The following is a 288,358-nucleotide window of genomic DNA, read 5'->3' on the forward strand; positions in this document are numbered from 1 at the left end:
ATGCCTGTATTATAACAATGATTAAATTCTCTTTTTCATAATGACTCTATTTCACGATCTTACTATATAACTCAATCAATCCTCACACAGCATAATAATACTATCTATTATATGCCTGAAGAATCTGTATGAGGGGTCTCCTTTTCGCAGCTTGAGTTGATTTGGCAAATCTCCTCCTCCAATGATGTTGAGTTGAACTGGTGGGAAGAAAAATGAGAGGAAGAAAAATAGACATATTTATTGTTAAAAGAGAGAATAAATCTATCCCAGATAGAGATGCTATTAATATTCTGAACCACATGTTCAAACAAAGTTATGTTTCCTGTACAGGCTAAGAAGCTGTGGGGTAATAAACAAGACTTTCTGTGGCTTCATTTTTCCAGCTGTTAGTGGAGAGATCTGACATTTACCAACATGCACTCAGCTGTTTGAAAGAAAATGGAATTATCACATCTTTCCAGCAACTGTCCACCAGGCAGATCTCACTACTCACTACTGCCAGATGTCTTCTTGAGCCTAGAGTGGAATTTCCTGCAGAAGAAATTTCAAGTGCAGTGAAAATATAGGGTGGGGGACATTTAAAGCAAGGGCGAGAAGTAGCTCTTAAATACAACAATTTTCTAGGCTATGTCTTATTCTTTTGATGAGAAAGGGAAAAAAAAATCAATGTGTCTTCTGTCACCTCAGCCATCTCTCTTAGCCCTAGTCTCACAAAAGGCATCATCTTTAGCAAATAAAAGATGGTATTGTGTCACTATCGTCTTTGCCAAGCTTCTGCATTCTCTTCATTGGTAGACAGGTTAGAAATGTAACACTCTGTTGGAAGAAGCATGAAAATGAGATATGGAAGCTTATTTAGCAATCGACTGCTCCCTCCTTTTCTTTTCTTTTCTTTGCTGAAATCTGAAACTCTGGAACAATGCCATTGCTAAGCAACAGATCAGATATTTCTGTTCAAGATGCAGGTAAATAGGAAGGTATAATGTCTGCTCAATCAGAGCCCACAAGGATGCATCAGCTTTCTGTTCATCAGGGTCTTCAGTGTTCATCAGGGTCCTTGCACGCTGCACTGTTCATTGAGATATGTGCCAATCTGAATATGCTAAATCGCTTCAGTCGTGTCCGACTCTGTGCGACCCCATAGACGGAAGCCCCGTCCCTGGTTCCCCCGTCCCTGGGATTCTCCAGGCAAGAACACTGGAGTGGGTTGCCATTTCCTTCTCCAGTGCATGAAAGTGAAAAGTGAAAGGGAAGTCTCTCAGTCATGTCTGACTCTTTGCGACCCCATGGACTACAGCCTACCAGGCTCCTCCATCCATGGGATTTTCCAGGCAAGAGTACTGGAGTGGGGTGCCATTGAATTCTGAACCCAGAGGTGTCATTAAGAACGGGAATTTGCCAGGGCCACTTAGTGTCTCTAGACCTAGATTCTCAATGTGTCAGTTTAGTTCAGTTCAGTCGCTCTGTCAGGTCTGCCTCTTTGCGACCCCATGAACTGCAGCACGCAAGGCCTCTGTCCATCACCAACTCCCAGAGTCCACCCAAAATCATGTTCATTGAGTCGGTGATGCCATTCAACCATCTCATCCTCTGTTGTCACCCTCTCCTCCTGTCCTCAATCTTTCCCAGCATCAGGGTCTTTTCAAATGAGTCAGCTCTTCGTATCAGGTGGCTAAAGTATTGGAGTTTCAGCTTCAACATCAGTCCTTCCAATGAATACCCAGGACTGATCTGCTTTAGGATGGACTGGTTGGATCTCCTTGCAGTCCAAGGGACTCTCAAGAGTCTTCTCCAACACCACAGTTCAGAAGCATCAATTCTTCAGTGCCCAGCTTTCTTTATAGTCCAACACTCACATCCATACATGACCACTGGAAAAACCATAGCCTTGACTAGATGGACCTTTGTGGACAAAGTTGTGTCTGCTTTTTAATATGCTATCTAGGTTGGTTATAACTTTCCTTCCAAGGAGTAAGTGTCTTTTAATTTCATGGCTGCAATCACCATCTACTGTGATTTTGTAGCCCAAAAAAATAAAGTCAGCCATTGTTTCCATTGTTTCCCCATCTATCTGCCATGAAGTGATGGGACTGGATGCCATGATCTTAGTTCTGAATGTTGAGCTTTAAGCCAACTTTTTCACTCTCCTCTTTCACTTTCATCAAGAGGCTCTTTAGTTCTTATTCACTTTCTGCCATAAGGGTGGTATCATTTGCCTATCTGAGGTTACTGATATTTCTCCTGGCAATCTTGATTCCAGCTTGTGCTTCCTCCAGCCCAGCATTTCTCATGATGTACTCTGCATATAAGTTAAGTAAGCAGGGTGACAATATACAGCCTTGATGTCCTCCTTTTCCTATTTGGAACCAGTCTGTTGTTCCATGTCCAGTTCTAACTGTTGCTTCCTGACCTGCATATAGGTTTCTCAAGAGGCAGGTCAGGTGGTCTGGTATTCCCATCTCCTGAAGAATTTTCGACAGCTTCTTGTGATCCACACAGTCAAAGGCTTTGGCATAGTCAATAAAGCAGAAATAGATGTTTTTCTGGAACTCTCTTGCTTTTTCCATCATCCAGCGGATGTTGGCAATTTGATCTCTGGTTCCTCTGCCTTTTCTAAAACCAGCTTGAACATCTGGAATTTCACGGTTCATGTATTGCTGAAGCCTGGCTTGGAGAATTTTGAGCATTACTTTGGTAGCGTATGAGATGACTGCAATTGTGCGATAGTTTGAGCATTCTTTGGCATTGCCTTTCTTTGGGATTGGAATGAAAACTGAGCTTTTCTAGTCCTGTGGCCACTGCTGAGTTTTCCAAATTTGCTGGCATATTGAGTGCAGCACTTTCACAGCATCATCTTTCAGGATTTGAAATAGCTCAACTGGAATTCCATCACCTCCATTAGCTTTTTTCGTAGTGATGCTTCCTAAGGCCCACTTGACTTCACATTCCAATGTGAATCTCGTGTAAATCTCAATGTGCAAAAGGAGGTAATTGGACAATAGATTAGTATTTCCCATGTTTTAATTGCATCAGAATAATCTGAAGAAGATATTTCTGTGTAATCTCTGAGTCAGTTGATTTTGGAGATTAACCAGATGTCTGTATTATTAAGCAACCTACTAGTGATTTTGGGACAAACTCAAGAGTAGACCAACAGTTTCTAAGAATCCTTTCTCTCATGACTTTCTAAGTCTATAAATCTGGATTAAATGTGTTCAAAATTGTTCATCAGTTAAAAATCTAACAGACAATTTCTTAAGAACATCGTATTGTCACCAAACCAGGAAAGCTTTGTATATTTCATAAACTTTGTTTTATTTAACTTATGAACCACTAGAAGCAACAGTATTATCTGACCTTGAAGTTACTTTAACAAAAGTCTCCTATGTATACTCAATATAATAATGGTAGTTAAGCACAGCATGCATTTTGGGCTAGGAATTCTTTCAAGTTCTATTTGTCAACTAGATTAATCTTTACAACTCAGTAAAATTGGTGGAATTATTAACCCATTTTACAGATGAGGAAAATGAGACTCAGAGGGTTTAAATAATTTACTCAGGGTCCTGCTGCTAATACTAGACTAAGCTAGAATTTGAACCCAGGAAGTCTATCTCCAATATTCATACTCACTACTATGCTCTTCTGAACCTAGTTTATTGGTACAGTTTTGCTGTTTCCATACTTTATTGGGTTCTGTCTTGATTGATTCTTATCTTTTAATTCCTACTAGTAAATTCCTAATTAATGTTGATGCCAATTCACCTTAAATAACTTCAAGAATTTCCTGAACACCTTGAAATGTGGGTAGCATCATGTTACAACATGTAATAATAAGACCTCTGCTTTCCAGGAATTATGTAGCCTTTTTGAAAAAGCTCCAGGTTTTCTTATTTCTGGTCCATCTAAAACAATTTTCTATAAGTAGTTTTGACCATGGCTTTGTTTGCTTTAAAATTACAAGTTTGCTACCAGCATCTCGATGCTTCAGGTTACTGTGCACTTTGCGTCAATAATTAAAAATACTTTATCTTCTTCTTTCATGGTAGCTAAAGGTACTCATTCATTACTCAGTCTCTTTACTGAAGTTTCATACAAAGCAGTCAAAATATTACACAGAAATGCTACCCAAATATAAATGTTCTAAATCAAACTTTCCCATCTTTGAAATCCTATTTAGAATTCGTATTTGCTAGGAAATCCTAAATCAAATTAAGCAAAATTGATTTTCAAAGCATTTATAACTCCCCAAAGAATATTTTGCAAGTGTGATTGTAGAAGTGTTTGAATACATCTGTGGAACAGTTTCACACATAGATAATATTCAGAATTTATATAAGAAAGCTATATTTAATTCTGGTCTTAGCTAGCTGAATCTGATATCATAAAATCAATCATGTGTCAAAGCTTATTCTCAAAATATTAAAAACATAATTTTTATGTAAATAAACAGTGATCATTTGTCAACATTTTAATTTAATTCTTAAATGGGGAAACCAGTGATTTGAAAAAAAAAAAACTGATTCAAAAATACATAAAAGAAATGGGATTTTATATAGTCAGTGAAGTAAAGTAAAACACTGCCCTGAGATTTTTTACATTAGATTTAAAATAAACATTCACATCTTATATTTCATTAAAATCATGGATTTAATTTACCTTTCCTAGTTACAAAAAAATAAAATCACCTTGTCTTATCACAAGTTAACGTCTAGATTTATGGAGTTAAATTTGGGCCATGCTTGATAGTTAAACTTATGTTAAACATAAAATCCCCAAAAGAGTCAGTTGGCACTTAGGTAAAATGTTGGACAACCCATTCCAGAATGATATTAAACTTTTACATAGTCAATGTTTTGCTTTAGTCCCAAATTTTGGATCTTTAATTACATGTTTATTTCATAGAATCCATCATGCAGTCAGATATTTGGCTCATTTTGGTAGATAACAGTAATTTTTAGTGTTAAGGTTAGCAAGCATTGGATATCTCTTTCCCACAGGCAAAGTTATTGTAGATTAAGAGAGACTTTATCAGTACAGGCGAGTTGAAAGTCCATGGGACCATGAAGAAAGAAATTGTAATACGGCAGGTAAGTGGTGACAAAGGGTTCAACAAGGAAAGATAGTGACTGGTAACTTAGGAGTCATTACGTAAAAGTTAATGGGATCAGTATGTTTAAGTATAACTTTAAAGAAAACAACTGTCCCTTATAGGTACCCACTGGCAAAAATAAAAGGTAGATTAGCTAAGCAGTACTTTTAAAAGTATTGGGAGGTTTGAGAGTTTTTTTCTCATCTGTTTTATTGTCTGTTGTTGCATATGCACTACTTGGTTAATAGTCTCAAATAGAAATGCAGGACTATATTCTTTGCTATTTATCTTTTGTGATTGAACTTGCCTGCAACATTCTTCCCATGGCTCATTCAGTTCCTACAGGCATCTGAGCCTTTGGCCTCTCCTTTCAAATCCTTTCCCTGCTCACCTTCTCTGAAACAGCCTTCCCATTGGTACTTCTTATCTTGATTTGCCTCTCTTCATAGCTGGAGACACACTGCATCAACACTTATTTATTTTAAAAATAAATTTTATTTTTAGAGTATTTTAGGTCCACAGCAAAACTGACTAGAAAGTAGACAGGGTGCTCCTAAACCTGCCCCACGCACTATAGCCTTCCCCACCACCAACATCTCACACCACTACTAATAATAGTGCAATTATAAAAATCAGTGACTCTACACCAGGATGGGGTTAGTGGAAGGGTTAGAGTTAGGGTTAGGGTTAGAGTTAGGGTCATCATTACTTGAAGCCCATAGTTTACATCAGGGGCTCATTCTTGGCATTGTACATACTATGGGTTTTGACAAATGTGTATGATATATATATATATATATATATATATATATATATGATAAATATAGCATCATACAGAAGATTTCAGTGCCCTAAATATCTAACTGCATCCTGCCTGTTCATCTCTCCCCTTCTTCAAATTACTAATTACCATCAAGGGAGTAAAAAGTTCCAAAATCTTTGACTTTCTCAAAGAATGGTAAAAACTTTAGAGCATAGTAACTGTATTAAAAACAAGACTTTTAACCTCTAAGCACCTGATAAAAAATATGCCTGTCTGATGCTGGACTGGTGCTGATGCTGAAGATGAAGTTCCAACACATTTGCCTGTCATGGTAGAATTATAAGACTTGCCACTTGATCAATGCATTGACTTTGGGAAGTGAAAAAAAGACAAAAGAGGCTGGCACATGGAGGTCAGAAGCAGCATGGAGAAGAGCAGGTGATTTCTTAGCAGTAATCATTGTTTATTTTCTTATTTTAAAGGGTTTTGTTTTTTCACCCAACCCATTGTTGCTTTTGAATGGAATGAATATGATGACTGATAGGCTGTGTGTTCCAAAGATTCTTATCACGATTTGATCTAATGTCAGGAAATAACTTGGAAGCCAGACCTGAACACACCTGCAGAGTTAAACACGTCTGAGTTGCTTCTGCTAATGTTTCCAGGAGGCTAACTACCATGCCAGGTACGTGACTTGTTGCTTGGCAACCTCAGAACCCAAGCTTTAACTGCACTGGAGGTACTGTTCTGAGGAGGGTCCGTGGGTATTTTGGGGATTCATCTCAGAACACTGTGGCCTGATATCCATAGTCAAAGCAACTAGGAAGATAGGGACAATTTTCCAGAAAGTTGATAAAATATTCCTATGGCTCTAATTGATTTGATTGAACTAAATTGATGCTTTTGAGTTGTGCTGGGGAAGACTCTTGAGAATCCCTTGGACAACAAGGAGATCAAACCAGTCAATCCTAAAGGAAATCAACCCTGAATATTCATTGGAAGGACTGATGCTAGAGTTGAAGCTCCAATACTTTGGTCACCTGATGCAAAAAACCAATTCACTAGAAAACACCCTACTTGGGGGGCCCTAGAAATTTTGCATCAGTGTGAGAACTTCTTTGGTGTAATTGTTCTTCAGTTTCTGGGTCATCTGCCCAGCAGCTCTATGGTGGGGCTAATGGCGACCTCCTCCAAGAGGACTTACACCACACACCTCACCTCCCAGGTCTGCTGCAGCCAGATCCCCTGTCCCCACAGCAGGCCACTGCTGACCAGTGCCTCTGCAGGAGAAACTCAGACACTCAAAGGCAGAGCTGGCTCAGTCTCTTGTGGGGGCCACTGCTCCTTTCCCAGGTCCTGGTGTGCACAGAGTCTTGTTTTGCCCTCCGAGCATCTCTTGTGGATATGAGGTTTGATTCTAAACGCAACTGTCCCCCTCCAATCATCTGTTAGGGCTTCTCTTTTGCTGTTGGACGCAGGTTATCTTTTTTTCAGTGGAATCCTACATTCTCCTGTCGATGTTTGTTCAGCAACTAGTGGCAATTTTGGTGCTTTTCCAGAAGATGAGCACACATCCTTCTACTCCGCCACCTTTGCCAACATCCACTGGATCACAGAAAAAGCAAGAGAATTCCAGAAAAACATTTACTTTTGCTTCACTGACTATGCATAAGCCTTTGGCTCTGTGGATCAAACAAACTGGAAAATTCTTCAAGAGATGGAAATACCAGACCACCTTATCTGCCTCCTAAGAAATCTGTATGCAGGTCAAGAAGCAACACTTAGAACCAGACATGGAACAATCAACTGGTTACAAATTGAGAAAGGAGTACGTCAAGGCTGTATATTGTCACCCTGCTTATTTAACTTATACACAGAGTACATCATGTGAAATGCTGGGTTGGATGAAACACAAGGTGGAATCAAGATTGCTGGGAGAAATATCAATAACCTCAGATATGCAGATAACACCACCCTTATGGCAGAAAGTGAAGAAGAACTAAAGAACCTCTTGATGAAAGTGAAAGAGGAGAGTGAAAAACATTCAGAAAACTAAGATCATGGCATCTGGTCCCATCACTTCATGGCAAATAGATGGGGAAACAATGGAAACGGTGACAGACTTTCTTTTCTTGGGCTCCAAAATCACTGCAGATGGTGACTGCAGCCATGAAATTAAAAGATGATTGCTCCTTGGAAGGAAAGCTATAACAAACCTACACAGAATATTAAAAAGCAGAGACATTACTTTGCTCACAAATGTCCTTATAATCAAAGCCATGGTTTTTCCAGTAGTCGTGTATGGATGTGAGAGTTGGATCAAAAAGAAGGCTGAGCACTGAAGAATTGATGCTTTTGAGCTATGGTATTGAAAAGTACTCTTGAGAGTCCTTAGGACAGTGAGGAGATCCAACCAGTCCATCCTAAAGGAAGTCAGTCCTGAAAATTCATCAGAAGGACTGATGCTGATGCTGAAACTCCAGTACTTTGGCCACCTTATGTGAAGAACTGACTCATTGGAAAAAGACCCTGATGCTTGGAAAGACTGAGGGCGGGAGGAGAAGGGGACGACAGAGTATGAGATGGTTGGATGCCATCACCAGCTCGATGGACTTGAGTTTGAGTAGTCTCAGGGAGATGAAGGTGAAGGACAGGGAAGCTGGCATGCTGCAGTCCGTGGGATTGCAGTGTCAGACACTACTTTGTGACTGAACAATAGTCGATTTACAACATTGTGTTTGTTTCAGATGTACAGCCAAATGAAGCCCCCCACACACTCTTTTTCAGCTTCATTTCTCATATAGGCTATTACGGAGGACTGAGTAGAGCTCCCTGTACTGTACAGTACATCCCTATTAGTTATTTACTTTATATACTTGTTGCTGTTCAGTCATTCAGTCACGTCTGACTCTGTGACCCAATGGACTGCAGCCCACCAGGCTCCTCTGTCCATGGGATTTCTCAGGCAAGAATACTAGAGTGGGTCACCATTTTCTGCTCCAGGGGACCTTCCCAACCCAGGAATTGAACCTGTATCTCCTGCAAGTCTCCTGCATTGCAGGTGGATTTTTAACCCCAAGCCACCATTTTATATGCAGTAATATGTGTATTAACTATGTCGATCCCAATCTTCCAGTTTGTCCTTCCCCATTTACCAGCTGGTAACTTGTTGGGGGCCAGCGTGAGGCACTCCGCCCGTGGCAAAGGTCATGAGGAAGGAGGCTCGACATACGCAAAGGCGGGATCGAGCCTCAGGAGTCCCCCTGGAAATTCTCGAGCATCTACCCCCATAACCAGAGCCTGCCTACTTTACTACTTTGTGCTCTCACCTACACCTCTGACTTTACGGGGGGCTGTCCCCCACCACCTCTTTCAGAGAAGGAGTTAACTTAGAGCTCCAGTTAATAAAAACTCCTGGGCGTGACAAGAGTGTTTTAACCTACAAACTCCTCTGAAGGTTCTCTAGCCTGCCTGACAGGCTTGTCCAGCCACATGTGATTGCTCACAGCCCCCCAACTGTGAGAGGCACGAGATGCTTTAAACCTTCTAAAAACAGGTTCCTTAGAAAAGTTAGAAAACTATTAGTATAAGTATAATGGGCTGATTAGAAATTGTATTGGTGAAGGGTTTTTCATTTGTTGAGCCAATGTTTGTTGCTAAGTCTCCATATCCCCTGCCCTTACACACATTAATGAATATATAGAAGAAATAAGTATTAACCTTTGATATTAATCATGTTAGACCTTAGGCTAAGCAAATTCTTTCCTTAACTAAAACCCACTACACCCTCACCCTATAGGAATGTAACTTTATTTGGGTGGCGTCTGTTTTAAGAATAATCACCCCTGGAGAAATAAGTGTCCTGGTTGACTGACCACTGTCACAAGGAGAGGGTCATAAATTGTCAGCAGGGCCCCTGGCCAGAAGATGATGTAATACCCCTAAGACCTCTGTATACATTTGTATGAAGCACCTGACTTTAATAAAAGTCAGGACTGCTGACCCCACGTGACTTTTGCATAACATCTCAGTGTATAAAAGTAGACCATGGAAAAAAAAGAATGGGGATCAGTTTCTCGAAATACTGGTCTTCCCATGTTGCTCTCTCTCTCACTCGGGTTGAGTCTCCATCTGGAGCGCAGAACCCACCATGCTTACTAATTATGCCTGGGCTTCTAAGATCCGACCGGGGAGGCCTCAGTGTCTCCTCTCCTTCGGGAGAATGGAAGGATGCCTGCGGCCTACGTAAGTGGTGCAAGCTTCTTGTCTTGAAGTTTTATTGGTCTCCCGTGTAAACCAAGCTACTCAGCCTCTTATCTTCACTGAATTTTCCTACTGAGCTATCCTGATCCTATTACTCTTTATATCTTTGATAAAATATTTAAATAAATAGGTCGCCAACACCGTCCCCACTTCGAATACCCTGGATCAGCTGGGGCTGGACCCCGGCAGTAACTATAAATTTGTTGTCTACATCTGTAACCCTATTTCTGTTTTACAGATAAATTCATTTTAAATAGAAACCCTTAGATTATGATACAGTTTATCATCAGCAAAATCATGATTATTTAATAGGTATGAAGATCCTACTTCTTTTCCAGGCTGAACTAAAGTACTAATTTTTAGGTTCTGGTGCAGAGACAGTAGTGAATTGTAGGAATTAGATACTTGCCTCTTTCCATGGCTGAGGTCCCTTACCCCTCAACTCTGTGCTCACTATACTTGTAGCTAACAATTTTACAGCATTTTCATGAGCAGCGAGTATTAAAGCACTTCATGTAAAATGATTCATTTAATCATCACAAGGATCATAGAAGATAGGTGCTATTATTTCATTGCACAGGTTAGGAAACAAATACAGAGATTAAGTAACTCTAAGAAATGTCCCAAGGTCATTAAGCTAGAATTTGAGCATGTGTTCTTTGGCTCTAGAGTTTGTTTCCTTGAGGCTCAGGAGCCAATTCTGACCTCAACAGGGGTTTAAGAAATTCGAAACTAACACATCAGGGGCTTCAGTGAATTTATTTGTCGCTTGGTAAGCTCTAATCTCATAGCCTAACTCTGACAATTGGATTTCTGCATTATTCCCAAGGCCAAATGCATATCTCCTAGGAATATTCTATTTTCTAGACACTGGCTTTTCCCAATTGGAACAATAAACTTCTGCCCAGCAACTTCACAAGTGAGGAAAGAAATAGCATTTTTGACATTGGTATAACATTGTAAGTCAACTATACTTCAATAATAATCATAATAATAAAGAAACAGCATTTTGGGGTTTACTCCTATTTACATATTCATCAATTCATTATTTTTCAGCAATGCACTTTGTAAGCAGTTGGGGGCGCAATTCCAGGCATAGTGAACACTACAAGAAATAGAAGGGAGACACAGGGAGCTCAACCCAGTGCTCTGTGACAAATGAGAGGGGTGGGAAGGGGTGGGAATGTGAGGTTCAAGAGGGAGGGGGCATATGTATACTTATGGCTCATCCATGTTACTGTATGGCAGAAACCAACACAACATTATAAAGCAATTATCCTCCAATTAATTTTTTAAAAAGAAATACAAGGGAGATTAACAAATATTTTCTGGTGCTTTCTACACACTGGGCATTGTTCTTGGTGGTGAGATTATGATAGGGGCTGAAGCCAAGTTCTTATTCTAATGGAACTTGTACTCAGGAAGACAGGTACAGACAAATGTATGTCATAAAATGTAATGACACTCTGTGTTAAAGTTTGAAGAGTTACGGAGTAAAATAAGGAAGGTGACGATAAAAATAATAAAATAACGGGCAATTTTTTAAAATAGAAGATCAGGAAGGTCTACCTGAGGAGATGGCATCTGAGCCAAAACTAAAAGGAGATAAGAACAGGCCATGCATGTGGACAAAGAACCATCAAGAAGAATACTCACACACACCCTGTGGAAGAAACAGGCAACAAGGAAGGTAATGTGTTGGAAGAGGGTAGGTTAGTAGGAGATAGAAGATGAAGTTAGAAAGGTGCTAAGGGCCAGGATTGTGTGAAGTTGTAAGCCAGGGAAGAACCTGGGTGACTGTTGACTCATTGATGTTGTTTATTCAAGTCTATAAATTTGCTCATTTGCACCTTCTCAAAATCGTGTTCAGTCTTATAAGAATCATAGAATATTAAAGCTGGAAAGGATACTCACATGATTCATTGTGGTCATAAATATCATACCTGATTCTCAGAAAATGCCCACAGAAAGCAAAAACAGCAACAACAGTTAACAGCTTAAGTGCTTAGCGAGTGTTTATAAAGCAATCATTGGGCAAAAAACTATGTACATGGTTTTCAATTGTTTTCATTGGTCTTTTCAGTCTCAGAAAGAAATGGTAAAAACAAATCTCACAGAAGTTAATCAGCCTAACTGTCTGGGGACCATCCATCCAGAGCTCACCATGTCAGGACAGGGCGGAAATAAAAACGTGCTTTCTGGTACAGGTCAGAAAGCCTTCTCTTGTCTCTTTCCATTTCCCTTCTTTTCTTATTGGGTGAGTATTTTTTCTGTGTGTGTCTGTGAGTGTGTGGGTTTTCTTCCCTAACTAGATTGACTTGGCTGATAGGGTACTTTGAATAGAAAAGGCAAAGGGGTCACATGAAGTTAGGGAGATTGAAGATATCTTAGCATTATGGAGCCAGTTTAAAATTTTCCAGGATCAAGTGTAAATTGCTTAGTCTTTTGTGTTCAGATGCCTCAGAGCATGCATTGTCTAATTGGAGGCAAACTCACATTTAACCAAGGTTACAGATCCTCAGATCCAAAATCAGGAAATCCACCTATGAATGTGTATTAGAAATTGAGACTGCTAAGGGGATGGAAACTTTTCTTCTTCTAATGCATTGTTTCTGTGGACAGACAACATGAAAAGCCAGAGTATAATGAGAAGACTGCACAGAATCAGAACAAAAATAGTTAAATAATTTAATATTTACTGATATCCAGCTATGACTCTTACTATCAATAATACAGATTGATTGAGTCCTTAGACCTACCTGTCCACCAGCAAGGGCTCCAACAGGGGCTTCCCTGGTGGCTCAGGAGTAAAGAATATGCCTGTCAGTGCAGGAGATATGGGTTTGAAATCTGGTCTGGGAAGATCTCACATGCTGCAGAGCAACTAAATCCATGTGCCACAACTCTTGAGCTGGTGCCCTAGAGCCCAGGAACTGTGGCTACTGAGCCCACACACCACAAGTCTTGAAACCTGCCAGCCATAGAATCCTCGCTCCACAACAAAAGAAGCCATGGCAGTGCGAAGCCCGTGTACCGCAACTAGACAGTGGCCCCGCTCATCGCAACTGGAGTAAAGCTAGAGCAGCAGGGAAGACCCAGGATGGCCAGAATTAAAGAAACACATAAAAGAAAAACCGGCAACAAAACCTTAAAAAAAAATACGAAAAAGGAAGAAAGAAAGAAAGGGCTCCAATGAACACTGCCAGTATTTGCCCAAGTATTTCTCCATTTTCCCTGGTTTTAGGGTTGAAGTCATTTTTTTTCAGTGTAGCGCAACAGTAACCGGGGTCCCATATGGCCCGTTTCTTACATGGCAACACTTTAAAGACACCACAGTTTAGCAAGAGTAATTAAAAGACAATTCTAGCCTTTACTTGTAAGCTCTCAGTGAACATTAATGAGCATCCAATTCTTAACCCACAGCAGGAATCCACAAAAAGAATTCCCTTTCTTCTCCTTTTCAATTCTCTCACAGACTGCAGGTACCTTGAACTCCCATTGGCTCATTTCTTTCAACTCTCTCCAGGAACTACCCCAGGACATCCTGCCCATGTGGGATCTTTGCGTTCTGCTTTCCCTGGCATCCTGCAGCAACCCCCTCCTGAGAGGGGCCATTTACATTTATGGCTGTGCCCACCAGCTGTGCCAACTTGTTTCTAGAGGATTGGAGAAACCAGCAACTTTCCATGCCTCAGTCTCCCTCCATCTGCAATAAAGTTCACAGAGGACCTTGGGAATGGAATTTTTTTCTCATTTAGCCTGAATTTCTCAGGAGATATTCTAGTATAGAATTCTCAAGGACAAGCTCTGGTAAATAAAAATTCTCCATCTTGTTGTATCCATAGAAAGTAGCACATTCCAGGATGTAACTGAGTCAAGGTCACTTCAAGGTGACCATGTTTATCTCTGCTGTGACCCATTATCATTAGATAATATATCCAAATATATAAACAACAACAACAACATTATTTTCTCTATATTCACATTCTTGAGTGACATCCCACTGTAGCCTTTGGACTTTTGGGCTCTGTAATAATCTAAAAGATTATTTTCACAATGCTCATGTACTTATTATCATGTTGACTGCACTTCAGTTGTATATCCATTAAAGCAACACAGAGAATGGCTTTAATTCTCAACTGTCTAAAATCTGGAAAGTACTACAGCAGCCAATAAGTTGGCCTACAACCTTTCCCTTTAGTTAGCTGCCAGATCCAATCTAATCCAATACCAACATATTTTTGTTCAAAAGGGATGTCATACCAGAGAACTATAATGAAACTGGAGTTGAGAGGCAACACATAATCTTATAGGGAACAGTTTACTCATTGGAACTGTTTTCATGGGAAATACTTAATGCACAGAGATTTTTGAACAAATTAAGTCAAAGAGTGGCACTTCAGAGCAAAGAGTGGCACTGGAAAAATTAATGGTTTTTTGAACCCAGTGTTGTAGAATTCCATGTTTTTGAGCTCTCTGGTCATCCACTGTATATGACACATTTGATGTCATTATATGCTTCCAATATATTTTTATGATCCTAATGTTGAACCACTTTGACTCCTCTATCTTGTAACAAATTTTCTATTGTTTTTCTCTTCTTCATTATTTTTGACCTTGGATTCATCTTCTTTTAAATCTTTTAACCATCTATCATTGCTAAATGATATACATAATAATGAATCTATCATTGCTAAATAATATATATAATGCACTTTACATAATTCACTGTTTCTTCAGCTTTATGCTTTTATCTGTCAGTTCAACCATTCTTTGAATACTATCTCTATCTAGACCATCTTCCTCTAGACATCTTAGATATATGGATCTAACTCAGGCCCCATAAACCTTGAACACTTTCCAAGTCTCTATTACCGACTAAATCATCCCTAGTAATGTCAAATGTTATCTAGAAGAAATTTTAAACAATGGTACCTTTTGTTTACATAGATAAGAGCATGTTTACTGTAAAAATCAATTGCATAACTAAACATCCAGCTCATTCATAAGTAAGAAAAGGGATTACTATTTGAGGCCCATAGAATGAAATATTGGAGAAGGAAATGGCAACCCACTCCAGTGTTCTTGACTGGAGAATCCCATGGACAGAGAAGCCTGGTAGGCTGCAGTCCATGGGGTCGCACAGAGTCAGACACAACTGAAGCGACTTAGCAGCAGCAGCAGCAGAATGAAATAAAAATCATGTCTGTTACATTTAGCTCCCAAAGTTCTTTCACCCATACTCTTCAAACTAGTTGCAATTCCAGTAGCATCTCAAATTTTGTAGGGTCATCAGACATTATCTTGTCAGATTCTTTGCTTATGCATAAAGTTCCACTTCTAAAACCCCAACAAATCGATGTCTATTTTTTCCTAAGCACTTCTCATTTAGCTTCTATCTTTGAAGAGCCAATTTTGCACTCAGGAAAATTATAATCACATTAATAAAGATATTAATTTAAAATAAGAATGGCTTGGGAAGTGATGGAGTTGATCACACATAATTCACACTTAACTAACTAAGAAAATAACACATTATTTTCTTTGGACGATGAGGGCACCCTTGGGAGTAGAAAAAGATTTCAGAAGTCCTGACATGAAATAGGAAGTTTAACTTGGATCAGATAGCATTCATCTTTGAAAACCAATAGCCTTGGCAGGTAAACACACACACACAAACCAAATTCCCTTTTACTTGCATAGGTTAAAATACTCATAGTTTCCTATGAGTAATCAGTCCTTCAGCCATTAACCTCAATTGCTTTCTAAATTGGCCTATCATTTCCAAACCTTGCATTATTTATCCTCTGACTCTGAAATCACTCTTGGATTATTTGTCCTCTGATTCCTCCCTTATGGCAGAAAGTGAAGAAGAACTAAAGAGCCTCTTGATGAAAGTGAAAGAGGAGAGTGAAAAAGTTGGCTTAAAAATCAACATTCAGAAAACTAATATCATGAAATCCAGTCCCATCACTTCATGGAAAATAGATGGGGAAACAATGGAAACAGTGACAGACTTCATTATTTTGGGCTCCAAAATCACTGCAGATGGTGACTGCAGCCATGAAATTAAAAGACGCTTGCTCCTTGGGAGAAAAGCTATGACCAAACTAGACAGCATATTAAAAAGCAGAGACATTACTTTGCTCACAAAGGTCCATCTAGTCAAAGCTTTGACTAAATGGTTTTTCCAGTAGCCAGGTATGGATGTGAGAGTTGGACCATAAAGAAAGCTGAGCACTGAAGAATTGATGCTTTTGAACTGTGGTGTTGGAGAAGACTCTTGAGAATCCCTTGGACTGCAAGGAGATCCAACTGGTCAATGCTAAAGGAAATCAGTCCTGAATATTCATTGGAAGGACTGATGCTGAAGTTGAAACTCCAATACTTTGGCTACCTGATGCGAAGAACTGACTCATTGGAAAAGACCCTGATGCTGGGAAAGATTGAAGGCAGGAGGAGAAGGGGATGATAGAGGATGAGATGGTAGGATGGTACCACCAATTCGATGCACATGAGTTTGAGCATGCTCTGGGAGTTGGTAATGGACAGGGAAGCCTGGCATGCTGCACTCCATGGGGTTGCAAAGAGTCAGACATGACTGAGCTGGACTGAATTGAACTTAACTAACTCTGAAATGTTCTGGCAAACCGGAAGCTACCAGAGATGATTACAATTTTTCCCTAATAGAAGTGTGTCCAATCCTACAGTTCCCACCATTGGATAAGTTAAAACATCAGCAATGAATTCAAATTCAAAAGACAGAGTATGACTCTCAAAAGACTGTGAAAATTTCATGATAATTGAGATGGTCTTACACACACACACACACACACACAATCACCCATGCACACACATATAAGCTCTTTACAGTTAAAAAATGTATATTTAAGAGTGTTTGGGGGATTTCCCTGGTGGTCCAGTGGTTGAAACTTCACCTTCTAATGTAGGAGGTGTGGGTTCAATCCCTGTTCAGGGAACTAAGATCGCACATGCCTCCCAGCCAATTAACCAGAAAATAAACAACAGAAACAGTATTGCAACAAATTTAATAAAGACTTTAAAAATGGTCTGCATAAAAAAAAGAAAGCCAGCACTTTGGTATGATGGAAATTCAGTCTGAAGGGTTCATGGCAAGGGGGCTAGTTGCACTACCTGCTGCCTATGTTTTCTCGTTCCTCAGTGAAATGGGGTCATGGTTAAGTCCTTGACCTGTTCTTGGAAGGGTGTCGGTTCCCCAACTTCTCAATGGCTAGAGGAATCCTGAGGTACAGGTATTAATACAAAGGCAGGCCTATGTTCCAGCTGTTGTGTAGTCTCTGGGTTGTGTTGCAGAAAAATCATGACTCACATCAGAGAAAGGATTTGAGCCCAACTTAAGATTTGCATAAATTGAACACTCAGTTCAGTTCAGTTCAGTCACTCAGTCATGTCCAACTCTTTGCAAGCCCATGAATTGCAGCACGCCAGGCCTCCCTGTCCATCACCAACTCCTGGAGTTCACTCAAACTCATGTCCATCGAGTCGGTGATGCCATCCAGCCATCTCATCCTCCGTTGTCCCCTTCTCCTCCTGCCCCCAATTCCTCCCAGCATTAGAGTCTTTTCCAATGAGTCAACTCTTCGCATGAGGTGGACAAAGTATTGGAGTTTCAGCTTAAGCATCATTCCTTCCAAAGAACACCCAGGGCTGATCTCCTTCAGAATGGACTGGTTGGATCTCCTTGCAGTCCAAGGGACTCTCAAGAGTCTTCTCCAACACCACAGTTCAAAAGCATCAATTCTTCGGGGCTCAGCTTTCTTCACAGTCCAACTCTCACATCCTAATTGAACATTAGCAAGTCCTAATATTTAAAATGGGATAATGAAGTAAAAACTCTCTGCAAGCTGTTTGACAGCCTTATGAATATGCAGATAAGAAACCCCAAACTGGCTACCAGTGGTCCGCAGAAAATACATCTGCAGAAACGTGGAGCCAAACTAGAGGATTTAAGTCCGTACAGTGTTTTCCCCGAAGTACAACACTTAGAGGCAAGTTTTATTATAATGCACTGAATCTATTGAGCACTCAAATCAGCTGATAGCGTTTTTAAATCACAGTTATTTTGGCATTTCTTATTGAAAGCAATAGAAGAGCGACCAGAAGTAATAAATTTGTTTCTGAAAAGCAGCCTTGCTCATCATTGCTGTACATTGTTGTAACTAGGACAGAATTATGCAGTAAATTTACAGATGCATCGCCTTTATTGTCAGCAATGGCCAGCTTTTTTCCTGTTTATTTTAAGCATGTTTATCCATGGAATTGCTTACATTTTCATCATTACTGCATGGGCATATACTTTAACCAAACCATATCTACCACAGGACAAGGCTCAAGCTATTTAAGTGAATAATATGTCTTTGCAAACTCTAGATTATTTGCAGCAAGTAATACTTAGCTCAATGTTCTGACAAACAAATGTCAGGAAAGCACAAGTTTTAAATACATGGCTGTGTCTGAATAACTCACACAATTTCTCTCTACTCCAACAACTGAAGTGACTCGGTTCCTTCTGATATATTGCATGCACCCTGCGTACTCAGTCACTAAGTCGTGTCTGACTCTTTGCAACTCCATGGACTATAGCCCGCCAGGCTCCTCTGTCCATGGGATTCCCCAGGCAAGAATAAAGGATTGGGTTGCTATGCCCTCCTCCAGGGGATCTTCCTGACCCAGGGGTCGAGCTCACATCTCTTAAGTCTCCTGCCTTGGGAAGCAAGTTCTTTACCACTAGCACCGCTGGAAGCCCAACTGGGATTGAGTATTTACCCTCAAATAATGCAACATAAAGATGAATTGGAAAATAAATCACTGGAAGGGACTAAAAATCTTAGAGGGAACAAACACTCATCACAGACAGCTCTAATATGCTTTCCTATTATTTCTTCCAGCCACTCCATATTTTTTGCCCTAGAGAAGGGAAGGATGGGGAATAGACAACACTAAGGTGATGACAATTATTTTTAAAATTTAGAAACGTGTCATGTTTGTATATTGTTCTACTGAGGGTCATGATGAAAGTGAAAGAAGAGAGTGAAAAACCTAGCTTAAAACTCAACATTCAAAAAGTGAAGATCATGGCAAACAGTCCCATCACTTCATGGCAAAGAGATGAAGAAAAAGTGGAAACAGTGACAGATTTTGTTTTCTTGGGCTCCAAAATCACTGAGGATGGTGACTGCAATGACAAAATTAAAAAACAGTTGCTCCTTAGAAGAAAAGTTATGACAAACCTCGACAGTGTAGTAAAAACCAGAGACATCACTTTGCTGACACATGTCCGTATAGTCAAAGCTATGGTTTTTCCAGTAGTCATGTACAGATGTGAGAGTTGGACCATAAAGAAGACTGAGTGCCAAAGAATTGATGCTTTCAAACTGTGGTATTGGAGAAGACTCTTGAGAGTCCCTTAGACAGTAAGGATATCAAATCAGTCAATCCTAAAGGAAATCAACCCTGAATATCCATTGGAAGGACTGATGCTAAAGCTGAAGCTCCAATACTTTGGCCACCTGATGTGAAGAACTGACTCATTGGAAAAGACTCTGATGCTGGGAAAGATTGAAGGCAGGAGGAGAAGGGGATGACAGAGGATGAGATGGTTGGATGGCATCACCGACTCAATGGACATGACTTTGAGCAAGCTCTGAGAGATGGTGAAGGACAGGACAGCCTGGCGTGCTGCAGTCCATGGGGTCACAAAGAGTTGGACATGATTGAGTGACTAAACAACAGCTGCTGAGGGTATTCAATCCAATGTATGATAGAATTATATAAGGAAAGATATGGAAGATAATTTCCTTGTTCCCAATTAATCTAATGACTTCCTGCTGCCTTCTTACTTTTGAGTATAAATTAGATTTTTACAATACGTGGCATTGGGTCATTGTATGGGATAGGGTAGGAAGTCTTCTAATATTTTGATCAGAAGGTGACTGGCTTTTTTTTTTTTTTTTTTTTTGGCCCTTACCGCATGGCATGTGGGATATCGTTCCCTGACCAGGGATCAAAACTGTGCCCCTTGAATTGGAAGCATGGAGTCTTAACCTCTGGACCACCTGATTGGCTTGTCTGTGAGTCTTGAGACATTATTTAATCTCCACTTTCCTTCCCCTACAGAAATCAACAAACTGGCAATATATATTAGTAGCAATCCACTTTTATCCAAAGCGTTTGCACCTGAAGCACTTTCCTACTCATTGCTATATTTGATCCTCACAATTCTTCTTTATTTCTTTTTATTTTTCTCAATTTCATTATTTATATTAATTGGAGGATAATTACTTTACAAAAATGTGATGGCCTCTGCCATACGTCAACAACACCTCTTTAGGACTGTTAGGACTGTTTAGGACTCCACTTCCTTAAAAAAAAAAAACTGGGACTCATAGAGTTCTAGATGGAGCAGGAAATGGCAACCCACTCCAGTATTCTTTCTTGGGAACTCCCATGGAAAGAGGAGCCTGGCAGGCTACAGTGCGAGTGCGTGGGATCGCAGTCTGGACATAACTTAGTGAGGAAACAACAGCAACAGAGCTCTAGAACCTAAAGGTCTCCCAGCTAACCAGTGAAGCAGGAAAAGTAGAAGCCAAGTATCAGCCCACAAAGCTACGGCAGAATACCCATAGTGATGAAAAGTGAAATGTAATTGTGACAGAGACAATGTTCAAGAATGCTATGGGCATGCAGGAAGACAGGATTTCTACCACTTGCATCATTTGGAGCCAGGAACTAGTCAGTGCCAATGGAATGCTAAGAAAGGTTCGAATGCCCCTGGAGGGCCACAATCAATTTTACCCTTAAGATGCTCCCCTGTTCTTTGTCTATCAATCAATCAAATGCAGAGGATATGGAAGAGGTTCTCAAGGTTTTGAAGGGTTGGGATTGCGTGAGATGGAAGACAGCCTGGATTCTAGATCTCCCACATTTAGAATAGAAATTCCAAGGAGATTGCCTCAAACACAGGCATCTCCACTGTCCTTTTTGAGTGAGTAAATTTGTTTTTTTTTTAAACTGCTGAGATGTTAGGATTGTTTATTCTGAAGTTAGCAAACTCCTGGCTAATACAGATATTGAACCAGAAGTAATTATATCTATGAATTACTCTTACAGAAGAGAATTCTAGTTTTCTCCCTTACTCAAATTGTTACTTCTTGATTTATTGAAATGTCTTTCCTGTGGTAGACAATGAGTTAATGAACTCCAAATGATAATACATCAAGATCCAAATAGGGCTTATGGCTTGATTTTTTTTTTTTTATTCAAAAAATCCATTTGAGGAAAGGAGTAAAAGGAAAACACTTTTCGGGTTGCAGAGAAGTAGGTAATTTAGTTGTACTGAAATAGGAAGATAAACCGAGGGTTCTTTCAAAGCCTGATAGAATAGAAATTTAGCAGGAAACAATGGCACTGGTACAAGAGGTGTAAAAACCAAAGGCCGGGATTAATTATGTCTGAGAAATATTCCTGCTGCTGCTGCTGCTAAGTCACTTCAGTCGTGTCCGACTCTGTGCGACCCCAGAGACGGCAGCCCACCAGGCTCCCCAGTCCCTTGGATTCTCCAGGCAAGAACACTGGAGTGGGTTGCCATTTCCTTCCCCAATGCATGAAAGTGAAAAGTGAAAGTGAAGTCGCTCAGTCCTGTCTGACTCTTAGTGACCCTGTGGTCTGCAGCCTACCAGGCTCCTCCATCCATGGGATTTTCCAGGCAAGAGTACTGGAGTCGGGTGCCATCACCTTCTCTGGAGAAATATTCCTAGAAAGCCATTAATCCATTGTTTTTCATCCATTGTCAGAGTAACCACTAGAGATGAGTGACCTGCCAATAATAGTCAAAGGAGAACAAGTCAGGTCATGAACTCCTACAACTGACAAGTGTAAAACCTCCAAATGGAAAAAAAAAAGCCCTTTGAGGACAGCAAGGGGCTTAAGTGGGGACAGCAAATCTTGTTGACTGAGAACAGCTTGTAATGTATCATCAGATGCAGAGCTTTGTCACTTCTTTATTCTCAGAGGGTATGCTGAATGATGAGTGTGAATTTGATTGTCCCAGGAGTCATGGAAGTTGCTGTGTGGTGCTGTAATCATAAAAATGAGTATTTAACATCTTCTTTAAAAGTATGTATAATTGAATAATGAAGACTATGTATCTCTTTCTTTAATTAAAATAGAAAAATAAAGGATTTTACTAGACCCAAAGACAAGAAACAACAGCAGGAATAGAGGACAGATGGGAGATGGATGACAGGGAGGGAAGAAAAGCTCTTAGGAAATAATAAGAAATGTATAAGAAAGTACAAGAAATCCCTCACAAAAACACTACCGCTGTAGTTCAAGCAAAGTAATAAAGAGGCCAGTGTTACTAGAACAGATAGAGTGTTCCCTGATCAGTAGTGTCTGACTCTTTGTGACCCCATGAGCCATAGCCCGCCAGGTTGCTCTGTCCATGGGCTTCTTCAGGCAAGAATACTGGAATGGGTAGCCATTCCCTTCTCCAGGGGATCTTCCCAACAGGGATTGAACCTGGGTCTCCTGCATTGTAGGCAGATTCTTCACCATCTGGGCCACTGGGAAGCAGATGGAAACAGACTATCTGAATGGTCCGTCAGGGAGGAAAGTCAATTGAAATGTATCAACTGTAATATGAATTACTTCAGCTATACAAGTGAGAGGGCAAAGAGTTTTCTCACTGTAATTGTACAGAATGAATAAGATTCAAGCATCAGGACTGTCCAAAAAAAAAAAAAAATGATAATCAAATATGATGACAGCTGACAACTACATTCAAATAATCAGCTACATTCTTCTTAGAAAATATCACTAATTAACATAGGTTTGAAGAACATAGAAAGAAGGGTTTGACTATTATCACTTTAAATTTATATGAAAACTTATGCTTTAAAAGAACTTTCACAAGATCATCTAATGCAATCTAATGATTGCATTCATGACAAAGAAGATACATATGTATAATGTATCATATATTAAATAATACTTACATAATACTCATACACTGTATATATTATATAATATATAAAATATTTATAAGAAACCTATTATATACTTTATATATCTATATTATATAAGATATATAATACATACAATATATATCTATTATAATATACAGTGCACATATATAACATGTAGTTTTTTGTCATTATGTCCAACCTTTTGCTACCCCATGGATTGTAGACTGCCAGGCTCCTCTGTCCATGGGGTTTCCCAGGCCAGAATACTAGAGTGGGTTGCCATTTCCTTCTCCAAGGGGTCTTCCTGACCAGAAATCGAACCTGTGTCTCCTGCATTGGCAGGCAGATTCTTTACCACTGAGCTACCAGGGAAGCCACATTATAAATATTTTATATGTTGTAGAATGTCTAATGTATATATCATGTATATATATTATGTAAAACTTACTATAGGTATATATAACATACAGATATTCTATATATTGTGTTTGTGAAATTTATACAATGTTTATGGTAGGTAAATGTACATATATCCAAGTATATAACATGGACTTTAAAGCTTTGCCAAGTTTCAGTTCAGTCACTCAGTCATGTCCAACTCTTTGTGACCCCATGAACTGCAGCATGCCAGGCCTCCCTGTCCATCACCAACTCCCGGAGTTTATCCAAACTCATGTCCATTAAGTCAGTGACAGCAATTTATAGAATTTGGATTCAAATTTAGGTAGATACCTAGATACTCCATAGATTTGATACTCTTTCACCATGGCATTCTAAGAAGGGAATTATCAATGTTTTCTTTCAGCTATTCAGTTATTAAAACTAATTTGTCCATTAGCTGTTTGTTAGAAATGTTAGACTAGTAATACCTAATTTGAAGAATGTATGTTCCACTATCATAAAGACCTAGACATGTTCAACTTCAAAGGCAACCTGGGAACAGAGTAAGCCATCTTTGCTTCAGTCCTGTGTTTCTGAAGTTTGAACAGTCACTAGATCACCTGCAAAGTTGATTATAGATTTTCAGTCCCTGAACTACTAACCAGAACCCCATAAAAGGGACTTGGGAAACTGATTATTGAAGAAGCACTCCAGAGGACTTTTACGATCAAAGAAGTTTAAGAAATACTAATTTAAACCCTTGCCTTTCTGAGAGCATGTCTGAGCCAACAAGTGTTTAAGAACTATGCAAAATATAAAATTTTAACCATCTTAGTATTTCTATCTTGGAATGAGTAAATAGTAGAACATTTTTTACTTCAAGACAGGAACAAGAAATGAGGGTGCATTATAAAATTATAACATCCAGTAATGGTTCACAATTATCTTGAAAAATAGTGTTTTATGATGCTCACCTTCAAAGACTTCTTTTTCCTACTGGCATTTCTAACACCTTTACTATCACCTAAATCTCATTTTTCTCCTTGTGTTATCTTCAGTGGAAAGAAGCACCTTGAGGTCTTTGACTAAATTCACTTTGTATGAACAAATCTTCAACTGTCTTGACTGCTTACTTCATATAAGAGACAGTCTTTAAAAACATTAACATTTAATCTTTTTAAAAAAATGTACCAAAATAAATTTCTCCTTTGGCTCATAGTACGAATTGCATGGATTAGGAGTGGTGTATTTTTTTAAGTTTCATGATGCTATACTGTGTATGGCCCCTGAGCCAGGGCACCATAGTCATGAGGAATTTCTTCTTATGTTTCTGAATTATCAGATAATTTACATGACTGTCTCCAAAAAACTGGCATTCTCTTTGCCCAAAGAGTTTTGCTGTATCTCAACTATTCCTCTTCTTTGCTGTGGGGAGGATAAAATATATATATATATATATATATAGACTTGGATTTTTATTTTAACTGTTTATGGAGATCAACTGGATATATAATAAATTGCACGTATTTAATGCATAGAATTCCATAAAGCTTGAAATACATCTGTTTATAAAACCATCACCATAGTCAAGATAACTGGTGTGTCCACCAGCACTAAGAGTTTCTCATGCTCTTTGTAATCTCTCTCTCTCCCCATCTTCATTTTTAAGGAACCACTGTAGTTTACATTTTCTAAAATTAAGTCTACATTATGTTTTACTCTTTCTTTCTTTGTCTAGCTTCTATTTCTTAGCATAATGGTTTTGAAACATTCATATCAATAGCTTACTCTTTTATTTCTGAGTAGTATTCCACAGTATATAGTGTATACAAGATTGCGAAATAGAAGGACGTGTGCTCAACTTCCCTTGCGACAGCTCCAAAATTACAACTTACTGTCAAACAACCATTAACAGGAGAATGTTCAGTCAATTCAGTTGCTCAGTTGTGTCTGACTCTTTGTGACCCCATGAATCGCAGCACGCCAGGCCTTCCTGTCCATCACCAACTCCCGGAGTTTACCCAAACTCATGTGCATTGAGTCAGTGATGCCACCCAGCCATCTCATGCTCTGTCGTCCCCTTCTCCTCCTGCTCCCAATCCCCCCAGCATTAGGGTCTTTTCCAATGAGTCAACTCTTCGCATGAGGTGGCCAAAGTATTGGAGTTTCAGCCTCAGCATCAGTCCTTCCAATGAACACCCAGGACTGATCTCCTTTAGGATGGACTGGCTGGATCTCCTTGCAGTCCAAGGGACTCTCAAGAGTCTTCTCTAACACCACAGTTCAAAAGCATCAATTCCTCAATGTTCAGCTTTCTTCACAGGAGAATGTTGGATCCCACCAAAGAAAGATACCCTACATCCAAGGGCAAAGGAGAAGCCCCAGCAAGAGTGTAGGAGGGGCAAAATCATGTTTAGAATCAACCACTATACCTACTCCAATATTTTTGCCTGGAGAATCCCATGGACAGAGAAGCCTGATAGGCTACAGTCCATGGGGTTGCAGAGTCAAACATGACTGAACAACTTCACTTTCTTTTCACTTTCCATAACCACCAGAGATGCTTGGAGGGCTCAAACAAAACCTTGGGCAAACCAGGAGACCTCACAGAGACTGAACCAGACCTGCCTTTGAGTGTTTGAGTGTCTCCTGTGGAGATATGGGTCAACAGTGGCTCTGGGTGCCACAGACCTGGGTATGGCATAAGCCCTCTTGGAGGAGGTTGCCATTAACTCCACCATAGAGTCACCAGAACTGAAACAGGACTGGGGAAACAGACTGCTGGGGGGCACAAATAAAAGCTTGTGCACACCAGGACCCAGGACAAAGAAGCAGTGCTCCCACAAAAGACTGACCCAGATTTGCCCGTGAGTGTCCAGGAGTCTCCAATGGAGGCATGGGTCAGCAATGGCCTGGTTCAGGGTCACGGGAATTGAGAGCAGCAGTGCTTGCATAGGACCTTTTGAAGGAGGTCACCATTATCTTCATTACCTCCACCATAGTTTGGACACAGGTCAAAGAACAGGAGGGAACACAGCCCCAACCATCAACAGAAAATTGGATTAAAGATTTACTGAGCATGGCCTGTTAGAATAAGACCCAGTTTCCCCCTCAGTCAGTCTCTCCCTTCAGGAAGCTTCCGTAAGCCTCTTATCCTTATCCATCAGAGGACACACAAAATGAAAACCACAATCACAGAAAACTAATCAAATTGATCATATAGACCACAGCCTTGGCTAACTCAAAGAAACTATGAGCCATGCCATGTAAGGCCACCCAAAACAGATGGGTCATGGTGGAGAGTTCTGACAAAATGTGGTACACAGGAGAAGGGATGACAAACCACTTCAGCATTCTTGCCTTGAGAGCTCCATGAACAGTATGAAAAGGCAAAAAGATATGACACTGAAAGACGGACTCCCCAGGTCGGTAGGTGCCGCATATGCTACTGGAAAACAGTGGAGAAATAACTCCAGAGAGAATGAAGAGACGGAGCCAAAGCAAAAACAATACCCAGTTGTGGATATGACTGGTGATGGAAGGAAAGTCCAAAGTTGTAAAGAGCAATATTGCATAGGAACCTGGAATGTTAGGTCCATGAATCAAGGTAAATTGGAAATGGTCAAACAGGAGATGGCAAGACTGAACATAGACATTTTAGAAATCAGTGAACTAAAATGGATGGGAATGGATGAATTTAACTTGGTTGACCATTATATCTATTACTGTGGGCAAGAATCCCTTAAAAGAAATGAAGGAGCCCTCATAGTCAAAAAAAGAGTCCAGAATGCAGTTGTTGGATGCAATCTCAAAAGTGACAGAATGATCTCTGTTCATTTCCAAGGCAAACCATTCAATATCACAGAAATCCAAGTCTATGCCCCAACCAGTGATGCTGAAGAAGCTGAAGTTGAACATTTCGATGAAGATCTACAAGACCTTCTAGAACTAACACCCAAAGAAGATGTCTTTTTCTTCATAGGGGACTGGAATGCAAAAGTAGGAAGTCAAGAGATACCTGAAGTAACAGGCAAATTTTGCCTTGGAGTACAAAATGAAGCAGGGCAAAGGCTAACATAGTTTTGCCAAGACAATGCACTGGTTATGGCAAACATTCTCTTCCAACAACACAAGAGAAGAATCTACACATGGATATCACCAGATGGTCAATACTGAAATCAGACTGTTTATATTGTTTGCAGCCAGAGATGGAGAAGCTCTATTTGGTCAATAAAAATAAGACTCGGACCTGACTATGGCTCAGATCATGAACTCCTTATTGCCAAATCAGATTGAAATTGAAGAAAGTAGGGAAAACCACTAGGCCATTCAGGTATGACTAAATCAAATCCCTTATGATTATACAGTGGATGTGACAAATAGTTTCAAGGGATTAGATCTGATAGAGTGCTTGAAGAACTATGGATGGAGGTTTGTGACATTGTACAGGAGGCAGCAATCAAGACCATCCCCAAGAAGAAGAAATGCAAAAAAGCAAAATGGCAGTCTGAGGAGGACTTACAAATAGCTGAACAAAGAAGAGAAGCTTAAGGCAAAGGAGAAAAGGAAAGATACACCCATTTGAATGCAGAGTTTCAAAGAATAGCAAGGAGAGATAAGAAAAACTTCCTCAGTGATCAATGCAAAGAAATAGAGAGAAAAAATAGAATGGGAAAGACTAGAGATCTCTTCAAGAAAATTAGACATACCAAGGGAACATTTCATGCACAGATAGGCTCAATGAAGGACAGAAATGGTACGGACCTAACAAAAGCACAGAAGACTATGCAGAAGACTATAGAGAAGACTATACAAAAAAGATCTTCCTGACCCAGATAAACACGATGGTGTGATCATTCACCTAGATCCAGATATCCTAGCATGCGAAGTCAAGTGGGCCTAAGGAAGTATTACTACAAACAAAGCTAGTGGAGGTGATGGAATTCCAGTGGAGCTATTTCAAATCCTAAAAGATGATGCTGTGAAAGTGCTGCACTCAATATGGCAGCAAATTTGGAAAACTCAGCAGTGGCCACAAGACTGGAAAAGATCAGTTTTCATTCCAATCCCTAAGAAAGGCAAGGCCAAAGAATGTTCAAACAATACACAATTGCACTCATCCCACACGCTAGCAAAGTAATGCTCAAAATTCTCCAAGCCAGGCTTCAACAGTATATGAACCATGAACTTCCAGATGTTCAAGCTGGATTTAGAAAAGGCAGCAGAACCAAAGATCAGATTGCCAACATTCGTTGGATCTTTGAAAAAGCAAGAGAGTCCCAGAAAAACATCTACTTCTGCTTCATTGATATGCCAAAGCCTTTGACTGTGTGGATCACAAGAAACTGTGGAAAATTCTGAAATAGATGGGAATACCAGACCATCTGACCTGCCTCCTGAGAAATCTGTATGCAGGTCAAGAAGCTACAGTTAGAACTGGACATGGGACAAGGGACTGGTTCCAAATTGGAAAAGGAGTACATCAAGGCTGTATATTGTCACCCTGCTTATTCAACTTATATGCAGAGTACATCATGTGAAATGCTGGGCTGGACTAAGCACAAGCTGAAATCACAATTGGTAGGAGAAATATTAATAACCTCAGATGTGCAGATGATACCACCCTATGGCAGAAAGTGAAGAAGAACTAAAGAACCTCTTGATGCAAGTCAAAGAGGAGAGTGAAAAAGGTGGCTTAAAACTCAACATTCAGAAAACAAAGATCATGGCAACCGGTCCCATCACTTTCATGGCAAATAGATGGGGAAGCAATGGGAACAGTGACAGACTTTATTTTCTTGGGCTCCAAAATCACTGCAGATGGTGACTGCAGCCATGAAATTAAAAGATGCTTGCTCCTTGGAAGAAAAGCTATTACCAGCCTAGAGAGCGTATTACAAAGCAGAGATACTACTTGGCTAACAAAGGTCCATCTAGTCAAAACTATGATTTTTCCAGTGGTCTTGTTGGATGTGAGTTGGACTATAAAGAAAGCTGACCACTGAAGAATTGATGCTTTTGAATTGTGGTTTTGGAGACAATGCTTGAGAATCCCTTGGACTGCAAGGAGATCCAACCAGTCAATGCTGAAGGAAATCAGTCCTGAATATTCATTGGAAGGACTGATGCTGAAGCTGAAGCTCCAATACTTTGGCCACCTGATGTGAAGAACTGACTCACTGAAAAGAGCCTGATGCTGGGAAAGATTGAAGGCAGGAGGATAAGGGACTGATAAAGGACGAGATGGTTGGATGGCATTACTGACTTGATGGACACGAGTTTGAGCAAGCTCTGGGAGTTGATGATAGACAGGGAAGCTTGGTGTGCTGCAGACCATGGGGTTACAAAGAGTTGGAGAAGGAAATGGCCACCCACTCCAGTATTCTTGCCTGGAGAATCCCAGGGATGGCGGAGCCTGGTGGGCTGCTGTCTATGGGGTTGCACAGAGTCAGACACGACTGAAGCGACTTAGCATAGCATAGCATAGCATAGCAAGCAACTGAACTCAACTTAATTCTACTGTAAGAAAGTAACAGAATTTATCCATTCACCAGTGCATTATATTTGTACTATTTCCATTTGGGACAATGAGAAATTAAGCTATCAACATTTTCAGCAAATCAAAAGAATATATGGTAGTATCACTGTGATTTTGATTTGCATTTCCCCCACTGCTAATAATTTTCAACAATTTTTTTGTGCTATTTGTGACCCTTCCATCTTCTTGGTTCAGTCAGTTTAGTTGCTCAGTCATGTCCGACTCTTTGCAACCCCATGAATCGCAGCACACCAGGCCTCCCTGTTCATCCCCAACTCCCGGAGTTCACTCAGACTCATGTCCATCGAGTCAGTGATGCCATCCAGCCATCTCATCCTCTGTCATCCCCTTCTCCTCCTGCCCCCAATCCCTCCCAGCATCAGAGTCTTTTCCAATGAGTCAACTCTTTGCATGAGGTGGCCAAGGTACTGGAGTTTCAGCTTTAGCATCAGTCCTTCCAAAGAACACCCAGGGCTGATCTCCTTCAGAATGGACTGGTTGGATCTCCTTGCAGTCCAAGGGACTCTCAAGAGTCTTCTCCAACACCGTAGTTCAGAAGCATAAATTCTTCAGCGCTCAGCCTTCTTGGTTAAGTGTCGTTTAAAATCTACTGTTCATTTTTAAAATTGAATTGATAGAGTTTACATTCAAGACACAAGTCCAGCTTCCGCATTCTTACAAATATTTTCTCTTTGCTGAAATAATGTCTTCTTGGTATGCCTTTTCAGTTTCTTCACATAATTATTGGAACAGTGAGTTTTAAATTCTACTGAAGATCAGTTTATAAATTTTCCTTCTCTGTCCCCTGGTTCTTCTTCCCTATTTAAGAAATCTTTGCCTCATTCAAGATCATTATGATTAAGATTTTCTCTTTTTTTTTAACTTCTTGAGGTTCTTTTTTAATTCATGTACTGCATCTATGATCCATTTTTAATTACTTTTTATATGTAGTATGAGGTAAAAGTTAAAGTCTTTTTTAAAAATAGATATTGAAATAATCCTATTCTTATTTAAAAGATTACCATTCTTCCATTGAATCATCTTGACATTTTGTAACCATCATATATATGTATATATAAAGATATTTGACATATATATGTACATATATATGTCACATTTTATATTTCCCATCCGTTCAAAAAACATAATTTTATGATTTATCTTTGATGCATAAATTATTTCAAGATATGTTTATAATTCCAAAAATCTAAAGATTTTTCAAATATTTGCGTTCCTCTTTAGTTTAACTTTTTTGTACTCAGAAAATCTATTTTATATGACTTCAACTCTTTTAAATAAATAAGGACTTTTATATCTTCAAATACATGATCTATCTTGGTAAATGTTCTATGTATATTTGAAGAAAACATATATTCTGCTGTCTTGGGATGAAGAATCCTATAAATGTTGATTAACTCAAGTTGGTCAATAGTGTTCTATTCATTATTGACAAACGTACAGAATTTTCATGTATTTCTCCTTGATGTTCTATCAGATTCTATATTATATATACTGAAACGAAATTATTAGCTGCATAAATATTTGAGATCATTATGCTCTGTTTATGAATCAATTCCTTATTACTGTAAAATGCTTCTTTTTATTCCTTATAAAATTCTTTGTTCCAAAATCTACTTTTTCAAATATATAGCCACTCCAATATTCTTTGATAAATATAAGCATGGTATAGCTTTCCTTTTTATCTATACTTTTCCTTTAACTCTATCTGCAATTTATAATTAATTTGTTCTTGTTGACAGCATATAATTGGGACTTTTACTTCCAATATGATTATTTATGTCTTTTAATTGATAGACATATTCAATTTATTTTAAAATGTGTTTATTGGCACAGTTGGATTTAAACTTTTCACATTTTGCTTTCTATTAATCTCATATGCTATTTCATTTTCAATTTTATATCTTTTTTAGACCCAAATTTGATTTTTCCATTTTTTACCTCTGCCATAGGTTTATTAGCTCTATTATTTTTTCTTTTTTCAGTGTTTTCTCAAACAGTTTCAGTGTATAGCTTTAACTTATTGCAATCTACCTTCAATTTTTATACTATTACATCCATGGTATGAGGACTTTAAAATATTCTACTTTTGTTTCTCCCTTCCAGTCATTGTTCTGTGTTACTTGAGAAACCCTCAAATCCTTAAACAGTCACTGAAGATCTACTATCTCACGCTAAACTTCCCTGTGAATTTTATCTCCCACTCTGATGTTTGACATGGAGAAGGCAATGGCACCCCACTCCAGTACTGTTGCCTGGAAAAATCCCATGGACGGAGGAGCCTGGTGGGCTGCAGTCCATGGGGTCGCTAAGAGTCGGACACGACTGAGCGACTTCACTTTCACTTTTCACTTTCATGCATTGGAGAAAGAAATGGCAACCCACTCCAGTGTTCTTGCCTGGAGAATCCCAGGGACAGGGAGCCTGGTGGGCTGCTGTCTATGGAGTCATACAGAGTCAGACACGACTGAAGTGACTTAGCAGCAGCAGCATGATGTTTGACAAGGTCTCTGTTCCTACCAAATATTGATGCAATTATGTGAACCCTTCTGATATTCTCCCCAGTTCATGTTATTTTTCCCCATGCCTCAAAATGTCTATCAACCGTATTTTTAGTTTCCCTTATAAACATCTTTTAAGTTTCAGCTACTATCATTTAGCCTTATTAAAATTCTTCAGATATATTCTGATTTCCAAAGACATTAATGTCCTTCTCTGAGCTTTTCTAAAGCTCATTCTGTATAATACTCACGAAGTACTTAATGTATTATAATTATTACATACATATCCAGGTTCTATAATTTAAAAGTGCCTAAACACTTGCAGCTGAAGTCATAGCTAATGATTCTCTGAATTCTTTGCAGTGCCCAGCACAACACATGTATGTCTCCTCGGTGCCAAAGCAGTGTTTTGAAAAAAGTTAGTCTTAGATAACACTTTAATCATGAAATGAAAACATTTACTCCCATAAATATGGTAATTATTCTAAGTTTGGGGATCACGAAGCATGTTAGCTAGAGTGCAGTCATAAGAAAAAAATCACATCGGTTATTTTAACAGAGAATTTAAGATAAGCAATTATTGACCAATTATTGAAAACCTGAAAATTTGAAAGGCAACACTAAGGTGTTCTATGACAAACAGCTACAGGACACAGCCACAACCCTTAGTCGCTGGAGGAAAATGGAAAAGGTTGGAATTATTAAGATTAAGAAGCTTGGTGGAGAACTCCTGAGAGCTGAACTTACGTTAAGTAGTAGGTCTTATCGGTGGGCATTGTTGTCTATTAGTTCAAAGAGAGACCTTAGGGGCTAGGGGACAGACCTCTGTGAAGGACATCAGCTGGCAGGTGCTGAATTACTTGAAGGGTTGTGAGGCTGGTTCTATTAACAGAAGTATGGTTAAAAGCAGAAAACCCTTCAGACTGTAGTTAATTGCTGCTATAAACAAATTGTTCCTGTTGTAGTGAAGTATTGCTGGAATGACAGTGTTAAAACTGGGAGCAAAAAAAAACAAAAAACAAAACAGAAGAAAGTTGTGATTGGAAGAAGTATGTCCTCCCTCTTCCTGGTTTTGAGTCTCTTTCCAGGGCTCCAGATGATCAGGGGCTAAAAGAGAGAAGCTGGAGAAACTGAATGCAGATGGCGGAGTCCTAGCCCCAGCATTACAAAGAGTTAGTTTGAAACTGACAACTAATAGCTTAGTTACTGGCACAGTCTCACAACTCTCTGCGTCCAAATGCTGACTTCTCTCTTACAAACTACACTAAGTGAGGAATGTAAAATGAGCAAAAGAATATCACTTAAAATAAGTGGATGTCTTGGAACATTTAGTGATGTTCCAAAAACATCCCCGTTGTTTTGAAATACCAAGATGCATGTAGAAAGGACAGATAAAAAAAGTTACTGATTTTCTTAGAAAGCTCTTTGAAAGGGAAAACCAGCTTAATGAAAAAAAAATTTTTTTTAGATGCTTATTGAGTGATCTTTGGATTGCCAATGGGCCAATGAAGTGGATTTTGTAATACATTTCTGTTAACTTTTACATTTAAGCGAGTCTCATTTATTTGATAGCATTCTATCAAACTGAATTTTTTGCTACTAGAATATTCTCAAGTATGTCCCACAGATACCCTTTGGAATAGTTTCTTACACAACTGATCTACCCAAGAGGAACGAGTGTATTATGACAAATCCCTCTGAGACTTGCTCAGAAATCCTCTGAGCAAGGATTTGTCAAAAGAAAAATATATGCACTAGACTGTTGCTTCTCAGAACTGAATTCCTAAGACTTGTCTGTAAGGTCTGGGGAATTGTGAGAGGTACCATCACTAAGTCAGGAAGATTTGCAAACCAAGGAACACATGGTCCTATTATATAAAAATGCACCTTGAGGCTTTTATGTTCTCTGCCTCAGTTCAAGTTTATCAGGGAAATGCCATGTTGTGGCTGAATTAATACTATTCAAACTGAATTTTGCTTTCAAGAGGAGATGAGAAGCAGAGAATAACAAACATAAATACGATATTTTTCATTAAACCAGATATACTAGTTTCCTTTGGATTATTTCAAATAGGAAAACTTTATTAACAGAAATGTGCTTTGTCTTCTCCAATCTTTTGCAACCATGGTAGAGGATCCCAAGTGAAGGGTTTTGCACAATAACATGAGCCTATCATGATTGACACTAATGAAATTCTCAATGCTTAGTAAGAATATGCTTTATAGGAAATTATTCATTCATTCATCAAATATTAACTGAATGTCTACTATTCATGAATCACTGAATCAAGTAATTTAAGGCTTTTCTCTCTAATCTAAAAAGGCAACAATCTATTTATTTCTCATTACATTTGACCTTTCAACTTTAATCTATACTACAAATAGATCCTCCCCAAAACACTAAGAATTTCAACTGAAAGATCAGTCCTATTGAAGCAACTAATTCTATTTTTTCTTAAATCCATAAAGCTCACTTTTCTTTCTCTAGTTGTCAGCTACACATTTTGCTATTCCCTTGGAATAAAATATTACCTTTGCTTGCCTAATGCGCAAACATGGGTAACCATTTTTTTTTAAGTTCTGGACAATGAGATATAAGGAGAAAAGTTTTGTGAAGCTTGTGGTTAATCTTAAAGGAAGCTGGCTTGTCTGCAAGTCTTGTTCTGCCATTTTACCTTTTATTCTTCTTTTGGCCCCAGATGCAAAGCAGCCACCTTAGACTTTGACATGAGCTTAAAGAAACCCATAACGAGAAAAGTTAAATAGATGGGGATAAAATCACCGAGTAGTAATCCTGTACTGACCACACCATTAATTCTGTTCAGTATATTTTTCACCTCACATATTTTAGTTTTCACCTTTCAAGTTCAATTTTGGTCTTTCTAAAAGTATCAATATTGTCATGTTTCTACTTGATTTTTTGAATATGCAGGGTACAGTTATAATAATTGTCTGAATATGTCTTTCTGCTATTTCTAGGCTATGCATGAGTTCTGGGTGAGTTTTGATGATTGAGTTTCCTTTTTAATAATTTGCATATTCCTGTTTCTATACATATATCAATTTTTAATTGATGCCATATTTTATGAATTTTCTCTTGTTGAGAGCTGGATCTGTTTATATTCCTTAAAGGATCGTTGAGCTTCATTCCTAAATTACTGGGCAAAAAAATAATTATTCCTTTCCCATCCATCTTACTAGGCATTGTTGTTGCTCAGTTGCTAAGTCCTGTGACTCCATAGACTGTAGCCCATGAGGCTTCTCTGACCATGGGATTTTCCAGGCAAGAATACTGGAGTAGATTACCACTTCTACTCCAGGGGGTCTTCCCAACCCAGAGATCTAACTCAACTCCATTGGCAGATTCTTTACCACCGAGGTACCAGGGAAGCCATTACTAGGCATTTCCACATTCAAATTTTATCCCATTCAGTTCAGTTAGTCAGTTCAGTTCAGTTGCTAAGTCATGTCCAATTCTTTGTGACCCCATGAACTGCAGCACGCCAGGCCTCCCTATCCATCACCAACTTCTGGAGTTTACTCAAACTCATGTCTATTGAGTTGGTGATGCCATCCAACCATCTCATCCTCTGTCGTCCCCTTCTCCTCCTGCCTTCAATCTTTCCCAGCATCAGGGTCTTTTCAAATGAGTCAGCTCTTCACATCAGATGGCCAAAGTATTGGAATTTCAGCTTCATCATCAGTACTTTCAATCAACATTCAGGACTGATTTCATTTAGGATGGACTGGTTGGCTCTCCTTGCAGTCCACAGGACTCTCAAGAGTCTTCTCCAACACCACAGTTCAAAAGCATCAATTCTTTGGCGCTCAGCTTTCTTTATAGTCCAACTCTCACATCCATACACGACCACTGGAAAAACCATAGCCTTGACTAGATGGACCTTTCCTGGCAAAGTAATGTCTCTGCTTTTAATATGCTGTCTAGGTTGGTCATAACTTTCCTTCCAAGGAGTAAGCGTCTTTTTATTTCATTACTAAAGCAAAACACTTCTGAGTGTATTACCCAATGCCCCATAAACTATGATGTTTTCAGCCTGGTTGTGGAGCATTGTAGGCACCAAGTACCGCTCTCCTCTGAAACATTTCTGGCTCTTTCCCTGACTTTGAGTATTTTCCTCACACATATGACGTAGGTACATGAGGGGGCTGCCTAGTATTTGGCTGCATACGTGAGAGGGACCCTATTCGCTTTTTATCTGTGTAGCCTTCTCTTCTCTGGTACTTTGTCCTGTTACCTGTATTTTTGTCTCATTGGATTTTCAACTTTGCTTTGTCAATTTAAGGAATCCACCAGAGTCTAAGTTTCCTCTTCCCTGTGCTATAAGTCAGTAAGCTGGAACAATAACAGTGTTCACTTCAATTTTTTGTATTTTTAATTTTGTTTAACTTTTCAGTTTTGTTTTGGAGTATAGCTGATTGACAATGTTGTGATAGTTTCAAGTAGACAGCAAAGGGATTCATCCATAACACGTACGTTTATCCATTTCCCCCCAGACTCCCCTCCCATCCAGACAGCTTCATAATATTGAGAAAATTTCCCTGTGCTCTACGGTATGTCCTTGTTGGATGTCCATTTTACATATAGCAGTGTGTACATGTCTATCCCAACTTTTTTCCCCCATTTCTCTAGGATCAGTGTCTATCAGTGGTTCTCATAAAATCTGATAATTTAGGGGAAAAAAAACATATAGGTATATTCTGCTGTTATATGTAGGGAAGAACTGGGCTCAAAATACTTGATTTCTCTATTACTTACCAGTGTATTTAAAAAGTGTTTTTCACTATGTTACCTTGTCTTTTACAGAACATACACACTAGAATTGTTTCTATTCTGTCCTGCCTTCATGAACTATCTACTGGAAAATTTCCTCTTTGAGTTGGTAAGCTAGGAAGATTTCTTCTGGTTTTGTGTATGCAATGCTAATCAGTATGATGATATTGAACACTTACATGCAGGATTTTCAAACTTGTGCTCCATAGTGTTTTTATGTATTTTAAGTTATGTTTGCTGTAACAGTTGGAAAAATATATTGCATTCTCTAAAGCTTGATATAAAAATCTTAAAATATATGGTCCAAAAAACACCAAAGGAAAATAATGCTGAAATATGCCAAGTACTCCTCCAGATCCTTCAGTTCAATCCCTAAAACCTCTCTCAGGCAGATAGAGATAATCATTGGTCATTTTGGACCCATATTTCTATGCACCTTTCCAGCTGCTAGTAACTGATTTCAGATAACAACTCTAGAAAAAAAGGAGATTAAGAGCCAAGCTCAGCATTTTACTTGTTTTCATTTATTTTTAAAAAGTGTTTACAACCACCTGAAAATTGCAGAACCAAAAGAAGGGAAAGACATATTTGAAATATTCGACTTTAATAAATCTAAGTATACGGACAAATAGAACAGGAGCATAGCTCTGCTGCAATTCAAGAAAATTAAAATTGCCGTGCAGGATCTGAGACAATGTACAATTTCTGAAGGTCAGAGAGTACCTGGAATGTGTAAACAGAGAAGAGCAAACTTTAGCTTCATTAGTTCTTCATTGAGGATCTTTATTTCTGATCCCCAAAGAAAATGTACTTTTTAATAATTGTAATATTACTGACCTTTCCCAACAGCTTGTTGATTGATCATATAACCTTTCACTCTGCTGCAGCACTGTGTGTCTTTAGTTTGTGTCCTGGACACCAATTTAACTCCTCGGGAGGAAAGACAGAGGTTGAACTATTGAATAAGAATTGTAAACCATTTGGGCTATTGGGAATGCCCATTCTCCAAAAAATGATTTTTTTAAAGGAATTAACTACTGATTAAGAAAAAAAAATCAAGAATATAGAGGCAAGAGAATCCTACATGGAATCATAGTTACCTGGGTAACCATATCCTGATTTTGGTTTGTAGAGCTCCAGATCTGAATTTGGAAAGGAGAAAGATCTTTTGAAAACATCTATTTGTTTTGAACTGATAAGAAAATTATCACAGAGAATGTACCATTTGGAAGTCCAGACACAAATCAAGCACAAAACACAGATTAGCTGAACAGCAGAGCAAATGTTGTACTATTTAATTATTGCTTGAAGAAAGGAAGGATTGAAATAACTGAAAAAAGGTTAAATAATATCATAACAAGTTAGAAGAACTGTTTCAGTCAAGCATTTAGATTGTGGCATCCTCTAATAGAAAAGAAGAAACAAAATAAAAGATAAGGAGACACTAATAGATATTTTGAGTTTCCTAGGTGGTTCAGTGGTAAAGGACCAGCCTGCCAAGCAGGAAACACGGGTTCAACCCCTGGGCCAGGAAGATCTTCTGGAAAAGAAAATGGCAATACCCTTCAGTATTCTCGCCTGGGAAATCCACAGACAGAGAAGCCTGGCAAGCTCCTGTCCATGGGGTCACAAAGAGTCGGACATGACTTAGCGACTAAATAAAAACAACACAACAACAACAGTAGATATTTTATTACTTTTAAAATTTTATACTTGCTTTTAGACCTATTTTTCTTGTATTTTCATATCTTACAGAAGTCAATGATCAAATGTGTGCTGTTTTATCAAAAGCAGTTTTAAATATACAATATAAAATAGACATAATTTTATCTCTAGGATGAAGAGATCCATGCATTGAATAAAATTTCCTTTTGAGCTTAAGTTGCCCTAAGGAGCAGCTCTTCCCCTCAGTGATAGCAATTGGGATTGAAGGGACAGGTTGTTAGTGGAAGAGAAAGGATGAACAACCAGCTATGAGCTTGTTTTGTGAACACAGTCTCCCTTGGTAACATCAAAAGTCATCGCATCTTTCAGAATCAAATAATTTTTTTTTTTTTTGAGATGAGGTATTTAAGGGATTCAGAAAAATGTAGTGTATTCACCTGGGGATCCCTTAGCAACACCTCTTAGAAAATTTATGTTCTTCCTAATCCTGAGTTCTGAGAATAAATGAATTGAGAAATAAGGAAATAAGAAATTATAATTCTCCTGAGAGAATTAAAGCTGAACTATCAACACATAAATGTTCATGCTTTGAAAGAATCCACAGAGGTCAAGTTGAAGCAGAGTTAAAAAAAAAAGAAAGAAAAGAAAAAAGAGGCTGCAGGAGAAGTAGGGGTTTATGACCAAGATTTCTGGAAACCAGGATAAGAACTGCTTAGGAAAGGAATGTGTTCATGATGTAATCAGTCCCTCTCGGTCCCTCTCACTTGTAGCCACTGATATGTTATTCAAGTGTACTGAGACCCTGTCTGCTGCTAAGAGCAATGCATTATTTCTTGCAAATAAAATACATATTAGCAAGTTCATACTCAAAGGATACATCATACTAATCCAGGAAATAGGATTCCAAGAAATAATAAGTTTGGATGCAAAAGAAACCTTGACACATGACCACGTGTAGAGATGTTATCTTTGCCGAAATATATTAATGCTGCTGTGTTTGCATAGCATGTAAAAATGACCACTGGCATTCTCCAGTTTTGCATGTTGGCTATATTTGATTCTTCTTTATAACCCATTAGCAGAAGAAATGCGAAGAAAAGATGTGCACATAAGATGAAAATTTGATCTAAAATATGAATTAGCAAAAAACAATATCAATATCAAAATCAGGGCAAGCACACAAAATACTTACCTTAATCATTAAACAAACAAACAAACAAACCAAAAAAGAGCTTATGTAAAACAATTTGTATTCAAATGCCCAGAATAAATGTGTTTCAGACACTTGATATTTCAACCAATTTTACTGCAAACTGGAAGGCATTTTTCTACATCTAGAATTTTTGTCAAGATCAAAACTAAAGGATATGGCAATCAATGTTTTAGATGTTTTAAAACTTCATTTGGAGTGTGATAAATTTTTGTGATATTATTTTTCAATTTGTAAAATGACTCCTAGTAGGCATTTTATAATCATCTTCCCATCTATCATGAAATATACTATTTAGATACTGATTATGTGTACAAGATATTGAAATTTATAATCTAAACAAAATGTTTGTTGATAACAAAACATGCATCTGTTAATACTGTATATTTTAATAGAAAAACTCCAAAACTTTCTATCACAGATTTCTATCACAGAAAAATGATTAATTTTTTAGTATTATAATCATTTATCATTATTAAAGATATATGTTATCAGAATTATAACATATATCTTTAATTATAATATGATTTGGAGACTTCTCAAGAAATCCCTGGAACTTTAGTTTAAAATCCCCCAAATTAATATTTGTTAAGTATTTGCAAACACTAGGAAATCATAATTTCCTTTTTTTAAACTCCTGACCAACTTTTATTTCTACCTTCTGGTTATATTGTCCTAATCTTCATCTGAAGACTTGCTTTCACTCCTCACTCATTCCATTTCGTTCTAACATGCCTCAAGCCCCACTCACTCTGTGGCTACAAAGCTGAGATTCTGATCACTCAGAGCTCTTCTCTGGAATCGCCCGAACTTGAGACAGAGCTGCAGCTCTCTCTTTCAACTTTTATGCTGTGCTATTGTACAGTTAAAAGTTCAGAGTGCTGGCCAAGAAAAACTGGAGAGAGGGTCAACACAATGACAGAAGCTGTGACAAGACAATGAAAAGGGAGAGAACAGGAGGCCAGACACTAAATTCCCGATACTGCTTGAGACTATAGATTCAGTTCAGCAACGAGAATAACTGCACCTCTTAATTTGTAAGGAATGAAGCAAATGTCTATTCTAGTACCATCCTGAGAAGCCCCACCCTTGTGATCTCACCTAAATCTAATCACCTCCCAAGGGCCCCACCTCCTAATACCATCACACTGGGAGTTAGGGCTTCAAGTACTGTTCCCTCAAATATTCAGCATTTCTCTTTCACAGAGATAGCATTTTACTGACTCAAGACCTCCGGGATTAATACTTAATAAACAATACTTTTCTAAATTAAACACAGGGGATCCCGACCCAGGGATTAAACCCATGTCTTTTGTGTCTCTTGCATTGGCAGGTGGATTCTTTACCACTGAGCCACCTGGGAAGCTCCACATTTGGCAAGGCATTAGCAAATAATTTCTCTCCATTTGGATTTATGGATACACACAAATCATGCTTGGCCCTTCTCAGTACTCTTGATAATATTTGTAATATGGGAAATGTTACTTTTATCCCACTTTTATTCACAGCTTTAATTAAACAAAATCAATATTGATTTAGTTTTCTCCATTAAAAAGAGGGGAAAATGGCTTATCTTCAACCACAATACCCAATCTTGTGCTTGTCCAATAATTGAACAGGTAAAGAGATTTAGGATCTCATGCCCCACTTATTTGGGCTTCCCAGGTGGCTCAATGGTAAAAAAAAAAAAAAAAAAAAAAATCCACCTGCCAATGCAGGAAACGCAGGTTCCATCCATGGGTCAAGAAGATCCTCTGGAGGAGGAAATACCTACCCACTCCAGTATTCTTGCCTGGAGAATCCCATGGACAGAGGAGACTGGCGGACTACAGTCTGTGGGGTGGCAGAGTTGGACATGACTGAACATGCATGCACGCCCCACTTATTTGCTGATATTATGATAAAGTCTACTGAACTTTCTCCATCACCTTTTCTTTTTGAATTTAGGTAAAGAAGTGAAGTTGATTAAACTCTGATTCATGACTGATTATCATCCTTACACCCAGCAAGTACTCTCTTGTTTTATGTATCCCCTTTATCCACATTTCTCTTTTCTGTTCTCCCCGCAGAGACGAACATTTTAACATGTTCCATGTGCACCTTTTTTACTACATGTGTGTCATATATGACACATGTCTCTTCATAATCAGTTTTCTTGAATCTTGCCTACTTGTTCTACCTCGGCCATGGCCGAAGCCAGGAACCCATGAGTGCCCGTACGCATCCTTCATCTGAAGCTTGGGATTTTTAAATTCTCCCACCGCTCCACAACATGCCACCCAGGAGGCATGGGGTCTGACTTCCCAAAGAGCCAACTACCATTCTCAACCTTGAATTGAAGTGGAATGATTTCCCTGTGAAGGATTTTGACCAACGGAGACAGGAGACGAGATCAACAAATTCCCTCTTTATTCCAACCTTCTGTTGACTTTTCTAAAGCATTATTCCATAGAGTCTGTCCAGAAATATCTCACATGGCCAAGCACGTGCACAGGACACAGGAGAGACAAGCTGTATCTTTTTGTAGCTCTCCATAAAGCAGTGGCCACAGCAGTAACCATCACTCTGCTTTAGCATCTTATCCTTCGCTACCTCGCTTCTGTTTTCCCTGGACTTGTGCCTTCCAATAAATAATTAGGACTGACAACTTGCTTCTGCCTCTGCTTTGCTAGATTCTCAAACCAAGATAGTATGAATTATGCATTCTTGCAAACTAAGAATTGTTATTTTGTGCGTATGAAATTTTTATTTACCTAATGGTATTCTGTTTCTTATTTTTTCTTACCCAGCACTTGATTTTTAAGATCTGTCACGCTGCTATCTCTACTCTATTTCTTCTAACAGGAGCTTAGTACTCTTGTTTGCATTCACTGCACTTTATACGGACACTTTTCCTGTGCTGGATGGCCAAGTCTCCTTTTCTAAATGCGTGGCCCTCTGAATAACACTGTGAGGAACATCCTCACATGTGTCTCTTCATGTATCTATGAGAAATCTCCATAAGGCTCATACAGGAGTGGAACACAGTACTGGATGGCCAGCACTGTGTATGTTTACTTCAGTAAAAACTACTAGCCTGCTCTCCCACATTGTTTGACGGGGGTAACAGCCTACATTCTCACTGGCAGTATAGAAGAGTTCCAGCAGCCATTCATCACTGCCTGCTCCGCTGCTGCTGCTGCTGCTAAGTTGTTTCAGTCGTGTCCAACTCTACGACCCCACAGATGGCAGCCCACCAGGCTCCCCTGTCCCTGGGATCCTCCAGGCAAGAACATTGGAGTGGGTTGCCATTTCCTTCTCCAATGCATGAAAGTGAAAAGTCAAAGTGAAGTCGCTCAGTCGTGTCCAACTCTTAGCGACCCCATGGACTGCAGCCTCCCAGGCTGCTCCATCCATGGGATTTTCCAGGCAAGAGTACTGGAGTGGGGTGCCATTGCCTTCTGCAGCCTGCCTGCTCTAGAGAGCATCAAACTTTTCAGCATAAAGTGATTTTTCATAGTTGGTTTCACTTACATTTTTCTTATTGTTAATGAAATTGGATATTTGTAAACATGGCGGCCTTTTGGGTTTACTCTTATATGAATTGCCTCATCATATATTTTCATATTTTGACCAGTTATTCTATTGAGGTGCCTTTCTTCATGTTGATTTGTAGAACATTATATTATGTACAACATACACTGTCATCTGTCCATTAACTGTATTCAAGGCTTCATTTTTTAAACAGATACAATATATATTTAATATTCTTTAATGGCTATTGATGGTGGGATACCTAACTTCTTTTCATTCCTGCATACTGTGGTATGGACGACCCAACGTTTGTTTATTAATTCCATCTATTGGAGCACATCCTGGTTGTGTCCAGATTTTTTTCAACTATGAATAAAGTTGCCATGGAGTTCCCTGGTGGTCCAGTGGCTAAGAATCTGTGCTTCCACTGCAGGGGGCTTGGGTTCAGTCCCAGATTGGGGAACTAAGATCCTACATGCCACACAGTGCAGACAAAAAAATACAAAATACAGTTGCTATAAATGTACAGAGCTTCATGTGAACATACATTTGCAAGTCAATTATGTAAATATCGAGATGAGTGGTTACTGACTCATAAGGAAAAGCTATGTTTATCTCTGTAAGCAGTAGCCAAATGGGCTTCCCTGGTGGCTCAGTGGTTAAGAACCCACCTAGCAGTAGAGGATCTCTGGTGTGGAAAGATCCCACATGCTGCTGTGCAACTCAGCCTGTGTGCCACAGCTACTGAGTTTGTGCTCTAGAGCCCAGGAACTGCAAGTATTGAGCCCACATGCCTCAAGCACTGAAGCCTGTGCACCCTACAGCCCGAGCTCCCAAACAGGAGCCGCCACTGCAGTGAGAAGCTCGCACACCACACTATGGAGTAGCCCCAGCTCACCACAACGAGATAAGAGCCCGCGCAGCAATGAAAACCCAGCACAGCCAAGAATAAATAAACACTTAAAAAATAAAGTAGACAAATAGAAATAGTCAAACTATCTTTCAAAGTAGCTGTACCATTTTTCACTCTCATCAGCAATGAACAGAGTTCCTACTGATCTACACGCACGTCAGCAATTTATATTGGCAGGGTTTCTTTTTTGTACCAATGTAATAGTTTTTAGTTATATTTCACTGTTGCTTTAATTTGCAAAACCCTAAGGACTCAAGGCTGCTTTTCTGGTGGCTCAGTGGTAAAGAATCCACCTACCAATGCACGAGACACAGGTTCAAGCCCTGGGTCAGGAAGATCCCCTGGAGTAGGAGATGGCACACTCCAGTATTCTTACCTAGGAAATCCCACAGACAGAGGAGCCCGGCGGGCTACAGTGCATGGGGCCACAAAAGAATCAGACACAACTTACTGACTAAACAGCAACAGTGATACAAGACGCTGAACACTTTTCATGTGCTTGTTTATAGTTTGTTTATCTTCTTGGGTGAACAATCTGTTACACCCATTTTTAACCTGGATTGTTTATTTTCTTATTGTTGAATTCTAAAAGTTCTTTGCATATTTTGGATACAAGTCCTTTATAAGATATGAGGACTTTGCAATTATTTTCACCTTTTCCTTGCCTTTTCATTCACTTAACCTTGTCTTTTACAAGGCAAAATTTTTTTTTTAACTTTTAGTAAGTCCATCTTATCAACTTTTGTTTCATGGCTCATACTTCTGATGTTATATCTAAAAATGTATAACCAGACCTACATTTTCTCCTGTTTTTTCTAAAAAGGTTTTAGTTTTGCACTTTATTCATTTATTCATTCATTGTCTCTTATTATATTTTTGGTTCTTAATTTTGAGAGATGTAACATTTATAGCATATTCTCCTCCACCATATTGGCTTTATACATTCTTTTGAGTTAGTCTTCAACCTTTATTTGTGTATTTTTAAGTATAATTTTATAGAGAACATACTATCACATTTTTAAATTTAATCTGAGAAATATTGCTTTTAAGTGTTTCCACTTATACAATATTAAAATTTATTTCTGCCATCATTTTTTCATGTTTTCTATACAATATTTTTCTTTATTTCCATTGTCAAATTGAGTTTCGTTGTCCTGGTTAAAAAGTTAGGCATTTTATTTTGAAAAGCTTTATTGAGATGTAATTCACACACCATATAACTCATCCATTTAAAGACATTCTCTTTTTATCTATAGCATGGTGGCCCTTGACCAAGGGCCCATTAACTAAGTAATTAATTTTTAAAGTTACGTAAAGTTGCTTTGAGCTTGAACAGTTCTGAATTCTTATTTATAAATAGCATCCAATATCTGTGTTTACCTAGTGTAAAAGAACTGATCAGTTTCTTCATTAATAAGGCAAGAACTTATTTAAAAAAAAAAAACAACTTTCCTCCTGCTTGAATGACCAATATTTAGAAAGACTCTATTTTTCAGAAGAAATTCTTCCCCTAACTCTTAGGAGCAGTGATTTAATCTATAACCAAAAACAGACAAACATATCAGAATAATGATGTCAATTACCACATAAGACATACAAAAGATCAATTTCTTATTCAACCAACACACAGATGAGTGTAGGAGAGGGAAAAGAACATGAAATTTGACCTGGGAATTCTAGGTGCAGTTACATCCAATATATACTGAATTACTAAACTCAGAAACTAACAATAGTTGCATCAATCTACTCTAGTTATTTCAAAATGACATTAACACAAGTAAATATCATCAAAAAGCAAACACATATTCAAGCAGTTATTCTTTACTTTTGGAAATTAAAACCCACTCCAGTATTCCCTTGCTTGGAGAATTTTATGAACACAGGAGTCAGGCAGGCTACAATCCATGGGATCCCAAACAGTCAAACACAATTATGCAACTAACTTTTAACTTGGATTTTCATAAAATCAATAAATGTTCATTATGAAAAAACAGAATATTTACAAGTTTATACAACAGAACATTCCATTTCTAGCTCTAATGATACTGTAGGATCTTTATTTTCAGTAATGTTAAATAATCTGCAAATAAAATCAAAATAATATACAGGACTTTACCTTATTTACATGCTTATAATTTTATAATAAGCATCTTTTAATGTCATTAAAAACAGTAACCTATCGCTATGGATCATACCACATCCAATTCTACTGTTGGATACAAATGATTTCCTTACCACTAAGTTAATACTGACATTTTTGTTTATAATTATTCAAGATGTTATATAATTCTTCAATTTCTGTATTCATGCTGCTGCTGCTGCTAAGTCGCTCAGTCGTGTCCGACTCTGTGCGACCCCATAGACGGCAGCCCACCAGGCTCCCCCGTCCCTGGGATTCTCCAGGCAAGAACACTGGAGTGGGTTGCCATTTCCTTCTCCATTCTGTATTCATACTTTTCTTTAAATTTTCTTAAGAGTTTTCTAAACTTAGAATCTTTTAATCACTGAATATTAATATTTTATATTACTTAAAATGGATTGTCAAATGTTTTTCCAAAAATATCTACTAATTTACACTTTCATCAGCAGAATAATGTAGTGTTTTTCATGCTGTGCTCTCACCAATATAGTTTTTAAACTTTGCTAATTAGAAAGGTGACGAGTAAAAACTTTGCAGCTATAATATTTATTATTCTGATTTATAGTAAATTTGAATATTTATGTAGATATTTCTTCTTTTCTGAAAATTCAGAAATCTCATAATGACTAATCTATTTCTTGGCTTCTCTATTTCTCATTGTTTTTCATGTTCAGTTTGACTCCTTAAATATTAAGGATTTTAAAATTTTCTTATTTGAAGTAAATATTTCTTTGTATTTTCTTGGTGGCTTTTTGGCATTTTGTGCCAGCAATTTAAACATTTTTATGTAATCAAATTAATTCTTTTTTTTGAGGTTTTCTTCCCCCCTCATTTTCATTGTAATATGTGCATAATGTAGGAATGGGAAGAAGCTTTTCTCAACCCCTTAGGGTCTTTGGCTGCATCTGAAAGTACAGGGACAAAGACGGACTAAGAGGAAAGCACACAGATTGTGTTAACTTTCACACGCACACGGGGCCTTCACACGAGAACGAAAAGGTCTCCAGAATGCGAAACTTTTACAGCATTTAGATGAAGAAACAATACATTTGTGAAGAATTAACAAGACAAAAGAGTTTGGGAGGGGGTAGTAAATGGTGAAGGAATAAGTTAGGAAGATAAGGGTTAGTATAACGAGGTTTATTTGTACCACTTTCTCAGCCCTCAATTTCCAGTTTCTGGTAATAATAATGACTTCTTTCCTTCTAGTACTGGAAGGGTAAATTCTACACGAAAGATAGATGACCATTTCAGGGAAGAAGGTTGAGAAAGGTGGGGAGGTCAGCGTGACCTTTCTGCTTCTGCTGTTTCTCAGACTCCTTCAACTTAAAGATATTCGATTTGCCAAGGAAAAACATTTTGCAGTAGTATGTTCTGAACCCCATCATATAACAAACAATGCAAAATGTATGAAGACAAAACAAATTATTTACTACTATTTACCCACTCCCCTAACAGCCTCTTTTTCTTTCCATGAATTTCTTTTTACTGATACAAATACATACACACCTATACACACATCTGAGAGCATTAGGGTTTTACTTATGGAATTTAAACACATTGAATATACTATCCACATAACTACATTGTTCCCTGGTGGCTCATACGGTAAAGAATCTGCCTGCAAAGCAGAAGACATGGTTCGATCTCTGGGTCAGGAAGATCCCTTGGAGAGGAGAAGGGCTACCCACTCCAGTATTCTTAACTGAAGAATTCCAAGGACACAGGAGCCTGGCACGCTACAGTCCATGGGGTCACAAAGAGTCAGAACATGACTGAGTGACTAACACTTTCACTTCACATAATTACTAAATAAAAGAAATCCATGTTTCTTCTTAATGTAGTTCTTATTTCTCCATTTTCATGTTTGCTTCTCTTATTTCTAATCTCTTTCCGTTCTTTTCCAGCATCACCTATAACCCTATGTCAAATGACTTCTTCTAAAAAGACACATCTTCCATGTTTATCTTCTCACTCATAAACATGTGTCATTGTGGTTTTAAAAAGCATGCTGAAAAAACAAAAAAAAGGATGCTGATCTTATATAATGGCAAGTCATTCAAGTCCAGTCATATTTTTTCTATATTCTTTAAAAATTATGGCATACTATTATATAATTAAAAAAATCATGATTTATTAAGCTACTTCGCTCATAATGATAATATGCATTCACTTTTCCCCAGTGTTTGGTCACTGTCAAAGTGTTGAAACAAAGACCTCCTTCAGAGACAGGAGGTTTTACATATATGTGAGATAATTTAAAGGTGATATGTCTGAGTCAAATGATAATTTACTTTTGTTTTTATTTTTTAACTTCTTTGGCTGTGCCAGGTCTTAGTCATAGCATGTGGAATTTGTAGCTGTGGTATGTGGGATCCAGTTCCCTGACCAGGGATCGAACCTGGGCCCCCTGCACTCGGAGTACAGAGTCTTAACCCCATAGACAACCAGAGAAGGCCCTAATTTTTTGTTCATAAACAGATATCTCTTGGTAAGTCTCCAGTTAGCCTTTAAAATTTCTGTTCATTGATGTCAGCAATAGTTCTCCCCCTTTCTTAACCAGTTTAATGGTTACACACTAGCATCTTCATATGACTTGTTCTTGCATTTTTCAATCTGAGAATATGAAAAACTTTAATAAATCTGTCAGCTTTTAAAATATCCTTTTCTTGAATTACCCATTTTTCTATTAGATCATTTTGTCCCTTATTAAAATGAAAAGCATTAATTATATATATCATTTTGTATTAGATTACATATATTAACATTTTATGAACACTGAGCTTTACAAATATAATTTCCCTAAATATTTATTTGGTGACTTTGTTTCAAGTGTCTGCTTCTGTATAAAAACATGTGTTTGTTTTTAATTTTTATATGATCAAGTGTGTCAATATTTTTTAATAGCTGCTGGAATTCTTGTCTTGTTTCTCCCAAGGTTAAATGTAGTGTCAGAGTTCTTTATTTCAAGAATTTTTAAAACATTTCAATCTTTACTATGTCTGGATTTAATTTCTGGAGTAGGTTTGATAATAGTCCAGCTATCTTTCTCTTGATGAAAATCTGCTGTGCCAGTATTCAGTTCAGTTCAGTTCAGTCACTCAGTTGTGTCCGACTCTTTGCAACCCCATGAACCGCACACTCCAGGCCTCCCTGTCCATCACCAACTCCCCGAGTTTGCTCAGATTCATGTCCACTGAGTCAGTGATGCCCTCCAACCATCTCATCCTCTGTCGTCCCCTTCTCCTCTGCCTTCAGTCTTTCCCAGCATCACTCATTTCAAATGAGCCAGTTCTTTGCATCAGGTGCCCAAAGTATTGGAGCTTCAGCTTCAGCATCAGTCCTTCCAATGAATATTCAGGACTGATTTCCTTTAGGATGGGCTGGTTTGATCTCCTTACAGTCCAAGGGACGCTCAAGAGTCTTCTCCAACACCACAGTTCAAAAGCATCAATTCTTTGGCAGTCAGCTTTCTTTATGGTCCAACTCTCACATCCATACATGACTAATGGAAAAACCATAGCCTCGACTAGACGGACCTTTGTTGGCGAAGTAATGTCTCTGCTTTTTAATTTTCTGTCTAGGTTGGTCATAACTTTCCTTCCAAGGAGTAAGCGTCTTTTACTTTCATGGCTGCAATCACCATCTACAGTGATTTTGGAGCCCAAAAAAATAAAGTCTGACACTGTTTCCAGTGTTTCCCCATCTATTTGCCATGAAGTGATGGGACCGGATGCCATGATCTTCATTTTCTGAATGTTGAGCTTTAAGCCAACTTTTTCACTCTCCTGTTTCACTTTCAACAAGAGGCTCTTTAGTTCTTCACTTTTTGCCATAAGGGTGGTGTCATCTGCATATCTGAGGTTATTGATATTTCTCCTGGCAATCTTAATTCCAGCGTGTGCTTCTTCCAGCCCAGCACTTCTCATTATGTACTCTGCATATAAGTTAAATAAGCAGGGTGACAATATACAGCCTTGACGTACTCCTTTTCCTATTTGGAACCAGTCTGTTGTTCTATGTCCAGTTCTAACTGTTGCTTCCTGACCTGCATACAGGTTTCTCAAGAGGCAGGTCAGGTAGTCTGGTATTCCCATCTCTTTCAGAATTTTCCACAGTTTATTGTGATCCACACAATCAAAGGCTTTGGCATAGTCAATAAAGCAGAAATAGATGTTTTTTCTGGAACTCTCTTGCTTTTTTGATGATCTGGCGGACTTTGGCAATTTGATCTCCAGTTCCTCTGCCTTTTCTAAAACCATTTTGAACATCAGGAAGTTCACAGTTCACGTATTCCTGAAGCCTGGCTTGGAGAATTTTGAGCATTACTTTACTAGCGTGTGAGATGAGTACACCAGTACTATTTGTGAATTAATTTGCCTTTTGTCTCTGAATCCAATTAGGATTTATATATTAATTTTTCATATATTTTGGGTCTATTTCAAATTCATGTACTTTGAAAAATACCTGAGTCATAGTCATAATTGTTTTGTAATTATTTAATGGCAAGTACTTTATAATACTGTCTATCATCTGATAAGCCTGTGGTGCTTTATTATACTACTTTTTCATAATATCATTTGTTGTTCTTGGTAATTTATTCTTACATAAGATTTAATATCATCTTATCTAATTCACCCAATTCAGTGTATATTCTAATTACTATATTAGTTTCCTAGGACTGCCATAGTAAATTATACACTTGGTGGCTAAAAGCAACAGGAATTTATTATCTCACACCTCTGTAGTCCAGACATCCTAAATCAAGTTGTCAGCAAGGCTGCTCCCTTTTGGAAACTCTGAGGAAGAATCCATTTGGTGCTTCCATCCTAAGTCCTGTTGCCTGATAAGGGTAGTAGTGTAATAAAACTCAAAGAATAAAACGTTGTTATTTAGTTGCTAAGTTGTCTCCCATTCTTTTGCAATCCCATGGACTATAGCCTGCCAGGCTCTTCTGTCCATGCAATTTCCCAGGCAAGAATACTGGAGTGGGTTGCCATTTCCTTCTCCAGGGGATCTTCCCAACCCAGGGATCAAAGCCTTGTCTCTTGTATTGCAAGTGGACTCTTTACAACTGAGCCACTGGGGAAGTTCAAAGAATAAAATGTGTCAACAAGTATATTACTGATATAAATAAGTAATTATGCAAGTAAATAGAGGAGAAGGAACAAATCTTCCTTACATATTATTTCCCAATAATAAATACAAAAACAATGAGAGAAACAGAAGATCACAATTAGAACACTGGTTAAAAGGACTTCAGGCAATACCCACGAATGAATGCTAAAATCACTGGGTAAAAGTAACAAAGTAACAATATTTGCCCAGTCCCAGACTAACTGCCCCAAATTGCTTATTAATTACTGTGGCAATTTTACCAGACAGCTGCAAGGTCATTGCTACTCTTTCTTCCTGAAAGGGGAGCTTAATTGCTCTCCCTTTGAATGTATACTGTGTTTAATTATACATTTTTAATAAACAGAATATGGAATGGGGGATAAAGGTAACTTTACAGTACAGAAACCAGGCAGACACTCTTAACAAACATAAACATTTTCAATGATAAGTGATGTGTCTATCATGAACTTCCTGATACATGATGTGAGGAGAATGGCATTTCATCTCTGTGGTATTCTTCCTAAAAGCCATTATGTCCACTCTAATCATGAAAGAATATCAAACAAATCCAAATTGAGGGACATTCTACAAAATTATTGACAAGTACTTCTTGAGGGCATTGTATCATAGATAACCAGGAAAGACTGAGAAAATGGTGTCAGATTGGAGGAAACAAGAGATACATGAAACATAACAGCTAAATGCAACGCGGTGCCTACGTTGGGTCCTGGAACAGGAATAGGGCAAAGGATGGGAAAATGCTAAAATCTGAATAAAGACTCTAGTTAAGCGTATTGCGGTAATGTTAATCACCTCCTTTACAGAGCCTATTTCCAAAAAGTCAGAAGGGAAGTTAGGTTTTCAACATACAAATTTTGGGGCACACAATTTCATCTACCACATAAGCATTTACTTTCCGAAAGCCTGAATCATAAATCATCAAATGTAAGAAACAGAATTCTGCATCAGTTGTTCCAGACTCAGCTATGGATAAGAACTTGGCAGAATCTTTAAAAAAAAAAAAAATAAACTGTTGATCTCACTCTTGGAGGCAATGAATCAAAATCTTCAATGACTTCAGAGGATATCAAATTCAATTTTCATGTTGTCCAGATAAGAAATCTAAGGTTCGAGTTTTTGAAGTGACTGTACTGAAGGCTGCTGATGCCACAGTAAGCAGGAGAACTCACATTTCCCAACACTTAGCCCAAGGAGGGTTCATTTCCTGCACATTGTCATTCTTAGTCCAACTCATGAGGTGGAATGAGAGTTGAGATGATATGTAAAGTAAGCAATTAGAAGCAAAAAACTAATTTCCCAAAATTGTCTAGAAATCTAATTCTAACTTGCTAATGTTATAACACCTCCACCTTCACCAATTTTTGTAAAGATAAATGTCTACAATAAACCAATTTCATGTCATGGAAAGGAATGTGTGGAATATTAGCCATCTCAACTGTAAGAAGTTTGATTCGTAAGAGTCCCAGTTTAAACTCATGGCACTCTGTAAATAATTGTTTTGTTCAGGCAGTCTTCACACTATCTGACTTTATTTAAATTCTGCTTATTCACAGGAATTTTATCAAATATTTGAAAAGCAGTGATTGGAAAGAAACACTTTTATTTTAGAAAAGACTTTTGAATTAATTGGAAACCACAAAATGGGCAACTGTTGTAGGCTTGCTGTCAAGTGAGAAGACTATGTTGATGGTACCCGAGCAATGTACCAGCATAAGGATCAGAGTTAATCCACCTGTTCCCACCAGAAATGTTTTAAATCATTTTTTTCAAATTATGTTTGATTCATGACAGTGATCCGTAGTAAAATATAGTTTGGTTCCAATAACTGAAGTTGCTTATGGAAAAGAATTTTCACCTCTTAGCAATCACATGCTACTCATTTCTTTGAAATAAACTGGCACTATTGAAAGTAACTCAACTTTATAAAAGGATACATAACAGACACTTACAAATCCACACACACACACACAAGCACACAGCAGTAGATTTAACCTTGATGACAGTATTCCCCTCCTACTCCCTGCTGATAGGTAGGAAAGGTACTAATCTTACTAGCCAAATTAAAATTTTATTTTCCCCCTTTTCCTGTGTTGATCAAATTAGGTGGATGGGTGGAGTTGAAGTAATTGCTTTTTGCCCAAAAGGGGGGAAAAAAAGAAAATGAGAAGGGGATGTGGGGTGGGGCTGGAGAGAGCAAGAAAGGATTATATAAAATTATAGTACTTCTGTGTTTCTGACTGATGATCAGAGTCAGAATTTGTCTAGAGAGGTATCACTCGTGAAACTAGCCAACTGGAAAATAACTAGTTTCATTTAAAAAAGCAGTAATGAAAGAGCCCTACCTACCATCACGTATATTTGTATACAGCTATAAACTGTGACCGTGACTCTGGGGCTAGAGCCATCCAAAGAGTAGGAATTATGCCACGTTTTGTTCAAATGCTTTTGAGTGTAATCAAAGCAAACACTAAATATGTATAAAACATAGCACTAAACATATATATTAAAAAAAAGTTTTCTATCTCTTATCTCTCCAAACCATGTTTTTATTTCATCATGTGAAGATTATAAGAGGGAATTAAAGAGGTCCCATGAAGAAGGCTCCTACCAGATGGAACCATTGTTTCTGGGAGACTGCTCTCTGCATATCCCAGGAAATGTTCTGTAGCCCCAGCTGTGCCACCAATCTGTGGGTCCCAGCAAATATCCAAGAGCTCCTGGACGTTAGAGAATGACGTTACTGGTATGGCAAGTCAGAATAGTCCCTAAAACTCTAGGGCCTTTGGATTTCACAAAGAGAGAAATATAGGGAAAGAACAGGGAAAGATGGGGGTGCAAGGTATTGAGAGATGGAATTGACATATACCCTATTTATACTAAGTATAACATAGATAGGGCTTCCCAGGTGGCTCAGTGGTAGAAAATCTGCCTGCCAATGCAGTAAATGTAGGTTCAATCCCGGGGTAGAGAAGATCCCCTGAAAAAGAAAATGGCAACCCACTCCAGTATTCTTGCCTGGAGAATCCCATGGACAGAGGAGCCTGGCAGGCTACAGTCCTTGGAGTGGGAAAGAGTCAGATGCAACTTAGCAACTAAACAACAACAACATAAAATAGACAATTAAGGGGAACATACTGTAGAGCACAGGGAACTCTACTTAATGCACTGTGGTGACCTGAATGGGAAGGAAATCCAGAAGGGAGGGGATATATGCATACATATAGCTGATTCAATTTATTGTACAGTAGAAACACAACATTGTAAACCAACTATACTGCAATAAAAATTAATATAAAGAAAAAAACTTGCTTTTAAAAGAAAAATAACTCTGGCATCTTTAAAGTTTTCTATATTGATGGCTTCTGTCTAAACATAAAGATTAAGAGCCAATGCTCATATCATCTCAGGTCTTGGCTCCAGGATTTCAGTTTTATTATTTCTAATTTGGTCTTTGCTCACATCATGCCAAGTCCTAGCTGCTCCTGAGCCAAGGAAGTACCATTTTTGAGGCTCATTCTTCACAATGATTCTACTGTGAACTTCCTGATTCTATTTCTGATGGTTTAGCCTCAACTTTGTTAGCGATCTAGGTCAAAGTTGATCTTTGTCTATAAAACTATAATTTTCAGTTCATCCTTAATTTTGTTTTTTTTAGCAAAAGCAAGAGGTTTATGTCAACTAGTAATTTCAGTTAATTGAATTTGTCTCCTGGGAACACTATAATAAGAAGGCTTTTGAAGGTTCAATGTTGGAGAGTGCTTTGATGAACAAAAAAATATCTTCCATTAAGCATGGCAAGTAGTGTGACATGCATTTACTGTCCCTGTCTTGTCCTTTCTTTTGAATCTCTACCAAGATAATGTGTTGCTGCTGCTGCTGCTGCTGCTAAGTCGCTTCAGTCATGTCCGACTCTGTGCGACCCCATAGATGGCAGCCCACCAGGCTCCCCAATCCCTGGGATTCTCCAGCCAAGAACACTGGAGTGGGTTGCCATTTCCTTCTCCAATGCATGAAAGGGAAAAGTCAAAGTGAAGTCACTCAGTCGTGTCCGACCCTCAGCAACCCCATGGACTGCAGCCTACCAGGTTCCTCCATCCATGGGATTTTCCAGGCAAGAGTACTGGAGTGGGGTGCCATTGCCTTCTCCGAGATAATGTGTTACTGTTTAGCAAATCAAGCTGTATCTACACCTGGTTGGCCATTTTTAAGCCACTGCTACATTGAAAGAAATATAATTAAAGAAATGCTAGCAAGTACAGAATTGGAGCAATGTAAACTGTTAAAAGTTTCTCCCCAAGACAATTCTTTTCCAAGACAATCTTAAATATATTTACTCTATTCCCACCATTACTAGCTCCTAGCTTCCTTTCTATTTTACCAAATCCTGCTACTAACTGAACTAACTAGTGGTCTGTGCCTAATAACTAGTCTTTAGGTCTAACTGATTTCTCTATAAATTAGGCAATTAAACAAGGATTACAATGTCAAAGTTTTAATGTAACATCAGTTTCCATATCTCTGTGGAGTTAACACAATTGAACATCACTATAAAGATACATAGTGATTAAGTGGTAAAAATAAACAAATATAGTATAGCTATTTCATGCCAATAGAAATATTCTCAGAATCTGTCAATTAGCAGAGATTTTATGACACAAATAAAAAGAAATGTTAATACATTACATATCCTCTCTGCTCTTCAGCTTTGGTTGATATTTATTCTTGAATGTACATGGTTAGTATTGCTTACATGGTCAAATTGTTTATTTTAAAACATTTATCTAACAAGAGTCAACTGCAGTAAAGTGGCATATGGAAAGACCTTCCCATCAAGAAAACATGAACAGTGCAAAAGGTCGATGTATCAAAAATTTGACTAACCGACAGATACACAAAACGAAAAGAAACTCTGAGTAGAACTCTTCATAATGCTCTCCCATAACTTTGACTTTTATAATGCAAATTTATCAATAAAAATTTAAGGTTTTATAATCTATATGAATAGACAATTGATTCATTTACTAAAGCTCAATAGCTTCTTTATGCTTTTAGATTAAGAAAGAAACACATACAGAATTTAGCTATTTTTGTCTGCTTTCTTCTAAGATACACTACACCATAGAGACTTCTACCTTAGGTAAAATGATTAATTATCCAATATGCTTGTTTTCAGAAAGTAGCATAGGACACAAAGAAGAACAAAATTCATAAAAGAAAAAAAAAAGTAAATTGGACTTGATCATCATTTAAACTGTTTATTCTGTGAAAGATTCTGATCAGAGTATGACAAGACTAGCTAGAGACAGGAGAAGGTATTTGCAAACCACCTATCTGACAAAGCACGAGTAGCTAGAACATATTTCATATATTTCCCCCAAAACTCAACAGCAAAAGAAAAAAAAATGAATAAAACAAAATGTCTAACTAGAAAAGAGCAAAGTAAATTTATCTCCCAAGAGAATTCAGATCTGACATAAGCACATAGGACAATTTTCAACATCATTAGGTATTAGGCAAAAGCTAGTTAAAAGTATAAAAAGGTATCCTTACAAATCAGAATGACTAAAACTAAAAACAGTGACAACTCTAAATGCTAGTAAAATGTGAAGACACCAGGTCATGCCTATATTGCTGATAGGGATGTAAAATGACACTGCTGCTGCTGCTGCTAAGTCGCTTCAGTCGTGTCCGACTCTGTGCGACCCCATAGATGGCAGCCCACCAGGCTCCCCCGTCCCTGGGATTCTTCAGGCAAGAACACTGGAGTGGGTTGCCATTTCCTTCTCCAATGCATGAAAGCGAAAAGTGAAAGTGAAGTTGCTCAGTCGTGTCCGACTCTCAGTGATCCCATGGACTGCAGCCTACCAGGCTGCTCCGTCCATGGAATTTTCCAGGCAAGAGTACTGGAGTGGGGTGCCATTAGTGAAGACATAAAATCGTACAGCCCCTTTGGAAAACAGTTGGTTGTTTCTTTAAAAAAAAAAATAAATAAATGACATACAACTACTATATGATTTAACAATTGCACTTCTGGGCTTTGTACCAGAGAAAAAAAGACATGTTTGTAATAGAGAAGAACAAACCTGACTCCATATTGGATCTTTCCCTTCAGTTCTAACCCTTGTGCTCTGCTGTCTGTGCTGAGTCATGCTGACTCTGCACCTTTTGTAAAAGAAAGTTACCTAAACCCTGAAAAAAAACATGGTTCTTAAGGCTCTGCCTCCCAGGCTTGACCTTTAAAATATAACACTTTTCAGTCATACAGATATAAAAAGTTGCAGAACTGAGAATAAGGTTTGTTTTGTTGGAGGCTTCTTGGAACATTGTGATTATATGTGGACAGCTGCAAGAACAAAGGATTATCACATCCCCTCTGGGGTCTGAAAGGTATCAAGAAGTTTGCAGCAACCAGTTTTACCTCCTCCCCTTTCAGTATAAAAGAAGCCTGAATTCTAACTCTGGTAAGACGATTCTTTCCGACACTAGCCTGTCATCTTCTCCACCTTCTGGCTTTTTGAATAAAGTTGCTATTGTTTGCCCCAAGACCTCATTTCTCAATGTATTGGCTGGTTGTAATAAAACAGTATATGCTTGCACTCAGTAACATGTTTACAAGAAATCCTATCCAAAGATGTATATAGCATTTTTATTCATAATAGCCAAAAAAATCAAAACAACCCAGATGTCCTTCAGTGACGGGTAAATGTTAAATTGTGGCACATTCATGCTATGGAATAAGAACAAGAAAAACAAATAAGCTATTGATACACTTGAAAACCTGTATGAATCTCCAGAGAATTAGGGTGAATGAGAGAAAGCCAATTCCAAATGCTTGCAGAGTATATGATTCCATGTATATACTAGTCTTGAAATGACAGATCTGTAGAAATTAAGAATAGATGAGCTGGTTTCAGGGGTTAAGGAAGGAGTGGAGGAGGGAGGACAGTGAGTGTGCTTATAGAAAATAACACAAGCTAGTCTTTTGGCGGTGACTGATGTGTAAATACTTTTATTATATCAATGTCAATACTGTGCTTATGATATGGTACTATAGTTTTGCAAGTTGTTATCACGGAAGGACCAGGGCAAAAGATACAAGGGACCTCTCTCTATTTTTCCTTACAAATTCATGAGAACTTACTATGATCTCAAAATACAAATTTCAATTAAAATAAAGAAGATTCCAAGAGTTAGGGAGGAGGGAGGAAAAAACAGAGAGAGCGCAGAGGAAATTTAGGGCAGTGAAGCTACTCTACGATACTATAATGATGAGTTCGTGTCATTATACATTTGTCCAAAACCACAGAATGTGCAACACCAAGACTTTGATGCCAATTATAGATTTTTGGTGATGGTGATGTATAAATGTATGTTTATCAGTTATAACAAATATACTACTCTGGTGGAGGATTTGATAATGGGGGAGGCTAGACAGCATATTAAAAAGCAGAGACATTACTTTGTCAACAAAGGTCCATCTAGTCAAGGCTATGGTTTTTCCAGTAGTCATGTGTGGATGTGAGAGTTGGACTATAAAGAAAGCTGAGCGCTGAAGAATTGATGCTTTTGAACTGTGGTGTTGGAGAAGACTCCTGAGAGTCCCTTGGACTGCAAGAAGATCCATCTAGTCCATCCTAAAGGAAATCAGTCCTGGGTGTTCATTGGAAGGACTGATGCTGAAGCTGAAACTCCAGTACTTTGGCCACCTGATGGGAAGAACTGACTCATTGGAAAAGACCCTGATGCTGGGAAAGATTGAAGGCGGAAGGAGAAGGGGACAAAAGAGGATGAGATGGTTGGATGGCATCCCTAACGCAATGGGCATCCCTAACTCAAAGTTTGAGTAGGCTCCAGGAGTTGATGATGGACAGGGAGGCCTGATGTGCTGCAGTCCATGGGGTCGCAAAGAGTCAGACACGACTGAGTGACTGAACTGAACTGAGGCATGTATGAGGTAAGGTCTATAAGGAAAATCTCTGTATCAATTTTAAAAAAGGAAAAAAGATTTTGAATAAAATGGAGATTTGCTTTGTTTTTTGTTATAAAGGCACACTAAAAATACTATATCACTCAAACAAACAAAAAAACAATCTGATGATTAGAGTAAATGGAATAGTTTGCTCAGTTTTCTTTTTCTTCTTTTTGGTGGATTGTTGGTACTCAAAGTGATATTTCTTTGGCCCATCATCATGGATGCAAAGCTATCCCTAACTGATATTTAAGCAAATAATGCAACATATGAATAGAATTCCTAAAATGTCCAGGTCTAAAACAAATACTTTGATCACTTAACTAGTACGATTTTAAATTCATTCACCAATTTCAGTATAGTCAATGAGTGTTTTCAAGTATTTTAAAACACTAAGTATATAATGTTGTTTCTATTAGGTAATTTAACCTTTCTATTAGAAGTCCTGTTTATGTAACTCATTTCCTTAGGAGGGAGACATATTTATCCATAAAAAAGAAAAAGGAAACTTTAAACAAAGTAGTTCATATTGTCATATATTTTTACTTACTCATATATGGAATTGTCACAGAATCTTATAGATATTAGACATTAAACGTCCAAATCATGTGTGAGAGGGGCTTCTAATGTCTTTATTTGGGGGGGAAAAAAAGATAAAAATATTATAGTTACAATTGACTTCCAGAGTTGCCAAAAGCATCGTATGAAATCATGCAATTTAAGAAGCTTCATAACCATAAAACTTTGCATATATAGTATCTTTTACTATCAATAATAATTATTAGTATTTACAATTATGGTTTGTTTTCTGAACATCAGTCTCCCTGAAATTCACTATATACCATTCTAAATTTATTGCAACTCCTCCGTAGCCTCAAGTTGCCTTTCATAATTCATGAAAAAAGTCTGTTTCCTCACTCTTTGTTTTACTTGATGGTATAAAAAAACTATGGTTTTAAACCAGCCTTTAAAAAAGTGGTTATAATATTTCTGTAAATTCTTAGCTCATTTCTGAGCCAGTGCTTAAGCAAAATATGATGATAGTTTTTTTTTTCCAAATTGTTTACCATGATTTGAGTCATCATATTTTGCTTAAGCACTGGCTCAATGCACTTTAAAGGCTGTCATTTCTCTACCTTGATTTGACACCTTCAATTTAATTTCTTAAGTGTTAGAGAACAAAGCATAATTTAAAAAGGGGTAGAAAGGGTTCCTCTAGAAGACTGTTTCTTGCATACAGATGAGTAATTAGAGTGACCTCAATATGGTGGCTTCCCTTCGTTGCTGAGAGGCAAATAGTTTTGTGTGGCATATAAACAAGCTTCCCTCTACAAACCCTTAATGTGAACTAACCCCCTGGATGTGAGAGAGACTTTGGTGTCTTTGCCGATAGATGAAAGGCAGCAGAACCTGCAGTGAAACAAGAGTAGGGAAGTTTAAAGTTTGACTTTGTTGTTATCTGGCCGTGCAAAGTTAACTCATTAGAAGTTTGCCCCTGCCAGAAATCCAGTCAAGATTCCACCATATTTCCTTTAAACATACACAGAGGGGGAGAGAGAGAGAAAAACCAAAATAATTCTTTGAAAGTTCAGGAGAAAACAAGGTATGGTTTGTTTGGGTTTAGAATGTGTCATCTTAAAAACAAACTTTTCTAATGGTGAGAGTTATGAGCAATTAGAATTTGGTTTTCTGTAATGTGAGCAGTGGATTTTTGTTTGCTTTGTCTCTTGTTTGTTTGTTGCCTTTTATAATGGTAGACTGTGTATAACACAGAACCGAAGATGTGATTATTAAAATAATATGATTATTTCAGAAATAGTGGCAACCTACTAAAAAATAAATAGATTGAGTGGAAGTTACAGATATATCTGAGGAAGAATATTAATCTTCATTCTGTGTCTTTAAACAGATGTAGAACAGTCTTCAGTCTGGAATTGAGCATGGCAGGACCCCATAGGCAGCAGTAGAGCCTTCTAATGACTTAGCAACTGGGAGTGGTATAGGGTGGGTGTTGGAATTAAGCAGTTGAGTCTCAAATCTTGGCTCTACCACTTAATTACATAGTGACTTTAAATGGGACAGCTGACCTTGGGCTCTCAGGTCTTTCTTGAATAATAAAATTTATGAAAGCCCTACTCTAATTATTCTGAGATTTATGCATCTGTATCTAGCCAGAGTGTAGTTCAGGTTTAATACTCAAAAGCTCTTATTTTTCCTCTTCTGTGATCACTCCCTTTTATCTCTAATCCCAGGCCAGGAACACAGCCCAACTAAAGATTGGAATGTAACTGAGTAAAAACTAGCATTAACTATGGTATTGATGAATAGTCAAAATATTAGCAAAAAGAGTTTGATTAGTCAGTCTACGCCAAGCAGAGAGAATAATGAAATTATATTCTCTTGGCGATACACACCAGTTTGTCTTTAAAATCAGAATGCTATATCCCCAAGGAATTCACATGACGGTTTAATCTGATCAATGCCTTTCATGAATGAGAGAATTAAGGCCAAAAAGATGAACTGTACTGTTTTCAGCAAATAAGTTAATGGAAAATCTGCTATTTAAGCCAACAAAATGGTTTCATGAATGGCAGTTGGATGTTCAATCTAGCACATTAAGAATACACTTTCTATGTGGTACAATGAGAACCATTTGCTGCTGCGTCACTTCAGTCATGTCCGACTCTGTGCGACCCCACAGACGGCAGCCCACCAGGCTCCCCCGTCCCTGGGATTCTCCAGGCAAGAACACTGGAGTGGGTTGCCATTTCCTTCTCTAATGCATGAAAGTGAAAAAGTGAAAGTGAAGTCGTTCAGTTGTGTCCGACTGTTCGCGACCCCATGGACTGCAGCCTACGAGGCCGCTCCGTCCATGGGATTTTCCAGGCAAGAGTACTGGAGTAGGGTGCCATTGCCTTCTCCGATATGAGAACCGTTAGAAAAAATGAAATAAGACCACTTGCAGCAACATGGATGGATCTGGAGATTACCATACTAAGGGAAGTCTGAAAAAAACAAATACCATATGAGATCGCTTATATGCAGAATCTTAAAAAAATGATACTAATGAACTTATTTACAAAACAGAAACAGACTCACAGACTTGGAGAACAAACTTCTGGTTGCCAAGGTGTAAAGGTGGTGGGGAGGGACAGATTGGCAGATTGGGATGGACATATACACACTGTTATATTTAAAATAGACAAGCAACAAGAACCTACTGTACAGCACAGGGAATTCTGCTCAATATTCTGTAATAACCTAAATGGGAAAAGAATCTGAATATGTACAACTGATTCACCTTGCTGTACACCTGAAACTAACACAACATTGTTAATCAATTATACTTTAGTATCAAATAAAAATTTTAAAAAATTTCCTGCCTGGAGTAGAAGATGGCTACCCACTCCAGTATCCTTGCCTGGAAAATTCTATGGGCAAAGGAGCCTGTCTGGTGGGCTACAGTCCTTGAGGTCCCAAAGAGTTGGATACGACTAAGCACATATACATACATATGCATTTCCTGACTAATATTCTGTTCCCAGGGTAGTGGGATGTCTATGACCCAAAGAATCAGAGAATATGTTCTCTTGTTTGTTTTTTTTTTTTTCACAGAATAGGCCACAAATATCTGTTTCATGAGGAACATTTGAAACTTAAGAATGGAATACGTTGTTCAGTATGGAAGCATACACGATGTACTGTTTGCATGTGAAATCTACCTTCACTCTCACCTGAGAGGCTGAATCCAACATCAGAGAATTGCTGGAAACCACTGTAATTTTTACATGCTGTCATCTATGCACCCATTGTTTAGTTTTTCTGTTTAAAGTGACAGTTCCGCAACTTTAACACAGCAACCAATTCATTCAACTAGTTTCCAAAACCATAAGCTTTTAGAAACAAGTCTAAACAGAGAGTTTTCAAATACTAAGGCAAGAGCAGCAATTCACAAATTCGTTTCTTTTTTTGAAAATTTTGTTTCTGGCTGTGTGATTTTCAGTGACCCAAAAGCTCTTTGTACCACCTGCATTCTTTGTCACTATCAAAAGAAAAACATATGAGTAAGATTTTAATGGAAAATGATTTGTAGTAAGATTTTCATGAGCTGGATAAAAAGGACAAATAAAAAGGGAACTAAACCAAGTATAAGACAAACAAGAAAAGGAATAAATGCAAGGATAGAAAAGCCCACAGAAAAGTGGATAAGAGAATCAAGATAGAAGATTGTGTCTCCTTAATCTTTTGATGGTTTCATGACCCATACATGCCGGCCATTGACTCACACTTGGAATTATTCTCAGTGTTGGTCCGTCTAAGCCTCAAGACATCTCCGTACCCCAAACTCTGCTTAATGGATTCCCAAGAGGCAATTCTTTGGCAACTTACTGCTGAGGCTGTTAGCACCATGAAGGGTTTATAATGAGGACTTTCTTGTGTGATCATTTATCCATTACATGTAGACCTGTCTATAAGAAGAAGTAGACAAGGAAGTGTTTCCAACAAGAGGGGCAACCTCCATCTTCTCCCTCTATCCTCCTCTGAAATAGCATCCATCAAGGAGAAGGTCTAGAAATCGAGGATCTGAGTCCATCCCTCTTGTTCTGAGGGTGTGGTGCTAGAAAAGGAAACACCGCCATCTTTTTGCTATCACTTTTTTTAAAAGTATCAAAAGTGATACTTTTGCTATCACTCCTTAAGCCTAGAACCATACAAGGAAAACCCCTTGGAGTGTTAAATCAGATATTGCTCCTCTTGAGACTGGGTAAGGTTGTACGCCAGACTGCGTTTAACTAATAGGGTATTTTCTTTCTTTTTCTTCTACTTCAGAGAGAACAATACGATGGATTCATGGATAACTCTCACGCTTGCTGTCATGCAGCCATGAAGGAAGAGGGTAATATTGGAACTGTACTAAAGCGTACTGGATTTGACTGAATGGCTGGTAGGCAGTAATTCTTCCCAGCCCCGTGAATCCCAGCAATCCATCATGGAGCATTACTGGTGAAAATGACAGAAAAATGTCATAAACCTTCCTTTCATTTGATTCCTGTTGATGTGAGGACTTCTGCAGTTTAAGCAGATTATGCTCCTGAACTGGAGCTTGGTTGAATGATTAAAAGATAAAACACTTCCATTTAAATCTTTACCTAAATTTATCAGCCTGGATTTTCTGAATTGTACTGTGAAGTTTTGTCATAAAATGGAAATGTTTGATTCAAAGGTAATAAAAGCTATTGATCTACAGTGGAGCAATATTAATATTAACATACAGCTTTTATAATTAATTTGGTGCCAGATAAAAGAAAAAAATCAAGATCTTTTAGCTTTGATGATTAAAGGGGGACCAGACCTTTGAAAATATATTTGTATGTATAGCAAGATGAATTTGTTTTAGAGGAGGTATAGAAAGGATTAGCTATTTGAATTGCATCCTAGATATCCAATTAGCAGTGAGTTAGCTAAATGAGAAAGCAAAACATGTACATACTTTTGGTAAATTCCCATTTAAACATGTTAACACAGAAATATACTTTTTTGTGTTAAAGCCAAAGCAGCTTTCACTTGACCTAGAAAATCTAAAAATGGCTTGCCATCATGACACCATGAAAGTCCACCAAAGGCTACTACTGTTTGTCTTAAAAGAGAACACGTCCCAAGGCAAAGATAGATACAGTGGAGAAGAGAAAGGTTTATTCATTTATTTATCTTTTGCTTTACAGTAGGTCCTTGTTGGTTATCCATTTTAAATATAGCAGTGTGTACATGTCCATCCCGAACTCCCTAACTATCCCACCCCTCCGACGCCATCCTCCCCACAGCAATAAGTTCATTCAAGACAGAGGTTTATTCTGACCCCAAGATCCTTATCAGTAATCTTACATAGTGGACACTGAACAATGTGAAACGGCATCGTCAGCCTGGGCTTCCAAACAAATGCTAGCTGAAAAAAAAAAAAAAATATATATATATATATATGCACACACATATGCCCAGGAACTTTCCTGAGAAAAATTTCCCTCTCTCCAGAGGTCAGCTGCCTAGATTGTGAGAACAAATGGTGCCCTCTTTGTGATAGAAGGGGTCAGTTGAAGCACCCTGTCATCAAGGACGTGACCGCTCCTAGAAGTTAGGGTACCACATGCAGGCTCCAGGTTGGTTACTGCTGGTGGCACATCAGGAACTCAGCCATACCAAGAGCTAAGCCTGAACGGACAAGAGAACATGAATGTATGGCCTCTGCTTTCACCATGAGTCTTGCTCGCAGTGAACACTTCTTGGCGACCACAAAAGTAACCATGCCAACTAATTTACTATACCATGCCATATGCTTCAAGGGACTCTTTGGGAACTATAATAAGGTTCTGAGTGCCCTCAGCTCCAAAGAGAAAACAAAGGCGTGTCTATGACAAAAGGCAAGCAAGTCTGAGGGGTGAGTCTTCTTTAAATATTTAAATCATTTAAAGCTGGATGAGAGAACGAAACAAGAGTTATTAAAGGACAAAGGAAGGAAGTGATTGCTGATGAATAATGAACAGGAAACAGGGAACAAAGACAGAAAGAAGACAGAGAGCTTAAGAGGGATGCTCTAGGCTGGAACTCGCCTTTAATTTAGAAGGTGACATCCGGTAAATCACGTCAGGACTCTGCCTGCCTAATTGCAGAATGATACCACTGGACTGAATTTTATTTTCAAGGTAGCATCCTATTCGCTTTCATTTCACATCTGCACAGAAGTCCTTTTCTAGACCTAACCTATGTGCTCGAACTTTCAGAGCTGTGATTAGTGTTTGAAAGCATTAGTAAAGGCAAGATGTTCCTTTTAAAAAGTGAAATGATAATGGAAAAGCAGACATAGAGAATACACTTATGGACACAGGGAGAGGGGAGGAGAGCGTGAGATGTATGGAAAGAGTAACATGGAAAGTAACATGGAAAGAGTAACATTATCATATGTAAAATAGATAGCCAACAGGAATTTGCTGTATGGCTCAGGAAATTTTAAAAAAAAAGTGAAATGGTAGATTAGTATAAAATCATATTTTTATCTGTCAGTGGGATTCTCTTGGATGAAAGAAACTTGCAGGAAGCCACAGAAACTCTCATTTTCCTAAATATGGGGAAGGGGCACATAATAGGATTCATGAATTTGGATGATGGCTTTCCAGTGACTCTAGGGAAATTCATCCAGTATTGAAAGATTCAATTTATTAAAAAAAAAAGAATTAAATGCAATGATTCCTGCTACTGCATTAATTCAAGATAATTGGATACTTAATTGAGACTTTTTTAAGCCTTTCACAATATAAAACAGAAAATGATACAGAACAGTTAAGGTATTTGGAGTCACATTAACTGTGGTTAAAGTTATGTTAATGATCTCAGCTGAAAGGTTTATGTCTCTAAATTATTTCTCTTAAGTTCTTTTAGGCAATATTATCTGTAGAAAAATTAAAGAAAATTACTCCACTTTGTAAAAGAAAGCAATCATAGCATAAATAACAAAGTTATTTCCCCCATGCAAATGTGAACCCCTCTGAGAGTTTTGTAAGTTTTTTCTTACACTTAATCTTCAGTGTTATTTGGTAATTACACTGCAAAGTTGTCTATCCTTACTCTCCAAACCCTATTAAATAGTTAATAAAATATTTAAACAATGATATCAAATTGTTGTTTATTTCAGTAACATTCTCTCTAATCTTGACCTATGGGTAATTAAACATCCCATTTCAAAAGTGGTGCATGGCACACACTCCTGCCCTTCCATTGTTAATTGTGTACATACACAGACCCATTAATGTGATCTGTATCCTTATTTACATACATTATTGTAATAATATTCTGAGTTGAGAGCTTCTTGGAAATTCTCAGTAAAATAGGTCAGACATTACCATCTGTTATTCTCATGGTGGAATCACCCAATCTGAATGAGAGTTTAAATCTTGGCAATGATGAGATTATTAGTGCCATATGAAGAAGGAAGGAAGGACTGGGAAGGGAGGGGAAGAAAGGAGAAAAAGACTTGCTCACTGTAATAGGTGCTCTTATTTATATAGAGTGGAAATTTCTACCTTCTTACTCTACACTTAAAGATAATGGATCACTATTTCATTATATCATCACCACTGGAAAAAAAAAAAACAAACGAGTAAAATAGTCATTGATTAATAAAATAAACAAAATAAAACAATAGACAATGATTTACCTTTAATTTAGTTCTTTATTATTTTAAAGAATCTTAAATCATAGAAAATAAGATGAGAAACAATAATAAACGCTGTAATTTCATGTCCAGGTGACCTAACTTCAAATCCTCCACTTAATGATTATACAGTCCTCCACTTAATGATTATACAATCCTCCACTTAATTATATAATTATACAACCCTTCACTTAATGATTAGGTGAATTTGGAGGGGATCATATATTTTCTCACCTTTCATTTTCTCATCTTTACAATGTAAATAACATACTTATGTCTCAAAATTGCCTACAAAGGTTAAATGAGATAATAAACCTCACTTAGTGCATAAATCTTTGTGACCCCATGGACTGTATCCCGCCAGGCTCCTCTGTCCATGGAACTCTCCAGGCAAGAATACTAGAATGGGTAGCCATTCCCTTTTCCAGGGAATCTTCCGGATCCAGGGATTGAACCAGGTCTCCAGCACTGCAGGTGTATTCTTTACTGTCTGAGTCACAGGGAAGCTCTAGATACATAGTAAGAGCTATAAATGTTTGTTTACATTTAAAGTAGTGGATCACCAAGGCAGGATCCCCTCAATGAATGGCTCCAAAATTGGCAACTGCATTGTCACTAGGAAATATTCTCAAATGATTTAAAAGTACTCTTAAACAGCTTTTACTGCTTCAAGAAAAACATAAGGTGAAGCACAGTTGAAATAAGAGGTTGGGGGGAAAACCTTGCAGGTTTCAGTGAAACAGACACTAAGAATGAATATGAGAGGCATGGGCTTTCTATGTGACCATCCTCATCTGTTTAATATTTTGAACTGTCAAGGTGACACTGAGTTGCTGAATAGATATTGCCTTGCTGCTGCTGCTGCTAAGTCGCTTCAGTCATGGGGACCCATAATTTATGGAAAGTCAACAACACTTACCGATGGGAAACTTAAGGTATCGTTATGGTACATAGTTTTTTCCAATCCCTTAGTCCCAGATACAGTCTTGGTACTTAAGGTATTACAAATAGTGAATATATTTTTCACAAGGCAAAAAGGAAAAGAGATAAACAGCTCTTATAAATAACCCTGCTGTTAGCCCAACCTGTGATTTCTAGATCTGGTTCATCTATTTATCCACTCAGTGGGTGGGATTTTATGATAAGATAGGGATGGAAATGATATTCTGCCTTTCTATTTTCAGATGCTTCACATTGATACCAATCTCAGAAACACAGAAATCAATTGCAATGGAGACTGAGATCACATTAAGTAAAGATTTGTCCCTCAGGGAAAGTAACCCCATTGGTTTCAGAGGTTAAGTACCTTTCAGGACTTGGACAAATTGTAACTAATTTTTATTAATTTAAATAAAGGCTATATTTGATTTTGCACCTGATTCCGAAGAATCACACCCAGTTTACATTTGTCTCCATTATGGTGTCCTTGAAACTTAGCTGTGGAAACCAAAAAAATGGAAAGAATAAAGCAATTTGATTTCCTATTTGGAGTCTACTTTTTTTTAAAGTCATAGCATCTTTTTTCCTAAATTGAAGTAATTCAGATTTTATAAGAAAGGAGGAGGAATGGGTATCACCATATTCACTATATAGCTGTGGGCATTTTGTTTCTTTTAAAAACGCAATCAGATAGAGTATCATATGTATAGTCCTTGAATCTAAGAAAATGTAAAAAATAAAAGAAAAACAAATAAAAAGAGAAGGTAAAAGTTGATACCACTTACATAGATATCTCCAGGATATAATTATATCAGAGTTACAATAATTCTAGAGGGGTAGAAGTTTTGTGAGCATAAAAGGGCTCAAAGAAAAACCATAAGGAAATCACTTTACTTAATTACATTTTAAAAGAATAATCATGGTCAGTGTATCTGTCTACAGACAAGAGAAAGCAGTTAGTCCCCTCATTTTAATAGACCTATTCTTCCCTGCACACTCTCCAACACTCATTCTGTCTTTTCTTACCCCACAAATGCTGCCTTCTCTTCTCTGCTATAATCTGCATGAAACTGACCCTGGTGACCAAGTCATGTAAACTGAGAATGCAAGTCAGCGAGGCTCTGTCGTTGCTCATCAATATGACTGCTTCAGGGACCTCCCTGGTGGTCTAGTGACTAAGAATTCAGGCTCCCAGAGCAGGGAACTAGATCCCTGGTCAGGGAACTAGACGCCATGTGCCACAACTAAGAACGGCACAGCCAAATAAATAAAATATGACTTGCCATTGGAATCCCTCTCTAGCAAGGCAGCAGAAAGGAACTGGGAACAGAGACTGGATTGAGAGACGAGGGCTGTTTGGGATCCTCTCCACTATTTTCATGTATCACACCAACAACTACAGTTCGAAGTCCCAACTAAACCTCTCAAATTTGTGATGGCTCTTTACCTAGCCATTGTATGCATTTTGTAAGAAAAAGAGTTCTGAACCCTTAGGACGAATATATTGAGCGATTTTAATCCAAACTTGAGCCAGCTGTGGGATGAGTATTTTGTTTGGATTGGTTTGCTGGAGATGTAGAGCTTAGTATTGAATAGTTCAGTTGCAGCAAAGGCTGCCTAGACTCTCACACACAAAAATTTACCTGTGCTAATGTTTCCTACTCTATGGCTGTCACAGCCAGTCAAAATACTTCCAAGACTGAGCAGGGGGCAAGATTCTTAGCCTTCTCTTTCCAGCTTATGAGTAAGGGCAACATGTAGATCATAACCTCCACCTGTAGCTGAGGACTGGCTTGTACTACAGAGCAAAATGCACACAGTCCTAACTGATGGTTCTGGCAATTGAGGTCCTCAGTTTCTAAGCAACAGGGACCTCAGACCAACAATACATGGGTCTTTATAGCTTATAGTTTTGGGTACACTGCCAATAAAAAAAGAAAACTAGCAATTATGGATTAAAAATAAGGCAGAGATGTGCCTTCAAACATTTCAGTGATGAAATACCAAAGTGTAGATTGGTTATGCATGGTGAAAGGGTAAAGTTCAAAGGTTAGAACAGAGGCCATTTGTCAAATATCAACAAAGCATATTCAATTATTCTGTGGGAAATGAGCTGAATTTCCAGAATAAGAGAGAGAAAACAGTCCATTAAGTTTTTAATACCAGTCTTTAAATGGCTGTAATTGAATTCGCATTGACTCATAAGTATGATATTTCTATCAGCTTGTGCAATAAGAGGAGTGAACAGGAAACTAAGGATGATTTCCATTGGTATAAATAATAATAGATGACAGGAGAAATTATAAGCTGATCCTAATCAGCTGAATGAACCTTCTTTATGGTCAAATATGGCTGTACAAATACAATACTGGGCTTGGAGTAGGAAAATTACTGTTTCAATTCAATTGAAAATGGGAAAAGCTATTAGTCTGAAACATCATCCCACAAGATTTCTTTGCTTACCTTATTGGATTTTTGCAGTGGAAATCACAGTGGTTGAAAGACAGTGACAGTTTGTGGAAAAGCTAGAGATTGGAAGGAAAAATAAAAAGAAGCAAAAAAAAAAATCAATGAATTATAGTTACCTAAATACTTAAATTGGAGAAGGAAATGGCAACCCACTCCAGTATTCTTGCCTGGAAAATCCCATGGATGGAGGAGCCTGGTGGGCTATAGTCCTTGGGATCGAAAAGAGTTGGACACAACTGAGCGACTTCACTTTCACTTTTCACTTTCAAGGGGACTTTGGAGAAACACTGGACAATGAATTTATAACCTCCAAGATTCTGTCCCTCCATCACTTTTATCTCTCACTAGATTTCCACATTTAACTATGATGCCATATCGCTGAAGGAGAAATGACACGAGCTTAGAACTATGTTGAATTGCTTCCCAACATACTAAAGTGACATCTCTGTCAGTTTTGTGTTACTTTCGGGGCTCAGAATGGGAATGATAAAGAGGCAAAGATCAAAGTCAGGTGGAAAAGGGTGGAATTACATCAGCTAGAGGACGTTTGATTCTGTGGATGAGATGGAAAGCTCTATGATGTTTCTTTTCTAACCTTGGGAAGGCATCAGTTCAGTTCAGTTCAGTTCAGTCACTCAGGTGCGTCCAACTCTGCAACCCCATTAATTGCAGCACGCCAGGCCTCCCTGTCCATCACCAACTCCCGGAGTTCACTCAAACTCACGTCCATCGAATCCATGATGCCATCCAGCCATCTCATCCTCTGTCGTCCCCTTCTCCTGGTATCCACTGAAGTCCTGGAAAATGCTCTCCGTTCTTCAGGCAGTGGCAGAGAGAATTCAGTTCACTATTTGAATTTTTATTTATTTGGCTGTGCTGGGTCTTCGTTACAGCACACAGCATCTTTAGTTGCAGTATGAGAACTCTTCATTGCAACATGTAGGATCTAGTCCACAAAGAGTTGGACATGACTGAGCGACTAACAACAACAATAAAATACTTAAATACTAGCCCAGAAGTCAAGACACCTATATTTACTCTAGATTTTGCTTTTTCTGGCTGTGTGAACTGGGCCAGGTCTCCTGCTCCAAACTTTAGTTTCCTCTTATTTAAAAATAGAATATTGTATACACGATCTCTAATTGTCTCCCAGCTCTAAAATACTTCTGTATTATAAATTATTCTGAAACAGCTTTCACTTTAGCACCAACATCTTGAGTTCCATTTGGAAAACCTCCACTGTATTTGGTGCGTTTGTCTATCATTTTAAATGTGTGTTGTTTATTTTTTGAGGGGGAAAAGGCATGCATTTCTAATGGTAAATTCAAAAAACAAGTTTGAAAACAAAATTCAAATTGTGGATGGAACAAGGAGAATCAGAGTATTACAAGACACTGAATAAACATTTATGCCAAAGGACTCCACCTTTATCTCATAATCGTTAATGGCCATATTGCATTCAGAGCATTAGTTAAATACCATGTGTGCTGTCTCTGGTGGTATAGTTAGAATGGACTCAAACTCTAAAAGGAAGTAGTTCCCAATGTTGGAAGAAACAAGAAGAAGAAAGAGGAGGGGGAAGAGGGAGGGAGGGGAGAGAAGAAAGACGATGGGAGAGGAGGAGAGGAGGGAGAAGAAGGAGACAAAAAATGAGACGAAGAAGCAGGAGGAGAAGGGGCGGGGTGAGAGGACAAGGGGGAGGAGGAGGAGGAGGTAGGGAAGAAGGGGGAAAAGGAGTGTGGCATCTTTTGGCAAAAGTCCAGTGGGCACCATTTCTACAGAGAAGGGGATTGTCTCTTCCACCCTGCAATAAAGAGGCTCTTCTTTGCCAGAGCCACCATTATCCACGGACAAAACTTGGACAAAAGCTTTCTAACGTTTCTCCTTACAATTCCACACAACTCTTTCACTCTCCCGCTCATGCTTCATGAAGAAATTAGCAATTTTTCTGAAAAGAAAGACTGATCTCATTGTTTTCCTGCTTACAAACCTCAGTAGACTTTCCATTGAACTTGGAATAAAATCTCAAAAGCTTCACTACGTTGACCAAGGTCCTGGACAATCCAAGTCCTGACAAGTTCATTAACATCTTATGCCCGGTTCCAGCCACATTGGCCTTAAAGGTCTTCAAATACCAATCAGATTATGCCTTGGACAGAGTCTTCACACACAACATTCCTTTGGCCTGGAATGTTCCTGCTTGTCTTCCCATCACCTGGACCACTCCTTTGGTTTCTGCTTGAATATTGCTTTCTCACAAACCTTTATCTTGACCTTCCCTCTTTGTCCTACAAGCCACATGGCAAACAAATTATCCTCCTATACATGTTGATTATATTCCATAATACTTTTCTCAAACTGGAATTACATATTTGTGTCATTGTTTGATTTTTATCTCTTCCACTAGCAAATAAACATCATACCTATTTTGTTCAGCTGTATATGTATATCCTGTGGATGTAGAACAATGCTCAACGTATAGCTGACGCTCAAATTACTGGCTGAATGAATGAATGAAACCTAGTTTCATGTTATAGAGAAAGTGAAATATCAAATTGCCTGGGTTGTTTTACTGGGACCAAAACTTCCAATTATGAGAAATCTGCAGAAAAGGACAACAGGGAATGGCAGGTGTGACATAAAACCTTTGGGTAATAACAGGGCTGGAGAAAGATGGCTCCATAAGGGAATGACTGGTTAACTTAGCAGAATATTGAAGGGTTTTCTCTGATCCTGTGTTTGTAAAGTAATAAACACTATATAATAAAACTGCTTCTGTTGCTAGAGAAGAAAGCAGATCCTCTGAACACAAAATATCAAACGAAATAGAAAAACTAAAGATGAGGGAGGAAAAAGCCAAGGAAAAACAACAATGCTACCCTAAGGGAGCATAAATAAATTAAGGACAGAATTTGCAGGACACAGTCTGAGATGAAGGATGAGGACATGAGCAGTGGAATTAGCATTAAAATAGGAACTAAATCATTGAGCAGTAGAGACATAAGAGCTAGAGTCTGGAGGAATTCCTTGAAAAGAGCAGGGATCAATGGAAAAATACTGAATTCAGGACATTGATCCTAGATCAGCTCCAGATCCTGCATGTGGCTGGAGTAGATGGTGGCATCTCATATTCACAGGGGCTTCCCCAGTGGCTGAGCGGTAAAGAATCCACTTGCAATGCAGGAGACACAGGAGACGCCAGTTTGATCCCTGGGTGGGGAAGATCCCCTGGAGGAGGGCTTGGCAACCCACTCCAGTATTCTTGCTGGGAAAATCCCATGGACAGAGGATCCTGGAGCACTATAGTCCATGGGGCTGCAAAGAGTTGGACATAACTGAAGCGACTGAGCATGCCTGCATGTTTACAGATATAATGAGGGCTTGGAAGTAAGGCTAGAATTTAGACAGAATTTCTGGGCTTTCCAGCTCCAACAGTCTAAAGAAAATCAAGTACATCAAATTCCTATTTCAAGACAAAAGCCAGGGGGTTTCGGATGAACATGAAGAGAGCCCCCTGACCAGTAAACCCCAGGGCTTGGTCCTTACTGCTTAGTCGCTCGGTTGTGTCTGACTCTTTGCGACCCCATGGACTGCAGTCGGCCAGGCTCCTCTTTCCATGTGGATTTGCAGGCAAGAATATTGGAATGGGTTGCCATGCTCTCCTCCAGGGGATCTTCCCAACCCAGGGGTTGAACCCAGGTCTCCCGCATTGCAGGCAGATTCTTTACCAACTAAGACACCACAAAAGCCCATAAACCTCAGGGTGAAACACAAAACCCCAGACCCGTTCCTCACCTTGATGACACTAGGTTTACTCACATGTCCCATCACTGCTCAGATACTCACATGTGGGAGCCTGTTGGAAAGTTTGTAGGACTGATAAAAATCTGTGTGTTCAAATACATTTCTAGCTTTCTAGAGGGCTGCATTATTTTTATTACTGCTGTTAAGAATTTCTATGGAGTTCGACTTAGCGCCTGGCTATGGATGGCTTTTACTGCCCATCATGGTGATTCCAGGATGCAGCCTGAGGTGGTTACCATATTTTTCTTTTTACTAGGGTGCTTTGCTTTACCAAAATTAATACCGCTATTTTCAAGCAAATGGCAGTTGTGTCAAAAGGGCAGGATGATGGGACCCTTACGGCAACTCTCTGCAGGTCAGACCACCAGACGTCTTGAATCTTTATCTTCCTCTGTATCCACACTGCCTACTTCAGAAGCCTCCCATCTCTCTTTTTTTAAACTTTTTAATTTGTATTGGAGTATAGCCGATTAACAATGTTGTGATAGATTCGGGTGGACAGGAAAGCGACCGCCATACATCTACATGTATCCATTCTCCCCCAAATTGCCCTCCCCTCCAGGCTGCCACATGACATTAAGCAGAGTTCCCTGAATTATACAGTAGGTCCTTGTTGGTAACCCATTTTAAATACAGCAGTGTGTGTATGCTGATCCCCAACTCCCTAACTATCCCTTCCCCTCAAGCTTCCCAGAACCCTCCCATCTCTTGATCAGATTATCTTAGCAGCACGCTAGCTGTTCTTCTGTGTCCCCTCAAATCCAGCATCCCTTTTGCCACTAGAGTGAATTTTCTAAAGTAATCAGGTTGTATCACTCTCCTGCTTAACAATTCTGAAGGATGAGGCTCAAATTCTTTGCATGAAGGGACATACGTTCACAGAGACCAAGTCTCCTTTCCAGCCACTTCATGACAAGCCAGATGATTCTTTTCTCCCACATGTGTCATTTCAAGTCTCTTCATCTTGCTGTTGCTGTTTTAGTTGCTAAGTCATGTGCAACTCTTTGCAACCCCCTGGACTAGCCCACCAGGCTCTTCTATCCATGGGATTTCCAGGCAAGAATACTGGAGTAGGTTGCCATTTCCTTCTCCAGGGGATTTTCCCGACCCAGGAATTGAACCCGTATCTCCTGTGTCTCCTGCATTGGTAGGCAGATTCTTTACCACGGATCCCCCTTTGCTCATGCTTTTCCTTTGTGCTGACAGGTGTTTCTACCTAATAATCACTGACTTACCTTTCAAACCCTAACTCAGAAATACCTTCCCCTCTGCAATCTTCTCTGATATTATGTTTCTCATAGCCTCACACCAACATTAGCTGTTTTCTGTCTATGCTCCTAAAACACTTCATTCATACTTTTCTGAGCTCTTTTAGCACCTTGCCAGATTTACTGTAATGGAAGCTATTTCTAGAAGGCATCTATGTTTGAACCTCTGATGTTTTGTATAGTGTCTGACATCTAACCGGCGTGCAACAAACGGTGATTGAATTCTTCAGAACCCAAATAAATTAAATTGAACTAAACAATAACAGATAGTCATGCTATTGAGTATAAGAGATTGGGAGACCTTTTAACGTCAGGAGAATGATGGTCATGTGCCCTTTTGAGTTTACAGAGGAATGGAGCATCACTCGTTCTCTTCTTAAAACAAACATTCTGTCTTCTGCAGCCAGCTTGGTTGTCAAGAGAGGCACAGCTGTTTCCTCTTCAGAGATAAAATGATTTGGATCTACCAAAAGAAGGTGAGTGGGTAAGATAAATAGGAAAGCATTCACGAGTATATCAAGACATTTTCTATCAATCTTACTTTTTTCACATGCCCTTTGGTAGAACACAATAGCTTAGAAAACCCTGCAGGTAAAGTTATTTTGTGCTGAAATTTTTATGACACTGCATAAATCAGGAAATTAAGAAAAACAAGGGGCATACAAATACACAAGTATAGATGTGTATGTAAGAGCTCCAATGTCAAGTTGCCAACTGTCCTTTCTTAAGAAGCACTATCCTTCATTCCAAGATTAAATCCTTTCCAGTTTCTGCCTGTCAGTATTTGCTGGCTTATGAGAAATGATGGTGATAGTGTTACATTTGTTCTTTGGTTTCTATTTTGTTTTTGTTAGCTTTTTTATTTTTTCTTTTAAAAGACTTCTACTGGGACAAATTAGAATGTAGTAATACTTTAAATGAACTTATTTACAAAACAGAAGTAGAATCATGGATGTAGAAAACAAATTTATGGTTACCAGGGGATAATGTGGGGGAGGGATTAAATTTGGAGATTGGGACTGACATATACACACTGCTATATATAAAATATATAACTTATAAGAACCTGATATTTAGCCCAGAAAACTATACTTGATTCTCTGTAATGGCATATATGAGAAACAAATCTTTTTAAAATAGAGTGGATATATGAGGGAAAAAAGAAGATAGCAAAACTTTTGTGGAAATTTTAAGGATTTTTGAAATCTAACTGATCCAGAAAAGCCCATGTCTTAGGAATAAGAGAGTTTTCAAGAACCCAAAGTGTCATTGTTGATACCTGGAAAAACAGTGAACTGGGGGTCAAAGGGCCAGGGTTTAAGCCCAGATTCTGTTACTATCTGAATATGAAATCATCTACTAGTTGCTTCTATGTAAATACAGGGAACCCATGTTTCTCCTTGGACAGTGAGGAGCTCAAACCAGTCAATCCTAAAGGAAATCAACCTTGAATACTCATTGGAAGGACTGAAGCTGAAGCTCTAATACTTTGGCCACCTGATACGAAGAGCCAACTCATTGGAAAAGACTCTGATGCTGGGGAAGATTGAGGGTAGGAGAAGAAGGGGGTGACAGAGGATGAGCTGGTTGGATAGCCTCACCGATTCAATGGACATGAGTTTGAGCAAACGCAGGGAGATAGACAGTGAAGGACAGGGAAGCCTGGTGTGCTGCAGTCCACAGGGACACAAAGAGTCAGACATGACTTAGGGACTGAACAACATGTTTCTACATTTATAAATGAGGATGGTGAAGTAGGTTAATTTTTTCAAGATTTGTTACAAAGGCTGCTGAGATGGTACAGAGTTACATCTAAAGCTGCAGAACCGGAAAGGTGAGTAAGCATGGAGACAGTATTTATCCACTGTTTCTCCACTCATCCTCTCATTTTAACCCTACTAGTTTCTCTTTTGTATTTAAAACAAACCCCTGTGTATTGGCATCCCTACAGAGATGTCTAACAGAAGTCAAGTCCAAACTCAAACTCCAGTCTTCACCTTTATCTGCTCCATCCATGGCCTCTGCACCAGCTGATGGCACTCCCCAAGTCTGGAGGCTCAGCCAGGAAAACTGAGAAGTCATCCTGATCCCTCTCTTTTTCTCATAATCTACAATAGGTTTTCTGCATAGCTTGTCTATGTCTTCAAAATACATCCAGAATCATACCACTTTACATTAGCTCTTTGGAGGCTGCTACCATCGTCTCTCACCTGGACCCACAGAAATGGCATCTTTCTCTGCCTTGACCTTTGTGCTCAAACAGCCCATTCTTCCCACAGCAGCCAGATGAATATAAGTACAATGTTAGTCGAATTACACCATTCCTTTGTTCAAACTCTCCACCTTCCTTATTTTACTCACCTGGAGGGGTTAGGAATAGAAGTTTTTCAACAATCTTAAGGGGATTCTTATGGACTTCCCTGGTGGCTCAGATGGTAAACGTCTGCCTACAGTAAGGGAGCCCCAGGTTCAATCCCTGGGTCGGGAAGATCTCCTGGAGAAGGAAATGGCAACCCACTCCAGTATTCTTGCCTGGAAAATCCCATGGATGGAGGAGCCTGGGAGGCTACAGTCCATGGGTTCGAAAAGAGTTGGACACAACTGAGTGACTTCACTTTCACTTTTCACTTTCAAGGGGACTTTGGAGAAACACTGGACAATGAATTTATAACCTCCAAGATTCTGTTCCTCCATCACTTTTATCTCTCACTAGATTTCCACATTTAACTATGATGCCATATCGCTAAAGGAGAAATGACACGAGCTTAGAACTATGTTGAATTGCTTCCCAACATACTAAAGTGACATCTCTGTCAGTTTTGTGTTACTTTCGGGGCTCAGAATGGGAATGATAAAGAGGCAAAGATCAAAGTCAGGTGGAAAAGGGTGGAATTACATCAGCTAGAGGACGTTTGATTCTGTGGATGAGATGGAAAGCTCTATGATGTTTCTTTTCTAACCTTGGGAAGGCATCAGTTCAGTTCAGTTCAGTTGCTCAGTCGTGTCTGACTCTTTGCGACCCAATGAATGGCAGCACGCCAGGCTTCCCTGTCCATCACCAACTCCCAGAGTTCATTCAAACTCATGTCCATCAAGTCAGTGATGCCATCCAGCCATCTCATCCTCTGTCGTCCCCTTCTCCTGGTATCCACTGAAGCCCTGGAAAATGCTCTCTGTTCTTCAGGCAGTGGCAGAGAGAATTCAGTTCACTATTTTAATTTTTTATTTATTTGGCTGTGCTGGGTCTTAGTTGCAGCACACAGCATCTTTAGCTGCAGTATGCGAACTCTTAGTTGCAACATGTATGATCTAGTTCCTTGACCAGGGATGGAACCCAGGGTCCCTGCATTGGGAGCAATGGATCACCAGGGAAGTCCCTCAGTTGACTTTTTGAAAAAAGTAGTGAAGGGAAGAATATTTGAGATGAATTTCTCATTTAAAATCTCAAAAATCTCACAATTTTAAAAAATCATTAAAATCTCATTAAAAATCTCAAAATTCATCATAGGGTGAGCACATGATACAAAAGCATACAACCTTAAGATGATTGTACAAACTGATTTTTGAAATCAGTGAAATTCCACCACTCTGAAAGGCATTTGGAGAGTATGTTGGAGATTTTTACTTATTTGAATTCAACTGAGGAGAAAAGGAAAAGTTTTCAAATGGTGTGTCAGGTTGGCATTTCTGGCACATTTTGCCTTATTATCAGCTCTGAGTAGGCGGGATGTGTGGAAGCAGAAAAGTCAGTTTGCACCCTGAGGTCTTACTGATTTTACCCTCCTAACACTCTCTTTTCGTGACCCTTTGTCTCTGTCTGGAAATGAAAATGGCACATCGAGCTCTACAGAATTACTGGTCACAAATTGGATGATGCAGTCGGCAGACGTCTAAGGTGACCCCTGGTGATCTCAGCTTCCTGGTAGTGAGTGTGGGCGGGACCACGTAACTTCCTTCTAACAAATACGGTACGACAAAAGTGGCAAAATGACTTCCTGAGATTAGGTTATGAAACACGGTTACTTCCATTTGCTTACAATCTCTCTGGCTCTTCTCTTTCTCGGATGAAGAAAGCCGTGTTGTTGTGAGCGCCCCTACAGAGAGGTCCCCGTGGGAGGGGCCTCAGAGTGGGCTCCAGGCAACAGCCAATGAAAACAGAGGCTGCAGTCTGGTTGCAACACCCGGGTGAATTAGCGTGGAAGAGGACTTTCCCCAGTGGATCTTTGCAATGACCGCTGAACCAGATGTCATCTTTTTTTTCTTTTCTTAATGTTTTTTATTGTAGTAAAAGTCACATAATATAAAACATACTATTTTAACCATATTTAACTGTGCAGCTCAGCGGCATTAAATGCATTCACAGTGCTGTGCAACTCTCACCATTAGCCATTTCCCAAATTTTTCACTTTCCTGAACTGAAACTCTGATCCCTTTAAACATGAATTCCACCTCGCCCCGTGCCCAGGCATCTACCAATGCACTTTCTGATTCTATGAATTTGACTATTCCAGATACCTCGAACAAGTGGAGACTGTCATACAGAGTGAAGTAAGTCAGAAAGAGAAAAACAAACATTGTATAATAACACATATATGTAGAATCTAGAAAAACAACACAGATTAACCTATTTGCAAAGCAGAAATACAGACAAAGATGAAGAAAACAAATACATGAACCGACTTCATCCTGATCACAGCCTGTAAAGTCCCTGAACACAGGACCCATCTAAGCCATGTGGGAGTCCTGACCCATAGAAACTATAAGAAAATAAATGTTGTTTTAAGCCACTGAGTTTTGCTGCTTGTATGGACCTTGCCTGACGTGATTAATAAGCTTCTTCCAATTAGTTTGTAAATCTCATTTTTTGTAATTGAAGTAGGCACAGCACCGCACTTAGGTGTGAAAAAGAGTGTGGAAGACGCATTCCTTTTTTTTTCCCCACCTCCACCACAGGGCATGGTAGGGGATATAGATACGGTTTTTATTTCAGGTTACTGGCAAAAATCCCCTAATCCTAAAACCTCTGGTATCTCCTGAGTCATTAGAGGGATAGAAGCATCTTTTGTTATTCATAAGCAGCACCTTTCAAAGATACCAGGGTTTATGCTAATGAGACTGACTCTTCCCAGGGGGCCCCAAGACAGTTTCAGGATGGAGCTGGTTACCAGTGAAAACAAACCTTGTTTAGAAAAACTTTCTGCCCCACCTCCTAATTTCTGAGAAGGAAAGAGGAGCTGAAGACTGAGTTCAATCACCAATGGCCAATAATCTAATCAATCACACCTACATAATGCTGTTGTTCAATTGCTAAGTCAGTCTGACTTTCTGCAACCCCATGGAACTACAGCACACCAGGCTCCTCTGTCCTCCAATATCTCCTGGCGTTTGCTCAAATTTGTGTTCATTGAGTTGGTGATGCTAACCAGCCGTCTCTTCCTCTGCATGAGACATCTCCATAAAAAGCCCTTAAGTGACCAAGTTCAGAAAGCCTTCAGGCTGGTGAGCACACTGAGGTTCAGGGAGGATGGCTCATCCATCAAGGACAGGGCAGCCCTCCTCCACCCCCATTGCCCCATCTTGGCCTATGCATTTCTTTCGTGTGACTACATTTGAGTTGTATTACATCCTTCATAATAAACATGTAATAATAATTAAAGTTCTTTCCTGAGTTCTATGACTCCTTCTAGCAAAGTCTTGAGCCTGAGGGGTAGTCATGGGGAGCCCCACATTGCAGTCAGTGGAGCAGAGATATGCAGTTCAGTTCAGTTCAGTCCCTCAGTCATGTCCAACTCTTTGCGACCCCATGAACCACAGCACGCCAGGGCTCCCTGTCCATCACCAACTCCCGGAGTCCACCAAAATGTTCATTGGGTCGGTGATGGCATCCAACCATCTCATCCTCTGCCGTCCCCTTCTTCTCCTGCCCTCAATCTTTCCCAGCATCAGGATCTTTTCAAATGAGTCAGCTCTTCACATCAGGTGGCCAAAGTATTGGAGTTTTACCTTCAACAACAGTCCTTCCAATGAACACCCAGGACTGATCTCCTTTAGGATGGACTGGTTGGATCTCCTTGCAGTCCAAGGGACTCTCAAGAGTCTTCTCCAATACCACAGTTCAAAAGCATCAATTCTTTGGCACTCAGCTTTCTTTATGGTCCAACTCTCACATCCATACATAACTACTGGAAAAACCATAGTCTTGACTAGACGGACCTTTGTTGACAAAGTAATGTCTCTGCTTTTTAATATGCTGTTTAGGTTGGTCATAACTTTCCTTCTAAGGAATAAGCATCTTCTAATTTCATGGCTGCAATCACCATCTGCAGTGATTTTGGAGCCCCCCAAAATAAAGTCTGACACTGTTTCCAGTGTTTCCCCATCTATTTGCCATGAAGTGGTGGGACCGGATGCCATGATCTTCGTTTTCTGAATGTTGAGCTTTAAGCCAACTTTTTCACTCTCCTCTTTCACATTTATCAAGAGGCTCTTTAGTTCTTCTTCACTTTCTGCCATAAGGGTGGTGTCATCTGTATATCTGAGGTTATTGGTATTTCTCCCAGCAATCTTGATTCCAGCTTGTGTTTCCTCCAGCCCAGTGTTTCTCATGATGTACTCTGCATATAAGTTAAATAAGCAGGGTGACAATATACAGCCTTGACATACTCCTTTTCCTATTTGGAACCAGTCTGTTGTTCCATGTCCAGTTCTAACTGTTGCTTCCTGACCTGCATATAGGTTTCTCAAGAGGCAGGTCAGGTGGTTTGGTATTCCCATCTCTTTCAGAAGCAGAAGATATTAACAAGAGGTGGAAGAATACACAGAACTATACAAAAAAGATCTTCATGACCAAGATAATCACGATGGTGTGATCACTCACCTAGAGCCAGACATCCTGGGATATGAAGTCAAGTGGGCCTTAGAAAGCATCACTACGAACAAAGCTAGTGGAGGGGATGGTATTCCAGTTGAGCTATTTCAAATCCTAAAAGATGATGCTGTGAAAGTGCTGCACTCAATATGTCAGCAAATCTGGAAAACTCAGCAGTGGCCATAGGACTGGAAAAGGTCAGTTTTCATTCCAATCCCTAAGCAAGGCATGCCAAAGAATGCTTCGTAGCCTGTGCTAAGTCACTTCAGTCATGTTCAACTCTTTGCGAACCCACGGACTGTAGCCAACAAGGATCCTCTGTTATGGGGTTCTCCAGGTAAGAATACTGGAGTGGGTTGCCATTTCCTTCTCCAGCGGATCTTCCCCACCCAGGGATCGAACTCACATCTCAGACATCTCCTGCATTGACAGGTGGGTTCTTTACCACTAGCGCCACTTGGGGTAGCCTGGGCAACCCATTTGTGGTGGGTGTGTCTGAAACAGGGCTGTCTGGTGCAATGGAGGGTCTGATCTAACCCTGAAAGTATCAGAATTGAACTGAACTGCTAGACACCCAGAGGATGCCAGAGAACTGGAGAATCAGTAGTTGATGTGGGAAATAAACAGCATGTATGTGTTATCCAGGAGGACACCAACCTCAAAACTGCCCACTGTGTGGAACTGGGCTAACCACAAAACTGTCTTAATCTGTTTCCTCATTTAGGCACAGTGCTTCCTTTGGAAGGCTATTGAACATCTCAGAACAAATATACAGCATCCTCAAATAAACCTTGACTTTAATAGGTGATCAATAAACTGTAGCTGTAATTATTTTTGTTTTTATCCTTTTCCCTATTCTCATTTTCAAGTGTGTTTTCTGGTTTCTTTTATTTACTGAGGGATTCTGTGCTATTACCAAGAAGCTAAGTAAATCATGAGGAAATATTTCTAAAATCCCTTTACACGATTTTTCTTTATTTGGGTGAATGATTTAGTGAACAATAATTAAATGTCAGGAATGAGTCATAGATGAGCTACCAGTGTTTGGTAGTATTTTGTAAATAAGGGAAATGAGTCCAGGGAGAGGTAGAAACTATTGATGTTTCCATAAAATGTCCATAGGGTCTCTGGAAGGTAACTACATCATTCGCTAAAAATTCATGAGCATAAACAGTGACTGCAGAAGACTTTTCCAAATATTTAGTATACAGAGGAATAGCAACATCTGCTTCATTTTCTATCCTAATTCTTAGGTTTATTTTCTGATAATTAGCATTGTTTAATATTATTTTGCTTATCTTTTTATTTCTTTGTTTGATGTCTATTTCCTAACTATCAGCATGTCGGTTTTACAAGAGCTGCTTAGATGCTCATTCATGTCTGACTCTTTGCGGCCCCATGGACTGTAACTTGCCAGACTCCTCTGTCCATGGAATTCTCCAGGCAAGAATACTGGAGTGGACTTCCATTTCCTCCTCCAGGGGATCTTCCTGACCCAGGGGTCAAACCTGCATCTCTTCTGTCTCCTGCATTGGCAGGTGGATTCTTTATCACTAGTGCCACCTGGAAAGCCCTTTTACAAGAGTAGGAATGTCATTTTTTTATGTCCATCACCCTCTGATTAGCATCCAGCACAATGTCCAGTTGACATTTCTAAATTCAGTGGTCTAGAGTAGAGTGAGACTGAGAAATATAGCTGGCCTGGTCACTCTAAATCCAAAGCTCATGCTTTGCTCACTGCTCCAAGGCCACTGAGTGACAGCTTATCAGAAAGAGAACCAGAAACAACTCTGCTACCCAAACCCAAGACAACCCAAGACATCCCAAGAGTTCCGTCTGCAGCAACTTCCACATCTGCCACCAGATAATTCCTAAAATGTCCCATTACTATCCATGGAAAGTGGGCACTACATATTTTCTATTTTTTAAAAAATGAGTATTGGTGTTATTTCACATTTACACCTTCCTTGCCAACTATTGGGGCTTCCCTGATGGCTCAGATGGTAAAGAATCTCCCTGCAATGTGGGAGATGCAGGTTTGATCCCTGGGTCAGGAAGATCTCCCGGAGGAGGGCATAGTAACCCACTCCAGTATTCTTGCCTGGAGAATTCCATGGACAGTAGAGCCTGAGCAACGAAACACTTTTGCCAACTATATTAAATTTAACACAATTATAGTACATTTTTACTCCTTCTCTAGATCTGGTTGAGACAGAAGGGTTTTCTCTAATTAGCGTATATATTAGAGTTTATGTTTCTTTCTGGAACTGTCTGGAGACTCATTGGTGCTTGTAGGTACAATATGTTAGTTGTTATCATGATAAAACCTCAATAAACACTGACTCAATGTAACATTATAATTTGGGGGAGTTAATGCAGGAATCTGAAATAATTCAGATCATGAAAGATCCCATTATTAGAGGCTGCTGGGCCGGTTTCAGTAATGCATAGGGCTTCGTTCAGTTTTACCCCAGCTGTCCTCCCACACTATTTTACAGGCAAAAGCAATTAAAGTCACTGTTTTGGAACTTAGTTCATCTTCTTCGCCATTCCTCCTTCCAATCTTCTCTCTCATCCAATCTGTCATCGGCACACTCAGTGTTCTCTGGCCTTGAGCTGGCCTCAGCAGAGCTGTAGAAAAAGAAAAGTAATTTCTAGGAAAAAGGAAGCCCCATCACGAAGTGTGAAGGACTTTGCATGAGGACTCAAGGGCCTAGAGGCCGCCTGTGCTTGCTGGGGCTTGAAGGTGTGTGTAGCACCAACTTAATCGGAAGCACAAGTGTGCACACTCTCCTGAGGGCCAAGATCAGAGAGACAAAGAAAGAGAAACGTGGCCGGCGTTAAAGGAGGGAGCCTGATGAGACGTTGAAAGTTTGGGATGGACATGTACACGCTGCTATATTTAAAATGGATAACCAACAAGGACCTACTGTAAAGCACAAGGAACTCTGCCCAAGGTTAGGCGGCAGTCTGGATGGGAGAGGAATGTAGGGGAGAATGGATACATGTATATGTATGGCTGAGTCCCTTCGCTTTTCACCTGAAACGATCACAACTTTGTTAATCAGCTATACAATACAAAATAAAATACAAATAAAAGCCTTTTTAAAATAAAATCCCAATGCAAAATAAAAGCCTTTTTGAAACACGACTACTTCCAGCTCTCAATAAATGCTGACAGCCTGGGCAAAGGCAAATGTAAAGGAGAGACTTGTGAGGCTGTACCATGGCTTTTTCTCATGTGTATGCGGTAGTCCGTTGCACACACAGAGAGAAATAGGCTTCTACAGCAAGAACCTCCTAATGCTGGAGTGATTATTAGAGGGGAGACCTTTGTCTAGTTCATTTGAGCCCCAGAATATTAACTCTAATAGGTAAGTTCTAACAAACCATGCTAACTAGCTATACATTTAATATCTAGAGGGAATAAACTTGTTTAAAATGTATTCTCAAACTATATTAAACATAGAAATCCTAAATGTGCAGTGATTAATTCACATATGTACTGCTGCTGCTGCTGCTGCTAAGTCACTTCAGTCGTGTCCGACTCTGTGCGACCCCATAGACGGCAGCCCACCAGGCTCCCCCGTCCCTGGGATTCTCCAGGCAAGAACACTGGAGTGGGTTGCCATTTCCTTCTCCAATGCATGAAAGTGAAAAGTGAAAGTGAAGTCGCTCAGTCGTGTCCAACTCTTAGCGACCCCATGGACTGCAGCCTCCGAGGCTCCTCCATCCATGGGATTTTTCCAGGCAAGAGTACTGGAGTGGGGTGCCATTGCCTTCTCCGCACATATGCACACACCTATGTAACCACCACCCTCATAAAAATATGCATTTTCATCATGCCCAATATTCCTCTAGGTCCTCCTCCAGGAGGGGCTCTACACTATATGATTTTATGAAGTTGAGAAATTGTTTCAAGAAACGAATAATCCCACATTCTGCAATGTGATATAGAAAGAAACAATATAAAGTGAGAGTAACCCTGTATTTCTGGTCAATTTCCAGATGCTTTTTTTTTAACCAGGAAACTAATAACTGTTCAATCGGGGTTCCTACAGGAACAGCTCTGACAGTTTGAATCTCTACCGGGAGCTCTGTCTTTTTGCCTCTCTTCTTAGGGCCTTGCACCAGGGAGTCGATTTCTTACATCAAGGCCTCTGCCAATGAGACTTATGCATTTGGTCGAGATCAATTTCTTAAGATGCAACTGTTTTTTAACTTGATTTGCACGGAAAGAGTTACTCTCTTCTAACATAACCACCAAAGTACTGGGAGCCGCCATGGGGTGTTGTAACTGTCTAATCCATAAACAGAACACTCAGTTCTCTGTGTTCCCTATGGCCGTCACATTTTTTTTGTAGGGTCTACACTCTCAGTGCTTCTAATATGATGAGTGGCACTTGATCATTTTGTTTTTATAGGAGTACAGTAGCTTTACGATGTTGTGTTAGTTTCTGCTGTACAGCAAAGCAAATCAGCCACACACATACATGTATCCCCTCTTCCTTGACCTTCCCGTTTAGGTCACCACAGAGCACTGAGCAGAGTTCCCGGTGCAGTACAGTTGGTTCTCATTAGTGATGAGAGGCACTTCAATGTCTTTTTACAGACAGCACCACTTTCTGCTTGCATTCTCCATTTTCATAGTGCTGAAAGCCCTGCTGGGTGCACCCTCCCCACAGCAGCAGCTTCCACTGTGACTGTGACCAGGAGGTTATTGGATGGTATTACCTTGTGCACTCAAGGGGAGAAGGAAGGACGGAAAGAAGAAATAGAGAAAAAGTAACAGAAATGATCAGGGAAGACAGACTGGCCATGGCCATAAGCAAGAGGGAGGAGTCAGAAATGACCCCAAAGTTTCTGATGGGGAGACTGGGAAGAAAATGCTTATTTCCTAAGAGTGGAAATACACAGGTGTACAGAGAGGGCCAGACTTAGGGAAAACAATCATTTCAAATTTGTCTTATCAAACCTGAGTTTCCAGATGGAGATGTCAAATATCCAGAGTCCAGGATAGCAGGTTAAAGGTAAAAGTTGGTGTTTGTCTCTTACAGTATTTACATTGTAGATAGAAAGATGTAGGAGTCAGTGATATAGCCAAGGAAGATAATATGGAATAAGAAAAAAATGGACACAGAGTACCAACTGTAGAAAAAATGACATTTGAGAGGTGAAAAAAAGATGCCCATTCACCTCAGAGTATTTGATGGGAAGGTGTTTGGGGTGTGTGTGTAATGACAGCATTGTTAGTCATTACATGATGATATGATAGACCTTATATCCACTTAATGCTGCGTCAAAAATCTGTCATCTCAGTTACACTTGGGCTGCACGCTGTCTGCTCTCCCACCGGGGGACTGGCGCACGTTGTATCCAAAAGCAGAGCTGGAGACTTCCCAAGCATCCAGTGGTTAAGCCTCTGCCTTCCAAAGGCAGCGTACCTGAACCTGTTCATTGTCTGCTCCACAGTACTTGTCTCTAGTCTTTGAGAGGTGATATTTCTCCTAAGTGTGGCGGCAGTAGATTCTGATTCCAGGAGTTCTCTTTCACCCACCTTTCACTCATATTTTTCATCTTCCATTAGAAAAAAAAAATCCTGCCTCCAGTTTAGCTATGTTAAACTCTGGGCAGATTTTTAGTAGATAACAGAGAATTCTTCTATCGGATTCTATTTTTCTAAGAGTCAGAATCTCTTAATTGCCATGTGAAGATTAATACGACAGTCACCTTTGTCTATAGGTTACCTGTTAATGACAATATCAAAACTGAAACTAAAAACAGATGCTCTTAATCATCATTTCAGCCCTCCTAATTATCCCAGATATAAACTAGGTAACTGAACGGAGTGTCTTTGAGATTCTCAACTGGTGACCTTATCCTGAGGATAAAACCCCCGGAGGACTGCAGCCACATTGATCTCTCTGCGGTTTGACTCACTTTGTATTTATTGGCCGCACTGCACATCTGCTAGGTATTATATGTTGTTCTCTGCTTTAATTGTTCTGTAAAGCTATTGTTTGTCATTGTCCTCTGTAATAACTCATTAATTGTTCTCTGTGTGTGTGTACCTTCTTTCACAACAGTTAGCTTAAATTCTTCTTTGGAGGGGAGGAAACATGTTTTATACTTCTCTTGAATTCCATAGTTTGAGGCACAATGCTGATAAAGGAAAGTACTCAGTAAAGCATTTTGATATATCAATTAATGCTTCAATTCTTTACTACCCGTATTAAATGAGCATGGGAAGTCAAACTGAAATACCGACGATGCCTTTGCCTGCCTCATATGGTATCCTGAGGATCAGGTATTAGAAGGAAAATTACTCCAATGATACACTACTACTACGGACATGCATTCGATTATTACAGCAAATTCCGTTGAAATTGTTCTTTATTTTATAGGCTATACTTTCTTGCCTCCTTCTTTGAAATATCATCAAAGCAAAGAAAACAAATTCCGAATATGCACTGAATGGTTTGCATCTAAGTGGATGACTTTGGAGGTTTTTTTTTTTCCAGATCTGAGCTAAATCCAGTCGTGAAGACAAACCTGCAGGCTCGTTAGGAAATTGTTATGCAACTTAAAAGACAGAAAGAAGAAAGAGCTTTTTTGCATAAAATATTCTACTGTAGCAGGGAACTAGTTTTGATTTTATTTTGAAGGTTTAAACTCTTTCCCTTGATGACCATGAATAAAGATAGTCCTCTAAGGTCAAAACAAAAATTTTGATCTGTGGATCCCAATCCCTGTGCCAAGGTGCCCCACAGACACTCCAGTGGGATATTTAAATTTTTCAAGGTAAACATGATAATAGTTGACTTTTATTGGATCCTGTGTTAACTACTAGTTCAGAGCTTCAACCCTAAATCATGCTGTCCTCCTTTCAATGGTGTGTATCATATATCTTTTGTCTTGGTGGTTGTGATAAAAAAGCAAACACGGTGTGAAAATTGACACGGAACAGGAAATGATAATTGCAATGTACAATCTGATTCCAAAGTTTGGGAAGTCATGCAGTGCCCAAGAGGTACACACATCCTGTTCTTCAGTACCGGAGTTAAGAATTAAATAAACATATATCTTATCATTTATGTGTGTTTTTTTTCCTTCGGACAACTAATAAGTTGTTAAGACATAAATACTTACTAAGTTTTTTGGACCTATCTTCTTAATGAACAACTTGTGAGGTGTTTCTTTGTATCTGAGAGTGCTGTGAAAAAATTACTGAGCCATCAAGGACACTGAAAACCAAGAAAAATTGGGAGTCTCTTGCCTAATGCAATAAAATGTTTGATTTTCCTATGTAGCTAAGTACTCCACAGTTGATTCATTTCTGTGTTAAAATTCCCTTCTTCTTTTATGGGGGTTTCAAGAAATTATTTTTTACCCAATCTAAACATAATAAAATATTTTACATGTGCTCCTCCTGGACAACTTGCAGAGCCATCAGTGTTCTGATGTATTAGTGTCACCATGGGATTAAGATAGTCACATCACCACTGTTGATCTTGACCTTCTCACCTGTGAAATAAGCATGTATTCTATACCCTCAAATCCTTTCTAGTATTATACGGTGCTATAAACTTGAAAAATTCTTGAAATCTCATGATAGAGTCATCCAGGGGGTAGGATGAGGAGAACCCCACCCCACTGCAATCCCACCACAGTTTAGGTGGAAGAGAATACATCTTCTGTCTAAAAGCAATGACCCAATAAGGGAGTATCCCCCCAGCCTATCGCTTGGCAACCACAACTCATTTTCTACATCTGTGATTCTATTTGTTTTATAAATAAGTTCATTTGCACCATTGTTTTAGATTCTACATATAAAAGACATCATGTGATATATATCTTTCTCTGACTTCTCTCAGTATGAAAATCTATGTGGTCCATGTTGCTGCAAATGGCATTGTGTGCTTAATTGCTCAGTTGTGTCTGACTCTTTGTGACCCCATGGACTGTAGCCTGCCATGCTCCTCTGTCCATGGGGATTCTCCAGGCAAGAATACTTCTCCAGGAGATTTTTCTGACCCAGGGATCAAACCTGGACCTCCTGCATTATAGGCGGATTCTTTATCATCTGAGCCACCAGGGAAGCCTGCAAATAGCATTAGGCTGTTCTTTTGTATGGCTGAGTAATACTCCATTGTGTGTGTGTGTATACATATCCATATGCATGTGTGTGTGTGTGTGTGTGTGTGTGTGTGTATATACACACACATATACACTGCATGCCAGGCTTCCCTGTCCTTCACCAACTCCCAGAGTTTACTCAAACTCATGTCCATGGAGTTGGTGATGCCATCTAACCATCTCATCCTCTGCCGTACCCTTCTCCTCCTGCCTTCAACCCTTCCCAGCATTAGGGTTTTTCCAGTGAGTCAGTTCTTCAAATTGGGTGGCCAGAGTATTGGAGTTTCAACTTTAGCATCAGTCCTTCCAATGAATATTCAGGGTTGACTTCCTTTAGGATTGACTGGTTTGACTTCCTTGTTGTCCAAGGGATTCTCAGGAGTCTTCTCCAACACCTCAGCTCAAAAACATCAATTCTTTGGGGCTCAGCTTTCTTTATCATCCAACTCTTGCCTTCATATATGACTACTGGAAAAACCATAGCTTTGACTATAAGGACCTTTGTCAGCAAAGTAATGTCTCTGCTTTTCAATATGCTGTCTAGGTTGGTCATAGCTTTTTTTCCAAGGACACACACAGTACATCTTCTTTATCCATTCATCCACCAGTGGACACTTAGGTTGTTTCCAAGTTCTGCTACTATAAATAGTGCTACAGTGAACACTGGGGTACATCTATTGTTTTGAATTATGGTTTGAAAAAATATTTTAAAAATCATAATATATTTGACATATTAATGACAAAAACATTAATTTCTCCCATTGTCTGGCTAAAGAGTGACATTTCACTTTAATTATTATTTTGAAGGTAATAATTTTTTCTAGATATTTTAGAAATAAATAAAACTGCGTTTTAACAGTTTCATTCTGAGCACATGGGTTTGATTTCCTGCTTCCATTTTGTTTAAGGATTGTAAGGAACCTCAAATCTGTTGAATCTGTGGTTTACTGTCTATTTTCCCCTCTGGATATCTATCAGTCACTATTGAAGACCAAATTTGTGATATGTGTATGAAGGTTGCACTTATTCAGGTATGTACAAAATAAAGCACACCAGGGGGAGACCCTGGGCACCTGGGTATTGACACCTAGGTACCTACGGTTACCCAGATGCTAGGAAGTAAGTGATTCTTCTTCTATTTTCAACTGGGTCTTCAAGTTGGAGGAAGGGTACAGAGGAAGAAAATCCCCACATTGTTGAGAGCCCTACACTTAGAACTTAGTCTTGTTTTTCCAAATGTCCTGAAATTCATGTCATATCTATGAAGAAAAAGTTCAACACCATTTTCCTTTGATACTGAAATGCAAACTTCCAAGATACTTGCTTCAGGCGATAGAAATCTGTTAAATTTCTTGTGCAGTCAGTTGGCTCTCTAGATGTTTACGAAGATATAAGGGTCTGTGACTTTTCTAATATTGCAGTTGCTGCCTTTATGCATGAATAAACTCTTAATTACAGTTTTGAAAATACTTTTTATCATGTCAATGCTATGTAAAGCAGGGAATGCTTTCTCAGTAGATTTATTTTTTTTAAAAAAGCTCCGCCTATGTGCTGCATGCATTTCTTTTCACGCCTGTGTCTGTCACCTACCTCCCCTCTTTTATGCTTTGAATAGATCTCTTGTGCCTTCTGTGTATTGTAATAATATCTGTCACTTACTCGCGTCTTTTATCCTTTTTATCTCCATCTTCTCGGTTCCTCTGTGGGCTGAACTTTAAATTATTTTTCCTCTTTTTATTTTCCTCGCTCTGCTGTGTCTCTCTGATGTGTTCCTCTCGCACTGCTGTAATGTATTTATTGTTCCTTGCAAACGCTTCTTGTTGCTGTGTTCATTCATTTTCCAGTAATCTTTATTAGATCTTTCACTTTGTAATTTTTTCACTTCTTTTTAATCCCTTTTTATGCAAATTCTTTTTTTATTTAATGCCCTTTGTTTGCCTGTCTCTGATCATCCTTGGACAATTTTATTACAGTTTGCTCTCGATGTCTTTACTTTTTTTCCTTGATGTCTCTGAAACAGGATCTGCCCCCCCAACTTTCTTTTTAATGTTTCTATCCCATCTGTCCCATCCCCTACTCAACCTTACAGTTTTAAATTCTTTATTCTCTTAGTTAATTTCTGTCTTCTACTTTTCTGGGTTTTTTGTTATCATTATTGCTGTTTATCTGTTTGTTTAGAATCCATCCCTCCAATGGGTCCCCAGGATTTCTTAGTTATTGAAAGGGGGATCAAACTGATATTGTCCACTACAAACTGGCACTTGCCATCTACCTCCTCAAGGATTAAATCAGGTGCTGCTACAGCTGCTGACCTTCAACACCCTCTGAAAGGAGTTCAAGGTGGAGATCAGGAATGAGACACTGTGCTCTGGGCAAAACTAGCAGAACAGGTCTTCAGATAGAAATTTTCAGGAGCTGATTTTATGAGGTCAATTCTTTTATCTCCTCATATCTAGAGAAGCACTAAAATCGTTCATAGTAACTTCTGCTCCTTGTGACTAGCAGAACCTTCTGCAAAAAAAAAAAAAAAAACAAACAAACAAACCATGTGCTTGATTGCATGCACTTCCCCTTCACAAAATCACATACATACTGACCTTCCCTGCCCCCCACCCCCACCTCTTTGGAGCAGTCTCTCAGAGCTATCTGAGATGCTGTCTCCTGAGTTATAGTTCTCACTTGCCCCAAATAACACTTAACTCGCAACTCTGACATTGTGCATTTTTTTTTTTAGCTGGCAATATCCCTCAGCACCTAAAGCAATGAGCAAGACCTGAGAGATGACAACTTGAGAGACAGAGCTAGATATCAGCTATGACTTCAAAGTTCAAGTTAGGTTAAGGTGTAGGATTTTATAGGTCTTTTGCACCATATACACTCAGTGGTTTTCGATATCAGCCCAAGAAAACACAGCTGCCTGGTGGGCTTCTGGTGTCTTTTACTTTCTCTCTCTCTATTGGAAACTAAAATCCAAGTTTCTGACTCAGACATAAGGCTTGCACTTAAAGTGAAGACAGTCCTCTCTTCGACCTCTGTATGAGCTAACTTGGGATGGGGGAAAAAAAAAGATACAGGAATAAACAAGTTGTTACATTCTGGTTTTCTCATCTATGCTTTTAAGGCTTAGCTGCTGCTTCTGTGTGATGTGAAATAAATATAAAGATAATTTATGCTCTCTTGTAACAGAATGCTCTGTGAATAACAGCATAATTGTTCAACAGTACTTGACTCATTTGTATCCTCCAAGTAAGGTATTCACCATTTTCCTCACCACTTCTAGATGCAAAGTATTAATGTACTTTAGGATGAAATGCCTGGAAGAGAATACCAGCTCTGGGTCCTGGAAGCCAGGAAGCTGATTCAGCTGCTGTTGCATATGAGTGTTGGGTAGAAAGAACAGGAAATCTTTATTGCTGGTGGTAAGGAAGCTCCTAAGGGTTCCTACAGGGCAGTTGCGACTTCAAGCAGACTAGCCTGTTATGAGTCTGAAAAGCAGGGTCTACTGGGTGTGACCTGTCATTCTCTCTCCTAAGTTTTCTCATCCATAAGATGAATTGGTTGCACTCATTGAAATCTAAAATCCCTTTTAGCTCTTCTCCCCTGTCATAATGTTTCAGATTCCACCATTAAACATTGATTTCTTTTGGTTTTTAAGGCTTTTAGGTTTTTAAGGATTGCCGTTAAAACATGTACCTTAGGGGAGGAATAACGTGTTAGAGTGTTTCTAGTCCATATACTTGAAGTGGTTTGAATGATATCCTAAGAGGAAGGTCATTGGGGAATAAGTCACACATTCATCCACCAGAAAGAAGCAGGGCTACCAGGATCAGGCAGAGGCACAAATAGGGTTCCAGGATGCCAATGACACACACAAAGAATAACCAAATACTATTTTCTTTTATATGTATTTCTCAATTCTTACAGAGAATTTGAGAAGTAATCATTACCAAACCCATTTATCTTACAAAAAAACAAAAAAACACCTAAAACTGAAGTTCAAAGATATGAAATGATTTATCTACAGTCACCTGTGGAAGAAGAAAAGCAAAGGACCCAAGGCTGTTGGTCACCAGAGTTTGTGCACACATTTCCTCCAGAAAAGTATGTTGCTTTTTGCCTTGCTACTCATTATTCACATCGTTATCTAAAGTGAGCTCTAAAAAAATAGAAGAATTTCACATGGATTATCACATTAGCCCTAGTTAGGAGCTATCTTTCGGAGAAGGCAATGGCACCCCACTCCAGTACTTTTGCCTGGAAAATCCCATGGACAGAGGAGCCTGGTAGGCTGCAGTCCATGGGGTCGCTAGAGTTGGACACGACTGAGCGACTTCACTTTCACTTTTCACTTTCATGCATTGGAGAAGGAAATGACAACCCACTCCAGTGTTCTTGCCTGGAGAATCCCAGGGACGGGGAAGCCTGGTGGGCTGCCGTCTATGGGGTTGCACAGAGTTGGACACGACTGAAGCGACTTAGCAGCAGCAGCAGCAGCAGCAGCAGCAGGAGCTGTCTTTATTTCCCCTAGTTTTCAGATAAAGATCCTGAAGTTTAAATATTTAGTTGTCTGACTAACAACTCATAGCTGGTATATGTCAGGGAGAGATAAAACGGGTACACACACGGAAAGTATGTTTTGGAACTTACAACAAAGACCCTAGCTGGTATCATACTGAGTTACAACTGCCCAAAACTCTTTCTTTCCACCGCTACAGATTTTCTATAACATTGGTAATTTTTTTAATGTTTTTTAATTATGGTAAGAGTCACACACATAAAACATACTATTTTAACCATATTTAACTATACAGTTCCCTAAGTACATTCACATTGTTGTACAACTCTCACCATCATCCATCTCCCAAATTTTTCACCTTCCTAAATTGAAACTCTGTCCCTATGACCCCTCTCTACCCTTCAGCCCCTGGCATCTGCCAATATACTTTCTGACTCTATGAATTCGACTATTCTAGATATCTCATATAACTGGTATAAAATGGTATTTGTCCATATTTAATGTTCTAACATTTAATAAACTAACTGTGTTAATTGCTCTTCTTGTGCAGAATGGTACAAATAACTTATCTCTTTCCCTATCCTTATTTTTTATTAGCAAACTTATTCCTTGCAAGCCTCTTTTAATTCAAACTGTTCTAGTCTTTCATCTGAAAGACAGGTTTCACATCCTGATTTGTTCGAGTTGTATCAATTCAAAATTTAAGGAGACTCTTTTTCAAGCATCACATATTAAATTTAAATTCTTCTAATACTTGTTGATGAACAGCTGCTCCATCTCTGGAGCCAAAGATTTTATAAAGTTTGTTTGCTTTTAACATCACCAGAAATAGATTTAAGTACATCTAAATTTGATGCTTACCCCTTGGAAGGAAAGTTATGACCAACCTAAACAGCATATTAAAAAGCAAAGACATTACTTTGCCAACAAAGGTTCACCTAGTCAAGGCTATGGTTTTTCCAGTAGTCATGTGTGGATGTGAGTGTTGGACTATAAAGAAAGCTGAGCGCTAAAGAATTGATGCTTTTGAACTGTGGTGTTGGAGAAGACTCCTGAGAGTCCCTTGGACTGCAAGAAGATCCATCTAGTCCATCCTAAAGGAAATCAGTCCTGGGTGTTCATCGGAAGGACTGATGTTGAAGCTGAAACTCCAATACTCTGACCACCTGATGCGAAGAGCTGACTCATTTGAAAAGACCCTGATGCTGGGAAAGATTGAAGGCGAGAGGAGAAGGGGACGACAGAGGATGAGATGGTCGGATGGCATCACCAACTCAATGGACATGAGTTTGAGTAAACGCTGGGAGTTGGTGATGGACAGGGAGGCCTGGCGTGCCGTAGTCTGTCTCAAAGAGTTGGACACGACTGAGTGACTGAACTGAGCTGAAATTTAACATAACATTATAGGATGTCAACTGTATTTTGATTAAAAAAAAATCTGTAACTAGATATTACTAGTATTGGAAAAATTACATCATCTTTCTGAAACCAATTTTCTGAGTATAAAATAAGGAGTTGTGCTAGACAGACTTTAAGATGCCTTCCAGCTCCAAAATGGCTTGCTTCTTATCAAGCCAAAGCCACCATTACTTCATTCATTTCAAAGATATTCATCGAGAGCCCGGGGCATCCCTGGCAGCTCAGATGGTAAAGAATCTGCAATGCAGGAGACCCAGGTTCAACCCCTGGGTAAGGAAGATCCCCAGGAGAAGGGAATGGGTGTCCACTCCAGTGTTCTTGCCTGGAGAATTCCATGGAGAGAGAACCCTGAAAGGCAACAGCCCCTGGGATCGCATAAAGGTCACTCGTTTGAAAGACATTCATTGAGAGCCTATGATATGCCAAATACTGTACAAAGCATTATAAACACAGTTATTACCTCTTGTATTTAGGGACTGAGAATCTGCTGGAGAGCTCATTGCAATAGAAGAACATTTATGTTTGTATGTTTCTTTCCACGTTTTTCATGTACCTTTTCTATGTCCCTTCTCTTATCCCTCACACTATTCATTCCATAGCAGAAGACATCCTTGCTATTCTTTCATTTCATGATCAATCAATTTTAAATCTGCCCAATTTTCAGAGTTTTTCGCTCCACCCCCCTCATTCCACACATGAAACCAGAGTAGGAGGTAGGCTTAACTACAAACGGGTAGTATTTAACATCCTAATATGATTTGAGGGCTTTCTCCTTGAATTTTATTTTGTATCAGTTTTAAAGTATTTAAAGATATATAGAGACAACAGAGGTTTCAGTTAGAGATATGATAAGCTAGGCAAAAAGTGATAGACAAAAGATGTAGTGACGAAGGGGTGTTCTGGTATGATGGTTATGTCCATTCAAGGTCTTTGGTTTACCGCAATTATTTCTGACTCCACTGTAGTTTAAGCTTAATAGCCATAAATTGGGATGTAGTTGTCAGTTAGGTTAGAACTCTATTACTGCCTTGGACAAGAAAAGGGAGAGTTCTATTTCACCATGATCATTATGTTCACTGTGGGGTACCAGCTTTTTAAAGTGATGATACAGAGGTCATTTAAAATAGAAGATCCATATAGTGGATAGGTTCAAAGCAATACATATAACATGAAATAGTTGGAATAAATTATAGTTGTTGTGTCATTTTTAAGGATTTTTACTTTTTAAAATACATTTTTATAAAGTCTTAAATATTAGAACTAAATTTTCATGGAGATCAGCATTAACTCTTTTTACCATTTTAAAATATATTTTTTCTTTTTTTTAAAGTTTTATTCATATATAATCCATATGCCACAAAAGTCACGAGTATAAAAAGTGGGAGAAAATGTTTGCAAAACATATTTCAAATAAGGGGGTTAATATCTAAATATATAAAGAACTCACATAAATCAATAGAAAAAAATTGCTAGAGGATCTGAAGAAACATTTTTCCAAAGACAAATAACCAATAGATAGATACATGAGAAAAGCCTCAACATAAATCATGAGGGCAGTGCAAATCATAACCATAATGAGGTATCTCCTTACACCTATTAGGATTGTATACTGTCATCTTTTTTTTTTTTTTTCCTGCTGTAATGCACAGCATGTGGAATCTTAGTTCCCTGATCAGGGATCAAACCTGAACCCCCTGCTTTGGGAGCACAGAGTCTTAACTACTGGACCACCAGGGAAGTCCCTTTCCCTTCATTTCTGTGAGACTTCTGCTTCATGTATTTTTTTTAAAATTTTATTTTATTTTTAAACTTTACTTAATTGTATTAGTTTTGCCAAATACCAAAATGAATCCGCCACAGGTATACATGTGTTCCTGCTTTGTTATTTGGTGCCAACATGTTTATAACTCTTCTAGCTTTCTGGGTTGATCCTTTCATCATTACAAACATCCCTATTTATCTCTTGCTACAGTTCTTAGTTTAAAGTCTATTTTGTTTCATATTAGTATAGCCACTTCTTTCTGTGATTACTGACTGCATGATATAATTTTTCTGCCTTTTTACATTCATCTATCCTTACCTTTTAATCTGAAGTGTGATAGCATATAGTTGTGTTTTTTTAGTTCAGTCTGACAAACTCTGACTTTTGAATGAATTTTGTTTAATTCATGTTATTTTTGATGTATACTTGACCCTTGAACAACACAGTGGTTAAGGGTGCCAAACTTTCAATGGTTGAAAATTTACGAATATCTTTTGACTCCCTCAAAACTTAACTACTAATATACTACTGTTCATTGGAAGCCTTATCAATACAATAAATTGTTGGTTAATACCATGTTTTGCATGCTACATGCATTATATGCAGTATTCTTACAATAAAAACTAAAAATTAAAAAAAGCGTTGCTAAGAAAATCCTAAGAGAAAATACATTTACCAGCTGAGCCACAAGGAAAGCCCCACATTTACAGTACTGTACTATATTTATCAATAATCATAAGTTTCATATTCTGTTTGTAGGATGGTCTGTTAGTACATACATCAATATTGTCTTTTTTTAAAATGAAGTATAATTGATTTACAATGCTGTGCCAATCTCTACTGTACAACAAACTGACCCAGTTTTACACATATATACATTCTTTTTTTGATATTCTTTTCCATTATGATTTATCCCAGGCAATATTGTCTCACATAGAACACTGTGGAGTATGTTATATGTACTACTTACATTACACATTAAAAATGAAAACAATTTTCTGGAAGAGTTTGAGTAGGATAGGTGTTAGCTCTTCTCTAAATTTTTGGTAGAATTCAGCTGTGAAGCCGTCTGGACCTGGGCTTTTGTTTGCTGGAAGATTTCTGATTACAGTTTCAATTTCTGTGCTTGTGATGGGTCTGTTAAGATTTTCTATTTCTTCCTGGTCGAGTTTTGGAAAGTTGTACTTTTCTAAGAATTTGTCCATTTCTTCCACGTTGTCCATTTTATTGGCATATAATTGCTGATAGTCTCTTATGATCCTTTGTATTTCTGTGTTGTCTGTTGTGATCTCTCCATTTTCATTTCTAATTTTATCGATTTTATTTTTCTCCCTTTGTTTCTTGATGAGTCTGGCTAATGGTTTGTCAATTTTATTTATCCTTTCAAAGAACCAGCTTTTGGCTTTGTTGATTTTTGCTATGGTCTCTTGTTTCTTTTGCATTTATTTCTGCCCTAATTTTTAAGATTTCTTTCCTTCTACTAACCCTGGAGTTCTTCATTTCATCCTTTTCTAGTTGCTTTAGGTGTAGAGTTAGGTTATTTATTTGACTTTTTACTTGTTTCTTGAGGTATCCCTGTATTGCTATGAACTTTCCCCTTAGGACTGATTTTACAGTGTCCCACAGGTTTTGGGTTGTTGTGTTTTCATTTTCATTCGTTTCTATGCATTGATTTCTTTTTTGATTTCTTCTGTGATTTGTTGGTTATTCAGCAGCGTGTTGTTCAGCCTCCATATGTTGAAATTTTTAATAGTTTTTCTCCTGTATTGAGATCTAATCTTACTGCATTGTGGTCAGAAAAGATGCTTGGAATGATTTCAATTTTTTTGAATTTACCAAGGCTAGATTTATGGCTCAGGATGTGATCTATCCTGGAGAAGGTTCCGTGTGCGCTTGAGAAAAAGGTGAAATTCATTGTTTGGGGATGAAATGTTCTATAGATACCAATTAGATCTAACTGGTCTATTGTATTGTTTAAAGTTTGTGTTTAAAGAGACACTGATGTATAGAACAGTCTTTTGGACTCTGTGGGAGAGGGAGAGGGTGGGATAACTTGGGAGAATGGCACTGAAACATGTATAATATCATATATGAAATGAGTCACCTCATTTCATATATTGTGCATATATGAAATGCACTATACTGGATGCTTGGGGCTGGTGCACTGGGATGACTCAGAGGGATGGTATGGCGAGGGAGGAGGGAGGAGGGTTCAGGATGGGGAACACATGTATACCTGTGGTGGATTCATGTTGATATATGGCAAAACCAATACAATATTGTAAAGTTAAAAAATAAAATTAAATTAAATAAAAAAATAAAAATAAAAATGAAAACAACAATATGAAAAAGAAATTCACATATATTTATAGTTGTAATTATTCATGCATTGATAATAAAGAAGCAGCAATATGACTGCTCCAGGGTAACCTAGTATTATCAATACAATTGATACAATTATTTCATGGCAACCTACTACAAACAGTAATGAAAGAATCATACAACTTTTATGACATACAATATTATAATCATATTAATAATACACCTTTAGAAACATTGTTATATTGTTTCTAGAAAGCACTTCAGATCAGATCAGATCAGTCGCTCAGTCGTGTCCGACTCTTTGTGACCCCATGAATCGCAGCATGCCAGGCCTCCCTGTTCATCACCAACACCCGGAGTTCACTCAGACTCACGTCCATTGAGTCAGTGATGCCATCCAGCCATCTCATCCTCTGTCGTCCCCTTCTCCTCCTGCCCCCAATCCCTCCCAGCATCAGAGTCTTTTCCAATGAGTCAACTCTTTGCATGAGGTGGCCAAAGTACTGGAGTTTCAGCTTTAGCATCATTCCTTCCAAAGAAATCCCAGGGCCGCTCTCCTTCAGAATGGACTGGTTGGATCTCCTTGCAGTCCAAGGGACTCTCAAGAGTCTTCTCCAACACCACAGTTCAAAAGCATCAATTCTTTGGCGCTCAGCCTTCTTCACAGTCCAACTCTCACATCCATACCTACCTATGCAGGTACAATTTCTCCAATTACATGAAAGACATACTATACAGTAATGTAATTCTTTGAAAGCCAAATTATAAAGCTTAAGAAAATTTACAAATTATTGATTTTAAATAACCCTTTTATAGTGCTATTTATTTAATGCAGCATATACAATATTAGTTCCCTGACCAGGGACTGAACCTGAGCCCCCTGCATTGGAAGCATGGAGTCTTAACCACTGGACTGCCGGGGAAGTCCTCAAATTATTAATTTCATGTGAAGTATGACTCATTTCTATTTAGGAACAGAATATTCACTTCAGTACAGTTCTTCCACATGAGGTTCTACACTATGGATACTTGGGTGATGATGATGCAAGACCCAAAGGTCTCATTACAGTGCTTGCCATACAGTCATCAGGTTTTCATAGGAAGATACACAAACACACACACACACACACAACAGATGAGTTTCTTGGCTGCATGGCATGATGATGATTTACTCTTTATTAAGTGGAAGTGAGCACCTCAAAGTCTTCATCCTCATCACCTTCACATTGCATAGGCCAAAGGAGGAGGAGGAGGAGGAGGAGGAGGAACTGGTCTTGCTGTCTCAGAGGAGACAGAGGCAGAAGGGGTGGACGAGGTGGCTGGAGAGGCAGGCAGACTCAGCGTAACTTCACAGAAACACACTGTGCTTTCTGTCATATGTTTGTGTTATGGTTCTATACAGTACCAATCCTTCTTCTATCATTTGCTTTAATTTCAGTGCCCATATCACAGAAGGGTCCATGTTGGAAAAGAAGTCAAAAGCAGTCTTGAATAAGCGGAACCCTTTTGCTTGATTTCCTAAAGTCAGTTTCTTTGCTGGCATTGCTTCTTCTATATCTTCTTCCTCACTATCTGGCACTACTTTGGAAGCATTCATTTACATCATCTTCTGTTAATTCCTCAAGTGTGGCATCTATTAGTTCCTGAATTTCTCTAAAATCCCTATCTTGAAACCCCTCACTCTCCATCTTTTTTGCCATATCCACAATCTCTTTCACTATTTCCTTGACTATCATAAAGCCTGTGAAGGCACACACAACATCTGGACACAGTTTCCTGCAGCAGGACTTTATTGTTCCTGGCTTGATGGCTTTCACCGCTTTTTCTATGGCAATGGCATCTTCCATGGTATAATACTTTTAGACTTTCATGATGTTCTGTCCATCATCAATGATCCTTTCTGTATTCTGTATAAAGAGTCTTAAAAGTCTTCATAATGCCCTGATCTAGCTGCTGCTGCTGCTAAGTAGCTTCAGTCGGGTCCGACTCTGTGTGACCCCATAGACGACAGCCTACCAAGCTCCTCTGACCCTGGGATTCTCCAGGCAAGAATACTAGAGTGGGTTGCCATTTCCTTCTCCAATGCATGCATGCATGCTAAGTCACTTTAGTCATGTCCGACTCTGTGTGACCCTATGGACAGCAGCCCACCAGGCTCCTCCATCCACAGGATTCTCTAGGCAAGAATACTGGAGTGGGCTGCCATTTCCTTCTCTGCCCTGATCTAGAGACTAACTTAAAAACTTTCTTTTGGGTAAGAAAACCATTTTGACTCCTTTGGTGTTGAACTCCTGGGGTTCTGAGTAGCCAGGGGCATTGTTAAACATCAAAAGAACTTTAAAAGGAAGTCCCTTACTGGTGAGGTACTTCTAACTTCAGAGACAAAGCATCAAGGTGGAAACAATCCACCTTGTACAAACAAAAGACTGGCAGTTGCTGTTATACTTTTCACTTCAAATCTCAAGGGTTAGCAGCTTTATAGATAAGGGCAGTCTTGGTCATACACCAACTGAATTTACACAAAACAGTAAGTTAATCTGTTTCAGCCTTAAACCCTGGTGCTTGCTTCTCTCCCTTTTAACGAATGTCCTTTGTGGCATTTTTTTTTTCCAGAATAGGGAAATTTCATTTGCATTAAAAACATGTTTAGGGCAGATATCCTTTCTTTTCAAAGATTTTCTTAACAGCCATCTGTGAACTCCTCTGCTGTCTCTTGGCTGGCAGATGTTTCTTCTTCTGTTATCTTGACATTTTTTAAAGCCAAACCTCTGTCTAAAATGATCAAACCATCCTTTGCTGGCACTAAATTCTCTAGCTTCACACCCTTCACCTTCCTTTTGCTATAAGTTGTCATACAGTGACTTCACTTTTTCTTGAATAATGTTAGAGTCTATAGGGATGCCTTTCTTATAGCAACCCTACACCCACATAAAAGCTGCATTTTCAATATGAGATTAAAAAAGTCACCCACAAAAAGAGCAAGGTTTTTATGCCTGCTGGCATGGCTGCAGGGACAGCCTCACAAATTTCCTTTTATAATGATGCTGGATTTCTCTTGAAATTGTGGGCAACAACAACCACAGACCTGAATCTTTGGTGCCTATCAACCATTCTACTTTTCTTGTAATGCCATCACTTTTCTGTTTCCTGGGAGCACTTGCAACATTACTAGTGGCACTCTGTATGGGTTCAGTGGATTTATGCAAGGTTTGCCATATTGCACTCAACACAATGAAAACTACAGGAGAACCACGAGAGGTCAGTTTTTGCTGTGATGCTCAAGTTACTGGAAAGATGAACTGCTCACATGGACAGACGCTTAGTGTCACATGGCACTTTAAGTGAACATTCAGAGCACTTGCAGTCACCCAACAGCAACAGACGGCTGTGAAACTATTTCAGTAGTACAAGGCGTACTAGAGTCAGCCTTATGCAGTTACAATATAATACACATCTTCACATTTGTATACATTTCTCTGGACTGTGAATAGCTATACACATATGATCCATGTTTGTGCACATAAGTTTTGATACATTTTAACTTTTTATGATGGATTTGTGCAGATTTTATGTAAGCAAATGATAAAATAGATGGGTATCTACTATATCTACATACATGTATTCAGATCACACCTTTTTCTTAATTTTTAAATTTTTTTATACTCCTAGGCTATGTGGTTTGTCAGTGAGATTTTTCAAATTTCACAAACCTTCAAATGTTTTGTTCCAATGTATTTATTGAAAACAAATTTATGTATATGTGGACCTTGCTATTTCAGGATAAACTAGTTAGATTTTTATCTACCACATCATTTTTACCATCTACATGTCTCATGTCTATTTTGTTCCCCTCTTTCATTTTCTGACTTTCTTTGACATTAAGCAAATATTTTCTAGTGAAGTATTAAATACTAAAATTTTTGGCACTTTTTAAATTTAGTTTTTTAGTGGTTACTATACTGCTTATAATATATATCATAACTAATCAGAAACATAATTGGAAACATAACTAATAAGAACACAACTAATCAAAATGTAACTAATCAGAACATAACTAATGTTCAAGCTGGATTTAGAAAAGGCAGAGGAACCAGAGATCAAACAGCCAACATCCATTAGATCATAGAAAAAGCAAAAGAGTTTCAGAAAAACATCTACTTCTGCTTTATAGACAATGCTGAAGCCTTTGACTGTGTGGATCACAACAAACTGTGGAAAATTCTTCGAGAGATGGGAATACCAGACCACCTTACCTGCCTCCTGAGAAATCTGTATGCAGGTCAAGAAGCAACAGTTAGAACCAGACATGGAACAACAGACTGGTTCCAAATAGGGAAAGGAGTACATCAAGGAGTACGTCACCCTGTTTTATTTAATGCCTATGCAGAGTACATCATGTGAATCAAGACTGGAATCATCATGGAATCAAGATTGCTGGGAGAAATATCAGTAACTTCAGATATGTGGATGACACCACCCTTATGGCAGAAAGCAAAGAGAAGCTGAAGAGCCTCTTGATGAAAGTGAAAGAGGAGAGTGAAAAAGTTGGCATGCTGCGATTCATCGCAAGGTCGGACACGACTGAGCGACTGAACTCAAACTCACGTCCATTGAGTCAGTGATGCCATCCAGCCATCTCATCCTCTGTTGTCCCCTTCTCCTCCTGCCCCCAATCCCTCCCAGCATCAGAGTTTTTCCAATGAGTCAACTCTTCTCATGAGGTGGCCAAAGTACTGGACTTTCAGCCTTAGTATCATTCCTTCCAAAGAACACCCAGGGCTGATCTCCTTTAGAATGGACTGGTTGGATCTCCTTGCAGTCCAAGGGACTCTCAAGAGTCGTCTCCAACACCACAGTTCAAAAGCATCAATTCTTTGGCGCTCAGCTTTCTTCACAGTAACTTTCACATCCATACATGACCACAGGAAAAACAATAGCCTTGACTAGATGGATCTTAGTTGGCAAATGTCTCTGCTCTTCAATGTGCTATCTAGTTTGGTCATAACTTTCCTTCCAAGGAGTATCTATTTCCCATGAAGTGATGGGACCAGATGCCAGGATTTTCATGGAAACAGATGTGGGAACAATGGAAATAGTGACAGAATTTATTTTTTTGGGTTCCAAAATCACTGCAGATGGTGACTGCAGCCATGAAATTAAAAGACACTTGCTCCTTGGAAGAAAAGCTATGACCAACCTAGACAGCATTATTAAAAAGCAGAGACATTACTTTGCCAACTAAGGTCCATCTAGTCAAAGCTATGGTTTTTCCAGTAGTCATGTATGGATGTGACAGTTGGACTATAAAGAAAGCTGAGAGCTGAAGACTTGATGCTTTTGAACTGTGGTGTTGGAGAAGACTCTTGAGAGTCCCTTGGACTGTAAGGACATCAAACCAGTCCATCCTAAAAGAAATTAGTCCTGAATATTCATTGGAAGGACTGATGCTGAAGCTGAAGCTCCAATACTTTGGGTACCTGATGCGAAGAACTGACTCATTTGAAAAGACCCTGATGCTGAGAAAGACTGAAGGCAGAGGATAAGGGGATGACAGAGGATGAGATGGTTGGATGGCATCACTGACTCAGTGGACATGAATCTGAGCAAACTTGGGGAGTTGGTTATGGACAGGGAGGACTGGTGTGCTGCAGTCCATGGGGTCACAGACAGTTGGACATGACTGAGTGACTGAACTGAACAGAACTAATCAGAACAACTTCAAGTTTATACTATTTTAACTCCCTGATAGCTCAGTTGATGGAGAAGGCAATGGCACCCCACTCCAGCACTCTTGCCTGGAAAATCCCATGGACAGAGGAGCCTGATGGGCCGCAGTCCATGGGGTTGCTAAGAGTTGGACACGACTGAGCAAGTTCACTTTCACTTTTCACTTTCATGCATTGGAGAAGGAAATGGCAACCCACTCCAGTGTTCTTGCCTGGATAATCCCAGGGATGGGGGAGCCTCGTGGACTGCCGTCTATGGGGTCACACAGAGTCGGACATGACTGAAGCAACTTAGCAGCAGCAGCTCAGTTGATAAAGAATCCACCTGCAATGCAGGAGACGTGGGTTTGATCCCTGGGTTGAGAAGGTCCCCAGGAGAAGGGAAAGGCTACCCACTCCAGTATTCTGGCCTGGAGATCCATGGACTGTATAGTCCATGCAGTCACAAAGAGTTGGACATGATTGAGCCACTTTCACTTTCAAGATACATAAACACTACTCCTGTATAGCTCTATTAATGCTCCCTCTCTTTATGGTATAATTATATATATCTATATATATATCTGTATCTATCTCCCATCTACTAATGTTACAAATCCAACAATTCACTTTTATAATTATTACTTTATATAGTTTTCTTTTAAAGCAGCCGAGAGAAGAAAAGCGATCAAGTACATGTTTATAGGTTTTGACATATTAACCTTTTTTTAAACATTTCTGATGGATTCAAGTCACTATTTGGAGTCACTTTCTTACCCTTGCACAACTTTGTTCTTACCCACATCTTTCCTTCATTAACTGCAACTTTCTTTAGTTCTTTAAACTTATTTCTCTTTTTCCCCATAAGTTCCAGTTGCCATTCTGTCTCCTTCTATTTTTTAATGTATTTTTAATTGGAGGATAATTGCTTTACAATGTGTTGGTTTCTGCTGTACACCATGAATCAGCCGTAAGTATACATATGTTTTCTCCCTCTTGAACCTCCCTCACACTCCCTCCCTATCTCACTCCTTTAGGTCATCCCAGAGCACCTGAACTGAACTCCCTGTGTTATACAGCCGCTTCCCATTAGTGATCTATTTTACCTATGGTAATGTATATGTTTCCATGCTACTTTAAACATACTTATAACAGATTATTTTGAAGTCTTTTTCTCCTAAATCCAACATCTAGTCACTTTCATAGTCAGTTTCTGTTGCATACTTGTTTCTTTCATTCCTTGCAAATAGATCATACTTTGTTTCTTGGTATGTTTCATTATTTTGTTGTTGGAAATTGGATTTTTAGAGAAGAGATTGTAGCAATTTGGGGTACTGTTTCTTGTCCAGGGCTGTTACTGTTACTAGCTTGTTTATTTCTTTAGTTACTAGTTATATTATTTTCAGTTCAGTTCAGTTCAGTCGCTCAGTCCTGTCCGACTCTTTGCGACCCCATGAATCGCAGCACGCCAGGCCTCCTTGTCCACCACCAACTCCCAGAGTTCACCCAGACTTACGTCCATCGGGTTAGTGATGCCATCCAGCCATCTCATCCTCTGTCATGCCCTTCTCCTCCTGCCCCCAATCCCTCCCAGCATCAGAATTTTTCCAATGAGTCAACTCTTCGCATGAGGTGGCCAAAGTACTGGCATTTCAGCTTCAGCATCATTCCTTCCAAAGAAATCCCAGGCTGATCTCCTTCAGAATGGACTGGTTGGATCTCCTTGCAGTCCAAGGGACTCTCAAGAGTATTCTCCAACACCACAGTTCAAAAGCATCAATTCTTTGGTGCTCAGCCTTCTTCACAGTCCAACTCTCACATCCATACATGACCACAGGAAAAACCATAGCCTTGACTAGACGGACCTTTGTTGGCAAAGTAATGTCTCTGCTTTTGAATATGCTATCTAGGTTGGTCATAACTTTCCTTCCAAGGAGTAAGCGTCTTTTAATTTCATGGCTGCAATCTATTCTACTGACATGTATTTCTCTCTTTCAATATTTAGCTTCTGATATAGCCCCAAAGGCAATGGCACCCCACTCCAGTACTCTTGCCTGGAAAATCCCATGGAAGGAGGAGCCTGGTGGGCTGCAGTCCATGGGGTTGCTAAGAGTCGGACATGACTGAGCGACTTCACTTTTCACTTTAATGCATTGGAGAAGGTAATGGCAACCCACTCCAGTGTTCTTGCCTGGAGAATCCCAGGGACAGGGGAGCCTGGTGGGCCGCTGTCTATGGGGTCCCACAGAGTCAGACACGACTCAAGGTACTTAGCAGCAGCATGGTCCCCAGGGAGACTCAGCTTTGAATATGCACCAGAAGAGCCTCCAGAAGAGGCCAACACCTGAAGAAGAGCCTCCAGAAGAAGCCAACACCTGAAGAAGAGACTCCAGAAGAGGCCAACACCTGAAGAGCCAACACTTGCTTTCAGACTGGTGAGACCCTAAGCTACAAATTCAGCCAAGCTCGCTCAGATTTCTTTATCTACAGAACTGTGAGCCGGTAAATGAGTTTTGTTTAAGCCACTACATCTGTGGTAATCTGTTCTGCATTAATAGAAAACTAATACAATAGTTAACCAGTGTCCAGTGTTATTCAACTCTAATCTATTCCCCCAGAGAATCTTGTCTAAAAGGGAAATTAGATTGTCATTCATCTTTGCTTCCCAGTAACTTCAGAAGAAAATTTAAACTTAGCATCGTGTCCAAAGCTTTACCTAAATATATCACCTGTGCCGATCAAAAGGTGAATTTGTACCCTTGTAATATGCTGGGTTTCTCATTCACCTGTGAAATTCAGGTGATTTCACAAAGCATCTTGGTAACTTCATGGGCCATTTAAAATGAAATCTGAACTCTTTACTCTTGTCATTTTTTACCTACACAATCTGTCCCTCCTCTCGTTAGGTCACTGGGTTTATCTAGTCTCGCTGTCTTAATGCTCACTACACTCCAGGCACACGTGTTCTCATCATTCAGCCTTTGAACTTCCTCTTCTCTCTGCCTTAAACGTTCTTTTCCAGATCACTGCTTGGCTGGAGAATTCTTACCATTCAGAGCTTAGCTTAAATGTTGTCTCTTCAGAAACGCCCTTCCTGACCACTTATGCTAAAAGGGCCCACAAGTCACTTTCACAGTATCCCCACTTTATTTTAATCGCACATACACCTATATCAATTCAGCAGAAAGATAAAACAATTATAAACATGTAGTCACCTAATATTTGTTATTGTGTGCATCAAAATGGATGAAGTAAAAGTCTGAGAAAAACTAAGGGAAGAAATTGACCATCCACCATTCTAACAGGAGTAAGGTAGTATCTCGTTGTGATATATTTTCTTGGTTATTTATTTTTACCCCTCCCCACATACACTAAAATACCAGTTCTATAAAACAGATAATTAGATCTTGTTAAACTACATCTTCATTCTTTTAGGAAGAGACACACAATTAGCCCTCAATGTTTGAATGAAATAATAACTGTCCTCAGTGTGCGTGCAAGGTCATTAAGTACGATTGCACAGTGCACAACCTGCCCAACCACCCATGGGAGGCAGCCACTGAAGGATAAAGCACAAAAAACCCTTTATGCTATAATTTAATCTTCATAAAAGAGTTATAGAGTTATAAGGGGTAACTGAGACATTTTTATTTAAACCAGTTTCCCCCCAGTACTCAAGATAACATGATTTATTACCTTGACAAAAGTCTTGATCACTCTAATATCAGAACTGTGGCCGTGTATTACATCCACAGAAAGGCAGGTCAGGGGATAGTGGTTGATTTATTCAGCAGGAGAATAAAATTATACTAATTATTATTTTATAATAAATTAGCAGTGATAAAATTCTATAATGGAGCTGTTCAGCACTTTTGGCCTGGAAACCAGCAGGCTTAAATTCATTGGGCAATTTATAAAATAGACCTATTAAGGAGTATACTTTTCTAAAAGCTCAGAGGCTAATATTGGCATAGTAGTCTTTATTAAAACCAGTATGGATCACTCAAATCATACAACATGAACTCTAAATCAAATGAAATTCAATAGTCATAGGGTACCACTTGCCAAGAAAACCCTATTAAAAACGGGAAGATATTTAGTGAATCAGAAGTTTGAGACTCATTGGCATAAGCGTGCAAGATTTTTCTGTGAGAAATATTTTGGAGATCTATGTCAACAAAAATGTAACTAACCTTCATCACCATTGACTAACTAGCATTTTCCAGAGGAAGGCATCTCTGGGTCTAGTATTCAACAATCATTGCTGCCTGCATAGTTTTGTATAAATTAAGTTCCACAAGTCTTCCATTTTTTACTACCAGAGACAAAATACACATAACAACAGCAATGTGCCTTTCCATCACATATGCCAGTTAGAGGCTCAAATGCAAAAACTATGATATCATTTCATAAACTACAAGGCAATAATAAAAACAAGCTATGCATTTTAGGAATAATGACACTAGATTTGCTAGGCATTGAATCCTCCAACACATAGCAACATGCCAACTCACTTATATTTTGTTTTCACAGCACCAGTTGCTATCACCATTGAATGAAAACTTAATAGAGTAAGAGATACAGCAACAACATACTGAACCCGCTGTCTCCTTTTACACCCCAGGGATACCCAAGCCCTAGGATCAAAGGCCAGGGTGAATTTCTGTGGCTAGGTTAACACATCAGAGGTCAGGGTTGTAAACTTCTTGCCCCCGTGTTCAAATCTCAAGAGTCTGTGTGACTTTAAGACTTCCTCCCTGTCCCTGAAAGGGTCTCTGGTCATAAGGTTATATGTGTCCTGTGGCCTCGTGCTTTTTTTTCTCTCCATTCCCTTCACGTGGCATTTCTGTCACTGCATCTAAGTCCCTTGAGGCCTCAGCGTCAGCAGTCACAGCTGGCAGGAGTGACGTCTGGAAAGCCTTTTGGGGTGAAAGGTGCTCTATCCCCCTACAATGCTATCATTATCAGTCATCTCAGCAAAATCAGAGCTGAGCTTCCTTCCAGTGTGACAGCAGCTGCAAGCTGCTGATATCCTCTTGATATGGATTCCTTGATTGTTAACCCAGAATAAAATGTATATTGCTTTGATAAAAAATGCATGCAGAAAAGCTTCTTATTGAAGGATTAAAAGTAAAATCGGTTTTTGTTCTAATTTCCTTCTGTTCTCTTTGGACAGCGGGAGTACAGACTTATTTTTTTTTACTATCCTTCTGCTCAAGGCGATGGTATTTTTATATTAAACAAAGGAAGGGATTTACTGCAAATATCCAGGCTGAGGCGAAGGAACCAGGGCTACCAGTCAGCGACATGAAAACTGGACTTTGTTACATGAGATGCAATGCTAGATATCTTCTTCCTTAATTGACTCAGTGACTGTACAAAAGTTCATTTACTGCAATCAATATTCCTTTACATTGTGCCTCAATCAAAAACTACTTTCTGTGGTCAATAGCAATTAGACAGATGTTAAGAAATGGCAATGTGAATGGTGATGAAACTCAAGATTTATACCTGCCATTCTTCTCAAAAAAAAAAAAAAAAAGCCAGGGAAACAGCTAATGGCATTATATTGAATTTGCCACCTTGCAGGGAAGACCTATAACAGGCTTTGGGAAAAAAGTCAGAAAGATCACAGGCCAGGAAAGTGAGATGAAAAATCTTGCTAAAGCTTTATTTCTGATGTCTTTCTAAGTTAACCAAGATCTAATAAACAACAGGAAAAAATATCAAAGCAGAAAAAACACAAAGGACACAAGAGGGATACAAAGTGTTACATTATAGGAATTTTCAAAGAAGTAGAATAATTTCACAGGAGAAGAGCTTTACAGACAGTTGTCTCTGGTGTTAGCAGTAAAGAGTGATGGTTGGTGAACACTGGAAAGATAATAAAGATGAAAGGAAATCAGAGCAGGAGGCATATTAAACAGAAATGATGAGACATGAGTGAGCACCTGTAAAGAATTGAATGGTTTCCCTGAATCAACTCACTTTTCCCTAACAGAGCTTTTTTTTTTTTTTTTAGATAGAAGTGGACAGCTGGGAACAGAAAGCAAACCCACATAGGACTGGAATCCACAATAAGCAGTGAAAACCCCACCTGACCTTGGACTCTAACCAAGGACCCTGAGATTAAGGGTCTCATGTTCTACCAACTGAGCTAGCCAGACAGCCATTACCTAAAAGAACACAGCAAGGTATTTGCCTCCTGCCAGAATGTCGGGCTTCCCTGGTGGATCAGCGGTAAAGAATCTGCCTGCCATGCAGGAGATACAGGAGATGCATGTTCAGCCCCTGGGTTGGGTAGATCCCCTGGAAGAGGGTATGGCAAGCTACAGAGAAGCCTCGTGGCTACAGTCCATGGAGTTGCAAAGAGTCAAACATGACTTTGCGATTAAACAGTGACAGCGACAGCATGGTATATATGAATGCTGTTAAAACAGTGGATGGGATCACTGACTCAATGGACATGAGTTTGAGTGAGCTCTGGGAGTTGGTGATGGACAGGGAAGCCTGGCATGCTGCAGTCCATGGGGTCGCAAAGAGTCAGACACAACTGAGCAACTGAACTGAAAACAGTAAATCCTAACAGTTCTCATCACACTGTATCTATAAGAGATGATGGATTGTTCACTAAACTTATTGTGATAATTGCTTCATGATGTATGTAAATTAAGCCATTATGCTGTACACCTTAAACTTATACAGTACTGTATATCAATAATATCTCAATAAAACTAGAAGAAAAAAATAAGCAGCTATATTTGATCAAAGCAAAGTTAAAAATGAAATGATGTGATCAACTCTAAGATACTGAAGGGGAGCAGAAAAGGCCACCCCAAAATGTGCCACTTTGTCATATGAATTATTTTGAGCTGAAGGCAATCAAGACCCAGCAGATTCAGGAGGAACTTTTACCTTTTCCTAACTCCCTAAAATAATTCCGATAGGGAACCTGGCTCAGAAAGACAGCTGTTACCAGAGATGTGGGTGTGTGCTCGGATGTTCAGTCATGTCTAACTCTGTGCGGCCCCATGGACTGTAGCCTGCCAGGCTCCTCTGTCCATGGGATTTCCCTGGCAAGAATACTGGAGTGGGTTGTCATTTCCTCCTCCAGGGGATCTTCCCAGCCCAGGGTTGGAACCCACGTCTCTTATGTCTCCTGCATATGGTCAGAGATAACATTCTCATTTGAAAGACTTACCTGTGTGGTGGGGCAAACATCTAATTACCAAACATTTGCCCATCTTATCAACGTGAATTATCTTCCTCCCCTTTGAAGCCCCATCCCGCATCCCATTCCTTAGCTCAGGATGATAGCATATAAACACTAATTGCCTGACTTGCCCTTGAGTCTCAAGAGTTTTATGAGTGTCTCAAACACAAGAAATTAAGCCACTTTTCTCCTATTAATCTGTCTATGTAAACTTAATTATTAAATGACCTAAAGAATCTAGGAGGGTAGAAGGAAATTTTTCTTCCCCTATAAATAAAAAGACACAGCAGTTCACAAAGTAGCAAGATACTGGAACTGGACATCTAGATGACGTCTGTTAGGTAGACTGCTTATAACCCAAGTTACAGTGGGACGCCAAGCCTTGGGCAATACAAGAAGAGACATACTTGGATTCTCTTGGTGGTCCAGTGGTTAAGAGTCTATCTGCCAATGCAGAGGACAAGGGTTTTATCCCTGGTCCGGGAAGATCTCATATGTTGCAGAGCAACTACACCTGCAAGCTGGAACTATTGAGCCCATGTGCCTAGAGCCTGTCTCCGCAACAAGAGAAGCCACCTCAGTGAGAAGCTCCAACACCACAGTGAAGAGTGGCCCCCACTCACCGCAACTAGAGAAAGTACACGCAGCACCAAAGACCCAGCATAGCCAAAAATAAGCAAATAATTTTTTTTGAAGAGAGATATACTTGCACCACAATCATTCTAACTTTCTGAATTTTCTGGAGACTTTGCCATCTGCTAATAGAAATTCCTTTGGGGTAGCAGGGAGAAAGAAAATCTAGAAATAGAAACCTCACTTTTGTGTCCTGGTTTGAAGATGCTATTTAACTGTTTGAGAGATGTCCACAAATACTTATGAGCAGAATCTTTCACCCTGCGCTTAACTTTCTTTGAGCATCTTGTCTTTTAGCTTTTATCCTTGTCATCCTCTTCATTCATTTTTCTTGACACACTCAGAAGAATCTTTTGAAAACAGAGTTAATTGGTAATACCATTCTTCTATCTAAACTCTTTCAATAACTTCCTGTTAGGTTTTGAATACATTCAAAACTTCTAATGGCCTGGAAGAACCTGCAGGATACACCTCACTCAACTGAATGGCTGCACCCCATGCTGTTCTCCCCAGGCTGAGATTCTCGGTACCCCAAATACCTCTTCACTTGAACAACCTAAGATCTCGTTCTCCCTTCCTTTCCCTTTTGTTAAGAACTCTCCCTAGTGCCTGAAGTTACCAGATGATGTATGGATGTTTGTCCTAGAGAGAGAGAGAATTAGCCAGAAGTCTTGATGATCTCCCATTGTATTTCTTTTATTCTATTCAAATCAGCATTGGCATTGATGGGCATTCCATCTTAATTCTTAGTGGTACAGACTCAGCAATCAGCATCAAAGGGGATTATAGGAAGACCTAAGGGATAGGAAAAAAGGGAGGCAGATGGAAAACCAATTATTAGAGGTATAGCTGTAAGTATGGAAAATTATGCAGGATTCAGGATGAGTAAAGAGGCTGTTGTCTACAGGAGAAACGTCAGCAAGGAATGAATATGAAATTAACAAAAGTAAAGTATCAATGGACCCAAAAAGTCAAATGGAATTACTGAATGATACAGTCAGGGAAAGTCTGTCAATGTAAATAGCAGAGTGAGAATGAATATTGAGAAATATCGTTTATATTTTGAATTGATTTGCATAACAGGAGAATGAGTAAAAAAATAAGTTTAAATCTTCTAAAAATTATGATTCTTAAAACGCTAACCTGATATAAATTGAGCCTAGAGGCCAAGATGTCATTGCTCCCAAACTAAGCTGTATTAACATTCTTACTGTATCCCAAAGGGGCTAAATAGATATTAGTGTTTTAGATAGATTTGTTTTCCTTCAGTTGCGCTATTTACTTTCTGCAGTGCAGTGCCTTTTATGAATGATCTTCTGTCAAAAAATATGCTCCAGGTACACTGCACACACATCCTGTTGAAAACAGGACAGGGCTTTTATTGTTCTAGCTTCATTCAGGCATCTAGCACAAGTCTGCTGTTATCTTAAACTGTATTGTGCCCCTACCTTCTCACTTAACAATGACACAAAGATCCAATTTATAACCAGCAGAGAGGAGGGGGTGTTTATCTCGTGTGAGGCTACACACAAGTGCAGGAGGCACAAATGGGTTGGCGGCACTTGTCACAGTCCACTGGAAGCTGAAGATGAATCAACAACAAAGAGGACATTTTAAAGTATCATTTTGATTTCAATTTGCTGCTACACCCACAAGTAAAAAAGCAAATAAATAATCATTCTATAACAGGAAAAACCATCCATCCTTTACACCAACCAAAAGGGCTGTAATCATTACAGGAGACTTAAGTGGGATGATATTGTGAATTAAAAGCCAGAAAAAGCAACATTAATACTTTGAATACAAACCTGAGCTCAGAAGATATTTTATTTTACTTTATTTTGAGTTTACTCTGCTACTGAACCATGAACCAAACAAAAGTTTTGGGGGTTTGCTTCTTTGTTCTTAATGTCTTAGAGAAACAAGATAAACAAAATATACATATGCATATATACACACACAATATAGTTTCTATATACAACATATAGTCACATATTCTTGTTTAGTTGCTAAGTCATGTTAGACTCTTCATGACCCATGGACTGTAGCCCGCCAGGCTCCTCTGTCCATGGGATTTCCCAGGCAAGAATACTGGAGTGGGTTGCCATTTCCTTCTCCAGGGGATCTTCCCAATCCAGGGATCGAACCCTCCTCTCCTGCACTGCAGGCAGATTCTTAACTGCGGAGCCACAAGGGAAACCATATATATATAGTTTCTAAAATGATTCACTTAGAACTAAACAAGAATATAAAAACAGTCTCTAAACTAGAAGAACATTTTCTTTCAGTACTTCCAATTATATATTATATAATCAGAGACACAACCCTAATCATATGCAGAATGTTGGGTGTGTGTCAGTGTGTATACATACTACATGAGTATCAGCTATTTGAAGATTAACTTGGGGGGAGTATAAACTGGTATCCATATTTTTCTGTCTTACAACATAAAAACAAACAGCATGACATGGAAATGTTTTTTCTTTTAAATTAATGTATTTTTTTAAATTGAAGGATAATTGCTTTACAGAACCTTGCTGTTTTCTGTCAAAGCTCAACATGAGTCAGCCATAGGTATACATATATCCTTTCCCTTTTGAACCTCCCTACCATCTTCCTCCCCATCCCACCCCTCTAGGTTGATACAGAGCCCCTGTTTGAGTTTCCTGAGCCATACAGCAAATTCCCGTTGGCTATCTATTTTACATATGGTAATATAAGTTTCCATGTTACTCTTTCCATACATCTCACCTTCTCCTCCCCTCCCACCATGTCCATAAGTTTATTCTCTATGTCTGTTTCTCCATTGCTGCCCTGTAAATAAATTCTTCAGTACCATCTTTCTATATGCATTAAGATACAATATTTATCTTTCTCTTTCTGACTTACTTCAGTCTGTATAATAGGTTCTAGGTTCATCCACCTCATTAGAACTGACTCAAGTGGGTTCTTTTTTATGGCTGAGTTATATTCCATTATGTATATGTACCACAACTTCTTTATCCATTCATCTGTTGATGGACATCTAGGTTGTTTCCATGTTCTAGCTATTGTAAATAGTGCTGCAATGAACAATGGGATACATGTGTCTTTTCCATTTTGGTTTTCTCAAGTTATATGCCTTGGAGTGGGATTGTTGGGTCATATGGTGGTTTTATTCCTAGTTTTTAAAGGAATCTCCATACTATCTTCCATAGTGGCTGTATCAACTTATATTCCCATCAACAGTGCAAGAGACACCCTTTTCTCCACACCCTTTCCAGCATTAATTGTTTGTAGACTTTTTGATGATGGTCATTCTGACTTGTGTGAGGTGATATCTCATTGTAGTTTTGATTTGCATTTCTCTAATAATGAGCGATGTTGAGCATGTTTTCAAGTGTTTTTTAGCCATCTGCATGTCTTCTTTGGAGAAATGTCTGTTTAGGTCTTTTTCCCATTTTTTGATTGGGTTTTTTTTCTGGTATTGAGTTGTATGAGCTGCTTGTATATTTTGGAAATTAATCCTTTGTCAGTTGTTTCACTTGTGGCCCAAGATGTGTCTATCTCAGAGAATGTTCCATGTGCACTTGAGAAGAAGGTGCATTCATCTGCATTTGGAATGTCCTCAGGATATCAATGAGATTCATCTCATCTAATGTTAAGAATTGTGTTTCCTTATTAATTTTCTGTTTTGATGATCTGTCCATTGGTGTGAGTAGGGTGTTAAAGTCTCCTACTATTGTGTTACTGTCAATTTCTCCTTTTATGTCTGTTCGTGTATGTCTTATGTATTGAGGTGCTCCTATGTTGGGTGAATAGATATTTACAACTGTTATGTCTTCCTCTTGGATTGATTCCTTGATTATTAGGTAGTGTTCTTCCTTATCTCTTGCAATCTTCTTTATTTTAAGGTCTGTTTTGTCTGACATGAAGATTGCTACTCCAGCTTTCTTTGTTTCCCAATTGCATGGAATATATTTTTCCATTCTCTCACATTTAGTCTATATGTGTCTCTAGGTCTGCAGTGGGTTTCTTGTAGACAGCATATATATGGGTCTTATTTTTGTATCCATTCAGCCAGTCTGTGTCTTCTGGTTGAAGCATTTAATCCATTTACACTTAATTATTGATATATAAGTTTCTATTGCAATTTTCTTAATTGGGGTTGATTTTGTAGATCTTTTTTCTTCTCTTGTATTTCTTGACTACATAAGTTCCTTTAACATTTGTTGTAAAGCTGATTTGGTGGTACTGAATTCTCTTAACTTCTGCTTGTCTGAAAAGCTTTTTATTTCTCCATCAATTTTGAATGAGATCCTTGCTGGGTAAAGTAATCTTTGTTGTAGATTTTCCCCTTTCAGTACTTTAAATATATCTTGCCATTCCTGTCTGGCCTGCAGAGTTTCTGCAGAAAGATCAACTGTTAAACATATGGGGTTTCCCTTGTATGTTACTTGCTGCTTTTAATATTCTTTCTTTGTGTTTAGTCTTTGTTAGTTTGATTAGTATGTGTCTTGGCATTTTTCTCCTTGGGTTTATCCTGTATGGGACTCTTTGCACCTCTTGGATTTGACTATTTCCTTGTTCATGTTGGAGGAATTTTCAACTATAATCTCTTCAAAAATTTTCTCATACCCTTTCTTTTTCTCTTCTTATTCTGGGACCCCATATAAGTCAAATGTTGGTGTGTTTGATATTGTCCCAGAGGTCTCTGAGACTGTCCTCAGTTCTTTTCATTCTTTTTACTTTATTCTGCTCTTCAGAAGTTATTTGCACCACTTTATCTTCCAGCTCACTGATTCGTTCTTCTGCTTCAGATATTCTGCTACTGATTTCTTCCAGAGTATTTTTAATTTCAGTAAGTGTGTTGTTCGTCTCTATATGTTTATTCTTTAAATTTTCTAGGTTTTTGTTAATTGATTCTTGGTATTTTCTCCATTTTGTTTTCAAGGTTTTTGATCATCTTTACTATCATCATTCTGAGTTCTTTCTCAGGTAGCTTGCTTATTTCATCTTCATTTATTTGGACTTCTGTGTTTCTAGTTTGTTCCTTAATTTGTGTAGTATTTCTCTGCCTTTTCATTATTTTTTTAAACTTATTGTGTTTAAGGTCTCCTTTTCCCTGGCTTTAAGGTTGATTTCTTTCTTCCTTTTGGTTTCTGCCCTCGTAAGGTATGCTTACTCCTTGGAAGGAAAGTTATGACCAACTTAGATAGCATATTCAAAAGCAGAGATATTACTTTGCCAACAAAGGTTTGTCTAGTCAAGGCTATGGTTTTTCCTGTGGTCATGTATGGATGTGAGAGTTGGACTGTGAAGAAGGCTGAGCGCTGAAGAATTGATGCCTTTGAACTATGGTGTTGAAGAAGACTCTTGAGAGTCCCTTGGACTGCAAGGAGATCCAACCAGTCCATTCTGAAGGAGATCAGCCCTGGGATTTCTTTGGAAGGAATGATGCTGAGGCTGAAACTCTAGTACTTAGGCCACCTCATGTGAAGAGTTGACTCATTGTAAAAGACTCTGATGCTGGGAGGGATTGGGGGCAGGAGGAAAAGGGGACGACAGAGGATGAGATGGCTGGATGGCATCACTGACTCGATGGATGTGAGTCTGGGTGAACTCCGGGAGTTGGTGATGGACAGGGAGGCCTGGCGTGCTGCGATTCATGGGGTTGCAAAGAGTTGGACACGACTGAACGACTGAACTGAACTGAACTGAAGGTTGGTCTGGTGGTTTGTTTAAGTTTCCTATAGAGTGAGATTTGTGCTGAGTTTTTGTTTGTTTGTTCTCTGATGGGCAAGGTTGAGTGAGGTCATACTCCTGTCTGTTGATGACTGGGTTTGTATTTTTGTTTTGTTTGTTGTTTAGATGAGGCATACTGCACAGGATGCTGCTCATGGTTGGGTGAAGCTGGCTCTTGTATTCAAGTGGTGTCCTTTGTGTTAGTTCTCACTATTTGATACTACCTATGGTTCGTTCTCTCATAGTCTAGGGTCTTGGAGTCAGTGCTCCCACTCCAAAGGCTCGGGGCTTGATCTCTGGTCAGGAACAAAGATTTCACAAGTGGTTTGTTATGGCATTAAGTGAGATTAAAGCAAATACCCAAAAAAGAGAAACCAAAGATGAATCCCAGACAAATGGCAGTTACAAAATCAGGCAAATAATAGTTAAAATAATGGAATACATACATATACACCCATAAGCAAAGTCAAAACAGTCCAACAAAAATAAAGGATAGTCGATTTACCTGGTGAACAAAGTAAATCAAAAATTATACTTCCCAGTTGAGAACAAAACTAACTAAAACACAAACTAGGAAACAAAACTAAAGCAAGGTGTCAAGTGTGGAATAAAGTAGGTTTCAGTTTTTTAAACCAGCTTGTTTTTATTTGCCTTTCACTTGTAGCATCTCATCTCCATATTTGGCACATGAAAGAGACATCAATAGCTCAAAAGAGGCAGATTTTTCTGATTTCCATTTAAAGAGCTGAGAGAACCCTCACGCAAGGCCAAGTCGGCCTTAATCAAGTTTTAAGAGTTAAAAAAATATTCCATCCATCCCAGAACAAGTAGGTTAATTTCACAAGGGAAAATTTTTTCAGTAATCCTTCGTGTCGGTCGGTTTGTGCTGCATGAGTCAAGAAAACTCTTAAATGGAAGAAAAAATAAGATTAAAAAAAAGAATCGGCGAGTAGAACTTTCTGTTTTCAATTGCTACCTCTGAATTGAAAAGCACAGCCTCTGTGAGGTGGCAAAGCGGCAAACACCTTAGTAAATGAAAAAGCCTAGTCCAGCTCGCCACACTTGGCCTTGAACGCCAGGCCTCTGAACACAGCATCTCAAAAAATGAAAGAGAAAAGGTCATTGGAGATTCTTCCCCTCTCTTCCCATGTTTCTTTTTAAATTATTTAACTTAATCTAACCAAGTTAAGTTGATCCAGGAAGAGCTTCATTCGCCATCTCACCGGCATCCTTACCTTCAGCTTGATCCCGTTCCTGCAGTTGACTGCTCCTCGTCCGCGAAGCAGCTGATCAGAACGGCTGGGTTTGGCTACGCGAAAGCCTCCCGGCTTCCGTCACCGCAGAGTGTGGCCCCTCCAGCGCCCCGTAGAGATCCACGAGTTTCTGGAACTGGGGCCCAGTTCAACAGAAGTGGAGGCTCAGCTCGAGTCTGGGGTGGAGGGCTTCAGGGAGCGCAGGAATCGGCAGACAGAGCCGTCACTTTAAAACGGGTAAGTCCGTCAAAAGTGCACTTTGGTTAAGTTAGTGAAAGTGCAGGGCCTGTGGCTCCAGTTTGGCCTCTTAGAACTTGGTCTGCATGTAGCCGTGGAAGGTGCTGTGGATCGACCTTTGAGGTACGTACAGGGAGACGCTAATGGTCTCAAAACAGATTCTGTCGCATTCTGGGGGGAACTCCCACCCATGCCTCCTGAATAGTTTCTTAGTTTCTTAAAGAGCTTGATACGTTATAGGCCCTGAATTCATGCTAGCTTTTTTCCTGTTTTTCCTTTTGATTTTTAATTATTTATTTTTACAGGAGGTCCTTGTTGATTATATTTTAAATATAGCTGTGTGTAATTGTCAATACTGACCTCCCAATCTATCCCTCCCCCTTCCCCCACCCTTCGGCCTGATAACTATAAATTTTGTTCTTTTGTGTGTGAGTCTGTTTCTCTTTTCTAAATAAATTCATTTGTATCGTTTTTTTTTTTTTAGATTCCACATATAAATGATAGTGTATGATATTTGTCTGTCTCTGTTTAATTTAAGTCCGTAGTATGATAGTCTCCAGGTTCCTTCATTGACAGGTGAATGGATAAAGATGTGGTACATACATACAATGGAATATTACCCATTTAAAAGAATGAGATAATGCCATTTGCAGCAACGTGGATGGGCCTGAGGATTATTTTCCCCTTTGGATACTGGTTAAGATAGGGATTTTTAAATATTACTTCTCTGTGGACTAATAGTGTTGAATACCTGCCTTGTAAGAGGAACTTGTTAGTAAAGTATTTCATTGGTTGTTTACAACAAACCAGTTATTTGGGCACTGTAAGTGACCAACCTAGATAGGATATTCAAAAGCAGAGGCAGTACTTTGTCAACAAAGGTCCGCTTAGTCAAGGCTATGGTTTTTCCAGTAGTCATGTATGAATGTGAGAGTTGGACTGTGAAGAAAGCTGAGCGCCAAAGAATTGATGCTTTTGAACTGTGGTGATGGAGAAGACTCTCGAGAGTCCCTTGGACTGCAAGGAGATCCAACCAGTCCATTCTGAAGGAGATCAGCCCTGGGTGTTCTTTGGAAGGAATGATGCTAAAGCTGAAACTCCAGTACTTTGGCCACCTCATGCGAAGAGTTGACTCATTGGAAAAGACTCTGACGCTGGGAGGGATTGAGGGCGGGAGGAGAAGGGGACGACAGAGGATGAGATGGCTGGATGGCATCACTGACTCGATGGACGTGAGTTTGAGTGAACTCCTGGAGTTGGTGATGAACAGGGAGGCCTGGCGTGCTGGGATTCATGGGGTCGCAAAGAGTCAGACACGACTGAGCAACTAAACTGCACTGAACTGAACTCCTAGTTTGGAAAAGAAAAAGAGGACCTAGAAAAAATAACTTGTCTAAATGCACACAGTTGGTTAGCGGTAAAGGTGGTAGGGATCACAATTTTTGACTCCTGTTATGGGTTGAATGGAGAAGCTCTATACAGTCAGCAAAAACAAGACCAGGAGCTGACTGTGGCTCAGACCATGGACTCCTTATTGTGAAATTCAGACTTAAATTGAAAAAAGTAGGGAAAACCACTAGACCATTCAGGTATGACCTAAATCAAATCCTTTATATTTATACAGTGGAAGTAGGAAATAGATTTAAGGGCCTAGATCTGATAGATAGAGTGCCTGATGAACTGTAGACTGAGGTTTGTGACATTGTACAGGAGACAGGGATCAAGACCATTCCCATAGAAAAGAAATGCAAAAAATCAAAATGGCTGTCTGGGGAGGCCTTACAAATAGCTGTGAAAAGAAGAGAAGAGAAAAGCAAAGGAGAAAAGGAAAGATATAAACATCTGAATTCAGAGTTCCAAAGAATAGCAAGAAGAGATAAGAAAGCCTTCTTCTGCGATCAATGCAAAGAAATAGAGGAAAACAACAGAATGGGAAAGACTAGGGATCTCTTCAAGAAAATCAGAGATACCAAAGGAACATTTCATGCAAAGATGAGCTCGATAAAGGACAGAAATGGTATGGACCTAACAGAAGCAGAAGATATTAAGAAGAGATGGCAAGAATACACAGAAGAACTGTACAAAAAAGATCTTCATGACCCAGATAATCACGATGGTGTGATCACTGACCTAGAGCCAGACATCCTGGAATATGAAGTCAAGTGGGCCTTAGAAAGCATCACTATGAACAAAGCTAGTGGAGGTGATGGAATTCCAGTTGAGCTATTCCAAATCCTGAAAGATGATGCTGTGAAAGTGCTGCACTCAATATGCCAGCAAATTTGGAAAACTCAGCAGTGGCCACAGGCCTGGAAAAGGTCAGTTTTCATTCCAATCCCAAAGAAAGGCAATGCCAAAGAATGCTCAAACTACCGCACAATTGCACTGATCTTGGCAACCCACTCCAGTACTCTTGCCTGGAAAATCCCATGGATGGAGGAGCCTGGTAGGCTGTAGTCCATGGGGTCACGAAGAGTCGGACACTTACTGATCGACTTCACTTTCACTTTCATGTATTGGAGAAGGAAATGGCAACCCACTCCAGTGTTCTTGCCTGAAGAATCCCAGGGATGGCGGAGCCTGGTGGTCTGCCATCTGTGGGGTCACACAGAGTTGGACATAACTGAAGCAAGTTAACAGCAGCAGCAGCACACGCTAGTAAAGTAATGCTCAAAATTCTCCAAGCCAGGCTTCAGCAATATGTGAACCATGAACTTCCTGATGTTCAAGCTGGTTTTAGAAAAGGCAGAGGAACCAGAGATCAAATTGCCAACATCTGCTGGATCATGGAAAAAGCAAGAGAGTTCCAGAAAAACATCTATTTCTGCTTTATTGACTATGCCAAAGACTTCGACTGTGTGGATCACAATAAACTGTGGAAAATTCTGAAAGAGATGGGAATACCAGAACACCTGATTTACCTCTTGAGAAATTTGTATGCAGGTCAGGAAGCAACAGTTAGAACTGGACATGTAACAACAGACTGGTTCCAAATGGGAAAAGGAGTTCGTCAAGGCTGTATATTGTCACCCTGTTTATTTAACTTATATGCAGAGTACATCATGAGAAACGCTGGACTGGAAGAAACACAAGCTGGAATCAAGATTGCCGGGAGAAATATCAATAACCTCAGATATGCAGATGACACCACCCTTATGGCAGAAAGTGAAGAGGAACTCAAAAGCCTTTTGATGAAAGTGAAAGTGGAGAGTGAAAAAGTTGGCTTAAAGCTCAGCATTCAGAAAACGAAGATCATGGCATCCGGTCCCACCACTTCATGGGAAATAGATGGGGAACAGTGGAAACAGTGTCAGACTTTATTTTGGGGGGCTCCAAAATCACTGCAGATGTTGACTGCAGCCATGAAATTAAAAGACACTTATTCCTTGGAAGGAAAGTTATGACCAACCTAGATAGCATATTCAAAAGCAGAGACATTACTTTGCCAACAAATGTTCGTCTAGTCAAGGCTATGGTTTTTCCAGTGGTCATGTATGGATGTGAGAGTTGGACTGTGAAGAAGGCTGGGAGCCGAAGAATTGATGCTTTTGAACTGTGGTGTTGGAGAAGACTCTTGAGGGTCCCTTGGACTGCAAGGAGATCCAACCAGTCCATTCTCAAGATCAGCCCTGGGATTTCTTTGGAAGGAATGATGCTAAAGCTGAAACTCCAGTACTTTGGCCACCTGATGTGAAGAGTTGACTCATTTGAAAAGACTCTGATGCTGGGAGGGATTGGGGGCAGGAGGAGAAGGGGACGACAGAGGATGAGATGGCTGGATGGCATCACTGACTCGATGGACGTGAGTCTGGGTGAACTCTGGGAGTTGGTGATGGACAGGGAGGCCTGGCGTGCTGTGATTCATGGGGTTGCAAAGAGTCAGACACGACTGAGCGACTGATCTGATCTGATCTGATGGGTTGAATTGCATCTTGCTCAAAAGTTATATTGAAGTCTTACCCCCTGGGACTTCAGACTGTGACCCTATTAAGAAATAGGGTGCTTACGGATATAATTGGTTAAGACAAGGTCATATTATAGTAGGATAATATGTTAACCATAAACCACATGACTGGTGCCCTCCTAAAACAAGGGTAGAGACCCACAAGGACAAAGTTCCTATGTGACAAGGAGCAGCTATTGTATCTCCTATGTGACAAGGAGCAGTGATGTATCTCCAAGCAAGGAACTTCAAGGATGGCCACCAAAATGCCAGAAAGCAGAAGCCCCTAAGACAGAGTCACCATCTAAGATTTCAGAGGGAGCAGGGCGCTGTCACCATCTCAGTTTCAAAGTCTGGCCTCCAGAGCCATGTGGTTTTCTAGACAACATGATATTTAATCCAGAATCTTAATAAAGAATAAGTATGTTTCAAGTGAAGTAAGTTTAAAGTCATATTTCTGTTTTATTTCTGTTGTTGCAGATGAAGTTGGTAGTGAAGGTGGTATTTGAACAGCAATACACTCAATATGGTTATCTTAAATTATGGTGAGTGTATTCTAAGGATACACATGAGAGTAAGTAAGCAAGGATCTTAGCCATATGCCCGAAGCTGGAGAGAAGCTAGGCAAAGCCAAACACCTGGGCAGGGGAGAGCAGGAACCAAGCAAAACTAAGGGCCCTGAGCTTGAACTAGGGAGATCATTTGAAATCCAAAGCAGGTCTAGGAATCTTGGAAGCAAAACTTATGAGGTTTCACTCTGGTTATCTACCATTAATTCATATCCTTTCTGTTTGTCCACGTTTCTGTTAATTTGCTAATTTCTCCCCTTGTTTTCTAGCACAGATTCCAAGAAGTGAATCAGATTGGCTCATTTAATAATCATCATTTATATTCAGGCAGTATTTTCCCCACCAGGTTGTGTCATAAGCTACTGGTCATCCCATTCCATTTTTCCAGGTCATCCCCCTGAAAAAGATAACAGGTGGGACAATCCTAGAAGAGGCTGTACAGCAATAGACTTTCTGAAGGACACTTCTGATATGGTTATGAGGGGCCTTATATGTCTGTCTAAAGAATTCTAATTTTATTTGATTGCAATTAAAAGATGTTTTTACACAGGGAAGTGTCATGATTAATGTTGCTCTTTGGGAAGGCCTGGGAGGAGAAAAGACAAATTCACTGAGCACAGTGGGTAAGATATTAGTGAGAGGCTTTGCAAGCATCCAAGCTGGTTAAGGGCAGAAGTCTGACTAGAACACAGGGCTTTTCTGCCTTCTGCTCCTTGGTGGTGTCACACAGAAAGCTGATCAAATATCTCAGACGTGGATCACTTGAGATGGTCTGCCTTGTGGTGGTGGTTTAGTTGCTAAGTCATGTCTGACTGTTTTGCCACCTCATGGACTGTAGTCCCCCAGGCTCCTCTGTCCATGGGATTTCCTAGGCAAGAATACTGGAGTGGGTAGCCATTGCCTTCTCCAGGGGATCTTCCTGAAACAGGGATCGAACCCACATCTCTTGCTTGGCAGGAGAATTCTTTATCAATTGAATGACCTGAGAAGCCCAGTCTGTCTTGACCTTTGCTTTTCATCCAGCTTTATTTAGCAATAATTTGTCAGTACAAGGGGTGTGTGGACTTAGGGCGCTGGACACTGATATACCATGCCTCTACACAGGGGGAGAAAACACACACAAAAAACAAAAACCTGTGCTGTTCCTCCCCATGATTTTAACAGCTGAGTTATATAAATGCTTTTTGGTTCAGAAAAGTAAAGCATCAACCAGAAACCTTCCACAAAATGGCACTGTAATAAAGATTAAGTGCGGAGAGACCCATTTTGCTTTAGGTAAAAGACACTCTGCATACTTACCATCCTCCTCTGACTTTCTTATTTTTTTAATATTTATTTTATTTTAAGTTGATTGACGATTGCTGTACAATATTGGTTTGATTTCTGTCATACATCAAACAACTTTGCTTGAGTTCTAAGGATTCTAATCACATTGCTGTGAAGCCACTTCAGAGAGGGAGGAAGGTTTGACAGGAGTTGGGTGTGTCTGAATCCCCATGTATTCAATACAATGGACACAGAACAGAAAACATTGACTCATGTCACCCAGGGATTTTCTGTCTTACATTTCAAACAGTTGTTCTAGATGGAAAAATACAGATATTTCTGAGCAACAGGAAAAGGCAAGCAGGCTGTTGTGGTTGTGGTAGTGGTTTGTTTCCACTTTGCGTCTTAGTGAGTTTCCTAATAGTGCCTTTGACAAGTAACATGGTTTTCCACTTGTGATCAAAATTGTTACAGAATAGGTACCTCTCCTCTTGGTATCAGCTTTCTCTGTTGCCCCAGGAGATTTTTTGTTTTTATTCATAAATTAAATCATCTAAAGCCACGACTAAAAAGGAAGATGTTTTATAGTGAATAATTACACCAAGATCATTTCATTAACCCTTCATTGCCCTCAAATCTGATTTAAAACTTTCCCCCAAAAGAACATTATTGGAAATATAGGAAATCTATCACAGTAAATGACAGAGCTGGAAGAGTCATGCTCGCATGGCATGTGATGGAAAAAATGCACCTTGAGGGGCACTGCCTGACCTTTTCAAGAAATCAGCAGTTGTAATTATGCACTAGAAACACACTGAGTTTCCAAAGAGACCAACAGAGGAAGGCATGAGGACAGCATATTAGATCCAATGCACGTCTCTTCCTTTTACACCAAGTGTGTTGTGTAGTTTATAAGAGCAAGTCAGATGGAAAGCCTGGATTTAGATTTTGCACGTTGTCTACCACCTTCCAAGTTTTCCTGTGATAATGGAGGTTATGCTAGTTTCTAATCCGTAAAGGACTCTGATAAAGCTGTGCAGTCGTGTACATAAATTTATAAGCAGAGAGGTTGGCACATGGAAAACCCTTAAGAAACGTTAGCTATTTAAGGTAAAATAAGCTCCTTGCCTTGCACTAAAGGAATTTATCATCTAATGGAAAGCATAAAGATCTGGAAGAAGTTACTGTTTTTGATTAATTTGGTTAATTGATGTTGATTCTAGGTATATTTGGAACCACTTATTTCCTCAATCACTGTCCGTTTGGTTGTGATATTGCAGAACTATTCCTGGCCTCTGTTGTCCTCTGAAGTAGGAATATGTTATTGTTAGTGTCTGTTGCATTAGGTGATGGGAATAAAAGAGATGATACTTATCTCATTCAGTTTTAGAGCTCATTAACCAGGGAAAGATTTAGCGGTTTAGCATGTTGGGAAAACCTGTTCATAGTAGTCAGCTCAATTTGGGTCTAACATCTTATTTGTTTAGTAATATTAATGTTTATAATTTCTATCTGTTCTTACTCTCTTTATCCTTGCCTACAACAGTTATTAATATGCTGAGTATGGTAATTTCTTTTTCATTCCATTATTCTTGCTTTTTAGTTGGAATTTTACTCTAAGGAAGAGCTGTTCTTTGTTTATTTACTTACCTCAGTACAGACTTGTGCATCATTAGTTTATTCTGTGGATTATAATCCATTACTACTGTTACACATTTTGTTGCTCACGTGTCCAAGACTTGGCCTTTGGGAGTACATCTTGGCCCCTGTACTATTTGGACATGCCCCTATCTTCTTTTGAACATTTATCTACTTTCAGGCACCACAAAGAATTATCCCAAGCTCTGTTTTTATTTTTTTCTACACCAGCCTTGGAATCAGCTATTTTTCCAGGGAGCTCTGGTTCCTTTTATTGAAGAATGGAATTTAGAAATTAAAATCTGGATACAAGGTGTGCTACTTTCTATCAAGATAGCATTTCTTCTAGGTCCTCTCATCAGACAGGGCTAGGAAATTCTTATCTATATATTCCTACATTCACACATCTACATTTTTGTATTTATCTGTCCTTATATATATAGGAACACACAGATTCATTCTGATTCCTATTGTCCTCTAAGTTACTGCTACTGCTTCTGCTGCTAAGTCGCTTCAGTTGTGTCTGACTCTGTGCGACCCCATAGATGGCAGCCCACCAGGCTCCCCTGTCCCTGGGATTCTCGAGGCAAGAACACTGGAGTGGGTTGCCATTTCCTTCTCCAATGCGTGAAAGTGAAAAGTGAAAGTGAAGTCACTCAGTTGTATCCGACTCTTAGGGACTCCATGGACTGCAGCCTCCCAGGCTCCTCCATCCATGGGATTTTCCAGGCAAGAGTACTGAAATGGGTTGCCATTGCCTTCTCCACCTCTAAGTTAGGAATTCAATTAAGTACTACAGAGTTCAGTTTAACATTCCTTCTTTCCTTGTCCAGAATTCCTTTTTCCAGCATTGAGGAATGTGACTCTCGTTACTTGCAGTCTGTTTACTTATTTGTTCAGTCTCTGTATGTGCACAAAGTTGTTTCAGAATTGCTAAACTATACTCCTATGAAAACTGAACTTAGAAAATAGAGGACACTATCTGTGGATGGATTCTTTGGTCTTTTTAAATTACAAAATACATAGTCAAAACGTTATATTCCAGTTATTTAAATTATTTATTTTCTTCCTTCATGTATTTCAATGTACTTATTTACTTTTACTACAGTTGGATTCATTTGTTTGTATTCCCTTTTGCATTCCCCCAGCAATTCAGTGGGTTTCATTGATTTATGATTCATTCATTCTTTCATTTTAGGATATTCTAAAGGTCAGGAGGTAACAAAAGCTGTCCTCAGAGCTGTGCTCTCCTCCCTCATCGTATTAGCTCATTGCCATTCTCACAGTCTTTTCATCCCAATCCCACCTTCCCCCTTTAAGTAATCAGTCTCATAAGTTTCTAGTGTAGTCTTCCTGTATTTATTTTTGCACATATAATCAGAGACATATATAGCTTCTTATATCCCTTTTTTTCCCCTTCCTCAAAAGTAGCACACTGTAGATACTTGTATGTGCTTTTTGTTTTCACTTTCACTTAATAGTATATGCAGAAAATTTCCCCATATCACTTTTTAGGGATCTTTCACATTCTTTGGTAGTTGCATGGTTTCTGTGCTGTTAGGATATATCATAGTTTATTCAGTCCTTCTTCTATGCATGGACGTTGGGGATATTTCCAGTATTTTGCTTTTAATAAAGAATGCTGAAATTAATAAACTTGTATAGATATATTTTTGTATTGTTGAAGGTATTATAATACTTTTATAGTTTCTGGTATATAATAAATGTTAGTTACCAATCCTTCCAAGCATGAGAGGGCCTGAGCTACATTCTGCTGCTGCTGCTGCTAAGTCCTTTCAGTCATGTTCGACTCTGTGCGACCCCATAGACGGCAGCCTACCAGGCTTCTCCATCCATGGGATTCTCCAGGCAAGAACACCGGAGTGGGTTGCCATTTCCTTCTCCAATGCATGAAAGTGGAAAGTGAAAGTGAAGTTGCTCAGTCGTGTCTGACTCTTAGCGACCCCATGGACTGCAGCCTCCTAGGCTCCTCCATCCATGGGATTTTCCAGGCAACATACTGGAGTGGGGTGCCATTGCCTTCTCCAGAAGTGCATTCTAGGAGGTTATTATTGACTACTCATGTCCAGTGTATAAAGAGGAAAAAAAATGTCCTAGGTGGGAAATCAAGAGACAGTCTAAAGGACAAAGTCTACCAAGAGGAAAGAGGAGGATTAAACTCGACATGACATAAAAGAATCTGCAAATCCAGTTGAACCAACGTGTTTGGGGAGAAGAAAATCAAAGTCAGAAGAAAAAGTCCAAGGCCACAGTGAATGGAGTCCTTTGCCGGGAATGGATAGCAAACTATTGTTAAAGCCACAAAGGAAGTAAATGACTCATTGCAGAAGGGCTGGCAAGTGCGCTTTTTTTGAGAAAAAAAATTCTCGACTATTATTGATGGAAATGTAATGGATTTAGGCTATGGGAAGTAAAAATGATGACTTCTTCTCTTTCTGACATTTTTTTGGTGAATGCATCTAGGGCTTCCTGACCCACATCCCTCCATTCAAGAATTCTCCCCTAAGACAGTTCTCCAGTTTTTATAACTTCAAGTTGATGCATATTAAAAAATTATTTCTGGCTTTGTGACTGTTCCTTTTATCTTTATCCTGGTTTGCCTTAAGTCAAAAAGATATTACGAGTCCATTAATGTAACAAAGGATAACAGAAAATTGTTAAAAGTTCTCATTATGGTATCCAGGCATTTCTCCCACTAGGTGAAAGAGGTGTTTGAGGCACCAATAAATACATTCATCCTCTGTGTCTAAATTCTAAAATAATTGAAAGACAGGCACAGACATCAGAAGGCAGAAAACAAAACAGCATCTGTAATACAAACAAAACAAAAAATGAAGTAAACAACAACAACAAAAAAATCCGAGAATGTGGTTTAATCTCTGTGATAACAGTGATCTTGTTAACACCACATCTCTATTAAAATTTCTGTGATACAGCGATCTTGTTAATGCCACGTCTCTAGCACAGGAGCAACAGGAGAATCAAAGGCTTCCTTCATGGGGATCTGTCTAGCAGAAAATAGAAGCTTCCTGCCAACAGATTGAGTGTAAAAGGGGTGGAACTGAGCACACTCAGGTATACTTTCCAAATTCATCAATCAAGTAACTTAATTTCTGTTTCCATGTGCACACTGATTAAAGATGGGGGAAGAGGCGAGCGTCTCTCTCTGTGCATAAATTAGTAGTGAGGAAAGTTGGTTCTTCTCTAATACTGCACACCCATCCACACCACTGGGAAAATAACTCCCAGTACACACACTTCCAAACGTGAGAGAGTAGAGCTTTTATACTCCAAGTGCATTTTTCAAAGACACACGTTTTGCCTTCTGAGGTGGCCATATGTTCAGACTCTGGGTTTTATTGTATATATTTTGGTGCATCAGGGCCCAGCTGGCTCCTGATCTCAGAAGAATGCTTGGTGGCAAAGCACTTAGCAAGGGTCCTGGGCTCCTAATCCATGATAATTAAACACTCTGGACTCCCACTGCTTCTGTCTCTCGTTTTGAAGGGTTTTTACTTATTTTTAATTCTTTTAAAAGTCAGATGCTGCTTTTACATCTTGAACTAATTATTCTTCCAGAGCTCCTTGATTTGTTTGTCTCATGCAGGGAGAGACAGGTACGAGAGTTAATTAAATATCCTCTTGTCAGACAGCTGATGAAATCTTCAGTGCCACTGGTTTCTGGAGTGTGTACGTGGCTGTGTGTGTTGATGTTGGTAACTTATTCTTCTGTGAGGAGACTGAACGGCCATATTGGCCTCCTTATCTATTTTAACAGCTGGGTGGACTTTGCTTTGAAAAAGATCAAACCACCACAGCACAGAAGCAAGGTGGCGGCAGGGCTCTAACTGGGTGATTGCGCTGACAGCGCTCATAAGTAATCAGGGCCATGTCATTGCCAAAACCTCTTTTCTTGGCTCCTCACTAGACAGTGTGTCTCCAGATCTATATTACTGTGTCCTTTGTGCTGATGGGGATGGACACAGCCCATTGCCTACAAGGATATAGGAGGCTGCTGGAGAGAATTCTGTTGCTACAAGAGGAACAAGATTATTACAAGAACAAATATCTGGGTGAGGGACAGGGAGTGAGTGATTGGGATACTGGCAGGGCTTAAATGTCATCTGGGAGGGGAGGGCACTTTGTTTTCAACTTTACGTACAACAAAGAATTATTCCCAGGCTTTTTATATTTATGGTCACAGATATTGTTTATTTTAGTTTCTTTTTAAAGAAGTCCGTGTGTTGTCTTTGGGGAGAGGATAAGTGAGAGGAAGAAACAGCAGATATAAGTCTTTGAAATTTATCTCTAATTCTAGTTTATTTAAGAGACAAACTCTTATTTATTGAACATTAAATCAATTTATCACAACTAGCCAGATATATTAGGCTAGGTGCACTTATTTATTTATTTTTTTTACTAGAAGGGTATAATTTAGGAAAATAAGTTTATTTTCTGTTTAATTTATTTTTGGCTTTGAAATTCCCTGGCTCACCTGGTAAAGAATCTGCCTGCAATGTGGGAAATCTGGGTTCGATTCCTGGGTTGGGAAGATCCCCTGGAGAAGGGATAGGCTACCCACTCCAGTATTCTGGTGTGGAGAATTCCATGGACTGGATAGTCCATAGGGTCACAAAGAGTTGGAGACAACTGAATGACTTTCACTTTCATTTTGAAATCGCAAAGAAAAAGTGCCACACATTTCTTCATTTTAGTAACAAGGAAGTTCCCCCCCTCCCCCACCCCACATCATAAAAAAACCAATAATGAACTCCTTGGAAGGGCCATGGCTGCCTTGTCTGGCATCCCTTCCCTTATTCATGCAACAAGATTTGGGGTTCATCATCCACACGTCTTGAAGAATATCTAGCTATACTTTTTCTCTGGGATCATATTTATCTAAAACCAACTGCAGGTCTCAGACCCTTGACCAATTAAGTAAAAGATCTCCTGCATCATGAAGTTTTCCCTATTCATTCCAGGTACAAGCCATCTTGCCTTGAACACCTATACTCTGTGGCCTGACCTCATCTATAATACTTTTCACATGTTATATTTAATAGCTGTTTTGTTCTACTTTCTACAGGAAGGGACTATGTCTTAAATGGGCTGATGTATAAACTCAACATTCATTCAACAAGGTCTTGATCGCATGCAGCTTATCTCTAGTTGGAGATGGGGGGTGGGGAAGATAGAAAAATAAGCAAGTAAATAAACATATGAACAGATAGTAATAATTTCTGAAAAAAATAATGAGATGGCAGAGAGTGAGCTGAGGAGGGGGAATTGTCTGCAAGCAGAAGTAGGCTGTAGGTAAGTTGAATAGTCAGGGAAGACCACTCTGTTGTGCAAAATGAAGCCTGAATGAAATGACAGGAAGAAAATGCCAATATCTGGGATCAGGTGATTTTAGGGAAAATAAATAGAATGAGAAAGTCCCTTAGATAATCATGAGCTTACTATTATGTGTGGAAGGAGAATGGAAAATGGAAGAAGTTGAAGGTGAAGTTGGAAGAGCCATCAGGTAGCAAATAACATAGGAACTTGTTGGCTGTGAAAAGGAAGATCTTAGGTCCAGGGGTTACACAGACTGATTCTCATTAGTAGAGATCATTCTGGATGCTGTGTAGGTTAGGATTGTGAGGGAACCACCATAGAGGAGGAGGACCAGTTATGAGGATGAAGCATTAGTACAGGTGAGAATGCATGGGGCTTGGACTAGGGTGGATTGTAGCATATAACGCTGAGCTTTGTTGAACAGTAACAAATTTACAGGAGGTTAAATAAATGAAGAGGATGCTTTTCCTGGGATAAGAATATCTCCATTTTGGAAATTTCCTTTCATAAATTGAAAATCTGAGGCAGTCCTAACCCAAACCCCAATTCACTCTCTTAGTGAAGTGAGTGAAGTCGCTCAGTCGTGTCCAACTCTTTGCGATCCTGTGGACTGTAGCCCACCAGGCTCCTCTGTCCATGGGATTATCCAGGCAAGAATACTAGAGTGGGTTGCCACTTCCTTCTCCAGGGGATCTTCCCAACCCAGGGATCGAACCCAGGTCTCCCACATTGCAGGCAGACGCTTTAACCTCTGAGCCACCAGGGAAGCCCAATTCACACTCTTACCCTAACCCAAATCCTAACCCTACTCAAACTAAAAGGATTATACTGGGAAAAGCCTTATTCTTCTTTGGACATTTTGATACAAGTTTGGGGGGGGGGGGGGGAAGTGCAATTTTAAAGATGGACCGAAGACTCTGAAATTTATTGGAGCAGAAAAAACAGACTCTATGTCTTAATTAATATTCCCCAAGTAAGGGGCTCTCCTCTGTCTTTTTGTCTGAACAGAGCTGAATCAACTACTGAGAATCTAGGCAGATGCAGTATTAAATTAATTAGTCCAGAAATTACAGGAATCAAGAGAACCTATGTTTCATTATCCTATAATGCCCCTGATTACATCAGTTACAGATCCTTGAAATACCCACCTCAGTACTCCAGTAGGATTCTATTTACCTGGTTTCCTTGGGCTTTTTTGTCCCCTTGAGAAATCACTTCTCTGTTTATCTATGAATTTTGCCTCCAAAAATTCAAATGAAATATTTGGAAAAGCATAGTTGGAGTCTTAACATTGTACTCTCAACACCTGTGAAGTCATGCATACAGCAGTGTTCAATAAATGTTTTAGGGTGCTTCTAATGAGAAAATCACCACCTCTAAAATGACCTTTGTACTTTGACATGAGGGAAGGGCCTTTACCTGATGAAGGAATTCTTACTAGGTCATCTCAAATCACACGCAGGTGGATAGTTCTCTCTAAAGGATTATGACCCATGACCTCCTGCTTGGAAATCTTGACCCTGGTCCACTGATCTTATTTACATAGCATTTTTGACAATCTCTTCTCTGTCCAAGGGCAGTGACAGGCTGATATGCTAAAAGCTAATAGTTCTTTCTTGTGCCTTCACTATTCAATCCTAAGAAGAAAGATGCCATGTCAATAAAATACGTTTTTATTCCTTTTGCATTATCCAGCGAGAATAAGATGAGCCAAGCCACTTAACTGCCTTGAAGCTGTGGCATTCGGCAACCCTGACCGCTCTCTTAGCCTGAGCTAAATGTGCAGTGACCTCAAGGTGAAGATTTTCATTGACCCTTCCTAAATGCCTAACCCTCCATTCCTCCAGCATCTTAAATGTTTTCTTTGCAAATAGAAATGTCAAAAGGTTTATTTATGAATTTATATCACTAGCGTGACCCAGCAGAAAAATTTGGCCCAAGAATTAATTTATTGGGGGAATGGTTCATAAGCTCAGAGTTAGCTGGAGGGGTGTGGATAAAAGTAAAAGATGGCCATGGTTTCCTAAAAGGCAGTGCCCTCCACCCTCTGTGTCACCTTGTCAGAGGCGCTGGCCTTTGCTTTGAGCTGGAGGATGAGCTGCCCATTTACTCTGCTTTGGGGAAGCGTGATGAGAATCAGCACAGTGATGGAGATTTTTAAAGATGTTTTATTAATGTGTCCCTTGACTGTTCATTTGCAAAGGGTTTACAAATGCTTTATCAATTATTAATGGTCTTGATACCTAGCTTTAAAAAAAAAAAATCCTTAAAGTTGGGAAGGATATGGGCATTGAATAATTCACACCCAGTGCCACTTCTACTAAACTAATGCCTTTTAACAGGTAAGGCCAGAGTAATCTGGATTAAATTTGTTTATATCTGGGTTTGTCTCCTTTCCCTTCCTTTAAGCATAGGGACTATACCTTCCAGAACAAGGCATGCCATCTTGCTGTTAAAATTGGAACCTGGGAGCCAGGACTTTCGTGGTTTCAAGCTCATGTTTCCCCTGACCTTGGGTAACAGTTGGAAAGTCATTTAATAGGTCTCTCTTCTTGACGTTTTCAGATTTCTCTGGCTTTTTTTCTGCTACTCATTTCTAGATGAATTATTGAAGATGAATTTAACCAGCCACCCGTTAGTTTGCAGTTTTCTCACTCTTCATATGTCACTTTTGGCCTGTTTTGATTTTTTTTTTTTTTTTTGCTTGCAAAGATTGAAATCATGACTAGTCTGCATTCTGACTCTCAGTAGATGTTTTTTCTGCTTTCTCACTTCCTCACACTTCCATTTTGTTGCTTTTAACCAAATGCGGTTAGATATCAAAGGGCATTTTACATTCCGTGCGTGTGTGTGTGTCTAAATGTATGGATTTTTCAAGGTCAAGAAGCATAGTGCATTTTCAGATAGATCAAGATAGTAGGAGTTTAGAATGGGAAAAACTTAAGATGAACGTCATGCAGTGACTCAAGATGAAGCCTCTTGGTCGGAGTCCCTTGTCTGAGTTGTGAATACAGGCCTGGGGCAGCTAACTTGACTATAGAAATTGGTCTTGGCAAGCACATCCAGGAAACTATGCTTATTTTTTTTTAAGTTTTATTGATACACATTCAAGCCTATTTGTTTACTTATTGCTTTGGGCTGCTTTCACATATCTCCAGATGGGTAGTTATAACATCTGGAGGGGTCATGTAGCACATTATGTGACCAACAGAACTGTGCATGTGTGTGTGTGTGTATGCTTGATCACTCAGTTATGTCCAACTCTTTGTGACCCCATGAACAGTAGCCCATCAGGCTCCTCTGTCCATGGGATTCTCCAGGCAAAAATACTGGAGTGGGTTGCCATTTCCTTCTCCATATATATATATATATATTTTTTTTTTTTCTCTTGATTTTTATGGAAAACGTTTGCTGGCATTTAATCTGCAGAAACAGAACATGTAAAGTGCCCTGTATTGTGTGTAGGGGTAGTGGTGCTAAAACAGGGTTGCCGGGTGGTTTTCTCCCCCTAAACCCCCGTATGCCTTTCTAATAAGTGCTTCTGTACCCCATAAACAGTGTTTACTTTGTAGTCAAAGACATCACAATGGTTCAACCATTGATTCCACTGTAGTAGAATCTACTTTCTTCATCTGGACATCTTTTTTTAATTAGTGAGTAGGTTGAAAAATTATAATAGTAAGACAGTATGGGATCTTTCAGAAGTCTATAAAAATCGCAATGGAAATAATAAGAGCAGTAATAAATTCCTACAAAGTTCCCTATCCTCTGGGCTCTATTCTAAATGTAAAATAAGTTGTTCAAAATTTAAAATAACGTTAGTAAGTGGTTACTTTTATTATGATCACCACCATTTTATAGATAAGGAAATAAAAGTACACAGAGGTTAAGTCATGAGTCCAAGCTCAAGAAGCTGGTATGTGACAAAGTTGGGATTTAAATCCAGGTAGCCTGCCTCCAACAGTCCTGTTTATATTCCCTATAAAATGTACTTCAGCTTTTGCAGTTGATAATATCCCAAAGTGTCATGATGTCCAATAGTATGCTCTGATGATGGACATGTTTCAGCTAATGCAAAGTAGAAGATACCAAATGAGAGTTACCACGCTAAACAATTTTTATAGTAGATTTAACCCCCACAGTCTATCAGCTATCTAAATTAATAATTTAAAAAGTATGTCCAGAGTTCACGGCCCTGAATTATAATAAACTGCTTACTTGGCAATGAATGAAGCCTTGGCTAATAAAGGTTTCTAAGAAGAAAAAGCCTTAAAATAGGAAACATGCTGAAGTTTTTTTTAAATCAAATTCCCATAATACAGTTGGGGAGAGAGGAATATATATGGACATGACTGAACAGCTGATTAGTTATATGACATAAGATGGAGAAGTCCATCCTGGAAATTTACAAGCCTATCCCAAAGTCAAGACATTGGGCTAGTTCATGACTTGATTCATGCAGTATTCTCGTGTCAAGTCTCTTTTTTTCTAGTCTTAGGTTGAAACAAATGATGTATGTGCATCATTTTCCCTGAAGCTCTCTCAAAAATGTCTTATCACAAAGCAGTTGCCAAACTCTTCTTTCCAGTCTCTGATTTTAATTGGTTCACCTCTTGTCATTGAGAAATCACTTGTTTGGAATTTTCAAGATACCTTTTATTCAGCTCACACAAATACATTAATGTGTTCTGTGCTGTGGCGGCAACATAAAATAAAACTTTTTTCTTCCTGCTCTGAAATTACTGTCTTAGTACTGAGAATAATGATGTGCCTTTAAAATGTCAGCAATTGAAAAAGGAAATGCTTTCTGGATGAATTGAATTCTTACTTGTTTTTACTCCTGTGATCTTTAACATCCCCCACTCCTATGTCATCACTGAATCATAAAAGCATTAGAAATGATTCCCTAAGTACTCTTCCAGGCCCTATTCCTATGTTCAGAAAGCACTTCCTGTAGACCATCTTGGAGAGATCCATTCATTCTTGCATTCAATAGTTATTGAATGCTTACCATGCGCCCAAAACCCCCACCTAGCCCACGTGACACAAAAGATGAAAAGACAGTGCCTCTTCTTTTGATGAGCTCACTCTCTGGAGAAGACAGATACCAAGGATAAAAAGAAAAGTGGACGTTATGATAAATACTTGCGTAGATCCTAGCTGGGGAAAATCCCAGAGGACAGAATAGTTTATTGTGCCTCAGGGAAGGAGAAGAAACAGCTTCACCAGGAAGTTCATACTTAAAGATGCACAAGTAAGGCCATTAACAACCCTTTTTTAATTTAAAATGATAGATTTAAAATCAAATGAGGACATAGTTACAGTTATTTTTAAATTTTAAAAATTAAAAGTATGTATTCAAGAAATGGTTGGCTAAGTGAATGACAATCCTTGGCATTCACTGGGGAGTGGGCCCCGTAATGAAGCAGATTCATTTTTGCTAGCCAAGGACTTAAACTTTTTTTTTTTTTTAAGTTACTTTGAAATCAGGGTTTTCTTCTAAATGAACTTTATATTCTCTTTCATCCATGGACCCTGAAAGATGTGGATTGGATCGAAGCTTTCCTGTCTGTTCCTCTGTGATAATGGTTTACCTCTGGATTCACAACATTTCTTTGTCACTGGAGCTTTAGAAAAAGTCCTGATCTGGGAAGGCAAGAACGTCCCCCACTGCTCCAGAAGTTCCTGTCTATTCTTGGCTCCTTGTTCTTCCAAGTAAATGTTATGATGATACTATGTTGTCCATATCAAGTTCATGAAAGACTTAGGAATTATTACCTATGGATTGAAGGTTTAGGTAAACTTAGTTAGAATTTATATTATCACAATATTCTTCTCCATGAAATAATATATATTTTCATTTACTTAGATCTTTTAAAATGTCTCTTCCTACAGTTTTATACTTCTTTCTCTTCCCTTTCCTTCTCCTCTCTGTAGAATTCTGAAAGTAACCTCGAGACACCTGCTCTCCCAGGGCCCAGCTTTCTCAGTTCAGTTCAGTTGCTCAGTCCTGTCTGACTCTTTGCCCAGGGACTGCATCATGCCAGACTTCCCTGTCCATTACCAACTCCAAGAGTTTATGCAAACTCATGTCCGTTAAGTCAGTGATGCCATCCAATGATCTCATCCTCTGTCATCCCCTTCTCCTCCTGCCTTCAATCTTTCCCAGCATCAGGCTCTTTTCCAGTGAGTCAGTTCTTCACATCAGGTGGCCAAAGTCTTGGGAGTTTCGATTTCAGCATCAGTTCTTCTAATGCATATTCAGGACTGATTTCCTTTAGGATGGACAGGTTGGATCTCCTTGCAGTCCAAAGAACTCTCAAGAGTCTTTTCCAACACCACAGTTCAAAAGCATCAAGTCAGCTCTCAGCTTTCTTCATAGTCCAATTCTCACATCCATACATGACCACTGGAAACACCATAGCTTTGACTAGATGGACCTTAGTCGGCAAAGTAATGTCTCTGCTTTTTAATAATGCTGTCTAGGTTGGTCATAGCTTTTCTTCCAAGGAGCAAGCATCTTTTAATTTCATGGCTGCAGTCACCATCTGCAACGATTTTGGAGCCCAAGAAAGTAAAATCTGTCACTGTTTCCATTGTTTCCCCATCTGTTTACCATGAAGTAATGGTGCCAGATGCCATGATCTTAGTTTTTTGAATGTTGAGTTTTAAGCCAACTTTTTCACTCTCCTCTTTCACTTTCATTAAGAGTCTCTTTAGTTCTTCACTTTCTACCATGAGGGTGGTATCATCTGCATATCTGAGGTTATTGTATTTCTCCTGGAAATCTTGATTCCAGCTTGTGCTTCTTCCAGCCCAGTGTTTCTCATGATGTACTCTGCATATAAGTTAAATAAGCAGGGTGACAATATACAGCCTTGACGCACTCCTTTTCCTATTTGGAACCAGTCTGTTGTTCCATGTCCAGTTCTAACTGTTACTTCCTGACTTTCATACAGATTTCTCAAGAGGCAAGTCAGGTCATCTGCTATTCCCATCTCTTTAAGAATTTTGCACAGTTTGTTATCCACACAGTCAAAGGCTTTGGCATAGTTAGTAAAACAGAAGTAGATGTTTTTCTGGAGGTCTTGCCTTTTCCAGGGTATGTTGGCAATTTGATCTCTGGTTTCTTTGTCTTTTCTAAATCCAGCCTGAACATCTGGAAGTTCATGGTTCATGTATTGCTGAAGCCTGGCTTGGCGAATTTTGAGCGTTACTTTGCTAGCGTATGAGATGAGTGCAATTGTGTGGTGGTTTAAGCATTCTTTGGCTTTGCCTTTCTTTGGGATTGGAATGAAAACTGACCTTTGCCAGTCCTGTGGCCACTGCTGAGTTTTCCATATTTGCTGGCGTATTGAGTGCAGCACTTTCACAGCATCATCTTTTAGGATTTGGAATAGCTCAACTGCAATTCCATCACCTCCACTAGCTTTGTTCGTAGTGATGCTTCCTAAGGCCCACTTGACTTCACATTCCAGAATGTCTGGCTCTAGGTGAGTGATCACACCATCGTGGTTATCTAGGTCGTGAAGATCTTTTGTGTATTCTTGCCACCTCTTCTTAATATCTTCTCCTTCTGTTAGATTCATTCCATTTCTGACCTTTATTAAGCCCATCTTTGCATGAAATGTTCTCTTGGTATCTCTAATTTTCTTAAAGGGATCTCTAGTCTTTCCTATTCTATTGTTTTCCTCTTTTTCTTTGCATTGATCACTGAGCAAGGCTCTCTTATTTCTCCTTGCTATTCTTTGGAACTCTGCATTCAAATGGGTATATCTTTCCTTTTTTCCTTTGTCTTTCACTTCTCTTCTTTTCACAGCTATTTGTAAGGCCTCCTCAGACAACCATTTTGCCTTATTGCATTTCTTTTTCTTGGAAATGGTCTTGATCCCTTTCTCCTGTCTAATGTCATGAACCTCCATTCATAATTCTTCGGGCACTCTGTTAGAGCTAATCCCTTGAATCTATTTCTCACTTCTGCTGCATAATCATAAGGGATTTGATTTAGGTTATACCTGAATGGTCTAGTGGTTTTCCTTACTTTCTTCAATATAAGTCTGAATCTGGCAATAAGGAGTTCATGATCTGAGCCGCAGTCAGATCCCAGTCTCATTTTTACTGAATGTATAGAGCTTCTCCATCTTTGGCTGCAAAGAATATAATCAATCTGATTTTGGTATTGACCATCTGGTGATGTCCATGTGTAACGTCTTCTCTTGTGTTGTTGAAAGAGGGTGTTTACTATGACCAGTGTGTTCTCTTAGCAAAACTCTATTAGCCTTTGCTCTGCTTCATTCTGTACTCCAAGGCCAAATTTGCATGTTACTCCAGGTATCTCTTGACTTCCTACTTTTGCTTTCCAGTCCCCTATAATGAAAAGGACATCTTTTGGGGGTGTTAATTCTAGGAGGTCTTGTAGGTCTTCCTAGAATCATGTAACTTCAGCTTCTTCAGCATTGCTGGTCATGGCATAGACTTGGATTCCTGTGATAGTAAATGGTTTGCCTTGGAAACAAACAGAGATCATTCTGTCATTTTTGAGATTGCATCCAAGTACTGCATTTCAGACTCTTTGGTTGACTATCATGGCTACTCCATTTCTTCTAAGGGATTCTTGCCCACAGTAGTAGATATAATGGTCATCTGAGTTAAAGTTGCCCATTCCAGTCAATTTTAGTTCACTCATTTCTAAAATGTTGGCATTTACTCTTGCCATCTCCTATTTGACCACTTCCAGTTTGCCTTGATTTGTGGACCTAACATTCCAGGTTCCTATGCAATGTTGCTGACTTTACTTCCATCACTACTCATATCCACAGCTGGGTGTTGTTTTTGCTTTGACTCTGTCTCTTCATTCTTTCTGGAGTTACTTCTCCACTGATCTCCAGTAGCATATTGGGCACCTAACAACCCCAGGGAGTTCATCTTTCATTGTCCTTTCTCTTTGCCTTTTTGTACTGTTCATGGAGTTCTCAAGGCAAGAATGCTGAAGTTTGCCATTCCCTTCTCCAGTGGACCACATTTTTTCAGAACTCTCCACCATGACCCATTCATCTTGGGTGGCCCTACAAGCATGGCTCATAGTTTCACTGAGTTAGACAAGGCTGTGGTTCATGTGATCAGATTGGTTAGTTTTCTGTGATTGTGGTTTCAGTCTGTCTGCCCTCTGATGAGGAAGGATAAGAGGCTTATGGAAGCTACCTGATGGGAGAGACTGACTGAGGGGAAAACTGGGTCTTGTTCTGATGGATGGGGCCATGTTCAGTAAATCTTTAATCCAATTTTCTGTTGATGGGTGGGGCTGTGTTCCCTCCCTGTTATTTACCTGGGGCCAAATTATGGTGGAGGTGATGAAGACAATGGTGACCTCTTTCAAAAGGTCCCATGCATGCACTGCTGCACTCAGTGCCCCTGACCCTGCAGCAGGCCACCGCTGACCCATGCCTCTGCCAGAGACTCCTAGACACTCACGGACAAGTCTGCATCAGTCTCTTGTGGGGACCCTTTCTCCTGGGGTCTGGTGCACACAAGCTTCTGTTGAGCCCTCCAAGAGTCTATTTCCCCAGTCCTGTGTAACTTCAGGCAGCTCTATGGTGGGGTTAATGGTGACCTCCTCCAAGAGGGCTTATGCCGTACCCAGGCCTTCTGCACCCAGAGGCCCTACCCCTGCGGCAGGCCACTGCTGACCCATATCTCCGCAGGAGACACTCAGATACAGTGCTGTCTCAGTCTCTGTGGGGTTTTTGGGTCCTGGTGTGCACAAAGTATGTTTGAGCCCTCTGAGCATCTCTGGCAGGTATGGGTTTTGATTCTAAGTGTGATTTCACCCCTCCTACCCTCTTCTAGGGCTTCTTCTTTGCCCTTGGACATGGGTATCTCTGCGCAGCTGCTGTTCCAGCTCCAGATTTCTAAAAATGCCTAAATCCAATAGAAGTTCAAGACCCTATTTTTTTTCCTCTGAAGTCTTCCCTGGTAAATTTTATCCCATCATGATCCCTTTCTTACTCTTTTTCCACTTCCACATATATTTTTGCTGGACTTCAGTGTGCAGTTGTAATAAGGCCTTTTCAGTGGTCTTTGGTTCTCTGTTCTTTTTTTTGTTGCTTGTCATGTCTTTTCTCTTGTAGAGCCTATGACTGCTCTGCTTTGTCATTCCTCCAATGGACTTAGTAAAGAGCTTGACATTAGTTAGGCTGGCATTCAAAATTGTTTATTAAAGGAACAAAAGACTTCCACAAGTGGTTCTTTTATCCAGAGAGTCTCTTATTTTTAGAGTCAACCCCACTTGGTGATGGATCATGAGGAAAGAAAGCGTTCCCCTGTCTCTGTTACTTCTTTCAGAATTGTCAACATGGCTTTCTTCACACTGAAGATAAATAATCTATCATTTAGCATCAAACTATTTGCTTTTCAAATTGAATATCTCAGAATAATAAATCATAAGAGAAAGGCCATGAATCAAAAATGCCACCTGAACACATCCTGTTTTTTTTTTTTTTTCCCTTCAGCACAGCCCAAAGTGACTGCTACATTGGAATGAATCATCAGATAATCAACACAAAAGGCCTCATTTAAGTTCATTATTCACTGCAAAAGACTGGCTTTGAGTCCTGATACACTTCAGAACTTTGGTTTACAGAGATAATAAAAACATTGAAAGATATGTCAGACTAACCTGAGCGTTCCCATCTCTGTATACATGGTGTGATCCTCAGGGGGCCTCAGTCTCTCGGGACAGCCTCCTCCTCAGCTCACATCCTCTAAACAACCTCTTTCCCTGGCAGTGCCTCTGGACAGTGGGCACTCTGTGCCTTGGTTAAGCAGCAACACTCCTCACTCTTTCTTTCTTCATCCCTCTGTCAAGTCAAATAATACACTGTCACTCTGAAAAAAGGGAGCAGATTTCTTTTGTCATATATTCAGCAAACATTGGACTTCCAATGTGGAAGTCCACCCTGCCTGGGAGAGAGTGCTTGTTGTGGAGGAAAGATGGATGGATCAGACCTGATCCACCCACAACTTACACTGACAATGAAAAGTAAGTGGACACACAACTTTACATACAAAGCTGGTCAAATGGAGACATGAGAGAGATGTCCCAGAGCAGCACAGAGGGCTGCTGCCTGAACAGACCCTCAGAGCAGGACACACTCAGAGGGTAACAAAAAGTGCTGTGGAAGTGAGGGGTTGGGAAGAGGGCACTGGTTCTGTAAGAGACCTCTATTCTGTTGTTTTAATACCTGCCTATGTAGCAGTGTTCTTCAAGGCTTTGAGGTCGAGATTGCCATCATTCCACCAGAGTAAGAAGTCTGCTGTCCTTTAAATACAGTGCCCATTCCCTTCAGGATGACACCGAAATAGCACATACCTTCTTTTCCGCCCTGTTTTTTAAAGATATTCCTATTAGCCTTCTTGAAAGTGGTCGTCTCTGTATTTCTCTGAAGCATTCCCACATCCTGTCCTCTATGCGCCCACTGCCCCCAACCTCTCCCTCCATGAAATTGCAGCTCTGACCAACAACAACAAAAAACACTTATCAATTACTAGACTTCTTTTCTCATTACTTTAACTGACATTTGCCAATCTTTTGAGGGTCCTACCTCCTTTAAGACCCTCTGAGGTGGTGGCTGTTTATTTTCTCAAACATCCTATCCTCAAACTAGAGATGGATCTATAGTCATACTTGCTACCCACTGCTGCCTTCAGATCATTATCCTACCAATATAATTTTAACATCCTATCCCTTTGAGGCCCATGACATTCTGTTATATCATCCTTTCTGCTCTTCACTGTTATCATTTATCATGCCTCTGATAACTCCTTTTCATTCATCAAAAACGTTGGTACCTGGGACAAGCTTCTTCCCTGCTCCAAGGGGTGCTCTCAGTTGGAACAACATTAACATCCATTTCCCTGACTCATCCAAACATGCCTCTCAGTTCCTCACCTCATTTCCAAGGACATTCTCCCCCCTGCCTTGGCTGTTTCATTATTTATAACTGCTCCACCTCCCAAACTTCAGTTAAACATCTCATGTCAACCACAGCCTTTTTCTTTATCCAAGTTGTTTCTTGTGTAACTACCACTACTACTCACTTTGAAAAATTATCTTTCTGGTTTAGTCTCAGAAAAATCTCTAGTTTCCTTCTACTGCCTAGGCTTCCCCTCTTCCTCAGCAACAGAAAACTTGTATATTGTCTTGGTACATGAACATCTGGAGTAAATACCAAATTTAATCTTGTTCTCTTAACCAACCAGCAGTTGCAGGAGCAGGTGGGATGAATTTCTTTACCTTGAAATAGAGAATGCAAGGAGTGTCCGGGCTGGGAAATCTTAGGATTTGAATTAAGCTGATGCAGCGTGACCGGCAAATGCCCAATGTTTCTCCAGCACAATCTCAGTCGGTCTAATAGCAGGAGACAGCAGAGTCCCTGCAGATGTCCCAGGAGTTCCAGACAGACATAGGATCCAGAGTCATCCCTGTCTGTATCTGACCAGGAGCAGACAGCTACTGTGTGGTGGAAAGGTGCAGCCAGGACTTGGACAAATGTGGATCACGTAGCCGGACCCTTCTAACTACCAGCATGATAGTTACACAGGTCATTTCATTAACCTTGAAATAACGGAACTTCACATCTTACATGGTTGAAATTTTTGGACTCTGTGCATTGGATTACAGTACAGTCTTCTGAAATCCTGCTCTGCTTCCACTACTCTGTGACCCTGTGTAATCGGGTTTTAGTCTCCCACACTTGACTGAAGCTGTTTTTGTCAAGGTCGCTGGTGATAACCATAGTGCTAAATTGACTATACAAATTATTTGTCTTTATTTTACTTGACCTGCATTCAATACACTTGACCACATCCGCTTTTTTTTTTTCTAAAACACTTCTAACTTGGATTCCATGACAACATCCTCTTATTTATTTTTTCCCCCTTACCTCTAGGGCTATTCTTACTTAAATTTCTTTGATGTCTGACTTTTTCCATCTGACCTCTAAGTACTGCAGCTCCTCAGGGCTCTGTCCTAAATCCTTCTGTCTAGATGATCTCATTCACTTCTGTGGACTTAAGTAGCATATTGATGTTGATTATTCTCAAATTTGTATTTCTACTATATAATTCTCTTTTGCATTTTATGATTGCATATCCAATTGTCATCTGGGCTTGATTTTCTTAAATTTTATTAGGACAAGATTTTATTATAAAAATCTTTCCCCCTCTTCGCATGTGCCCTAGAAATAACCTCTTTCTTTCTGAATTCTCCATCTAAGTAATTCTCAAGGGTAGAAACTAAGGGGTCATCCTTGATTCTTTTCTTATTTCCTGTTAATTATATAAGTTATATTTCTGAGTCATCCACTTCGTCTCTTTCCAAAATCATGCCCTTAGTCAGACAACCACCGTCTCCTGTCTGAACTACTGTGGTTGATTACTGCTGACTGATCTCTCAGTGACTTCCTTTCCCTCCATCTCTTCTCTACATCTTAGGAAAAGGGGTCCTCTTCGGGGTAAATTAAATAATATTTTCCTGTACAAAATCCCTTAGTGGCTTCCCTATCAGCTCAGAAGAAACCCTGACTTTTTAATCCATCCCTGCATGAAATGGTCTCAGAAATAAATCACTATCCCCATTTCTCACTGAAAAGTGGCCCCACCAAAGCTTCCTTTAACATGCAAGGTCTTTGTCATCTCAGAACTTTTGTATTTTCTCCCTCTATGAGATGATTTCCCTCTGTCCTCCTTTCTGTGAGTCTCAGCATAAATGCAACCTCCTCAAGGAAGACTTCCTTGATCATCCCAATTAAAATTGGTCTCTCCAGGGGCTTTTTTATTTCAGCCTTTTTAAACACTTAGTTTCATGTGGAAGTGAAACAAAGTGCTAAGATTTCTTCCTCATCGGTATTCTTAACATTATCACAGGGCCCGGTACCTAGTGGACAATCACTGTGAGTGCTAGACCGTTTCTATACAGGAATTATCAGAAGGAGTTATCACAGAGGAAAAACATTTATAATTTTACTTGGCAGTTTCTGGCATATTTTATGAACTCAATAAATGCTAACTGTTAGTCCCTGTTACTCTATCTGTGATTTAAGTCTCAGTTCCCTGATAGCTCAGTTGGTAAAGAATCCACCTGCAATGCCGGAGACCCTGTTTCGATTCTTGGGTCAAGAAGATCCCCTGGAGAAGGCAAAGGCTACCCACTCCAGTATTCTTGGGCTTCCCTTGTGGCTCAACTGGTAAAGAATACACCTGCAGTGGGGGAGACCTGGGTTCTATCCCTGGGTTGGGAAGATCCCCTGGAGAAGGGAAAGGCTACCCACTCCAGTCTTCTCACCTGGAGAATTCCAGGGAGCCACAAAGAGTCATCAAACATGACTGAGCAACCTTTACTTTCATTTTGCCAATAATAGATTTCTTTCCCAGGTGACAAATCCAGCCTTGGCTAAGGTTCATACCTATCTCAACTCTCACATTGTCAAACCATGACATGTTTAAGGTATAGTTTGCATCTGAATCATGTGGGAAGACTGTTCTACATGCACATTCCTAGGACATGTCCCCAGAGATTCTTTCATTATAAATCTCTGGAAAGATTCAGAAATATGTGCTTATAATAAACAAACCAGGCCTTCATTTATGAAGATGGGGTTTCTAGGACATCACTTGGGGATAAGTTGACATGGGATCAACCTATTTCCTCCTCATTGTGTTCAGTCACTAAATCTTCTCCAACTCTCGATCCCATGGACACTGCAGCACACCAGTCTTCCCTGTGCTTCACTGTCTCCCAGAGTTTGCTCAAACACATGTTATTGAGTCAGTGATGCCATCCAACCATCTCATGCTCTCTTGCCCCCTTCTCCTCTTGCCCTCAGTCTTTCCCATCACCATGATCTTTTCCAGTGAGTTAGCTCTTCGCTTCAGGGAGCCAAAGTAGAAACTTCAGCTTTAGCATCTGTCCTTCTAATGAATATTCAGGACTGATTTCCTTTAGGATTGACTGGTTTGATCTCCTTGCAGTTCAAGGGACTCTCAAGAGTCTTCTCCAACACCACAGTTCAAAAGTATCAGTTCTTTGCTGCTCAGCTTTCTTTATGATCCAACTCTCACTTCCATACATGACTACTGGAAAAACCATAGCTTTGACTATACAGACCTTTGTTGACAAACCAATGTCTCTGCTTTTTAAGACTGTCTAGGTTTCCAATATTTTTAGCTTATCTTATAGGGTTGAGAAAAAATGTTTTTTGCTGAACAGGAAGGAGGTTTGTTAAAGAGAAACTTTATAAGGAAATGTATGAAAAGAGGGCTTGTTCTAGAAGACCATGAGATAGGGAAACCTATTGGAGAAAGTCAGTAAGCATCAGAGCCTTAGACCTTTGTTAAAACAGACTTTCCTCTCTCATCTCTGTCTCTCTCCTTTCCTCCTTTCCTCTTTCTTTCTCTCTCTCTCTACATCTGCCTCCCAGTTCTTAGTCATTCATTGATCTTTCTACTCATATTTGTGTGGGTACAAAATATCTATATCAGTAACATCATCACTATATACAAAAATCTATAAAGCTTTGAAAGATAGCTAAAGGGAGCCTTAGTTCTTTTGTTGAGGCTGGGCTTAATCACTCAGTCATGTCCAACTCGTTGCGACCCCATAGACTGTAGTCAGCCAGGCACCTCTGTCCATGGGGATTCTCCAGGCAAAAATACTAGAGTGGGTTGCCATGCCCTCCTCCAGGGGATCTTCCCAACCCCTTTGTGAGGCTAAATCTGCTATATAGGGTTCTTAGTCTTAAAGGGAGTAGCTGTTATGCAAGTCATGAATATGCTACATGGCACATTGATCTTGATAACATCCAACATGTCTATTTAATTTTTCTATCAATGCAATCTATGTTTTGCCAGTTCCTTCTCTGCACCATTGGTAACTAGACCCAAGTCACAATGGAGAAAAAAAATCCCATATACCAAAAAACTTTCTAATATGTAACACATTTCTCAGAAAAAACTGTTTAAATCTGAGTTTCATTATGTGAATCAGTGAATTTTATCCTCAAAATCATTTTCTTCTATTTATCCACAGACAAATTTAATTGAATCATTGGGGTTGAATGTCATGCTTCTGAATTGACTTTATTAAAAACCAAAAGATCAGATTTTTTTTGAACATTTCTCCATGAGGTTGAGTGTCAAAATGCTAAACCTTTAATTTGAAACCAGAATAAAACAAGAAATTCTTTGTTCTCCAGCTCTTTCTTAAGAAAGGAGATGTACATGTTGATCCACCTTCTGTAATCAGATTGTCTGTCATCACAAAGGTGTTGTTGGTAACAGAAGTGGCCCATCAAATTCTAACCTTGCACTTTCAATATGAATTCTGCCATCTCCTTTGAGGGTTATAGTAATGAATGCTTTCATTTTAAGTGCAATAGAATAAGCATCCTCAGGAAAGATCAGAATTTCTTTGTTGTATTTACATCAGATCTTCCCTCAATTGTCGCCATTTAGCTGCCAGTGTAATTGTAGATGATACCCTGTGTCTGGATGCCACAGAATCAAAAATGATTGAGCAGAAGCAATTGCTAGCTCTCCTTACTTACCTTACTAGAAAGTTGACAATAAATTGAGAAGAGGGCACTCAGGTGAAGTACTTCAGAGAAGGTGTGCGCTGAGGGGTATTGCCTTTATTGCCTGCAGGAAGTCCTGGAGGACTCAAATCCCTCAATCATTTATCCTCAAATTATCTTCCTAACTTCCACACTCCTGACAGTTCCCATAGATCTTTAACTCAAAACACAACCTAACCTGTCCCTGATCATACTGAGCCACTGGGTCTGTTGCAGTGCAGCTAACCAACATTCTAATAGTGTAATTGTTTAGTTGATGAATATTTATGGGTTCCATCATGTTCCATGTATTATGCTAAGCACCAGAGATACAGGAATGAATAAGACATTTGTGATCACTAATGCATGAACTTTCAGTCTAGTAGAAAAAAATGAGACACAGTTAAACAAGGAATTATCATAAATTCTGAAAATAATATATAGTGAGCATATTAGGAAGTATTAGCAAATGAAAAGGAGGATTGATCTCCTGTACCTACTACAGTGGTATAGGCATCCTAAGGGCAGAGATGGAAAGGCTGAACCTGGATTGAGGAATTGGGAAAACAAAGAAGTATGAGAACTTCAGGAAGAAAAAACCACATATTCAGATGACCTTTGATAGTATATTTGAATATCTAAAAGAAGTGTAATATAGGTAGAGCCTAGAAGGTAAGAGTGTATGAAGCTTAATGAGAGACCCTAGAAATAGCTAGGAGTTACATTATGGAAGAATGACTCAAGAAGTTTGGGTTTCCTACTGATACCAATGGAAAGCCATAGAAGGATTTTAAGCAGGAAAGTGAAATCATTATATCCTTGCTATTGAAAAGTTCACTCTGAAAAGAACCTAGGGGATGACTAGGTAGAGAAAAAGACTCAAGAGGAAAGAGGAAATGAATGCTTGAAATGTGAAGCTTAGCAGTTTAGAGCATGTTAGACATTTAATTTCCCAGGATAATGACAGGACTTGGCATGGAGAAAGAGACAATGAACAAGAAACTAAATTCTTAATGAGTGAGAGAGCAGACGGTAACAGTGAGGAGTAGCAAGATTCAGTTTATGTATTTCAACCCTTTGCTTGTATTACATCTTACAACATCTTTTACCCAAATCAAAGATATGGCAAAGCTCACAATCAATGATGTAGGAAACTGTTCTTTACCCAGAGGGTGAGGTAAAACTATTTGCTGAACCCAGACCCCAGTACGGATTATTCCTTAAATTAAAAGTCATGGTAACAAATGGGGCTCTGAAATTGCTTTGTGAGAACTGAGAAGGAAACTGCCTGGCATATATTGGCATCCAGTAAATATTTGTTGAGTTACTGGATTTTTTTTTCCTAGTCGCTCATCCAACTGAGTGTCATTCGTTGTATATTCTGTGCCAAGGAAAATACTAGTGAAGACTAATATTGTACGTAGTGTGTATCAGTTCAGTTGCTCAGTTGTGTCCAACTTTTTGCGACCCCATGAATCACAGCATGCCAGGCCTCCCTGTCCATCACCAACTCCCGGAGTTCACCCAAACTCATGTGCACCGAGTCAGTGATGCCATCCAGCCATCTCATCCTCTGTCGTCCCCTTCTCCTCCTGCCCCCAATCCCTCCCAGCATCAGAGTCTTTTCCAATGTGTCAACTCTTTGCATGAGGTGGCCAAAGTACTGGAGTTTCAGCTTTAGCATCATTCCTTCCAAAGAACACCCAGGACTGATCTTTAGGATGGACTGGTTGGATCTCCTTGCAGTCCAAGGGACTCTCAAGAGTCTTCTCCGACACCACAGTTCAAAAGCATCAATTGTTCGGTGCTCAGCCTTCTTCACAGTCCAACTCTCACATCCATACATGACCACAGGAAAAACCATAGCCTTGACTAGACGGACCTTTGTTGGCAAAGTAATGTCTCTGCTTTTGAATATGCTATCTAGGTTGGTCATAACTTTCCTTCCAAGGAGTCAGCGTCTTTTAATTTCATGGCTGCAATCACCATCTGCAGTGATTTTGGAGCCCCCCAAAATAAAGTATAACACTGTTTCCACTGTTTCCCCATCTATTTCCCATGAAGTGATGGGACCAGATGCCATGATCTTCGTTTTCTGAATGTTGAGCTTTAAGCCAACTTTTTCACTCTCCACTTTCACTTTCATCAAGAGGCTTTTGAGTTCCTCTTCACTTTCTGACATAAGGGTGGTGTTATCTGCATATCTGAGGTTATTGATATTTCTTCCGGCAATCTTGATTCCAGCTTGTGCTTCTTCTAGCCCAGCGTTTCTCATGATGTACTCTGCATAGAAGTTAAATAAGCAGGGTGACAATATACAGCCTTGATGTACTCCTTTTCCTATTTGGAACCAGTGTGTTGTTCCATGTCCAGTTCTAACTGTTGCTTCCTGACCTGCATGTAGGTTTCTCAAGAGGCAGGTCAGATGGTCTGGTATTCCCATCTCTTTCAGAATTTTCCACAGTTTATTGTGATCCACACAGTCAAAGACATTGGCATAGTCAATAAAACAGAAATAGATCCTTTTCTGGACTCTCTTGCTTTTTCGATGATCCAGTGGATGTTGGCAATTTGATCTCTGGATCCTCTGCCTTTTCTAAAACCAGCCTGAACATCTGGAAGTTCATGGTTCATGTATTGCTGAAGCCTGGCTTGGCGAATTTTGAGCATTACTTTACTAGCATGTGAGATGAGTGCAATTGTGCAGTAGTTTGAACATTCTTTGGCATTGCCTTTCTTTAGGATTGGAATGAAAACTGACCTTTTCCAGTCCTGTGGCCACTGCTGAGTTTTTGAAATTTGCTGGCATATTGAGTGCAGCACTTGTACAGCATCATCTTTTAGGATTTGAAATAGCTTGACTGGAATTCCATCACCTCCACTAGCTTTGTTCATAGTGATGCTTTCTAAGGCCCACTTGACTTCACATTCCAGGATATCTGGCTCTAGGTAAGTGATCACACCATCGTGATTATCTTGGTCATGAAAATCTTTTTTGTACAGTTCTTCTGTGTATTCTTGCCACCTCTTCTTAATATCTTCTGCTTCTATTAGGTCCATACCATTTCTGTCCTTTATTGAGTCCATCTTTACATGGAATGTTCCCTTGATATCTCTAATTTTCTTGAAGAGATCTCTAGTCTTTCCCATTCTGTTGTTTTCCTCTATTTCTTTGCATTGATCGCTGAGGAAGGCTTTCTTATCTCTTCTTGCTATTCTTTGGAACTCTGCATTCAGATGGTTATACCTTTCATTTTCTCCTTTGCATTTCACTTCTCTTCTTTTCACAGCTATTTGTAAGGCCTCCTCAGAAAACCATTTTGCTTTTTTGCATTTCTTTTCCATGGAGTTGGTCTTGATCCCTGTCTCCTGTACAATGTCATGAATCTCCGTCCATAGTTCATCAGGCACTCTATCTATCAGATCTAGTCCCTTAAATCTATTTCTCACTGCCACTGTATAATTATAAGGGATTTGATTTAGGTCATACCTGAATGGTCTAGTGGTTCTCCCTACTTTCTTCAATTTAAGTCTGAATTTGGCAACAAGGGGTTCACGATCTGAGCCACAGTCAGCTCCTGTTCTTGCTTTTGCTGACTGTGTATAGCTTCTCCATCTTTGGCTGCAAAGAATATAATCAATCTGATTTTGGTGTTGACCATCTGGTGATGTCCATGTGTAGAGTCTTCTCTTGTGTTGTTGGAAGAGGGTGTTTGCTATGACCAATGCGTTCTCTTGGCAAAACTCTTATTAGCCTTTGCCCTGCTTCATTCCGTATTCCAAGGCCAAATTTGCCTTGTGTTTCTTGACTTCCTACTTTTGCATTCCAGTCCCCTATAATGAAAAGGACATCTTTTGGGGGTGTTAGTTCTAAAAGGTCTTGTAGGTCTTCATAGAACTGTTCAACTTCAGCTTCTTCAGTGTTACTGGTTGGGGCATAGGCTTGGATTACTGTGATATTGAATGGTTTGCCTTGGAAACGAACAGAGACCATCCTGTCATTTTTGAGATTGCATCCAAGTACTGCATTTTGGATTCTTTTGTTGACCATGATGGCTACTCCATTTCTTCTAAGGGATTCCTGCCCACAGTAGTAGATATAATGGTCATCTGAGTTAAATTCACCCATTCCAGTCCATTTTAGTTTGCTGATTCCTAGAATGTTGATGTTCACTCTTGCCATCTCCTGTTTGACCACTTCCAATTTGCCTTGATTCATGGACCTAACATTCCAGGATCGTATGCAATATTGCTCTTTACAGCATCAGACCTTGCTTCTATCACGAGTCACATCCACAACTGGGTATTGTTTTTGCTTCGGCTCCATCCCTTCATTCTTTCTGGAATTATTTCTCCACTGATCTCCAGTAGCATATTGGTCACCTATGGACCTGGGGAGTTCCTCTTTCAGTATCCTATCATTTTGCCATTTCATACTTTTCAAGAGCCTCTTTATAAAAGTAAAAGAGAGTGAAAAAGTTGGCTTAAAACTCAACATTCAGAAAATGAAAATCATGGCATCTGGTCCCATAACTTCATGGCAAATAGATGGCATAACAATGGAAACAGTGGCTGACTTTAGTTTTTGGGCTCCAAAATCACTGCAGGTGGTGACTGCAGCCATGAAGTTAAAAGCTGCTCCTTGGAAGAAAAGCTACGACTAACTTAGACAGCATATTAAAAAACAGAGACATTACTTTGCCATCAAAGGTCTGGCTAGTCCAAGCTATGGTTTTTCCAGTAGTCATGCATGTATGGATGTGAGAGTTGGACTAAAAAGGAAGCTGAGGGTTGAATAATTGATGCTTTTGAACTGTGGTGTTGGAGAAGACTCTTGAGAGTCCCTTGGACCACAAGGAGATCCACCCAGTCCTTCCTAAAGGAAATCAGTCCTGAGTATTCATTGGAAGGACTGATGCTGAAGCTGAAACTCCAGTACTTTGGCCACCTGATGCAAAGAACTGACTCATTGGAAAAGACCCTGATGCTGGGAAAGATTCAAGGCAGGAGGAGAAGGGGATGACAGAGAATGAGATGATTGGATGGCGTCACTGACTTGATGGACATGAGTTTGAGTAAGGTCCAGGAGTTGGTGATGGACAGGGAAGCCTGGCGTGCTACAGTCCATGGGGTCATAAAAAGTCAGACACAACTGAGTGATTGAACTGAACTGGTTTTAAGTAAAATCCACTTTACACTTCAGGGAATATCATGAACTTTCCAGCCTTTCAGACATCAATTGTTACAATACATAAGTCCCAAATTCAAAATCTTTGACTTTGAAGCTTCATTTTTTGAAACTTTATTACTATAAATAAGTTCTCATGAAGTATTAACGTATCCTCTCCAGGCCACAAGGAAAAAAAAGCCATAATGAATAAATGAATGAAGAGACTCCAAGTATCTTTAGAATCATAATGAAAGAGCATGTTTATAAAGCAATAATCTAAAAATCAAGTTACTAGTAATAAGTCATTTAATATTTTCCTCCCAAATAGGAAAAAAATGCTACCATACTACACACAATAAAAGACACAGGAGTGTGTAATGTGATAGTGATCAGGATCTCAGAGCAAAGAACACGGTGCAGGAGACGTTATTTTCTCCCGTGGAGTTTGAATTCCTTACGACCATTAATACTTTAAAGGGAAGTTCCAGGAAAGTAGAGATCTCCCTATGTAGAATGGTTACGGTTTAGAACGGGGACTGTGTAAATCTTTTTTTAATGTTGTGTTTCCTTGAACACATCACACAGGTTATTTTATATATAATATGAATACTTATATTGTTATATTAATAAAATATATTAAGATACTGATAAATATTTGTTCACTGATTCACTCACATTTTTCACATTGCAGGGGGGCAGGGTTTATGTCTATAAATTCTGTGCCAAGAAAAATACTAGTGAAGACTAGTATTGTACTTAGTGTGTATAGTCATTCTTCTAAGTGTGTTATTGTAAATGTATTTTAACAACATAACAATCCTATTATCGTCCCCAATTTACAGATGTAAACGTTGAGACCCTCTGAGGATAAGTCGCATACTGAAAGCCACAAAGTTAGAGTGTCAGCGAGTGGGATTTGAACTCGGACTTTCTAAGTCCCTTAATCTGTGCTGTTAACCATTTAGTGACCACATCAACTTGGAAGACGCACACTTCTTTAGGAAGGCATCATAGCATAGTAATGACGGACATTGGTTTTAGAACAAAGAGGTTTCAATTAAAATCCCATTTCTAGTCTTTATTAGCTCTGTACCTTGGGCAGTTTTCTTACATCTGTAAACCTCAGTTTTTTCTCTGTGTCAATGAAGAGTGTATTTACTTAGAAAAGGGTTATTAATGAGATAAGAAAGTATACTTAGCAGAGTATTGGCATTTAATAAACTAGAATTATTAATACTATTTCATCTCAGTACCCAGGGAAATTAAATGTCTTGCCCAAGGTCACATATCTAGTTATGGAAAAGAAAAGTTTAAATTATGGATTTCTTGGTTCAGATAATACCCAATACCAAACACTCTGGCAATGGCCGGTGTCTAGGGTCTCTTACATTACTTGATCAGGTGAGATGACCCAGAAAAGAAACATATCCCCTCACAATGTGCTTACAAACCACACAGGGTGGCCAGGCTTTACCAATGTGTTATGTCACTTCCATCAGCCTGCATGCTACTGCCATCCCGTTTTCTCCAACAAATCAGAAACAATAACAGGCTATTCACAACAGAGTCAGTCTTCTTCATGAGATTTTTCCAGTTAAAATTTGAAGGTGCAGTTAAATTTATATCATTAACATCCCCATCCCCATATTAAGTGTTGCTGTGTTTTTTCTACACCCTAACATTTATCATCATTCACTTAAAAATTTCACACATTTATAGATTTCCATATCAGCATTCATCTGCTAGTTTCCTGCTTAATATAAGGTTATATGAAGAATGTTTAAAAATCTACTTGTTTCCAAATCACTGAATTATCTTTTTACCCTCCCATGTTTGATAGGAGGAGATGTACATGTAAGGGATGTTTACTATTTGCCTGATATTTTTGATGTTTTAAACCTATTCATAGACATTGCAATACCTAAGCCTTCTTGTGCCCTTCTTATATATTACGTTAGTAAAATTGTTCCAGTTGCATTTAGTTTCTGGGAGTTCAGTTAATGCAGGCATACTCAAAAGTGGTTTTAAACATCTGGCACAGCATTCTTACAGGGAGGCCCTAAACCTTGTTCTTTCAAGTCATAGTTTTGATGACCCACGTGCACTTGCTGCTAATATTTTCTTTAGATTCTCCAAATCTGATTTGATTTAGCCCCATAGCTTTATAAATGTCCCTGAAACACATGGGGTAGAACTATAATCGATGACTCAGCACATTTCCATCACATAAAAATCTAATTTTCAGTGGCACCACTTACTCTTTCATGCTGAGATCAATAGCTGGAGGGACCCTTAACCCAGCCATGTCCCCGTCTACCCAACATGTATTCGTAATACCAGTCTATAAATTCAATAGAGATACTAGGTCACAGGGACATTCATGCTCAGAATAGCAAAATTTCCTCTTTTTTGAGTGTGGCTTCAGACAAACCACTCTTCTGACTAACCATGGTCTTCCTGAGTGAAAGGGAGCCACAGAGCAGAACTCTGGTGCTTACTGTTGTGTGTGCTGAGTAGACAGACAGAGTGAGTGCTTGGATGTTTTGAAGACTGGTAAAAAGTCAGTCTTTCCATCTACTTAGTTGGTTTTAAGAACTGATTCTTGGATAAATACATATTTTTCAGTTGCTGGACTTTTTCAAATAGCTTGTTGAGATCCTTCTTTTTCTGAGTCAGAAAGGGAGCTCTCGGCATCATACCATGGAGGGTTGAATGAATATGTACTCAGAGCTATTTATTCACCTGGTCATGCTTTTCTTCTTATTCATGCTTTTCTTGTATATTTATAGGACATACAACTGTGCGTCTTCTCAATGCCACACCTAAACTCTAATGAAATATTTAACTGGAAAAGAGGCATTTGACACAAGCTATCAAAACCCACAAAGTTCAGAAGCACCTTTGAAATGCTTCTTAAACCAAGGGTGAAGCACTTTTAATAGGTTTCTCTGGTACATTTGAATGCTTTCTAGTTTACATTGTTTTAAAAAGCATGAAACAAAACAGACACTGCTTTCTTATACTTATCCTCAAGCTAGCTCATTGGTATATGTGTGTGCTAAATCACTTTAGTTGTGTCTTGACTCTTTGCGACCTCTTATACTATAGCCAGCCAGGCTCCTCTGTCGATGTGATTTTCCAGGGAAGAATCCTGGAGTGGATTGCATTTCCTTCTCTAGGGGATCTTCCCGACCCAGAGATGGAACCTGCAGTTCTTTACCATTAGCAGCACCTGGGAAGCTCACTGGTAACTGACCTAAGTCTAAGCTCCCTCCCCCATCAAAAGTTTACTTTGAATGGTCTTTTACTGAATTGCACCCGAACTGAGATTCCACCGTAAGACTTTGCTCTTTCAAGGCAGGAAAATTAGATTGGGAAATGAGCTGTCTTTTGTTTACCAAAAAGACTTGATTAATTATTTTGATGTTAGATTTCAGAGAAGAAGAGATGAGAGGAGTAAGACTAAGAGAAAGCTGTGTTGCTATGCATGATAAAATAAGGAAAACAATGGAGTTTCTAGGTGTGGCCTGGAAAGACAGGATGGGAGGGCCCAGGGATGGAGAGAAGAAAAGACAGACATGAAAACAGGAACAAGAGGCAGAGGTGGTCCTATAGCAGGAGACCTGGTATCTGAAGGAAAAAGCAATCGAGACATGATGGTGAGCATGCCTGAACATTTTAGGAGAAGAGACATGTTAGTGTTCAAGTGTTGACTCTCCCATGACTCTGTGTAATCTCATTTATTCTCTTGATCTTCCTCAAAAAGTCTGCTACACATTGGTTTATATGAATTGCATTTTTTTTAAAGCTGAGAAAACAGAATTTGTACCAAAGTGGTAGGCTACAGTCCATGGGGTCACAGAGAGTTGGATACGACTCAGTGACTAGGCACACATGCATGCGGGTTACAGAAGAGCTCAGGGATGTGGAAGTGTATTTACACTCCAGTGTTTATATGTGTGTGTGTATATATATATATATTTATTAGTTCAGTTCATTTGCTCAGTCATGTCTGACTCTTTGCAACCCCATGGACTGCAACATGCCAGGCTTCCCTGTCCATCACCAACTCCCAGAGCTTGCTCAAACTCATGTCCATCAAATTGGTAATGCCATTCAATCATCTGATTTTCTGTCATCCCCTTCTCCTCCTGCCTTCGATCTTTCCCAGCATCAGGAGCTTTTCCAATGAGTCAGTTCTTTGCATCAGATGGCCAAAGTATTGGAGTTTCAGCTTCAACATCAGTCCTTTCAATGCATATTCAGGACTGGTTTCCTTTAGGATAGACTGGATGGATCTCCTTGCAGTCCAAGGGACTCTCAAGAGTCTTCTCCAATACCACAGTCCAAAAGCATCAATTCTTCAGCTCTCAGCCTTCTTTATAGTTCAACTCTCACATCCATACATGACTACTGGAAAAACCATAGCTTTAACTAGATGGACGTTTGTTGGCAAAGTAACGTTTCTATTTCTTAGTATGCTGTCTAGGTTGGTCATACCTTTTCTTCCAAGGAGCAAGCGTCTTTTAATTTCATGGCTGCAGTCACCATCTGCAGTCCTGTGGCCCCTGCTGTTTTCCAAATTTACTGGCATATTGAGCACAGTACTTTCACAGCATCATCTTTTAGGATTTGAAATAGCTCATCTGGAGCTTTGTTCATAGTGATGTACCTAAGGCCCACTTGACTTCTAATTCCAGGATGTCTGGGTCTAGGTGAGTGATCACACCATCGTGGTTATCTGGATCATGAAGATCTTTTTTGTATAGTTCTCCTTTGTATTCTTGCCGCCTCTTCTTAATATCTTCTGTTTCTGTTAGGTCCATACCGTTTCTGTCTTTTATCGTGCCTGTCTTTCATGAAATGTTCCCTCAGTATCTCTAATTTTCTTGAAGAGATCTCTAGTCTTTCCCATTCTATTGTTTTCCTCTATTTATTTGCATTGATCACTAAGGAAGGCTTTCTTATCTCTCCTTGTTGTTCTTTGGAACTTTGCATTCAAATGGATATATCTTTCCTTTTCTCCACTGCTTTTCTTTTCTTTTCTTAGCTATTTGTAAGGCCTCCTAAGACAAGCATTTTGCGTTTTTACATTTCTTTTTCTTGGGATAGTCTTGATCACCACCTCCTGTCCAGTGTCATTAACCTCCATCCCTAGTTCTTCAGGTACTCTTTGTCTATCAGATCTAATCCCTTGAATATATCTGTCACTTCCACTATAATCATCATGGATTCAATTTAGGTCATACCTAAATGGTCTAATGGTTTTCTGTAGTTTCATCAATTTAAGTCTGAATTTGGCAATAAAGAGTTCAGCATCTAAGCCACCCACAGTCAGCCCCTGGTGTTGTTTTTGCTGACTGTATAGAGTTTCTCCATCTTTGGCTGCAAAGAATATAATCAATCTGATTTTGGTGTTGACCATCTGGTGATGTCCACGTGTAAAGTTATCTCTTGTGTTGTTGGAAAACGGTGTTTGCTATGACCAGTGTATTCTCTTGGAAAAACTGTTAACCTTTGCCCTGCTTCATTTTGTTCTCCAAGGCCAAACGTGCCTGTTACTCCAGGTATCTCTTGACTTCCTACTTTTGCATTCCAATCCCCTATGATGAAAAGGACATCTTTTTTTTTGGTGTTAGCTCTTGAAGGTCTTGTAGGTCTTCATAGAACCCTTCAACTTCAGCTTCTTCAGCATTAGTGGTTGGGGCATAGATTTGGATTACTGTGATACTGAATCGTTTGCCTTGGAAACAAACAGAGATAATTCTCTCATTTTTGAGATTGCACCCAAGTACTGTATTTCAGACTCTGTTGTTGACTATGAGGGCTACTCCATTTCTTCTAAGGGATTCTTGCCCACAGTAGTAGATATAATGGTCATCTCAATTAAATTTGCCGATTCCCATCCATTTTAGTTCACTGATTCCTAAAATGCCGATGTTCACTCTTGCCAGCTCCTATTTGATCACTACCAATTTACCTACCTGACATTCACCGACCTAACATTGCAGATTCCTATGCAGTGTTGTTCTTTCAGCATCGGACTCTACTTCCATCACCAGTCATATCCACAACTGGATGTTGTTTTCACTTTGGCTCTGTTTCTTCTTTCTTTCTGGAGTCATTTCTCTTCTCTTATCCAGTAGCATGTGGGTACCTTCCAACCTGGAGAGTTCATCTTTCAGTGTCATATCTTTTTCCCTTTTTCATACTGTTCATGGGGTTCCCAAGCAAGAATACTGAAGTGGTTTGCCATTCCCTTCTCCAGTGGACCACGTTTTGTGACAACTCTCCACCATGTCCCATCCGTCTTATTGTTTATATTTATATACAAATTCCAGATTTGAAGATTTTTATGTACCAAGCATTGAAATGAATCTTTTCAATAGGATTGAAAAAAATTAAGCAAATGTAAATCACTGCCTTGAGACAGAACAGAAACAGTTCAAGAATGGTGTGGCATGATACTACTAAGTGTCTGAGAACATAAATGCAATTCTTACTCCTCCACAGATGCTGCGTGATTATGAGATGAAAGAATGTGATAAGGTTCATTTGATTTATATGAGCCCATGGCTTGTCTTTGTTTCTTTTTGAGAAGTGATTAATATCTTATTGAATTTTTCGCAACAAATGTACACATCAACTGAATGATACTTCTATCAGGATATCCCTAATGCTGAATTGGAGATGACCACTTACACAAGCATTGTGACCAGGAAGGCAGAATGATACATTTTAGTTTCTTTAATGTCTCTTTGGAAAACCTACTGTTGAATCTCATGATCAGCTAGACCTTTGCCCCCAACCTCCAATGGCATAAAACCTCAGACACACACTTTACATGCAGTAAGATATTTTAGAACATATACAAGAAAACACAGATACCAAAACACAGATACATTCTGCCGTTTCTTTATTATGAAGTTTGGGGCAAATCAGTTCACACATCTGAAATCTCCATTTCTCATCTGGAAAACGGAATAATCATAACCAGGAATGCTTTGTGAGAGTTAAAACATAACATTTTAAAACTGCTTTTTAACAAACAGGTAAATGCTTAAGGATGCCTGTTAGTTTCAGTCTGTAGAGCCTTCTGGGCTCTCTCTCCCAGACTGTTGTCTCTCCTCCCCCATCACACCATGGCTTCTGCCATTTGTAATCACCAGCAAAGCCAAACTACCGCATAGGGTAAACACATTTTCATTGCTCAGAGGCAGGAGTCTTGCTAGTCACTGCATTGAGAGAGATTTTTGGCCCTGCTTGATTGTAGCAATTACATTCAGACGAATGGAAGGGCTAAAAGCCAGTATATCAGCCAAGCAAATGCTACAAATGCCTGATCTTTTAAAACAGTTAAAAGCTATGTTTTGAAAGGAAATACACACACACACACACATAAACCATACTGCAGTACCATCTCCACCACCACTGCCAAGCCATTAGCCATTTGCTTTCCAAAGTCAAAATAAACTATTTGCATTTTACTTTCACTTTTGCTTTCTTGAAATATTTTTCTATAGTAGGTAAGTGTATCTAATTTCCTACCTAACCCATATAAATTCATGAATCTCACCTCTTCTTTAATGACTCTAAAAGAACAGGTAATTTTGATAAGAGTTTTGCATCTTGGCTGTGACACCTCACACTTAATTGTCCTTAATTTACACCTACAGAGAAGTAACTCCCTCAGTGTTCTATGAGTGTTGAGTGCAAAATGCTAACTCTCGAGTCCAGGCTATTACATGTCATTTCACATTGCCTCCCAAGTTCTTCATTATTAACATTACACATATTATTAATGTATTATTTATGCATATTAACAGTTATGTTAACACATTATTTATACATGTTATTAACCTTATTTAGTATACTTATATTTGACAGGCACTGTTCTTAGTTCTTTAGGTAAAAATTTCATTTGATCTTTTAAATCATACCATGAAGTTGGAATTGCTTTATTATTCCTGACTTCCAGAAGAGAAAACTGAAGCTTGCAAAGGGGTAACTTGCTAAAATCACTCTGTTACTAAATTGGAGGACAGGATACAGATTCAAAACCTCTAACTCTGCACCACACATCCCTCTTCTTCCAGGGCCCACATTCAGGATTGATAACCACTGAAACTTGGTCACAGGCTACATTTTCTACTTTTTTTTAATTGAAGTATAGTTAATCTAAGTTCAGTTCAGTTCAGTAACTCAGTTATGTCCGACTCTTTGTGACCCCATGGACTGTAGCACACCAGGCTTCCCTGTCCATCACCAACTCCCAGAACTTACTCAAACTCATGTCCATGGAGTTGGTGATGCCATCCAAGCATCTCATCCTCCGTTGTCCCCTTCTCCTCCCACCTTCAATCTTTCCCAGCATCAGAGTCTTTTCCAATGAGTCAGTTCTTCACATCAGGTGGCCAAAGTATTAGAGTTTCAGCTTCAACATCAGTCCTTCCCATGAACACTCAGGATTGATCTCCTTTAGGATGGACTGGTTGGATCTCCTTGCAGTCCAAGGGACTCTCAAGAGTCTTCTCCAACACCACAGTTCAAAAGAATCAGTTCTTTGGTGCTCAGCCTTCTTTATGGTCCAACTCTCACATCCATACATGACTACTGGAAAAACCATGGCTTTGACTAGATGGCCCTTTGTTGGCAAAGTAATGTCTCAGCTTTTTAATATGCTGTCTAGGTTGGTCATAGCTTTTCTTCCATGGAGCAAGCGTCTTTTAATATCATGGCTGCAGCCACCATCTGCAGTGATTTTGGATCTAAGTTACAGGTGTAATATAGTAATTCACAATATTTAAAGATCATGCTCCATTTGTAGTTATTATGAAATATTGACTATATTGCTTGTATTGTACAGTATATCCTTATAGCTTATTTATACCTAATAGTTTGTACTTCTTAATTCCCTACACCTATATTTCCCCTCCCTGCTTCCCTCTCCCCACTGATAGCCACTAGTTTAATTTCCATATCTGTGAATCCGCTTCTTTTTTGTTATATCCGCTAATTCACTGCATTTCTTAGATTTCACATTTAACTGACATCATACAATATTTGTTTTTCTCTGTCTGATTTACTTCACTTAGTGTAATGCCCTCTCACCCCCATGTGTGCTGTGTTGTCGCCCCACTAGACTGCCTACTGTTTGCGATGTGCCCACGCTTGCCTGGGATTTTCCTCCCCTTCCCTCTTCCCTGTGCTCACCTGGAGAAACTCCATCTTCCAAGGCCACCAATGTCACTGTCCCCTGTGAATTTCTCTGCCCACCTCCTGTCCCTAGACGCCTTTTGATTACTCCATGGCACTGTGATCCATCTTCCATCATGCCGGAATGTATCTTATGTCATTGGTGACTGTTTACTGCTCTAGGTCTTTAAAGCATGGATGGTGTTGCAGGAGGTCATGGACGGTCATTGATAGTATGTGACTATAGATTGACCCTTGAGCTGGACCTAGGCAATTAAGTCTCCTTACAGATCTTCTGTTCTTGAAATATGCATTCCACCCATTGTTCCCACACATTGAGACCATTTGGACAGTATATGTGACTTAACCCCCTTAAGGCTTCTACATAAACTCTGAAGATTCTGGAGTTCAGTGCAGAGATTACTCATTTTGTGGTGTCCAACACAAGTCTGTATGAAGATTCCCTTGCTTATTAAATCTGCCACCCACCAATCTGAGTGGACTGCCTCTTTTTTTTTTGGTCTCTCCATGGTTTCTAAGTCTGAGGACCAGTTTTCACTCAGGGAAGCTCCCAGGTTTCACACCAATAGATGTCATTTTATTCAGAGTGACTGGCCTACACCAGATATGAGTGCTCTTCATTACATTTTGAACTGATTTGGTACAACTGCTTTAGCTGTCCTTTTGATTCTGCCCCCAGTTAGAATTAGAACCAAAGAAATCAGAGATCCTTTCACCTAGTTTTGCTCTCCCTGGACCTTTTTTAGTTAATAAATCACAGGTTTGAGTCCTTTTTCAGAATGTCTCGATCTGCTTTTTGTTTCTGTGAGGTAATTTTAGTCCAGTAAGAATAGCTGTTAGATGTGTCAGATCATCAGTGTGAGTGTGCTAGCTTGAGTTTTCACTTTTCTTTGTTTCAACCCAATGACATTTCTCTCTCTCATTTCCTTTCCATTAATGGTTGGTTTTCAGGCCTTTCATAAATTACTTTTGGCTATTAGTGAAATTGCCAAACAATTTAAATTCTTCTTTAAAGTGCCATGTGTTCAGATACAGGCAGCCATTTTAAGACCATCTTGAATAAAACCTTATTTTATGCTTTTTTTGTATAATGCTAGTATTAGTTTATTCATGCGTTCTAAAATTTCTCTCTTCATATTGTTTCATTATAAGAAATCAAGAACGATCAAATATGATGTTTGATGTGTGAAAAATTTAACTTAATCTACCAGTCCTGCAATAGTCTTTCAAGTTGGCGTCAGAAGCTCGCCCAGTGCCCTTGAAGAATAGAGAGGGGATGTGGGAAATGGGAGTCCTGCCCTGCTGACAAGCACCTTCCAAGGCCAAGTGGAGCAGTCGTGTCCATCCCATGGAATTGTGCCATAAGACCATTGCTTGCAGATCTTGGTTTTCTTCCCTTTGATGCTCCCCACAGCATCTTGTGTCTCTCGGTTGGCTTGGCTTCCACCTCTGTGTCTGCTTTCCTTGGATGATTACCGTCTGATTATTGTTCTCAGTAGGCTGTGATTACGTCTGATGCTTCAGCTTTCTTCCAAGGTCTTCCCCTGTTTCTGTTACTCTGAATGTTGCCACCCCTACTATTCCACCTCTAGTCTCATTCTTTCCCAGACTCACACAGTTTACCAGTGACTGTGGATTGGACCCTTTAGATCCTTTTACTCCCAAAGCTGCCCCCGTCTAGATTGTCTCACCTGGTGTGCAGGGCTTTATCTTTGACTTAAGTTTCTCATCCTCAGAATATGGCAATACAAGAGAAATGACTGTATTTGTATTTTTTTCCTTAGATGTCATAATAGAAATATTACTAAAATATATTACAACTTGTTTCTGGTCCAGATTCTGTTCTTGGTGAACTCTGTAACCTAAGGCCAACAGTCAGTGATGAGTCTGCATCAGAATAACCTGTACAGCCTTTTCAGTACTCAAATTCTTGTGCTCAGTCATGGACCTATTGAATTGGAATCTCAGGAATATGTACTTTTCAGATGTAGGTGATGCTCTTGTTTTTGTTATCTCAAATTTCCCCCCCAGGAATAAATTTTTTCCCTATCAAAAGTGTTTAAGAATCCAGGAGAATTAGAAATAGTAAAGGTTTGACTTCATATTTATCATGTTGTGTTGTTTAACCACTATATGGTGTCTGACTCTTTTGTGACCCATGGGATTTCCCAGGCAAGAATACTGGAGTGGGGTGCTATTTCCTTCTCCAAGGGATCTTCCCACCCCAGGGACTGAACTCGCATCTCCTGCATTTGCAGGCAAGTTCTTTACTACTAAGCTACCTGAGAAGTCTTATATCTGTCTAAACAGCGATAACTTTTTCTTTAATGTTTATGCTGCTTATCCCTGTTTTAGCATATTGTTTCAGGAGGTTATCATGACCCAGGCTGCATTCTTATTTTTAAAATAAAATACACAGAACTTGAGTCATGGAAGAGTAACTATAAATACTACTTTTAAAGTTCTGAGTAGTTGTGGCACAGATTTCTCAGAATCTCTAGGACTCGTTGTTAATTGTCATTCTTGATAATGTCATATGACTTCTGAGTAACTGATTGTCCCCTAAAAAACCAGTGGGATTTCACCGGACATCATGCCTCATACACGCAGTAACTATTGTCCCATGACAGTACAGTCTGTACTCTGGAGCTTGAAAATTTGAAATAGGAAAAAAAAAAAAAATCCATCAGTGCCAACAGAGCTGCTTGCTGGAGGTGAAGAGATAGCATTAAAGGGGGAAGAGAAGAGTCAACTTATAACATAGGAAGAGAAATTTATCCAATCATTGGCTTCTGCTTAACAGGGTAGGTTTTTTCACTTAATGCCCAAATTGAAAATCTTTTCTTCATACCCCAAAACAGGGCAATTTACACACTCTCTTCAACCACCACATCCAAAGGCAGAGCAAATAAAGTTGTCATTTGAGGGTAACTGGTACCAGTCGTCTTGTAGGGAAGACTGACAGAAATGGAGCTTTTAACATAAAATAGGAAATCAGAAGAGAGATAAATAGGGCTATGGATTTACAGCTGATAAAGAATATGTGTCTTGAAATCTTGATATTTTTGCAGTTGAGCTAAAAGACTGAGAATTCTCTGCATTTATTGTAAAAGCCACAATCATGAAAAAAGTTCACGATTAAGAACAGTACAGGCAATGAACAAAAGGCATGAAATCAGAATAAGATCTGGAAGGTACTAAAGCTGAGAGAATTCATTACAGATGCCCCCAGCTGTAGATCTGCCATGTCCTTAGTAGGCAGGAGTTGGCCCTGCACACGGTATGTATAGCGGGCTTTCACTTTGTCTCTCTGCATAGTTAGTAATAGTTTGGTAAACTCATTCATTTCAGGATTTTTTTCCCATCATTTTTCTAAGCAGTTTTGTTGTTTTTCTATATACAATTAGAAACCTTTAAAAGATAGTTATACTCAGGTGGGTGGACCTATTTAGCAATGAGGCAGAACATAGACCAAAGTTCTAACATTCACAGAACGGTGAGTGAGCATTGTCAAGCACTGTTTTGCTTTCTGTTGGGGAGGTAAATTCCCCAAGAAGGTGAAGCCTTAAATGAGAAATAAAGTCAAATGTCTTCCTATCAATCTGCTCCATCTTCTCTCCTTCCCTGTTTGTCTTTCCCACCCTCATCCCCTCACTTTCTTTTCTCCTCTCTTCCTTAATTCTTTCCTTCTCTTCCTCCCCTTATCACACCTGCATCCTTCCATTCCTCTCATAAATGTATATTGGGTAGCAAACACAGTGCGTGTTTTACTTTTCTTCATTTTCCACTGCGCCTAATGAAAAATGCGCCCGAAGGAGCATGCTCACAGGGCTCCTGCTATGGAGTCCAGTCTCACAGCCCTGAAACGATGCTCTCTGGTGCATAGCTTTGCTGAGCTGGACACACACGGCAGCACTAAAATAACAGGATACTCAGACGATGCTGTCGGGTGAGCTGAAGTGCGGCAGCTGCAAGTAAGAAGGGTGAAAAAACACTTTAAAGGTGTACCGAAGCATAGAGATGAGCAATCTGCCATAGCAGGAGCTCCTAGGTAACGGGGAAGCAGACAGGATGACCCTGTATGTAGAAATTGAAAACTACATTTTAGCTGACTCTGAGGCCATAATAATTGATACTGAAACTTCCTAGGTTGATGTTTTTCTGTTTTTCTTAAGGTGGGAAGCTTTCCTAATTGTCAGTCTCTTTGGTCATACCAGGATCACCACAAATGGTGTCAATTTTGAAAAAAAGTTGGACAATTTGGAAGATAGCTCAGAATATTACCCACGTGACTTAATAGAAAGTATGAGGTACAATGCTTTGGAAACATGGAGAAATAGCTGGCTAATCCTATGAAGAGTTATTTCATTGTTTTTTTTTTTTTTTTTCTTTTTGTCACATAGGATACACCAGACTGTACCTGATGGTTAAATTATTGATAGATGGATGACTGATCAATAGATCAAAAGATAGGTATAGGAGGAACACATATAGAAGATTGTGGATTATGGCCAATTAGTCTGAAAATTCAGCCAGAGTGATGGGCTCTCCATTGCAATGCACTTGAAGGAAAGCTCTGTAGCAGATAAGAACATATCGATACATGGAACTCAGGGACAGCCAGTGAACTTGTGCCATGTCTAAGGGCAGCCAGCTTGGAGCATCACAGTATGAAGTGTATGTTGACTTGCTTTATAAAGCAAATTCAGAAGAGTATGAACAACTTTATTACAGTTTCTTTACCTTCAAAGAGGTGTGAAGTATTACAGCTTCCACATGACAGTTCCATAGAGACAGTATTCTCTCTCTTATATGTTTGAGTAGGAGACAGCTAACCCAGAATCCTGTTTTTGTTTAACTTTAGTGTAGAGTTTTACAGAACAAGAACATTTCCCATCTCACCTCAATAACTGGTCACAGTGGATATAGTTAGCAATCCCTTAATGCTGTCTCTATTCTGCCCATATTCAAATTCCTTTAATTGTTCACAAAATGCCTTTGCAGTCAGGTGTCCAAACCAGAATTGATCCAGGACCAAGCATCACGTATCATTATACACCCAATAATTCTCTCTTGCTTTAGGAGAGAAGTTTTGTTTGTTTCTTTGTTTCCTTCTTCAACAGCAGAGCCCTATTTAAAAAACAAAACCTAACAGACAAACAAAACTCTACTCCGTTATCCTGCAGAAAACTTTCTTTCTCTCTGGATTTGGCTCTTTATTTTCTCCTAGTGTCATTTTTTTTTTTCACTTCTGTGTTCTGTATTTCTGATACTTTGGAAGTTAGCTCTAAACCTTGACTTAAACTTAAGCATTAATAGAATGTCCAGAATATTAAATAAATCATGTTCTGTATCATAACAACACTGTGAGAAGAACCATTTTTGCCTCTGTTTTTAGCTGAGAGAGTTACAGTTCAGATAAGGTAATTTGCATGATCTCCCACAATTAATAATAGGAATGCCCCTGGTTTATGTCTTCCAATGTGTACCTACTCATTACTGTGATATTTTGAATGACATTTTCCAGGGCAGTGTGCCCAAGTTCTAGTCTTTCTGTCTCCTGCTTCCTTTTTTCTTCTTTTTCTTCTCCTCCTTCTTTCTCTCCTGTTTTCTTCTTCCTCTTCCTCCTCCTCTTTTGCACTTTTATTGAGGTACAATGGAAACATAATAAAACGTGTGTAATAAAATGTGTGTATTAAAAGTGTCGGAGAAGGCAATGGCACCCCACTCCAGTACTCTTGCCTGGAAAATCCATGGACAGAGTAGCCTGGTAGGCTGCAGTCCACGGGGTCGCTAAGAGTTGGACGTGACTGAGCGACTTCATTTTCACTTTTCTCTTTCATGCATTGGAAAAGGAAATGGCAACCCACTCCAGTATTCTTGCCTGGAGAATCCCAGGGACGGTGGAGCCTGGTGGGCTGCCGTCTATGGGGTCGCACAGAGTCGGACACGACTGAAGTAACTTAGCATTAAAAATGTACAATATGATACATAGTAGTTTGAGTATATTTTTGGACTGTATTGTTCAGTGGATATACATGTCTGTCTGTTCTCCAAAACCAAACTGTTCTTGATTATTTGCTGTAGCTTTTTGGTATAAGTGTTGAATTAGGTACAATAGGAATTCCAATTTTGTTATTTTATCAAAAAATTATTTGGCCATTCTAGGTCTTTTGCATTTTTTTTTAAATTTTATTTTATTTTTAAACTTTACAATATTGTATTAGTCTTGCCAAATATCGAAATGAATCCGCCACAGGTATACATGTGTTCCCCATCCTGAACCCTCCTCCCTCCTCCCTCCCCATACCGTCCCTCTGGGCCGTCCCAGTGCACCAGCCCCAAGCATCCAGTATCGTGCATCGAACCTGGACTGGCAATTCGTTTCATACATGATATTATACATGTTTCAATGCCATTCTCCCAAATCTTCCCACCCTCTCCCTCTCCAATAGAGTCCATAAGACTGTTCTATACATCAGTGTCTCTTAAGCTTGTCAGTTTCTACAGAAGTATCCCCTAGGATTTATTTGGGATTTGCATTGAAAAGTCCTTCCTTTTTTAAGCAGCCCTATCAGTCCTCGGCAGGTAAACAAGTTTCTTACTACTCAAGTTTTGTATGAACTCCAACTTACACATGGTTTTGAAAGCCTCTGGCAAATGCTGGCCCTCACCAGTACAGAAGTAAGTTTTAGCTGGCAGTGTTTAGCTGCAAACTCATTAAGATACATTTTCAACTACTTTGAAACCCTGGCAGTTGAAGTAACGTCTTTAAAAGGAGGGAGTGATACATTGGAAGTTAAGATCATTATCACTGTCCATTAATTTTTTTTTGGTATAAATCCACTTCTTCTAGACTTTAAGAACTCAGTTTTCATAATTATTCAATAAATATAAACTGAAAGAAAAAATTCCACCAGAATCCCAGAAGTGGAAATAACATTACAATGCTAATACAGTCAGTAGGAGGCCGCAGTAGTCCAGATTATCATACATAACTGTCTCATGGAAACTAATTTGACTTTTATTGTGCTGCTAAATGAAATTATTACATGATCTATAGATTATTGAGCCCTGTGGCAACGCTGGAAAATGAGGCACTGTGCTGCATCTTTTACTTTGATGGTTGCAAGGTTTTTAAAACATTTTACATATTAAAAGTGAGTAAAGAACAGTATAATGCTCAGAAACAACATAGTGACTACATAAATTACTTGCCAGAAACCATAAGTATGGCAGAAATAATGCAGCAAAGCATTTTCTCATTAACCATGTACATCCAGAGAAGTCAAGGCTTTGAAGAAAACTTGGATGCGAGAGCTAAACAACTATGAGGACAAAGTTATTCCTCTGACAGGCATGCCCACGACAGCACCCCAAGCTGATTCCTTAGCAGTCTGCAATGGATTTTGAATATTCTAGGGAATTCCTCATCTTGGTTGGTGATGTTGGAAACAATGTGCCAACCATGGAAATTCTCAGGCTTTGAAACCATTGGAAATGGTTCAGTCTGATTAAGGGCTTTATTTATTTTTTTAAAGCACAGTTTTGGGCAAAGGGAAGAAGTGTTTGGAGGTAAAGTCGTCTTTTTGTTACAGAACTTAATTTGAACATTACAAGGGACATATTTCTTGTTACAAGAATTGACCTCTGAGTTATAATTAGTATGTTAACAGCAATGGCTCAAATGAGTGCTAGTAGCTAAATTTTCATATCATTTGGGAGTCTTCTTTGGACCCGTCTCCCAAATAGAGCCAGTACCCTCTGTTCTTCATGGCAAATAGATGGGGAAACAGTGGAAGCAGTGGCAGACTTTATTTTGGGGGGCTCCAAAATCACTGCAGATGGTGATTGCAGCCATGAAATTAAAAAACACTTACTCCTTGGAAGAGTTATGACCAACCTAGACAGCATATTAAAAAGCAGAGACATTGCTTTGCCAACAAAGGTCCATCTCATCAAAGCTATGGTTTTTCCAGTGGTCATGTATGGATGTGAGAGTTGGACTATAAAGAAAGCTGAGCATCAAAGAATTGATGCTTTTGAACTGTGGTGTTGGAGAAGACTCTTGAGAGACCCTTGGACTGCAAGGAGATCCAACCAGTCCATCCTAAAGGAGATCAGTCCTGGGTATTCATTGGAAGGACTGATGTTGAGGCTGAAGCTCCAATACTTTAGCCACTTGATGCAAAGAGCTGACTCATTGGAAAAGACCCTGATGCTGAGAAAGATTAAAGGTGGGAGAAGGGGACGACAGAGGATAAGATAGTTGGATGGCTTCACTGACTCAATGGACATAAGCTTGGGTAAATTCTGGGAGTTGGTGATGGACAGGGAGGCCTGGCGTGCTGCAGTCCATGGGGTCACAAAGAGTTGGACACGACTGAGAGACTAAACTGAACTGAACTGAACCCTTTGTGCTATTGTGAGAACAACTGTGCTTTAGATCATCACAGAAGCACTTGTCACATTTACTGCAGGTAAGTTCTTCATGTGTGTGTCTATCCTACCACCTCGAAAGCTCTGGTCATTCAGTCTGTGCTATCAGATTATGCTACCCCATTGTCCACTAGGTACACCCACCTACCAGCAACCCAGGCCCATTTATTGAATATTTTATGACTTGACCACAATCCTCCACACTACCTGGATACATCAAACATACTCTACGTATTGCATAGTCAAAAGTGATTGTATAATTTGCTGTTGTAAACAGGAGAACATGCTATTGGTTCTTGTGTGCTGCCATTAATCTCAGTGGAATAGCATAATCATTTACCCAGTTAAATAAACCAGACTCCTCAGGGAAAACCTGACTCTCCCTGTCCACCAACCTGCATTTCCATTTACTGCTCTGGTCCCTTCATAGCCTTTGTACTGCGAATATCTTTTAAATTCCATGCCTTCTTTCCATCTTCATGGTTGCTAACACAGCCCAAGCTGCCATCTTCTCTCACCTAGAGTCGTATAATAGCCTATTACTAGGTCCTCCAAATCTATAATTTAGTTTCCAAAATGAAGCTAAATTGATTGTCTCAAAATACAAATATGGCTGTGCTCGCTCAATCTCATTCCTGTCAAAAATGTTTAGTGTGTCCCATTCCTCTAAGGATAAGGAGAACAGAAAGTCTTTATGGGACTGTGGCCCAGCTCCTGACCATCCCTGACGACTATTCCTCCGTATTCTTGGCCCCACGGTCTGGAATCTTGCCACACCGGCCCTCTCTCCTGAAATCCCTCCAGTGTGCCACTTTCCCTCTCTAACGGGGACTTAACCCAGTCAGCTCGCGGTGTCTGCATACCCGTCCTTTCTTTGTCATAGCGTAAATTCATAATCAGCCCTGACCTCAGCTCAAGCCGGTGCTTCCTGAGACAGGCTTGCCTGACCCACAAGCTAAACTAGATTCCTTTTCTTTGAAGCACCCGCCTCCTTTTCACATGTCCACTTCGCTTTTTTCACATGTTCCTTTATTCTGTGCCTGTCCCATCTTGACTGCCTCACAAAGTCAGATTCTCCATGAAACTGGGACAGAGTCTGTTGGAAACTTGCTCATTATAAGAACTCAGTATGTATTTTTGTTGTTATTCAACAGATAAATGGATAAGAGTATGAATAGATACGTGTATAGGGAACCTTAGAGCATAACATCACGTTCAAAATAAGAACAATAAACTAGAACACAGTGTTTTTTATATTTCTTTATTTTTCATGTTTCTTATATCTCAGTCAAGCAACATCTGTTAGTGAAATTTTAGTTTCTTAGTTTTTTTCTAGTAAAGGAAAAAGTGAATTCTTTGATTTTTTTTTTCTTTTACCTTAGTTATTGGGCTTTTTATATAAATTCAGTATTCTGGAATAACTTTTCATCTCCAAACCACCCACTTTTCAATTCAAAATTCACAATACTCCACAGCAGGAAAGAAACCTTATTACTTAGTCTAATGAGAATAGGTTTCTTTTACTCCAATCTTTGATGTTCCATAATGGCCATGCTCTTAAAAGGGGAATTGTGATCTTTTATTTTCATTCATTTTAATAAATATCAACTGCCTACCAGGTGTCACAGGGCTTGATTGTGAGAATATGGAAATGAACAGGACCACATACTTGTTCTTCTGGTATGAAGTTCACAGACAAGTTAGTGATCCAGAGATAACAGTTATGTTTAGAGCCATGATAATCATTTGTTGTAACATTTAATTACATTGTTGCTTGAGTATCCTAGGCCTTTCAAACACTTAATAAATAATATTGACCAAGAGTGGCCCCTTGATAGGACCATTCAGACTCATAATAACAATTTTAATAAACTTGGGAGTCCTCAGAATCAAATAGGCAAATGGTTATACATGCCTGGAGGAAAGAAACATTATTTTATTGTGAACATTTCTAATAATCACTTTTTATGATCGATCTTTAGCCTAGAGACTGTATCCCCAGCCACAAAATAAAAAACAATAATAATAATTTATTATAATTTTAAAGAACCCTGGGAGGAATAGAAAATATAAATAATATCTGTAATACCCTAAGCATGAAACTCAGTGTCTGTTTGTTCAAGCAAATTAAATTTTGACAAGGTAAGAAATTAAAGAAAAAATAGTTTTAAAATATCAATATTAGAAAACTTAAACACATTGCCTAATTGAACATCTTTCTCCTAACATTTGCTTCTTGAACACCAAATTCCTTAAAGCAATGATTCCCATTTCTCCAGTTTCTACTCATTGTTATTTTAATATTGATTGAAACCTTGGTATATGCTGGAGAGACAGTAGGCCAATAACTTTCTATAAATCATCTCATTTAACTCTGCAGAAAACTAATGATCCAGGAACAGTTATTATCCCATTTCATTAATGACTAGAATTGAGGTGAAGATAAATTTAAAAACTTAATTCAAGATCATACAGCCAGTAATCAATAGAGTCAGGATTTAAAACCATGGCATCCAACCCCAGTGTCCTTAGTCATTTTGGTATGCTCTCCTTTAATAAAATATTCTCTAAACTGAACTAAAATTCAAAGAAATGAATAAGGCACAGATTTTAGGAGGGCAGCTTGTGGCTTAGAAATCAAATAATGGATTTCAAATTCTAAAATGTTGGAGGACACTGCCTTTCTCCTTCCCCATGGCAGGTAAAAAAAAATAGCCATCTTGGTAAGAACAAAATGGATGGACTCTATTTTGAATGGCTCAGTGGGTCAGAAGCTTCCAGCTGGATTTTAGCAATTTTTCTTTTTCTTACAGTTTTCTCTCTCAAAGATCTTAGCTGAATTTGTGGGGAGACTAAAACTTTCTGGGCCTTCCCAATTTCTTGGGAGTTTTGTTGGTTGGTGTTTTTGTTTGCTTTATAAAAATGATTGTTAGTTTTAGCTACAAGTCTAAAATTAAAATCTTGCAGTGAAGTCAGAGGAAAGCACATTAAGTGGGTGGAGTTACAAAGGGCTGGGAACTGTAAAATGGCATAACTCACAGTCCAAAGATTTGAACTTGAGCCACTTGGCTGGACTGGTATTAAAGCACAGACTGACACGCCACACAGAGTGCCTTCCTCACGCAGAGGGGCAGTTCTGAAAAGGACAGTTTGCTGGGGATGAGGAGGGGGAGGTGAGGCCAAGTCATCTGCCACAGTCAACTTGTTGCTCCTTGTAGCTACCTCAGGGGTATGTGCTGAGGTTTTTCAGGTGAACCAATTTTGTCTTTCTATTTTTAATTATTTGTGGTCAATGATGAACTTTGGTGCTCATTTGTGGCATGGCAGAACATGCTAATTGAAGATTAATCTACCTAACCTATCCAGGTATCTGCATGAGCAGTTTTAACTACTTGCTCATTTTTGACAATATGATACAGGCACACACACAGGTGTACTTTTTGCTAGAGTCTTCTGGACATGGTAGTTGGGGACGGCAGCTTGAGAGGGAAGGGAGAGAGTGACAAATGGTATTTACAATGTATAGCTTAACAGAATATTTGGCTCCCTCCTCTTAAACATGTCCTTTATTGACCTCTCTGTGGAGACACTTTGATAACACCTTAGGTCCCAGACACCCTATCCAATCATTGTTCTCTTTCTGTTTCTTCTCTGCCCATTCTTCTTTCTCCTTTCCCCCTTCCTCTCAGAAGCAAGGATAAACAAACAAAAAAACTAGGAAGGAAAGAGGGAAGGGAGGGAAATCAGTGGAAGGAGAGGGAGGAAAGATAAATATACAAATGGACAATGGCCAGCCCTTATATAAAAATAGAATTTGAATCTGCCCAGAAACCAAACTCCTTATCTACAAGAACCAGCCCAGGAAGCTAGCCTGCTGCAAATGAGATTTCCGAGAAGTCAGGGAATTAATTCCCTGGTGGGGCCAGTAGTTGACTCCTTGCTTCCAGGGCAGGGGGCATGGGAACATATAGGAAGTCAGATGGCCATCTCTAATAACAATCCAGAAAGCTAAGCAATAATCTCTCTAAACAATCCACCCCCAATGACCAGGGTTTGGTTAATAATTGACAGGTTCTCTAATTTTTGTCCTCACTTTCACCTTAGCACCAACCAGGGAAAGTCAGATCTGTACCCTCCCAATGGCAAAGGATGCCCTACTTCTAGGAGAAGGCAATGGCAACCCACTCCAGTACTCTTGCCTGGAAAATTCGATGGACAGAGGAGGCTGGTAGGCTGCAGTCCATGGGGTCACGAAGAGTTGGACACGACTGAGCGACTTCCCTTTCATTTTTCACTTTCATGCATTGGAGAAGGCAGTAGCAACCCACTCCAGTGTTCTTGCCTGGAGAATCCCAGGGACGGGGGAGCCTGGTGGGCTGCCGTCTATGGGGTCGCACAGAGTCGGACACGACTGAAGCGACTTAGCAGTAGCAGCAGCAGCCCTACTTCTAGTTGGCCCACCTACAGCTTCCTTAGGCCCACAGCCTCCAGTTACAACATAGCCGAGGCCTTCCACTATAAAACTTTTGAGTCTTTGCCAGAATGCAAATAACAGTGTCTGACTCTCTTGCGGTAGTAGCTCTGAATAAATAGCCTTTGCTTTTCTCATTTGGTTAGTCTTTGTTTATTTCCACAGAAAAAAGAAAAAAAAAATGGAGAAAGGAAAACAAAGAAAATTTTAAAATCCCATTACTAATTGTTACTTTTAATTTTTGTTTATACTTTCTATATATCAAAAGAATCATAAATTTATTGTGAGTGAGAAATGTATGTTTTATGCATTTTAGGTGGAATCTCAACATTCCCAGCTAAAAATTTTTAATGTAGTAGATTTCTTTTTAATGTATTACTGAATGAAATGAAGCAACATAGCAATATGCAGACCCAAAAGAACCTTGTAAGAACTTTGATGTGACTTCCATTTCAAGTGGGAGAGCTCAATCACAAAAATGTAAAACATATAGCTAAAAAGTAACTTTTTGAAACTCCTGAATTTTGCTTCTTTCCTACTACTTCATGCTTTTTCTCACATTTAATCTCTGAGCATACATATATAAATTATATTAAAGGATGCATATATTTATCTCTCTCTCATATACATCAGTTAATTCTTTCATAAAAGGAATGATTCTCTTAAAAATCACACCGCATTTTATATATTGGATATAAAAAAGTAATATTTTCAGTGCTATGAATTTTGGTTTTAAATAGGTAGCTTTTTTGACTATGTGATTAAACTCCTGTTTCACTCCAAATTCTACTGAAATAACAGTAATAATGATGATAGGAATAATAATAACACTATTCATTATATAGCTACTATATAGTAGTATTACTTTTATTCTATATACTTCTAGTATATAAAAGTATTAAAAGAAAGTAACACCACAAGAGTGCTGGAAGTGGTAGAAAAAAGGAAGTCTTTGGATAGAAGATTTTAACCCATTTCTGTAAGACAGAAAGCCAATGGCACCAAGTTTTGTTTATAAAGTTATGTTTGTTTATACTTATCATATTAGAAATCAACACTGAGAAAATTAAATACTACTGATTTATTTTTAAGTGGCAATCATAAAGCCATTAAATTAACATGGAGAGTAACTATGAAAAACAACAAAATAATGAAGAGTGACATTGTTCATACATTTTTGCCAATCTCTTTTATGTTTGGCTTAAATGAAAGACAACTGGATTATCATATTTGCTTCTGCCTATAATCTGTTAGGATTTGGTTTTTTGGGTTGCTCTCTAGGCAGAAAATCTGCCTTCACACAGACTTGCTGCTGCAGAAGGGAGGAGTAATTTAATAGCTATTTTGGATCACTGTAGATCGTCTTCTCTGATACATCAGAATAATTGTAAAAGTTGAGCATGGGGACCAGTGCTATGGATCTACCTCAACATGTCTAGATTCTTTACAAACTTTTCTTATAGTCAGAATTGTAAATGAATAAAAGCAAGAAAACTTGGGACTTCCCTGGAGGTCCAGTGCAGCACTTCCACAGAGGGTGCAGGTCCCATCCCTGGCTGGGATCCCACAGGCCTCGAGGCACAGGCCAAAACAAACAGAAACCAAGAAAACGAACGACGCTAATTAACACGTGTAAAGTATTTGATTCTATAACTTACTGTAAAATGCATCAACAAAAGAAGATGGAGTGATGAGAAGGACAGTTGGTGGGTGATGTTAATAAGTTGAGTAAAGCACTAATTTTAAAATCTAGTAACGAGTCCATGGGTGTTCACCTGAACAGGTTTTCAGCTTCTCAATATGTTTAACATTTTTTCATTAATAAAATGTTGGGAAATTTTTTGAAAAGTTGAACACAAACAAAAAAACATAACAAAATAAAATAAATGAAATAAAAATCACCCTGTCCTTGCTATCAACAGAGTCTTACTTTAGTGTCAGCTGTAGGCTCTTCTTTCAATAAAAGGCTCAAGAACTGCCCCCCTTCAGGTTGGCAAAGGAGAAATCCTAGTTCTGAACAAAGATCTGAGACGAGGAAACTAGTCCTTTCATAGTGGTACCCTTTTCCAGTGGTAGTTTTGTTACAGGGACATTTTTTTCGATATTTCCATTTTAGAAATGTGCCTTAGAGGTTCTTGCAGTTTGTTTCCAAAATTGATTCTTGGTCTAAACACAACATAAAGTTCTTTGGCCTCAGGGAATAAATATTTAATTTTTCTATGAAATTTGAACATGCCTGTTTGACCTTTGTTGTCATTTATTGTTGTTTTTATGAGAAACTTTAAAATTTAAGACATGCTTATGAAACAGTTACAAAGAGACCTCTACAGGATCTCACGTTCAGAGGCCAAGAGGGAGATTATCAGGAAAGAGAAATTGGTGTCAGCAACAAAAACAGATTATTCAGAAACGTTAAAGGTCATCACTTAGATTTACCTTGTGATATCCCTTCTGGTTTCAATTCTTTTTTTTTTTTTAGTAACAAAACTTTTACTTTCATATAAATACAGCCTATTGAAGGCTTGAACTTTATTTTAATTGGAGTGTAGGTGCTGTACAATGTTAGTTTCTGCTGTCCAAGGAAGTGAGTCAGCTGTATGTGTACGTATGTCCCCTCCCTCCTGGACCGCCCCCTCAACCCATCCACCCGTGTACATCACCACAGAGCTCTGAGCTGAGCTCCCGGCACTGCAGGTTCCCACTAGCTGTCTGTTTCACACGTGACAGTGTCCGTACGTCCACCCCAGGCTCCCAGCTCATCCCCCTCCCACCTTGTTCACATGGCCCTTCTCTACCTCTGTCTGCATCTCTACCCCAGCCCTGCAAAAAAAATAATAATAATAAAGGTTCTTCTGTACCATTTTCCCTAGGTTCCACATTCACGTGTTAACATGCAGCATTTTTTTTCCTCTTTCTGACCTATTTCACTCTGTATGACAGACTCTAGGTCCATCCACGTCTCTACAAATGACCCATTATCATTCCTTTTTATGGCTTCAGTTCTCGATGTCCACTATTAGCACTGAGAGACCATGGCAAACCATTTCACCAAAAATAGCTGAAACTTCCCTACATTTTGTGTTTAATTTTCCAGAAAGGCTAAATAAGAAGAAAGGAAATGAATGTAATGATTTTCCAAGTCTTCTATATTTTAGGACTCAGACACTCAGGAATTCTCCTCAGGGCTCTACCTGAGTCAGGACTTCATTTTTTTTTTTTCAATCCTACTCACTCTGTCGTCCATTTTCACAAAATGAGAAGAAAAATGTGGATTCCACACATGCCAGTTTTACTACAGACAGCATTCTTTGCAACCATTAAGTAGGACCACAGTAGAAAATCCTACAACACCTCTGTCTTTATTACCATCTTCATTCAGACAACTAGGTGCTGAGAGATTTGTTGTTGTTGCTTTTGTTTCTTAACAAATATAAAGTTACAAAACAACTCAGCAGCTCTTCAGCTTTTCCCTTAGCTGCTGCTGCTGCTGCTAAGTCACTTCAGTCGTGTCCGACTCTGTGCGACCCCATAGACGGCAGCCCACCAGGCTCCCCCATCCCTGGGATTCTCCAGGCAAGAACACTGGAGTGGGTTGCCATTTCCTTCTCCAGTGCATGAAAGTGAAAAAATAAAGTGAAGTCGCTCAGTCATGTCCGACTCCTAGCGACCCCATGAACTGCAGCCCACCAGGCCCCTCCATCCATGGGATTTTCCAGGCAAGAGTACCCAAAGCTCCTTACAAGCCTATGTAAATCTCCTCAATTAACCTTCCTCTTAAAAACCAAGACATAAATAGATTAGTAAATAAAAATAACCAACTGAACAGCATCTCCAAGGCATTAAGGAAACACATGCAATATGTAGTACTTTATAAGAAAATTGAGAGGGAAAGGAGAAAGGGAAGAGGTTTAGACAAGAGTATGGACAGGGAATATGGACAAGGGCTTCCCTTGTGGCTCAGCTGGTAAAGAATCTGCCTGCAATGCAGGAGACCTGGGTTTGATCCCCGGGTTGGGAACATGCCCTGGATAAGGGAATAGCTACTCTCTCCAGTATTCTTGCCTGGAGAATTCCATGGACTGCATAGTCCATGGGGTCTCAAAGAGTCAGACAAGACTGAGCAACTTTGACTTTTTTCGTGGACAGGGAGAGGTTCTGAGGGGATTGAGTCAATAATGTGAATCAGCTCACATTGAGAACCTTATGTATGTCTCTATTATAAGTAATAGAGATCTAACTGATCCCTTAACTTAATCATCCGGTCCACCTCGGCCCTGTTGAATGTGTAATACCTAGTGTTTATTTTCACCCTTGCTACAGGATGGGTTGGATTGAGTATCCAGGGAATGGAAGTTCCTTAAACATTTTGTCTCACATTCAAACAGATTATATCACTTCTCATGGTTTCTCAGTTTTGGTATCTACCAAATGGAAGAAGCCAGACTCTTACATTTCATGCAGAGTTCCAATACATTTCGAAAATTCTTGGAACAGGCTTTGGACCGACACTCAGGAGGTTTAGTCTTGCCGCTAACACTATCTCGTTAGTCTTCAGCAGAGTTTTTCCCATCCTGAGTATAAGTTCCAAAACATGAAAAGCAATAGTGAACTATAAAGTTCTACCCTCTGTCTTCAGGAAGGATGTTATAAAGGATCTGGGGAGCTGATGATTGTGGATAGTGATGATCACTAATATTAATTGATCACTAATCAATATAAACACAAATAATATTTTACTTTATTCTCCCCAGAACCCCTACAGATGATAAATCTAAGGCATATTCTTACAGTTAGACAGAATGTATTCCACTAATCAATATAAACACTATTGTAAATATTTTACAAATAATATTTTGCTTTATTCTCCCAGAACCCCTACAGATGATAAATCTAAGGCATATTCTTATAGTTAGAGAGACCGAATGTATTCCAGGAGTGTCATTGATTCTTACAAATCTACTATTTTTTTTAACCTCCTTCACCCCAGATCTGTTCAGCTGTCAGGATAAGTCAATGTGTATAAAAATTCTTTAGAAATTTAAAAACAAAATGTAAATGTGAATTATTTGACTCACCAGTCAGGACCACATGCAAAATATGGGGCAAGCCATTTGCCTCTTTTTCTGATACATTTCCATCTTAATTTCATCTACTCTGATGATTTGAACTTTTCTTTTACTTCCGCCCTTTTCATCTATCTTTTTATTTCATTATATTGCCCGAGAAATCCCATGGATAGAGGAGCCTGGTGGGCTACAGTCCCTGGGGTTGCAAAAGAGTTGGACACGGCTTAGCGACTAAACAAGAAATTCCAACAAAACCTTAGATGTTGTTTACATCACATTGAAGCTGTATTTTCAAATTGTAAATAAAGTCTAAGTACATTGTCACAGATTATTTCCCATTATAATAAGATGAGTTTTTCAACAGTAAAAATAGCAACTGTTACCAGGCTGCCTGATGTTGTATCCCCAGGCAAAAGGGTTTTTGGGGAAGACTTTTAGAAAAAGCAGCCAGGAAAGAAAGGATAGGAAGCAGAATTGGTCAGAAGGAGAAGTTGAATGCAGTATAGAGTTGATGGAAGTGGCAGCCAACTCTGCAGAGAATTCTGAAGCTACAAAGCTATTCCAAGTCGGTATGACTAATCTCTCCTCCCACCGAGATTAATCATTAATGTAGGCAGTCCCTCAGCGAGGGGTATGATTTTGGCTTTCTCCTGGCGAGACAAGCCCCACAGAGAGCTAACTCCTAAAGACTGGCTGTCCCAGAAGCTGTGCTCATACATTCATTTCTAAAGAAGAGTTAGACTGACCACACATCACAGGGGGCCCCAGCTAGATCTAGTTCAGTTCAGTTCAGTTGCTCAGTTGTGTCTGACTCATTGCGACCCCATGAACTGCAGCACGCCAGGCCTCCCTGTCGATCACCAACTCCTGAAGTCCACCCAAACCCACGTCCATTGACTTGCTGATGCCATCCAACCATCTCATCCTCTGTCGTCCCCTTCTCCTCCTGCCCTCAATCTTTCCCATCATCAAGGTCTTTTCAAATGAGTCAGCACTTCGCATTAGGTAGCCAAAGTATTCGAGTTTCAACTTCAACATCAGTCTTTCCAATGAACACCCAGGACTGATCTCCTTTAGGATAGACTGGTTGGATCTCCTTGCAGTCCAAGGGACTCTCAAGAGTCTTCTCCAACACCACAGTTCAAAAGCATCAATTCTTCGGAGCTCAGCTTTCTTTATAGTCCAACTCTCACATCCATACATGACTACTGGAAAAACCATAACCTTGACTAGATGGACCTTTGTTGGCAAAGTAATGTTTCTGCTTTTCAATATGCTATCTAGGTTGGTCATAACTTTCCTTCCAAGGAGTAAGCATCTTTTAATTTCATGGCTGCAATCACCATCTGCAGTGATTTTGGAGCCCCCAAAAATAAAGTCAGCCACTGTTTCCACTGTTTCCCCATCTATTTCCCATGAAGTGATGGGACCAGATGCCATGATCTTTGTTTTCTGAATGTTGAGCTTTAAGTCAACTTTTTCACTCTCCTCTTTCACTTTCATCAAGAGACTCTTTAGTTCTTCTTCACTTTCTGCCATAAGGGTGGTGTCATCTGCATATCTGAGGTTATTGATATTTCTCCAGGCAATCTTGATTCCAGCTTGTGCTTCTTCCAGCCCAGCACTTCTCATCATGTACTCTGCATAGAAGTTAAATAAGCAGGGTGACAATATACAGCCTTAACGTACTCCTTTTCCTATTTGGAACCAGTTGGTTGTTCCATGTCCACTTCTAACTGTTGCTTCCTGACCTGCATACAGGTTTCTCTAGAGGCAGGTCAGATGGTCCAGTATTCCCATCTTTTTCAAAATTTTCTACAGTTTATTGTGATCCACACAATCAAAGGCTTTGGCATAGTCAATAAAGCAGAAATAGATGTTTTTTTCTGGAACTCTCTTGCTTTTTCCATGATCCAGCAAATGTTGGGAATTTGATCTCTGGTTCCACTGCCTTTTCTAAAACCAGCTTGAACATCTGGAAGTTCACGGTTCACGTATTGCTGAAGACTGGCTTGGAGAATTTTGAGCATTACTTTACTAGCATGTGAGATGAGTGCAATTTGTGTGGTAGTTTGAGCATTCTTTGGCATTGCCTTTTTTTGGGATTGGAATGAAAACTGACCTTTTCCAGTCCTATGCCACTGCTGAGTTTTCCAAATTTGTTGGCATATTGAGTGAAGCACTTACACAGCATCATCTTTCAGGATTTGAAAGAGCTCAACTGGAATTCCATCACTTCCACTAGCTTTGTTTGTAGTGATGCTTCCTAAGGCCCACTTGACTTCACATTCCAGGATGTCTGGCTCTAAGTGAATGATCACACCATTGTGATTATCTGGGTCATGAAGATCTTTTTTGTATAGTTCTTCTGTGTATTCTTGCCATCTCTTCTTAATATCTTCTGCTAGATCTAGAGGAACACACAAATTTGCCTCAGAGCAAATCTTTGTTGAGAGAGCATTCCTTGAGTAACCTCCTTTAGTTATGGAGGTAGTATAATTTTAGTAGACTCCCACTGCCCTGGAGTTGAGCAAGAGGACCTTTTGTGACCTCAAAGCTTCTTTTCCAAATATGCTTTGATAAGCAAAACTAGTCACTGGTAAATTTGCTAAATATTATCTGAAAGGGAAAAAGTAGAGCCCCTGACCTCTTCCCTTTTGAGATTTAATACTATAAGTAGATAATCTTCTACATCTCTACTGAGATATTACTGAGATTCATTGGCAGGAAAGAACCAGCGACAAAACTAAGGGAGAACTTGAGTTCAGTCACTCAGTTGTGTCTGACTCTTTGCAACCCCATGGATTGCAGCTCGCCAGGCTTCCCTGTTGTTCACCAACAGCCAGAGCTTTCTCAAACTCGTGTCCATCGAGTCGGTGATGCCATCCAACCATCTCATCCTCTGTCGTCCCCTTCTCCTTCTGCCTTCAATCTTTTCTAGCATCAGGCTCTTTTCCAGTGAGTCAGTTCTTCGTATCATGTGACCAGAGTATTGGAGCTTTACCCTCAGCATCAGTCCTTCCAATGAACATTCAGGACTGATTTCCTTTAGGATGGACTGGTTGGATCTCCTTGCAGTCCAAAGGACTCTCAAGATTTTTCTCTAACAGCACAGTTCAACAGCATCAATTCTTCAGTGCTCAGCTTTTTTTATAGTCCAACTTAGCAGATCTGGCCTAATAATCCAGTGGTTTCTTGGAATCTGAAAGGTTGTACTCAAGATGAGGTAGATTCTCTTGTTAATCTGTTTTTTGTTATAGGAGCTCCAGTCAATAATTTAGAAGGAGAGAAGGAAAATTATTTTTCCCCCTTTACAAGTGCAAAAGCAGAGAATGTGATTAGGAACTAAGATTGGTTGCTACTTAGTCAAGGTAGGTGTGCAGCATCGCTGCAGATGTCCAAAGGTGTGAACTAAGAAAAGCAGTGTAGCAGTGGGCAAGAGTGCTTGCAACTAGATGAGACTCATTTTCCCTAGTTGTATCTTATTTGCCTTGACAGTTCAAATATTCGTTTAATAAATATTTATTGAGTGACTACAGTGTAAGGAGATCTCATCTCATCCCCAGACACTGGGGCTACAGCTACAAACAAAACAGACCTAATCTCTGCCTTTAAGGAGTTTAAATCCTAGTAGCAGAGGCACAAAATAAACAGGCAACTAAGGAAATTGAATCATTTCAGATGGGATCAGAATGAGGGAAATAAAGCAGAATAAGTTGTATGGAGAGTGAATGGAAAATACTGGCTCCTGACCAAGACTGTCTCCCCTACTGAGGTTCTGGGATTACTTAGTAATGATGAAAAGTCATTAAGAGGCAGGTGCTGAATATTCTCTTAGTTATACCAGGAGGTAGTGTTTTAAGTAATTAATTGGAAAAATTAAAAGTGACCTTACTTGTACTCCAAATGGTGAAACCAACATAGATCTTACACCACTACCACCACCACCACCAAGAACAAAACTCTTAGCCGGAGGGCTTGAGTCTCTAGGAAACAAAATTTCTCAGCTAAAAGGTCCAGTTTCATCTTCCCTGCTTCCTTTCTCACTCCAAATGTAGATTTAATATAACTAGGAGAAATGGTACTGAAGCACTGAATTTTTTATAGACGCATGAAGGTTAGCCATTATATATGTTCCTGGATGTGCCTTATTCACAGCCATTTGCAGCTAATTATGAAACAGCCTTAAGCTCTGTCTGAGGTGGGCAGGAGGTGGGGAAGAGGAGGGAGCCTTTAATTGCCATAGAGAGGAAACTTTGTAAACATATACATAAATATTTCAGAAGACAGAATTAGGAGAAATATATTCTACAGTGTGAATCCAATCTCATAGAACATCTAGCATAATCATTTGTATGTGATAGGTGCTCAATGACCATTTGTTGAATGAAGACTAAAAGTCAAGACTAAGCAATGAACATCACACATGCTTGCACCCTTGAAAGTATTGTTTCCTGATTTTCCATCCAGTAAGCACATGTTCTTGATAGACTGTTTTCAGTTTCTCTCATACCCTTTCCCATTTGGTCTTTCATTGCTTACTATATATAGCTCCTCCTTAGATAAAAAAAACAAAAAAACAAAAAAAACCCTTGTATCTCTCTTTTTTTAGGAGTTGTTATGGTAAAGAGATTTAGACATAAAAGAAACTCATATAACAAGATAAAATGGGGATTGATGATTTCACTGATATTTTTTTAAGGTGTCCTGCTTTGGCAATGTAATTTCAAGGTGGCCTAAGCAATATAATTCCAAGAGAGAAAATTGCTTTAAATTATACTATCTGTTTCAAGCTGAGTTAAATTCATTCCATGGTTAACTAGTTGCTGTATGGAAGTAAATACTTTGTAGTTACTTTAGTCTTCTTGCCATGTCTTCATGCAAGAAAAGAGATCATTTATCAAGCCATAGAATATCATTGAAAAAGATCCAGGAAAGTTATATCTTGTCTTTAGGAAAAGTGGTACTTTTTGTTGTTTCACGACCACTCTTAGACCATTCTTTCTTTGCCTGAGATCTGGCTAGAAGTGTTAGAGTCCTTTATCTGTGCAACTTTTTCTTCTTTCAGGTAGTTTCCCATCCAATTCTTGGTCAAACCCAGTGGCGGTGTTCCCATTGTCCAGGGATGAGCTGTTCCAGCAGCACTCTTTGTCAAGTTTCTTTCTTTTAGTATTTATTTATCTATCCATTTTTGGCTGTGTTGGGTCCTAGTCCTCGCATGCAGGAACCCTGTTGTGGCACTCGGATCTTCTGCTGCAGCACATGGACTTCTCTCTCGTTGTAACTCCCAGGGTCAGTAGATGCCCCTCGTGGGCTCAGCTGCCCCAGGGCACATGGGGTCTTAGTTCCCTGACCAGGGGTCAAACCCCCATCCCTTGCACTGAAAGGCAGATTCTTAACCACTGGACAACCAGGGAAGTCTCCTCTTTGCCTTATTTATTGAAAAGGAAAAAAAAAGACATTCCATATTGCAAATTGGCTTTGTAATAAGTATCTATGCCCAGAGAATTTCAATCCATCTCTTTCTCATGAAATTGATAAGCTGAAAGGAAGCTTATCTTTCTAGGACTTGGATAATCCATGGCCCTTTCATGATTGCAGGGAATAATTTGTTATTGTTGAGAGGAAACATTTTTTTTTTTCCTCAACCCTCTCAGGGTCCCTGGATGGGTCTGAAAATTAAACTGACAGATTGACAGGAAGAAAAGCATACAGGTTTGTTTAATATAAGTTTTACGTGATACAGAAGGCTTCATAAGAGAACAAAGACTTGAAGTAATGATTAACCCCTAGTACTTTCATGATAGGTTTGATGAAGAGTGGATAGTCATGGAGAAATATGATAAGTGAAAGGCTATGGGGTGAGTGTAATAAATCAAGGGAAAGAGTAAGGCCTGTTTGTTCGAATTATTCTCTGTGTCCCTTTGTCTTTGGGAGTAGGGATATTCCTTTCCTCCAGAGGTAGGGAGGGTGCCACTCACATGAGGGTCTATGACTGGTTTCAGGGAGAAGGGTAGTGGGAAGGTTGGACTAACCTTCCTGTTGCTGCCATTTTCTGACTCCTTCAGAGTGAAATATTCAATATGCAAAGCTATTGATTTTGGATAAAGTCTCCTGAACCCCATCACTATCTTTGCGTCAGTATCTGTTCTGAAAACATCCCCTTCTAATGATAACCATGAGTAGAATTGACCTCAGAAGTTAAGAACATGAAATTGTAATTAAAATGAAGACATGTTCATAGCATAGACTTGGGATAGTACACAAAAGTTTGTAGGCTAATTTCCTAGCTAGTGATATGCATTCTGAGCTTAGCAAGAAGTTCGAAGGTGTGAAAGCTAATATTTTGGATTTTGTTGTTGTTAGTTTTTGAAACAGAAGCTATGTATAGGTAGAGTTGAAGGAGGTCCCAGACATGTTTCTCTAGATCATATATTCTCAAAAGAGGTAATATCACTCCCCGAGGGGCAAAATTGATTCTCATGTGGTAAAAAAAGTGACATCTAGGTAATGTCGACCAGAGAAACAAGAAAAAAGTTAATTTGGGGTCTTAGGTATTGCAATTCGGGAGACACAGTAAAACCAAAAGAGTGTTCCAGGGAAGAGAAAAGAGTCAGGGACTTACAAAGGCGAAAGCACAAGGTTGTTAAAGTTGTCTGACAGGAATTATGATCGACTGATTCGAGAAAGGAAATGTTTGTCCTCAGGGACAGGCTGACGTGAGTTGTTTTAGGGTGAGGGTCTGATAAGTGTCTTGAATTTCTGGAACACTGGCTGGATGTTTCCGATGCTATGTTAAGACAGCTAGAGGGCAAAGTTCACATGCATAAGTCACCCTTCCTCAGTGGCCTCCCAGCTCCACTTTAGGGAGTTCTCACAGCAAAATTAACCCCATTTTGATTTTCCTTTTACACTATATACACAAGTATACATACATATATATGTGCACACACCTAGACATGTACATATATATTTATGTGTGAGTACTTTGGGAATGGCAACCCACAACAGTGTTCTTGCCTGGAGAATTCCATGGACAGAGGAACCTAGTGGGCTACAGTCCATGGGCTCACAAAGAGTTGGACATTTTTGAGCAACTAATGCACTTTTTTTTTTAACCACAAAGTAGTCAATTTTTGTTGATGCACATATAAAATAGTATATATTCAATGTATATGTGTTATATAAACAGGCAGTGTATCTGTAGTACTAAACTTCAATGAAGGGTGCAATTGGGAAAAAATTATCTAAAATCATTCCATCGGAGAAAAATAAATTGTGACCAGTTTCTACCACCTTTACATTGCCCGTGAAGAGTTGCTGGATAGAGGTTAAAAGAAGTAATCTGTTAAATCAAATATAATGTATGCTCAACTGGCCTTATTTTTTGCATCTTCAATCACATAAGGTTATATTTTGAAACCAAGGGCTAACCATCAGTTAGAGTCTTTGAACTACAACTTGCTTAACAAATAATATTCTATAGCCTGTCTTCACCAATCAAGCTTGCTTTAATCGTTCCTACAAATTGCGTGCCCTCCAAGTCACATAACTTAGACAATGTGTCTCATATAACTTAGACAGTACGTCATAAGACTCCTTTAATGGCCCCTTTATAGATAACACCTCTGACAAATGAGTCACTCTGTTCACAGTTGCTGAAACCGTTTTTTCAGGAACTTAGAGTCAACTCTTGTCCAGTTCGAGTTCAAGCCAGTTTCGACTAGTTGGAACCACCAACTCTCCAACTGGGCCTGGGCAAGTGGCTGATGGTTGACCATTTGATGTCAGAGGGACAAAAACCTCAATCTCAGATCATTCTAATGTCCCCATTTTCTGAATATGCCTCGCATGAAGAAGGATATAACTCAGAGCAGTGATTATTTACTTTTTCCTGCCTCAGTCACCTCCCCCTGCACTCTGTCCGCCCTATACTCTTCACTCATGAATATCCCAAGTTTCTTCTCTTTGGGGAGGTGGATCTGAGGCTTGTTCTCTTGTCTCCTCACTTAACCACCTCATGAATAAACCCTTTGTTGCAAACCTCGATGTCTTCAGCTTTTAGATTGCTGCCTGTCGGATAAACAAACCCGGCTTGGCAACACTTTTATTATTGCTATCGTAAATAAACAAACTCTGTGAAAGTAAAGCTATTCCAAAAAACTTCACTCCTACCAACTCTAAAATTCTATCTAGTTAGATATAAAGAGTGGGAGAAATTATAGATAATAATGAGAGATTTGCTTCAGCCGGTGTGAGAAAGAGGTACAAATGAAAATTCGTGGGTGGGCTAAGAAGAAATTTTTGCCTGAAATGTTTTGAAAACCGTCTGCAAAATCAAGCTGGAGCAACTGTTTGCAAGACAATTGTATTTCAGACTCAGAGGAACGCTTCCCTTGCTGGAAGTGTAACCTTGGCCATGGCAGAAATAAATGCTCATGGAAAGTGTTCTCCCTCCTTCCATGTGAATGCTTTCTGTCCTGAGGCCTCTCGAGAGTAGAGACAAGATCCTTTTCATGGCATCAGCCCTATTCACAATGTCAGCAGGGAGTCAGAAAAGAGACACTCAGCCAGGGAGCTGCTTTTTTCCCTCGGGGAGCCTGCCGCGCTTTACAGGTGATGAGAAAAAGGTGTGATTCTCAAATTTAATGAAACCCCTGAAATTTGAGGCTTTCAGTTAACATCAGGCCGTGCTAGAGAAACTCTTGGCAGGCTGTGTTGGTACTGCTGACTGGCTGGCTGGATCATGGAGAATTCCTGTCCTCCTCCCTAGTCAAGGTAGTTTTAGCAAAGGGTTCAGTTCCCTTCGACCCAGCAGGGCGAAAACAGGCAGAGGGAGCCCCTCAAGGTGCCAGAGACTCTCCTGGCAGCTGCTCCTACCTTCTCCTGCCTGTGCCCTCTAATCAGGTAGCTGTTCAGTTATGTCCAGTGAACCCTAGCTGAGCAATTAAAAAGGCAGACATTTCCTGAGAATGACAGAGCTGGAAAACCTGATAATTCGCCTTTGCTCATGACTCAAGGCATATTTAAATATTACCGTGGAGCCTGGCTTAGTTGAGCTTTGAAGAGGCCTTACCCTTCCCACAGGGATGGGGTTGAAATCTACAAAGGACAGTGGGAAATTCTTGCACAATCAACAGTCTTCACAGCCCTCTCACCCTCTTCATTCTCCCCTCCCAGTAAAAACTGTCTCTCTGGTAGTGATGGCAGGTCCTATTACAGTTACTCTGATTGGCTGGTCTTCCTGTGATGTTTCATGCTGCCTGGAATCTTTTTTTCTCTTCAGTAATTGGGGTTGCTATGATTGCAGAGCTGATCACATGAAGAGTTATTTCCTTGGTCATTACCTCATTCTTCTATTCTCAGCCCTTTCCCTCTCCCCTCTTCTGTCTGATTTCTGTCCACTTCAAATGACCCTCAGGTTTTTCAAAACAAGAATGTCAAAAAGAAATAGTGCAAGCAGAACACAAAAGGACAGAAGGGGGCCAGAGATTGCCCTCCTCTCACTGGGAATGGCTGTGCATTGAAGTAGTTACAGATCTCTGAGAATAGTTTTTCCTACCAGTGGAGCTGGTAGTAGATATACTCTTATTTTCATAAAGAAATGCTGTTGTATTCTATGAGATCTTTAAAATAATAGTTAGTTTTGACCTAAGAGATACCATCTTCAAAACTATATTCTTATTAATAGAAATAAAACCCAAGATGTGTGTAAATATTATACAGCACAGGGAATGTAGCCAAAGTTTTATAGAAACTTTAAATGGAAGACAATCTGTAAAAATATTGAATCACTATGTTGTAAACCTAAAACTTAGATAATATTGTAAATCAACTACACTTCAATTTTTTTTAAAAAAATGTGTGTATAAAGATACTACACCTTCGAAATTTGAAGAATTTAAAAAATATCTGTGTCATGTGTAAAAAAAAATGTAAAAAAAATGTAAATGTAAAAAAAAAAATAGGGTGTAACCTAAGTGTGAACTAATAATATTGGCTAAACAAATCATGGTATATTCATGCCCTGAATTACTAAAGGAGAAGGATTATGTGAATGTATAGTTATTAATATTGGGATTTGATATGGGCTTCTTTGCAACCCCAGGGACTGCAGTACACCAGGGTTCTCTGTCCTTCTCTATATCCCAGAATTTGCTCAAACTCATGTCCACTGAGTCAGTGATGCCATCCAACTATCTCATTCTCTGCCGCCCCCTTCTCCTTTTGCCTTCAGTCTTTCCCAGAATCAGAGTCTTTTCCAGTGAGTCAGCTCTTTGCATCAGGTGGCCAAAGTATTGGAGCCCTAGCTTCAGTATCAGTCCTTCCAATGAATATTCAGGGTTGATTTCCTTTAGGATTGATTGGTTTGATCTCCTTGTAGTCCAAGGGACTCCCAAGAATCTTCTCCAGCACCATACTTCAAAAGCATCAATTCTTTGGGCACTCAGCCTTCTTTATGGTTCAACTCTCACATCCATACATGACTACTGGGAAAACCATAGCTTTGACTATACAAACCTCTGCTAGCAAAGTGATGTCTCTGCTTTTTAATATGCTGGCTAGGTTTATCATGGTTTCCTTCCAAGGAGCAAGCGTCTTTTAATTTAGTGGCTGCAGTCACCATCCACAGTGATTTTGGAGCCCAAGAAAACAAAATCTGTCACTGTTTCCACTTTTCCCCCATCTATATGCATATGTGCTACCTTTAGATGGTAAATTTATGAATAAGAGAAGAGAAGGGTCTTCCTCCTTTGAGGCCAACCTTTCAGCTCTGTTACAGGATTCTATGCCTGCATGGCACTTCTTGCATTAATAATATCTCTCAGGAATGCCTCTACCCAAGATATCTGTTCTTTACTTGCTGACACAGGATAATCATGAAGTAACTGGAGAAAAAAAAATGTGGACTAATCATCTTCCCTCCGGGCCTTATGTTCTCCTGTGTATAATGAGGGAATTTGACTGAATTTTTCAAAACCTTTTTCCTTCTAATAGCCTATGATTGTCTGTGTTGTAGTTATTAATGATGGAGTTTTTTTTTTTTTTGTCTTTTGGTGACTGAGATATGCATATGATGAATCTATTTTTGGTGGGCAGCTGTCAGCAGCCCTCAAATCACAGGGAACAGGTAGTTGTCTTTCCGCCTGGTCAGCCCACACACAGCGCTAACCTTGCCTGTGTAGAGAAGAGCGAGCAACCCCAACAAACAGGCATCATGAAACCAGAAACTGTTTATAGCTAGTGTATATAGACAGTGTGTCTTTGATGTTTAGATGATGTGAGTCAAATTAAAAGGTGTCATCAACTGTCTCATTTGTGGTAGCCCAGAAGGTCTCTTCTCTTCCAGACAAAGGGAGGCATGAAGCCCAAGGAAATGTTCACCGATTTGTGTAGGGTGTGTGGTGAACACATACAGGGCTGTGTGTGAGTGTGAGAACAGATAAGAATGACGTTTTCTTTGTCCACATAGACTGCCCTCACCTTTCCCCCATCCCAATAAATGTAAGGCTTCCCCCTGTCCCCCTATAAACATTATTTCCTTCAGAAATTATTCCTCATGGATGTCACACCCCATCCATCTGGCCCACTCTGAGCCCCACAGGTGATGCTGCAGAATAGTTAGAGCTTAAAGATTGCTCCACCCTGAGGCACGGGCTTCCCCTCTTTCTCCAACTGCCTTGACTTTTCTAGTAGATTGTAGGTGATAAGATAGACTTCAGGTAAGCAAATTCCTGAGACTTTTGTCTGTGAAAAATGAGGGGCTTTTTATTGTCTCCATTTCCCTCCAAATCTCCAGATACTTATTGCTCTAATGACTGTACTTTTCTTTTCAAACAGAAGAGGGGAAAGTATCCTTTTGTTTTGTTTTAAATCTTTTTTTTTTTTTAATCACCAAGTTGATATATTGTGGCTAGAAAGAAATAACCATCCAAATACTAATAAAATGTTAACATTTACCCATTTGGGAAATAGATGTTCTGGAAACATGCTTTACTTCTCCCCTTAGACTAAGGAGACGTGGCAGAATTTTCTTCAATATACGTTTAAATTCTCTATTTTTTTGTTTTTGTTTGGTTTGGTTTCTCTTTAGGAGCCAAGCATTTTTTCCTTCTGTGAATGCTTAATGTATCTGATTAGAGCTGAACTCTTCCCAGCAAAGATTTACATTGCTTACTCATTCACATGTGCCAAGCTCATGGTTGATAAATTCTTTCTGTATTCACTTCATGAGTAGGCCACAGATCATTCAACCTCTGAACAGACCTACATCTTAGACACTTGTTACCTGTGGTCTTGAGTGTATCCATTAATTGAGCTGTAACAACTATGACCCAATAGTATCTAAATGAGTATAACCTATGAGATGATCTCGTGAAAGGTACCATTAGAGATAAACCCTGAGTCCATATTCAATGACCATCACAGGTCCAGAAATAAAGTTTTTTAAAAGTCTGGCTCTTGAGAAGCTTATAAGTTGAGAAGAAATGCAGGTATCAATGAACATAAACAGATGTAACTAATACAAAAATATTAACTCTCGGTTACCTAGTATTGTTTAAAATGGAATATTCTGGTTAAACTCTGATGTCTACCAAAGAATTACCTTTCACTGGCAGTAAGTTCAAAATCCATTCTCTTAATTATTAAGCTATTTGACATTATTATAAGCATAATAGTACTGTATATCTTCTGAAATGCCAGTTAAAGTTGTGAAAAGCAGAATGTTAGATAATCGAGATTATAGATTTAAATGGCATAGAATCACTTAAAGCTATGCTAAGTCTTATATGAGCTTATTTGTATAACTATTCTTGTATCTATATATAAATATGTGCATCAGCATGCATGGAATTATACTTATAAAATGGCAATAACGTATGTCAGTGCAGGAAATTAGTCCTTTCAAAGAGAGTAACCTGTGATTTGAAGCGGAAGGACAGCTGCTTTCTTTCCACAAATATGTACATCTCTGTGACACATTGATTTATATTCAGTTTGGTTTTGCAATATTTCTGACAACTCCGTTCCTTTCCTATAGTTTCCCGATTACCATGTTTTACTGTGTTTCTTGAGCCTGAAAATCTAGTAATTGCCTTTCCTACATGTATGTCCTACTACCCTGTCTATATTTCATCTCATTCTTCACATAACTATGTTGTGATAAGCACCTGTGAAATATAGCCACTAATCATTCAAATAATATGATTCCTTCAATTGACATAGAAATTCAGAAAACTCTCAATCCATTTTCTCTGTAGTTTAGGACTTCAATTTAATGACCATAATGTTATCTTACAAAAGTTGTCTTACATAAAGTTGTGGATACAAGTAGGTGCCCTGAACTTCCAATATTCTATGCATTATCACCTTGACTGTCCATGGAAAGCTATCACTCTGCACAGCTGCTGCTGCAACAAATAATATATTCAAGTGCTGCTATTATATAGATACGATGAGTATCTCTTTTCCATCATAAAGAGTTCTGAAATATTATTTGTAGCTTCTCATGTATTTTCGTAACTTCTAAAGTTGAGTAAACTTACTCAGGGTCTTCAGGTCCAGGAGGTAATTGGTCAGAGTGAAAATCTGGCATCACTGGTTTCAGCACATTGTTATCTTGGTGCCTGAGCTCTGAGGAGTGCCATTCAAGGAGGCCAGATGCATCAGCGAGGAAAGAGCCTGAAGAGGGACATTATTATCATAGATATTCATTGCTGATGTTGATACGATTATTTTGAGGAATAAGGAAATCTGCCAAGTGTGTGGTGAGATCATGAAACGCCATCTTTTACAACATAAAATGTCTTAACAACGGGAAAAAAAAATTAGGACATGTTTTCTCTGGAAAAGAATAAAGTCACATCCAAGGGCAGAACTAATAATATAGAGTCAACATGAACGAAATAAACACATTGGTTGAAGGATGGTGAACATCCTTGGAGAAAATGATGTAACCCAGGAGTATGAAATCACAGTGCACACTTATAATAGGTTTCTTTCCCTTTCTTATGGAGTAAAACTCAGATCCACAAGACTGAACCATATAATTCAAAGATGTTTTACTATTATTAGAAGGCCTTGGCTTCTGGATTCAAAGAGCAAAATTCTGATGAAAAAACTTCTAATTGTGATTATGATGGCTGAGAGGCTGGAATCTGTAATATAAAGAAGAAAATATTTTCATTTTTTCCAATCATTTTGGATGCAAAAGGATACAGCGGGGTTGTTCCTGGAATATTATTAGTCTTTTTTAAATGGTAGTGTATGAAAAAGCAGGCTTGGGTGACATTCTTACCCTTTACCACTGGTGCAACAGGTGGTTTCATTAAAATCTGAATTTGCCATTGCTTTGTCTTCACTATGCTATGTTTGCTTGGCAATTTTCTAATTTTCTCTATCCTCGGGGGAAACTATTAAGTCTCCTGTTGAGTTCATTAGCATTGCCCAGTAAATTAAAATGTAGGAGACAGCTTGAAAGGAACAAGAGAACACTATTTGTTAATAAAGCATCTTACCTGAACAAGTTTTTACTAATCAGGCCAGGGAAAACAAAGCTATGTTTAACAAAAAGTGCCCACGCAGGAGAAGGAAAAGAATCACTGATTAAGGTATTCAGCCTGACCAGTGGGGATGGCACTCTGACTGCATTTGTGTAGAATCCCTGGCATATTTGATTGACTGCAGTCCATGAGGGTGTGTTATTCAGTCTAGTTAAATGGAGACATACTGAGACGTTATTAGGAAAAGTGAATTGTGAGGAAACACCTTCCAGTGATCAAAGGGCAGAGTGAGGGGGCTGCATTTCCCATGGATCTTAGTTCATTCTCTCGTCATTTCCTACCCACATCAGTCGTCTGTTCAGTGTCTAATGTTCCTGTGCAACGCTCGAGACTCCCATCCCATCCAAACTCGAAATCCTGAGTGTGATTGTCCTAAAGTGAAAGTCTAATCGTGTCACTCATCTGCTGAAAACCCTTCAGAGTTCCCCATAACCTGAAGGATAAAGATCAGAATCCTCAGTCAAGCAGAGAAATCCCTGTTAGTCCTGGCACCAGATGACCTTTTCAGTTTTATCTCCTGCTGCTCTTTATTTCATGCACACTTGAGCATTATCTGTTCAAAACCCCCTTCATTCTCCCAACTTGCCGTACCTTATCCACAGGGTCATTGCACATGCTGTTCACCTGTCAGTGATGACCATGATAATCCTCCCCATCTCTTTTATTACTGGTGAACAATTATCCTTTCTTTAAGACTGAGATCCAATACGATCTTATCTCACTGTATGTATGTGCAGATATATGTACATCAACTAGGAAAAAACTTCACAACACAAGAGCTGTGAGTTGAGTTTATTCAGTGTCTTCCTGAGGACTATAGCCTGGAGACAGCCTCACAGATAGTTCTGCGGACGTGCTCTGAAGAGGTCGGGGGAGAGGTCAGTACATGTGTGATTTTGGCAAAGGGGTAGGGCATTCAAGCATGCATCTCATAGAAGGTTACCACTAATCATGAGGAATAAATACTCAGGTAATAATTCTAGTACTTTTCTAAATACAGGAAGATGCAAGAATCCAGGTTCATAAAAAATTTATCCTGAAATATTTCTATCTGAGGACATGTTCTGTCTGTTTTCCTAGAGCACAGTTTTCCTCATCTTCACCCTGAAATCCTTTCAGAATGTATTGTAGGTCAGTAACTGCAGTGGCTGACTCGGTCCTTGCAGGACAAGATGATTGGCAACACTCTTTGTTTTATATGTATATATGTACACATGTATATACACATACATACACAGAGGCAGTCCTATCTCTATTTTGAACAATAGTGTGAGACCATAAGATGACGGTGCAAGCTAAAACCAAGTGAGATTATTTTAATAATCTATGAAAAATTATAATTGTTTCATGAACTTTGAGGAGAGTGAAAAAGTTGGCTTAAAATTCAAAATTCAAAAAATGAAGATCATGGCATACAGTCCCATTATTTCATGCCAAATAGATGGGGAAACAATGAAAACTGTGACAGATTTTATTTTCTTGGGCTCCAAAATCACTGCAGATGGTGACTATAGCCATGAAATTAAAAGATGCTTGCTTCTTGGAAGAAAAGCTATGACCAACCTAGACAGCATATTAAAAAGCAGAGACTTTACTTTGCCAACAAAGGTCCATCTAGTCAAAGCTATGGTTTTTCTAGTAGTTATGTACGGATGTGAGAGTTGGACCATAAAAAATGCTGAGTACCGAAGAATTGATGCTTTTGAACTGTGTTGGAGAAAACTCTTAAGAGTCCCTTGGACTGCAAGCAGAGCAAACCAGTCAATTCTAAAGGAAATCAGTCCTGAATATTCATTGGAAGGACTGATGCTGAAGCTGAAACCTCAATACTTTGGCCACCTGATGCAAAGAACTGACTCATTGGAAAAGACCCTGATGCTGGGAAAGATTGAAGGTAGGAGGAAAAGGGGATGACAGAGGATGAGATAGTTGGATGGCATCACTGACTCAATGGACATGAGTTTGAGCAAGCTCCAGGAGTTGGTGATGGACAGGGAAGCCTGGTGTGCTGCAGCCCATGGGGTCACAAAGAGTCGGACACACCTGAATAACTGAACTTAACTTTGAATGTTTTGTTAATAAATTAAAATCACTGTGTCAATTATAAACATATAGAGAAGTAAAAAAGGAATAAACATGTATTTAATACACTATGATTAAAAACATTAGAGACTGAAATTGAAAACCTTTAATTTCCTTGTAAAGAAGGTAACAGTGCTTTCCTCCTCGTCGTGTTATAGAGCAAGCATCTTTTCTACGCCTTGGCAAGTTGTCATATCCTCTATAAGTTGGAATCAGCTTCCAACACTTTGTTCTTTGAACTGTCAAGGTCCTGAAGTACCTCGAAGGTTCTCTTTAACAGGAAGATTATTTTTGCCAGGATCACTTCCTCTGATACATCTCCATCCTTTTTGCTATAGTCTCTTCTCTCATTTCTGTTGGCAAGTTTGCCTTTATTGAGTTCTTCCAGAGGCATAGCCAGGGTTTCTCAAGTGGCAGCAGTGTCAACATTCCCTCAGCCAATTATATTTTGTTTTAAGTTCAATTCGGGTGTCACTTCCAATGTCATCACTTTTTATTTCTTTGTACAGATTTTATCTTTGTTAGCCACTTTCCTCTTTTAGTTACTCATACTTAGAAAATATCATATGGATTTACAACTAGGAAATAACAAAAACACAACTACATACCTTCTTTTCTGTGAGGAATCAATGACAGAATTGAAAAGAATTGATGTGTTCATCACTGATTGTGATACACATCTGTTATTTACATTATTGGTGAATGAAAGAGCTGGCAGTGGGGTTTGACATTTTTGTAATTACTCATAGTAAATGTACTGTGGAAATTAAATTTAAACCATGTTGTTAAGGGACTAGTGGTTTTTGTGTAAACTATGTATCATAACTAAATTTCACATATATTGGAATGGTGCAAAGCAAGGATTGTGTATGTGTTAGTCTTATAATTTATTTGCAAGCCCATTTTTCCATCTATACTGTAAATCCCTGTGTATCAGACACATCTTTTGTGTCGCTTCTGATGTTTTTGCCTACTTCCTTTACACCACCTGGTATGTGACTGGTTTCAGATGAGAAATTCCAATTGTGCCTAGTCTTATGTTCACATTAGGCACTTCTCACCCCTAGTTCTCCGTTTGTATGGAGGCGTCATATATGGAGGGATTTGTATGGAGGTGTCTCCTGTATATATGAGATGTCAGAGGATCTGCTTTTCTCTCTTCCTCTAATTTAGATACATTGGGTTGAGACTCAGGAACTTGTATATCTTCTCAGGTTCTTGTAAGATCAAGAAATCTGTTATGCTGAACCAAAAGCCAAGATTCGATGCTGACTCCTCAAAAGTTAACAGACGTGGATCTGGGAACTGTGGGCCATAGTACTGGCCTTTCACATCATCTCAGAGCCCTACTTCTAGAATTTACTCGCTAGCCTCACAAACTTGGCTTCTGCTAGGTTACAGTTTCTCATTCCAAAAAGAGGAATAATTCTTTTCAGAGTAGGGTAAGTATTCCAATGAACTAGATTCATCTACTGCCATGTGGTTACTTTGAGCTGTTCATGTCAGCAGATCAACAGACAAGGAAGCATTTAGTGTAATTACGGAGTAATGAACATAGAAAAACAAAAAAATATGCATTTTTATATATGGAATTGAAACTACGCAATGTAGGTTAGTGTCAAGGAAATTGGGCTTCCTCAGTATCTCAGACGGTAAAGAATCTGCCTGCAATGCAGGAGATTCAGGTTCAGTCCCTGGATCTGGAAAATCCCCTGGAGAAGGGAATGGCTCTTCCCATTCTTCCCATTCCCATGGAGTGAATACCCACTCCAGTATTCTTGCCTGGAGAATTCCATGGACAGAGTCTGGCAGACTACAGTCCATAGAGTCGCAAAGAGTCAGACATGACTAAGCAACTAACACACACACACACATCACACACACACACACACACACACAGAGTAGGAAGTAAATAGTATAATTGAAACTTGGGATTTACTAAAAGACATCTCATGATGGTTTCCTGCCAGTAATAACAATAGTATCACTGGTCATCCAGTATTTTGTTCATCTATTGCAAACAGATGACTCATTGGAAAAATCCCTGATGCTGGGTAAGTTTGAGGGCATAAGGAGAAGAGGGTGTCAGAAGATGAGATGGCTGGATGGCATCACTGATGCAATGAACATGAGCTTTGGCAAACTCCGGGAGATGGTGAGGGACAGGGAGGCCTGGCGTGCTGCAGTCCATTGGGTCACAAAGAGTCGGACATGATTGGATGACTGAACAACAGCAATAACCATAGAGAATCATTGGAACCATGGCCCAAGAGAAACCAGGCAAAAAGGACTGCGAGGCCCTTTAGGGATGTGATTTTGGTCATTCCACTAGGCAGGTTACCAGAAAAGTCAAAGCACAAAGTGCTGGTGAAGGTGGGATTCCTCTTGTTTGAAGGGTACAAGAGGAAGAGGATGAAAATCAGCGGCATCCTCAGAACACATTGCAACAGCAGAGAGTACAGCTTGTTTAGAGAAACTTCTCACACTAAGACCTTTCAGAGGCTGTGACTGGCCAACTGTTCAAATTGTACCACCCTTCTTGAGAAAAAAAGTGAGGTTTAACATTTTCTCTTGAAAATGTAGAGTAGGACCCAGGCTGGTTGCTCTTCTCTACCATCTATTGTGGGAGGCTTCTTAACGATATACCAGTGATGTCGGCTTCTTCCTGCCCTGTTTCTCAAATTTTCCCTATCATCTAGGGGGATAGTGCGCTTCTTGATAAAGTATGGGTGTGTGATTTGTTTGTTTTTTAATATAAATTTATTTATTTTAATTGGAGGCTAATTACTTTACAATATTGTAGGGGTTTTGCCGTATATTGACATGAATCTGCCACGAGTGTACTGGTTTTGTTTTTTTTTTTTGGTTTCTGGCTCTTCTTGCTGGGAAGACCTGATTGAGATACCCTGTAAGGCAGAGAATGAGTTTGTTTGGCATTTCTTGCCTTTTAGTATGTATTCAGTGCCTGCCTATTAGATGCCAGCTACTGTAGTAGGTATTTAGTCCCTGAAAACATGCAGACACAGTCCCTTCCTTAAGGGAAATTCAGCAGGGAGTTGGGAAGGTTGGTATAAGAGGAAATAGAAAGCAAGAACTACATGAGTTTCCCTGGTCGCCAGTGAAGACTTAAAGATAAAGTAATATTGCAGGTGAAATTTGAGGATGACTACCAGTGTTCTTGACTGGAGAATCCCAGGGACGGCGGAGCCTGGTGGGATGCTGTCTATGGGGTCACACAGAGTTGGACACGACTGAAGTGACTTAGCAGCAGCAGCAGATTTCCAAGCCAACAAGACAAATGAAGAGTTTACAGGCAGAAGGGGTAGAGATGCAAAGGTATGAAGGCGAGCTAGAACATAGCATATTCAGGAGAATAGCTGGTAACTCAGAGGAAAGACTGGCCTGTGTGAAGGGTAAAAGTGAGAACTCAGATAATCCAGCAGTGGGGGCTTTGGGCTTTAGGAAGAAACTGAAACCTTATCACGTGGACAATAGGTGACCATTAAGAAATTTTCATCAGGAGGCCAGCACAAAGTTATTTTCTAGTTTGAAGGGCTTTTGGAATGTAGGGGAAAGGATGGCCTGGAAAGAGGAAGCAATTGTAATTATCTTGCTAAGAGATTATGGAAGCCTAAAGTAGACAGTGCCAGTATGAATAAGAAGAAGGAAGATGCTGAAGAGACTTGTAAAAGGTAAAAATGATGCTTCTTGGTAATGTTTGAGGTTGTAGGGAAGAGGACAAAGAATAAGTAGTCTATGATGATTTCCACCTTTCTGGCTTAAGCAATACACTGAATTAGGAAATTCCCCCAAAGAGCTAACTTTTTCTCCCCTGGAGACCTAGCAGCAGAGTGTTTTGGTACAGAGTTGATGTTTTGTAAATTTTTAATTGATTCTAAGTGATCCAACTCCTTTTAATACAGCTGCTTATCCAGCCCTGCAAACAGATTCCCTTTGAGAAAGTCAGCATGAATTAATATTGTTTTCTTAAGGAATAATTTAGATGTTTCTCTCTTAAAGAAAAGTGATTAAAAATGTTCAGCAATAAGTAAGGAAAATGTTTTGACTATATTCAGGCCTTGAAGCTTAGTTTCCACATTTGTGAGTTGAGTGTTCGGCCATCTGGATTTTCCACATGGATCCATTTGAAAGGGAAACTCCAACGGTTTATAATGCTAAATTAACTTGTTTCAAGGGCCAAGTGACATATTTCCTTCTTCTTGACTGTCTTGACAGCTTACTTCTTTGCATTTCATCTGTGCACATATTTGGGAAGAAATGGGTCTTTCAATGTGATTCCTGACAGCCATATTATTTAAGATTCAGTGTGTTTTGCCTCCCGAGAATGCAAGTCACATTTGTTAATTTTGATTTATAGATAATGTTTGGTACTCCACTCATGATTTTCATTTAACACACTTAATGAGCATCAGTTCTCACAGGGCCCCATATGTGGTCTGAAAATGTTATTTACAGCCTTTCAAGGAGGGAAGTGTCACAACAAGAACTGAGATCTCAGCAGGCAGCAGAAGGAGTCAGAGTGGGATGCGCCAGGATCCGGGAACGTCACGAATGCAATTTCAGTGGGTCACATGCTCAGAGATGAACCTCCATATAGACAGTAGGTGTCTATTTAGCCAGATAGGATTAGAATAATTACAAAGTTTCAAAATTCCAAATGTCGCAGGCACCCAAAATGCCATGTTGATGTCTTCCATATTGAGAAACTAAAGGGCATTTGAATTTAACAAGTAGGTCATGGCTGATCACCACACATCTATTTTAATAGATGACAGAGGAAGAGGCCAGAGTGCAATAGACTGAATTAAGAATAAAAGTGAAGGAAGATGGGCAGTGGTTGTAGCTTTTCTTATAAGAAGTTTACAGTGGTGAAGGACAGGTGAGAGATAAGATTGGATTTTGATTATGAGATTAAGGCAGTGGTGGAGAGGAAGGGTTTAACACTTGTTCTATAATGTGAAATCTTTGCATCTATTTTTAGTTGTAAAGGAAAAGAGCCAGTAAAGAAAGAACATTTGCAGAACAAAGAGAAAAGGGGGTTTGAATAGTGCTGGAGAAAAGGGGAAAAATTAGGTCACATAAAGGGAAAATAACTGATTGTGTTTACCTACAATATTGAAGCAAGACTTTGGCTTGTTAGGTCACACATGACTCAGGAAACTGACTTGAAAGAAGATTTATGGTGAAGCCAATATAATAACTTACCTTCAGGACCTGTGATTTTCACAGGCTCCTCCTAAAAATTCAGTTCAGTTCAGTTCAGTCACTCAGTCGTGTCCGACTCTTTGCGACCCCATGAATCGCAACACGCCAGGCCTCCCTGTCCATCACCAACTCCCGGAGTTCACTGAGACTCATGTCCATCGAGTCAGTGATGCCATCCAGCCATCTCATCCTCTGTCGTCCCCTTCTCCTCCTGCCCCGAACCCCCCCCCCCCAGCATCAGAGTCTTTTCCAATGAGTTAACTCTTCGCATGAGGTGGCCAAAGTACTGGAGTTTCATCTTCAGCGTCATTCCCTCCAAAGAAATCCCAGGGCTGATCTCCTTCAGAATGGACTGGTTGGATCTCCTTGCAGTCCAAGGGACTCTCAAGAGTCTTCTCCAACACCACAGTTCAAAAGCATCAATTCTTCGGTGCTCAGCCTTCTTCACAGTCCAATTCTCACATCCATACATCCAGTCCCATCACTTCACGGGCAATAGATGGGGAAACAGTGTCAGACTTTATTTTTTTGGGCTCCAAAATCACTGCAGATGGTGACTGCAGCCATGAAATTAAAAGATGCTTACTCCTCCTAAAAATTAGAGGGACCCTAATAATGTTATTCTTTGTCATATGTGTTTGTACAATTTCAAAAACGTGATATTTTTATAATTGATAAAGACTGCTATATATTTCTACTCCAGCTTCATTTCCACCATGCTTCTCCTTGTGTCAGGTAACCAAAGAATGGCTGTGAGCATTGGAGGGATCTATCTAAGTGGAATTTAATTTAGGAATATATTTAATTTGTTTTTAGTGAAATAGCAATGTGGTTTATATTAACAGATACAAATGTAGAGATAAAATTTGACCATTACTTCATCATAGAAATATCCTGCAGAAATATTCCTACCATCCTCTATTCTTTCAGGGCCATCACATTAAAGTGGATGACCTCAGATTGTCTAGCCAGATGAAGGTAGCCATGTGTTTGGTACCAAAGGATGTGGACAATGGAGCAAAAACAAAATGCAAATTGCATGAAGCCAGAAGTTAATCTTAGGCAAGATTCTCCAAACTCTACAGCTTATATAAGGAAAAAAAACACCTCAAAAAAGCTCCTAAAAGTTGACAGCACAATAAAACTTTTATGACTTTTTAAATAAATTGTAAAGCTGATACTTTTTAAAACTAACAGTCATTAAAACATAACAACTTAGGGAAATCCCTGGTGGTCCAGTGGTTAGAACTTGGTGCTTTCACTGCCAGGGTGCAGGTTCAGTCTCTGATTGGGGAACCGAGAGCTTGCAAGCCATGCAGCCACAGTCGAAAAGTTTAGCCAATCAAAATAAATTATCTATTTTTCTATAGGAAAGTATATTTAAAAATCCTTATAAGAAGAGGCTTTCAGAGAGTGTGTAGCTAAATCACAGAGGATCAAAGAGAATTTAGAAATGTCAAGTAGTTAAGAAAAGTTATACTATTCTCTGAATTTTCTGATAACTGTGCTACATATCGTATATTAAACATATTAATTTTTCCCAGAGCTTTCTCTTTATCCATTTTTGCATGTGATTTTGTATTCATAACTTTGTAGTCTTTTTTCTCAAAGAGGGCTCCCAAAATTGTACAAATTTTGAGTTGCACAAAACCTGGGTCCACGGTGGCTTGGGCTGAGTGTCCAGCTAGGGGTCAAGGAACTCCAAATTTGAGAGTAGGAGCGAGCCAAGATGGGGAGCCTGGTACTTCCCTACCACCAGGAAGTGGAAGCCTGACTCTGTAAACTGCCAGACTGATCATAAGAGCAGTGGGAGGAAAGACTATGTTTGGCCACAAAGAGAGGGAAGGTGATGTTTGTAGAGCATCACAACTATCCAGACAGCATGGTGGCCACTTCCTGCGTGCTAATTCATTTTGTTCTCTCAGTACTAATATCTGATCTTCAGTGAGCATTCACCCACTTAGCACATGGCAGAAACTTTTCCATGCATTTTGCATATATTACTTATATATGCAATCGTCACAATTCTAGGAGATTAGTACTATTATTATTCCCCATTTTACTGGTGGGGAAGTTTGAAGGACTTTCATCAGTAGTACTGCCATGAGCATACATGGACTTTTGTCTTCAAAACTACAATTTTAGCCCCTATAGAGTGTTTGCCTTATAGCGCCATTAGTCAATTTACTTATTTATTTGTTTTTGCTCCCCTGTGAACTGTAAGGACATTCAGGTAATCTGAATAACTTGTTCAAGGTCACATAGATTGTGATGGAGCTAAGATGTGGAAATTCTTCTGAGTGGTTTCAAAACCAGTACACTTTTCTGCTGCACCGCACTTTCCCTCATTAAGACTGCTTATCCTGCTTCATGGACTCACCAGAAAACCTCCAAATATGGAAAACGCCTGTGTCAGTTTATTGAAACTCAGAAGGAGTGAGCCCTTTTCTTGTCTGGTACTCAGTCCTCAGCTAGCTACAGCTAGGTAAAGAGTCTGGAGAGAAAATCCTGAAGCATTTGGTCTGTGCCTAGGAGGACAGTGCTCTTGGGCAAGACAGAGAAGGTCAACTAGATTAGAACCATCAGGAGACGGAGTGGAAAAGCAGGCACTGGATTAAGAGAGGAGAAGGAGAGGTTACAGCTCAGTGTACATGTGGTTTCGAAAATACTAAATGACCCTTTAACAGAAAACAGTGAGATAGATAAATTCTTGTAACCTTTGTTTTCAAGATCACTTTCTGTTTGGGGGAGGATTCTTTTGTTTGCTTTTTGTTTTTTAAGTCAGAGAGACGTCCTTCTCGTTATACTTGTCATTGCAGATCGCTTAGTAAACTATTAAGTGTCTGTGACATGCCGCAAAATGACAAAGTCAGTTCTTGTTCCCTGAGCTTTTATCACCCAGGACAGCCAGCACTGGCTAAGCTAAGTGAGAGGAGGATTTCTAAAAATAGAATTGTCATGAGTTATCAATAAAATGTATTTAGTGCTGTGGCCATATTAATTTGGTATCAATTAACTAGATTGTAAATCACCTAGGAATTGTATTCTAGTTTTGGGATAGATGTTCATAAATAAAAATTCTGAACAAGCACAAGTGCTCATGACATGACATCGAAAGTCAGAGAAGGGAGTTAACTAACAATGACACTTAATCTAGGTTTAAGTATTGAGTAATTCTGGATAATGGTTTTAAAGAAAAAGAATAAAATGAGACTAATATTATCAAGAAAGGGGTAAAGTGAAAATAACATGGTGTGCTGGGAGACTGGGGGAACAGAAGTTTGCTTTTGTTGGAGACTGTGGCAAGCGATGTTTGATAGGTAGGTTGGGTGTAGATTTTCAAGACCACACTGAGGAATCTGGACTTCATAAAACAGAGAACTATCAAAATGTAAAAGAGGTCAATTGCTGAGTGAAGTCTACTGTTTTAGGAAAATTGATTAGGTGTCAACATGCAGAGTTATTTGGGAAGTTCAAGAATCCTGAGAGATTGAAAGCAGGGAAATCCTATAAGATATTAAAGGCTTCCAGCAAGTGATGTTCAGAAGCAGAAGTAAGGTGAGAAGTACTGGAATTCACATGTTTTAAAGATGAAACAAGACTTTATGACTCTCTAACATAGCTGGTTGTGTGAAGAAGGATGAAAGTATTTACTCGGTAGATGCTATGAGGGCAAGATAGAGTGTCCAGTAGAGTAAGAGAGGGAGACTTCATGTAGTGAATTTCAGCCTTCATGGAAGAGATCAGTTATCTGTGGATGTAAAAGAAGAGACTATCTGCAAATGTGTAACCCATGCCCTGTATTCTGTACCCAAGCTCACCACCAGTCACATTTCTATTAGTAATTGTTTATTTGGTTTCACACACACACACACACATACATCAGGAAAGTACTGGCTAGAGATCATGAATAATACAGACTCTAGAAAGTATTATCCCCATGGTACAAGAATCTTTGGCATTCTGGTTTGCACATATGTTGCCTGTAAATTTGACTAACTAAATGTGTCTCACTGGGTCTGGTTAACTGTGGGGCTTGGACAGGATAGAGGTTCTGAGACCACTTCTTCACTGTGCCCAAGTAACCAAGGTCATGCTTCCTCTTAGGGTCTTGTTTTGGTGCTAGTTACACTAGCTTTGCCACTTCCTTTTGTTTCCCTTTGCACTTTCCTTACACATCTCACAGCACTGTTCCCTTCAAACTGCAGAGACGGGACTATCTCCATTCTAGCTAAGATGTAACTTCTCTATTTCATCCTTGGAGGCTTGTTGGAGGAATTGAAATTTTGCAGTCTGGGTTTTTTAAAAATATTTTCTATTTTCCTCAATACACTATTCTGCCTTCTTTTTAATCGCACAAATATGTACAGGCATCCCTACCATTTCTTTTCTATCTTCTCTTCTCTATCATTAATGAATTGATACAATTTCATCATTTTGGAAGGTATGATAGAGAAAATTTTCCTGATCTATGCTCACATTTTGATTGTGATAAAATATTCATAAGTAGATGTCACTTTTCAAAGAGAAAATCTAAGAGAATAATTGTGAGAGAGTCCCATGGTCTCGGTTCACACAGGCCTGGGTGACTCATACTGAACCACCACGTCTTCCTTGTCTTCCAGACAATAAAGCAATTGTGGGAAGTAATCAAATATTTCCTATTTATTTAAGTTTCCTTGTGAAGGGTGCTTGCATAAGGAAAGCAATACTATAAGAAACAGTTTCTGATTATAGAGATGCTCTTAAATGACCTACAGGTTTATAATTTAATGAAGTATTAATACAAGTGAACTTACTTTGGACTTCAACATGCAGCAGATCATTAATCTATAACCATATCAAAGGCTAAACACTTCTTTTTTTCCTCTTTTTCCTTTCCTTCTTTCTATTCCTTCTTTTATCTTGCTTTCTCTGTGTTAGAGTCTGTCATCTACTGCTTCATCATTTCTATATCTCAATTACATTTTAAAATAAGAATCAGAAATCCCATGAATGATCCATGAATGTAGAGAAGAGAAGGTAGAAAAGAAAGAGTAGGAGTGGCTGTACATATTTGTGAGTTTAAAAAGAAAACAGAACAGTGTATCTGAGGAAAATAGGCAATATTTAAAAAAACCCAAACTGCGATGTAATCAGATTTCCATTCAATCTAACGTCTTCTCAAATACTTTGCATCTAATAACAGCAAAAATAGGAGTGCATTACATCAAAGTGACATATAGAAGGGGCTCACCCAGCTGGCAGACAGAGCTTCTTAGTGCTTGGGATGGTGTCATTTAATGTGTTTATGACTATTGCTTAAGCATGTTCAGAATTTTATGTACGGAGTTATGAATAGTACTTACTGTATCTCAGTATAAACCACATCTGCATAAAAGGCATATGGAGATGAATTCCCTCTGCACACTTTACCCCAAATTACCAGTGTTAATGGATATTCAGAAATTTTATTGGAAAAACAAATACTGGATATAAAAGCTAAGGTGTAGTTTTCAGGAAGATTGATCCTCAGATTTTTTAATAAGGGTTATTTCAAATAAGCTTTTTATTGATTTCCAATTGATGACCTCATGATGAACTATCCCTCTAACATGGCACCCTTTCTCCCAGGCATCAGAGGAATATAAACACCCCTTCCCATGTAATAGGTGTTTTCAAAATAAAAACAGAGCAGAAGAAATTCACACTCTTCAATTTAACCAACAAAGCTAAGGAGGGACTCAAGTAAAGAAGAATTCCAGGGAAAGCCAGGTGAAGTGAAGTCACTCAGTCGTGTCCAACTCTTTGCAACCCTATGGACGGTAGCCCAGTGGGTTCCTCTGTCCATGAAATTCTCCAGATGAGAATACTTGGGATGTGTTGCCATTCTCTTCTCCAGGGAATTTTCCTGGCCCAGGCATCAATTTTCCTGGCTCTGTGTCTCCAGCATTGCAGGCAAACTCTTTACCATCTGAGCCACCAGGGACCACATACTTAATGGCAGAATGCTGAGAGATCTTCTAGTGTAAACACAAGTAATTCTTACCTGTGTAAATGGCTGTGGTGGGCGTACCCACCAACTCCTTGCACTGTGTGGAATGGTTTCATTTCTCAGTCTTTCTTATGCTTCTAAATTTAGTAGGTTCCCTGTTTTGCCATAACTCTTTTTTTTATGGCAGCAATTTTCATGTTTTTATAGCATTTTTATGACCCATTGAAAGGCCTCTTGGCACGTTGTTTGGCAATGTTTCACCTCAGATGCTGTCACAAAAGAATTCACAGCAACAGGGAGCAGAGCTTCATCAAGGATTCCAACCTACACTTGCCCTGGGTTTAATCGATGTTGGCCCCCAGGTATCTCAAATTACCCTACAACCAACTTGATTCTACTCAGCTCCCTGAATCGATGATAGCTAAGTCTGGACAGAAATCAGGGGAGCCTTCCTCGTGAGTGGGTGAGTTCATAGCTTTAAGCCTCTATCTGAGGGCACCCATATGAGAACCAAACTGCTGTGTTAAGTCCCAGCCCATCTAATTTGTCCTCTCACATAGTTTCAGAAGAAAATTTAGTTCCCTACTAAGACTAGAACCTCGAAGTAAACTGTAGGTCGGGTGACAGAGGAACTGAACTTCCTACTCATTCCTCTCCATCTAGTTTATACCAGTGTCCAGCACCCCATGTTCTGGATCTGAGCCCTGTAGTCTCAGAGGGTAAATAGAGCCCCACTTGAACTTACCTAAATGCTCATGTCCATCTCTAAGATTCTTGAAGCCAACTACATCCCACTTTGACTCCGTCCTGATTTCCAGTCCCTACCCTTCATCCATTCTCACCTCTGGCTGACAGCACCAGGATAATCCAGATCAGATCTTCAGCTTGCTCTTGGACTGCTGACTTGGATTTCTGACTCTTCCTCATGAGACACCCAGTACCCTCCATCTTAGCACACCCCGATATTGGTATCATTCAAAGGGCACACCCTGTTTGGCAGCTCAGGCAGCTGGAAGAGGAAGGTGGGCCCATTTTTTCCAAAGGACAAGGAGGCCACAGGGAACAAAAGTCTGAAGCATCTCGAACAAATGGGGAGCTGGAATAGGGGAAATAATTCTGCTTTCTTCATCCAGTCCCATTTCCTAAAGGAGTCTAAATAGTACTGGTCTGTTACAGGAGGAAGGAAGGAAGGAAAAGAGGAAAGAAGGGAAGGAGGGAGGGAAGAAGGAGGAATTACTTCAGTAAGCCAATAGAGTGATTACAAAGCCTAGATAAGAAGCAGACTAGATATGGAGAGCTCCATTTTCCTTTCATTGCTCTTCACGTCTTAGTTGAGTGTACATTGGAAGTTAGGAGTGAATCTCTTGCCTCTGAACCTGGTGTCATCTGGATTAAAATCAACCTGAGAAGCTTGCTAAGTCCAGCCAGAGTTAAGTCAGCTTTATCCTGAAGATGCCATGGAGCAGATTGCTCCTCTCTATCCTCTCATGCTGCACTTCAGTTATACCAAACCATTTACTGTGTGTGTTCCCTACAATCTATTATTTCTCTCTCTGCACTTTAAGGAAAATGTTCTCTATCCCTGGAATTCCCTTTAGTCGCAGCCCTACGCAGGCTGCTTGAAGTGTTTGCCAAAGCCAACGTCAGATGTAACTTCATCTCTGAGGCACTTTCTAAGGCATGCATCCCTGTTTCTATCAGCAGAGTAAATCATCTTCCTCTCAGGATGTTGTACCAGTTGGTATTACTTCACAATGTGGTGGGGAGGGGAAATAGACAAATTAGTAGATTGCAATATGGTAAAGTAGATATAAATGGTAGTCAGTGATCATAATAGGTTACCATTTCCTTCTCCAGGGGATCTTCCCGATCCAGGGATTGAACCCCGGTCTCCCGCATTGCAGGCAGATGCTTTAACCTCTGAGCCACCAGGAAAGCCTAATGATTATAATAGGTTACAGTGATCATAAAAATACAGTGGAAATATAGATGAGGTGATGATTGATGAGGCATATTCAGAAAGCAATGTTAAATCAATGAGCAGTTCTCCGCATGGAAGTTTCACATGGTTTTCCCAAAGGGTGTAACCCGACCTTACCTCACTTAACATTTTTGTAGTTGTCACCTTGAATGAGGTAGATCTCATGCTTTTGATTCCCCAACCTATTAAGACTTCTAATACAATGGGTGACAAGGTAAAAATTCAAAAATGTTTCGACAAGCTAGAGTTGGTGGATTTAAGTGTGGATTTAACTGTGGAATGGGTGCTGGGTCTTCTCATAAACTACTGATGAAATTGTAAATTGACTGATACGCTTTTTTTGGAAACTTGGTAACACATCAAAAACATAAAAAAAGCTTTAAATCAAACATCTCATGCCTAGGGATATTGTCAAAGAAATAACCATACATGCTGTTTAATTTTGTGTTTTTATACATGAATGCTCATTCAGTTCAGTTCAGTCACTCAGTCGTGTCCGACTCTTTGTGACCCCATGAATCGCAGCACAGCAGGCCTCCCTGTCCATCACCAACCCCCGAAGTTCACCCAGACTCATGTCCATCGAGTTGGTGATGCCATCCAGCCATCTCATCCTCTGTTGTCCCCTTCTCCTCCTGCCCTCAATCCCTCCCAGCATCAGGATCTTTTCCAATGAGTCAACTCTTCACATGAGGTGGCCAAAGTATTGGAGTTTCAGCTTCAGCATCAGTCCTTCCAATGAACACAGGACTGATCTCCTTTAGGATGGACTGGTTGGACCTCCTTGCAGTCCAAGGGACTCTCAAGAGTCTTCTCCAACACCACAGTTGTCTGAAATAGTAAAGATGAAAAATTAAGCACATTAGTGATATATCTACCTATACATACATATATACAGAATGTGTGTCAAAGATGATGCACTTTAAAAATCACGTTATTTGCAAATAGAGATTATCATACTAAGTAAAATAAGTCAAAAAGAGAAAGACAGGTACCATATGATGTCGTTTATATGTGGTATCAAAAGTATGACACAAAGGAACCGATCTGTGAAACAGAAACAAACTCAGGGGCATAGAGAATAGACTGGTGGCTGCCAAGGGGGCACAGGGTCGGAGGGGGTGATAGAGGGATGGATTGGGGGCTTGGGGTTAGCACAGGCAACGTGGAATCTAGAGAGTGGATAAACAGCAAGCTCCTGCTGTATAGCACAGGGAACTGCATTAAATACCCTGTGATTAAACCATAATGGCTTTGCATTTCTTGAGATAAGATACAGGAGGGCTCCAGATGAGGAATTTACAGTGAACAAACACAGGGTAAATAGCCAATCTTTGTCTCTTCAGTTCAGTTCAGTTCAGTTGTTCAGTCCTGTCCGACTCTTTGTGACCCCATGAATCTCAGCATGCCAGGCCTCCCTGTCCATCGCCAACTCCCTGAGTTCACTCAGACTCACGTCCATCGAGTTAGTGATGCCATCCAGCCATCTCATCCGCTGTCATCCCCTTTACCTCCTGCCCCCAATCCCTCCCAGCATCAGAGTCTTTTCCAGTGAGTCAACTCTTCGCATGAGGTGGCCAAAGTACTGGAGTATCAGCTTTAGCATCATTCCTTCCAAAGAACACCCAGGGCTGATCTCCTTTAGAATGGACTGGTTGGATCTCCTTGCAGTCCAAGGGACTCTCAAGAGTCTTCTTCAACACCACAGTTCAAAAACATCAATTCTTCAGTGCTGAGCTCTCTTCACAGTCCAACTCTCGCATCTATACATGACCACTGGAAAAACCATAGCCTTGACTAAATGGACCTTTGTTGGCAAAGTAATGTCTCTGCTTTTGAATATGCTATCTAGGTTGGTCATAACTTTTCTTCCAAGGAGTGTCTTTTAATTTTTTCGCTGCAGTCACTATCTGCTGTGATTTTGGAGCCCAAAAAGATAAAGTGTGACACTGTTTCCACTGTTTCCCCATATATTTCCCATGAAGTGATGGGAACAGATGCCATGATCGTTTTCTGAATGTTGAGCTTTAAGCCAACTATTTCACTCTCATCAAGAAACTTTTTAGTTCCTCTTCACTTTCTGCCATGAGGGTGGTGTCATCTGCATATCTGAGGTTATTGATATTTCTCCCAGTAATCTTGATTCCAGCTTGTGCTTCTTCCAGCCCAGCATTTCTCATTATGTACTCTGCATAGAAGTTAAATAAGCAGGGTGACAATATAGAGCCTTGACGTATTCCTTTTCCTATTTGGAACCGGTCTGTTGTTCCATGTCCAGTTCTAACTGTTGCTTCCTGACCTGCATACAGGTTTCTCAAGAGGCAGGTCAGGTGGTCTGGTATTCCCATCTCTTTCAGAATTTTCCACAGTTTATTGTGATCCACACAGTCAAAGTCTTTGGCATAGTCAATAAAGCAGAAATAGATCCTTTTCTGGACTCTCTTGTTTTTTCGATGATCCAGCAGATGTTGGCAATTTGATCTCTGATTCCTCTGCCTTTTCTAAAACCAGCTTGAACATCTGGAAGTCCACGGTTCACGTATTGCTGAAGCCTGGCTTGGAGAATTTTGAGCATTACTTTACTAGCATGTGAGATGAGTGCAATTGTGCGGGAGTTTGAGCATTCTTTGGCATTGCCTTTCTTTGGGATTGGAATGAAAACTGACCTTTTCCAGTCCTGTGGCCACTGCTGAGTTTTCCAAATTTGCTGGCATACTGAGTGCAGCACTTTCACAGCATCATCTTTCAGGATTTGAAAGAGCTCAACTGGAATTTCATCACTTCCACTAGCTTTGTTCATAGTGATGCTTTCTAAGGCCCACTTGACTCCACATTCTAGGATGTCTGGCTCTAGGTGAGTGATCACATCATCATGATTATCTTATGTGAAGATCTTTTTTGTACAGTTCTTCTGTGTATTCTTGCCACCTCTTCTTAATATCTTCCGCTTCTATTAGGTCCATACCATTTCTGTCCTTTATCGAGCCCATCTTTGCATGAAATGTTCCCTTGGTATCTCTAATTTTCTTGAAGAGCTCTCTAGTCTTTCCCATTCTGTTGTTTTCCTCTATTTCTTTGCATTGATCACTGAGGAAGGCTTTCTTATCTCTCCTTGCTATTCTTTGGAACTCTGCATTCAGATGCTTATCTCTTTCCTTTTCTCCTTTGCTTTTCACTTCTCTTCTTTTCACAGCTATTTGTAAGGCCTCCCCAGACAGCCATTTTGCTTTTTTGCATTTCTTTTCCATGGGGATGGTCTTGATCCCTGTCTCCTGTACAATGTCACGAACCTCAGTCCATAGTTCATCAGGCACTCTATCAGATCTAGTCCCTTAAATCTATTTCTCACTTCCACTGTATAATCATAAGGGATTTGATTTAGGTCATACCTGAATGGTCTACTGGTTTTCCATACTTTCTTCAATTTAAGTCTGAATTTGGCAATAAGGAGCTCATGATCTGAGCCACAGTCAGCTCCTGGTCTTGTTTTTGCTGACTGTATAGAGCTTCTCCATCTTTGGCTGCAAAGAATATAATCAATCTGATTTTGGTGTCACCATATAGTGACGGTCATGTGTAGAGTCTTCTTTTGTGTTGTTGGAAGAGGGTGTTTGCTATGACTAGTGTGTTCTCTTGGCAAAATTCTATTAGCCTTTGCCCTGCTCATTCCATATTCCAAGGCCAAATTTGTCTGTTACTCCAGGTGTTTCTTGACTTCCTACTTTTGCATTCCAGTCCTCTATAATGAAAAGGACATCTTTTTTTGTGTTAGTTCTAAAAGGTCTTGTAGGTCTTCATAGAACCATTCAACTTCAGCTTCTTCAGCGTTACTGGTTGGGGCATAGACTTGGATTACTGATATTGAATGATTTGCCTTGGAAACGAACAGAGATCATTGTGTCATTTTTGAGATTGCATCCAAGTACTGCATTTCGGACTCTTTTGTTGACCATGATGGCTAGTCCATTTCTTCTAAGGGATTCCTGCACGCAGTAGTAGATATAATGCTCATCTGAGTTAAATCCACCCATTCCAGTCCATCTTAGTTCACTGATTCCTAAAACGTTGATGTTCACTGTTGCCATCTCCTGTTTGACCACTTCCAGTTTGCCTTGATTCATGGACCTAACATTCCAAGTTCCTATGCAATATTGCTCTTTACAGCATCAGACCTTGCTTCTATCACCAGTCTCATCCACAACTGGGTATTGTTTTTGCTTTGGCTCCATCCCTTCTTTCTTTCTGGAGTTATTTCTCCACTGATCTCCAGTAGCATATTGGGCACCTACTGACCTGGGGAGTTCCTCTTTCAGTATCCTATCATTTTGCCTTTTCATACTTGTTCATGGCAAGGACAAAGTACGGAAAAAATCATGTCTGATAAGGGAAGAGACTACACATGCATGGAAAGGCTCCTTGGAATCAAAAGTCAGAAGATAATTCCAGGCCATAAGCAGTCTTGCTCCTCCCAGAAGCCTTCACTTTTAGATCCATCTTGGCTAGGATGTGCTTGCACACCCCAGGGGAGGGTCCTGAGACAAATTAACTTGGGGTGGGGGGAGGGTGGTGAGGGAGACAAAGAAAGGTGACTGGCCTGAGGGAAGAGGAAGACCTGGAAAACTGCCCCTTTACAAAGGATTTAAACTTCCCAAAGGCGCAACTCTCTCTGAGCTTGCCCATGCGCCTTTCCACGTGCACTTTTCTTTTCAATAAACCTTTTACTTTGCTCCTTGGAAGGAAAGTGATGACCAACCTAGATAGCATATTCAAAAGCAGAGACATTACTTTGCCAACAAAGATCCATCTAGTCAAGGCTGTTGTTTTTCCAGTAGTCATGAATGGATGTGAGAGTTGGACTGTGAAGAAAGCTGAGCGCCGAAGAATTGATGCTTTTGAACTGTGGTGTTGGAGAATACTCTTGAGAGTCCCATGGACTGCAAGGAGATCCAACCAGTCCATTCTGAAGGAGATCAGTCCTGGGTGTTGTTTGAAGGAATGATGCTAAAGCTGAAACTTCAGTACTTTGGCCACCTCATGCGAAGAGTTGACTCATTGGAAAAGACTCTGATGCTGAGAGGGATTTGGGGGCGGGAGGAAAAGGGAACGACAGAGGATGAGATGGCTGGATGGCATCACCGACTCAATGGACGTGAGTTTGAATGAACTCCAGGAGATGGTGATGGACAGGGAGGCCTGGCATGGTGCAGTTCATGGGGCCGTAAAGAGTCGGACATGAATGAGCAACTGAACTGAACTGAACTGAACTTAAAAAAAAAAAAAGGAACAGAATATGAAAAAGAATGTATTTATATATATGTATAACTGAGTCACTTTGCCAGGGAGTAGTAATTAACATTGTAATTCAACTATACTCCAGTAAAAAGTAAATTTTAAAAAATCACTTTATAAATAGTATGTAATTACAGGGTAAATAACTGTGTAAAACTGAAAGACAAAAGGAAAGTACAAGATCACTTGAACAGTGTTGCGTAAAGTCATATTGCACATGTATATGCAACTCAGAGGTCATCCAGGAGCACACTGGCTCTCAGAAAATTAGTGAAAGCTTGATTTGCATCCTTTAGTCATGATTTGTAGAAATGCAAAACCATCTCCCCAATTTTCTGCTCATTCCCAAGGGCTCAAGTGCTCCTGATCCAGTGCCTAAATTTATGGATGATGTCAATTTCAGGCTTCATCACCTCAGGTAAAATATCCCATCCTTTTATCAGTTTCCATAAAATATCCACTCACACTAAGCAAAGGATGAGTGTTTCTTGAATTCACTAAAGATAAGGGGGTGGGGTTACAGGGAGGAGCTGCACTTTAGGGCCCTGGAGTTTCCACCACCTCTGTTGGCCTCCACACTTCCTCCTCCCCGACCCCTGCCCCTCCACTCACCTTTGGGGCTCACCCCCTCCCTCGGGTGCTTTGGTGCCATTTGATAACCAGGCCCTGCCTAGGGATCAACAAAGAAGGTGCTGGGCAGAAAAAAAAAAAAGCAAAACCTTCCTTCTACCTTTGTAGGTTTTTCTGGCTGGTCTAGGAATTAAATTCACACAAAACAGATTAACAGGAAAAAATCAAATTTCATTACATATGTACAAAAATCCCACATACATGAGAGGGTTAGAGACCCCACATAAACAAGAAGTTTGGGGACAGAAGGCTAAAATGAGGTCTCTATGCCATCCTGAGCTAAGGAATGGACTAGAGCCCTGGGGCTTCCAAGGATGGGAGAGTCTCTCACAGCACAACAACAAGAAGAAGAGCAGATATTTGTAAATTAGACATTTGCCCTAGAGATACCAAGGGAACATTTCATGCAAAGATGGGCTCGATAAAGGACAGAAATGGTATGGACCTAACAGAAGCGGAAGATATTAAGAAGAGGTGGCAAGAATACACAGAAGAACTGTACAAAAAAGATCTTCACTACCCAGATAATCATGTTGGTGTGATCACTCATCTAGAGCCAGACATTCTGGAATGTGAAGTCAAGTGGGCCTTAGAAAGCATCACTATGAACAAAGCTAGTGGAGGTGATGGAATTCCAGTTCAGCTCTTTCAAATCCTGAAAGATGATGCTGTGAAAGTGCTGCACTCAATATGCCAGCAAATTTGGAAAACTCAGCAGTGGCCACAGGACTGGAAAAGGTCAGTTTTCATTCCAATCCCAAAGAAAGGCAATGCCAAAGAATGCTCAAACTCCCGCACAATTGCACTCATCTCACATGCTAGTAAAGTAATGCTCAAAATTCTCCAAGCCAGGCTTCAGCAATACGTGAACCGTGGACTTCCAGATGTTCAAGCTGGTTTTAGAAAAGGCAGAGGAATCAGAGATCAAATTGCCAACATCTGCTGGATCATCGAAAAAACAAGAGAGTCCAGAAAAGGATCTATTTCTGCTTTATTGACTATGCCAAAGACTTTGACTGTGTGGATCACAATAAACTGTGGAAAATTCTGAAAGAGATGGGAATACCAGACCACCTGATCTGCCTCTTAAGAAATCTGTATGCAGGTCAGGAATCAAGTTAGAACTGGACATGGAACAACAGACTGGTTCCAAATAGGAAAAGGAGTACGTCAAGGCTGTTATTGTCACCTTGCTTATTTAACTTCCATGCAGAGTACATCATGAGAAATGCTGGACTGGAAGAAGCACAAGCTGGAATCAAGATTGCTGGGAGAAATATCAATAACCTCAGATATGCAGATGACACCACCCTTATGGCAGAAAGTGGAGAGGAACTCAAAAGCCTCTTGATGAAAGTGAAAGTGGAGAGTGAAAAAGTTGGCTTAAAGCTCAACATTCAGAAAACAAAGATCATGGCATCCGGTCCCATCACTTCATGGGAAATAGATGAGGAAACAGTGGAAACTGTCAGACTTTTTTTTTGGGGGGGGGGTCAAAAATCACTGCAGATGGTGACTGCAGCCATGAAATTAAAAGATGCTTACTCCTTGGAAGGAAAGTTATGACCAACCTAGATAGCATGTTCAAAAGCAGAGACATTACTTTGCCAACAAAGGTCTGTCTAGTCAAGGCTATGGTTTTTCCTGTGGTCATGTATGGATGTGAGAGTTGGACTGTGAAGAAAGCTGAGCGCCGAAAAATTGATCCTTTTGAACTGTGGTGTTGGAGAAGACTCTTGAGAGTCCCTTGGACTGCAAGGAAATCCAACCAGTCCATTCTGAAGGAGATCAGCCCTGGGATGTCTTTGGAAGGAATGATGCTAAAGCTGAAACTCCAGTACTTTGGCCACCTCATGCGAAGAGTTGACTCATTGGAAAAGACTCTGATGATGGGAGGGATTGGGGGCAGGAGGAGAAGGGGACGACAGAGGATGAGATGGCTAGATGGCATCACTGACTCGATGGACGTGAGTCTCAGTGAACTCCAGGAGTTGGTGATGGACAGGAAGGCCTGGCATGCTGGGATTCATGGGGTCACAAAGAGTGGGACACGACTGAGTGACTGAATTGAACTGAACTGAACTGCTATGATGACAGAGCCACTTAGATAAAATCTATCTCTGCTAAAAACTCTTCTCTGGGAAAAATCCCCAATATAAATTCTTCCAGAAAGCTACAGGAGGGCAGTAGTTTCTCTTGAACCTACAGGGTCTCAATTGCCTTTAGCTCCAAATAATCCTCATGCAATAGTGGCACATCCAGGGAAGGCTCAGTCTGAACCCTAGAAACAGTTATATATATGTTGGCTGTTACAGTAATAATGGTTTGATGGCTTAGTCGCTAAGTCATGTCCAACCCTTGCGATCCCATGGCCTGTACCCTGCCAGGTTCCTCTGTCCATGGGATTCTCCAGGAGAGAATCCTGGAGTGTATTGCCATTTCCTTCTCCAGAGGATCTTCCCAACCCAGGAATCAAACCCGGGTCTCCTGCATTGCAGGCAGATTCTTCACTGACTGAGCTATGAGGGAAGCCCACTACAGTAATAATATTCTCAACCAATTATACACATATCTGTGTAGATGAAAGACAACATGGGAGTCTACCAAAATATTAATAGCAGTTAATCCTTGGTGGTAGAAATGAAAGTAATTTTACTTGTATTGTTTATTCTGTGATTCTTAAACTTTCAAAACTGAACAAGTGCTACTTTTTTATATAAAGAAAAAAAAATTTCTTAAACGGAATTGTTTGTTTCATGATAATGGTAAATGCTCCAAAATTAGAGACGAGATCATAATTTGGGGGACTATTTTAGAGGTAATGTTATAGGAGGGTCCTTCTCTAACTATACAATTTTATGATTCAAGGGTTGTTGTTAAGATAAAATGGTATAATGAAAACAAGAGTACTTTGAGAAGTACGAATCTCCATAAAAATACGCTATTATTTTGATGTTTTGTAGTGTAGTGATAAATACAATTGCTGGCACTGAATAGAATCTAAACTCGTAGAATGGGATGGAACAGACAATTTTAGGGTAGATGTATGCTATAGTGGTTCAAATCCCAAAAATTCATGTTTGAAAAGACAGCCCATCTCTTCATTTCTTTCCTTCCCTTACTTCCTGATTCTCTGCTTTATTTTATTTACCCTAGGACAATAGGAAGGAAAGAAGGTACAATCAAAGTTTTTTTCTTATTTCATTGTCATAGTAAATATAAGAATTTAAATAAGTAACTTTTGCCCTGTGATATTATATTTACACCTATAAAACAGAAATAAGTAATCCTCTATGATGTCTTCCAGAATTTTTAATCCAATCATTTAATTGTTCATTGTTGCTTTTCAGTTGCTAAGTTGTGTTCAACTCCTTCTGACCCCATGGGTTGGGGCACACCAGGCTCTTCTATCCTCCAGTTTCTGCTTGAGTTTGCTCAAAGTCATGTCCATTGAGTTAGTGATGCTATCTAACCATCTCATGCTCTGCCACTGCCTTTTCCTTTTTTCTTCAACCTTTCCCAGCATCAGGGTCTTTTCCAATAAGTCCAAGCTGATTCATGAATAAAAATTAAGAGAAGCAGAGTTCATACATAGGAAGATTGGTAAATATTTGAGGTTAGAAAAGTAGTCAGCTCTTTTCTAAATGGTATGGGGAGGGTTTAAATACAACAAACACATTCCTTGCTTGTTGGACCTAAAAGTATCAGGAAAACTTTTCAATCATGATGGGCTCTTTGTTTGTTTTCTTTTGTTCTGTTTTATTTTCTTATATCTTTTACAATTGTCTAAGAAAGTTTAAATGGGTTAAGATGTAGAAAAAAATTTTTTTAAACCTTTGAAAATATGAGGTCCTTGTCATCATTTTCAAGGAGTGTCACCCATGAATATAAAGCATACTTTCAGCTCTGTGAAACCTTAGCATTAAGATTATTGCACATTTTATTGTCCTTTCCTAGGCTCTGAAACTAGAAATTCATCTGCCTCTAACCTTTCCACCCAAGTCGACTTCATACATAAGTAAAGAGCAAGTTGAAATTACAGGGAGCTGTAAAGAAATGTAAGTTCTCCGCTTTCTTCTTTGAAAACCAATATTAAAATATATGAGGTGCAATTGTCAAACTAAAAAACTGTCAGATGATTCATAAGGAATGAGTGGCCGGCAGGCTGGCCTGACTGATCCCTTACATTACTGATTTTTAACGGGTCTTTGGGAAAGAAGATGGTTATTTCCCATCCAAGTCAGACAGCCATGAAGACGGGGGCTGGCGGGCAGAGGGAAGGAGAATGGCCAGATGCTGAGCAAAAAGGCCGAGGATGCCACCCAGCACAATGTGTTCAGACATTAAATTTTTCAGTAAACAGCTTGTAAATGAAACCCCAAGGGATTCAATTTCCCCTCCTCTGGTGCTTTCTCTGTCCCATCTGCCCCTGTCTCATCATCTCCCTAAGGAGGAGCAGGAATACATGTCAGGCATCCTTTTAACTTGTCAGGGACTTAACTCTAGCTGAGGCAGCCAGGTATTACAGCTAAATGGATTTATGCATTTGAGAGAGAATGTCTGCTTCTGTTCACTGAGCCATGGCATTGATGTCTAACTTGGCACTTACCTGTCACAGCAGCATTGATTATCGTAACCAGTCTGTGCAGGAGTCAAGGGTTTGGGGAACATGGGATCCAGTCCCACCTGATTTGGCCTTGGGAACTGCTTCTCCCTGAAAGGTTCTGGACCAGCCTCTCCTTGATCTATGCAGTAGAGATAGAGTAAATATGTAGATAGAAATGGAGTATGTGCCGAACTTGGAAAGGGAACAACAGGGATGTGAAATTGTGTTCCTGTTCTTCAAAACTCCCAACTCCACTTCTTTGACCATCATGAAGAGTAATGTTTGAGGCTGGTTTCACTTGTTGGTTGTCTTTTACTGGGTACTGTTCACTCTTCATTCATGCAACATTTATTGAGATTGTTTATAGATGTCTTAAGATTGTTTATAGATTAATTGAGATTGTTTATAGGGAGCTTCCCTGGTGGCTCAGATGTTAAAGAATCTGCCCACAATGCTAGAGACCCGGGTTTGATTCCTGAGTTGGGAAGATCCTCTGGAGAAGAGAATGGGGACCCACTCCAGTATTCTTGCCTGGTTAATCCCATGGACAGAGGAGCCTGGCAGGCTACAGTCCATGGGGTTGCAAAAAGGCAGACATGACTGAGTGACTAACACTTTCTATAGATGTCTAGCTACTGTCCCATAAGATCTTGATTCACATGACTATGAAAACTGAACTGAACAAATTCCTATAAATATATAGGTCCCAGGGGAGATGGAAGGGGGTTAGTCTGCTGCAATTGAGCATTGTGGAGTTGAGTGATTGGAGGTTCTTTTTACACGAACACCCAATAGGCCCAATGAGAGAGACAGTTAAGGTACCCGCATGCTAAGTCACTTCAGTTGTATCCGACTCTTTGTGACCCACTGGACTGCAGCCCGCCAGGCTCCTCTGCCCATGGGATTCTCTAGGCAAGAATACTACAGTGGGTTGCCATGTCCTCCTCCAGGGGATCTTCCTGACCGAAGGACCAAGCCTGCATCCACTCATTGGCAGGCAGGTTCTTTAACACTAGCACCACCTAGGAAGCCCATGTGACCCCATGGACTATTCCATTCTGGCCATGGAATTCTCCAGGCCAGAATGCTGGAGTGGGTAGTCTTTCCCTTCTCCCAGCCCAGGGATCAAACCCAGGTCTTCTGCATTGCAGGCTGATTCTTTACCAGCTGAGCCACAAGGGAAGCCCAGTTAAGGTATATGATTGTAAATGGTATTATTGCCTACAATTACTCTGTTGCTCCAAATCTGGCATTGGTTATTTACTACAGTCAAGGTTCAGTTCAGTTCAGTTCAGTTGCTCAGTCATGTTCGACTCTTTGTGACCCAATGAATCGCAGCACGCCAGGCCTCCCTGTCCATCACCAACTCCCAGAGTTCACTCATACTGACGTCTATCGAGTCAGTGATGCCATCCAGCCATCTCATCCTCTGTCATCCCCTTCTCCTCCTGCCCCCAATCCCTCCCAGCATATGATGGTAAATGACCAATGCCCAAATTGGAGCAATAGAATAACTGTAGGTAATAAAAATCCTGTAAACTCCTGGGAAGTTTATTAGTAAAGAAAATCACTTCAAGTTGGTATGCATCTTGTGATGATGAATATCTTATGATCTTAATATTATGATCTTATCATGAATATCAGTGTGAGAAATGATTTGACAGGTTGGGAGCATGCCTCCATCAACTTCCTGTATCCTCCCCTCCCCTTTCCCGTATCCTGTCTCCACTGTTTAACCTGGAGGAATAACCTTGACTTTGTCATTCCTCCCACAGTCATGTGCTTCTGTGAGCAGGCCGTGCTGAGTGAGGCCTGTGAGGTATTAACCAAAGCATTTTGTGACCTAGTTCTCAGGGAAGACATGCACAACTGTTGTCCAAATCAACTGAACAGCAGTATTAAATAACAGAAATAATATTATGAGTAGTCTTTTATAAAGAAATGGACATCCAGGCCCCTCCTCTTATTGGTTTTATAATTAATCCTAACAGGGAGGGGATAGAGTCCTCCATTCCAGCATATGATGGTTGAAGTGATACTGCTGCTGCTGCTAAGTCACGTCAGTCGTGTCCGACTCTGTGCGACCCCATAGACGGCAGCCCACCAGGCTCCCCCGTCCCTGGGATTCTCCAGTCAAGAACACTGGAGTGGGTTGCCATTTCCTTCTCCAATGCATGAAAGTGGAAAGTGAAAGTGAAGTCATTCAGTCGTGTCAGACTCTTAGCGACCCCATGGACTGCAGCCTACCAGGCTCCTTCGCCCATGGGATTTTCCAGGCAAGAGTAGTGGAGTGGGGTGCCATTGCCTTCTCCGTGAAGTGATACTAGACATCAGTAACTACAACAACACTGGAGGCAACACATGAATGATGCCTGCAAACTCCAAATTCAACTTCAGGACCAGCTGAGAGCAACAGATCCTACAACAGAGAGCAGAAGTGGTTTCTGTTACCAAGGATGGACTCCACTGGGCAGAGGATGCCTCAAAGAGATCATTACAACAACAGGGGTCAAGTCTTGCTCTAAATGAGTGTTTCTCAACCCTGGCTACGTGGTAGAATCATCTAGGAAACTTTTTCAAAACACTGATGCCTGAATCCTACCCTCAGGGATCCAGATTCAAGTGGTCTGGCATGAAACCTCATGATCAGTGATTAGAATCCTTAGGAGTTCAAATATTCAGCAAGGGTTAAGAACCCCTACCTTAAGGGGAAGGAGGGACAAGCTAGGCTGGTTCACACAGTTAAACCAATGAGCCTTGGAGCTAAAGACTAAGGCTTTGACAACCCACACCCACTCATTTGAGGGCACTCCTCCAGGTTACTGTGGCTTAAGAAATGTAAATTACACATAAAAGATCAAACAGATACATATAATGTGTCTCCAGCTAGCATGTTGGCTAAAATCAAATTGTGTTTGTCCTATAATCCAAAACAAATCTTTGGAGATCTCTATATCTATATGATTATATGTAATATAATATATAAATGTAATATATGACAAGCAATAACATTATGAATATATGTACTGAAATATTCTTAGTAAATTGATCAATAAGTTGCTCATTTCTTTGCCATAAGACAAAAAGACTCATGATCAACAAAGATTTCAAGAAAATTTTTAAAGGCAAGTGAGAATTTATGAGTAAGGAAACAGAAAACATTTCAGACACAGGGCACAGACATCTGATAATGAGGTTCTGAATGATTAAAGAAAATATTAAATAGCTTGTTTTCAACTTACTCTTCTTTTGGAAATAATTTCTTTTCCAAGGTTTTTTTTTTCACCATTTAGAACTTGTGTATCTTTTAAGATGATGCCTCATCTGTAAGGTGGAAACACTAAAACCACAAATAAGTATAACATGGAATCTCTCTGTAAAATTAAAGTAATACTTTTTAAAAATTAATTTATCATTATCAAGAATTGAGAATTATTGAGCCTTCTCTGCACATGTAGGATCACCCTAAGTATAGTCAAAATTCTGCCTTTTTTCTGTTATTTGAGCTTTAAAATAACTTCTAAAAGATGATTGGAAATCCATTCAGAATCAAGGTCAGGGTGGGCAATGTTACAATAAAGACAACTTGATTATGGTTACCAAAGGGGATAGGCAGGGGGAAGGATAAATTGTGAAGAGGAGATTGGGATTAACACATACACAACTATGTATATATGAAACAGATAAACAAGGACCTACAGTATGGCGCAGGAAGCTCTACTCAATACTCTGTAATAACATATTTGGGAAAAGAATTTGAAAAAGAATAGATGTGTGTATTGAAGAATTGATGCTTTTGAACTGTGGTGTTGGGGAAGACTCTTGAGAGTCCCTTGGACTGCAAGGAGATCCAACCAGTCCATCCTAAAGGAGATCAGTCCTGGATATTCATTGGAAGGACTGATGCTGAAGCTGAAACTCCAGTACTTTGGCCACCTCATATGAAGAGTTGACTCATTGGAAAAGACCCTGATGCTGGGAAGGATTGGGGGCAGGAGGAGAAGGGGATGACAGAGGATGAAATGGTTGGATGGCATCACCGACTTGATGGACATGAGTTTAAGCAAGCTCCGGGAGTTGGTGATGGACAGGGAGGCCTGGTGTGCTGCAGTCTATGGGGTCGCAAAGAGTCAGACAGGACTGAGCAACTAAACCCAACTGAACTGATAGTATATCTAAATCACTTTGCTATACACCTGAAACTAACACAATATTGTAAATCATTATGTACTCCAATATAAAATAAAAGTTAAAAAATAAAGACCACTTGGCAGTATCTATGATGGATGTCTGATCGTTTTGTCACATGTAACTTTCACAATGTCCATGTGAGGTTTAATGAAATTTAGTGTTCCTGTTTCAAAGAAAGGAAAATTAAAGACACACAGTCAATCAAGAATAACATTCACACATTGGCTTTCTTGTAAACATTGCTGAATTTAGATGACCGTTAGCTCACAGGAAGACCCATCAAAAAAGCCATCTGGAAAGAGATCCATCTCCTGACTCTGTTGCTTACTACCTGTCTGATCTGACCATATTGTTAACTTCTTCATTTCAAACATGCTAATAGTAACTATTTTGCAGTATCATTGTGAAGTTTTAGTGAGATAAGAATGTTATGTGTGTAATATAACTGTTTAGTAAATGGAAGTTATTGTCAGTCTTAATAACTGTGTTTTTTATTATTAACAGTATCCACTTGATGTTCAAATTGATAAGTTCCTGGATCAGAACTAGCCTTTAAATGGTAGCAATGGAAAAAAAAAAAAAAAAAGCTATGTGAAGGTAAGTGCCATATTGTTTGTTGTGAGTGATTGTATTATAATATATATTCACTGCTAGAAAAGGCAGTTCCTTCAGTACTCATGTTACTTTTTCTGGAGGTAGGAAGATGCTATCATGCTATTTCCTGCAAATAGACATTGTGTGGCTGTCCTAGGAACTAGAGGCTTGAGGAGAGAGGCAGAATTAGAGAGTTAGTGCTAGAAACTTTCTTAAAGATCTCCTGGGACAAACATCTTCATTATTTTTTTTTTTTTTCTGAATCTTTTTTTTAAAATTTTTTAACTTTACAATATTGTATTGGTTTTGCCATATATCAAAATGAATCCACCACAGGTATACATGTGTTCCCCATCCTGAACCCTCCTCCCTCCTCCCTCCCCATACCATCCCTCTGGGTCGTCCCAGTGCACCAGCCCCAAGCATCCAGTATCGTGCATCGAACCTGGACTGGCGACTCGTTTCATATATGATGTTATACATGTTTCAGTGCCATTCTCCCAAATTATCCCACCCTCTCCCTCTCCCACAGAGTCCAAAAGACTGTTCTATACATCAGTGTCTCTTTTGCTATCTCGTATACCGGGTTATTGTTACCATCTTTCTAAACTCCATATATATGTGTTAGTATACTGTATTGGTGTTTTTCTTTCTGGCTTACTTCACTCTGAATAATAGGCTCCAGTTTCATCCACCTCACTAGAACTGATTCAAATGTATTCTTTTTAATGGCTGAGTAATACTCCATTGTGTATATGTACCACAGCTTTCTTATCCATTCATCTGCTGATGGACACCTAGGTTGCTTCCATGTCCTGGCCATTGCAAACAGTGCTGCAATGAACATTGGGGTTCATGTGTCTCTTTCAATTCTGGTTTCCTCAGTGTGTATGCCCAGCAGTGGGATTGCTGGATCATAAGGCAGTTTTCATTATTTTTTAAATGAATGAAAACTCTGAACCAGAACTAAAAGATGTATTTAAAATCCTATTGCTCTTTCATGGTACAGACAACATTAAAATTCAGATCTGCGGATTTTCCCATCATTTGTTCAATGAAGTCATTCTTCTCTTTTTATAATTTTTGTCTGTAATTAAATTGCTTTCCAAACTTAAGCATTTCTAGGTTGAATTATTTGCAGTCTTGCAGCTTTACTTTCTATGTATTTAATATACCTTATCTATCCTGTGAAAACCTGAGTCCTCTCTGTGGAGATCAGTTTATCACCTTGAGAGCCACTGAAATAATAGGATCAAATGAATCCCACTAGAAGAAGTAGGAAGTGAAGAGACCACATGTCCTCAGCATGAAACTTCCAGGTTATATTTTAATTGTAATTCCAATGAAATTATATCATATATTTTCATATACAATAACACATTGGGGAACACCTAGATCAGATATGCTTAGAGGTTTCAGTGTGCCTATTTCACAGTCCAAAACTAAGTATATAATTTTGATTTAATGTGAAAATGGGAAGTGGTCATTATGGGACCACAAATAAAGTACTATTTATTTAGAAGATGAAGAAAAATTTAATCCATTTTAAGATTCATTGACAGCTAACAAATTAATTTTCCAAATCTACTATCATCTCTGTTCCTCAATATCACTAAGGCAGACAGTGTAATTTTCATCAGAGTTCAGTGATTTACCAAAAGTAACACAGCTCCAAGTAAAGATTCTAGCACGTTAAGAGTGATTTGACTCCCAGCACAGTGTTCTTCCTAATATACTCGTACCTAATTGCCCACAGATTATTTGGAGCACTTTGTTTTCTGGAATAAAAAAAGAAACTTAAAGAAATGAAATATGTGTAGGACTTTGAGGTTTTAAGAAATGCTTTCCTGTAGCACTTTCAACATAAACTGTGTATAGGCAGAGTGCAAAGAGGAAACCACAACTGGAAAAAAGAATCTGGAAAGGTCAAACGGCAGGAGAGGGCAGCCGAGGAAGCCATCTCAATTTCAGTGTGTTCTTGATATATGGGTCTAAACACAATCTGAAAAGACTAACCTAATATATTTTTGACCCAGAGTTGACCCAAACCCAATCCCAACTTGCAAAAGAAGGAAAGCTGAAGTCGAAGGTTTGAAGCCATCAATCTTGTGGCATATCTGAGATGGAGAACATCAGCAAACTAGCCAACAAAAGGATTACTGATCAAAAGTGAAGGAAAACAAGTAACAGGTAGGAATATTTTAGATGCACATAAAAGAGTTTGAGGATCCTTTACACTGGAAGAATTTTCTGTATATGAACTGTTATGTAAACACACACACACACACATACACACACATGCAGTAATATCTTTTTTTTTTTTCCCAACTAATTTATTCTGAAATTTACTTGGAAAACCAGTGCAGAGAAAACAGCAGAATACTGAGTAATGGCCAACCTTCTCTCAAAGTACAAAATGTGACTGACCGTATTCTTGAGCATTCTCCAGTGAAACAGAACTAAAAGGATGTGTGTATATAAAATGATTACATATATACACATATATTTATATCTCTCTACCTATATAGAGAGAGATGGATTTTTTATTGGAGTTATAATTGACATATAACATTAGTTTCAAGTGTGCAAATTCAATATTTTGTGTTTTTGTGAAATTATCACCAAAATAAATTTAATTAACATCTAGCCATCAGATCAGATCAGATCAGTCGCTCAGTCGTGTCCGACTCTTTGCAACCCCATGAATCGCAGCACGCCAGGCCTCCCTGTCCATCACCAACTCACATCCATCAAGTCAGCGATGCCATCCAGCCATCTCATCCTCTGTCATCCCCTTCTCCTCCTGCCCCCAATCCCTCCCAACATCAGAGTCTTTTCCAATGAGTCAACTCTTCGTATGAGGTGGCCAAAGTACTGGAGTTTCAGCTTTAGCATCATTCCTTCCAAAGAACACCCAGGACTGATCTCCTTTAGAATGGACTGGTTGGATCTCCTTGCAGTCCAAGGGACTCTCAAGAGTCTTCTCCAACACCACAGTTCAAAAGCATCAATTCTTCGGTGCTCAGCCTTCTTCACAGTCCAACTCTCACATCCATACATAACCACAGGAAAAACCATAGCCTTGACTAGACGAACCTTTGTTGGCAAAGTAATGTCTCTGCTTTTGAATATGCTATCTAGGTTGGTCATAACTTTCCTTCCAAGGAGTAAGCGTCTTTTAATTTCATGGCTGCAGCCACCATCTGTAGTGATTTTGGAGCCCAGAAAAATAAAGTCTGACACTATTTCCCCATCTATTTCCCATGAAGTGGTGGGACCGGATGCCATGATCTTCATTTTCTGAATGTTGAGCTTTAAGCCAACTTTTTCACTCTCCACTTTCACTTTCATCAAGAGGCTTTTGAGTTCCTCTTCACTTTCTGCCATAAGAGTGGTGTCATCTGCATATCTGAGGTTATTGATATTTCTCCTGGCAATCTTGATTCCAGTTTGTGTTTCTTCCAGTCCAGCGTTTCTCACGATGTACTCTGCATATAAGTTAAATAAACAGGGTGACAATATACAGCCTTGACGTACTCCTTTTCCTATGTGGAGCCAGTGTGTTGTTCCATGTCCAGTTCTAACTGTTGCTTCCTGACCTGCATACAGATTTCTCAAGAGGCAGATCAGGTGGTCTGGTATTCCCATCTCTTTCAGAATTTTCCACAGTTTCTTGTGATCCACACAGTCAAAGGCTCTAGTTACAAATTGTTTTTCCTTGTGATGATAACTTTTAAGATTTACTCTCTTAGAAATGTACAATAGAGTATTATTAATTATACTCACCACACTATACATTACATCCCCAGGACTTATGTGAGGTTGATTCATTATGTGGAATTGACTTACCGGCCCATGCAACTGCAGAGGCTAACAGATCCCAAAATCTGTAAGGTGAGCTGCCAAACCCAGGAGAATTGATGATTTATTTTTGAGTACTTGAGGGAGAGTCAGCCTTTTGGTTCTATTCTGGCCTTCAACTGATTTGAAAGGCCCACTGACAGCAAGAGGACAATCTGCTTCACTCAGTTCACCAATTTAAGTGCTAATTCACCCAAAAACATCCTGAAGAAACACCCAGAATTTTTTACCAGATATCTGGGTACTCTGTGGCCCAATCAAGTTGACACATAAAATTAACCATCACAATGACTAAAAGAAACTAATGTTATAACAAATATGTAGAACTTACAAAATGAATAATAATATGGACCTTTGATGTTATTTCTGTCTAAAAAAACATATGTTCATTGCAATGATTTGTGGCAAAAACACTTACATGATGACCTTAAATCAAGTGTCTTTGCAAAGAACAAGGACCTCCAAGAAGAGAAATCCAAAATTAAGTTTAGGTTATATGAAAACCCAAATAGGGATGTAATCCAGTTATCTTGAACTGAGAGTAAAAGAAACACACAGTAACCATTTTACTCCTGCCTTGACTCGGGTCATAAACATGGAAGGGTATGTATTGCCTTAGAAATATGTGTATGTGTGACAGATTTAACTCTTGCAGTTTTTTTTGATTATTCCTTCACTGGCAGACAAGGCAAACATAAAATAGAATCAAGATTTTCTCTACCTTTAGAATAGTCTTGACAATTGTCATTTTCTTGGGAAAAGCACTGAAAAGCATTGTCTGTAATTAGCACTTTTTAAAAGAAGCTGAGCAGGTAAAAATCAAAACAAACAAAAATGTAAGAAGGCTTTAGCAATAGTTACCTAAATGTGATTTTTGAGAGTTTATTTTTAAACTCCTGACACAATGCACATAAGACTTTTCTGATTTTTTCTTCCATGTATTAATGAAATCAGATGCTGGATATTCTTTATCAATAAATTACTAATATGAATACAATAATACATAGGTACATTTAAGAACACTTTCAGATCCATTAATGTATTTGATTCTTATAAAATGGCTCAGATGTCAAATAGGAGATAACAATAGGTGTCTTATCTTCAATTTACAGATGGAAAAACTGAGACACAATTCTGGATAATATATTTCCTTGCTGTTTAGTCACTAAGTCATGTCTGACTCTTTGCAACCCCATTGACTGTAGCCCACCAGGCTCCTCTGTCCATGGGATTTCCCAGGCAATAATGGCTAGCCATTTCCTTCTCCAGGGGAATCTTCTCAAGCCAGGAATTGAACCTATGTCTCCTGCTTGGCAGGTGGATTCTTTACTACCAGGAGGATTATTACACAAAAATTGAGTAGCAGATCTAAAAAGGGGATAGACTTTCTAACTTTCATATCACAGTCCCATAAATAACTTCATGGTTTTCATGCATATTTCTATTTAGATCATTCCAAGGCTTTTTGAATTGTTTTATCATGGGAGGTGATATATATATATATATATATTTTTTTTTTTTTTTTTCCTTCTTCCAATTGTGCTTGGAGTGAACAACTCAATTCTATCTGGATCACAGGGACTACCATTTTGTAGCTGTCTGGCATCCTTTTGTCCCCCTGTGCCTGAGATGAAAGTCTGATGCATTAGCTCTGCTCTTTCCTTCTATTGCTTAAGCAATGAAGAAAACATTACCCTAATCACACTCAATGTGTGCTATCTCCAGGCACAGCTGTTGTGTAGTCTTTCCAAGCTCAGCCATTAAGGAGTCTTACCAATGACAGAGCCCATTGAGAGCTGCAAAGCCAGACACTTGCCCTCTAATAACATCCATTTCTGCTTTCCTAGCTAATTCCAGGAAAGCGAGCCTGTCGGGCAAGGTTTCACAGTCCATAACTCTCCTTTTATTGTCACTTTCCCTCCTCCCTTTGAGGGGCAGTGTGCGAACCAGCTCCCAAGCATAGCCCATGGAGCAAAAGATTAAGCATGGCTTGGAGTCAACCTCTTTATCAAATGAGCCCATGGAGTTTGAGCAAAAGCAAGCTTCAAAAAAGATAGATCTGCTCTGGCAACTGGTGCACCAGTAAAGATGCCTGTAGGAGACGCAGTTGGTATCAGAGGCTAAAAATGGCAAACAGTTCTGGCTGCCTGGGAATACAGCAGTTTCAAGTTGTCTGCTCCTGGCTAGTAAAGTAATTGGAACTGATTGTTCCTGGGCTTTGAAAATCATGCTACTGACCTGCCATGGGTAGGACTGAGTTTTCTGGAGTGAGAATGGATAATGAGATTGTGAGATTCTTATGAAAAACTTGGTTTACAAAACACACTCACTTCTGTGAACTCATTTGAAAATAGAATGGCAAAAATATGGGTTTTCAGACAGAGATCTCAGTTCAGATCCCAGCTCTGCTTCCTACTGGTTGTATTACCTAGAACTAATTATGAATGCTCTTTAAGCACAAAGGTTTCTCTGTCTATAAATTGGAGGATAATCATGCCCACCTTCCTAATGTCATTGTTGGGATCACAATCCATATGTAATTTAAGTGTTATACCTAAATTCCACACTTCATAGAATAGAGAGCCTCCCATTAAATGGGAACTCTTAAGACTTGTAACATGAGCCATGTGACTTAGGGTGGTTATCATTCTAGTAATGAGGATACAGAAGCTCAGATTTCATTGACTTGCCCAAGATCCCCAGCTGGAAGGGGGAAAAAAGACTCAAACATATCACTCAAATATATAAACTATTAGTTCCATCACTCTAGAACTCATAAACTGGACAAATAACAAAAATTTTTTAAAGAAACCTCCAGTTCTTTACCTTGGCTTTTTTCCTCCAAATTTCATGAGATTTTAGTTCTTGGTTGAATATGCTTGCTGGTAAAGAGGTACATTAGAGGAGGAGGATGTAACTGGTTGTGAGCAGCAGGAGAGGAAGGAAAACTGTGGGAGGGAGGCGCTCACTTAAATTACTTCATAGAACAACTTAAGGTGAATGAATGGAGACACACTTGGAGACTGAGAAAAACTTTTAGGAAAGACTAAACACATCATCTATAGAGGGGGATATGGACATAATAGGTAGTTCATCTACCTGAATCAGGACAAAGGAGATGAATTAGATAGAAAGGGGTTTAATTCAGAACAGTCGCTCAGTTATGTCTGACTCATTGTGACCCCACGGGTACAGCAATGCCAGGCTTCCCTGTCCATCACCAGCTCCCAGAGCTCACTCAAACTGCTGTTCATTGAGTCGGTGATGCCATCCAACCATCTCATCCTCTGTCATCTCCTTCTCCTGTCTTCAATCTTTCCCAGCATGCGGGTCCTTTCCAAGGAATCAGTTCTTCACATCAGGTGGCCAAAGTTTTGGAGCTTCAGCTTCAGCATCAGTCCTTCCAAGGAATATTCAGGATTGATTTCCTTTAGGATGGATTTGTTTGATGTCCATCGGACTCTCAAGAGTCTTTTCCAACACGATAGATCAAAAGCATCAATTCTTCAGCACTCAGCTTTCTTTATGGTCCAACTTTCATGTCAATACATGACTACTGGAAAAACCATAGCTATGACTAGATGGACATTTGTCAGCAAAGTAATGTCTCTGCTTTTTAATATGTTGTCTAGGTTGCTCATAGCTTTTCTTCCAAAGAGCAAGCATCTTTTAATTTTATGGCTGCAATCACCATCTGCAGTGATTTTGGAGCCCAAAAACATAAAGTCTGTCACTGTTTCCATTGCCTCTCCATCTATTTGCCATGAAGTGATAGGACTGGATGCCATGATTTTAGTTCTTTGAATGTTGAGTTTTAAGCCAGCTTTTTCACTCTCCTCTTTCTCTTTCATTAAGAAGCTCTTTACTTCCTCTGCTTTCTGCCATAAGGGTGGTGTGGTGTCATCTGCATATCTGAGATTATTGGTATTTCTCCTTGCAAGCTTGATTTCAGCTTGTGCTTCATCCAGCCCAGCATTTCTCATAGTGTACTCTGCATAGAAGTTAAATAAACAGGGTGACAGTATACAGCCTTAACTTACTCCTTTTCCAATTTGGAACCAGTCTGTTGTTCCATGTCCAGTTCTAACTGTTGCTTCTTGACCTGCACACAGATTTCTCAGGAAGCAGATAAGGTGGTCTGGTATGCCCATCTCTTGAAGAATTTTCAACAGTTCGTTGTGATTCACACAGTCAAAGGCTTTGGCATAGTTAATAAAACAGGTAGAATTTTTTTGGGAACTCTCTTGCTTTTTCTATGATCCGATGGATGTTGGTAATTTGACCTCTGGTTTCTCTGCCTTTTCTAAATCAAGTTTGAGCATCTGGAATTTCTTGGTTCATGTATGTTTAAGCTTCTCTTGGAGAATTTTGAATATTACTTTGCTAGCATTTGAGATGGGTACAATTGTACAGTAGCTTGAATATTCTTTGGCATTGCCTTTCTTTGGGATTGGAATGAAAACTGACCTTTTCCAGTCCTGTGGACCCTGCTGAGTTTTCCAAATTTGCTGGCCTATTAACTGCAGCACCTCAACAGCATCATCTATCAGGACTTGAGATAGCGTAGCTGGAATTCCATCACCTCCACTGGCTTTGTTTGTAGTGATGCTTCCTAAGGCCCTCTTGACTTTGCACTCCAAGATGTCTGGCTCTAGGTGAGTGATCACACCACTGTGGTTATCTGTGTCATTAAGATGTTTTTTGCATGGTTCTGTGTATTCTTGCCACCTTTTCTTAGTATCTTCTGCTTCTGTTAGGTCATACCATTTCTGTCCTTTATTGTGCCCATCTTTGCATGAAATGTTCTCTTGGTATCTCTAATTTTCTTGAAGAGATCTCTATTCTTTACCATTCTATTGTTTTCCTCTATTTCTTTGCAAAACTCCAAAACTGCAACTCACTGCTGAACAACCATCAACAGGAAAATGACAGATGTTTGATCCCACCAAAAAAAGATACCCCACATCCAAAGGCAAAGGAGAAGACCCAACAAGATGGTAGAAGAGGTGAAATCATGTTTAGAATCAAACCCCATACCTGCCAGAGATGCTCAGAGGGCTCAAACAAAGCCTTGTGCACACCAGGACCCAGAGAACCCACAGAGACTGAGCCAGACCTGCCCTTGAGTGTTTGAGTGTCTCCTGTGGAGGTAGTGGCCAACAGTGGCCTGCTATGGGGACAGGGGCTCTGGCTGCAGCAGACCTGGGTCATACATAAGCCCTTTTCAAGAAGGTCTCGATTAACCCCACCATAGAGCTGCTGAGCAGATAACCCACAAACTGCAGAACAATTATACCAAAGAAATTCTTGTACTGTTAAGAAAGTTCTAGGACCCACGACAGGTCTCCCAACCTGGGGATCTGGCAAAGGGACTGAGAACCCCCAATGAATTTGACTTTGGAGGCCAGTGGGATTTGATTACAGAACTTCCACAGGACTGGAGAAACAGACTCTTGGAGGGAACAAACAAAGCCTTGTGCACACCAGGAGCCAGAAGAAAGGAGCAGAGACTGAGTTAGACTTGCCTGTGAGTCTCCAGGAGTCTCTGGTGGAGGGAACAAACAACAGGGAGGGAACACAGCCCAGTCCATCAACATAAAATTGGATTAAAGGTTTACTGAGCATGGCTCCACCCATCAGAATAAGACCCAGTTTCCCCTACAGTCAGTCTTTCCCATGGAGAAGCTTCTATGAGCCTCTTATCCTTATTCATCAGAGGACAGACAGAATGAAAACCACACAATCACAGAAAACTAACCAATCTGATCACATGGACCACAGCCTTCTCTAAATCAATGAAACTATGAGCCACGCTATGTAAGACCACCCAAGATGGAGGGGTCATGGTGGAGAGTTCTGACAAAATGTGGTCCACTGGAGAAGGGAATGACAAACCACTTCAGTATTCTTGCATTGAGAACCTCATGAACAATATGAAAAGGCAAAAAGACAGGACACTGAAAGATGAATTCCCCAGGTCAGTAGGTGCCAATATGCTACTGGAGATCAGTGGAGAAATAACTCCAGAAAGAATGAAGAGACAGAGCCAAAGCAAAAACAATACCCAGTTGTGAGTGTGACTGGTGATGGAAGTAAAGTCAGCAATATTGCATAGGAACCTGGAATGTTGGGTCCATGAATCAAGGCAAATTGGAAGTGGTCAAACAGGAGATGGCAAGAGTGAATGTGGACATTTTAGGAATCAGTGAACTAAGATGGACTGGAATGGGTGAATTTAACTCAGATGACCACTATATCTACTACTGTGGGCAAGAATCCCATGGAAGAAATGGAGTAACCATCATAGTCAACAGAGTCCAAAATGCAGTACTTGGATATAATCTCAAAAAAACAGAATGATCTCTGTTTGTTTCCAAGGCAAGCCATTCAGTATCACAGTAATCCAAGTCTATGCCCCAACCAGTAATGCTGAAGAAGCTAAATAGTTCTCTGATGACTTACAAGACCTAGAACTAACACCCAAAAAAAGATGTCCTTTTCATCATAGGGGACTGGAATGCAAATGTAGGAAGTCAAGTAATACCTGGAGTAACAGGCAAGTTTGGCCTTGGAGTACCAAATGATGCATGGCAAAGGCTAACAGTTTTCCCAAGAGAATGCACCGGTCATGGCAAACACCCTCTTCCAACAACACAAAAGAAGACTCTACACGTGGACATCACCAGATGGTCAATACCAAAATCAGATTGATTATATTATTTGCAGCTAAAAATGGAGAAGCTCTATACAGTCAGCAAAAAGAAGACTAAGAGCTGACTGTGGCTAAGCTCATGAACTCTTTATTGCCAAATTCAGACTTAAATTGAAGAAAGTACGGTAAACCACTAGACCTAAACCACTAGATTCAGGTATGACTTAAATCAAATCCCTTCCGATTATACAGTGGAAATGAGAAATAGTTTCAGGAGATTATATCTGATAGACAGAGTGCCTGCAAAACTATAGACGGAGCTTTGGGACATTGTACAGGAGGCGATGATCAAGACCATCCCCAAGAAAAAGAAAGGCAAAACAGTTGTCTGAGTAGGCCTTACAAGTAGCTAAGTAAAGAAGGGTAGGAAAGGCAAAGGAGAGAAGGAAAGATACATCCATTTGAATGCAGAGTTTCAAAAAATAGCAAGGAGAGATAAGAACGCCTTCCTCAGTGATCAATGCAAAGAAAGGTGTTAGAAACAGTCATTCCTATTGGTACTTTAGACCTCGTTAACTTTTGTACAGCCTTGTTACCATCCATTGACAAGCTGATATAGGACAGAGTGTAATGAAACTATTAAACTCTTAGGATTTAACTTCTTACAGGGTTAGACCCCTCAGCACATTAGAGATCTGTTTCTGGAGAGAATCACTGCAGAATCCATTAGGCTCACAGAAACTTTTTCCTAGATTCTGCCCTTCAGAGTTCTCATCATAGCTAAACCACCTTGCTACAGTCTTGTCCCCTTAGTCTGTAAGAATAGGAACCCTCACAATGTATCAGACTCTGTTTTAATTGTTGTACATTACCAAATGATCCTAGGAGGATGTACTAAAAGTAACCTCACAATGAAACAACAAAAGTGAACACAGAGAAGTTAATTAACTGACTTATTTTCACACCACCAGAAAACAATGGACTTGACATTTAAACTCATGAACTCTTCCTCTAAGGCACATTCTTGTACCGAAGACAATGTATCTCATGCCAGTTCTTCTCATACTGCTGCTGCTGCTAAGTCGCTTCAGTCGTGTCCGACTCTGAGCCGTCATGATGGTCAAAGGCTTATTTTGTTTTCTAGTGTCTTATGAGCAGATACTTTTATAAACTGCACTAAAAACCAGTTAGTAGAAAAATGAAATTAGAAGATACCTAAAATAGAACTCCAGTTCTTAAATGACCATTAGATTCAAAATGCATACAATTACCCTGTACATTGCTATAGAGACTTCTGAATGCTTTCCCAGTGCTTACTCTCACTTTCTTTATGTACCATGGCCCATTAGTCCCCACTCACACCAGGACCACACTTTGAGTGACATCGCTGTAGGCTTAGGGGACTGGGGATGGGCACATTTTTTGTCATTGAAATAAGTGAGGTTGGCAACAAGGTCAACTCTCAAGCCACAAACCCTTAGCCCTGTGTTCTTGAATCAGCTAGGTTAACCAGTCATCTACCCTGATTTAGAAATTACAGATGGAGGGATCCTTCAGAATAGAAATTAGGACTTACTCCGTGCCATACTGAGGGGAGCTGAATGGTTCATGCATTCACTTATAAAACAGATCTTGCAAAATTTCTTTCTTTGAGAGCTAGCAGTCTTCTTTCCTCAATGGATCTTGGATCTTAAAATGAATTTCCTATTTCCCTGTGTTTTCTCATGGCCAAAAGCAGTTGACACATTTCCTGAAAAACAAAAGATATCCAATCAGTGTTTGTGATTGAAAATTCACATTTATTTCAATAAATACTGTTTATATTAAAACTCCAGAGAAGAATGACACCATATGGATACTACATGAGTCTGAAATGATGATGTGCTCCCTCTCTGGAGGTGTAGCAGTAAAAGGAAAATATTTATATCATAGACAAACTTTCTTTTCAAGAATAATTGACCTACAGCACTATGCTAGTTCCAGGTACACAGCAAAGTAACTCAGTATTCTACATTTTACAAAATGATCACCACTGTAGACAAGTATTTAAAGTGACAGTTTATTCAAATGAAACTGGTAGAGAGAGCAGAAGTAAGAAAAGAGTTAAATTCAAAAGTGTTTACTACTTTGCATGATTAAAATATTCAACTATGTTAATATTCATGCTATAAACTTAATGTTCTTATTATTATAACTTGGAGGCGTAAAGCAGTACATAACTGCTCACACAATAAAGACTGCCTTTATAATAAAGTTTTGTATGAATGTCTTTAAATCATGAGTGTTGAGCTTCATGTTAGTCTTCAAAAATACAGTTAGTCATTATTTTTCTAACAATTCATAAATACGAGTCACACACAATGAGAGCATGCAGTTTGTCACATGTGGAGACCAATAAATCAGTCTCAGCACCTATTAAACGCTGAAAGCTTTCCTAGGTATGACTGAGTAACGATGGCCAGGGGGTAAAAAGGAATATAAAACTGAGTTCTTCTCAAGAAGCATAGAGATTAGTTGGGAACATATGAAACAATGAGGCCACAATCATCTTCTCTTTGTATAGTTAGGCTCTGTTGCAAGCCCCACAGCCACGCGTCCTGAAAGCGTACGAGTGAGAATGCTTAGGCTTTCATCAAATGTTACTTCATTCAGTCCGCTCCCCACGACTTGAGGCTTGAGGCCGATGCTACGTTACCATTGCCAGGATCTGTTCTGTTTCTTACTACCTGAGTTGTTTGTTTGTTTGTTTTTTTAATTTACTTTTTCTTGGAATATAATTGCTTTACAATGTTGTGTTAGTTTCCACTGCACAACAACATGAATCAGCCACATGTATACATATATCCCTTCCTTCTTGAGCCTTCCTTCCAGCCATCCCCCATCCCGCTCCTCTAGGTCATCACAGAGCACCATATTGAGCTCCCTGTGCTATATAACAGCTTCCCACTAGCTATCTATTTTACACATGGTAGTATATATATGTCAATACTTTCTCAATTTGTCCCACCCTCTCCTAAGTTTTTAACTTATTAGAAACTTTAGAGATCTTTAGCCTGACTTCCCTCCCAGAGAAGAGAGGACTTTGAAGCAGCTTCTGGGTGGTAAAGTTCATTGACTCCTCTTCTCCCTCTTCCTTGTTTTTCCTGCTAATATAAGATGACTTGAAGTGTTTAGGATACCTTTGTGTAAAGTCACTGCAATCTACAGGGCCCTCTCCCACCTCTCCCATGTCAGATCCAGACCATAAAATATGCTTTAAAACTTTAACCTATGTATCAGTATCATAAAAGTCTCATCCTATTTCTCATAAGCCTTGAAATAACTGAAAAAATTCAGTTTCCTGGAACAATAGGCACATTTCTACATATTATCTTCAAGAAATATAAGTATTACTCCCTAGGTTTACTTTCTGAAGTATTTGGTTTTGTCTTTTCAGCATATCTCAAAAATTTTTTTTGTTGTTTTCTATTATCACCTGTGTATTGGGTTGGCCAAAAAGGTCATCCGGGCTTTTCATAACTTCTTACCTGAATGAACTTTTTGGCCAGCCCAATAGATGACTTTTACTTCAAGCCAGACTGAATCATCCTGTTCCTGTTGCTGGGCCTGAAGGAGAGCAGGGGCAAAGAAAGCATGTTTTGCAGTGATGATTAGACAGAACAGGAAGGTTACACAAAAGTTCATCTCACAACAGACACACTTTAATGTGGGTATACCTTGAAGAAGAGAGAAGAAACATTCCCCCTGATAAAGCTAGTTGGGAGATGAATTATCCAGTAGGCTAATCCTATTAAATACTTCAGTTCACAAATCTTAGAAAGAATGCACAAAAGTCACTGATTTTTCCCTTCTGTGAAGTTAAATGTGAAAATTCCTGGCAATTCCCTGCCAAGTAGTGACTTAGGGTTTCAGGATCTTTCCACTTTATGGCACCACTAAAACCCAGGGGTGACTTCCTCAGGGTGCAGAAAAAACTTTAGACCTCATGACTAAAAACATCCAAGAGTGTAATGAAATAGCTTCTCTCTTATGCATCTAGAATACATCTACAAACTAGGTACCATCCTGGGAAGAACCAAGGCAACAGTCACACAAATACTTTTCTGTGGGTTTAACTTGCCCATGAAGCCAAATCCGGTCTTTGTACCCTGACACCAAAGTAATTTTTGGAGATAGAGCTTTGGGTGAAGTAGAAAAAGAATAGCTTTGTTGCTTTGCCAGGCAAAGGGAGCCGCAGCAGGTTAATGTCCTGAAAACTGTGTCCCAACCTGGAGTGCATAGTGAGAAGTTTTGCAGCAATTGTTCAAAGAGGGAGTGACCAGCTTGTGGACATTCTGCTGATTGGTTGGTGGTGAGGTAAATGGGAGTCAGCATCGGCAACCTTCTGATTCTATGTGCTTGTGGGTAGCATATAGTTTACTTCTACCTGGCAGGGATTTCAGTATCTACCAAACAGCTCAGAGATATTATTATGTATATCTGCTGAGGGAGAACCGGGACCTTGACCCACAGCTGCACTATTGTTTCTTTCGGTTTTATTTCATCTTGTTTTTGACCTCTCCACATATGGGATCTTCGTTTCCACCAAGGATCAAACCTGCACCCCTTGTAGTGGAAGCTCACTGGACCACCAGGGAAGTCCAGCTACTAATGTCTCTTGACTGTTCCTCCTCTGTCTCTTCATCCCCTCCCTTCCCTAATTAGCAGCCATTTGAACCAGCCCTTTGGAACTCAGGGGAGATCGTGGGTGCTGAATGGAGCCTATTGCCTGCAATCAAGAAATGGACATAAAAAGGCTTTTGTGCCCAGGAGCCCCATAGCATCCTGCTTGGTCTCAGTACCATTGCAGCAGGGAAGGTGCTCTGGCAGCTTGAAGCCTCACGTACCTCTGACAATGGAGGTCCCAGCCCAGGATCTCAGCTGGTGCCAAGAGCTGGAACACCAGACAGGAAGAGTAGGGTCCCCCAGTCCAAGTGTTGGGTGTATGCACTAGGCTGGGTTTGGGCCGACCAGGGCAGAAGGCAGCAAGCCCCTCAAGCAAACTTGAGTATGTGGTACACTATGCAGTGGTTTCCTCTGCATCGCAGTTCTCCCAGTGCTCTTTCCACATCGCAGTTCTCCCAGTGCTCTTTCCACTTCCCAGAACCTTTGGTAAAAGTTTTTGTTTAGCCCTTCTCAGTCGATGAAATTTCATTGTCCCACTAAAATGTCTAATTCCCCAAGGGAACCTTTCCTCCAAGCTTTAGTGCACTCTGGTTAACTCCCCAAACCCTCAATCTCAAGTGCCAGCCATGTGCTACTAACTACTGAACAGAGACCTCCCAGGGCAACACAGAATAGGTTTTTATTACTTCACACCTCCCACTGCTTTCCCAAGAAAGAAAAAAAAAAAAAACATTCTACATCCTTACTGAGCAAAGACTGAAAAGATTGGAAAGCTCAGAGACAGAAGATCATCTCACCTTATTGGATTTATCTTGAACTTTTTTGTCCTCTAAGAGTGGCAGTTACTCTATAATCATGGATTTAGTTCACATTTAAAGTGTCCCTTTATTGACATATATGCACTATTATATATAAAATAGATAACTAATGAGAACCTACTGTATAGCTCAGGAAACTCTATTCAGTGCTCTCTGGTGACCTAAATGGGAAGGAAATCTAAAAAAGAGTGGATATATGTATACATATAACTGATTTACTTTGCTGCACAGCAGAAATTAACACAACATTGTAAAGCAACTATACTCCAGTAAAAATAAAAAATAAAGTGTCCTCGTTGACAGGAGAGTGAAGACAATGAAGAAATGGTTTACAATCCACCTTCCATGGAGGAAAGACAAACTGGATACAGTTTTGGAGAGCATGTGTCCTCTTGGACATGCTCAGGTAAATTTCTACCTGGGAGACAAATGTGAGATAAACGCCTATGACAGCTGCTGTTTCCTCAATGGACGGTTCTGTCTCCTGCTCTCTAATAAGTGTCTCTATCCTTCTAGACTGAAGGCAAATGCCTCCTGTCTTCTCCCCTGACCCTCTTACAGCTTTCTCTTTCTGCAAACAGAGTTGAGCCTCCTACCACCTTAGGAAGCTTTCAGGAATACGATTTGTATCTGATTCATTTCTGTATACCTCACAGGGATTGACACAAATTGAAAACTTAATAATTATTTTGAGATGCCTCAAGCCCACATCAGCCATACTGCCTGAAATGAGAGTCAGCAATCAGATTCAGAACGTAGATGTATCTCAAGAGAAAAGGTGAATTTGAAGGACAGGTCTAGGATATACGTGAAATTCAAATGGAATTATATATCTTGACTCTCACTGTGTGAATGCATTTTTTCCCCAAGGAGCAAAGTTAGAGATTTCTATATTAAAATATTTGCTGAAGTATCAAAATGTATAGAGAAGTGTTTTTTTTCCCCCCTTGTTCTTCATGATGTATCCATAATGTCTTACTAATTTTATCCTATAGATTATTAGTAACAGCTGAGGGTCTTCACTACAGTGGGCATCTAAGGATTATCAGCTGGATGAAGAAAGACACAGATAAAAGATAGATGATGTTACACATGACCTTCCAGGTATGTGTTGAAAACCAAGTCTTTCCTTCCATATTTACAAATGTCACAAAATTTCACTGACTCTTGATTAGATGCAGGATAGGCGATGGCGAATAAGATCTGTTTTAAAGATCTTCTACTCTATTGAAGAGAAATAGAAGAATAATAGTGTATGGTGGGGTATAATACATTTCATATGAATCATCGAAACAAATTACTGAGGGGTCAGAGATAGGAGAAATCACGTCTGTTTGATGAATCACATAAAAGATGATATGGGTGGCTTTTGAGAAAGACCTTGATACAAAGCAGAATTTGATGGCAAAGTGATTAGAAACAGAGAACAATTAACAAAGGGACCAGCAACAGAGAATTTAAGCACATAGTAAAAGAATCATGTCATTTTGTTGAATATACCTGGATCTGTAGTTTTTCCTCAGCTTTATTCAGATGGAATTTTCTTTAATTGACTCAACAGCAGTGAGACTGTGTGAGAGATGTTGGTGTGTGTGTGTGTGCATGTACACATGTGTCTATGCGTGCTCCTGAGTGTAGTATGTATTAGCTGAACTACAGTGCCTTTTTTTCTTTTAATTAATTAATTTATTTTAATTGGAGGCTGATTACTTTACAATATTGTAGTGGCTTTTGCCATACATTGACATGAATCAGCGATGGGTATACATGTGTTCCCCATCCTGAACCCCCTCCCACCTCCCTCCCCATCCCATCCTTCATGGTCATCCCAGTGTACCAGCCTTGAGCACCCTGTCTCATGCATCAAACCTGGACTGGCGATCTATTTCACATATGGTAATATACATGTTTCAATGCTATTCTCTCAAATCATCTCACGCTTGCCTTCTCCCACAGAGTCCAAAAGTCTGTTCTTTGCATCTGTGTCTCTTTTGCGTATAGGGTCATTGTTACTATCTTTCTAAATTCCATATATATGTGTTAATATACTGTATTGGTCTAGTGGTTTTCTCCACTTTCTTCAATTTAAGTCTGAATTTGGCAATAAGGAGTTCATAATCTGAGCCACAGTCAGCTCCTGGTCTTGTTTTTGCTGACTGTGTAGAGCTTCTCCATCTTTGGCTGCAAAGAATATAATCAATCTGATTTTGGTGTTGACTGTCTGGTAATGTCCATGTGTAGAATCTTCTCTTGTGTTGTTGGAAGAGGGTGTTTACTATGACCAGTGTGTTCTCTTGGCAAAACTCTATTAGCCTTTGCCCTGCTTCATTCCATACTCCAAGGCCAAATTTGCCTGTTGCTTCAGGTGTTTCTTGACTCCCTACTTTTGCATTCCAGTCCCCTATAATGAAAAGGACATCTTTTTTGGGGTGTTAGTTCTAAAAGGTCTTGTAGGTCTTCATAAAACCATTCAACTTCAGCTTCTTCAGCATTACTGGTTGGGGCATAGACTTGGATTACTGTGATATTGAATGGTTTGCCTTGGAAATGAACAGAGACCATTCTGTCATTTTTGAGATTGTATCCAAGTACTGCATTTCGGACTCTTTTGTTGACCATGATGGCTACTCCATTTCTTCTAAGGGATTCCTGCCCACATTAGTAGATATAATGGTCACCTGAGTTAAATTCACCCATTTCAGTCCATTTTAGTTCACTGATTCCTAAAATGTCGACATTCACTCTTGTCATCTCCTGTTTGACCACTTCCAATTTACCTTGATTCATGGACCTGACATTCCAGGTTCCTATGCAATATTGCTCTTTACAGCATTGGACCTTGCTTCTATCACCAGTCACAGCCACAGCTGGGTATTGTTTTTGCTTTGACTCCATCCCTTCATTCTTTCTGGAGTTATTTCTCCACTGATCTCCAGTAGCATATTGGGCACCTACCGACCTGGCGAGTTCCTCTTTCTGTATCCTATCATTTTGCCTTCTCATACTGTTCATGGGGTTCTCAAGGCAAGAATACTGAAGTGGTGTGCCATTCCCTTTTCAGTGGACCACATTCTGTCAGACCTCTCCACTATGACCCATCCATCTTGGGTGGCCCCACACGGCATGGCTTAGTTTCATTGAGTTAGACAAGGCAGTGGTCCCTGTGATTAGACTGACTAGTTTTCTGTGATTATGGTTTCAGTGTGTCTGCCCTCTGATACCCTCTCGTAACACCTACCATCTTACTTGGGTTTCTCTTGCCTCGGACATGGGGTATCTCTTCAGGGCTGCTACAGCAAAGTGCAGCCGCTGTTCCTTACCTTGGATGAGGGGTATCTCCTCACCACCACCCCTCCTGACCTTGATCGTGGAGTAGCTCCTTTAGGCCCTTCTGTGCCCGCACAGCCACTGCTCTTGGACATTGGGTTGCTCTCCTCTCGGCCACAGCCCCTGGCCTCGGGCATGGGGTAGCTCCTCCCAGCCGCCGCCCCTGACCTCGGACATGGGATAGCTCCTCCTGGCTGCTGCCCTGACCTCAGACATGGGGTAGCTCTTCACCACCGCTCCTGCGCCATTGCAGCCTGGCACTCTTGGCCGCCACCCGTGACCTCAGACGTGGGGTAGCTCCTCTTGGCTGCCGCCCCTGACCTTGGAAGTGGGGTATGACCTAAATCAAATCCCTTATGATTATACAGTGGAAGTGAGAAATAGATTTAAGGACTAGATCTGATAGATAGAGTGCCTGATGAACTATGGACTGACATTCATGACATTGTACAAGAGACAGGGATCAAGACCATCCCCAAGGGAAAGAAATGCAAAAAAGCAAAATGGCTGTCTGGGGAGGCCTTACAAATAGCTGTGAAAGGAAGAGAAGTGAAAAGCAAAGAGGGAAAGGAAAGATATAAGCATCTGAATGCAGAGTTCCAAAGAATAGCAAGGAGAGATAAGAAAGCCTTCCTCAGTGATCAATGCAAAGAAACAGAGGAAAACAACAGAATGGGAAAGACTAGAGATATCTTCAAGAAAACAGTGGAAACAGTGTCAGACTTTATTTTGGGGGGCTCCAAAATCACTGCAGATGGTGACTACAGCCATGAAATTAAAAGATGCGTACTTCTTGGAAGGAAAGTTATGACCAACCTAGATAGCATATTCAAAAGCAGAGACATTACTTTGCCGACAAAGGTCCATCTAGTCAAGGCAATGCTTTCTCCAGTAGTCATGTATGGATGTGAGAGTTGGACTGTGAAGAAAGCTGAGTGCTGAAGAATTTATGCTTTTAAACTGTGGTGTTGGAGAAGACTCTTGAGAGTCCCTTGGACTGCAAGGAGATCCAACCAGTCCATTCTAAAGGAGATCAGTCCTGGGTGTTCTTTGGAAGGACTGATGCTAAAGCTGAAACTCCAATACTTTGGCCACCTCATGCGAAGAGTTGACTTATTGGAAAAGACTCTGATGCTGGGAGGGATTGCAGGGCAGGAGGAGAAGGGGATGACAGAGGATTAGATGGCTGGATGACATCACCGACTCAATGGACATGAGTTTGAGGCAACTCTGGGAGTTGGTCATCGATAGGGAGGCTTGGCATGCTGCAATTCATGGGGTAACAAAGAGTCGTACACAACGGAGCGATGAACTGAACTAATACTGTATTGGTATTTTTCTTTCTGACTTACTTCACTGTGTATAATAGGCTCCAGTTTCATCCACCTCATTAGAATTTATTCAAATGCATTCTTTCTAATGGCTGAGTAATATTCCATTGTGTATATGTACCACAGCTTTCTTATCCATTTGTCTACCTATGGACATCTAGGTTGCTTCCATGTCCTAGCTATTGTAAACAGTGCTGCGATGAACATTGGGGTACATGTATCTCTTTCAATTCTGGTTTCCTTGGTGTATATGCCCAGCAGTGGAATTGCTGGGTCAAATGGCAGTTCTATTTCCACTTTTTAAAGGAATCTCCACACTGTTCTCCATAGTGGCTGTACTAGTTTGCATTCCCACCAACAGTGTAAGAGGGTTCCCTTTTCTGTGCACCCTCTCCAGCATTTATTGTTTGTAGACTTTTTGACAGCAGCCATTCTGACCGGCGTCAGATGGTATCTCATTATGGTTGTGACTTGCAATTCTCTGATAATGACTGATGTTTAACATCTTTTCATGTGTTAGCCATCTATATGTCTTATTTGGAGAAATGTCTGTTTAATTCTTTGGCTGATTTTTTGATTGGGTCGTTCATTTTTCTGGTATTGGGCTGAATGAGCTGCTTGTATATTTTTTAGATTAATTCTTTGTAAGTTGCTTCGTTTGCTATTATTTTCACCCATTCTGAAGGCTGTCTTTTCACCTTGCATATAGTTTCCTTCATTGTGCAAAAGCTTTTAAGTTTAACTAGGTCCCATTTGTTTTTATGCTTTTATTTCCGTTACTCTTGGAGGTGGGTCATAGAGCATCCTGCTGTGATTTTTGTCAGAGAGTGTTTTGCCTATGTTTTCCTCTAGAAGTTTCATAGTTTCTGGTCTTACATTTAGATATTTAATCCATTTTGAGTTTATTTTTGTGTATGGTGTTGGAAAGTATTCTAGTTTCATTCTTTTACAAGTGGTTTACCTGTTTTCCCAGCACCACTTGTTAAAGAGATTGTCTTTCTCCACTGTATATTCTTGCTTCCTTTGTCAAATATAAGGTGTCCATAGGTTCATAGATTTATCTCTGGGCTTTCTGTTTTGTTCCATTGATCTATATTTCTGCCTTTGTGCCGGTACCATACTGTCTTGATGATGGTTCAGTTCAGTTCAGTTGCTTAGTCATCTCCGATTCTTTGCGACCCCATGGTCTGCAGCACACCAGGCCTCCCTGTCCATCACCAACTCCCGGAGTTCACCCAAAGTCATGTCCACTGAATAAGTGATACCATCCAACCATCTCATCCTCTGTCATCCCCTTCTCCTCCTGCCCTCAATCTTTCCCAGCATCAGGGTCTTTTCAAATGAGTCAGCTCTTTGCTTGACGACTGTAGCTTTGTAGTATAATTTGAAGTCAGGCAGGTTTATTCCTCCAGTTCCATTCTTCTTTCTCAAGATTGCTTTGGGTATTCGATGTTTTTTGTATTTCCATACAAATTATGAAATCATTTGTTCTAGTTCTGTGAAAAATACCACTGGTAGCTTGATAGGGATTACATTGAATCTATAGATTACTTTGGGTAGTATACTCATTTTCACTATATTGATTCTTCTGATCCATGAACATGGTATATTTCTCTATCTCTTTGTGTCATCTTTGGTTTCTTTCATCAGTGTCTTATATGACACTATATATAGATTTTCTATATATAGATCTTTTGTTTCTTTAAGTATATTTATTTCTAAGTATTTTATTCTTTTCATTGCAATGGTGAATGGAATTGTTTCCTTAATTTCTCTTTCTGTTTTCTCATTGTTAGTGTATAGGAATGCAAGGGATTTCTGTGTGTTGATTTTATATCCTGCAACTTTACTATCCTCATTAATTAGCTCTAGTAATTTTCTGGTGAAGTCTTTTGGGTTTTCTATGTAGAGGATCATGTCATCTGCAAACAGTGAGAGTTTTACCTCTTCTTTTCCAATCTGGATTCCTTTTATTTCTCTTTCTTCTGATTGCTGTAGATAAAACTTTCAAAACTATGTTGAATAGTAGCGGTGAGAGTGTGCACCCTTGTCTTGTTCCTGCCTTTAGGGGAAATGCTTTCAATTTTTCACCACTGAGAATAATGTTTGCTGTGGATTTATCATATATTGCTTTTATTATGTTGAGCTTGTTCCTTCTAGCCTGCTTTCTGGGGGATTTTTATCATAAGTGGATGTTGAATTTTGTCAAAGGCTTACTCTGCATCTATTGAGATAATCATATGGTGTTTATCTTTCAAATTGTTAATGTGGTATATCACATTTATTGATTTGCAAATATTGAAGAATCCTTGCATCCCTGGGATAAAGCCCACTTGGTCATGATGTATGATCTTTTTTAATATGTTGTTGAATTCTGTTTGCTAGAATTTTGCCAAGGATTTTTGCATCTATGTTCATCAGTGATATTGGCCTGTAGATTTCATTTTTGTGGCATCTTTGTCTGGTTTTGGTATTAGAATGACGGTGGCCTCATAGAATGAGTTTGGCAGTTTACCTTCCTCTGCAATTTTCTGGAAGAGTTGGAGTAGGATAGGTTTTAGCTCTTCTCTAAATTTTGGTAGAATTCACCTATGAAGCCATCTGGTCCAGGGCTTCTGTTTGTTGGAAGATTTTTTATTACAATTTCTACTTCCATACTGATGATGGTTAAGATTTTCTTCTTCTTCCTGGTTCAGTTTTGGAAGGTTATACTTTTCTAAGAATTCGTCCATTTCTTCCAAGTTGTCCATTTTATTGTCATATAGTTGCTGATAGTAGACTCTATGATCCTTTGTATTTCTGTGTTGTCTGTTGTGATTTCTCCATATTCATTTCTAATTTTGCTGATTTGATTCTTCTCCCTTTTTTTCTTGATGAGTCTGGCTAATGGTTTGTCCATTTTATTTATCTTCTCAAAGAACCAGCTTTCAGTTTTGTTGATGTTTTGCTATAGTCTCCTTTGTTTCTTTTCCACTTATTTCTGCCCTAATTTTTATGATTTCTTTCCTTCTACTAACCCTGGGGTTCTTCATTTCTTCTTTTTCTAGTTGCTTTAGGTATGGAGTTAGGTTTTTTATCTGATTTTTCTCATTTCTTGAGGTAAGTTTGTATTCTTATGTACCTTCCCCTTAGCAGTGCTTTTATTGAATTCCATAGGTTTTGAGTTGTTGTGTTTTCATTTTCTCTTGTTTCTGTGCGTATTTTGATTTCTTTTTTTATTTCTTCTATGATTTGTTGGTTATTCAGAAGTGTGTTGTTTAGCCTCCATATGTTTGTATTTTTAATAGTTTTTTCCCTGTAGTTGACATCTAAGTTTACCACATTGTGATCAGAAAAGATTCTTGAAATGATTTCAATCTTCCTGAATTTACCAAGGCTAGATTTATGGCCCAGGATGTGATCTATCCTGGCAAATGTTCTGTGTGCATTTGAGAAAAAGGAGAAATTCGTTGTTTTGGGGTGAAATGTCCTATAGATATCAATTAGATCCAACTTGTCCATTGTGTCATTTTAAGTTTGTTGTCTTGCTAATTTTCTTTTTGGTGGATCTATCCATAGGTGTGAGTGAGGTTTTCAAGTCTCCCACTATTATTGTGTTACTGTTAATTTCCCCTTTCATACTTGTTAGCATGTGCCTTACATATTGAGATGCTCCTATGTTGGGTGCATATATATTTATAATTGTTATATCTTCTTCTTGGATTGATCCTTTGATCATTATGTAGTGTCATTCTTTGTCTCTTTTCATGGCCTTTATTTCAAAATATATTTTATCTGATATGAGTATTGCTACCCCTGCTTTCTTTTGTTCTCCATTTGCATAAAATGTCTTTTTCCATCTGTATGTGTCCCTTGTTTTGAGGTGGGGCTCTTGTAGACAGCATTTATAGGGGTCTTGTTTTTGTATCCATTCAGCCAGTCTTTGTCTTTTGGTTGGGACATTGAACCCATTTACATTTAAGGTAATTATTGATAGGTATGATCCCATTGCTATTTACTTCATTGTTTTGGGTTCAAGTTTATAAACCTTTTCTGCATTTCCTATCTAGAAAAGATCCTTTAGCATTTGTTGAAGAGCTGATTTGGTGGTGCTGAATTCTCTTAGCTTTTGCTTGTCTGTAAAGCTTTTGATTTCTCCTTCATATTTGAATGAGATCCTTGCTGGGTATAGTAATCTGGGTTGTAGCTTTTTTATCTTTCATCCCTTGAAGTATGTCCTGCCATTCCCTTCTGTCCTGAAGAGCTTCTATTGAAAGATCAGCTGTTATCCTTATGGGAATCCCTTTGTGTGTTATTTGTTGCTTTTCCCTTGCTGCTTTTAATATTTGCTCTTTGTGTTTGATCTTCATTAATTTGATTAATATGTGTCTTGGGGTGTTTTGCCTTAGGTTTATCCTGTTTGGGACTCTCTGGGTTTCTTGGACTTGAGTAGCTATTTCCTTCCCCATTTTATGGAAGTTCTCAACTATTATCTCCTCACGTATTTTCTCATGCCCTTTCTTTTTGTCTTCTTCTGGGACTCCTATGATTTGAATGTTGGGGCATTTAACATTGTCCCAGAGGTCTCCGAGGTTGTCCTCATTTCTTTTAATTCTTTTTTCCTCTCTGCTTCATTTATTTCCACCATTCTATCTTCCACCTTACTTATCCTATCTTCTGTCTCAGTTTTTTACTGCTTGTTCCATCAACAGTGCTTTTGATCTCAGTTATTGCATTATTCATTATTGATTGACTTTTAAAAATTTCTTCTAGGTCCTTGTTAAACATTTCTTGCATCTTCTCAATCCTTATCTCTAGTCTATTTGTCTGTAACACCATTTTGTTTTCAAGATTTTGGATTATCTTTACTATCATTATTCTGAATTCTTTTTCAGGTAGACTCCCTATCTCCTCCTCTTTGGTTTGGTGGGCATTTATTATGCTCCTTTACCTGCTGAATATTTCTCTGTCTTTTCATTTTGTTTAGATTTCTGTGTTTGGGGTGGCCTTTCTGTAGGCTGGAAGTTTGTGGTCCCTCTTTATTGTGGAGGTTGCTCCCTGTGGTTCGGGTTGGACTAGTGACTTGTCAAGGTTTCCTGGTTAGGGAAGCTTGCATCTGTGTTCTGGTGGGTGGAGCTGGATCTCTTCTTCTGGAGTGCGATGAAGTGTCCAGTAGTGAATTTTGTGGTGTCTATGGGTTTGTTGTGACTTTGGGCAGCCTGTATTCTAATGACCAGTACTGTGTTCCTGCGTTGCTGGAGAATTAGCATGATATGTCTTGCTGTGGAACTTGTTGGCTCTTGGGTGGAGTTTGGTTTCAGTGTAGGTATGGAGGCTTTTGGATGAGCTCTTATTGATTAATGTTCCCCAGAGCCAGGAGTTTTCTGGTGTTCTCATGTTTTGGATTTAAGCCTCCTGCCTCTGGCTTTCAGTCTTATTCTTACTGTAGCCTCAAGACTTCTCCATCCATACAGCACAGATGAGCAGTGCCTTTTAAGATTTTAATCTAATGTCAACTCTGCCAAGGAATCACTGGCTTCAAGAACATGATTGGGTGTCTGCTTCCTTTGCTAGTTATTACCATCTCTCTCTTGATCTTTTCCTTCACCTTGAACAGTCTTTGCTGTCCCTGCCTTTTACTTCTCTGTGATTTGGGAAATTAACATCTGTTTGGTTTCTCCAAAACTTCACTTCCAGCCTTTTTTTGGATTTTGACTATTTGTCTTATCTCCCTAAATTCATAGTCATTCTGAACTGGGAAACCTGGGATGAAATTACCACACAGAAATCAAATACCAATCAATGTGGCAAAAGATAACTTTTGGAACATGTAGACTGGGGACTAAAATTCTTTTGTTGATTGGATCAAAAAATGTTCTGTATAAAACAAACATTTTAATTATACAATTAGCTGTATCTTCCACACATAAGCAAAACTTTCCATGCTGACCCTAATATATACAAGATATGGAATGTGAATAAACTAACAGACATTAATTTTTTTGCTATGGGAGTATAAACAGAACCATAGTTTGTAATTATTTCCATTTATTCTCAGTTCTCTAATCTCTGGCAATAAATAGGGATGCATTATGAAGTCATTCCTAATAAACTGTGATATGTTTTAAATCCATGCCAATCCTGCCTTGTATCACAGCTGTGCTTTTAGTATGCCTGAAAGAAAAGATATCAATGTTTGGTTCACTCCTGTTTGGTCTCCTTTGCAACCTGAACTTACATATTAATTAATCATAATGATGATGGTACATTTTAATTATTTTAAAACATAGAAAATACAGCAGCCACCTATAGGAACTCTATTTCTTCCCCAACTGCTCCTTCCCTCAGGCCATAGAGCCTACCACCACACCATCTGTTACTATCCCTTTTCTTCATTGCCTCATCCCCCTGTCCTTGTGCCAGCCTTCTCTATCTTCATTCTTTGCCAGACATTTAACATGAGGCCCTCACAAAGAAAAACAAGTTTAAGAGAGAAGGAGATAAATCCTGCAATTTCATAAAGGTAGTGGTTGTTTTCCGTACTTAAGTAAAAAAATTAATTTTCTCTGTACACCCATACCACTGTTGTCTGCTTCAGCAGATAAGCTTCTTGGGAGCAGGTACCATGTTTTTCTTAATTAGGTATAGACTTTTTTTGAAGCTTTTCATTCTGGACCAAGGTCTCAAGATCCCTATTGATGCTCAATAAATATTAAACACAGGCAGTCATTGTCTAATGGCATTTACTAAACATCCCTTTGCATACACTTCTGTTCTGAGAAAGGTTCAACAGCCAAAAGTGCTTCCTGCTAGGAATTTATGCTGAAAAATGGACAGTACTTATGCAGCATGGCATTAAGGTGATAAAATGAAGGAAAATTTTACATTGTGTTCATATACGCCAAGAATTGACAGACTTTTCTAAGTAAATATTCTTTGTTTTGCTTGGTTTTCAATCAAGTCAGCTATCGTTTGGCTGCTGAGTCTCCAGTCTTCTGTCAAGTTCAGAGTAACGTAGAACAGACTCCTTCCATAAGAGACAACACAACTTATTCACAGTTACTTAAATTCCTATATTTAAAAGTTAACTGCTTACATAAATGCTCTGACATGATGCATTAAAAGTCACATGAATAGATGGTTTAAATGGGGGCTGGGGTTTGAGTGTTCTAAGCAAGTATCAAGTGGATTTCTGCAGCTGTCCTTTATTAGACCTAAACACATTATTTCAAAAATACAAGTTGTAATCCTCTAATCTTAACTGAGAATGTCGACCAGATACCCACCATCTCTCCCCCCTCACCCACCATCTACAACATCATTTAACAAAGAAGGTAATTCCTAAGTCATTCTCTTTCAAAGATAGAAAGTACATCTTCATATGTCCCAGAGTGGCATTCATTCCTCAAGTGACTTTGGCACTTTATGAATGGAAAACTGTTTACATGGTAGCCTTTAAATCATTCAGTAACCAAATGTCACTAAAATACAATGATTAATGCCCAAAAAACATTTCCTATTGGGGGCATCTTGCTCAGATATTTTCCTAAGGCTTTAATGTATTGATTGATTACTAGAAATTAACAAAATATATTTGCTCTTTCCTTTATTCACTCATTCAATTATTTCTTGAACACAGACTATATGCCATGCAATGTCCTTTATACTATGTATATATGACTGAACAAAACAGACACAGTCTTCACCCTTGTGAAGCTTTCACTCCAAATAGAGAAGCAAATGAAGCAGGAAAGAGGGATAAGGAATGCTGGAGCTGGGATTGTGATTTTAAAGAGAGTGGCAGAAAAGACCTCACTGAGAAAATGACATCTGAGCGTTGATTGGAGGGAGCTGGCCACATGAGTGTTTGAGGGCAAAATGTTACAGGATGAGGCAAACACATATGGTAGGGAACCTGCCTGCAACATTTGAAGGACTCACTGCAAGAAACCAGTGAGACCAGAGTAAGTACAAATGTAAATAGTAGGCATCCGATGAAGGGGTCAGCGGTATGAAGGAAGAGGGAAGGCTAGGGAAGGGTGGGTATGGATCCAAGAGCCTCTACAGGACTTTGACTTTGACTCTGGGTGGAAAGGGAAACCAGCTTTTGAGCTGACTTGAGTTTTAACACAATCTCTCAGGATGTTTTGATGTTTACATCATCAAGGGTAGAGACAGTGGAGGTAGTAAGAGGTAATGACTATTTGTATCTAATCTAAAGGTAGAGCTAATGTTACTTGCTTGTGTGTGTGAGAGAGAGAGCAAGAGAGAGAAAGGGAGCATGTCATCAAGTATGACTCCACATTCTGTGGTCCAAGGAACTGCACTGCCATTCAACGAAATGGGGCTGACTGAGAGAGGCAGTCTTCCATGCAAAGGTTAGGGCCTCTATATTGGATATAGTCAAGTTGAGATGCACAGTATACATCACAGAGAAGATGCCAAGTAGACAGGTAGACACCTGAGTCTGAAGTTCAGGGAGGAGGTAACAGCCTGGAAATACAAACTTGGGTGCTAGTGGCATACATATGACATTTAAAGCCCTGAGGTTTGAGGAAATCACAAGAGTAGCAAGTGTCAATGGAGAAAAAGTTCAGTATTTTAAAAATGTATGTGTTTAAATGGGGCTTCCCAGGTCGCACTAGCGATAAAGAATCCACCTGCCAATGCAGGAGACATAAGAGTTGCTGGTCAGGAAGATCCCCTGGAGGAGGGCATGGCAACCCATTCCATTATTCTAGCTTGGAGAATCCCATGGACAGAGGAAGCTGGGAGGCTACAGTCCATACAGTCACACAGAGTCGGACATGACTGAAGCGATTTAGCATGAACACGTGTGTTTGAACAACATGTTTCTTAGACTAAACTCAATTTCCTCAACTAGAACAGAAGCTGGTCAACATGATTTCTACAAATTCTAACACATCATAGTCTGATCTCTTAAGTATTGTCATTTTACTATCATAAAAATTTATATATACAATTATTTTGTTCTATGGCATTTTCTTTATATGGGGGGAAATTCTATAGGAGCATGCATTTTTGACATAGGCACACAGCTAAAGTTTTCATCTAAAAATTAGAAGACATTAACATGAAGTCTCAAACACCAAAATTGCAGAAGGCCACCATTGCATCTGGAAGACACATGATAATACTTCCATCATCTTCAGAAAAAGCTGTTTCAATACCATCATATTTTTGACAGGCAGATTAAGATAAACAAAATAGATGGATTTTTGGATTTTGTAATAGGTGTAGTTGACCAGAAAGGTAAATAAAGCAGCAGCTAACTGGTTGGGGAAATGGTTTCCATAACTGTAGCCAACATATCACCCTGAATTGCTAAGTTGCCTCTGTTGGATTCCGGCCTTATTTGATCATGCAGTCTCTCTATAGAGAGTCCCCTTAATTAAAAAAAACTATTTTGTTTAAGTAACTGGAGAGAAATCTTGGGGATGGAGGCAATAGAATTAAAGTTCTTCCTTTTTCACACATGTTTCTCTCAACAAACATATTACATCTAGCACTTTCTGGTTCACATACGCAGATTCTTTTATGCACAATAGCATCTCATCTGTAAGATGTTCAAAGACAATATCTGGCATCAACAGCCTGCCTTTCGGATGCTTGACTTTTTTGAGTTATCATGGGTGAAATCAGTTATCTTCTGTGAAAATCTTAGATTTCCTTGCCAGTAATCACTTACTTACTCCTTTTTTGCCCACCTCTCTCTGAAACCAAAGCTAAAACAGCTCTTTTTGAAAAATTGGACGAATGATTGCTTGACAATGTGGTGTTAGTTTCTGCTGTACAACAGGGTCAGTCCACCATCTGTATACCTATACCCCCTCCCTCTTGAGCCTCCCTCCTACCTCCTCCCATCCCACCCATCATAGTCATCACAGAGCACTGAGGTCAGCTCCCTGTGCTGTATAGCAACTTCCTACTAGCTCTCTGTTTTACATATGGTAGTGTATATATGTATGTCAGTGCTGCTCTTCAGATGTGGTACATATAGAACAGCTTTTAAAGGAAAAGGTGAGAAGTTTTATCCAGAAAGACTTGCACACAGAGTTTGAGGTCAGTCGCAGGGTGAGTATTGAGACAACAACAGGAGCATTAGATCCTTTTCCATCTCCCAAGCTGAAAGCAAACCGAATTTGTTCTCACCGATATTGCTAAAGACTACAGTAAAATCAATAATATCATTTGAGAAGCAGCAGTGTATGCTAGAATGAGCACAATATTTGGAGGGGAAAACTGAGAATTAAATTCTGAGTTGCTCTCTTACATCTTAACATGCCTGAACAGTTATCTAAGCTTCATGAGCAGTAGTCTCCTCATTTGGAACCCAAAAAGGCTGCTGGTAAGCTTAAATAAAAAATTATGTGAAAGTGCTCCCTATAAGATAGGCAGTCACTCTATTAGTCCCTGAATTTAGAACATATTTCATTAAAATTTTAACTCTTGTTTGTATTTATAAACTTATACAAGGATAGCATGCTTCTGTTTATCTAATTATCATCTTATTGCAATATTTGCACTAATAGAACCAAAAAATTAATTGAGTTTTACATTTGGATTTCTAATGTTTAAAGTATTTTCAGAAAAATGGCACATTTGATGAGCCAGAGATGCTGTATTAAAATGAAAGTCATTGTATATGCAGAGGAGCAGAGAAACGGATCTTCATGGTGTAAATTCAAGATATAAAAGTGTACATGACAGGAAAAACAAAGAGAAGACACCAACTAGTAGGCACAGCTCTGTGCTCTTGTCATTGAGACACGTGCGGAAAAGATTGTCTGTCCCATGTCAGGCAAGCAATTAAAAACTGTAGAGATGACCAATCATCTTAGAAAAAAACAAAGAATTTTTAGGAGCAGTTATATGGAGAAGGGACTTCCCTGGTGCCTCAGATGGTAAAGAATCTGCCTGCAGTGCAGGAGACCAGGGTTCTATCCCTGGGTTGGAAAGATCCCCTGGAGGAGGACATGGCAACCCACTCCAGTATCTGTGCCTGGAGAATCCCATGAACAGAGGAGCCTGGTGGACTGCAGTCCATGGGGTTGCAAAGAGTCAGACACAGTACAAACCTTCATACAAACGAGCTGTCCCCCTTTTCTAGCAAACCTTCTTATGGTACATATTTCTAACTCCAATGGGATTAAAGAGAATCTAATCAGATGGACATAGTAAATTTGACTAAGTAAATTTGCAAGTTATTTCTCTCAAAATTCCACTGAAAAGGCAGAATAAATGAAAATATAAGAAGAAACCAGCAGTAATATTGGAACAATGAAAGAATGCTAATGCCCAGGCTGAAAGAGTGATTTCTAAAAGATATAAATATATTGTGTGTGTGTGCATGCTCAGCTGTGTTGGACTCTTTGCGATCCCGTGGACTGTAGCCCACCAGGATCCTTTGTCCATGGAATTTTTCAGGCAAGAATACTGGAGTGGGTTGCCATTTCCTTTTCCAGAGGATCTTCCCAACCCAGGAATTAAACCCAAGTCTTGTGTCTCCTGCATTGTCAGGTGGATTCTTTACTACTATGTCACCTGAGAAGACCATAAATATATGCTATGAGGTAAAATTCAACAGAAAGGAGGAACTTACAAACATATACAAAAGAACAGAAAATCCTCTTAAATATGATGAGTCTTCTTGGCAGAAACTTATAATAAGGACTCAGTTAGTGGAGTCCAGTTCAAACAATGGGCCATAGGCTAGTAGAGTGGTGTATTAATCACCAGCTGTATCAATAAACTTTTGCTCTATCAATAAACACATCCCAGATCTCATTGGCTTGCAGCAATAAATATCAGTTTCTTTCTCTTTTATATGAAGATTGACTAGGAAATCTTAGCTTAGCATGTGAGTTAGGTTCAAGTCCTCTTCAAAAGTTTTCTAATTCCAAAACCCAGGCTAGAGCATATCATATGAATATATAACACATCCTATCCAGGGTGTCCTGTCTTCAGGACCAAAGAATGGAGTACAACAGGGTGAGTGCAAACTTGTGAGGCCTCCAAAGCTTGTGCTAAGAACTGGGACACATTCCATTTACCAAAGGCAGTCACATGATCAAGCCCCACATCAGTGTTTGGGAAAGTGTTCCTGTATCCACATAGCATAGCAAGAGGACAGTTTAAGTATTTGAAAAATAAAATCTACCACAGTCTTCTCATTTAGTCACAATATTCACTTCATTCAAAATAAAAAGTGCATTCACCTTATCCTCAATACAGAAGCTCCAAAATTCCACTTGAATTTTCCATCACGCTTAAAGTCCAGGACCTCAGGATACTCCTCTTTTTGGTTCCAAATATGGGTCTTATTGATCCAGAGACCTCTGACCTAAAATGCTAATTATCCGCTCTCATATCTCACAACATGTGATGTTGGAACAGAAAACAACGTACCAGCAAAAAAATTCATGTTCAGAAGGGTAAGAATGGGAGGCACATGGCAGTCACTGATCCACAGTAATTCTGAAATCTAGCAGGACAAACTTTGCAAGGTTCCCCCTCACGTGGTGGAGCACTGATTAGACACCAGTCTTACTCCCTGGTAATGCTTATTCCATTCTGCTCCTTTAGCTCTTGACTCTGTCCTTAGAAATTTCTTCTCTTATTCATTTTTCTCCTTAGACACATTTGAGAAGGGCATTAGAAAATATTTCCAGGATGGCTGAACAGCATCTCAGCCAGCTTTCTGCCTACACAAAATTTGAGTGTGCAAGGGTCATTTTACATCTCAAAGAGTCATGATAACTCTAATTCAGATTGGAAATGGATTTGTCAGAACTTGGTGTGCTTGTTTGTTAGGTTTATTCTTGCCTATTTTATTTAATCAGCTCCATATGCAAATGTCCTTATCCACAATTCTTTGCAAACTATGACTGAGTTTCTGATGTGACTGAATTTCTTGGCTGTCTGTGGGAACATGCCTTTAAAACCTGTTATAAGAATCATTTTGACCAGCTGAAAGGATGATCTTGGGTCAGATTAATCCAAAAAGTGGGTTCTTAAAAAGCTGCTACTGTCATGCCCTTGTTAGTTCTTTGCTCCCAGGTCCAGTGTTGAACTTGATCTCACTAGATCTTTCTCAGTCAAAGGGAATTATATCATTCAGCCCTGTAAGCGACAACATTTATGGATTTTCTCTTTCTTCTCCTATTTTCAAAGAAGTTAAACTCTTCTTGTGTGTGTTGTTTTCCTCTAAGCCAGTATCATTTTCTTATAGAACCTTCTCAAAACCCTACCAGTAGCGATCAACTCAACCACCAACACTCTGTGTTGCAGTATCTTGAATGTACTCAAAATATGATGAACCCCTGTCTTTGGTTGATTCAGTAGGAAGAGAGAATGTTGGTAGTTGAGTTTGGGGTGGAGAGAGGTGAGCTGAGATCTGTTATATATGCCCTTTCTTCCAAGATTAGGCTAAAGGAGCAGCAGTTGCCTGGGGCATTTTCTTCTCATGCTTGAATGGAGGAGTAAAAGAGCATAAGCAAAAAGCACAAATATATTTGGAAGGCCTCCCTGCTAGAGCGAGATGTCTTTGTAATAGCCAAAGATACGGCCAACCCAGCATATTAGGGCAGGTGAGTATAATTCTTCCACTGACAGGGTAAGACAGAAATGAATAGATATTAAATAAAATTTCAATTTGCCATAGCCAGACAGTAATTAATAGCTGTTGTTGAAAGGTTGTGTCAAGGATCCATTTTACCATAAGTAGATTCCAGTATTTGCCCTTAGGATAAAACTACAGGTCTAGTTTACTTCCACAAAATAATTAAGAGTTCTTTAATATGCCAGGGGCAAAGGTGACATAGCTGGAATCCTTGTTGATTACCAGGAAAACTGAGATTTTCCCCAAAGCTGAGGAAATTCTCCCTAGTGACAAAAATTGGTCAAACATAGAACCTCACTCAAAAAGTTTGAGAAAAAATTATTATGAAAATAAAGTTTAGAAATCAACCCGAGGACTTCCCTGGGGGTGCAGTGGTTAAGAATCTGCCTGCCAAGGCAGGAAACACAGGTTCAATCCCTGATCCAGGAAGATTCCACATGCTATGGAGCAACCAAGCCTCTGTGTCAAAACTACTGAAGCCCATGCACCTAGAACCTGTTCAGTTCAGTTCAGTTGCTCAGTCGCGTCCAACTCTTTGTGACCCCATGAATTGCAGCACGCCAGGCCACCTTTCCATCACCAACTCCCAGAATTCACTCAAACTCACATCCATCAAGTCGGTGATGCCATCCAGCCATTTCATCCTCTGTCGTCCCCTTTTCCTCTTGCCCCCAATCACTCCCAGCATCACAGTCTTTTCCAATGAGTCAACTCTTCGCATGAGGTGGCCAAAGTACTGGAGTTTCAGCTTTAGCATCATTCCTTCCAAAGAAATCCCAGGGCTGCTCTCCTTCAGAATGGACTGGTTGGATCTCCTTGCAGTCCAAGGGACTCTCAAGAGTCTTCTCCAACACCACAGGTCAAAAGCATCAATTCTTTGGCACTCAGCTTTCTTGACAGTACAACTCTCACATCCATACATGACCACTGGAAAAACCATAGCCTTGACTAGACGGACTTTTGTTGGCAAAGTAATGTCTCTGCTTTTGAATATGCTCTCTAGGTTGGTCATAACTTTCCTTCCAAGGAGTATGCGTCTTTTAATTTCATGGCTGCAATCACCATCTGCAGTGATTTTGGAGCCCCCAAAAATAAAGTCTGACACTGTTTCCACCGTTTCCTCATCTATTTCCCATGAAGTAATGGGACCGGATGCCATGATCTTCATTTTCTGAATGTTGAGCTTTAAGCCAACTTTTTCACTCTCCACTTTCACTTTCATCAAGAGGCTTTTGAGTTCCTCTTCACTTTCTGCCATAAGGGTGGTGTCATCTGCATATCTGAGGTTATTGATATTTCTCCCGGCAATCTTGATTCCAGCTTGTGTTTCTTCCAGCCCAGCGTTTCTCATGATGTACTCTGCATAGAAGTTAAATAAGCAGGGTGACAATATACAGCCTTGATGTACTCCTTTTCCTATTTGGAACCAGTCTGTTGTTCCATGTCCAGTTCTAACTGCTGCTTCCTGACCTGTGTAGAACCTGTGCTCCACAACAAAAGAGTCCACCACAGTGAGAAGCCGTCACACTGCAACAAAAAGTAACCCTCACTTGCCGCAACTAGAGAAAGCCCGCACAAAGCAATGAAGACCCATCACAGCCAAAAGTAAAATAAATGAATAAAATTTAAAAAGAAAGAAATGAACACACAAGAAAGTTATTAAGGAAATAGAGTTAACACAAGAAACATTTTAAATTATTACATTATATTTTACATATATAATTATATTATATTTAAGTTTTCAATATAATCTAAGTAGACCTTTAATTCTTAGAAAATAATGTGATAGGAAGAAAAGGAAAATGAGAAAGATAGGGAGTAAGGGAGAAAGAAAGAATGGAAATGCTATGAAAGAGCAATAATCAGAGTTATTGGAAATTAAATTCTGAAATGATGCTGCAACAATAAAAAAGTTGGACTAAAGAGCAGAAAGTTCACAGGTTATAAATATTAAAATATGTGAATTTGTTAGTTTGCAGAAAGATCAAGCCAAAGTGTCTTTCAGGTTGCCAAAATAAGAGTAAAAAGAATAAGAATTCTGAGATTAAAAAAAAAATGAAGAAGAATGGAGTAACTGTGTTGAACATTTAATATCCCACTGAAAAGGAGAAATATTTTCAATATTTAGCTAAACATATGGCAAAGATACCAGACAGTCATAACAGATATCAGACCACTCAGAATGGAAGTCACCTGAGATATAGTATTTAGGACTTTGTGCTTTTGCTGCAAAGTACACAGGTTCAATCCCTGTTCAGGGAACTAGGATACTACAAGCTGAGCAGCATGACCAAAATAAAAAACAAGAATGGAAATCCCATCATACATTGCACTGAGACGTAGCTGACAATTAGCACAGCTTTAATAGGAGACTCTGGAGTAGAAAACAGAAAGAACAAAGCGTGAAAGATACTTAAAGTGCTTTGGAAATAATTTAATTAGTGACGAATAAATTGGCTTTTGAGTTCTATACTGCAATGTGCTTGCTGGAATACAATAAATCAATGTTGTCAAAGTTCTGAATAAGAATGGTGATGATTATGATGATAATTACTGTTCCTTATTAGTATTTTATTCCTTAATTGTATGCTCAGGCAATACCTCCAATTATTCACATCTTCAACTAGAAATGAAGTCTCCTTTCCTGTTGACTAGGTTTGGTAGCCATCTAGATTCTTCTGTAGCAATTCGAATCCTAATGTACTACCATTTTACTTTACTCCATCATCTTATTTATACCTTCAACAAAGAAAGTGAAGAACTAATTAGAGATATATGAGAACTATATTACAGATAATCCTAGAATTTTCATAAGGATGCTCTTGTCATTGCCTGATACTGAATTTTCTTTCTCTCCTGCCCCTCAGGTAGACACAGCCAGCATTACTGTCTGGCATTTGATTCTGTTCTTTGTCCTAAGCACTTGTCTCATATTACTTTGTGTGGTAATAATCACCCCTATTCCCATTCAGCCTATGTCAGGCTCTCAAAATATCACAATAGTTGAAAAACCCTAATTTGACACATGTGACAGAGAGAAATTTGCTGTTTCCTTGTGATCAGAAATTAAGACACTTTCTAAAACATAGGGTCAAGCAGGTAGAAGATCATCTGTTAAACCATGTTAAAAAAAAAAAAAAATCAAACCAACTCTCTTCCATCATAAAAACCAGAAGTCTCTTTCCTATATTTCATATAGTTTGCAACTTTGTTTTCACAGCAGAAGATGAGGGAACCATGTGGTTCAATAGACAGAGCCTCTCTTTTCAAACAATTAAAGACCTAAATTTGAGCATGACTTTCTCCGTCGATAGGTTGTATAACTTAAAAATTGTACTTTCTCAGAGTTTCAGTCTTCTTCATACGTAACTTGTAAATAACTCCTAATTTGCAGGATTGTTGGAAAAATATGTAAAAAAAAAAATACCCAGTACTTTAAAAAATTACAACTGTTTTTACTTTTCTATTGTTATTTTACTCCCAAAGGACTCTGGATTTTCTATACATTAGCATAGTTCTAGAGGAAGCTTTCTACAGAAGAGAATGCCTTTCCCATTTTTGGCAGCCTGGTCAACAGAGAGATTTGTGAGCTGAGTGATGGGCCAATTTGTTGCCTGGATGAATTATATTCAAATAACTTCACCACATCTCCCCCAGAGGACTGTTGATAAGGTTACAAGCTCATCAAGATGCTGTCCTGTGTAATAACAGCTGATTGGGTTTGAACTGAGGTCCCTTAAAGCAAAAACCAGGCAGCCAGGGGTCTCACAAAGCTGATTGGAGTTGTGCCCTCCCCTGGCCTCTGCTTCCTTCTACTTTTGACAACTTAAGGTGGCAGGGAACGTTTCTGGGCAGCTAATGTTTTCAGGGTTGTGATCTAGTCTGAGGAAGACAGAAATTTCTCTAGTGGCAAGTTTTATCCCTCCCTGGAATGAGCATGGTCACTTGCCCCTTAGTGCCATATCAAATATTTAACAGAGGTGTTAAAAATGGGGCTGAGACCACTCCATGCCTTCCATGTCACTTCCACTAACTCTGATTCTCACATTAAACTTTAAATAGGGTGTTTGTCAGAGTAGTTGCTGACCTCGGTAAATAAGTGTTAATAAAATATTACCTAGAAAAACTGTGTTACATAAATCACATTCCATCAACACTTCCTATTTTGTTTTCTTCATGAAATGGTGGGGAACAATCACTTCCGTTTTTCTTTTTGAGGAAAGATATATTGCGTGTGTTGCTGTCCATCCCTTAAATTGCTTCCACATGGAGCATCTCTTATGGGCCCCAACTTTCCAGCATGACCTCTTGCTGTATGTCATTCAGGAGTGGTGGTGACTGGCAGAGTAGTCAGCTGGGCAGGATTTGTCTCTTGCAGCCTTGGGTTTCCAGAGGATTATTCTCCTAATTGTATATTTTTTTCCATAAGCTCTTTAATCAGCCCTTAATCCTCCTTCCTTCTGTTGCCAGAGCTAATTAAATCCTTTATGGAAGTGGGCAGTCTCCATGATGTCGGCAGGATGGGATCCTGGGGAAGCAGGCCTGGGCTCCTGTGGTGGGGATGCCCAGAGAACCCAGTGCAAGACTGGTGAAGACTGGTTCATTGATCCTGGGGAGGTTGCCAAGCTACAATAATCTTTTGAAGAAGGTGGGATTTCTCCATCAGGAAAGAGGGCTCTTTCTGGAAGAGTATTCAATACTGGGAATTACATAGGAAGCTGGGAAGGGCTTCCTATGAGACCAATGCTAAATGCGATTTCACCCCTCCTACCATCTTGTTGGGACTTCTCCGTTGCCCTTGGACGGGGTATCTTTTGGTGGTGGGATCCAACATTCTCCTGTCTGTGGTTGTTCAGTGGTTAGTTGCAGTTTTTCACAGGAGAAGGTGAGCACATTCCTTCTACTCCACCATCAGAACAATTCAAACTACCACACAATTGCACTCATCTCACACACTAGCAAAGTAATGCTCAAAACCCTCCAAGCTAGGCTTCAACAGTACATGAACCAAAAACTTCAAGATGTTCAAGCTGGATTTAGAAAAGGCAGAGGAATCAGAGATCAAATTGCCAACATCAGTTGGGTCATAGAAAAAATAAGAGAATTCCAGAAAAACATCTACTTCTGCTTCACTAACTACACTAAAGCCTTTGGCTCTGTGGATCACAACAAACTGTGGGAAATTCTTCAAGAAATGGGAATACTAGACCACCTGACCTGCCTCCTGAGAAATCTGTGTTCAGGTCAAGAAGCAACAGATAGACATGGAACAACTGACTGGTTCCAAATTGGGACAGGAGTACCTCAGGGCTGTATATCATCACCTTGCTTATTTAAATTATAGGCAGAGTACATCATATGAAATGCTGGACTGGATGAAGCACAAGCTAGATCAAGATTGCCAGGAGAAATATTGATAACCTCAGATACGCAAATGGCAGCACCCTTATGGCAGAAAGTGAAGAGGAACTAAAGAGCCTCTTGATGGAAGTGAAAGAGGAGAGGGAAAAAGCTGGCTTAAACAAATCAACATTCAGAAAACTACGATCGTGGCATCTGGTCTCATCACTTCATGGCAAATAGATGGGGAAACAATGGAAACAGTGACAGACTTTATTTTTGTGGGCTCCAAAATCACTACAGATGGTGACTGCAGCCTTGAAATTCAAAGACGCTTGCTCCTTGAAAGAAAAGCTATGACCAACCGAGACAGCATATTAAAAAAAAAAGAGACATTACTTTGCTGACAAATGTCCATCTAGTCAAAGCTATGTTTTTTCCAGTAGTCATGTATGGGTGTGAGAATTGGACCATAAAGAAAGCTGAGCACCAAAGAATTGATGCTTTTGAAGTGTGGTGTTGGAGAATACTCTTGAGAGTCCCTTGGACTGCAAGGAGATCCAACCAGTCCATCCTAAAGGAAATCATTCCTGAATATTCACTGGAAGGACTGAGGCTGAAGCTGAAGCTCCAATACTTTGGCCACCTGATGCAAAGAACTGACTATTGGAAAAGACTCTGCTGCTGGGAAAGATTGAAGGTAGGAGGAGAAGAGGACAACAGAGGATGAGATGCTTGGATGGCATCACCAACTCAATGGGCATGAGTTTGAGTGAGCTCTGGGAGTTGGTAATAGACAGGGAAGCCTGGTGTGCTGCATTCCATGGTGTCACAAATAGTCGGACATGACTGAGTGACTGAACTGAACTGAACTAGGAAGGGCTCCTGTCTAACCTGAAGATCTCTGAAACTATGCTTCGTGATGAAAGGCATGCTGATGGTGGTGGACCCAGACCACCTCCACACCTCTCACCACAACTGGAAGGTGTGGATCACACCACTCACACCATAATGATGTGCAGAACTCTGGTTCCTCTGTGTCATTCACTGATCACCCACCCATTCACTCTCTCATTCTTCAGACTTCTTATATAACAATTGTAGTCCATCCTGCAATTGATCATGTGCTTCCGGATGACATTTCTTATTTCACTGGCTTGAAGTATTACTTGCTTAATGGCATGTATCTGAGGGTTTAAATCTCTCATTTCTCAGGTCATATACTTATTTTTTTCTTCCTTCTATTGTTTTGCTAATTACATAAATTTTCAAGACCTCTATAGGTGGAAGGAATGTTTCCTAACTAGAAAACCCAATAAGTCGCAGTTCAGATCACTGGGGCATCAGTTCCATTCCTCTGTCATTTGTGTATCAGATGGAGTTGTTTTTTCCTTTTTTTATTAATTTTTAAATTGAAGTGTTCAGTTCAGTTCAGTCACTCCCTCAGTCATGTCTGACTCTTTGTGACCCCACGGACTGCAGCATGCCAGACTTATACTTCACTAACCCTTGGAGCTTGCTCAAACTCATGTCCATTGAGTCAGTGATGCCATCCAACCATCTCATCCTCTGTCGTCCCCTTCTCCTCCTGCCCTCAATCTTTCCCCACATCAGGGTCTTTTCAAATGAGTCAGCTCTTAGCATCACGTGGCCAAAGTATTGGAGTCTCAGCTTCAACATCAGTCCTTCCAATGAACACCCAGGACTTATCTCATGAATCCTTTATAACTGAGTGCTTAAAATATGGCCAGTGTGACTGAGACCAAAATATCTAATTGTGTTTAATTTAATCAATTTAAATTTACATAGCTTTATGATAGGTTACGGTGAATGATGTCAGATTCCTGATCTCCAAAGAAGTTTTAACTTTGGGACCAGGAACCAGGCTTGATCACTCAAGAGCTTTTGTGTAGCAGAGTTTTATTAAAGTATAAAAAGGGACAGAGAAAACTTCTGACATAGACATCAGAAGGGGGATGGAAAGTGCCCCTCTCTCTAGGCTTAGCAAGGGAGCTGTACACTTTTTTAAATTGCCTATTACAATAAATGAAAAGAATGTCTCAAGGTTGTACTTGATCTTACTAGACCCATTCCCACAATTTACATTTTAAGATGACAGGTTTAGAATTAACAATAGAAAGATCTTATCAGACCCACTCCCATAATACACATTTTAAGATAACAGGGTTAGCCAGAAGGTTTTCAAGAAGGAGAAACTGTCCTCAGTTCAATTCTGTTCAGTTCAGTGGCTCAGTCATGTCTGACTCTTTGTGACCACATGGACTGCATCACACCAGGCTTCCCTGTCCATCACCAACTCCTGGAGTTTGCTCAACTCTTGTCCCTCATGTCGGTGATGCCATCCAACCATCTCATCCTCTGTCATCCCCCTCTTCTCCCACTTTCAATCTTTCCCAGCATCAGGGTCTTTTCCAGTGAGTCGGTTCATTGCATCAGCTGGCCAAAGTATTGGAGCTTCAGCTTCAGCATCAGTCCTTCCAATGAATATTCAGGACTGATCTACTTTAAGATTGACTGGTTGGATCTCCCTGCAGTCCAAGGGACTCTCAAGAGTCTTCTCCAACACTACAGTTCAGAAATATCAATTCTTTGGCACTCAGCTTTCTTTATAGTCCAATCCTTAGTACAGAGTTTAAGCAGAGTTGTTTTGTTGTGTAATCATCAGCTTCAGACTTAAAGAAAAAAATAAAGCATTTCTTGTGACTTAAAGAGATGGGAATACCAGACCACCCGACTTGCCTCCTGAGAAATCTGTATGCATGTCAAGAAACAACAGTTAGAATTGGACATGGAACAACAGACTGGTTCCAAATGGGGAAAGGAGTCCTTCAAGGCTGTATATTGTCACCCTGCTTATTTAACTTATATGCAGAATACATCATGTGAAATGCTGGGCTGGATGAAGTACAAGCTGGAATCAAGATTGCTGGGAGAAATATCAATAACCTCAGATATGCAGATGACACCACCCTTATGGCAGAAAGTGAAGAGGATGAAAGTGAAAGAGGAGAGTAAAAAAGTTGGCTTAAAACTCAACATTCATAAAACTAAGATCACGGCATCTGATCCCATCACTTCATGGCAAATAGGTGGGGAAACAATGGAAACAGTGGGTGACTTTACTTTCCTGGGCTCCAAAATCACTGCAGATGGTAAATGCAGCCATGAAATTAAAAGACGCTTGCTCTTTGAAAGAAAAGCTATGGACAACATAGTCAGCATATTAAAAAGCAGAGACATTACTTTACCAACAAAGGTCCATCTTGTCAAAGCTATGGTTTTTCCATAGTCATGTATAAATGTGAGAGTTGGACTATAAAGAAAGCTGAGTTCCAAAGAATTGGTGCTTTTGAATTGTGGTGTTGGAGAAGACTCTTGAGAGTCCCTTGGACAGGAAGGAGATCCAACCAGTCCATCCTAAAGGAAATCAGTCCTGAATATTCATTGGAAGGATTGATGTTGAAGCTGAAATGCCAATACTTTGGCCACCTGATGTGAAGAACCGACTCATTGGAAAAGACCCTGATGCTGGGAAAGATTGAAGGTGAGAGGAGAAGGAGACGACAGGGGATGAGATGGTTGGATGGCATCAGCAACGCAATGGACATGAATTTGAGCAAGCTCCGGGAGTTGGTGATGGGCAGGGAAGCCTGGTGTACTGCAGTCCATGGGGTCGCAAAGAGTTGGACATGACTGAGTGACTGAACTGCAGACTAAGGAATGTAAAAAATAAAAGTATATCCTTTCCTCCTCCTTGAGAATTCCAGACCCCTCTCTCCTCCTCAGGGACCCCGGACTTCTTATCAACCTGCCTAGGAATTGACTCTCTCATCTAGCATAGTGGCCCCTAAAATCTACCATTAATTCCTCCCATTCAAAAAATAAGAATTGCAAAATATAGTTAAGTTAGCAAATAAAAACAAAGTACCATCTTTGTTGGAAATTTACCCACCTGTAATTTTCAATGTAAACAGAAAAATAAGTTTTGAGAAGGGAGCCCAAACCAAGACCATTCTGGGGCTGTAGAGCCTGCTAGAAAACGGGGAGACGTGCCTGTATACAGCTAATGAACTAGCACAGAATCTCACACAGTGTGAGAGGTGGGAAGATGAAAGAGCACAGATTGAGTTGTTCAGCAGCGCGGAGCGCCTGTCTAGAAAATAATTTAACCTTTGATCGTTCACTCTGGGGAATAGGGAAGAATGGATCTTACTTTACAAAGAGAAGTGCTTTCTTATAATGGATCTCCATGTAGAAATGGATAAACTAGCTAGTAGCTTTTAACTAGATTGCAGATAAATGGAAATGATTATAGGAAGCCACGCAAATTAGGCAGTAAGGATGACAGCCCTGCCGACTCCCCACAGACACCTTTGCAAATACATTACCGCCTGAGACAGAGCTGCTCATTTATTACCATCTTATTTGTATGCCTCTCCTTCCAGCATAAGTCACATAGGATGCTTGTATAAAAAAAGTAGGATACGATGGTCGGGAAAACTTTTCGCCTCCTGCTGTTCACGCTGTCACACAGAACTGGCACTGTGTGGACTTCCTGCAGGCTGGCTAGGGACAGCTAGTTAATCATGTCTCCCAGAGAAGTTCCTGTTTGCAGGAGTGGAGGCTGAGCAAATTACTCTCCTACTTGGGTGCTCCCTTCCTCTCACCTCTGTGCTTCTCTCGGACTAGGGTTTTTGCCCAGCTTGTGGCTGATGAACTAGAATCACACATTGTATACTGCACGACTGCAAAGATGGTGTTGATGATGGGGATGACTTAAACTGTAAAGCTCAGAACTTCAAATATGGATCCAGCATTGTGAAACTGTCTATATTACTGAATGTAAAAACAGAAGTCAAACACAGTAATGAACAAAGTAGTACAAAAACCTGCAATTGTTCCTACAACATTAATGAGTAATGTTGAAGCTTCCCTGAGCACATCAAGAGAAGCACTTTGGGGAAATTCTACTTGGGTTTCAGTTCTCAAAAGGCAGGTAGCTTACTTGTGCTAAACCAGCTAAACATATTGTAATATAATTAGAGCTGTTCAGAGTTCTGGGGAACAGCCTGTCAATTCTTCCTGGATTTCATTTTTAATTTGCCTCGGGAGCATAGGACCCACTTCAGAGTCTATTTAAATAGAGACAGTCTTGCACAGGTAGATATGTAAATATCCCTCCAAGGCTAAGCGGTGATGCTCAAATAAGCTGCTGTAGATATTTGCCAACTGGTTTGAGCTACACACTTGAGAAAATCTGTTCTCTGGGGAGACCATTTTGAATCTTATAAATGCCTAATAATTCTTCTTCATTCCTAAATATGCGTTCATGTCTGTTATTTTTAAATTTGTATAATTTTGGATCTTTTGACTGAGCAGTTCCTTTCCCAGGTATATACTGGGACAGACGTTGTGTGTGTGTGTACTCACCGAAAGATATGTACAAGAATGTACATATGAGTACCGTTTAGAAACAGCCCAAATATTTCCCAAAAGTAGAATAGATAAATATATCATATGGTATAATGATGGAAAGGAGTACTACATAGCAGTGGAAAAGAACACAAATGGCTGCACGCAAATATAGGAATAGCTATAACATCACTAACATAATGTTGACAAAGGGAACAAATAAAAAATCACATGCATTTAGAGTTTTGTGTGTGTGTATGCCAGTGGATTAAAAACGCGTTTTGGAGCTTCAAGTCAGGATAGTATAAAGGGACACAAGAACTGAAGTTGTGAAGTACTGGGAATATTTTATTGCTTGATCTGTGGGTGTGTTTGGTTTAGAAAATTTCATTGAACTATATGCTTAACAATTGGTGCATTATACTATGATATTATACTCAGCAAAATCACATGAAAATAGAAAAAGCTTGTTTTACATTTTAATTTTTTATATGTAAGAACATGAAAATAGAACAAACTTGTCTTACATTTTAATTTTTTACTAAATGCAAATTTTCATTTTACATTTTCATTGTTTTAAGCTAAGCTAAGCTAAGTCACTTCAGTCGTGTCCAACTCTGTGTGACCCCATAGATGGCAGCCCACCAGGCTGCCTCGTCCCTGGGATTCTCCAGGCAAGAACACTGGAGTGGGTTGCCATTTCCTTCTCCAATGCATCAAAGTGAAAAGTGAAAGTGAAGTCGCTCAGTTGTATCCGACTCTTAGCAACCCCATGGATTGCAGCCTACCAGGCTCCTCTGTCCATGGGGTTTTTCAGGCAAGAGTCCTGGAGTGGGGTGCCATTGCCTTCTCATTGTTTTACTAAAGTCCAAATAATACAAAAGCTTATTTCATACAGCATTTTATTAAAAATTTTTATTAATATGACACAAAATCGAATAAATCATAAGCCTGAAGTTTGATAAAGTTTTAGATAGTCCCATGAAACCAGAACCTATGTTCAAAAATAATCAAAAAGTAGTATAATGCTATACCATTGATAAGAATCCTGCTGCTTCTGCTGCTGCTAAGTCGCTTCAGTCGTGTCCAACTCTGTGCGACCCCAGAGACAGCAGCCCTTCAGGCTCCCCTGTCCCTGGGATTCTCCAGGCAAGAACACTGGAGTGGGTTGCCATTTCCTTCCCTAATGCATGAAAGTGAAAAGTGAAAGTTGCTCAATCATGTCTGACTCTTCACGACCCCATGGACTGCAGCCTACCAGGCTCCTCCGTCCATGGGATTTTCCAGGCAAGAGTGCTGGAGTGGGGTGCCATCGCCTTCTCTGTGTAGGAAAACTGGGAAAGGTAAATTAAGGCCAGGTCATAAACAATCTTGATTAATAAGGTGCAACATAATGTAATCCAAAAAACATTTTCCTGCCCCTCTTCCACGATTAAGGCTAAGGCCATTCTGTATGGTCTTCAGCTTCATCTTATTCTTGCCTCTTCGCCTAGCTGAGCCCCCAGATGAAGGAAGAAACAATAGCCAGGCTGTTATTTATACTGCCTCTTCCACAGTGCCACACTCCTGCAACCAGACTCACTTTTACCTACCCCCACAATGGGGATGCTAACTGATTTCCTCCCCTCTCCCTACCCTTTTTATTCTTTCCTCCACACTCCTGGATCCATATCCCTCTTCCTGGGGTCATTTTTCCTTCCCATCATCCATTCTCTCCCTCCTACTATCCCATCTGTTTACCCAGTGTTCTTTCAAAAAGCTGGACCTATAAAGCTGGACTTAGATTCCTGTCTGAACCCCCCAACCAATTCTGGGTAAGCGGCACTGCTCACAGAGGAGAAACTGAAGTCCATGCAAGGAAGAATTAAGAGAAGGACAAGGCAATGGCACCCTACTCCAGTACTCTTGCCTGGAAAATCCCATGGATGGAGGAGCCTGGTGGGCTGCAGTCCATGGGGTCGCTGAGAGTCGGACACGACTGAGCGACTTCACTTTCACTTTTCACTTTCATGCATTGCAGAAGGAAATGGCAACCCACTCCAGTGTTCTTGCCTGGAGAATCCCAGGGACGGGGGAGCCTGGTGGGCTGCCGTCTGTGGGGTTGCACAAAGTCGGACACGACTAAAGCAACTTAGCAGCAGCAGCAGCAGCAGCAGCAGCAGCAGCAGCAGCAGCAGCAGCAGCCTTCAACTTAGCAAACGACAGGCCCTCTTAGGCCCAATTTCCCGAGTGTGGCAGGAGGGTAATACCCAACAGTAAGGTCTCAAAGGAGTCCTAGCATCCTGTCAAGTAGGGCTTACACCTCCTTGCGTCTGTCTGACCATCATTGTGACATGACAGCTCTTCGTAGGGCCCTGCTCTCTGACTGACTGGCTCCATCTCATTCCCTCAGGTCTTGGCTTAAAGTCACCTTTTTGAGGTGTGGGGGTGGGGGTGACTGGCTCCATCTCATTCCCTCAGGTCTTGGCTTAAGAGTCACATTTTTGCTGGGGGGAGGGGGGTGCTTCCCGGGCACCGATCTAAGGGAGACCTTCTGTCAGGACCATACAGTTCGCCAGGACGAGGACCACTGGGGACGCCTCGAGCATCTCAAGAGGAGGCGCCTGGCGGGCTCGCGGGCTCCGCCGACGCACGGAGACGGTCACTAAGCCCCGGCACGAACCGGGGCGCCGCCCCCTTACCCGCGCTCCCCGGCCCGCCTCACCTGTCCCGCTGCACCTCCCGCAGCTTCAGCCCCAGGGCCTGCTTCCTTAAATATGACTCTGTGATAAAGTAGTGAATAATACAGAGTGCTTATTTTAGCATATTCATTGTTTCACAGTCTTTGATTTTGGTAACTTGTGTCGATTTGAAAGGGAAGTCATGACGAAGAAGAAATAAAATTTAAATTTAGTTTTGCTTTTTGTGATTAGATATATGCCAATAACATACTTTAATAGTGTTTCAAGCTGATGAATTTGGTTTTAAAAACCTGTGGAGGTAGAAAATGACTCTTATGGTCTTGCATGTATAACAACGAACTTCACTGAACTTTATTCATTGGAGATTTGTGTCCTATATCAAACTGCCTAACTCTCTTATTCAGTAGATAAACGATTCAGTACATCACATAGCCTTTGTATGTTTTGATTTCATGAAGCAAAATGATATCTGACATCTATTTTGTTTAATATTATTAGACATTACTTTTGCCTCTTTTTAACTTTTCTTTCCCAATAATTAATTTATTCAACAATTTATAAATGTTTATTTTATTCTTAGCACTACGATAACACAAAGATATATATAAGATAGTCATTTTTCCAAAATAGTTTATGTAAGTTAGGGGAAAAAAAAAAAAGGCATGTGATAAACATTAATATATATCAAGCAGTACCTGTATGAGTTATATTTAAAGGTGAAAAAAGTACAAATTCCAAAGGCAGGATGCCCCAAAATAAGATTTCCTTGACTGGTGGATGGTGGTTTCCAGATGGTGGTTTAGTCACTAAGTCATGTCTGACTCTTACGACTCCATGGACTGTAGCCTGCCAGGCTCCTCTGTCCATAGGATTCTCTGGCCAAGAATACTGGGGTGGGTTGCTGTTTCCTCCTCTGTGGGGTCTTCCTGAACCTAGGTCTCCTGCACTGTAGGCAGATTCTTCACTGATCGAGCTACAAGGACTGGTAAAACAATGCTGAAGCAAAAGACCAAAGTTTTCCATGAGAAGAACTTCTCTTCAGGATTCTGTCAAGAGTTTCCATTATTAGATAGGTTCAGCTAATCATACTCTAGTAATTTTAAAGTAAGGTTCTTAGTCCAAACAACATGCAAAACAAAAGCAGAATAAAACCCCCCAAAAATGTGTTTTATACAAATTGTAAATGAAGCCAACTTCAATTCTTCACTGCTTAACTGAGCCAGAATTGTGTTTCTTTTATATTCTTACAGTTAACTTCAATTCAGTTGTTATGTTCCTTTCATATAAAAGACACTAATTCTTACTCTTTTAAGAAAGAAAAATCACAAGTTTTCTTCTTGCAAAAAAGGAAGATAAGTAATCAATGCATGTATGAAAAACCTGGCTACTATAAAAATTCAAAATAAAGCAAATATGAGACTGATTCCCTGGAATTTAGAGCAGATATGGGTACACTGTATTTATGCAGTAACCCATTAATGAATATTCAGTTTATCAAATGAATGAATGACATAATTCTATTCTCAATCATAAAGTGGATAGAGAGAGAATAAATTTTCATAAGTAATAGTTCAGATTTGTGGTGGGAGCATAAACAGGTACAACTTTTCTGAAAAACAATTGGGCAAAATGTAAAAATTTCAAGAAGTTCCACTATCCATTTTTTAATAGTTTCTCTACAAATTTAGTGCTTAGTATTAAAAATAACCAAAACTGTACATAAAGTTTTACATATAAGGATATCCACTTTGTGTTAGTAATAAATTGAATAATTTAAATGTTGGGGGATTTGGGGATGAAGATATTAAATACATAGGATGCAATATTATACATCTATTAAAACATGTTATCAGATTGTATTATTCATAATATAACTATTAATAGAATAATGTTTACAATGTAATATTTAGGATACAAATTCAGGTATAAATATTATCCCAGTTCTATAAAATAAACACAGTTTAGTTCAGTCTCTCAGTTGTGTCCGACTCTTTGTGACCCCATGAACCGCAGCACGCCAGGCCTCCCTGTCCATCACCAAATCCCAGAGTTTATTCAAACTCATCTCCATTGAGTCGGTGATGCCATCCAGCCATCTCATCTTCTGTCTCCCCTTCTCCTCCTGCCTTCAATCTTTCCCAGCATCAGACTCTTCCAATGAGTCAGTTCTTTGCACCTGGTGGCCGAAGTATTGGAATTTCAGCTTCAACATCAGTCCTTCCAGTGAACACTCAGTACTGATTTCCTTTAGAATGGACTGGTTTGATCTCCTTGCAGTCCAAGTCCTTGCAGACTCTCAAGAGTCTTCTCCAACACCACACTTCAAAATCATCAAATCTTCAGTGCTCAGCTTTCTTTATAGTTCAACTCTCACATCCACACATGACTACTAGAAAAAAAAAACAACATAGCTTTGACTAGACGGACCTTTGTTGGCAAAGTAATGTCTCTGCTTTTTAATATGCTGTCTAGGTTTGTCATAGATTTTCTTCCAAGGAGCAAGTGTCTTTAATTTCATGGCTGCAGTCACCATCTGCAGTGATTTTGGAACCCCCCAAAATAAAGTCAGCCACTGTTTCCCCATCTATTTGTCATAAAGTGAAGGGACCGGATGCCATGATCTTAGTTTTCTGAATGTTGAACTTTAAGCCAACTTTTTCACTCTATTTCACTTTCATCAAGAGGCTCTTTAGTTCTTCTTCACTTTCTGCCATAAGGGTGGTGTCATCTGCATATCTGAGGTTATTGATATTTCTCCCAGCAGTCTTAATTCCAGCTTGTGCTTCATCCAGCTCAGCATTTCTCATGATGTACTCTGCATAGAAGTTTGATAAGCAGGGTGACAATATACAACCTTAATGTACTCCTTTTCCTATTTGGAACCAGTCTGTTGTTCCATGTCCAGTTCTAACTGTTGCTTCCTGACCTGCATACAGGTTTCTCAAGAGGCAGGTCAGGTGGTCTGGTATTCCCATCTCTTTCAGAATTTTCCACAGTTTATTGTGATCCACATAGTCAAAGGCTTTGGCATAGTCAATAAAGCAGAAGTAGATGTTTTCCTGGAACTCTCTTGCTTTTTTGATGATCCAGCAGTTGTTGGCAATTTGATCTCTGGTTCCTCACCTTTTCTAAATCCAGCTTGAACATCTGGAAGTTCACTGTTCATGTATTGTTGAAGCCTGGCTTGGAGAATTTTGAGCATTACTTTACTAGCATGTGAGATGAGTTGCAATTGTGCGGTAGTTTGAGCATTCTTTGGCATTGCCCTTCTTTGGGATTGGAATGAAAACTGACCTTTTCCAGGCCTGTGGCCACTGCTGAGTTTTCCAAATTTGCTGGCATATTGAGTGCAGCACTTTCACAGCATCATCTTTCAGGATTTGAAATAGCTCAACTGGAATTCCATCACCTCCACTAGCTTTGTTCATAGTGATGCTTTCTAAGGCCCACTTGACTTCACATTCCAGGATGTCCGGCTCTAGGTGAGTGATCACACCATCGTGATTATCTGGGTCATGAAGATCTTTTTTCTGCAGTTCTTCTGTGTATACTTGCCACCTCTTCTTAATATCTTCTGCTTCTGTTAGGTCCATACCATTTCTGTCCTTTATCGAGCCCATCTTTGCATGAAATGTTCCCTTGGTATCTCTAATTTTCTTGAAGAGATCTCTAGTCTTTCCCATTTTATTGATTTCCTCTATTTCTTTGCACTGATCACTAAGGAAGGCTTTCTTATCTCTTCTCGCTGTTCTTTGGAACTCTGCATTCAAATGGGTATATCTTTCCTTTTCTTCTTTGCTTTTGGCTTCTCTTCTTTTCACAGCTATTTGTAAGGCCTCCTCAGACAACCATTTTTCCTTTTTGCATTTCTTTTTCTTGGGGATGGTCTTGATCCCTGTCTCCTGTACAGTGTCATGAACCTCTGTCCATAGTTCATCAGACACTCTGTTTATCAGATCTAGTGCCTTAAATCTATTTCTCATTTCTACTGTATAATCATACGGGATTTGATTTAGGTCATACCTGAATGGTCTAATGGTTTTCCCTACTTTCTTCCATTTAAGTCTGAATTTTGAAATAAGGAGTTCATGATCTGAGCCATAGTCAGCTCCCAGTCATGCTTTTCCTAACTGTATAGAGTTTCTCCATCTTTGGCTGCAAAAAATATAATCAATCTGATTTCGGGGTTGACCATCTGGTGATGTCCATGTGTAGAGTCTTCTCTTGTATTGTTGGAAAACAGTGTTTGCTATGACCAGTGTGTTCTCTTGGCAAACTCTATTAGCCAAATTAGAAAAATATATCAAGTATTGAACAGTGGCTATTTATAAATAAAGAAATTTAAGTTGGCTTTTTTTGCTGTTTTTAAATAATTAAATACTAATAATACAGCATGTTTTTTATTTCATTCTGTTCTCATTCAAATTTCAAATCTAGACTTGACTTTATAGCCTTCCTTTCTCATCTTTCCTATCATACTCTTTACTCTTGATAAACTGATCTATGTGTTTTTTCTTCAAAAGGAGCAAGTTAGGAAGTTCTACTCCAATATTCTAAGACACAAAAATAAGTCACACCTCTCTTTAATGATTCTGTTCCTATTCACCAGTATCCATAACTGAGCCATGCCTTGGATCCTCAGTAACTGACTTATCCAATGACAACTAGTAGATCACGTTTACCTCCATGTATCACTTTGACCTCCATATACCAGCTGCTGAATTGCTATGCCCAGGCCCCTCTATTCATGATTAACATATCCCCATAATGTTGACTACAACACACATCTACACTTCCTCATAGTCAACATATATACTCATTAGAAACTATATTCCACCTGCTGGAATGGCTGTTCCCACCGAGACCATCTCTCAGCATCTCTCCCACTGTGTAAGTTAGTGATAGCTCTAGATTCCGTTCCGCCCAGGCTGCAGTGGACAAAGCAATGGGTAAACACGGCTTGATATTTGAGAAGACTCTGACAAGTCACAATTCTTATTTCTAAATTTGAACTTGGATAAAAATCACTTTTTTCTTTGAAATGTGAACATTTAATAGTTTTCTATAACAATGTGCTGTATGAGCCTTTTATGAAGTGATGTAATAACTTTGGATTCAGACTGCCTACGTTTGAATCCCAGCTCTGCCACTCGCCATTGGAATAATGTCTTGAGTGATTAATTTAACCATCCAGTGTCTCTGTTTTCCCATTAGTACTATGGACATAATTAATGGTAACTACTTCATTGGGTTGTTATAAGGATAATTTTGGGGGGCTCCAAAATTACTTCAGATGGTGATTGCAACCATGAAATTCAAAGACACTTGCTCCTTGGAAGAAAAGCTATGACCAACCTAGAGAGCACATTAAAAAGCAGAGACATTACTTTGCTGACAAAGATCTGTCTAGTCAAAGCTATGGTTTTTCCAGTGGTCATGTATGGATGTGAGAGTTGGACTATAAAGTAAGCTGAATGCCGAAGAACTGATGCTTTTGAACTGTGGTGTCAGAGAAGACTCCTGAGAGTCCCTTGGACTGCAAGATTAAACCAGTCCATCCTAAAGGAAATCAGTCCTGAATATTCATTGGAAGGACTGATACCGAAGCTGAGACTCCAATACTTTGGCCACCTGATGCAAAGAACTGACTCATTGGAAAAGACCCTGATGCTGGGAAAGATTGAAGGCAGGAGGAAAAGGGGATGACAGAGGATGAGATGGTTGGATGGCATCACTGACTTGATGGACATGAGTTTGAATAAGCTCTGGAAGTTGGTGGTGGACAGGGAAGCCTGCTGTGCTGCAGTCCACGGGGTTGCAAAGAGTTGAACACAACTGAGCAACTGAACTGAACTGAAAGGGTAAAAGATATTATTATATATAAAGTGCTCTGAACAGTACATGGGAAATAGTGTGTATCACAGGACTTGTAGTCCACAGGTAGAATTACACAGCCCTGCTTCTTCAGGACAACTCCACAGCTTTAAATAATGACCTTTTGAAAACTGAAGAGTAAAAGCACTCTGAATAATGTCAAGTTATCAGAAAAAGACTGAATAAGAATGTGCCACCATTTGAAGTTAGGGCCCTTGAATAACACAGGGTGTAGGCAATATCCAGAAAGGGATGTATATAGAGAATCATTATGAGTGTCTCAAATGTAAATGAGAGTATTTTCCTGATCTGTGTTCTCATTCCAACTCTGATGAAGTGAGCATATTCTCTATTACTACCTCTCCAATAGGAGGGTCTGATGGTCTTCATAACCTTGGAAACTGGATGAGATTATAGGGCTTTAACAATGAAGAGATTTTTGATTCACAACTGAGGGAAGGTCTATGAGTTATACCCAAACCAGCAACAGGTGTTGATAAATGAGGCCATGATTCAAGAGGGTTGAAATTAACATCATGCAAAGTGGTCATTCACTCCTGTTTTTCCCTCAGCTCAAGTACTGCTTCTCCAAGCATAGAGATTACTGAGACTAATTCACACTTCTAATTTTTCATTCTTCCACTGCTTGTTCTGTAATCTGTAAGCAATGTACTTCTCAATTTCTGTTTTTTATTAAATCCATCATCCTTTCATTCAGTTTATTTTGCTCATCACCTGCCACAATATCACTGATGTTCAGTGGCAATGTGAATAGACGTGAAATAATTTTCCTATGCACATTTCACCTGATGATATTAAAGCAATAACAAAAATTCTTCTCTCAGTTTCAACCTATAGGGACACTATTAGTTATGGCCTACTGAAAGGAAAAATTAAAATGAAGACTCTAAAAACTAAAACATCCAATAATTCTGACATTTTTATGAACTATAAGGCAGCTTGCTTATTTTTTTAAGTAAGATGAAAAATGTAAGACAGTGGGAGTGTAAGTCCCTGAATGTGTAAATGAGTGGGCCCCAGATGCCAGTATTTTGAGGAACTGAGAACGAGTCGTCTGTATTAGAGTCAAAGCAACAAAAAGGCAAACTGGAGAAAAGATCCCGTAAGTCATCCTTTTCTCTTTACATCAGTCACAAAATTAGGATGAATTCTCACAGATTCTTATTTCTCTCCAGTTCTTTCAAATAATTCTTTGAGTTTTTTTTTTTTTTTAACAGGAGAACATGTGGTAGATTAAAGATGATCTCCCAGACTTTGCTTCTCCTCCCATTGACAGCCAGAATCTAGCCCCTCTCCCATTGAGTCTGGGGTGGTCTTATTGACTTGCCTGATCAATAATTATTCCAGTTCTTCTGAAATTAGGCCAGGAAAAAGCCCTGTAGTTTTCATCCAGGCCTCTGGGAACATTCCATCTTGGACCCCTAAGCTGCCTTGCAAGAGAGCTAACTCTTGGCCACCACGCTAAAGGTCCCATGTAGAAAGCCATGGCCACCACACAGGAGGAGAGAGAAGCCTCAGCTCAGCGCTTTGGGCCTCTAGCCATTGGGTGAGCCTGTCCGAGGCCCCAGAAGCAGAGGTGAGTCAGCACACAATACGCTAAAGTTTCAGACTTATAAGAAGCACAAAGCCCCATCGTTCTTTTAAACCACTAATTTCAAAATGGTTATGTGGCAATAGAGAACATGATCATGATTAAATAGCATATAAACAACTTGCTTGGCCAAGAAACAGGGGTATGCCTGGGGCGTGTACTGCATTCCTGTGCCAGTGACCTGAAGAGAATATGGGACAGCATTTTTTTAATTGAAGTATACTTGGTTTACAATATTACATTAGTTTCAGGTATACAACATAGAGATGTAATATTTTGTATAGATTATATTCCACTTAAAGTTATTACAAAATAATGGCTATATTACTCTGTGCTATAAAATATATCCTTGTCGCTTATCTTTAGTAGGATGGAATTTAGAGGAATGGCATTTTTGAAGCAATAAAGTGAAAGGGACATTGTAGTTTGAATCAAATACTCATTTGTAGTGAAAATTCTTTAATTGGAGCAGACTCCAGAATAAGAAAGAGTTTTACACACAACTCAGATCATTTGCTGGATGTATGTTTCTAGGGTAATCTGGAGTTACTTATTCCAAAAAGGGCTGATGATGAGGGCTCTAAATTTTACTAAAGGTTTGGTGTCTGCATTCTTCAACTACTCACTGTGTTACAGAATTAGCTTTTCTCTTTGTTAATAGGGCTTTGTTTATATTTTTATTTTCACAGTAAGGTCTAGGTAGTCTAGACCTCACTGTCTGATAATATATTTTAAATCCTCAATACTGCTCTGTAACCTTTACTACATAGCCAATTTTGTTTTGTTTTTTTTCTCCCTACAGATTTTTTCATTTCCATATTGACTTTTGCTTGGAATATATTTTTTCAACCTTTTATTCATAATCTTTGGCTGAAGCAACAAAAATCACAGCCGCTAGTAGTAACTACTTGCCAACAAATGTCTATAAAAATATTTTTCTTATAAAAGTCCCCTCTGATTCATTTTGGAGAAGGGAATGTCAACCCACTCCAATATTCTTGCCTGGAGAATCCCATGGACAGAGGAGAGCCTCGTGGGCTACAGTCCATGGAGTCACAAAGAGTCGGACACGACTAAGCAACTTTCACTCACTCACTGATTCATTTTATTGGGGTTAAGTCAGCATTATCTTCCTTTCCCTTATTTAAAAATGAAATATTCAAGAATATGGAAAAGTGCTGTTAGATAAGAAGAAAAATAGTTTTAGGACTGTCTACTGTACACTAAAGTTCTAATAGGAATACAAATGCACATACATATATATCAACACAGCAGAAAATTTTCCCACATCATTTTTTAACATTTTTAGTAGTATGATTAACTCTTTCAACATATAGAATTTTTAAACTTTTATTTCTTTTTAATTTGAAAAAACACATTTTTCGTTTCATTTGGCACACATAAAAAAAATGAGTAAGAGTCATGTATTTCCTTAAGAGTTTACAGAACACTTTCACATAACTTTGCTCACGTGGTCCCCACAGCAATCCTATAAGATAAAGTATTAGAATCTTTGGACTTGGTTTCTCTGGTCCTCTCACTTCAGCATGCATGCATACTCAGTTGCTCAGTTGTGTTCAACTCTTGGCGACCCCATGAACCATAGCCCACCAGGCTCCTCTATCCATGGGATTTTTCAGACAAGAATATTGGAGTGGGTTGTGATTTCCTCCTCCAGAGAATCTTCCTGACCCAGGGATCTAACCCATGTATCCTTCATCTCTGCATTGGCAGGTGGTTTCTCTACCACTGAGCCACCTGGGCTCACTTCAGCTCTGGCATAAATTTTAGATTGACATTCCATTTTACAAATAAAGGAAATGGGGCTTGGAAATGCCACAGAGTCCCACAGCTTGAAAGTGGCAGACACCAAAAATTAATGCACATCTAACTCCAAAGGCAGGATTGTAGCATCCCACAGCAGCACACCTTGCCTGCAGACCACGCCTGTGCACTCTGCAGTTGTACTTCCTTGCTCCTTTTGGGACATGTCTTGGTCTTGCCATTTCTCTCTAAGGCAGTCATTTGCCCAGATCAGATTTCCTTGACACCACGTTCTCTGAACGCTGATTCCTTCTGGCAGCTTGGCTGTGGTTCCACCTTCCCCACGCTCCGGCTCACACATTCACCACGACTCACTCCAGATCTCAGCATCATCCTGACTGCTCTCACAATAGTTAGATTCACGCTCTGAAAGACTAGCCCTGCTGGCTGAAGAAGTTCCTGCAACTTTCCAAATTTGAATTTTATCACATGCCAGATGAGAATTATGGACACGTTTCCCATTATTTTTGTGAAAGCTTTATGGGCCCTTTACCAGAAAACTCTAAATAATTGAGTAACACCTTGTTAATTCTATATTAAGGGAGCTATGAAAAGAAGAACTTTAAGTATATATTATCTGATATTTTATTTAAGAGCAGTAAGACATTTGAGTCAACTAGGGAGAAATAGCTACTTCAAATTCATGCTGTTTTGAATAAAACTATATCAATTTAACAAGATTTCATTGCACCAAGATATGCTGTTATTACTTTGTTGCATACATTATGGAAAGTTGTATGGAATTATGATAGTGCCAGCTACATTTTCATTTTTGTGTTTATCAAAGATTCTCTGACATTTGCCACCATCATTTGATGAGTTTGGGGGGTTCTTCCCCACCTCAAATAGACTTCTCTTACCAATGTGATTCTGTTTTCCTGAATGTGATCTTCAGCCAGTCATACCATAGTCACCACAGATCAAAGTCCATGAAGGCAAACTGAAAACAGTTACTAGGAATCACACTTACTGTCTTAGAAAGCTCACCCCAAAGGTTCCTTCCACTGATGGGGAACCTTCGAGTTCTGAAACACTGCACTGTTCTTCTGTACTTACTGTATCTTAAATTAAAAGATGTCTCCAGTTGGTCTCTCCAGTGCCCAACCCCTGACTTCCTCCTGGGTATTTTTAACTGTTACATACCTCGTTCTGTCTTTGTCTTATGTTGTAACCCACCATCTTGGAGGGAAGAGATGAGATGGATATATGTCTGTTCAAGCTTCATGAAGCCACACTTCAACCCTGGCATTCAGGCTTCTAACTCCCTGAGGATGGCTATGGTCCCTCCATATCACACCCTCCCAGGGAGCATTGAGATGCCTGTAGTCCAGGTGGAGGCCATGAAGAGATATTTGGTGCCTGGGATACTGGATCAGGTCCTACAAGTCTATTCTCCTGTGATAGAAGGAGAGCAAATGCCTGATGGCCTTGAGAATTTAGCCGCTTTTCTCCAGTACATTGGATTCCCACAGTCTTCGCAGCTTTTAGTACACTCCCTCATGGACCAGAGGAGTATCCCTGTCATGTTGGAAGCATGGATAATCTGTCTTATAGATAAAAACAAAAATTGTAGATAGATTATAGATAATAAAAAGATTTCTCTGATGGCTCAGATGGTAAAGAATCTGCTTGCAATGAGGGAGACCTGGGTCTGATCCCTGTGTTAGGAAGATTCCCTGGAGAAGGGAATAGCTATCCACTCCAGTATTCTTGCCTTGAGAATTTCATGGGCCAGAAGAGCCTGGTTGGATACAGTCCATGGGGTCACACACAAAGAAAAAAGATTTATAGATTAAAAAAACTTCTAAAAGAAAAAAATTTGAAGTTTAAGTGACTTACATAAGGCCACATGGATATTTAGTCAAGATAACTTCTCTTGAAGGCTGCCTTTACATTGTTCCAAGCCTTTGGACTTAGGCTTTAGGGTCTGGGCTAGGGATTGGACAGAGTCCTGATATCAAGACTCCCTAATCCAGACTTCCTGTGAAGGAAGGTGAAAGACAAAGAGTTGTGAACCATTGGGTCTGTTATTAAAAGCACATGCCATCTCTGAAGGGAGGAATT

The 288,358-nt window shown here is 39.6% G+C and overlaps 1 protein-coding gene and 1 non-coding gene across 2 annotated transcripts; one reads left to right on the plus strand and one right to left on the minus strand.

The window, feature by feature from the left end:
- Positions 1–113,409: 113,409 nt before the first annotated feature.
- On the minus strand, positions 113,410–113,482 carry TRNAK-CUU (transfer RNA lysine (anticodon CUU)). The gene has a single exon. It is a non-coding gene; the product is annotated as a tRNA-Lys (tRNA).
- A 212-nt stretch (positions 113,483–113,694) lies between these two features.
- Positions 113,695–231,321, plus strand: LOC147343739 (uncharacterized). The gene is made up of 6 exons (XM_086380419.1): positions 113,695–113,730; positions 121,012–121,084; positions 122,071–122,375; positions 223,822–223,922; positions 229,166–229,258; positions 231,292–231,321. The coding sequence occupies exons 1-5, from the start codon at positions 113,695–113,697 to the stop codon at positions 229,215–229,217; spliced, it is 567 nt and encodes a 188-aa protein (XP_086236545.1). The 3' UTR covers positions 229,218–229,258; positions 231,292–231,321.
- Positions 231,322–288,358: the final 57,037 nt, after the last annotated feature.

This window comes from Bos grunniens, chromosome 27, assembly GCF_055505025.1.
Source record: "Bos grunniens cultivar Pamir isolate PY7600 chromosome 27, Bosgru_T2T1.0, whole genome shotgun sequence".
NCBI lineage: Eukaryota > Metazoa > Chordata > Mammalia > Artiodactyla > Bovidae > Bos > Bos grunniens.

Bases quoted from the DNA above. Each gene is read 5' to 3' on its own strand.
- LOC147343739 (XM_086380419.1), top strand. From the start codon at position 113,695: ATGACTTTGCGATTAAACAGTGACAGCGACAGCATG. The intron at 113,731-121,011 runs GTATATATGAAT...TTTGTTGTTTAG, and splicing joins ACAGTGACAGCGACAGCATG to ATGAGGCATACTGCACAGGA. The intron at 121,085-122,070 runs GTTAGTTCTCAC...AATCTAACCAAG, and splicing joins ATTCAAGTGGTGTCCTTTGT to TTAAGTTGATCCAGGAAGAG.